At 40.5% G+C, this 288,358-nt stretch overlaps 2 protein-coding genes across 10 annotated transcripts; one reads left to right on the top strand and one right to left on the bottom strand.

Moving 5' to 3' along the window:
- The first annotated feature begins 125,149 nt into the window (after positions 1–125,149).
- Positions 125,150–141,556, top strand: SERBP1 (SERPINE1 mRNA binding protein 1). Of its 4 annotated transcripts, none has more exons than XM_023549484.2 (8): positions 125,150–125,571; positions 129,558–129,708; positions 130,485–130,625; positions 130,756–130,827; positions 131,631–131,750; positions 135,048–135,225; positions 139,561–139,734; positions 141,154–141,556. In XM_023549484.2, exons 1-8 carry the CDS (start codon positions 125,259–125,261, stop codon positions 141,208–141,210), a joined length of 1,206 nt encoding a protein of 401 aa, XP_023405252.1. In that variant the 5' UTR covers positions 125,150–125,258; the 3' UTR covers positions 141,211–141,556. The 4 variants fall into 4 exon arrangements, with proteins under 4 accessions (XP_023405252.1, XP_023405251.1, XP_003411291.1 ...); XM_023549483.2 differs by having other exon boundaries at positions 130,738–130,827; XM_003411243.4 differs by having other exon boundaries at positions 125,152–125,571; positions 131,676–131,750.
- A 990-nt stretch (positions 141,557–142,546) lies between these two features.
- On the bottom strand, positions 142,547–249,891 carry IL12RB2 (interleukin 12 receptor subunit beta 2). 6 transcript variants are annotated; one of them, XM_064282112.1, is made up of 16 exons: positions 249,781–249,891; positions 233,928–234,035; positions 231,573–231,860; positions 224,509–224,623; positions 223,396–223,580; positions 222,026–222,168; positions 220,578–220,728; positions 207,470–207,549; positions 194,043–194,262; positions 186,200–186,391; positions 180,962–181,060; positions 180,713–180,871; positions 174,877–175,017; positions 172,531–172,621; positions 163,346–163,445; positions 142,547–157,484 (listed from the first exon to the last, which is right to left on the bottom strand). In XM_064282112.1, exons 2-16 carry the CDS (start codon positions 234,001–234,003, stop codon positions 156,963–156,965), a joined length of 2,562 nt encoding a protein of 853 aa, XP_064138182.1. In that variant the 5' UTR covers positions 234,004–234,035; positions 249,781–249,891; the 3' UTR covers positions 142,547–156,962. The 6 variants fall into 6 exon arrangements, with proteins under 6 accessions (XP_064138182.1, XP_064138181.1, XP_003411294.2 ...); XM_064282111.1 differs by having other exon boundaries at positions 233,928–234,039; positions 249,781–249,871; XM_003411246.4 differs by lacking the exon at positions 249,781–249,891 and adding an exon at positions 237,174–249,736 and having other exon boundaries at positions 233,928–234,039.
- Positions 249,892–288,358: the final 38,467 nt, after the last annotated feature.

The raw sequence follows: 288,358 nt of genomic DNA, 5'->3' as shown, positions 1-288,358 counted from the left end.
CATACCTATATATAGATGGGGAAGACACAGATGGGAAAAGTGAGACCCAGAGAGGTTAAGTAACTTGTCAAGGTCACACAGCTAATAAGTGGTAGATCTAGGATTATGATCGAAACACTCAGGCCTTAGAGTCCATGTTCTTCACTGCTCTAGTGGGAATGATGCCTCTCTAGGGACAGGGTCTTTATCTTATTTGTCCCTACATCCCAGCTCCTAGCACTGTCCCTAGCAGAACCCAAAACCCAAACCCATTGCTGTTGAGTCGATTCCAACTCATAGCGACCCTATAGGTCAGAGTAGAACTGCCCCATAAGCTTTCCAAGGAGCGGCTGGTAGATTCGAACTGCTGACTCCCCGGCTAGCAGTGAAGCTCTTAACCACTGCACCACCAGGGTTCCGTATCTGGGAGAAGTAGATGCTAAATACATGTTTGAGGGAGAAAAGAAGAATAGGATGAGAAAAAGGGAGGAGGAAACCAGCTTCTGGGGCATACCTACACAGTGTTCTAGGGGCCCATTTAGTAACTGACTGCATTTTTCCAAGAGAAAAAAAGGATCTCACAGATGGATCTATGGGGGTTGCTTTTTTGAGCTGTTAGACTTTCTGCTGTGATCTCACAAAGGGAGAACCCTCCCCAATTACAACTTCGCCATTTGTTCAAATCAGAGCCTTTCAGGATCTCTCCATGATGCCAGCAGCAGGACCCAATGGCCCTGCACTGCCTGAAGTGCCATCTGGGGGGCACAGGAGCACATCTAGATAACTAGGTGGGAAACTATCACTCCACTGGCCCCATTCAACAGTTGTGCAGTATTTTCTAATATGTTAAAGGAAGTATTTAGACCTGAAGGCTGTGAAGACTATAACGATGCAGTATAAAAGCCAGATTGTGAGAAGTATAGAGAAGGTGAAGAAAACTACCCCTTCTTCCTCAGAGCTCCAGAATATCGACATACCTGAGTACTATAGGTATCGCCAGGAGACCTGGTGGCACAACAGTTAAGCAATGGGCTGCTTACTGAAAGGTGGTTTGGACCCACCCAGCAGTTCTGCTCCTATAAAGATTATAGCCTAGAAAACCCTATGTGTGACGTAGTTCTACTATGTCACATAATTCACTATGAGTCAAAAATTGACTTCACAGCACCCCAGAACAACATCATTTGCCATAAGATCCCTGGGTGTCAAAAATGGTTTGCACTTTGCTCAGTTCTAGTCTGTAAAGCATGGGGTTGTCATGAGTCAACCTGATGACAATGGGTTCGGTATTTTGGGTTGTTGTTGTTCCTACCTATCTCTCCTACTAGCCAACATGTTCCTGAGGGCCAGGGACTGTGTCACTCACCCCTAGTGTGGTGTAAGTTGTTGAACATGAGACCTGATGGATCAAATTACCTGAGATAGCACTTACTGTGTGACATTTGGCAAGTTACTTAATCTCTCTGAGCCTCTGTTTTCTTTTTAAATAGGCAGTAATAATGTTTTAAGGAGCCCTGGTGATGCAACAGTTAAATGCTTGGCTGCTAACCGAAAGGTCAGCGGCGGCTCCAAGGGAGAAAGATCTGTTCCCGTAAAGATTACATCCTAGAAAACCCTTTGGGTAGTTCTACTCTGTCGCATGGGGTCTCTATGAATCGGAATCGACTTAATGACACCTAACAACAACAACCACGTTTGCCATAGAGAACAATGATGACTAAGGGGGACATTTATATAAATTGTTTAGCCTGGTATCTGGTTCATAGTGTAAATGACAAAGACTGCTATGTTTCCTATTAGCTATTTTCCCCCTCCTTTCTTTAGTAAGGAAACCCTGGTAGCATAGCGGTTAAGTGCTATGGCTGCTAACCAAAAGGTCAACAGTTCGAATCCACCAGCTGCTCCTTGGAAACTCTGTGGGGCAGCTCTACTCTGTCCTATAGGGTTGCTATGAGTCGGCATCAACTCGATGGCAATGGGTTTGGTTTTTGGGGTTCTTTAGTAATAATGTTCCCAAAGTTGTAGCTGGGTGTGTGGCTGCCTAGTGAAAGACAACATGATCTGACTTAAGCTTTAGAAAGTTTGCTCTGGAGGACTGTAGAGAAACGGTGGGGTCAATGTAGCTGGAGTCGTGTTCACTTAGGGGGCCGTTGCCAAGGCCAAGGTGAGAGGAATGCTGAACATGCCTCTGGTGGTGGTGGACTGGTGAGCTCCAGGTGTTTCCTTGTCAACTAGACTTTATGAATGATTTGGGGAAAGGGTGGCAGACAGGGAGAGAGGAGGCTACAGGACACCAGGTTTTTGGCTTGGTGACTTAAGTCATGGTGACATAATTCACTGAACTAGAGAATGGAGGAAGAGGAACAGGTTTGGGAGGGAGGTGCTGAGTGTAATTAAGGGCACGTTGGGTGGGGTGGCCTGGGGGACATTCCATCCAGATGTCCTGCCAAGTGTCTTTGTTCACAGCCTCTGTGGAGTAGCATTTCATCATCAATACGAGTCCTAAAAAAAGGCTTTTGCAAAGTGCACCCACATGTTCTGTGCCTGGAAGATCAAAACAATCTGCAGAGGCAGCAGCTTTCAGACACGCACAGCCCACAGGACAGCCCGGGGGTTGCCTTTCCACGCCTGCAGCTCTGGCCTCGCCCCAAACCAGGCTCCCTGGGCAGGAGACCAAAAGTGTATACCCCCAGCACTGAATGATAATATCTGCCCAGTCAGCAACGGTCTATAAGATGTTTGGTCACGGTGTGCAAGATATTTTTTTTTTCACTGAAGAGTCATTTCAGCGAAAATAGTGAATGTGACTGTGCTGAACACATAGCAAAAGATGGAGTCATTTCTAGATTGTAATTCTACTCCCTGCACACATTTCCCTGTAATTCTGTTTTTCACCAACTCCGTGTGGGTTTTTCCAAGTCTTGTGAAGTTACACAGAGTCTGAAGCAAGTCCCACTGAATCCCCTGACCTCCAATAAGGGGACATCAAATTGCAAAAACCAATGGGTTGCTTTTTTAGGTAGGAGTTCTAAGAGGTTGAGCCCTTAATCTTGGAGGCCCAGGCTGGCATTTAATCAGTGCTTATTAGTGCCCATCACTGCACTAAATCCTCTGCATGCATCATCTCATTTAATCCTTAGGACGAATCAAGGCAGAGAAGTTGAGGATCAGAGAGGGCAAGAAGCCTACCTAACACCACACAGCTAATAAGTGATGGCAATGGGATTCTAATCCAGCCTGTCTCACTCCAGTTCCTGAAGCTTAATCACTAGGCAGAACTGCCATTCCACCAGTCCAGAATTTCATGCTATGACCACACTTTTTATTGCTGGAATTTAGTTGCAGGCCCTCTAGCTCATTTTGCCCTATTTTACACTTACTGTGCTTCACATGTGGGTTCTCTGTTTTATTAAAAGGGATGCGTGTGATTTCCTATAATTCACCCAGTGTTAGAAAAGCAAAAGCGTTGGCCATGAAGAACTCAGTAGAGGGGTCTCTGGATCTACTTGCTCTACTAGAACGATGGGTGGTGACTGGTGTCACTCTGGCTCTGAAAAAATGGCCGCGAGTGGAGCTGTTCACGCAGCTAACTGGCACGCCAACCAGCTAGCGCCTTTCTAAACCCAGTGAATCCAGCGCCCTCGAGTCGATTCCGACTCACAGCAGCCCTATAGGACGGAGTAGAACTGCCCCATAGAGTTTCCAAGGAGCGCCTGGCGGATTCGAACTGCCGACCCTTTGGTTAGCAGCTGTAGCACTTAACCATTACGCTACCAGTGCTTCGCTAGTTAGGGGCAAAACGGCCTTAAACATGGAAAAGCTATCTATTTAGTTCCACAGGAGTGTAATTTTTTTTTAATGTAGACGTTATATTGAATAGTAATAATATGTTTTTTAATAGACTTTATGTTTTAGAACAGTTTCAGTTTGACAGAAAAATTATACAGAAAGTACAAAGGAGCTCCCATAGGCCCCCTCTCCCCACCACGTCCCCCACACGGTTTCTCCTATTATTCGCATCTTGCAGTAGTGTGGTGCCTTTGTTAGAATAATGAACCAATACTGATACCTTATTTTAGGGGAAGTTAGTAGTTTACGCTGGGGTTTCCTCTTTGTGCTGCACAGTTCTACCGGATTTGACAAGTGCATGTCGCGCATCCAGCATTATGGTGTCACGAAGAATACTCTGGCCGCCCTTCAAATGTCTCGTGTGTCACCTAGTCATCCCTCCTCCCTTCCTCTTGGGACCCTGTCAACCATTGGTCTTTTCAGTGTCTCTATAGTTTTGCCTTTTCCAGAGTGACATATAGTTGGAATCATACAGTATGTAACATTTTCAATGTGGCTTCTTTCACCTAGTAATATGCATTTAAGCTTTCTCTATATCATGGCTTGATAGCTCGTTTCTTATTATTGTTAAGTAATACTCCATTATACAGATATACCACAGTTTGTTTAGCCATTTACTGTTTGAAGAATATCTTGATGGTTCCCAATTTTTTACAATTATGCATAAAACTGCTATAAACATTTGTATGCAGGTTTTTGCGTGGACATATGTTTTCAACTCATTTGGGTAAATACCTAGGAGTGCAATTGCTAGGTTGTATGGTAAGTCTGTGTTTAGTTTTGTAAGAAGTTACTCAACTATCTTCCAAAGTGGCTGTGCCATTTTGCATTCCCACCAGCAATGAATAAGAGTTCCTGTTCCTCCACGTCCTTGTTAGCATTTGGTTTTGTCAGTGTCTTGGATTTTAGTCATTCTAAAAGGCATATTGTAGAATTTCATTGTTGTTTTAATTTGCAATTCCCTAATGACAGAAGATGTTGACCATCTTTTCGTATGCTTATTTGCCATCTGTATATCTTCTTTGGTGAGGTGTCTATTCATATCTTTTATTCATTTTTTATTTGGGTTGTTTGTTTTCTTATTGCTGAGTTTTAAAAAAGTTCTTTTGTATTCTAAGGAGCCCTGGTAGCACAGTGGTTAGGCATTCAGCAGCTAACCAAATGGTTGGCCTTTCAAACACACCAGCTACTCCATGGGAGAAAGATGTGGCAATCTGCTTCTGTAAAGATTATAACCTTGGACACCCTATGGGGCAGTTCTACTCTGTCCTGTAGGATCACTATGAGTCAGAATCAACTCAATGGCAAAGGGTTTGCATATTTTGGACACTTATCCTTTATCAGAAATGTGTTTTGCAAATACTTCTCCCAGTCTGTGCCTTGTCTTTTTGTTCTTTTTTCATTGTTTTCTGCAAAACAGAAGTTTTTGATTTTAACAAAGTCCCACTCTTCAATTTTCTTTCATGGATTGCTCTTTTGTTGTTGTATCTAAAAAGTCACAGCAAACCTAAGGTCACCTAGATTTTATCCTGTTATCTTCTAGAAGGTGTATAGTTTTGCATTTTACATTTAAGTCTATAATCCACTTTGAGCTAATGTAATGTCTGTGGCTAGATTTTTTTTTTTTTTTGCGTGTTGATGCCCAGTTGTTCCAGCACCATTTGTTGAAAAGACTGTTCTTTCTCCATTGAATTTCCTTTGCTCCTTTGTCAAAGATCAGTTAACTATATTTGTGTGGGTCTATTTCTGGACTGTCTATTCTGTTCTGTTGATCTCTTTATCTATTCTTTTTCCAATACCACACTGTCTGGATCACTGTAGCTTTATAATAAGTGTTGAAGTCAAGTAGTGTCTGTCCTCTGACTTTGTTATTCTTCAGCATTGTGTTGGATACTCTGGGCCTTTTGTATTTGCATCTAAACTTTAGAATGAGTTTGTCAATACCACAAGGTAACTTGCTAGAATTTTGATTGGGATTGCATTGAAATCTACAGATCAAGTTGAGAAAAACTGATGTCTTAATAATGTTGAATCTTCCTATCCATAACTGTTCTTTTTTATAAAGAAAATCTGGGATATGAGTATTCAGAGTTGTAAGATGGAACAAATGGGAAAGGGTAGCAATGATTAGAAAAGATTTTCCTCATGTTTTAAAAAGAATGCATAGTAACAGCCTTTTAAATAACTACTTGTCCTAGAGCATCTATGCTATGAACTATTTACACAAAAACAAGAACTCTTTCAGCATTCTACATAGTTAGTCCTCAATTTCTTACAAAACAGCAGAAATATGCTTAATTTGGGGGAAATCTGTCCTATGTTTAGCTCTAGCATTGGAAAGTAACCAATGATACATAATAAGTTTGCTGAAGATGTGCAAAGATGGTAAAGACTCAGTAATTGTGGAGTTAAAGGAAGCAATTAGACATACCCTTCAAAAGAATAAAAAGAGTAGAGAAGAAAAACAAACATTAAAAATGACACATATCTGTAGGTTACTTTCACATATAATGTCTCGTTTGATCTTACCGTAACTTCAAAAGGGGGGAGTGGGCACAATTGGTATTATTATTATCTTCGCATTACTGCAGGAAACTGGCAGTCAGAGAGGTTGAATTACTTGGTTGCTCCAAGTCCCTCAGGTAGTGCTAGCACCGGGACTCTAACACCAGACTCTGACTCCACAGCCAGTGCTCTTTCTACGCACCCTGGACAGCCTTTTCGTCACCATTCCTCACTTCTGCCTAAACTACTATGGACTCCTGTTCCAGTTAGTGTTCTTAGTTGCCAATAACAAAATAATTCTGTTTAATTTTTAGGCAAAAAAAGAATTAGTTAGGAGAATATAAGGTAGCAGAAATTGTAAAGAGGTAGGCTCAGAAAAAAAGCAGGCAAAAGCCTCAACAAAGTCATAGAGAGTCCAGTGAGGCACCACTGGACATAGGACATTGGCTGTAGACATCACTGCTGCTGTCTAAATGAATCCTTCGCCATCCTTCCTCTTTTGTATCATTTGCTTCAAATTCAAAGTCCCAGTGGTTGTATCCAGTTGGCTGAGCCTAGGACACAACATATATAGTGGGGATGGCTTCTGCCCTCCAGCAAAACTCACACAATGGGAATATCCCAAATACAGAAAGAAAGTTAGATGCTGGGCAGCCAAACCACTGACAAATACTCACTACACGTCCCTCAGGTTTGCTTTCTTGATACCTACTTCCATCTTTTTCTCCTTTCTCTTGTCTGTCCTAGGTCAGATCCCCTGGAAATAGATTCTGAAATGGAGGTTTGTATGCCGGGAGTTTATTAGAAAGAGTTCTCAGGAACAATACCTGTAAAGGAGTGAAGGAAGCAGGATTGGGTGGAGGGAGAAGTTGAAAGGTACAGTCACTTCAAAGGCAGCAGGTGATCTCATAGGGAGCACTGAAGCTGGAGTGGCCCTGCAGAGTTGTCTGAATCAAGGCGAGGGGATTGAGTCTTTGTACTCCTGCATCAACCTGTCCTTGGATGAGGGCTGCTGTTGGGCAACGTTATTATTGGCAGTTTTCCAGTGAAGGACTCACTGTGAGCTGTCGGAAGCTAACTCTCCTGGCAACTAGGAAAATGAGTGCTTCGGTACAGAATGAGGATCTGGCTAGCACACCACAGCATCCACTACAGTATCTTAGGGGAAAATATTCTGCATTTTTCCCAAGCTAACCTCTCCCATTGTAACCTTGACCCCATCGCCTCCCAACTATTTTGGCCCCTGACTTTATCAAAAATTGCCTTTCTCTTGCATTTTCAACCTCTTGCTCAAAACTTGCTTTTTAATCTCAGCCCACCACACATGCTCAGATTTTTTTATCAGAGGGAAAACTAATAATTGTCTTATTTTTAATTTTCTGTGTATGTGATCCTATCACAGAGACTTTCTTTTGATGTCTGCTTATCCTTAGTTGTTGACTTATAATTAGGGGCAAGGAGAATTCTGGGAAGATGTCAGTGGGGACGATGCATTTTTTTCTTTAACTTTATTGAAGTATAATTTGCATACTATAAAATGTACCCATTTTAAATGCACAATGTAACGACTTTCATAAATTTACCAAGTTTTCCAACCAGGAGTTGGTAAAGTTTTTTAAATTTTCTTGAACACCCCATTAAAGCAATCACCACTAGGCTGGCAAAACCAAAAGCCCGTGGTCAACACCTACAACAAAACCTGGCAACAAGCATCTCCTTGAACTCCAAAACTTGAGTGAGTGGGGATAAACCACTAATAATTGCATGACCTGCGTGATATTAGCAAGTGTGCAGAATGAAGAGGAGGAAACGCGATACCCCTGAAAACTGGATGGCCCCCAGATCACCAAAGAAGCTCATGGGAAAGTTCAGTGGGCCATTTGGAGAGAACAACAGCAAAGCTGGGCTTAGGGAAGGAACTTTAATGTTTCTAATTCATGGGTGAGTGCAAGGAGACCGTGGAAAAGTGGCCCAAGAGCCTGGACCCTATGAACCCCCAAGAATAACAAAAGCATTGTTCCAAGACAAAGCCCCACTCTGAGATAAAAAATGATGGGAATAGAATCCAAACTGAGCAGGATGGGAACAAGGGCAAGGAAATAAAATGTCAAAATAAAAGGTGAAGAGGGGAGCAAAGAAAAAGAAATTTTGAAAGCATGAGGTCATATTTTTTAAATTACTTCATGAAAGCAACCGAAGAGAATGCTCTAGACCTGTGAAAATAGAAAATCTATTTTAGGCCATCCTTTCCTTCTGAAAAAGAGGGAAACTCTTTTCACTAAAAAACAAGCAACAGAAAAGGATTGTGGCCAAACTTGATACAAAGTTATTATAAGAAAAAGAGAATCAGGAGCATGATAATAATATCCGTACAAACAATGAAAGAATACCAAGAGGGCATGACACAAAAGAGGTGAAAGCTGTAACTTAATATTTCAAAATAAACTGAAAGAAATTAACAGAATAATAGAAATCATGAATGAGAAAAATGAATCAGAATAAGAAAAACTAAAAAATAGGGTGAGTCAAGAAAAGGAAGATTTGAAGAGAAGTGAAAGAATTCAGAAAATAATTGGTAATAAAAGAAAAATCATTTCAGAAATAAAGGCCAAACTAGAAGGAACACAAGAATGAATAAACCACATGGAAAATGCCTTAAGAGAAATAGAAGATAGGAAGCAGTAAAAACTGTAGAAACCAAAAAGAAAAAGAAGAAAGAGATGAAAAGAATTTGATGGAAAGGGATAAATACAGAAAATAGGCAAAGAATATCCAATAGAAAGAAAAAAAAGAGGCCCAAAGAAGAAATCCAAAGCAATGAAACAAAACAAAAAACAAACAGAAAATTACTAAAAGTTTAAATTCAAGAGAACTTTCTTGAAAAAAAAAATCCTACATATTGAACAGACACTGCATATATTGGAAAAATCAGTCCACAACAGTCCCACTCTGAAACTATTGGGTTTTGGATAAAAAGAAAAAAAAATCCGTGTGCAACTAGGCAAAAAGAACAAGTATTTTATAAGGGAAAGACAGTCATCCACAAGAAAGCTACTGAAACTAATGGAAGGATTCAGCAAAGCAGCAGGATATAAAGATCAACATACAAAAATCAGTTGTATTCCTACACAACAACAAAGAGAACTTCAAAAAGGAAATCAGGAAAACAATACCATTTACGATAGTCCCTTCATAAGATAAAATGCTTAGGAATAAATCTAACCAAGGAAAGACCTACACAAAGAAAATTACGAAACACTACTGCAAGAAACCAAAAGAGGGGAGACATCCTACCACTAAGAATGAAGAACCAGGAGGGGAGAGCATTCTTTGGACCTGGGGTCCTTGCACTGAGAAGCTCCTAGACCAGGGGCAGATTGATGACAAGGACCCTCCCCCTGAGCTGACAGAGAGAGAAAGCTTTGCCTTGGAGCTGGCACCCTGAATTTGGACTTCCAGACTACTAGACTGTGAGAGAATAAACTTCTGTTTGTTAAAGCCATCCACTTGTGGTATTTCTGTTACAGCAGCACTAGGTAACTAAGACAGAATTTGGTACTGAGAGAGTGGGTTGCTGATCTAACAAATACTTAAATGTGGAAGTGCTTTGAAACAGTGAATGGGTAGAAGCTGGAAGAGTTTTAAAATGCCTGATAATAAAAGCCTAGATTGTCTTGAAGAGACTGTTGATAGACTTATGGACATCAAAGACAATTCTGAAGGGGCTCAGAAGGAAGTGAGGAGAGCTGTTACACTGGAGAAGCAGCAGCAGAGAAACGGCAGCAGCAGAACCAGGAGACCAGCGTGAGACAGCACTGGAGCTGACCCATGGAGCAAGAGAGCTGAGTGCCTTTGCAAAGAAGGCTTCCTGGTGAAGTGGGGTGCCTCTGGGCACTTATCAGTGGAGCTAAAGAGCTTTGGAACACTTCCCCAAGCAGGGCAGATACCAGGCTGGCCCAAGGCCTGAGGGGCCAAGAGGGCAAGGAACCAGAAAGCAGAAGCTAAAGAGATGAGAAACACAGGAAACAGAGCTGCTTCAGTCTCAAAGTGTAGGGCCACGACATCTGGAGTCTCAAAGGGTAGAGCCATGGCCCCTAGGGTTTCAAAGGATGGGACCACAGCCTTCTAGGTTTCAGAGTCAGATGTTCACCAGCCTGGTTCTGGAATATGGAGCTATTTAGGAGTGCCAGCAGGATAGGGTCAGATCCGCTGCCCAAAGCTATGGGGGCAGGGCTGCCATTCTGAAGGGTCAGAAGAACCGGGCCTGTCAGAGCTGAGGGGGTAGAGAGTTGCCACTAGGATGGACTAGGAGAATGGAGCCACTCAAATTCAAGAGAGCAAGAGCTGCTATTCCAGTGAACCTGGAAGAGGGAGCTGAAGCCCAGGGCCAAGAGGCCTCCACCCGGAATCCAGAGAGTGTGACCAACATTCAGAGTCTAGAGGGCAGGGCTATTGCCTAAATGGCCACAGAAAAGAGAGGATTATTTTCAATCCTTGAGAGCTAATGTAATCTGTTCTGCTGACTTGCTTGGTGCCTATTATCCCTTCTTTTCCTCCAATTTCTCCCATTTGTAATAGAAATATCTAGTTTGTACCTGTTCCACCATTGTACTTTGGAAGCAGATAACTTGTATTCTAGATTTCACAGATGAAGAGGAATTTTTGGATTTTGGACTTGAAGTTGTTTTAAGACTTTTGCTACGACATGATGGGGTGAGTGTGTTTTACATGTGACAAAGACATGAATTTTGGGAGGCCAAAGGGTGGAATGTTATGGATTGAATTGTGTCCTCCAAAACTATATATCAACTTGGCTAGGCCATGATACCCAATACTGTGTGATTAGCCATCATTTTGTCATCTGATGTGATTTTCCTGCGTGTTGTAAATCCTACCTCTGTGATGCTAATGAGGCAGAATTAGAGGCAGTTATGTTAATGAAGCAGGACTCAATCTAAAGATTAGTTTGTATCTTGAGTCCTTCTCTTTTGCGATATGAAACAGAGGAGTGAGCAGAGAGACAAAGGGACTTCCTACCACCAAGAATGAAGAGCCAGAAGGAGAACTTGTCCTTTGGACCCAGGGTCCCTGCACTGAGAAGCTCCTAAACGAGGGGAAGCCTGATGACAAGGACCTTCCCCCAGAGCCAACAGAGACAGAATGCCTTCCCCTGGAGCTGACACCCTGAATTCGGACTTCCAGCCTATTGGACTGTGAGAGAATAAATATCTGTTTGTTAAAGCCACCCCCCCACAAAAAAAGAAAGGAAGAAACCAAAAGAGACGTACATAAATAGAAAAACATACCATGCTTATGGATAGGAAACCTCAACATTGTGAAAATGTCAATACAACCCAAAGTGATCTACAGATACAATGCAATCCCAATCCAAATTCCAGCAACATTCTTTACAGAGATGGAAAAACTAATCACCAACTTTATTGAAAAGGAAAGAGGCTCCGGATAAGTAAATCAATATTGAAGACGAAGAACAAAGTAGGAGGCTTCACATTACCTGATCTCAGCACATACTATACAGCCTTGGTAATCAAAAGAGGCTGGTACTGGTACAACAGATATATAGACTAATGGAACAAAATTGAGAACCTAGACATAAATCTATGGTCAACTGATCTTCAAAAAAGGACCAAAGACCATTAAATAGGGAAAAGACAGTCTCTTCAATAAATGGTGCTGGCAAAACTGGGTGTCCATCTGTAAAAAAAAGTGAAACAGGACTCATACCTCATACCGTGTACAAAAACTAACTCAAATTGGATCAAAGACCTAAATATAAAACCTAAAACTACAAAGATCATGGAGGGAAATATAGGGACAACACTAGGGGCCCTAATATATGGCATAGAGTACCAAATGTAACTAAAAATGCAAACACAGCACAAGATGAACTAGATAAATGAGGCCTCCTAAAAAATTAAACACACTCAACAAAAGTCCTCTCCAAAAGAGTCAAAAGACAGGCTACAGACTGGAAAAAAAAAAAAAAAAAATTGGCTATGACATATCCAAAAGGGACAAATCTCTAAGACTTATAGAAAATTTCAAGATCTCAACAATAAAAGACAAACAACTCAATTTAAAAAAATGTGCAAAGACATGAACGGATACTTCACTAAAGAAGACATTCAGGCAGCTAAGAGACATGAAGAAATTAGCTATTAGAGAGATGCAAATCAAAACCGCAATGAGATCCCATCTCACCTTGACATTACTGGCACTAATCAAAGAAACAAAATAATGAATGTTGGCGAGGTTGTGGGGAGATTGGAACTCTTATACACTGTTGATGAGAATGTAAAATGGTATAACCACTTTCGAAATGGTAATGAACTTCCTCAAAAATCTAGAAATAGAAATATCATATGATTCAGCAAATGCCACCCCTAGGTATATACCCTAAAGAAATAAGAACCATAACATGAATAGACATATGCACACCCATGGTCACTGCAGCATTATTCACAATAGCAAAAACATAGAAACAAGTGCTCATCAACAGATAAATGGATTAACAAACCGTCTATATACACACAATGGAATTCTATGCAACAATAAAGAATAATGACAAATTAATGAAACATCTCATAACATGAATGAATTTGGAGTACATTACGCTGAATGAAATAAGTCAATCTCAAAAAGACAAATATTGTGAGAAACCACTGCTATAAAGTAACAACAAAAGGTTTACACACAGGAAAAAAAGAAAAAACATTCTTTGATGGTTACCAGGGACGAGAGGAGGAGGAAGGAAAATCACCATTTAGATAGAAGACAAGAGTTAATATTGGTGAAAGGAACCAAAAACCAAAACCAAACCCATTGCCACTGAGTCGATCCCTACTCATAGTGACCCCATAGGACAGAGTAGAACTGGCCCTTAGGGTTTCCAAGGAGTGGCTGGTAGATTTCAACTGTGGACCTTTTGGTTAGCAGCTGAGCTCTTAACCACTATGCCACCAGGGATCCAGTGAAGGGAAAGGCAATACATAATATGGGAGAAGTCGGTACAACATGACCAAGGCAAGAGAGAACACTGGGAGGAACACAAAAATAAAGGGCAACTACGGTAACTAGGTTAGACAATCCTACAGCGATAGTAGTAACAAATAGTAATTTATGAATGGACAAATAGGTAGATAAATGTGCCAAGAGGTATGGGAGGATATAAAGGAGCACACCCACTAGCAATATAAGTTTGGTGGTGGGTATTTCTACACACATGACTGTAGGCACAGCTCATATAGAGCACACAAAGGGTATAGTCAGGGAAGCCTCTTAGGCATAACCAAACACCTTGCAAGATGAAGTTCCTAAGCTAGAAGACAAAGGACCACATCAACATCAATTAGCACAACTTAGTACATAAAGACAATGTTCTGCCTCTTACTTTGGTGAGTCTGGAGTCTTAAAAGCTTTCGAGCAGCCATCTAATATACAAAGACTGGTCTCATACTGTCCAGAGCAAGGGAGAGTGAAAGACTCAAGAGAATAATTAGTTCAAAGGACTAATGGACCATATGAACCACAGCCAACACCACCCCAAGACCAGAAGAACTAGATGGTGCCCAACTATCACTACCAACTGCCCTGACTGGGATCACAACAGTGTCCTGGACAGAATGGAAGAAAATTGTAAAACAAAAAATCAAATTCACAGAAGACCAAGCTTGCTGGTCTGACAGAGGCTGGGGGAACCCCCTAGACTATGACCCTATGACACCTTTCTAACTTGGAAAGGAAGCCATTCCTGGAGACCACCTCCCAGCCACACAATAGACAAGCACATAAGAAAAACAATAACACCCGAAAGGAATGTACTCTTTAGAACAATCAATTATAGGAAATCGAAAGTGCATTATCTGCCCAAAAGCAAAGATGAGAAGGCAGGAAGGGGTAGAAAATCAGGAAGAAAGAAAATGGGGAAACCAGGGCAGAAATGGGGAGAGTGCTGACACATTGTGGGGAATGAAAGGAAGGTCGTGAAACACTTCATGTACAAACTATCGAATGGGAAACTAATTTGCTTTGTAAACTTTCACCTAGAGCACAATTTAAAGAAAAAAGAAAAGAAAATCAGATTGTCATTAGACTTTCAACATCAATGTTTCATTCCGGAAATCAATGGAGTAAACTTACTGAAGATACATAAATGCGAGCCGGAATTTTAAATCCAGTTAAATTGATCTTCAAATATAAAGGCAAAAAAACACACAGTTAGGAACATGTAAGAACTTAGGAAACAGTATTTCCAAGAGTCCTTTCTGAGGGATCTCTCTGAGAAAAAGCTTTAGGCACCTAGAAAATCTGAAGAGACAGCAACATAAGGACTGTTTAAGTATTCGGCTAATAATAGAAGATAAATGACAGAATGTCATCATTTTGCAACCCCAAACGATTAACAGGGCCTGTCAGTGGCCATCAGTAGCTACTAACATCTCAAAAAGAGAAATTACATGCCCTCTGGTGGAAGTACACAATACAATTTACAAAGTAGCTGTGTAAAGAAAAAGAAGAAAGAGGGAAGGAAGGAAAGAAGAAACTAATCAAGCCTCTGGAGCTACCCACCGTTTAACAGGGAAATTTGTTAAAATTACACCACAAGGATGCAATCAGCAAAATTCAAACTGAAGGAAACTCTACAGGGCAAAAACGCCATTTCTTTAATAATTTTTTTCAGTTAAAAAAATAAATGGCAGAATTTAGAGATTAAAAAAATTATTGAGAGGCATATGGATCAAGTTGCAAACCTTGTTTTGATCCCAATCCAGGCTAACAAAATAGGGAAAAAATTATAGAAAAATCAAGGAAAAATGAACATTGGATATTTGATGTTGTTAAGGAATTTTTTTTTAAGGTTGATAATATTATTGTACTTATATTTTAAGAGTAGTCTTAGTCTTTTAGAGAGTCATAGTGAAATATTTACAGATGAAATGATATGAGGTGAAGGGTGTGGCTCAAAGTAACCTGGGGTGAGAGTTGGAGAGGAGATAAGAGTATGGAGGAAACAAGTGTGGCCAAGAGTTGGTCATTGTTGAAGTTGCGCAAACATGAGCTTCATTATACTAGTCTCTCTACTTCAGTTTATTTCTGAAATATTCTATAATAAAGCATTTTTAAAGAGAGAGAGCACACACGTGACATAGAGAGCAAGAAGAGGGTGAAAGAGAGAGCGATTGAGGGAATAAAAAATGAATTGGATGGCTTGTTGACTTTGGGTTTCACTATAAAGTGATCTGCCTTGGCCATTTGTTGGGAAACTTCTGGTGTCAGTGACTTTAGGTTTTTTAACTTGAGCTGGTCTGATTAACCAGTACAGATTCTTCCCATTTCCAGACACAGATGGCAGAGTCCTGGCGGCCACCTTTCTGGGAGCTGGGTGAGGAAAGCAGGATGAGGCCTGTCTTAGTTATCTAGAACCGCTATAACAGAAATACCACAAGAGAATGGCATTAAGAAAGAGAAATCTATTTTCTCACAGTCTAGTAGGTTACAAGTACAAGTTTAAGGCACCAGCTCCAGGGGAAGTCTTAGTCTGTCGGCTCTGGGGGGAGGTCCTTGTCATCAGTCTTCACTTGGTCTAGGAGCTTCTCCACTTGGGAACCTCGGGTCCAAAGGACACGCTCTGCCCCTGGTGCTGCTTTCTTGGTGGTATGAGGTCCCCCTACTCGCTTTCCTTTCCTTGTATCTCTTGTAAGATAAAAGATGGTGCAGGCCACACCCCAGGGAAACTGCCTTTACATTGTATCAGGAATGTGACCTGAGCAAGGGTGTTATATCCCACCCTAAACCTCTTTAATGTAATCTAATTTTGCCCCATTAACCACTGGCAGAGATTAGGGTTTACAGTACATAGGGAAATTATATCAGTCACAAAGTGGAGGACAACCACACAGTACTGAGAATCATGGCCTAACCAAGTTGAGGTGTATTTTCAGGGGACACATTTCAACCCATGACAAGGCCTCAGCATTTCATCTGAGTAATCCTCCTGTGCCCATTATGGCATCCACACCCTCAGCTATGCCTGGTGTTCTCCGTTCAGAGACCCCGTGTTTTCCCCTCTCCAGAAAATAAACCTCCAACATTCTGCTTGAGGAAGAAAGGAGCAGTCATCAGTACAGGGCGAGGGAGGGGACCCAGAGGTCTAACTACTTCTTATGCAGTTATCGACAAATTCTCCTTATTTTGACTATTTAGCACTATTCCCAGAGATTACAGGTACCACAAATTCCTAGGCCTTTTGATGATTCTGTGGTGAAAATCAAGTTTGTTCTCTGCTTTTCCTATTGCCAGTTTAGGATTCAGCTTCACGGAGTCTGTTGAGCCAGTCACCATCCCTCCATCTGTTCTGTCCTTTCTTGCTTTCCTTGATCTTGTGAGTTTATAGAAAACACACACACGCACGCACACGTGTGACATTTTAACTGACTTTTGGGAGAGAGCAAAATAAAATATGCGTGCTCAACACATCTTTACTCAGAAGTCCCCGCTTCACCCTTTACCCCCCTACTATTCTTTAATTTTAAAATATGACATAAAAGTAGAAAAGTACATAAAATATATATACATATAATTTAATGAATAATTATAAAACAAAGATTCGTGTGACCACTACCCAGATCATAAAACAGGACATTGCCAGCACACAAGGAGCCTCAGTCTGCCCAACTCAGAGCCCAGCCCCATCTCCAGCAGAGGTAGCCACCATTCTGGCTTTTCTAAAAATCTTTCACCTGTTTTTCATTTACTTTTCAGTTTTCTTTACAGTAGTCATCTCTGTACCATATAGAACTTTATTTGATGGGAATCATACTTTACATGTTCTTCTGTGTCTAGCCTCTTTCCTTGAACATCATGTTTGTGAGATGTGTCCATGTTAAGCATAGCTGTGATTTGTTCAGTTTTTTTGCTGTGTCGTATTCCATTAGGAATGCACTGGAGTTTGTCTATCTACGTTATTTTTTTGTGAACATTTGGGTTGTTGACAGTTTGGGGCTATTTTGACTAATAGCACTATGCACCTTCTTGGCCTTGTAACCTGGTGCCCAAATGCACGCATTTCTCTAGCTATATACCCAACAGTGAAATCACTGTGTCGTAAAATATGTGAATCTTAACTAAAAAATCCCAAACTGCTTTCCAGAGTAGACCACCTCTTCGCATAACTGGCTAGAGAGAAGGAGCATGACCCTTATTGTGTTATATGCCTATGGCACTTTCTCTAAGGTGAAGTGACAACATTTTAGCTCCATCAATGGAGTTCCAAAAATTTATTCTCCCACTAGCAGTTTTGGAGAGTGAGTCCTATTGTTCCATATTTTTGCCAACTCTTGGAACTTGCGAGCTCTCAATTGTTTGAATCTGGTGAGTATGTAATTGTATTTCACTGTGGTTTTAAATTGCATTTCAACGATTAGAAATAAGGTTGAGCTCATTTTCGTATGTTTATTAGCCTTTTGGATTCCCATTCCCTGTTTAAAAAAAAAAAAAATTATTTAGAGTATATTATTTGTTCCTGTAATAAAAACTATGTAAGACCTTACATATTTCACACAGTGTGTTACCCGTATTAAAAATCGAAAAAATAAATTTACTCTTTCTAACCCAGTTACCAGTGCCATCAATACAAACTGTTGCCGTTGAGTCAATTCCGACTCATAGTCACCCTATAGGATGCAGCAGAACTGACCCATAGGGTTTCCAAGGAGCAGCTGGTGGATTTGAACTGCCAACCCTTTGGTTAGCAGCCGAGCTCTTAACCACTGTAGTTTGTCCTATAGGGTCGCTATGAGTTGGAATCGAATTGATGTCAGTGGGTTTGGTTTTTGGTTTTAGGCTAATATACGTTAAATTTTGAATAATGTCAATCAACACAGTATCCATGATTCTTTTTCCAAAGTTGGCAGCACATCTATGTTTATCTGTAAAAATATAACCAACTCCATTCTTTAACCCATAGAAACCTGATTTTCTTGCCATCTTGCTCCTCAAAGTGCTTTTTGAGAAGTCTTCAGAAACTTCCTGTAATCATATGGTCTCCGGCCCTTCATCCTTCTTCACTCCTCTGTAATATTTGACCCTTTATGCCTCCCTCTTTCTTTAAATGAACTCTCTTCTCCCTTAGCGTCCATGATTTCTCTCTCAGTTTTCCTCGTAATTGTCTGGAGAGTGTTTCTCCAACTCCTTCTCCAGCTCCTCTCTCTAAAAGCCGATAAATAATGGTGTGTTTCAGTGCTTGGTCCTTAGACCCTGTGGTAGATATTGTTTGGGGCATTTTCCCAGCCCACAAGCCAACTCTAGTCCCTCTTCTTAGGAACATCCCCTTCCCACATCCACAGGGACGGGCCTTTAACAGTCTCATCGTACTGCTTGAGCCTGCCTTCCTGGCCTCAGTTGATTGACTCAGGGGTAGACAGCTGACCCAAGTTGGCCCAATCAGATTCTTGGTCCCAAGAATTAGGAATTGAGAGCAGACTCTTGTTGAACTCATCTTCGGCTGAAAATGTGACAAGAGGACTTGAGAGTCAGAGGCAGCCTCATTCTAGTAAGTAGACTAAGAAGTAGAGAAAGGTCATTGGTCAGGAGAAAGCAGAATGGTGCACACAAGCACGGAGAAAGCAGAATGGTGCACACAAGCATAGATAACCAAAGTCAAGAGATGGAGAAATCTTGAGATGATGTTCTAGTTCCCAGGTTCCAGACCCTTGTGGAGGCCCATGACATTTCTACCCTGAGGTTCCATGACACAGTCTCAGCTCCATCCTCATTACACGTTTCCCTGTTGAGTTTAGGTTCACTCAAGGTGGTCTCTGAGGATTGTTAATCCAAGTCCCAACCAACCTTTTCTCCTCTCCCTGTTTACACTGTCCCTGGTTGATTTCATTTACACTGGAGATTATCCCAGGACCCTATCCCCCCCATTGCTTTGTATTTCTTGAGGAGAGAACTCAGTAGCTCAGGAGAAATCCTAGCTAGTATACCTGGTTGGCCCTCACCCTATCCCATCCCAAGGCTTTGAGGATTTTCTGACCAAGAAAGCATCTGCTCCTTGTCTTCCCCCTAGGAACTTTTACTCTTCCCCAGCTTAGCAAGCTTGCTTTAATCCCCAGGCTGATGTCTCTTATCCAGAATTCCCTTTGCTCTAAGCCTGGCCAGTTTAACTTTGAACCTGCCTTCTCTACCCGTGAACAGCCATGTTCTCAGTCATGGCCCTCGCTGACCTGTGTATTCATATTGGTGCCTGCCAGCACTGGCTCTCTAGACCCAGTTCTTTAACTCCTAAGGACAGAGCCTACTCCAGAGACAGCATATATATGGCATGCACTGTCATTTCTCTCTCCTATTCCCATGACAGAAATATTTTCATTAATTATATCACTCCCGATGCTGGACGCCATCTTAAAATCCTTAGCACGGTTCTCTATCTTTGATAAATCATTAATCAAAGTTGGCACCAAAGATGATATCTAATAGCTGTCCTAGCTCTAGTTTGTGTTTGGGTGCTGGTGGTGTGCAAGAATGATGATAACATCGGCAAGGAAGAGTTGTTTAGAGAAAGACTTGGGGAAATGTGTTGAATTCTACTTTTAACACTTGACCCAGTGCCTTGTACATACTTCAGTCAATGCTAGCTTACTATGATTTGTTCAATAAATGAATGAATTGTAGAGAGGTTTTTCAAAACTGAGCTTGCTAAAGGACAGAATCAGTGGGCTCTTTAATTGCCTTGGTGGCACAGTGTTTAAGAGCTTGGCTGCTAACCAAATGGTCGGCAGTTTGACTCCACCAGCCATTCTTTGTAAACCCTACAGGGCAGTTCTACTCTGTCCTATAGGGTCATTATAAGTCTGAATTGACTTATGGCAATGGATTTGGTTTTTGATTTGTCCTGAAGTTAGATTCAGGTTGAGCCAAACCCGTGAGTGCAAGGAGAACCCTAAAAGATGGCATCCCAGAGGACCAAGCCCGCTCTCTGACATCTTCTCTCACTGATGAATGTTGTGGGGACACTTATCACCTAGAATCAAAGGCTGCTAGAGCTGGAAGGATCTTTGTGGCTGAATCATCTAGGCTGGTTCCTCCTGAGTAGTTGAAACCCAGAGAGGTCAAGTGGCCACCCTACCCCACCAGTTGTGGGCTAAGCCTGAACCAAGATTCAGTGGTTTCGCTACTGCAACATCCTGCTTCTCAACTCCTCAGTCTCCTCATATGAAAATTGAGCTTCTACTTGCTGCCCATTGCCTGCTTCAAGGCATCAGGTGGCTGTGAACTTCAACTCCTTTCTGCTAAAAGTTAGGAGCAGGATAAAGCAAGAATAGTGTAGCACCTATTATCAGCCTGTAGAGGGAGCCCTGAGCACAGGCTGGGAAGCGCCAGCCTGGTGACTACTAGGGCTCCTTTCAGCAATTCAACCCTTCCTTGGACACATGGGGCAATGGGAAAAGCCCAAGATCTGGGACCAAACACAAGGCTTTCAGCCCTTACTCCACTCTTACAAGCTGTGTGCTTGTGCACATCCCTTAACCCCCCTGAGCTTCATCTGTCAATTGGGAAGAATCACATTTGCTTTGCCTGTATCAGAATTAAAAAGTTTGACCCTTGACGAAAGTCTAAGAGTTTATCCCAAGTAAATAAAGACAGATATGTGCAAAATTTCTCTGACTTTTTTGTTTAGGACCCCTTTTCATAATATTAAAAAATAATGAGGGCCCCCAAAAGAGCTTTTGTTTATATGAGTAATACCTCCCAATACTTAACATATTAGAAATTAATATTGACACATACTTCAAATATTTACTCATTTCAAAATAACAATAATAAATCATTATATATTAGCACAAATAGCATTTTTTATGAAAAATAATATTTAAAGAAAACAAAATACACTTTTTCAGATCTCTTTAATGTCTGGTTTAATAGAAGAGAACTGAATTCTCCTTCTGCGTTGAATCCGCAGTGATTTCACATATCATGTATCTTCTGAAAAACTCCACTGTCCACTCAGAGAGAATGAGAGATAAAAATCGTTTTAACCTTGTGGAACCCACCCCCCCACCACCCCCACCAAGGGTCTCAAGAAACTCCCCAAAGGCCCCTGGGCCACCTTTTGAGAATTACTGGTGTACAAGAATGTTTAGGCTGGTGTTGTTTATCGCAAGGAGACTTCCCTTCTCTCCCTTCTCACCACCACCAGCCCAGTTCAGACTTGCATTACATCGGGCAGGCTACAGCAAAAACCTCAAAGCTGGTTTCCTTGCCTCTATGCTCCCACCATTCCCAGCCATAGAGAGAATTCTTCATAAAACACTGCCTGATTATGTCACTCCCTCCTCAAACCCTTCTGTCGATCTTCACTGCGTACTTATTGAGATAAGTCTAGCCGTCAGCCTCTGTGATCTGACTCCCCCAAAAACTCCCAATCCTACTTCACACTCTGCCCCGCTGATGTGCCTGATGGTTTTAGATTTAGCTGTCCCCATTCACGCCCTATATGTCCTGCCCCTGTGATTTTGTTTCTGTTGGTTCCTTCACTTAAATACCTTCTCACCCATTTCCTACCATCCTCCTTTTGCTTTCAGACTGGTTCCCTGACTGGAGATCTATTCGTTGTCATTAGCTGCTGTCAAGTCAGCCCCCAACTCAGCAATACTATGCACAATGAGATCAGACCATCGCGATTCACAGGGTTTCACTGGCTGATTTTTTGGAACTACAATGTCAAGCCTTTCTTCCTAGCCTTTCTGGAAACTCCACTGAAAACTGTTCAGCATCATAGCAACACTAAAGCTTCCACTGACAGATGAGTGGTGGCTATACTTGTGGAGCATGGGTCAGGGGCTGAGCCCTGATCTCCCATATGGAAGGTGAGACTTCTACCACTGAATCAAAGAGCTATACACTTCTAAAATATTTGGTTTGCCCTCAATTTATGCAAAGCAGAATGTTCTGCTGTGGGCTTTTTGATCCACTGTGTGGGATAGCTACCCAAAAAAGTAGCTGTATTAGTTTCTGATGGCCACTGTAACAAACTGCCACAATCTGAGTGGCTTAAAACAACACAAATTCATTACCTTACAGTTCTGGAGGTCAGAAGTCCAAAATGAGCTTTACTGGCTAAAATCATGGTGTCCCAGAGCTGTGTTCCCTTCTGCGAGCTCTAGGGGAGAAGCTGTTCCCTTGCCTTTTCCAGCTTCCTCGCTCCCGGCTCCCGGCTCCTTCCTCCGTCTTCAGAGCACACCGCTGCAACCTCTGCTTTCCCTGTCAGCTCTCCTCTCTCTCTCCGACTCTCCTGCCTCCCTCTTTTAAGGGCCCTTGTAATTCTACTGGGTCCACACAGATAATCCAGAATAATCTCTCCACCTCAAGGTCTTTAATCATATCTGCAAAGTCCCTTTTGCCTTGTAAAGTAACGTGTTCACAGGGTCCAGGGGTTAGGACGTGGACATCTTCATGGAGGGTCATTATTCTGCCGACTACAGAATAACGCTCATATCAGAAGATGAAAATGAAGATGCCCCTTTACAACCTCCATGAGGGGCACAGGTTTTGGAGTCAGACATATGTTTCCACATGGAGATAGTGTTCATGTGATGGTTTGGAAGACTGAATAAATCAAAAGAAGCACAGTAGAAGCCGTGCAGTGAACACTCACCAGTGAACACTCACGGCAACCCTATAGAACAGAGTAGAACTGCCCCACAGGGTTTCCAAGGAACAGCTGGTAGATTCAAACTGCTGACCTTTTGGTTAGCAGACAAGCTCTTAACCACTGAGCCACCAGGGCTCCAGATGACTGTTTAGTGTGTGATTATTTTAAATTGAATTTTAATTACATAAATATTACCCAAATACATTCTCCTTGTACAAATTAGTTTCTCTCTCTCGTATTAGATCATGAACTCCACATGGACAAAAAACACGTTTTACACACCATCTAATTCCCAGAATCCAGCCAAGTGATGAACAAATAAACAAAAAACCAAACTCGTTGCCGTCAAGTTGATTCTGACTCATAGTGACCCTACTGGACAGAGCAGAACTGCCTCATAGAGTTTCCAAAGAGCACCTGGTGAATTCGAACTGCCGACCTTTTGGTTAGCAGCCATAGCTCTTAACCACTTTGCCACCAGGGTTTCTAATGAATAAATAAATAGCACTCAATAAATATTTGTAGAAATAATGAATTAAATCTAATTTTCCATATACCTCTCTGGTTTCCCATTGCCTTCAGAATAAAGTTCAGGTTCTTAGCCTGACAAACAAGTTTTAGCAAGATCTAGTCCCAACTTGCTTCGAATTTCACTCCCTACCACTCCCTCCCTGCCCTGTACCTACCCTCCGGCAATATTGAACTTGCCCTGTTCTCTCAAGCCTCCAGGCCCTGTCTCTTACCAGTAAATTTTCCTCGCTTGGAATGGCCTCTCCCCACCCCCAGTGGTAGAAACACACACATCAACCCCTCCTTGGTGATAATTCCTGCTCACTCCTTCTTCACCCAATACCTCACCCTGGACACCCACTTTCAGCCCCAATTCTAGATAAGGGGGCTTCCCAGGTCTTCCATGGCACCTTGAAGCACACTGTATTGTAACCGCCTGTCCATCTCACAGTCTCCTTCCTGCCTCCCTGCACTCACCAGCCTATAAGATCTGTAAGGGCAGGGACCACGTCTTGCTCACTACCACAGCCCCAGGTACTAGTAGGTACATGAACGTAGTACCAGCTGTTGCCAAGTTGATTCCAACTCATGGTGACCACATGTGTGTCAAAGTAGAACTGTGCTCCAGAGGGCTTTCAATGGCTGGTTTTTCTGAAAGTAGATCACCAGGCCTTTCTTCTGAGGTGCCTCTGGTGGACTCAAACCTCCAATTTTTTGATTAGCCGCCAAATATGTTAACCATTTGCACCACCAGGGAGCCCAGGAGCATAGCAGGTACTCCATTAGTGATAGGCAAATGCCTATGTCTGCCTTTCTCTCTGGAATGTAAGCTCCTTGGGTGGGTGGGATGACTGTTGTATCTTCATATCCTCAGACTTCAGCAGGATGCCTGGCAGGAACATAGCGGGACACAGTAAATATTTGCTGAATGGTCAATTCTCTCCACAAAATGCCCTGCCTACATTAACAATCAGCTATGGGTTGTGTGCCCATCACTGTGAGTCACTCACCACTGCTGGGCTCTGGGAGGGATAAAAAACAAAACAAATAAACGACCACTGCCCTTCCCCTCCTGATGTGTACAGTACTCACCATAAATGCTTACTGAATGGATTCTACAAACGCTTTTCAATAGATTCCACTGGTTATGTTTCTTGTCAAGAAGTATATCTCACAACAAAAAGGACTAAAGAATAATCTAGAATAGCCACTATTGCCCCTATTCTATCAGCTCTTCTCTAGCTCCAACTCTTCTTCTTGCACTGACTCTGTACCTGACTATCCCTTCCAGAGATAATGCCAGGCTCCTACAAGTCTTTCAACAAACTACCAGACCTACTCTGTGCCCAGCACCCTCCTTTCCTCCTTCCTCTTCCACCTATTGACACTTTCCCAAGGATCGCAGAGGGTGTCTCCTGCCCCAATCCACTGCTATCTCACTTGGCAGTCCCCAGAAGCCCAGGGTGACGGTCCTATCTTCTGAAGCAGAGCCAAGCAAGGGCTCTGGTAGCAGGAGACAGTACGGTTGGTGGTAGGAAAGAGGTGGGAACAGAACAGTCTCCAGAGAACCCAGACACACCCACTGAAACGACAGATACAGCTTTATTTCCTGTATTATGGAAGGAAAAAAAAAGCCAGTCTCCTATTAGGGAGCAAGCACTCAGTTGCATAATTCTATCCTGCATAACTAGTCAAATAATTAGTTTCTTTCCGAGTGTTCTCACCAACAACAAGCATACTGAACACCTACCATGAGGTCAGGGTAGGGGCAGTGGTAAAATTCTCACTTGCCACGCAGGAGACCAGATTCGACTCCTGGCCAACGTACCTCAAGCACAGAGAACACCCATCTGTCAGTGGAGGCTTGCATGTTGCTATTATGCTGAAAAGGTTTCAGCAGAGCTTCCAGCCTAAGACGGCCTGGGAAGAAAGGCCTAGTAATCCATTTCTGAATATCAGCCAATGAAAACCCTATAGGTCACAATGGTCTGATCTGCAACCGTTCATGCGGATGGTGCAGGAGCGGGCAGCATTTCCTTCCATTGTTCATGGGTTTGCCATGAGTAGAGGGGCTGACTCCACAACAGCTAACAACAGTAACAACCACAACTATGAATTAGACGGGATAGGAGATAAAGAAGGGATTAACGTTTGAGAAGAGCCTACTATGCGCCTGGCAAACACTACACCGTTGTTGTTCGTTAGGTGCTGTCGAGTCGGTTCTCACAGCAACAGAATGAAATACTGCTCGGTCCTGAGCCATCCTTACAATCATTGCTATGTTTGAGCCCATTGTTGCAGCCACTGTGTCAATCCACCTTACTGAGGGTCTTTCTCTGTTTTGCTGATCCTATACTTTACAAAGCATGATGTCTTTCTCCAGGGACTGGTCCCTCCTGATAACATGTCCAAAGTACATGAGACAAAGTCTTGCCATCCTCACTTCCAAGGAGTACACTGGCTGTATTTCTTCCAAGGCAGACTTGTTCATCCTTCTGGCAGCCCATGGTATATTCAATATTCTTACGAATTCATTGTCCAGCTTTTGCGTGCATATGTGGTGATTGAAAACACCATGGCTTGGGTCAGGTGCACCTTAGTCCTCAAAGTGACATTTTTGCTTTTAAACACTTTAAAGAGGTCTTTTGCAGTAAATTTGCCCAATGCAACGTGTCATTTGATTTCCTAACTGCTGCTTCCATGGGCATTGAACACTATGCTAGGCGTCTTTGGGAGATAAAGAAGGGATTGACATTTAAGAAGAGCCTACTATGCTAGGCATCTTTATATATGATAGCTCATTTAATACTCATTAATACCAGAACAAACACACAAACAAAAAGACCATATGATACTAGATATTTTATCACCTGCATCTTGTTGGTCCTCAGAAAGTTTTCAGTGGTCACACACCCGGTAAGCAGCATTGTCACAGTGAGCCCAATCTGTCTACAAAATCCATGCTTTTGTAGAACACAAAGTTTTCTGTTATTGAGCAGCTACTGTGTAACAGGTACTTTGCAAATGATATTTCATAGAATCATCCCCACTACACCATGGGAAGTGGTTTCATACAATGCATTTTGTAGGTGAGGAAGCCTATTCAGAAAAGTTAAGTACCTTGCCCAAGTCTATTTACAAATCAAGAGATTTCACATTGAAATCTGTATTTCTAGCTCCTCTTGGGAAAAAAAAAAAAAGAGAGAGAGAGAGAGAGAGAAACTGTAGCTATGTTAAGCAGAAAAGGACTTAATACAGAAAATCAGGTGCTTACAAAATTGATGGAACAGCTGGAGGAGCAGTTTCTAGGTGGGCCTCCAGAAATGGTACCCAGAACAACACTCAGACTAGCTGGCCAAGCTGGTATCACAACTGCTAACTCCAGTCTCCTACTGCCTTAGCCACAATCCAGAATCAGGGAGCCATCATCATCTGTGTTGCTTCTGAATCTGCTGGACTTACACCAGCAAGTGGGAACCTAACCAACTGCACCTTCATCCCCACTTAGTTCAACTTGGTTCTGATTTTGAGCTCTGTAAGAACATCTGACTGGCAGGCTCTCTGACTGGCAGGCTCTAGTCATATCCAGGAAGTTCCTGGGTGGTGTGAACGGTTAACACAGTTGCTGCCAATCAAAAGATTGGAGTTTCAACTCTACTCGGGCAGAGGACTAGAGGGGCAGCAAGGGTGAAGTTTCTATTGGCCATCACAATTTCCAGCAACAGCTGTGAGAGATCATTCAACAATTTAACACTAATTGCCCTAGGCGCTTTTTTCCATAGTTAGGCCCCTGCACCCAGACCTGAACCTTATAAGATGCAGACGCTGGTGAGTATAGATTCTAGTGCAGTTGCAAGGAATATGGACAAATTGGACTCTGAAGGTCAAAAGGATATTTTGTAATATGCCAGGAAATGCCATTCCATATTTTGTAATATGCCAGGAAGAACAAAACCAGGGCTGCTTCCTACATGGTGGCAGAGGGAGGGCAGTGCCCTCCACAGTGCTGAGGCAGGCCTCCCATTCTGCTCAAAAATGATTTCCTAAAGGGTTTCTTCACAAATTAATTAGCCACCTTTGTTGTTGTTCTTCACCAAGTCAATTCCGACTCGTTGCTGTTGAGTCAATTCCAACTCAGAGCGACCCTGACAGGGTAGAACTAACCCATAGGGTTTCCAAGGCTATAATCTTTATGGAAGCAGACTGTCACATCTTTCTCCTGGGTGGCTGGTGTCTTCTATGTAGGAGATGTGAATTTAATTCCCAGCCAAAGCACCTCAAGCACAACCACCACCCATCTGTCAGTGAAGGCTTGCATGTTGCCGGGATGCTGAATAAGTTTCAGTGGAGATTCCAGACTAAGATGGAATTAGAAGATACGACGGTCTGCTTCCAAAAATCAACCAGTGATAACCCTGTGGATCCCAATGGATTAGAGGGATGGTGTAGGACCGAGCAGCATTTTGTCCCGTTGCACGTGGGGTTACCATGAGTCAAGGGTTGACCCCATACCAGCTAACAACAACCATGTGGAAGAGTCAACTGACTCCTCTTTAAGTGATAGTTTACAAATCAAGTCAGTCTTTCATACAAAAATTTATATACACCTTGCTATATACTCCTAACTGCTCTCCCCCTAATGAGACAGCACACTCCTTCCCTCCACTCTCTTTTCGTGTCCATTCCGCCAGCTTCTGACCCCCTTTGCCCTCTCATCTCCCCTCCAGATAGGAGATGCCAACATAGTCACAAGTGTCTACTTGATCCAAGAAGCTCATTCTTCACCAGCGTCTTTTTCTATCCCATTGTCCAGTCCCATCCCTGTCTGAAGAGTTGGCTTTGGGAATGGTCCCTGTCCTGGGCTAACAGAAAGTCTGGGGGCCATGACCACCAGGGTCCTTCTAGTCTCAGTCAGATCATTAAGTCTGGTCTTTTTACGAGAATTTGGGGTCTACATCCCACTGCTCTCCTGCACCCTCAGGGGTTCTCTGTTGTGTTGCCTGTCAGGGCAGACATCTGTTACAGCCGGGCACCATCTAGTTCTTCTGGTCTCAGGCTGATGTTTATGTGGCCCTTTCTGTCTCTTGGCCTTATAATTACCTTGTGTCCTTGAAGTTCTTCATTTTCTTTTGCTCCAGGTGGGTTGAGGCCAATCGATGCATCTTAGATGGCTGCTTCCTAGTGTTTAAGACCCCAGACACTGCTCTCCAAAGTGGGGTGAAGAATGTTTTCTTAATAGATTTTATTATGCCAATGGACTTAGGCGTACCCTGAAACCGTGTAACTGACCCCTCTTGAGCTTTTGCTGCTTGCCGGTAAGCACTTCCACCAACAGCATTAACTTTAATCCAGTTTAACCACCCTGTGGGTGGGTACTGTTGCTATTCACATTTTCAAATGAGGCAACTGAGGCTTGAAGAGCCCAAGAAACTTGCCCAAGACCTCTCGCCTGAGTGGTCGAGGAACAGGATTTGAACCTAGGGCCATTTGACTGCTGGGCAACATCCTAGTCATGGTGAGAGCTGGCATGTTGTTCTTGTCCTTTTATATCACCTTTCACATTATAATTCATCAGTTGTGTCATTCTTAGTTTATTGTCTGCCACCCTGGGCAGACCATACCTCCAGGAGGATAAGAACCCTGCCTGCCTGGTTCACTGCTGTGTCCCACACACCAGCTGATAATAGGCCTACCATGTAACGGAAACCCACTTGAGTTCATTGAAGGAATCATTAAATGAACAAATGGGAGTCACAAGCAAAGATGATCTAGCTCTCCAGCATGTGGTGACAGTTAAGTGCTCAATTCTTGGTGGCTCTCACCTGGACCATTACAGTAAGCTCCTTAATGCCTCTCTGTTGCTACCCATTGCTCCATTCCTCCATACAGGGATCAGTTTGATCTTTCTTAAAAAGCACACCCGAGCTCAAAGTCTGAAAGTCTTCACCAGCGCTCCTTTCCCTGCAGGATGGAGTCTGAGCTCCTCAGAATGGTCTACTAGGTCATTATGCTGCCCCATCTGCCTCCGGAGCCTTGGTTTGCTGCTCCACAATCTAGACCCTGTTACCATAGACCCCAAACCAAAAAAAAAGTACCCGTTGCCGTTGGGTCAATTCTGAACCATAGAGACCCTGTAGGACACAGTAGAACTGCCCCATAGGGTTTCCAAGGAGTGGCTGGTGGATTCTAACTGCTGACCTTTTGGTTAGCAGATGAGCTGTTAACCACTGGGCCACCAGAGACCCCAAGAACCCTATAATGACAGCCATTCTGAACTAGCTTACTGTTTTCCAAACTTGCTTTCTTTACCTGAAATGCCCTCGCCACCTCTGATCAAACCCCTGCCCTGTCCCCTGCTTTGTGTGCCTGATAAACACCAACTCATCTTTTTTTTTTTTCTTTTCTCAACTGAGGTAAAATTTACATGGCATAAAAACCACCATTTTATCCATTTTAAAGTGGACTCCAGTATATTCATAATGGTGTGCAACCATCACCACTATCTAATTCCAGAACATTTTTTCACCCTAAAAAGAAACCCTGTGCCCACTAAGCAGTCACTTCCCCATTCCTCCTCTTCTCTACTCACTCCCACTCCTGGCAAAAGACTAATTTTCTCACTGTCTCTATGGATTTATCTATTCTGGATATTCATATAAATGTGAGCATATAATCCGTGGCTTTTTGTATAGCTCATCTTTAAAGACAATTCAAAACTCCCTTCCTCTGCAATCTTTCCTGCCTTTTTCAGATGGCTGTGACCTCCTTTTTTTTGTGGGTGACCTCCTTTGTGCACCATTTCCAAATTCTCCTCCTACTTCTATCATGACACCTGTAATACTTATTCCTCTTATTTCTATCCTGTCAGTTTCCTTTCATTAGCTTGTGAGTTCCTCGAGGGCTGAGAGCTTGCTGTCATTCATCTTCACATTTACAGCAGCTCCTGCAGTGCCTGGCACACAGCAGCTCCTTACAAATGTGTGCCGAAAACATATACAAAGTAGTGGCTGTGCACACAGGCTCCGGAGCCTGATTGTCTGCATTCCAGCCTGCCTCTACTGCTTCCCAGCTGTGTGAACCTGGGCAAATTATTCAAGCTTTCCGTGCCTCCGACTCCTCAGTGGTCCACTGGTGATGATGATAGAATCTACATCCAAAGGCTGTTGGGAAACCTCATTAGTGGTTTCTGGGGGTGGAAGGAAGGGAAACGGGGAGTTACTGCTCAGGAGACACTGAGCAGTTAATGGTGGTGGAATAATATGGAAAAGGATAATGATAATGGTTGCACAACATGACAAATGTACAGTGTCACTGAATTATACATGGAGAAATTGTTGCACTGGCAAATTTTTTTTTTCTGTATATTTTAGACACAAAAATAAAAAGGGGAGCTGTTGTGAGCACAAAACACTCAGAACTGTGCCCAGCACATGTACAGTGTTATTGTTGCCATTAGGTCGGCTCCAACTCATGGTGACCCCATGTACAACAGAAAAAATGTTGCCCAGCCCTGTGCCATCTTCACAATCGCTGGTGCGCCCCAGTCCACTGTTGCAACCACCTGGTATTTTGAGTGCCTTCCAGACTAAGAGACTCATCTTCCAGCACCATAGAGGACAATATTATATTGCTTATTATGTAGGTTTTTTTTTTTTTAATGTGCTTTAGGTAAAAGTTTACAGCTTAAGTTAATTCTCATTCGAAAATTTAAACACGTATTGTTTTGTGACATTGGTTGCACGCCCCTCCTTTCCATCCTAGGTTCCCTGTGTCCATTCATCCAGTTCCTGCCCTTCCTGCCTTCTCATCTTGCTTTTGGGCTGTAGCTGCACATTCAGTCTCGTATATTTGGTTGAACTGAGAAGCAGTTTCCTCACGTTTCTTGTTTTTTTTATAGGCCTGTTTAATCTTTGCCTGAAAAGTGGGCTTTGGGAGTGATTTCGGTTCTGAGTAAGCACAGTGTCCAGGGGCCATAGTCTTGGGGGGTTCCTCCAGTCTCTGTCAGACCATAAGTCTGGTCTTCTTTTGTGAATTTGAATTCTGTTCTACATTTTTCTCCCCTTCTGTCTGGGACTCTGTGTTGTCATCCCTGTCAGAGTGGTCTGCAGCGGTAGCTGGGTACCCTCTAGTTCTTCTGGGCTCAGTCTGGTGGAGGCTGTAGTTCACTTGGGCCTTTAGTCTTTTGGGCTAGTGTTTTCCTTGCGTTTTTGGCTTTCTTTGTTCTCCTTTGCTCTGGACAGGATTCTCATAGGGTTTTCATTGGTTAATTTTTAGAAATAGATCACCAGGCTGTTTTCCTACTCAGTCTTAGTTTGGAAGCTCCCCTGAAACTTGTCCACCATGGATGACCCTGCTGATATTTGAAATACTGATGGCATAGCTTCCAATATTACAGCAACATGCAAGCCACCAGAGTAAGATAAACTGACAGAAGGATGGTGGTCATTGTATAATGTTGTTGTTGCTGCTAGGCGTCATTGAGTCAGCTCAAACTCATAGCAACCCTATATACAACAGAATGAAACACTGCCGGGTTCTGCACAATCCTCACAATTGTTGTTATGCTTGAGCCCATTGTTGCAGCCACTGTGTCAATCCATCTCATCGAGGGTCTTCCTCTTTTTCAATGACTCTCTACTTTACCAAGCATGATGTCCTTCTAGAAAGACTGGTCCCTCCTGCTAACATGTCAGAAGTGTGTGAAATGAAGTCTCGCCATCCTTGCTTTTAAGGAGCATTCTGGTTGTACTTCTTCCAAGAGAGAGTTGTTTGGTCTTTTGGCAGTCCATGGTATATCCAATATTCTTCACCAACACCATAATTCAAAGGCGTCATTTCTTCTTTGGCTTTCCTTATTCATTTTCCAGCTTTCGTATGCATACAAAGTCATTGAAAACGCCATGGCTTAGGTCAGGTGTACCTTAGTCTTCAAGCTGACATCTTTACTTTTCAACACTTTAAAGAGGTCTTTTGCAGCAGATTTGCCCAACGCAATGTGTCTTTTGATCTCTTGACTCCTGCTTCCAACGGTGTTGATTGTGGGTCCAGGTAAAATGAAATCCTTGACAACTTCAATTTTTTTCTCCGTTTATCACGGTGTTGCTTATTGGTCCAGGCGTGAGGATTTTTGTTTTCTTTATGTTGAGGTGTAATCCATACTGAAGCCTGTAGTCTTTAATCTTCATCAGTAAGTGCTTCAAGTCCTTTACTTCCAGCAAACAAGGTTGTGTCATTTGCGTAACACAAGTTGCTAATGAGTCTTCCTCCAATCCTGATGCCCCATTCTTCTTCATATAATCCAGCTTCTTGGATTATTTGCTCAGCATACAGATTGAATAGGTATGGTGAAAGGATACAACACTGGTGCACACCTTTCCTGACTTTAAACCACGCAGTATCCCCTTGTTCTTTTGGAACGACTTCGTCTTGATCTATGTACAGGTTCCCCATGAGCATGGTTGAGTGTTCCAGATTTCCCATCCTTCGAAATGTTATCCATAATTTGTTAAGATCCACACAGTCGAATGCCTTTGCATAGTCAATGAAACACAGGTAAACATCTTTCTGGTATTCTCTGCTTTCAGCCAGGATCCATCTGACATCAGCAGTGATAACCCTGGCTCCACGTTCTCTTCCAAATCAGGCTTGAATTATTGGAAGGTCCCTGTTGATGTACTGCTGCAACCGCTTTTGAATGATCTTCAGCAAAATTTTGCTTGCAAGTAATATTAATGATACTGTTCGATAATTTCCACATTCAGTTGGATCACCTTATTTGGAATACACATAGATATGGATCTCTTCAGGTTGACTGGCCAGGTAGTTGTTTTCCAAATTTCTTGGCATAGATGAGTAAGCACTTCCAATGCTGCATCTTTTGTTGAAACATCTCAATTGGTATTCCGTCAATTCATGAAGCCATGTTTTTTGCTAATACCTTCAGTGCAGCTTGGATCTCTTCCTTCATTGCCATGGGTTCCTGATCATACGTTACCTCCCGAAATGGCTGAATGTCGAACAATTTTTTTTTTGGTATAGTGACTGTGTACTTCTTCCATTTTCTTTTGATGCTTCCTGCGTCGTTTAATATTTTCTCTGTAGAATCCTTCAGCATTACAACTTGAGGCTCAAATTTTTTCTTCAGTTCTTTCAGCTTGAGAAATGCCGAGTCCGTTCTTCCCTTTTGGTTTTCTAACTCCAGGTTTTTGCACATGTCATTATAGTACTTTACTTTGCCTTCTCGTGCCACCCTTTGAAATCTTCAGTTCTTTTACTTCATCACTTCTTCTGTTTGCTTTAGCTATTGGACGTTGAAGAGCAAGTTTCAGAGTCTCTTCTGACACCTAATCTTTTTTTTTTTTTTTAATGTTTAGAAACACTTTATTCAGTCCATTATGATGGGAAAGTTCCCAGCTAAGTAAACATGTACAAGTGAGGTATTCTAGGTTAATGCAGAAGCCAGTGGGTTACATGGAATTGAGCATCAAGGCCACGGACAGAGCACCGTGGTTCAGAGTCAGACCTGGTCAGAGAACCTGTGCAGAGATCAGTTAATGTCCTGACACTGACAGCTGCACTGTGCTCTCAGCTGGGCACACTGTAAGGCAGGTCTTCAACATTACATCATTTTAGTGATGTTGGGGGAACAGGTATTAAGAAATGGAAGCTGTGTCCTGGTGCCCCTCAGCTGTTCTTGCTTTGTAAGTCACATAATAGCATGTGAACAAGAATTTTAGAACATTCTAGTAACGATGGGCCACAAAGTGGTGGAGCCTATGTGTGGCTCCCTCGTGCCCCCCTTGTCTGTTTCCCTCCATACCTCCACTCCCATCTTTAAGCCACATGCCCTGGGGTTGGAAGGCCCACAGTACACAACAAAGTCTCTCAGATAGCAGAATCTTGTGCAAACAGTTTATGACATCAGAGTCTCTGGTGAGCTATCCTCTGTGCAAAGTCATTCACCCCTGAACAATGCCTAATCGAAAGCATAATTTGGAAGACTGATTTGGGAAGTAGAATATGGAGTAAAAATAGGAAACAAACTCTGAAAAGCTATAGTCTAAGAGAATTAGGCCAGATAATGATCAAATGCATGGATAGTCTTAACTTGAAGCTACAGAATTGTTTCTCACATGGTTATTAGAAACATATTGGAGTCCACAGCTGATAATCTGCAGACTGCTGGGTAACACTCCGCATCTTTGAGATGAAGAATCTGGCACAAACCTCCTGTAGCCCCTGGGAAAACGCTGAAGTGGAAGGGGAGTCACATCGTCTACAGCATCTAGAAGGCAAGGATGGCCTGCCAACGTGTAGAGGGTTCAGCACAGTATTACAGTTTTAATTTTGAAGGGTATCTTGAGTTCCATTTGGCACTTTTCTTCGTTTATCTGTGAGGAACAGACTTATAGGACATTTACTGGGATTTAACTTTTTGGCAAAACAGAAACTTTGATCATAGGCATAGTACTATAAAAACAGTGCTTTTAAAGGGGTTATTATTTCTAATCAAAATTCTATTTTTTAGCAAGCGATACGTAATAATAATGTAAACATCTTCATATCTAACATAAGAGCAAAAATTCTTTACCAGCATCTTATTTTAAATGCAGTGAAAGCACCAGTAGTGCTTATCAACAGTAGTGGGTTCTTTTAGAGGCACTCAGAAAAATATCAGAATAAGGCACAACCTGTTACTGTCATAGGTTTAGGCTAAGTAGCAGTGTTGTTTCAGGAAGGCACAAGTTGGAAATCCAATTACTCAAAGGTTTAAAATGTGGCTCTGAAAACAGTTATCATATGAAGGGGACAGCTAACTGGGAACAAATTCCCTTAACCAGAATCAACAGCAGTTGATCAGTGACAACATTACTTCTGGATTATAACACTTTGCAACTTTAGAAGTCCCCTTCATCAGCCCGTATGTAAGTTTGTAAAGACACTATACAGAATGTGGACTGGGCTAACTACACTTCTAGTTTAGAGTGCATGTTAAAAACAGAGGCACACTTCACAGAAGTTAAACTTTACATTAACTAACCCAAAATAATTTTAGATATAACAGTAATTAACCACTACATCACCAGGGTTTCCGAGTCAAAAGTCCTGGAGAGGTTTCTTGAACAGGAGGCTTGAGTTTCACGGGATATTCACGGAGAAATACTCCACCCGGTGATGATGATGATGATGATGATGATAACCACAACACAAATCCCAGTTGCCCACATCTTGCAGTTCTTCCACCAGTATTGTCTCTTCAACTTGGCAGCACTTGTTTAAAACTGAGACGTTCCTGCCTGCAGTGCTTCTGCACAGTTGTCCAGCTCAGAGAGCTTCAGATCTTTTTTTAACACCTTGTCCACGTTGACAAGCATGATGTCACCACCTCATTCACTTGGTTTTGTGTCTGCTACAGTTTTCGATTACTGCCAGAGGCAGCGCTTGAACCTGCAGGCGTACTTGTAGACATTTTGGTGGTGGCGGAGCAGCGGGCAGGGGTCAGTGACAGCGCACAGTCGGGGACAGGGGCAGTGGTGGGTGGTGCGGAGGCAATGACGTCACCAGGCTAGGCCAGGAGGGACCCTGCCATCCATTTTGGTCTTTTCTTTCTTTCCTGTCTTTTTAATGACCTCTTCTTTTCTTTAAGTAGGATGTCCTTGATGTCACCCCATAACTTGTCTGGTCTTCAGTCATTAGTGCTCAATACGTCAAATCTGTTCTTGAGGCAGTCTCTAAATTCAGGTGGGATATTCTCAAGATTATACTTTGGGTCTCCTGGACTTGTCCTAATTTTCTTCAGCTTCAACTTGAACTTGCATATGAGCAATTGATGGTCTGTTCCACAGTCAGCTCCTGGCCTTATTCTGACTGACGGTACTGACCTTTTCCGACATCTCTTTCCACAGATGTAGTCGATTTGATTCCTGTGTTTTCCATCTGGCGAGGTCCATGTGTAGAGTTGCCATTCATATTGTTGAAAAAAGGTATTTGCAATGAAGAAGTCGTCGGTCTTGCAAAATTCTAATGTGTGATTTCTGGCATCGTTTCTATCACCAAGGCCATATTTTCCAGCTACTGATCCTTCTTCTTTGTTTGCAACTTTTGGATTCCAAGAACCACAATTATCAATGCACCCTGATTGAATGTTCGATCAATTTCAGACTGTAGAAGTTGACAAAAATCTTCAATTTCTTCATCTTTGGCCTTAGTGGTTGGTGTGTATATTTGAATAATAGTTGTATTAACCAGGCTTCCTTGTGGGCTTATGGATATTATCCTATCACTGACAGCACTGTCCTTCAGGATAGATCTCGAAATGTTCTTTGTGATGATGAATGCAACACCATTCCTCTTCAAGCTGTCATTCCTGGCATAACAGACCATATGATTGTCTGATTCGAAATGGCCAAGACTAGTCCACTTCAGCTCACTAATGCCTAGGATATCGATGTTTACATATTCCATTTCATTTTTGATGATTTCCAGTTTTTCTAGATGCATACTTTGTCTACTCCATGTTTTAATTATTAATGGATGTTTACAGCTGTTTCTTCTCATTTTGAGTCATGCCATATCAGCCAATGAAGATCCCAAGAGCTTTACTCCATCCACATCGTTAAGGTCGACTCTACTTTGAGGAGGCAGTTCTTCCCCAGTCATTTTTTAAGTGCCTTCCAACCTGAGGGGCTCATCTTCCCACATTATATCAATGTTCTGCTGCTATTCATAAGGTTTTCACTGGCTAATTCCTCTTAGAAGTAGATTGCCAGGTCTTTTTTCCTAGTCTGTCTTAGTCTAGAAGCTCCTCCAAAACCTGTCCACCACGGATTGTGACCCTGCTGGTATTTGAATACTGGTGGCATAGCTTCCAGCATCACACCAACATGCAAGCCCCATAGTATGACAAACTGACAGACGCGTTCCATAAATATTAACTATTCTTTGTTTAATTACTAATCTATTTATTTTGATAAAAACTATTTATTATGATGATAAATGTCATTCATAATAGATGCTCTAAAAATGTACTGGTGATGTACAGAGCAGAAACATATTAATTTTTATGGAGGGTATTTAACAAGTGTTCATGGTGAAGGTAGAAACTGGTCTTGTCATTAAAAAGTTGTACACCTGTAAAAAGTTGAATTGGCAAAAGTTGTATAATAAATATATTTACCACAAAGACAAAATAAAAAAAAACAGTAGCTGCTGAGGCTGCTTAAACCAAACCAAAAAAACCAAACCTGTTGCCATTGAGTCGATTCCGACTCATAGCGACCCTGTAGGACAGAGTGGAACTGCCCCATAGAGTTTCCAAGGAGCGCCTGGTGGATTCGAACTGCCAACCTTTTGGTTAGCAGCTGTAGCACTTAACCACTATGCAACCAGGGTTTCCGTTGAGGCTGTTTATGTACAAGCAAATACTTCATGGGATTTGGTTCCCTGGTTTGGAGGTTTAGGGTGGTGGTTTCGTGGGACGTCCCAGTTACTTGGCTTAATAATGTATTTAATGCTTCTATTCTACCCCTAGTTCATTGTGTAGTGCCTGGGGTCTTAAAAGTTTGCAAGCAGCCATCCAAAGCATAACAATTGGTCTGTATTCACCTGGAACAATAGAGGAAGAAGTAGAGTCAGGAGTAGGAGGAGGATATGGAATGTGTGGCTAATTGCCTCCATGAACAACTGCCTCCTTTGTCATGAAACCAGAAGAACTGCATGGTGCCTGGCTACCGTTAGTGAACATTTTGATCAAAGATTCTATAGAAGAATCCTAATCAAAAGGGGGAAAGTGCAGAACAGAATTTCAAATTATCATGGACTCTAGACTTTCTGGAGCCATGGAGGGTGAATGAGCCTCTGAATCTACTGCCATGAGATCATCTTGAACCTTAAACCAAAAATATCCCCTGAAGTCTTTTTAAAACTGAACAATAGTTTAGCTTCAATAGTAAAAAAAGATCTGCCTTGAGCATTATGCTCTTTTAAGAACTATCTACATGGGATCAAATTGACAACAGCAACTCGAAAGATTGGATGAGAATCTTAGGTGGCAGTGAATTTATGTTAATAAGGGAGGAACAGCTCAGAAAAGGAGGGTGAGAATGGTTGCACAACTCAAAGAATGTAATCATTGTCACTGAATTGTACATGTAGAAACTGTTGAATTGGTGCATGTTTTGCTGTGTATATTCTCAACAACAACAATAAAATAAATTTTAAAAAAAGAAGTATGTGGGACCTCTAAGAGTAGGTGTGAGGAGGTATAGAAGACCCAGAAAAGACATTACAGACTCAGAGCATAAGGCTTGAGCAAACACCTGTGGAAGAGGGAATGCTTGACATATTTCAAATAGGAGTGGTTACAGTAGAGGGTGTGGTGGTTTGTTCAGCAGGAGATAAGCCTGGAAAAGTAGGTCTGAGCCAAAATTGTAGTGTGTCTTTAAGCAATGAGGAACTGTTAACTTTTTTTTTTTTTAATATGAAAGTGGAATAATCAGATCACGACTTAGGAAGATTAACTCTAGTGACCATGGGAAATGCGGAGGGACTAGGTACTGGTCTAGCAAACTTAGATGCCTACAGGGGGCAGGCAAGGAACTTAAACGAGTGAGGAGATCTGGATGAAGGAAGCAAGAGGGACTGGGTTGACTGAAACACGGATGTCTTCTCATTGTGGGCAACTGCAGCCCAATTTCAACCACATTGCCATGTAAATTGTGGACTCAGTGTTGCCAGATTTTTCTTTTTTTCAAGGAAAGCCAGACAAAAAGGATTTTTTATGTAACTAAATATTTGGTAAAGTAAAGCCAAAACCAAATCCATTGCCATCGAGTTGATTCCGATCTCTTAACTATTGTGCCACCAGGGCTCCTGGTGAAGTTAGGGTCAGTGAAAACAAGGGAAACAGTCCATGACATGGACTGACATGGTAGCTGCAACAATGTGCTCAAACATACCAAAGCTTGTGAGGATGGCACAGGACTGGGCAATGTTCCATTGTTATACATAAGGTTGCCATGAGTTGGAGCTGACTCAATGGCAACTAACAGCAACAATAACCTTTTGAATATGACTTTTTAAGTTAAAATGGCCATCAGGCCACCAGTGTGTGGTTTCTGAGGTAAGAGTACGCTGTTTAATAGTCCAGGGAGAAATGATCAAGTTCTTACCCAGGACAGCGGCGATGGGAACAGATAGATCAGACATGGTGGAAGCAGGGTCAAGTGAATTTGATGATTAATGGGGTTTTGGAGACGAAAAAGAAGATGTTGGAAAAGACTCTGATGTTTCCAGCCTAAATGACTCAGACGAAGGTGATGCCATAGGCACTTTTGTAAAATAGAACAAGAATGACTCTTAGATCCTAGTTCAGACTTAGCTTTATTACTTACTAGCTGTGTAACTATGAATATGTCACTTAAACTCTCTGAGCTCAGCTTCTTCATCTGTTATATGTTGATAATAATAATACATGTCTCATGGGTTCCCCCCTCTTACGGTTATTTATAAAGATTAAATTAGATCAGGCATGTAGAGGACTGAGCACAGAGCCTAATACATAGTAAGAGCTCAAAAGTTTGTTGCTGATATTTGTTGGCAGCATCCCTTCCTTCTACGGTAGTTCCCCTTATTCATGGTTTCACTTTCCATGGTTTCAGTTACCTGAAGTCAACTACAGTTTGAAAATGTTAATGAAATGAGTAGTGTGATGAAATCTCATGCCATCCTGCTCCATCCACACTGGAGACTACATTCATATAACTTTTGTTATAGTATATTGTTATTATTGTATTTTATTATGACTTATTGTTGTTAATCTCTTACTATGCCTCATTTATAAATTAAACTTTATCGTAAGTACGTATGTATAGGACAAAACATACTACATATAGGGCTCGGTACATACTATCCACAGTTTCAGGCATCCATGGGGGTCTTGGAAGGTATCCCCCACAGACAAGGGGCACTACTGTATTTCAGTAACAGCCTCCACTTTTATCCTCCCCCAGACCCTCACGTAGGAGTATCAGGTGACCCAGGGCTGAGAACAATGCATTCCTCTGGTGATCATGACTGGCTCAGGGACCAACTCAGGCTATCTGAGGACAGGGCCAACACAGAGTAAACCAAGCTGAGAAATGAAAGAGAAACCAAGTCCTTCTGGAATATTTGACTTTCTGCATCATGCATATCTGAAGTCAACTCTACGCCTGGACTGACTTTCCAGTTAATTCTCCTTTAGGTTAAGTCATTTGGATTGGGGTTTCTGACATGCTTCACCAAAAGATTCCTAACTGGTACTGTTACCATGACCACCGGTATTATGACTTTTTTACTTAGATCCTAAATGATGGCATAACTTAGTGGAATTTAAAGTCAACAGCCCTTGGGAAGGCTGTCTCCAGCTAGTCCCCTGAAAATGAAGTCCTGTTATGGAGCTCCTCTTGTATGAGAGACTAAAAATGCCATGTGCTCTGTGAAGGCATCCCAAAATGGGAGCCTACCCTGTCACAACTTAGCAGCACCTGCAGAGCTTGAAGTTCAGAATCCCAGGCTGAGGGTGAAGCAGTAAGCAATGGGGTCACTGTCTTCTGCAACTTTTGTGGTTCTTTTCTGGTTACCAGAGAAGAGTCTAAGTTTGAGGAAGCAGAAGGCAGGAAAGATCTACAGGCTAGAGAGAACCTTGACTGTGTGGACAGAAGGCCTTCCACCTTGATCCACCAGGGATATGGTACGTAGGCCTTGGCCAGTTCTGCTGTCACATCCCATGGGGTCATCAGTAGGAATGTTAGACAGACAGGGCTGTGGCTGGCACTTGGAAGATATGGGTTTTAGCCTTATCTCCAAGACAAACAATGTGCGATCTGGGACACATTACTTCACCTCTGATCCTTATTTTTCTCATCTGTAAAGCAAAGATAGTAATGGGTTTGCTGGGAGAATTTAATAACATATAAAGCACTTAGCACAATGCTTAAAACATAGGATGCATGTTCTTAGCAAATACTTCTTTTTTCCTCTCTAGGTCTCAAGTGACTTGTCTGTAGAGTAAAAGAAATTGGACAAGAATGAAGTTACTGGATAATCCATGAAGTTCCTTCTAGCTTGAAAATATTCTAAAGCAGTCTACTTTGTTCTAGCTTATTTAAAGTTATAAAAGTCATACTAGAAGCTTATCATGATACTACAGAAACACAATCCAGCATCCAAAACTCTTGGTGCCAAATGAACTTCAGAATTTTTCAGGCTTTAGAAGGATACTAGTACTCCATATACATCACAGAGCACCTCCAGCACTTTTAAATATGTCCACAAGTTCCCTGATACTCCTGCCTTCAAGAGGTGGAGCCTAATTCCCCACTTCTTGAGGACAGGCTGAACTTGATGACTTGCTTCTAACAGATAGAATAAAGTAGACCATGTGAAATAAAGTAACCATGTGAAACTTCAGAGACTAGTCAAAAAAGGCATTGGGCTTCCTCCTGCCAACAGCCATGTGATCAAGCTGAGCTGTCTTAGAAGTGGATCCTTCAGCCCCAGTCAAGCCTTTAGATGGCTTCAGCCCCAGAAACATCTTTTTTTTTCTTTCAAGAGAAAAAAAATTTTTTTTAATTTCAATTTCATACATGTTTTTGTTACAGACACGTTGGGTGGTCAATAAAAGACTTTTTTTTTTGCCCCCTTGTGCTTTATGTTATACTTGAAAATATATGCAACACACATAAACATGTATATACATATGGAGTCCTGCTGGTGCAGCAGTTAAGAGCTCAGCTGCTAACCCAAAAGTCGGCAATTTGAATTCACCAGCTGCTCCTTGGAAATGCTATGGGTGAGTTCTACTCTAACCTATGGGATCGCTATGAGTCAGAGTTGACTCGACAGTACCAGGTCCTGATTCTTTATATCTGTGCAACTGAACATATATTTTTTGGTTGTTATTACCATTGTTGTACCATTGTATATCCCACAATGCCCAGAAACATCTTGACTGCAATCACATGAGAGTCCCTGAGTGAGAACCACTCAGTTAAGCCACTTCTGAATTCCTCACCCACAGAAACAGTGCAATAATAAATGTAGATTGTTTTAAGCTACTACAGTTGTTGTCCCCCTCGTGTCTGTCAGTTTGTCTTACTCTGGGGGCTTGCATGTTGCTGTGATGCTGGAAGCTATGCCACCGGTATTCAGATGCCAGCAGGGTCACCCATGGCAGACAGGTTTCAGGTGAGCTTCCAGACTAAGACAGACTAGGAAGAAGGACCTGGCAGTCTGCCTCCGAAAAGCATTAGCCAGTGAAAACCTTATGAACAGCAGTGGAACATTGTCTGATATAGTGCTGGAAGATGAGCCCCCCAGGTTGGAAAGCACTCAAAAGAAGCCTGGGGAAGAGTTGCCTCCTCAAAGTAGAGTCGACCTTAATGACATGGATGGAGTAAAGCTTTCGGGACCTTCATCTGCTGATGTGGCACGACTCAAAATGAGAAGAAACAGCTGCAAACATCCATTAATAATCAGAACCTGGAATGTACAAAGTATGAATCTAGGAAAATTGGAAATCGTCAAAAATGAAATGGAATGCATAAACATCGATATCCTAGGCATTAGTGAGCTGAAATGGACTAGTATTCACCATTTTGAATAGGACAATCATATTGTCTACTGCGCTGGGTACGACAACTTGAAAAGGAGTGGCGTTGCATTCATCATCACAAAGAACATTTCAAGATCTATTCTGAAGTACAACGCTGTCAATGATAGAATAATATCCATACACCTACAAGGAAGACCAGTTAATATGACTATTATTCAAATATACACACCAACCACTAAAGCCAAAGATGAAGAAATGGAAGAATTTTACCAGCTTCTGCAGTATGAAATTGATCGAACATAAAATCAGGATCCATTGATAATTACTGATGATTTGAATGTGAAAGTTGGAAACAAACAGGAAGGATCAGTAGTTGGAAAATATGGTCTTGGTAATAGAAATGATGCCGGAGATCACATGATAGAATTTTGCAAGACCAAAGACTTTGTCATTGCAAATACCTTTTTTCACCAACATAAACAGCAATGCTATACATGGACCAAGCCAGATGAAATACACAGGAATCAAATAGGCTACATCTGTGGAGAGAGATGATGGAAAAGCTCAATATCATCAGTCAGAACAAGGCCGGGGCCAACAGTGGAACAGACCATCAATTGCTCATATACAAGTTAAAGTGGAAACTGAAGAAAATTAGAACAAGTCCACGAGATCCTAAGTATGACCTTGAGTATACCGTACCTGAATTTAGAGATTATCTCAAGAATAGATTTGACATGTTGCACACTAATGACCGAAGACCAGATGAGTTGTGGAATGACATCAAGGACATCATACATGAAGAAAGCAAGAGGTCATTAAAAAGACAGGAAAGAAAGAAAAGACCAAAATGGATGTCAGAAGAGACTCTGGAACTTGCTCTTGAACGTCCAGCAGCCAAAGCAAAAGGGAGAAATGATGAAGTAAAAGAACTGAACAGAAGATTTCAAAGGGCAGCTCGAGAAGACACAGTAAAGTATTCTAATGACATGTGCAAAGAGCTGGAGATAGAAAACCAAAACGGAAGAGCATGCTTGGCTTTTCTCAAGCTGAAAGAACTGAAGAAAAAATTCAAGTCTAGACTTGCGGTAGTGAAGAATTCTATGGGGAAAAAATTAAACAATGCAGGAAGCATCAAAAGAATATGGAAGGAAAACATACAGTCACTGTACCAAAAAGAATTGGTTGATGTTCAGCCATTTCAGGAGGTAGCATAAGATCAGGAACCGATGGTACTGAAGGAAAAATTTCAAGCTGCACTGAAGGCATTGGTGAAAAACAAGGCTCCAGGAATTGACAGAATACCAGTTGAGATGTTTCAACAAACAGATGCAGCGCTGGAAGTGCTCACTCATCTATGCCAAGAAATTTGGAAGACAGCTACCTGGCCAACTAACTGGCAGAGATCCACATTTATGTCTATTCCCAATGTGGTAATTATCAAACGATATCATTAATATCACGCGCAAGTAAAATTTTGCCGAAGATCATTCAAAAGTGGCTTCAGTAATATATCAATGGGAACTGCCAGAATTTTAGGCCGGATTCAGAAGAGGACGTGGAACCAGGGATATCATTGCTGATGTCAGATGGATCCTGGCTGAAAGCAGGGAATTCCAGAAGTTTTGTTTACCTGTGTTTTATTGACTATGCAAAGGCATTCGACTGTGTGGATCATAATAAATTACGGATAACGTTGCAGAGAATCGGAATTCCAGAACACTTAATTGTGCTCATGAGGAATCTGTACATAGATCAAGAGGCAGTTATTCAAACAGAACAAGGGGATGCTGCATGGTTTAAAGTCAGGAAAGGTGTGTATCAGGGTTGTATCCTTTCACCCTACCTATTCAGTCTGTATACTGAGCATATAATCCAAGAAGCTGGACTACATGAAGAAGAATGGGGCATCAGAATTGGAGGAAGGCTCATTGATAAGCTGCGTTATGCAAATGCACAATCTTACTTGCTGAAAGTGAAGAGGACTTGAAGTACTTACTGATGAAAATCAAAGGCCACAGCCTTCAGTATAGGTACACCTCAACATAAAACAAAAATCCTCACAACTGGACCAATAAGCAATATCATGATAAATGGAGAAAAGATGGAAGTTGTCAAGGGTTTCATTTTTACCTGGATCCATAATCGACACCCATGGAAGCAGCAGTCAGGAAATCAAAAGACGCATTGCATTGGGCAAATCTGCTGCAAAGGACCTCTTTAAAGTGTTGAAAAGCAAAGATGTCACCTTGAAGACTAAGGTGCACCTGAACCAAGCCATGGCCTTTTCAATGACTTCAAATGCATGGGAAAGCTGGACAAGGAATAATGAAGACTGAAGAAGGATTGATGCCTTTGAATTGTGATGTTGCCAAAGAATATTGAATATACCATGGACTGCCAAAAGAACAAACAGCTCTCTCTTGGAAGAAGTACAACCAGAATACTCCTTAGAAATGAGGATAGCGAAACTGCATCTTACATGCTTTGGACATGTCAGGAGGAATCAGTCCCTAGAGAAAGACATCCTGCTTGGTTAAGTAGAGGTCAGCGAAAAAGAGGAAGATCCTCAACAAGATGGATTGACACAGCGGTTGCAACAGTGGGCTCAAGCTTAACAAGGATTGTGAGGATGGCGCAGGACCGGGCAGTGTTTCATTCTGTAGTACGTAGTGTTGCTATGAGTCAGAACCAACTTGACGGCACCTAACAAAAACAACACAACACAATTGTTGTTGTTAAATGCTGTTGAATTGATTTCAATTCATGGCAACCCCATGTGTTACAGAGGAGAACTGCCCCATAGGGTTTTCTTGGCTGAAATCTTAACAGAAGCAGATCGCCAGGCTTTTTCTTCCATGATACCACTGGGTAAGTTCAAACCACCCAGTTTTAGGTTAGGAGTCAAGAGCAAACCATGGATCACTAATAAAACAATAAAACCCCAAAATCAAGTATATTGATTTTTTTGCAGTGAAATGTATAGATGTTTACAAAAATTGGCTTAAATAACATCTGTAAATAACTTCACTTTAGTTCAGGTCAGGTTTGACTGCCAAATGAATTGCTCCAAACTTAAGAAAAGACTTTTGAGTCTCAGAGCATGTTTATTTTATTTAATTTTGGAACTGTAGATTAAAAAAAAAAAAAAATTTTATAATTTAAAACACCTGGGGAACATTTTCAGCCTCAGAGTGCTTGTTGGAGAATGTATCAAGAAACCAATGATGTGAACTGAGTTAATTCACTTTCCAAACAAAGTCGATAGGCGTAACAAAGTGTCTTCCTCACTATACTGTGCACTCCACAGGGATGGACTTTCTCATTTTCACAGGCTTTGGAGCCAAAGAAAGCCTTAAGGATCATATAGGCCGGAGTGTTCCAAAGGACAGTAAAGGAGCCACCCTCAGCAGAATTAGGAAGATGGGGGGAGGGGCATTTGTCGTAGTGTAGATTCCTGGGCCTTACCCCAGGCCTGCTGAATCAGAACCTCAGAGGTTGGCCTAGGAATCTTGTTAGTTTCATGATGTTGAGTCAGTCAGTTAACCTCTTTAAGCCTTGGCTTATGCATTCACAAAATGGGATTAATACTACAGACATGCCTCGTTTTATTGTGCTTTACTTTATTGTGCTTTGCAGATATTGCATTTTTTACAAACTGAAGGTTTGTGGCAACCTTGCATCAGAGCAAGTCTGTCAGCACCATTTTTCCAACAGCATGTGCTCGTTTCATGCCTCTGTGTCACATTTTGGTATTTCTCATGGTATTGCAAACTTTGTCATTATTTTTATATCTGTTATGGTGATCTGTGATCAGGGATCTTTAATGTTACCATTGTAATTGTTTTGGCGTACCATGACTGCTCCTATATAAGACGATGAACTTAATCAATAAATGTGTGTGTTCTGACTGCTCCCCCATGTTTTTCCCTCTCCTTGGGCCTCCTTATTCCCTGAGACACGACAATATTGAAATTAGGCCAACTAGCAATCCTACAATGGCCTCTAAGTATTTAAGAGAAAGGAAGAGTTGCACATCTCTCACTTCAAATCAAAAACTGGAAATGGTTTAAGCTTTTTTTTAATTATTGTACTTTAGATGCAGGTTTACAGAACAAACTAGTTTCTCATTAAACAGTACACATGTTGTTTTATGACATTGGTTAACAACCTCACGACATGTCAACACTCTCCCTTCTCAATCTTGGGTTCCCTATTACTAGCTTTCCTGTCCCCTCTTGCCTTCTAGTCCTTGTCCCTGGGCTGTTGTGCCCCTTTAGCCTCATTTTGTTTTATGGGCCTGTCTAATCTTTGGCTGAAAGGTGAACCACAGGAGTGACTTCATTACTGAGCTGAAAGGGTATCCGGGGGCCATACTCTCAGGGTTTCTCCAGACTCTGTCAGGCCAGCAAGTCTGGTCTTTCTTTTTGAGTTAGACTTTTCTTCTATATTTTTCTCCAGCTCTGTCTGGGATCCTCTACTGTGATTTCTTTCACAGCAGTCAGTGGTGTTAGCCAGGTACCACCTAGTTGTACTGGGCTCAGTCTGGTGGAGACCGTGGTAGATGTGGTCCATTAGTCCCTGGACTAAAGGAAATGATTAAGCTTTTTGAGGAAGGCTTGTAAAAAGCTGAGATACACCGAAAGCTAGGCCTGTTGCACCAAACAGTTAGCCAAGTTGTGAATGCAAAGGAAAAGTTCTTGAAGGAAATTAAAAGTGAACACGCAAATGATAAGAAAGAAAAACACCCTTACTGCTGATATGGAGAAAGTTTTAGCGGTCTGGATAGAAGATCAAAGCAGCCACAACATTCCCTGAAGCCAAAGCCCAATCTAGAGCAAGGCCGTAACTCTCTTCAGTTCTATGAAGGCTGAGACAGGTAAAGAAGCTACAGAAGAAAAGTTTGAAGTTAGTAGAGGTTAGTTCATGAGGTTTAAGGAAGAAGCCTTTTCCATAACATAAAAGTACAAGACAAAGCAGGAAGTGCTGATGTAGACGCTGCAGCAAGCTATCCAGAAGATCTAGCTGAGATAACTGATGAAGGCAGTTACACTAAACAACGGATTTTCAATGTAGATGAAACAGCCTTATATTGGAAGAAGATGCCATGTAAGACTTTCATAGCTGGAGAGGAGAAGTCAATGCCTGACTTCAATGGTTCAAGGGAAAGGCTGGCTCTCTTGTTAGGGGCTAATGCAACTGGTGACTTTAAGTTGAAAACAATGCTCATTTACCATTCCAAAAATCCTAGGGCCCTTATGAATTGTGCTAAAGCTACCCTGCCTGTACTCTATAAACGGAACAACAAAGCCTGGACGACAGCACATCTGTTTACAACATGGTTTACTGGTTATTTTAAGCCCACTGTTGAAACCTACTGCTCAAAAAAAAAGATTTGTTTCAAAATGTTACTGCTCATTGACAATGCACATGGTCATCCAAGAGCTCTGCTGGAGATGTATGAGGAGATTAATGTTGCTTTCAACACATCTGTTCTGCAGCCCATAGATCAAGGAATAATTTCAACTTTCAAGTCTTATTATTTAAGAAATACATTTCATAAGGCTATAGCTGCCATAGATAGTAATTCCCTGATGAATCTTGGCCAAAGTAAATTGAAAACCTTCTGGAAAGAATACACCATTCTAGATGCCATTAAGAACATTCATGATTCATGGGAGAAGGTCAAAATATCAACATAAACAGGGCTTTGGAAGAAGTTGATTCCAACCCTCATGGATGACTTTGAGGGGTTCAAGACTTCAGTGGAGGGGAGGAAGAAACTCAGATGTTGTGGAAATAGCAAGACAACTAGAACTAGAAGTGGAGCCTGAAGATGTGACTGAATTGCTGAAATCTCATTATAAAACTTTGATGAATGACTGGGGTCTTAAACACTAGCAAGCGGCCATCTAAGATGCATCAATTTGTCTCAACCCACATGGAGAAAGGATAATGAAGAACACCAAAGACACAAGGTAATTATGAGCCCAAGAGACAGAAAGGGCCACATAAACCAAAGACTACATCAGCCTGAGACCAGAAGAGCTAGATGGTGCTTGGCTACAACCTATGGCTTCCCTGACAGGGAACACAACAGAGAATCCCTGAGGGAGCAGGAGAGCAGGGGGATGCAGACCTCAAATTCTCATAAAAAGACCAGACTTGATGGTCTGACTGAGACTAGAAGGACCCTGATGGTCATGGCCCTCAGACCTTCTGTTAGCCCAAGACAGGAACCATTCCCAAAGTCAACTCTTCAGACAGGGATGGGACTGAACGATGGGATAGAAAATGATCCTGGTGAAGAACGAGCTTCTTGGATCGAGTAGACACAAGACTATGTTGGCATCTCCTATCTGGAGGGGAGATGAGAGGGCAGAGGGGGTTAGAAGCTGGCAGAATGGACATGAAAAGAGAGAGTGGAGGGAAGGAGGGTGCTGTCTCATTAGGGGGTGAGCAATTAGAAGTATATAAAAAAAAATTTTTTTAGCAAGGTATATACGAATTTTTGTATGAGAGACTGATTTGATATGTAAACTTTCACTTAAAGCACAATAAAAATTAAAAAAAAACTTTAATGAATGAGGAGTTGCTTCTTACGGATGAGCAAAGAAAGTGGTTTCTTGAGATGAAATCTATTCCTGGTGAAGATGCTGTGAACATTGTTGAAATGGCAAAAAAAGGGTTTAGAGTATTACATAAACTTAATTGATAAAGCAGTGGCAGAATTTGAGAGGACTGACTCCAAATTTGAAAGAAGTTCTACTGTGGGTAAAATGCTATTAAACATCGCATGCTACAGAGAAATCTTTCATGAAAGAAAGAGTCAGTTGATGTGACAAACTTCATCATTGTCATAGCCACCCCAAACTTCAGCAACCACCACCCTGATCAGTCAGCAGCCATCAGCATTGAGGCCAAGCCCCTCCCCCAGCAAAAAGATTATGACTCGTTGAAGGTTCAGATGATGGTGAGCATTTTTTAGTAATAAAGTATTTTTAAAATAAGTTATGCACTTTTTTTAGCCATAATGTTATTGCACACTGAATAGACTACAGTATAGTATAAACATAACTTTTATATGTACTAGAAAACCAAAAAACTCATGTGACTTGCTTTATTGCGAACCCGCAATGTCTCTGAAGCATGCCTATACTTGCTTCTTAGTGTAGTTGTGAGGATCAAAAGAAATGATGTATGCAAACTACCTAAGGAAGTGCCTGGTGTAAACACGATTTCTGAATTGAATTATATAATCAGGGCTATACCTTGACTCCAGTGAGAACACTGCCTGAGGAATGCCTAATTCCACTTCCACCACTGTCTAAGGTGTCAGTGGAGTACAACAGCTTAAGTATGACTTCTCCTTAGTAATAACAACAACAGCAATTGTTAAACGTTTATGTGCCATCTACTGCTCTAAGCACCTGACTATTATTAGCTCATTGAATTCTAACAATCTTGGGTACTTTTTTTTAAGCCCTATTTTACAGATGAGAAAACTGAGGCACAGAGTAATTAAGTAACTTGCCAAAAGCTATAGCTTGCAAATGGCAGAGCGAGGATTTGAACCCAAGCAGTTTGGCTCTGGAGAATCTATGTAATTTGTAACAACAGCAGGTTTTACCAAGGCTTGCTTATCCTAAAACAAGAGAAGAGGGACCCTTTCAAGTTCTAGAGTGTTCTCCCTTTTTGATGAGTGCTTGCTGTTCTACCTCAGAGCTTCAGCTGAGGCTAAGATTCCAGATGAATTATTTCTTGTTGTTGTTAGTTGTCATTGGTTTGGCTCCAACTCATGGCAAACTTATGTATAACAGAAAGAAACATTGCAGGGTCCTGCCCCATCTTCACTAGCACTGGTATGTTTGAGTCCATTGTTGCAGTTATTGTGTGGTGCCTTCCAAGCTGGGGGCTCAAGTTAGCCCTTGGATTGGTGTCCAAGCTGGTTCTCAAGCTCTCACAAGAAGCATGTTTGGATGACACAAAGGGAAGCATTGGAAGGCACTGGGCCTGGAGCAGGGAGGATACTTCTTGGGGCAAACAACCCAGACAGGGAGGCTGGAACCCCGTCCTCCCCTCCTCCCTCCCCAAGTGCAGTTTAGTTTATTTCAGTTTGCTTAGGCTGATCTCCAGGATCTAAAGGTTGATGGTCCAAACCTACCCAGTGGCACCATGGAAGGAAGGCCTGGTGATCTGCTTCCATAAAGTTTATAGCTAAGAAAATTCTATGGAGCTCAGTTATACTCTGTAGCACATGGGGTCACCATGAGTCAGAATCAACTCGAAGGCAAAGTTTTTGTTTTGATTTGGTTTGAGGCTGACCTCAGCTTTAGAGCCTTCCCACATGCCATTCCCCTGCCTGGAATTCTCCCTTGGCTTCTTTATCCTTCAAGTTCAATCCTTTTCCTGCCTCAGAGAGGCTTTCACTGATCATTCCATTCAAAATAAATGTCCTGTTCCATCCCCGCTCTCTATTAGCCCACTCTTTATTTCCCTTCAGCACTTACCATAATTTGTGATTATCTGCTGGTTATTTTCTGATCTTCCCAATGTTCTAGGAGGGCAGGAACCATGTCTGTCTTACTCACCACTGTAAATTCCAGGGCCTCTTTGTAAACAAGGCCTGGCGCATAATGTGGGTTCAGTCAGCACTTGCTAAATGCATGGGTGAATATGCTGAAAAACATGAATGAATATATTGGCTTTGCCCCCTCCCAGCCCTCGTTGGCCCCACTCCTCACCACTTCACCCTGTAGCCTTCTATTTGGAGGGAATTGCTGAACTCTTAAGCCAGAGATATGCCTGCTTTTAACACCCATCACTGTCCCCAGTAGGGAATTTCCCTTTGTCTGGTCTTCATCACAAAGCGACCGAATCTTTTGGGAAGAAGACTGAACAAAGCACAAACCAGTGATCTGAACAGAGTAGGTGAGTCGCTCAGATTACCCAGTTCTGTGTTTTGAAAGGAGCCTTGGTGGCAAAGTGGTTAAGAGCTTGGCTGCTAACCAAAAGGTGGAATCCACCAGCCACTCCTTGGAAACCCTGTGGGGCAGTTCTACTCTGTCCTATAGGGTTGCTGTGAGTTGGAATCGGCTCGATGGTAACAGGTTTTTATATGCATAGAGAATAACTGCTCAGAATAATGTTCAAATTTCGGTGAGTTTTGATCATTTCTTAACAGGTGAAAACTAACATCAATATAGTAAGAGTCTCCAAGCACACAAATGATTGCTCTCAAAGCTACAGGTAGCATCTATGCTGTTCTGACCTGAATCATCTTTTATTGTATAATTGACTGTATACATTACTGTATAAATTACTGTACACACTACTGTACACAAAATCTCTTTAAAATTGAGAAACTCCCGAGGCCAGAATGATTATCCCATAACTAAGTCATAGCTGGGGTTAAGTGATGGCAGAAAAAAGGCGCCAGGGCCCAGGCCCACCATCCCAGTTGTGGACAATCCATAGTCCTATTGACCTTGGCTAAGAAAAAAAAAAACATCAAAACACAATTGGGAGTAGGAAAGCAAATTTGTTGTTGAATGTGTTCTTCCACCTGCAGAGCCCTGGGAAAGTAGAACTGACAACTCAAGATGACTTCAAAGTGGCAAATAGTGCAGTTTAATGAGGAAATCAGGCTTACGTTCATTAAAACAGCAGAATCTCCCAGAAGGCGATTCCTCGAAATAAAACGCCAAGCATAGCACAAGTCATCAGAAAGCCTCTGGAGCAGGAATTTCCAGCTTGACAGAAACCATCCACTTAATGTTCAAAGAGAAAAGAAGAACATTATCTCAATTCCCTGAACTTATATTGTTTTTGAGATTTGGAATTAATTAGTCAACCAAATAGTTGCTCTGAAACTCACTTGACATGTATTAGCTCTGTGATCCCTCTCTGTGTCTCAATATTCTTCGGTAAAATGGAAATAATTGTAATACTTACCTCATTTTTGTTCGCTGTAGTCAAGTCAGCTCTGACTCATGGTGACCTTAAGTATGGTGATCTCAAAATGAAACATTGCCCAGTCCTGTGTCATCCTCACCATCTTTAGTATGTTTGAGTTCAATATTGATGCTATTTTGCCAATCCATCTCATTGAGGGTTTCCCACCTTTCCGCTGACATTTTCTAGTGACTCACCTCATAGAATTGTGTAACGATTAAGCAAATTTTAATATGCATACCATACTTTTATGCAAATAACTCATACCTTCTCCATTTGTTTGCCATCTGTGACCTCCTTCATGAGACATTTTCACAAGTTCTGCTATATCAGTTTTTTTTTTTAACGTATTTCTATAAAAAATTAGCATAGGATGCTTATGAAAATACCTTGCAGGGGGAGGGCATGGTTGGCAAACAAATGTAGAAGGTGAGCATTATTTGAGTAAGAATATGGTCAGTGATTAGTAGAGTGTCTGACAAGTAGTAAATGCTATGAAAGTGTTGAAAACTAATTTTTTGCACATGTTAAATAGTTATAGCAAATATGCTCACGATGCAACTTGTACACACTTCCATCACATTTTATCCTAATATCGGTTTCTTTTCCTGCTTCCATCCTGGAGTAACCAACCTGAGGGCGACCTTCTCTGTGTACCTCAGTGTCAGCAAAATATTTGGCAAGTAATAGGCATTCAATAAGCATTTGTAATGAATAAATAAAGACACTGTATATTGCCCTGAGGCTATAAAATGAATAACACACAGCTTTTGTCCTTGAAGAGCCCAGTTCAGTGGGAGGGAATGAGATAAAACAAAACCCCATCAAGTGTGATGAGAGTTATGAAAGAGGTATGAAAAAAATCACTGTTCGGAATGAGAGAAGGAGGTGATATATGAACCAGCCTTAAAAGAGGAGAGCGATTTTGCCAGGTGTAGAAGTTGTGACTGAAGGAGGTGACATCTGAACTGAGTTTTGTAAGGATGAGTAGGAGTTAGCCAGAGGGAAAAGATAGAGAGGTCTCTCCAGACAGATGAAATAGCAAGTGTGAGCTTCAGGCCGTTGTATGGGGAGGGTGTGCGTACCCCTATGTGTGTGAGAAAGGTATCTCCCCATTAGTCTATAAATTCCTATAGGATGGGGTCAGTAAGCTTTTTTTGTAAAGGTCTAACTAGTAAATATTTTTGGCTTTGTGAGTCATCCGGTCTCCGTCACAACTCCTCAACTCTGTTGTTCTAGCAGGAAAACAGCCATAGACAATATGTAAACAAATGGGCATGGGTAGATTTGGCCCACAAAGGGCCAGATTTAGCCTGTGGGCCATAGTTTGCCAGCTCCTGCTACAGGATAAGAAAACTTCTCAAGGATATGGTACATGAGGGTGTCTAATTCACAGAGCCCATTCTAGGGAGTCCCTCACATAATCAGACGTGTTCTTCGTATTAGTTATTGACTGCTGTGTTACAAATTATCTCAAATCTCAGTGGCTTAAACCAAAAATATCTGTGACAGCTTCCGTACGTAAAGAAGAGCTTGACTGTGCAGTTCTGGCTTAGGAGCTCTCATGAGGTTGCAGTCAAGTTGTCAACTTGGCTGCAGTCACCTGAGGCTCAACTGGGACTGATGAATCTACTTTTAAGGTGGCTCACATATTTGAATGACAAGTTGGTTCTGTCTGTTGGCAGGAGGCCTCAGTTTTCTTCCCACATGGGCCTCTCCACAGGGCTGGTTAAGTGTCCTTCACAACATGGTGGCTGGCTTCTTCTCAAGCAAGTGATTCTAGAAACCACAATGGAAGCTATGACAAGCCTAGGAAGTCACACACTGTCGCTTTTGCTATCTTATTGATCACACAGACAAACATGAATTCAGTGTAAGTGTAGACATGCCAGGAGAAAAGGATTGCTGGAAGCCATTTTGAGGTTGGCTACCACACCCTTTCTTCATAATCAGATTGTTTCAGACATGCCTGACTCTTGTCTTTCTCTCTCTCCCCTATTTCAGTCAAAAGTGATCAAACAACCTTGAAAGAATCTGAAAGCCTCAAACTCCCCTACATTAATCATAAAAGACAATAAGAAGGATACTGGTTAATTAGGAGACAGTAAAAATTTGCATCAATTCTTGCTTCCTTTGTTCTCCTAAAGAGCATGAGAGAGACTGGGGTACCAACACAGGAATCTCATCTCTGGAATTCTCCCTCAGAGAAATGGTTAATTGAATAGTGCCATTGACTGTTTCCCATCAATAAAACCACCTCAGCCTTCCGTCTCCCGGCCTCTTCAGCTTGCCTAAAGGTGAGTTGCACTACGCTGATAGTTGCTTCACACTTCACTTTCCATAAATGAAGTAAACTCCAGAAACTGCCATTTAAAACTTTACCCAAAAACCCAGCTTACTGTTCCGTAAGCAAATCTAATGGGGGCAATTTAAGCAAACAGATCCTGTCCCAACTCTACTCTATCAAACTGATTCTAACACTTTAAGATTGAAGTAATCTTACCATCCTTTCAGCCTCGAGCCTGATGCTTCTCCCCTTTCCTCAGCATCCCTGCCCAACCATCTCCTTGCTTCTGCTTACAAGTATCACTGGTCATTTTTGACTGCGGAGGGGCTGAGGCGAAGTTAGGTCATTTCTTCAGCATGCCTCTTTCCCTGGTGCATGGAGGCTCTGTTTCGCGGCTGAGGAAAAAGACGGGTTTTATGTTTTAGTTATTTTGGTTATCCAAGTGACAGGAGACAGTTGACAGAGAGTTCAAAGTGACAGAGTGGGATAGTTTGTCATATGAGCCAATTCCAACTGTTGGACTGTCTTTGAAACTCTATAACCAGGGAGATGAGGGCCAGTAGCTGGGCGAGACATCTTGTTGTGGACAGAGGTGGACTCCGGCCAAGAGTATTGTTTGTTGGGACTCAGCTGACAAACTGTGGCACAGAACTGGGACCATTGTCCACAGCACTGCTGAGAATTCAGCATCATATGGGCACCCTGAGGCCTAGGAACTATGATTACACTGGGAGGAAGCCCCTTTGACACAGACGTTGTTGTTCTCACAATTGGCATCATTGGTGGAGGCATCAACAAAGCTATGTGAGCAGTGTTGACAACAGGGACATCACTGAGGGGGAAGTCATGGTACATGACACAGGAATCTGTAGCCTACAGACAAGGTTATAAGCATAGGTAGGCATTCTTGGGGACTCCTGGAAATGACTGTGGTATCTGTGGGTGAGGATGATAAAGTCCTATAACTTAACATATAGGGTCCTGCAGTTACATCTTGGGGTATTAAGGTATGTGTGGCCTCAGTATAGTAAGTAGTTAAGAACACAGACTTTGGAGCCAGACTGCCTGTGACTGAATCACAGCGTGACCCTGGGCAAGTTACTAAGCCTGTCTGAGCCTCAGTTTCCTCATTTATAAATTGGAGATAATAATATACTTATTTTAGAAGGTAGTTGTGAATATTGAGGGAATCAATGTATGTAAAGTACTTAGAACAGTGCCTTACACATAGTAAGCATTATATAATTGTTGAAAAGAATTTTTTGCACTCTCAAGCTGATGATGCCTGAAATAAACTTATTACACAGACATTCTGAACCAGAGCTCACAACCTCAGCTATGGAGCCTGTTGTATGTTGGAAAATTCTAGTTCTTAAGATTTCTTTCCGATGTTAGTCAAATTGCCCCCTTGCAATTTCATCACATTGGTTCCAATTTTTCTCCCAGGCATTCCAAAATAAATCTTTTCCATGTTAATAGCTCTTTGAGATGGCTCTTGGGATCTCCCTGAGTGTCCTCTTCTGCAAGCTGAGAAGCACGAGGTCCTTCAACCATTCCCCAGAGAACTGATCCCCAGCCTGCCCTCCCCTGGGCACTGACCTCTGAAGGTACTTCAGATTCTCAGTCTTGGGGAGATACGTGGAATCCAATCAGGCAGCCTGGGGGCTTGTCTCCAGTAGATCCTCCCCCTTCCAAATGAACAAATGCTCCTCGGAAGAAAAATGTCAGATTAGCTCAACTGTTTTAAATTAATTTTGTTTGGGAGAGTAAGGGAAAGGGGATTTCCAAATAGGGCCAAGTACTTTGTCAAAGCTGGTCTTCCAAGATAGAGATGGACAACTAGCTGGCCTGGAGAGGGGCCAGCTGGGAAGTGTAACCCTGTCCAGGAACATGAGCTCAACACTGGCTCCTCTTCTCGGGGGGCAAGAAGGAAAAGCTCATTTTCTTTGCCCAGTAACTCATTTGCTAAGAAGTTGGCTCCAACTCATGGCAACTCCATGTATATCAGAGTAGAACTATGCTCCATAGCGTTTCCAGTAGCTGATTTTTCAGAAGTAGATGGCCAGGGCTTTCTTTTGAGGTACATTTGTGTGGACGCGAACCTCCAACCTTTCAGTTTGCAACTGAACATGTTAACTATTTGCATCACACAGGGACTCTGGTTTTCTTGGTAGAGGTAAGTATAAGGTGTGTGCTTAAGGCAAAAATAAAACCTCGCTTTATATATGGGGTAGGCTGGCTATAACTCACACTCCCGGCTGGGGACATATGCACTCCTCCACCCCCAGCCCCCGCCTGTTTTCTGTCAGGAGCCTCAGCTAGTAAGTCGGCTGCTTCTCACCTCCAGGGCATGAGGCTGCCAGATGTAAGCAGAGCATATTTCCGGTTTCACTTGCTCAGGACTTTCTTTTACAGGCCTGAGGGCTGGAGAAACAGGAGGTAGGAGGCAGTGTGGAAAACATCATTTTTGGTCTCAGTCAGACTTTGTTTTCTGAAAAGTGGCAGTTGAAATATTCATTTGCTTTCTGTTTGGCAGTATTTAATAAGGGTTATATTCAGGACTGTTTTGGAAATAAGGCCTCATCATTTCTTTCCCAAAAAAAATTTCTCCATTACAAAAGTAAAGCCTGCTCATCAAAGAGGAAAAGAAACCTAGCCATAGTCCACCATCCAAAAACAACCTTCATTAACATGTTAGTAGATTTCTTGGCAGAATTTATATCAGAGCTTTTTTTTCCCCTATACAATTGTACGGGCTCGACGGCACTGGGTTTTTATATTTATAATCAGAATTTATAATAAATAATTTCAAATTACTCACACATATTATAAACATTTCCTCCATTAGTCTATACTTTAAAAATGTATTTTTAAAGGTTTTATTGAGGTGTAATTCACATACAATTCACTCATTTAAAGCACACAACTCCGTGGTTTTTAGTATATTCATGGAATTGTGCAACCATCACCATGATCAATTTTAGAACATTTTCTTCACACCAGAAAGGACCCCATCCATATTAGCAGTCACACCCCATTCCCATCCCTACCCCACCCCCAGCCCTAGGCAACCACTAATCTACTTTCTTTCTCTTTAGATTTGCTTGTTCTGGACATTTTCTTATAAATGGAATTATATAATACATGGTCTTTTCTGACTGGCTTCTTTCATTTAGCATAATGTTTTCAAGGTTCAACCACGTTGTAGCATGTTGTCTTAGTTATCTAGTGCTGCTATAACAGAAATACTAGAAGTGGATGGCTTTAACAAAGGGAAATTTATTTTCTCACTGTCTAGTATATGTATATAAGTAGGCTAGAAGTCCAAATTCAGGGCATCAGCTCCAGAAGACTTCCCCGTTGGCTCTGGAGAAAGGTCCTTCTCATCAATCTTCCCCTGGACTAGGAGCTTCTCCTTGAAGCAATTCCAGGTCCAAAGGACACACTTTGCTCCCGGCACTGCTTTCTTGGTGGTATGAGGTCTCCCCGTCTCTCTGCACACTTCTCTATTTTATATCTCAGAAGAGATTGGCTCAAGACACAATCCAATCTTGTAAATTGAGTCCTCCCTCATTAACACAACTGCTGCCTATCCCACCTCATTAACATCATAGAGGTAGGATTTATAACATATGGGAAAATCATATCAGATGACAAAATGGTGGCCAGTCACACAATACTGGGAATCATGGCCTAGCCAAATTAATACACGTATTTTGGGGGAACACAATTCAATCCATGATATATGTATACCTTACATGGCCCACATCATTCCTTTTTATTGCTGTATAATATTCCATTTTATGGATATACCACATTTTCTTTATCTATTCATCAGTTGATGGACATTTGGCTTGTTTCTACTTTTTATCTATTATGAAGTATTCACGTACAAGTATGTATTTTCATTTCTCCTGGGTACATACCTAGGAGTAGAATTGATGGGTCATATTTTTTTTTTTATGGTAATAATGTCTAACATTTTGTGGAACTGCCAAACTATTTTCCAAAGTGGCAATACCATTAGAGTTCAGATTTCTCCACATCCTCTCCAACACTTGTTATTATCTGTCTTTTTTAGTATAGACATCCTAGTGGGTATAAAGTGGTACTTCATTGTGGTTTTGATTTGCATTTCTCTAATGGCTAATGATGTCGAGCATGTTTTCATGTGTTTATCGACCATTTTTTTATAAGCCTTGGTGAAATGTCTATTCAGAAACTTTGCTCGTTTTAATTAGATTATTTGTCTTTTTATTTTTGAGTTGTAAGAGTTTTTTTTTAAAATATATTCTGAATACAATTCCCTTATCAGATATATGAATTGCAAATATTTTCTCCCATTCTGTAGGTTACCTTTTCACTGTTTTAATGGTGCCCTTTAGAGCACAAAAGTTTTTAATGTTGATAAGGTCCAGTTAAGGAGCCCTGGTGGGGCAGTGGTTACGTGCCCAGCTGCTAACCAAAAGGTTGGTGGTTTGAACCCACCAGTTCCTCCACGGGAGAAAGATGTGGCAGTCTGCTTCCATAAGGATTTATAGCCCTGGAGACCCTATGGGGTAGTTCTACTCTGTCCTATAGGTTGCTATGAGTCGGAATTGGCTCAATGGCACACAACAACAAGGTCCCATTTGTCTGTTTTCTCTTTTGTTGCTTGTGCTTTTGGCGTCATATCCAGGAAGGCTTTGTCTAGCCCAAGGTCACAAAGACTTACTCTTGTATTTCCTTCTAAGAGGGTTATAGTTTTAACTCTTACATTTAGGTGTATGATACATTTTGAGTTAATTTTGTGTATGGTGAGAAGAAGGGGTTCAAGTTCATTCTTTTGCATGTGAATCTCATTTTTTTTTAATGGCTACAAAATATGCAATTAATTTAAAGATATTTTAGTCCTTCGAATTTGGGGTTGCTACAATAAATCCCATGAAGACTTTTTTCTACATGTAATTTTTTTTCAAATAAATCAATAAAACCTAGAAAAATTTGTAAATAAACCCAAAACCAAGCCCGTTACTATTGAGTCTATTCTGAATCACAGCGACCCTACAGGATAGAGTAAAACTCCCCCTTAGGATTCCGAGGCTGCACCATTATGGAAGCAGACTGCCATGTCTTTCTCTTCCTGAGCAGCTGGTGGGTTCAAACTGCCAACCTTTTACTTAGCAGCTGAGTGCTTAACCACTGTACCACCATGACTTCTTAAAATTTATGAATAGATATTTAAAAATCCAGAATTGGATTGGAATTACCAAGTCAAAGAGAATTAGTATTTGGAAATGCTTGATCTACATCACCGAATTGCTTTCTCAGATGGTTTTATTGGTTTACACTGTCTCCAATAGTGTATAAGTGAACCCGTTTTTGCCATATTTGCAAGGAAATTAATATTACTTTTATGTTTTTTTAATCCTTGCTAACTTGTTCGGCAAACATTTTCTCACTAGTTCGTTTTCAAGTTGTATTTCCCACTCTGAATTTACTGATCCTGACTTTCCCACATTTATCTATTTGTCTTGCGGCCAAGTATGAACTCCTCATATGGCCCATCTCACTGTGTGGCTCCATATTATCCATCGCCCTGCGGTATACTGATCAGCAGTTCTTGCTGAACCACTTGAATCTTCTGCCTTCACGTTGAAAACTTGAAAAAACTAAGTTTTTTTTTTAATGTTTCAGCATCTTTTTTACCAGGTGTCCCGACTCCTGAAAATGCTAATCCTGCAGTACTTCTCATGGCTGCACATAAATAGGCTCAGATCAAATAACAACTCTTTAGACCACCCAAACTAAAATAGAAGGGCTTCTTCCCTACATGCACTCTGACTACGTCACTCAGTTTCATGATCTTCTTGGTACTTACTCCTTGTTTCCTGATGAGAAAACTTGTTATTGTCTGTCTCTCCCCTTAGAATAGAAGCTTTATTAGGGGCAGGAACAAATTTGTCACGTTCAGTGCTATGTCCTAGTATCTGGCACATAGTAGATGCTCAATAAATATTATTTTTTGTTGAATAACTAAATGAGGAAATGACTAAATGACTGCAAGATAAATAAAGATTATTTACAGACATTTGCTCCTCATTTTATGTAATGTTTATGCTTTTAAAAGTTGACCTTAAAAGTGGAATTAAAAAATTAACTGTAAAAGATAAATTAAACTATATTCTTAATGTTCTAGGGCTATGCTGTCCAATATGGTAGCCACTAGCCATTTGTGGTTACTGAACATTTGAAATATGGCTAGTCCAAATTGCCACAATATTCTGCCGGTGTGAAATATACACTAGATTTTGAAGAAATGCAAAAAAGAATGTGAAATATCATCAATTATATTTAATATTTATTACATGTTAAAGTGATAATATTTGGATACCTGTTGCCATGGAGTCGATTCCCACTCATAGTGACCCTATAGGACAGAGTAGAACTGCCCCATAGAGCTTCCAAGGAACGCCTGGTGGATTTGAACTGCCAGCCCTTTGGTTAGCAACTGCAGTACTTAATCACTACACCACCAGGGTTTCCCAATATTTTGGGTATACTGGGTTAAATAAAATATATTATTAAAATTTATTTTGACTGTTTCATTTTACTTTATAAAACGTGGCCTGCTAGAAAATTTTTTAATTACATAGGTGGCTCACATTATGTGTCTGATGAATAGACCTGGGCTGTAAGGTAACTGGCCATTTAAAAGAAATTCTACTGTGACTCTTTTTGACAAGCAAACCTCTACCTATTTACCTTTCATGCAGAAGCAGAATGGGAGGCAGTAACTAACACTGGTTTGAAAAAAAGGCAGGCTGAATTTGGTCCCAGCCACACCACTGTCAGTGTAACTGTGAGCAAGCCACTTAACCTCTCTGGACAGGAAGTTCCTCATCTGTTCAATGACAGAGTTGAAGGTGCCCTCTAAAGGCCCTCGTAGCACCAATGAGTCCATTCTTAACCTCTGTTGCCACATTTCTTTGTCAGGTTGGTTTAAAGCAAGGTGCAACTACACGATGTATATGGAGACCGTCTTCTTTCAGAGAATCAAAGGCCTTGTACCATACCCAGGGGCCTAACTATGAAGACACTATTTTGACAGAAAGGGTCCCTGGCGAAACTGAGAAGCAGGCAGAACGTGTCTTTTTAATTCTTCCAACACCCTTTGTCTCTTTCTCTTTATCCAGATTCAAAGGAAGGCTTTTCCCTACTTTCTAAGTCTCTTAGTGGTTTTCCTTGGCACCTGCCTTTTTCTGTGACCAGTAAAATTTTTGGCCCTTTGCTTTCTCCTCAAATCATACCAGTCCTGTGTTCCACACTGTATCACTTTCCTATGGCTTCCGTAACAAAGTACCACAAAGTAAGTGGCGTATAAGAACAGAAATTTATTGTCTTACAGTTCTAGAAGCTAGGAATTAGAAATCAGGCCCTGTCAACAAGACCATGGTCTCTGCAAAGACTCTAGGGGAATACACTTTCTTCTCTCCCAGCTTCTGATAGCCCAGGCATTCCTTGGTTTGTAGCTGCAGCATAACTCCAATCTCTGCCTTTGTTTTCACGTGGCCATCTTCCTTCTGTGTGCATCTTTACTCCTCTTTTATAAGGATACCATTCATACTGCATTAGGGCTCACCCTACTCCAGTATGTCCTCAAGTTAACTGATAACAAAGATCCTATTTCCAAACAAGGTCATATTCATAGGTCCTGGGGATTAGGATGGACACCCTGATGGTGTAGTGGTTAAGAGTATGGCTGCTAACCAAAAGGTCAGCCATTCAAATCCACCAGGCACTCCTTGGAAGCCCTATGGGGCAGTTCTACTCTGTCTTATACGGTTGCTATGAGTAGGAATTGACTCAACAGTGATCGGTTTGGTTTGGGGGTTAGGACTTCAACATCTTTTTTGGTGGGACACAATTCAAGCCATAACACACCCCTTCAAAGCTCTTCTGATCGGCTCATTAATTAACTGTGCAAATAGTATACTTAAGCCAGATAAAGCATTTTACATGTGTTATCTCACTTGAGCACACAGAAACCCTCAAAGATGGTTATTACTATCATCTCTAAGGTACAGATAAAAAATCTGAGGCACCGAGAGGTTAAGTACCTTGCCTACAATCACACAGCTAGTAAGAAGTTGAGCTGGACTTTGACCCCAGGCCACAAGATTCCAGAGCCAATTGCGTGTCTGGTTGGTTAATCTGATCTGTGAAAGTACACCAAGGTGAAGGTGGCTGAACAGGACAAATATTACCATCCCAGGTTAATATCTCCACTTTTTTTTTTTTTAATAAAACAAAAACATTTGCCATTTCAACATTTTTCACATGTACAGTTCAGTGACATTAATTACATTTAGCGTGTTATACAACTATCAATGTTGTCTGTTAACAAATTTTTCCATTACTCTTAAAAGAAGCTCAATGCCCCTAAGCAATGAGTCCCTCCTTTTCCCTCCCCCACCCCATCCTTGGTAACCACTTATAAACTTACGTATCTCATATAAGTGGGATCATACAGTATTTGTCCTCTTGTGGCCTATTTCATGCAGCATGTTTTCAAGGTTCATCTGTGTTATTGTTTGTATCAAGACTTCATTTCTAGACTTTAATAGTGATCTCAGCCCAAAGTTGTGACTAGTTCTGGGCCCCAGGACAAGACTGGTAGAGGATAGAGAAGCTATTTTGGGACAGGAGCCATTTTTCTTGCTTTTCCTCAAAGAGCATTGCTTTGTCCTAGATCATATCTGAGCTAGCTATGTATCTTAGTTACCTAGTTATGCCATTAATAGAAATATCACACAGGGTGATGTAATAGTAACTCTGACTATAAGAATCAGCTCCAACTAGTCCCTGTGAGGTGGTCAAACACACCCCTGTTCTCCAACTTCTCCATCATTTCTGACACCACCTCTTCCTCCCCCCGCCGCCCCCCACACCCTCATGGTACTCTTTCTCTATTGGGTTTAATAATTCATTGGAATAATCACAGAGAACTCATGGAAACAACATAGCTGCAATAACAACTTTAATCACAGAGAAAGAGATAAACAAATGATATAAACAGAAATGAAAATATGCAAACGGCGAGGTACAGGAGGGGTCTCACCACAGTGACTCAGTGTCTAAAAAGAGACCCACTCATGGTGCCCGGCCACAACCAATGACTGCCCTGACAGGGAACACAACAGAGAACCCCTGAGGGAGCAGGAGAACAGTGGGATGCAGGCCCCAAATTCTCATAAAAAGACCAGACTTAATGGTCTGACTGAGACTAGAAGCACCCGAGTGGTCATGGCCCCCAGACCTTCTGTTGGCCCAGGACAGGAACCATTCCTGAAGCCAACTCATCAGACATGGATTGGACTGGACAATGGGTTGGAGAGGGATGCTGATGAGGATTGAGCTACTTGGATCAGGTGGACACTGGAGACTGTGTTGGCATCTCCTGCCTGGAGGGGAAATGGGAGGGTAAAGGGTGTTAGAAGCTGGCAGAATGGACAGGAAAAGAGAGAGTGGAAGAAGGGAGCAGGCTGTCTCACTGGGGGGACAGTAATAGGGAGTATGTAGTAAGGCGTATATAAGTTTTTATGTGAGAGACTGACTCGATTTGTAAACTTTCACTTAAAGCACAATAAAAATTATTAAAAAAAAAAGACCCATTCATGTCTCAAAGGGGACCCACTTACCCTTCCCAGAAACCAATGTTTATTCTTAGGAAACTTTCAAACAGGAAACTCAATGATATCCCTCGGCAGTCTTGGCTATTGGACTCTCCCCTCAGCTCTCAGCCGAGGTTTGGTCTTTACACTCTGTTGCCACCATCTGGGCCCGCTCGTTGTCTCTGCTTCTTCTGGTACCATCACAGCTGCTGCCTTTATAACTGCCATAGGTTTATTCAGTCTGGGAGGCTCACAGTGCAGGGCCCTGTGTCCAAAAGGACATGTGCCTCTCCTGGCTCCCATTGAACATAAAGCCCCAAAAAACCTCTGAGACTGGCCATTTATATAGGAACACTCCTTGTCAGTTTCAGGATGTGGCTTTCATGAACTGACCAATCCCTTAGGCAGATAGTAAACCAATCAACCCTATTGGGTGGATTTGCCAGCCTCTTCTGTGGATAGTAAACCAACCAATCACTTGCAAGATTGCGGTATGACCAATCATTTTGGAAGAATTACAAACCCAAGGCCAGAAAGGCCACATAAAGAAACCCATTGCACTGCAAGTGCCTTAAAGGAAAAAATGTTTTTTCTTCTCACAGTTCTAGGGGCTAGAAGTCCAAATTCAGGGCATGGCTGTAGGGGGAGGCCCTCTGTCTATTTTAGCATCTAATAGCTGCCGGCCATCCTTGGCATTCTTTGGTGTCTGTCTTTCCCCTTGTGTGTTTCTATGTCTATTCTGCTCTTTTTATAACTCAGAATGATTACGTTTAGGACCCATCCTACACTGGTGACCTCATTAACATAAGAAAAGAAACACCCTATTTCCAAACGGGGTCATACTTACAGGTTCAGGGTTTAGAATTTCAACACATATTTTAGGAAACACAATTCAATCCATAATACTACACATAGGCCTGGCACCAAGGAAGTGCTCAATAAATGTTTGTTTTCCCTCCCCATTTCCTCAGCCGCTGTCCAATAATCAGTCCAGAACCTTGGTGATGGCGTATCAGCTTCACTAGTAGAGTAATAATAAGAGCTACCCCTTGAGTGACATCTGCAGTCAGGCACTGGGCTAAGCACTGCAGTATGCTGCCTCACTAGCTCTGGCAAATCTTGATACACCTCTGAGATATCATCCTTAAACCCGTAGCCAAATTATATGTTAAACAATCCTGGTAAATAAATCTTTTTAACACGTACGTTAGATCATGTTACTACTCTTCCACTCAAAACCCTCTAGTGGCTTCCCAGCTCATTTAGGGTAAAATCTAAAGGCTTTACATGGGCTTAATGTCCCAGCCACCTTGACCTTCTTGCTCTTTCTCAAACACTTACTCAAAGCATACCTCTCAGCTTAGGGTCATTGCACCTGCTGTTCCCACTACCTAGAATCCTCTTCCCTATTCTTAGCTCATATCTCAACTCAAATGCCACCTCCTTAGAGGGGTCTTCCCTGACCACTCCTTCTAAACAGCCCACCTCCATTCCTCATATCCCTTACTTTGCTTTGTTCATTGCACTTGTCATGAATTGTCATGATATTCATACTTTCTTCTTTCTTTATTGTCTGTTTCCCCCAACTAGATTGTTAGGTCCATGAGAAAAGGAACTTTGTCTATTTTTGTTCATTGTTTTATTTATCCCCAGAGCCTTGAATGGCACATTGAGATACTCAGAAATTTTTCTGGAAGAAAGAAAGTGAAGAAGGAAGGGAAGGAGAAAAGGAAGGAAGGCAAGAAAAAAAGGAATTTTCGATATCCTCATTTCATAGATGAGGACTCAGAGAGATTAAGTAACTTGCTCAAGGTCACACAGCTAATTAAGTGGCAGAGCAGAGATCTTAGACTTCTGCTATTTACCACTACATGGTTCTATCCATAACTATTACCTCACACGTACTTGAGCATCAGAGAGTTCATTTGCAGTGTTAAAAAAAAAAAATTTTTTTTCTAGTGACTTTTAAATAAAAGAGGTCTAAGTAAATGCCATTTATAGATTACTTGCCTTAAAAAAAATAAAAAGCAAAGAAGAAAAAAATAAAAGAACCTAAAAAGAACACCAAAACCCAAAACCAAACCCTGTGCTGAGTTGATTCTGACTCATAGCGACCCTATAGGACAGAGTAGAACTGCCCCATAGAGTTTCCAAGGAGCACCTGGTGGATTCGAACTGCTGACCCTTTGGTTAGCAGCCATAGCACTTAACCACTACGCCACCAGGGTTCCCAAAAAGAACACAGACATCATAAATTAAAACACAAATTTAGACATGCTTGAATACCGTAGTTGGTTTTGGTTTAGTACCTCGTTTTCATTCCTTCTCATATTTACATTCTAAAAGCATGGAAAACCCCATTTGTCCATGACATGGGGCAGTCATAGCAAATACCTGGGCCCTCGGCTCATCTAGAAGGCCAGAATCCAGGCATCCTCTCAGAAAACTGACCTATCCTGTTTATTTAATCCAAGGTAACATAAGCCTTTTGACATCCAATTTGTAGGTCAGCTATAACATGGTTGGGAAATTGGAGGCTGGTCATTATCCTTTTTCCTCTCTTTTCCGTTTGTAGTAAACAAAAAGTTAAATAAAATGCCCAAAATACATAAACCAGGGAACACAAAAGCTAGAAAGACCCTTAGGGAGCACCTGGTCCTCCCCCACATTTTCCAGATGAGAAATCTAATTCCCTGGGAGGTGAATTTCTGCATACACAGTAAATACGCTTGACATTTGCTTTTAAATTTAGCATGGAGATATGCCAAAGAAACCAAAAAGCTGAGAATATATGGCCAAAAATTCCATATGTTTCCTGAGGAACTGTGTTGAATCAGGACACCAGTTTTCTTCTCAAGTTTCTAAAAATTGAGTTCCACTAAAAATGATTGCACGCCTAACGGGGAACACACTTGTGGGGCTGTTAACTTCACATTGTCCAAACTGGCCAAATATTGCCACACCTCATGTATGCTGGAACCACATTTCAACCCACCAATCTTTGTTGAGCTCCACCTCTGCTCAAGGGCATTGACCAGGAGCTGCAGATACAAAGACTCTGCCTTGAGCCAGGCAAGAACTTGAGCCTAAGGATAATGTATGAGACTTCAGGGAAATTCTCTGCACAGGGAACTCATTAGTTTGGACAGGGAGGCAAATCTAAACAATTTTCTTTTCTTTTCCTTTTTTTTTCTATTCCACCATCATTTTATTCCCTTCGCTTCCTCTTTTTTTTTTTTTTCCTTCCTTCTTGATGGTAAAATAAATACATGTTTGATGAAAAGACTCTGGAAGGAACAGCTGGGTATTGAGAACATTACAAAAAATCTGTAATTCCATTACCCAGTGGCAAATGTTAACACTTTCATGTGTGACACTGGAACGTCCATTCATTGAGAAAACAACGTTGTTTGGGAGATTCGACATCACCGATCAGAACCTCCTCCTCCACGTGTGCCTGAACAAAGACAGAATCTTAGTGTGGGTAGTCAGGCCCATGGTGGGGAATTTTATGGAACTGAGATCCTGAAAATAAACTGCATCAGAAGGTGACCTCATGATTGAATTCCTACTTGGGGAGAAATGAGGGTTAATGCCTCAGTAAGCACATCATGGTTAAGCCCCATGGGGCTTTGAAGCCTGACTACCTGGGTATGAATCCAGTCTCTATTACTTCAGGCAGGCAACTTACTTGACTCTGCTGAGCCTCAGTTTTCTCCTCTATAAACATGGAGATGACAATCTGGTCTGTCTGGGAATGTTGTGAGCATTTAGTGGGATATGCCTGTGAAGATCTTAGCAGGAAACAGGACACACAGCAAGTCCTTGCTTGGCATCAGTCACTCTTGCATGATGGCCTTCAAAGGAGTGTCATGGCAACCAGAACCGAAGCAAGAGCCAGAAAAGGCTGGCTCCCTGCTCTGAATCATCCACAGGTATTTATGGAACCCAAGTGGGGACCAGGCACAGCCTGCCTATTGCCCCCAGCCCAGGAAACTAGAGCAGCCACTGCCTAGGGTGCAAAAACACCTCTGAAGACTGCTTTGGCCTGGGTCATCCCTCCCTGACTCCAGCATGCTGTTTAGGTAAAGTCTGGTAAAAACGAAGAGTCTGGACCACCAAATGAGCAGGAGAAATGGAGGCCGCAGGGGGACAATCTGCAGCCTGGGGAAGGTGGTGTGCAGTCAAGGAAATGACACCCACCTCCATTGCTCTAGTGATGAGGGCAGAAAAGGAAAACAAAGGCAGCCAGCTGGTTCCTGTGGCAGGAAGGGACTCCCCAAGCCAGAGCCCTCAGAAATCAGTTTAGGAAATTAGGGCTGGCTTAATTTGTCAAACCATTGGAAGGATAAAGATGCTGGGAAAGGGGTTGCAGGTACCTGCAAGTGGGAGGTAGCACATCATCTGGAGAGAGAGGTTCAAATGAATACATTTCTTTTACTGTTATCAGTTTTTCAGTGGAAAGGAAAACACACACCCTCCCCTCTGTAATGAGGGGTATGGTCTGCGCCTGTCTTTGACTTCCTCACAAACAACCACAGGCAGCAGACTCCTCAGATTACCCTTGACCTTGGGAGATGACCTTTGGAAATACACTGGACTTCAAGATCTGAGAAAACAAAACAAAACCCAACAACCCCTTGTGAACGATGATTTATTCTGCTGGGGGCCCTGTTTCCCCTTTTTAATCCATTCCTTGTTGTTTTAAGTCACTCCATAGGTAAGATAACTGTTATACACACACACGCACACACCAGATCATCCCTCCTCCAATAAAACTCTTCATAGCATCCCATTGTCCTTAGGTTAAAATCCAAACATCTAGCTATGGACAATAAGGTCCCACATGATTCTGCCCTTGTCCACCTCTCAGACCTCAGTCTGCACCGCTCTCCAGCTTTTCATTATTTTTCAACTACCCAGGCCCTCTCGTTGTTCTTTTGTCAAGCTCGTTCCCACTTGGGGCCTTTGCTCCTGCTGTTCTGTCTGTTTGAAATTCTCTCCCTCCTGATTTTTGCAGGGGTCACTCCTTCTTGCATTTCACATCCCACTCAAATGTCACCTTTTTAAGAAGGTCTTTCCTGAATCACCCTGTCTGTCGCCTTCAGTACTTGGCACTTTCTAGCATTTTCTTTTTCTGTGTGTATTTGTTTATTGATTGTTGCTGGTTTGACAGGGACATAGGCACCATGATCACAGGATCTAATCTGTTCTGTTCATCACTGTATCCACTGAGCCTAGAGTATTGCCTGATCCATAGCAGAGCTGAATACATATTTGTAGGCTAGATGAATGAAGTTCTTACGTTCCTACTCCCCGCCCCCCCCCCACTGCCATCTTTGATGGTTTCATCATCCACTTTGATGACACCTGATTCCTTAGCCTTCATCTACCCTCCATACCACACAGGTACCCACACAGCATTCACCTGTCCTGCCTCATCACACTCTGAGGCTCCCATTCAAACATCACCAGCTTGGAACTACTCTGCTCTCTTCGAAACTTCCGTATCTTTCAGCCCTCCATTATCCCACTTTCAGTAAACTACACAACTATTCAATTTTTCAAATCCCCAAGCTTATTAGCTTTCTCTCAACTTCATTCCCTGCAGATGTCTGGTGTCATGGCTAAGAATGAGGGGTTGTAGTCAAGCCAGTGACCAGGGTTTGAGGTGTGCTATGAGGATTAAATGAACTCGGCACAATGCCTGGCACATTATAAGTGCTCAATACATGTTAGCCATTCTTATTACTATCATTAATTATTATAATTAAAGGTTCTTCTTTTCTTCTACCTCCTGTCCCTTCTTTTCCTTCCCTCCCCCTTTTTTTCCCATTTTACTCTCCTTGGTTCATTATATGAGGTTCAGTTGAGATCTCACCAGGTCTTCTTGGTGGTGGCACAGAGTTCTGACCAGGTAGAACCATCTCAGTGCAGGTTGGAGAAGTGTTGATAACTTTCTAGGTGTCCTGGGAACCTTGCTCCAGCTTATGGGTTGGGGCTTCAGCTATCCACAGTGGGCCTCTAAGACTGTCAGGGTAAAGAGAGGTCCCCTGAGTGGGGTAAGTTGAGTCATCACTCATTTTCCCTTACTGGATGCTCAATAAGCCAGTTTCTGCTTTTTTGGACCATTAACTAAGAGTTTACTAATCCCTTAGGTTTTTTGGCCTTTCTTGTTCAAGGTCTCAGGCGTCCGGAGAGGCAATCCTCAGAAATGAGAGTGAGTAATTCCTGGCCTAGTTCCCTGTAAGGAAGAGGGTAGGGCAAGCACAAACAGAGGAAGCTGCCCGGGCCTACAGACTATGGTGCTTCGACCCAGGCAAACTGAAATTGCAAAACCCTTTCCTTGCTTCTCCTCAGGTATGTCTCAGGTCCCAATGTGGGGAATTTTTCAAATAGGAAGTCTAAATTTATTTCAGGTAAACAATGTCTATCACATAATAGAGGGGGCAGTGGTTGTTCAGTGACAGAATTCTTGCCTTCCATGCAGGACACCTGGGTTCTATTCCTAGATAATGCACCTGAAGCACAGCTACCACCCAAATGTCAGTGGAAGGTTGCATGTTGCTGCGATGCTGAACAGGTTTCAGTGGAGTTCCCAGATAATGACGAGAAAGAAAGGCCAGGTGATTTACTTGAAAAAACCAGTCAACGAAAATCTTATGGATTATAACAGTACAGTCCTGTTGTGCATGGGGTTGCCATGAGTTGGGGACTGACTCAACAGCACCTAACAACAACAACAACACAATAGATTCTCAAATATTTGTTTATAGAATTTATGAATGAATGAATAAAGAAATTCAGAAATGGATATGGCTGTTGTTGTTAGGAGCCATCAAGTCGGTTCCAACTTATAGCAACCCTATGTGCCACAGAATGTAACACTGTCTGGTCCTGCTCCATGCTCACAATTATTGTTATCCTTGAGCCCATTGTTGCAGCCACTGTGTCAATCCATCTCATTGAGGATCTTCCTCTTTTCTGATGACCACGTACTTTACCAAGCACAATGTCGTTTTCCAGGGACTGATTCCTCCTGGTAACATGTCCAAAGTATGTAAGACAGGGTCTTGCCATCCTTGCTTCTAAGGAGCACTCTGGTTGTACTTCTTCCAAGAGAGAGTTTTTTGTTCTTTTGGCAGCCCTTGGTATATTCAATATTCTTTGCCAACACCACAATCAAAGGCATCAATTCTTCTTCAGTCTTTCTTATTCATTGTCCAGCTTTCACATGCATATGATGTGATTGAAAATACCAGGGCTTGGGTCAGGCGCACCTTGGTCTTCAAGGTGACAGCTTTGCTTTTCAACACTTTAAAGAGGTCCTTTGCAGCAGATTTGCCCAATGCAATGCATCTTTTGATTTCTTAACTGCTACTTCTACGGGTGTTGATTGTGGATCCAAGTAAAATGAAATCCTTGGCAACTTCAATTTTTCCTCCGTTTATCATGCTGCTTATTGGTCCAGTTGTGAGGATTTTTGTTTTCTTTATGTAGAGGTGTAATCCATGCTGAAGGCTGTGGTCTTTGATCTTCATCAGTAAGTGCTTCAAGACCTCTTCACTTTTAGCAAACAGGGTTGTGTCATCTGCATAACGCAGGCTGTTAATGAGTCTTCCTCCAATCCTGATGCCCTGTTCTTCTCCAAATAGTCTAGCTTCTCAGATTATTTGCTCAGTATACAGATTGAATAGGTATGGTGAGAGGATACAACCCTGACACACACCTTTCCTTACTTTAAATCATGCAATATCCCCTTGTTCTGTCCGAACAACTGCCTCCTGATCTATGTACAGGCTCCTCATGAGCACAATTAAGCATTCTGGAATTCCCATTCTTCACAATGTTATGCATAATTTGTTATGATTCACACAGTCAAATGCCTTTGCATAGTCAATAAAATATAGGTAAACACCCTTCTGGTACCCTCTGCTTTCAGCCAGGATCCATCTGACATCAGCAATGATATCCCTGGTTCCATGTCCTCTTCTGAAACTGGCCTGAATTTCTGGCAGTTCCCTGTTGATATATTGCTATAGCTGCTTTTGAATAATCTTCAGCAAAATTTTGCTTGCATATGGTATTTATGATATTGTTCGATAATTTCCGCATTTGGTTGGATCTCTTCCAGTCAGTTGGCCAGGTAGCTGTCTTCCAAATTTCTTGGCACACACGAGTGAGCACTTCCAGCACTGCATCCATTTGTTGAAACATCTCAGTTAATATTCCTTCTATTCCTGGAGCCTTGTTTTTCACCACTGCCTTCAGTGCAGCTTGAACTTCTTCCTTCGGTACCATTGGTTCCTCATCATATGCTACCTCCTGAAATGGCTGAACGTCGACCAATTCTTCTTGGTACAATGATTCGTGTACTCCTTCCATCTTCTTTTGATCCTTCCTGCATCATTTAATATTTTCCCCATAGAAAACTTTGCTATTGCAACTCCAGGCTTGAATCTTTTCTTCAGTTCTTTCAGCCTGAGAAATGCTGAGTGTGTTCTTCTCTTTTGGTTTTCTATTTCCAGCTCTGCACATGTCATTATAATAATTTACTTTATTTCTCGAGCCACCTTTTGAAATCTTCTGTTCGGTTCTTTTACTTCATCATTTCTCCCTTTTGCTTTGGCTGCTGGACGTTCAAGAGCAAGTTTCAGAGTCTCTTCTGACAACCATTTTGGTCTTTTCTTTCTTTCCTGTCTTTTTAATGACCTCTTGCTTTCTTCAGGTATGATGTTTTTTATGTCATTCTACAACTCGTCTTGCCTTCGGTTATTAGCGTTCAAAGCATCAAAGCTATTCTTGAGATGGTCTCTAAATTCAAGTGGGATATACTCAAGGTTGTACTGTGGTTCTTGTGGACTTGTTCTAATTTTCTTCAATTTCCACTTGAACTTGCATATGAGCAATTGATGGTCTGTTCTACAGTCAGCCCTGGCCTTGTTCTGACTGGTGGTATTGAGCTTTTCCATCATCTCTTTCTACAGATGTAGTCAGTTTGATTCCTGTGTATTTCATCTGTCCACGTTATAGTCACCATTTATGTTGGTGAAAAAAGGTATTTGCAATGAAGAAGTCTTTGGTCTTGAAAAATTCTATCATGCAATCTCTGGCATTGTTTCTATCACCAAGGCCATATCTTCCGGCTACCAAACCTTCTTTGTTTCCAACTTTCACATTCTAATCATGAGTAATTATCAATATATCCTGATTGTATGTTCAATCAATTTCAGACTACAGAAGCTGGTATAAATCTTCAATTTCTTCATCTTTGGACTTAGTGGTTGGTGTGTTAATTTAAAAAAAATAGTCATATTAACTGGCCTTCCTTGTAAGTGTATGGATATTATCCTATCACTGACAGTGTTGTACTTCAGCATAGATCTTGAAATGTTCTCTGTGACAATGAATGCAATGCCATTCCTCTTCAACTTCTCAATCCAGGCATAGCAGACCATATGACTGTCCAATTCAAAATGGCCAATACTAGTCCATTTCAGCTCACTAATGCCTAGGGTATCGATGTTTATGTATTTTATTTTATTTTTATGATTTCCAATTTTCCTGGATGCATATTTCATACATTCTAAGTTCCAATTACTAGTGGATGTTTGCAGCTGTTTCTTCTCATTTTAAGTCATGCCGCATCAGCAAATGAAAGTCCCCAAAGCTTGACTCCATCCACGTCACTGAGGTTGACTCTACTTTGAGGAGGCAGCTCTACCCCAGTTACCTTTTGAGTGCCTTCCAGCCTGGGGGAGCTTATCGTCTGGCACTATGTCAGATAATGTTCTGCTGCTTTTCATAAGGTTTTCACTGACTAATGCTTTTCAGAAGTAGACTGCCGGGTCTTTCTTCCTAGTCTGTCTTAGTCTGGAAGATCAGCTGAAACCTGTCCTCCGTGGATGCTCTGCTGGTATCTGAATACTGGTGGCATAGCTTCCAGCATCACAGCAACACGCAAATCCCCACAGTACAACAAACTGACAGATATATAGGAGTGGCTATGACTAGGGACCCTGTTACTACTAGTAACTGGCAAGTCTAGGGTAACCAGGGTGAATTTATAAAGTAAACTAATTATTTCCACAAATGCACTGATGTGCCAGACACTGTGCTAGATGCTGGGGATTCAGTGGTGAGCAAAGAGGCCCAGCCCCTGCCCTCATAGAGCTTAAAGTCTAGCCTGGTATACAGATAAGTACAATACAGGTGATAGGTTCTACACTGGGGAAAGGGAAAGTACAGGGTGACCTATCTGGGAGCACTTGGAGGAGGAAACTTCACCCAGATGTAGGGCCCAGGCTTGGCTAGGGCTTCTTGGAGGTCAACATGGTGCCCCAGTCGAAGCTTAAAGGATGAATGAGTTCACCAGGTGACAGGAGGAGAGGCAAGGTGAAAGGAAAGTGTTTCAGGCAGAGCCAAGAACATGTCCAGGGGTAAAAGATGAGAGAGGGCCTGCTGCTTTGCAGGAAGAGAGGAGCAGTCTGGTATGGCTCTACTGCCAGAGGTTCTGATTTAATTGGTCTGGGATGGAGCCCAGCCTTGGGTTTGTTTTAAAAGCTTCCCAGGTGACTTTAATGTGCGGCCAGGGTTGAGAGCCACTGGTCCAGAACATGGGATAAAAGTGAGGGAGTGGTGAGGCTGGTAAAGTAAGCTCAATCAGATCATGCAGGACCTGGAAGGCCAAGTGAAGGAGCTGGAATTTTCTTCTTTGGGCACGGGGAAGCTATTTAAACTTTTAAGCAAGAGAATGGATGGCATGATCAGACTTGCATTTGGTGTGGAATATGGATTAGAGGGGCAGGAGTAGAAGTAAGAAAACCAGGTGACAGGCTGTTGCAATGATTCAGGCAAAAGATAATCACTAGCCTGAAGTAGGCTGGTGGCAGTAGGGATGAAGAGATGGAGATGAATTCCAGAAATATTTAGGAATTAGAACTGATAAAACTTGATGAAAGACTGGCTGTGGGCGGGAGACATCAAGAGCCAGTTTTTGTTTAGACAGTTGGGTGGATAGAGTGTCATTTATTGAGATAGGGATCACCAGAAGGAGGAGAAGCCAGGTTGTGGGTGTCTAGATGAGGACATCAGCCTGGGACATGTTGAGTTTGAGGTACTGGTAGGACATTCAAGTGAGGCAAGCAGTAAGCAAATGGTAGTTTAGTCCTCAGATGAAACATCTGGGCTGAAGAATGAGATTTAGAAGTTATCAGAAAAGAGTGCTAATGATGAGATCATCCAGGGAAGAGTGTGAAGTGAGAACAAGACGATAAGTCTCTAGACCCTTGCAAGTTGTTCTCATCCTGCAGGTAGATATCCCTAAACCTATTAAGGGTGATTAGAGTAAGCGAGGAAGTGAATTGTCCTACCTAGTCTTTCTCCAGTGTGTAAGCTGGCTTATTTAGCCAATGTGAACCCCTGTTACTGGCCTATATTTGGTTGTAGTTGTCAGTGCAATTGGATCAAGCAGATTTGCCACGAGATGTGGCTGGCAGTTATGTCTTGCACCTATGAAGCTTGGCTGTGGGAAGTAGTTCTAAATCCCATGGCTCTGTTTAGAGTTTTCTAAATACAGTGGTAGTTATGTGTTAGACTTCTAAGGCATTTTAAAGAAAGTAAGCCTGAATCATTCAAGAATGGGAGCATTTGACAACCAACTCAACACAAAGGTCCTGGGAAGAATTTGCTGTGGAGAAGGGAAGGATGGGTAGGCAGCTAGTAATGCTTTTAATCTTGGTTCTGTGCAATCTTGAATCTATTTTTGGTTTTCAGTGTGCACGGATCCAAGTGTCCTGTTATGTCCTCAGATTCCAGAATCAACCTCTGTTGTATTGTAAATAACTACAAAGCACTTTTGCTCCTAACTACAATCCTATAAAATAAATAAGGCCAGTATTAGCCCCATTTTAAAGATGAGGAAACCGAGACTGAAGCTAATTAACTGGCCCAAAGTTGCAGAAAATGAAAACCGGGCCAAGGATCTAATCCAGTTAATCCACTGCAACCTCCCAACTCTGGTGCCCAGCTCTTAAAAAAGAGCCTTTTTAACTCACGCCAGAGAAGAGCTACAAAGGGGATGGGGAGGGGATTTGTAAAGAAGCTTAGCAGACACCTCCTGTGATTATCCTGTTTGTGTTTTTTTCCTTTGCACTTAATCTCATCTCAGCACAAAATGCACATGCTCAATGCCAAAAAGGTTGAAGAAAATTGTCTGGAGTAAGCAGAGTGGTCAAGGAACCTGATTCCAAATGAATTATAGACCCTCGGTACTAGAAGTGACCACATGGACCATCTATGTTAATCCTTAATTACAAGCAGGACAAAGCGAGGTCCAGGGAGCAATGTAACTTGCCCATGCTCACATAGCCAACTGTGGCAAAATGGAGAGCAGAACCCTAGCCTGCTAATTTATACCCATATTACAGCATGAAGATAACCTCAGACTCAGAGCATTAAAACAAACAAAACTGGGGAAACAGAGTTGACCTAAAAGAAACAGGACACATTCTGCTACCCTAGTCCTTTTTCTTTGGGATATGTTTTCCTAGGGCTCTGATGGAGAATGTTAATTAAAGAAAATTGTTATGGTACTCTCTTTCTTTTGTCTTTTATTAAAGTCATGAGAGGAGGTACACGGAAGTGCCTAGAAAGCAGGTGGAATTGGGAAATCGCGCTGTAAGATTTAGGTTGGTGACAATGGGGTTTTTCGTTCCACCAGTTTGTTATTCACTAATCACTAGAATTAACCGTAATAACAGCTTGCATTTGTATAGCATTTTCTAATTTACAAAGGGCTTTTATGACATTATCTCATTTGACCCCCCTGACAACCCCGTGAGGTAGACTAACTAAAAAAAAACCAGGCAGGTGTAATTACCCCACTTTATAAATGAGAAAGATGAGACTTCGAGAAGTTAAATGACTTGACCAAGAGCACTCAGTTATTAAACTAGAATCTGTACTAGAAGCAAAATATTCTTACTTAGAGAGGTTAAACTTTGCAAAGGTCATACGGCTAAGTAGGACTGGAATCCCAGTGAGGCTGCCTCCAGAGCCTGTGCTTTCATTCACTAGGCTCTACTATCACTCAACAAGGCATTTGTTCAGTATGTTTTGCTTTCTTAGCTCCTTGTCCATTGTAAATAAAACCCATGTGCTCTGGCTGGGGCATGTACTCATTAGTGGAGAAATGCTTGGTAAAGGGTTTCAGAGCCCTCTCCATACTTCAGCAAGCCATTTGACCAAAGATGAAAACACAAGCCTGTGGCCTAATCCCAGAGTCCCCACAAGCACTAATTGCAGGGAAGATGAGCCAAAAGGAGAGTGACTCACAGCCCAGAGAGAGCCATTTGAGTCCTCTCAGCCTTCAGATTAGAGCCTTGGGTTCGTGAGGATCTGGTGTGGTACATATACAGCCTGGGTCTAATTGGAAATGAGGAAACACAGTCTTTTTTTCCAGGCGTCTCCTCTGTTGCACTCTGCCTTGTCCAGTTAGCATTTCTCCTTAAAAACTGGTAGCAGCTGTTGGCCGGTTTTGTAAATCACCCTGCCCCATTAGAGCGAGTTGCAAAGTACACAAGGCCTCTTTGGGGCCAGAGCCTTAGGACTGGCAGCTCCATAAATAGCACCGGTGAGAGTGAAAAGGGAGGGGGTCAGCAATACATGCTGGTCTTTTTGGTGATTGTAAATCAGTGAGTCTAAATAGTGCATCTCTGGGAGAAAAGATAGTTCCTATTACATAGGTGTGAATGTTATACTACTCTGACAAACACTGAGGAGTCCCTTAAAACAATAATTTGTCCTTTAATAGGCGAGGGGATAAACAGTGATAAAAAAAAAAGAGCTATCAAGCTACAAAAAGACATGGAGGAAATTTAAATGCATATAGAGTGAAAGAGGCGAGTCTGAAAAAGCTACATAATGTATGATTTCAACTATATGACATTCTGGAAAAGGTGAAACTATAGGGATAGTAAGAAGATCAGTGGTTGCCAGGGGCTCAGGGGGAGGGGAAGGAGGGATGAATAGGTGAAGCACAGGACGTTTTAAGGGCGGTGAAACTATTCTGCATGAGACTGTAATGGTGGTACATGAAATTACACATTTGTCAAAACCCATAGAACTACACAACACACAGGGCGAATGCTAAGGAAACTACGATAGCTAACAACAGGGTATCTATCAATACTGGCTCATCTCTCATAACAAATGTACCACACTACTGCAAGATGTTAATAATAGAAGCAGTGTGTAGGAGGGAGAGGTGGAATGTGGGAACTCTCCAAAGTTTCTGCGCAAACTTTCTGTGAACCTAAAACTGTTCTAAAAAATAGTTATTAAAAAATATTTTTAAACACTATTTGTATTATGGGTTGTTTACGACTTTCTTCTTTTCTTTTATTCCTTCCCCTTACTTCTCTCAGTCTGTGACTAACGTGCCTTTCCATCTTGTCTGTCAGATGATATTGTATAAGAATCCGGACTGATTTTTTCTGACTCTATTTATAGAAGACAGCGGTGCTGCTCTAGCCACTACCGGAGCCAAAGTTTGGTTCCAGATCACATGAGTAAAATTCACAGAAAATGTATTTGTTCTCAAATGTCCCTTTCCCACCTACTTTCCATCACACCAAGAGACCTCTTTGAAAGACATATCCTTCCTCATGTCCTTCTTTTAATAAAAAATATTTTTCCTGATTACAAAAGCTGTAAATGCTAACTAAAAATTCCAAAGACTGTATACATACACAGCTAAAAATTGTGAAAGTGTCTCATAATTTCTCATCAGAGATAATAACTGTTAATGGTTTGATGTCTTGTTCAGTTTGGAGATTTTGTGATGACCCATGGGAAAAGTAAAGAGCACTGACAATAGGTATGGAAAGGAGTGGACGGATGCAAGAAATGTTTCAAAGTAACGTCAACGAGATGTGGGGGAAGAGGAAGGTGAAGAAAATTAGCCCCAGCCTTTCAGCCTGGTTGACTGGGCGGATGGTATCTCATGGAATGGCCCAGGGGACTCAAAAGGAAGAACAGAACTAGATGTTTAGTCTGTTAGGCCTAAGGTCATGCTGTGTCATTTATCATCATTATTCTAGAAGCTACAGTTACAAATGTCTTAAAAGCATACAGTTAGCCTCACAGACAACTGTGTAGTATTCCAAACTCAAATCACGTCAGCATCTCAACAGGGATTAGAAGCTGGGAGGGAGAAAATTCAAATGTAGAACAGACTGACCCAACTATTTGAGGAACCTAAAGTTTTCAATCATCACCTGCAAGCAGCTACTTGGAACACTTTAGCGCTAAAAAAAATTTTTTTTTAGGATTCAAATTTTCTATAAACTAGCCTATAACCTCCCCAGGGGTTAAACACTCTCTAATTAATGAAAACCCAGATTCAACAAAATAAAGAAAAGGTGAGACTGTAACTTAAGCCAAACATACATCTTAAGGCTAAGGTAAGATGTTCTTATTAGCTGCTGTTGCGTCTCCTCTGACTCATGGCAACCTTATGTACAACAGAAAGAAATGCTGCCTGGTCCTGCATCATCTTCACAATCACCAGCATGTTTGAGTTCATCCTTTTGGCCATTATGCCAAACCCTTTACCGAGAGGGCCTTAATTGGCCCTCTACTTCACCAAACATGATGCTCTCCTCCAGTGACTGATCCCTCTTGATAACGAATCCAAAGCAAGTGAATTGAACACTATTCTGTTGAGATTCATAGCTTTTCATTGGGTAATTTTCAGAAGTAGATCATCAGGTCTTCCTTCCTAGTTTGTATCAGTCTGGAACCTCTGCTAAAACCTGTCCACCATGAGTAACTCTGCTTGTATTTGAGATATTGGTGATATAGCTTCCAGCATCACAGCAACATGGAAGCCACCACAGTATGACAAACTGATAGACACGTGATGAAGATAAGATGCAGAATGTTTCTAAGTTAAAAATATGAATGCCAGCCTATTTGCAGGTACATCATCCAATAATTATAGCAGACCAAGAGTCAAGCTTTTGATCTCATCACTCGTGTCATTATTTAACGTTGTTGGTACTCATTGTTGTATGTATAACCAAGAAAAGTCTAGTTTCAGGATCTTGAAAAACAGGTCGCACTGGTCTTTCTCTTACTTCAGTATCCAGACAGCACACGCTGTAAAGTAAGCTGTAATCATGCCAGTTCTTACACACCTTGAACTAGGCTGGTGAGAAGCAACATCAACCACTGGCCCTGATGACTTCAGACTGGGAGAGTAATTGCTGCTGACTTGCAGCTCTAGCTCCCAAGATGCTCTTGCTTCTGGGATTGGCCCTCAGGTGAAGCTGTGGATGGGAGTGATAATTCCCGTATCTGTAATTTTCTTCTTTTTAATTATCACAAAAGAAAAATAAAAGTGCAGAGATAACATTATTATTGCTCCTACTTGGTTATTTTATTTCATTTCGTTTGCTTTTTTAGGCTTTTAATGTTGGTTTAAGTGAACCAAAGCTTAAATTTTCTCAGCATAACCCCAACATAGAACTAGGATCAATGAGAAGAAAAGAAAAAGGAGGTAAGTTACAGCTAAAAAAAAAAAAACTAGCGGCCACCAAATCAATTCCGACTCATGGTGACCCCATGTGTTGTCAGAGTAGAACTGTGCTCCATATGGTTTTCGATGACTACTTTTTTGAAAGTAGATAGCCGGGTCTTTCTTCTGAGGCGCCAATTCCATTTAAGTATACTAAGGATGATCAGATGCTGAGAGTCTAATTTACCAAACTCACAAGAAAGAAATGCATAAAAATTAGAAAGCCATTTATTCATCCCCATTCAGAAATCTATAACTACACAGTATATTGACTATGCCAGCCGGTCAGCTGAACTATCAGTTATGAAGGAAAAGAACAAAACTTAAACACATCTACAGAAGCCAGGAAATATGTTGTCAAGACTATATACAGTTGAGGATTCCATCATAACTGTAGTTCTCTAGGAGTAGAACCAGACTTGTAACAAGTAAGTCTATTGAGTGATTTTTGTACACTCACCTTTGGAATGTGTTTCCAGCTTTTGACTTAGGCTGTTTTCAAAAAGAGGTCTGGCTTTATGTGTTTAGTAGTTACACTGGTTAAGGAGGTTCACAGAGTCTCTCATTTCCTCAGTCACTGAACTTACACCTTACATTCCGATTGTTGCTAAAGGTGTTAGTAAGCTCACCCCTGTACTGACTATACTGACTATAGGGTATTCGTTTATTGAACAGGAAGCTGTATTAGATAACCTTTATGGTTCTTTTTAATTCAGAATTTTTGGTTCTAAGACTAGAGTAGCAGAGTGAGGAAGGGGTGGCAAAATTTGGAGAGTTGAGGCAGGGGAAAAAGGAGAGAGAGGGTCAGGTCTGTTAAATAAAGAAATTATTCATACTGAGGACATAGAGCTGGCATTACCTATGTTTAATTTTCTCTATTTTCATTGCTCATTGGTCAATGCCACTTTTGACAGCTATAAATCCAAGGAGGCTCTCCTGTGAGACAGACTAGGTAGCAGCTTAGAACTGTGCCTGCGCTTTGAAGTGGATCACAGTAAATAAACACTTTCTGACCCCATGCAAGAATTAGTTTGGTCTCAATTCCTCCAAGTAAGTAGCTTGCTCTGTCTAGTCACTCATTTGTTCAGACAACTTTTACTGCACTGAGTAGATGCTGGTATAGAAAAATAAGTAAGATATTACCCACTCAACGTGTAAGAAAGAAGGAAGATGTAGAAACAATGGTTTTAAAACACAAACTATGTGTTTTGCTCAAGAAACATGGAAAATGCTGAAGGATTCAGAAGACAGAAGGAGGAACTGCCTAAGCAAAGACTGGGAAGACTAAAGAAAAGGTGAATCTTGAAGGGACCCTGAATGTGTAAGTCAGGGTCCATGCAGGAGGCAGAAACCACATGGTAATTTTTTAATTAAACTGTGTTATTTTCAGATAATTGTAGATTCACAAGCAGTTCCAAGAAATAATACCCAAGAGATCAGCTAAATGCTTTACCCAGCTTCTCCCAATAGTTACATCTTGCAAAAAGATAGTACAACGTCACAGCCAGGATATTGACATTGGTACAGTCAAGAGACAAAACAGTTCCATCGCCACAAGGATCCCTCATATTTTTATAGCAATACCCACTTCCCTGCTATGCTTCTTTCCTCCACCACCACTTGAACCCCTCGCATTAACCCCTGGCATTCATTGATCTATTCCTCATTTCTATAATTTTGCCATTTCAAGAATGCTGTACCAGTGGATTCATACACTATATAACCATTTGGGATTGGCCTTCTTCACTCAGTGTAATTCTCTTTAAAATGCATCCAGGTTGTTATATGTATCAATAGTTTGTTCCTTTTTATTGCTGAGTAGTATGGACATACCACTATTTGTTTAATTATTTATCCATTGAAGAACATTGGTATTGTTCTCAGTTTGGGGCTATTAAGAATAAAGCTGCTATGAACACTTGTCTACGGGTTTTTGTGCAAGCATATGTTTTCATTTCCTTGGGATAAATGCCCAAGAATACAATTATTGGGGCACAAGTTAGTTGCATTTTAGCTATGTAAGAAACTGCCAAACTATTTTTTAGAGCGGCTGTACAATTTTACACTTCCACCACAGTACATGAGTGACCCAGTTTCTCTACATCTTTGCCAGGATTTGGTGTTTTCCTTTTTTTTTTAGCCATTTTTATGGGTGGGTAGTGGTATCTCCTTGTGGTTTTAGTTTGCATTTTCCTAATGGGTAATGATGTTGAACAACTTTTCATATGCTTGTTTGCTATTGGGATATCTTCTTTGGTGGAATGCCTCTTCCTGTGTTATGCCAATTTTCTTATTGAATTGTTTTTTTACTGTTGAGTTTTGAGAGTTCTTCATATATTCTAGATTCATATATTCTAGATACTGTGCATTGTACACGTGCTTTGCAAATATTTTCTCTAAGTCTGTAGCTTTTTTTTTCTTAAATACTTTTAACGAGGTCTTTCACAGAGCAAGTTCTTAATTTTGATGAAGTACCATTTATTAATTTTTCCTTTTATGGATCATGCTTTTGGTGTCAAGTCTAAGAACTCTTTACTTAGTCCCATATTCCCAAATTTTCTGTTATTTTTTCTAAAAGTTTTACAATTTTCTACTTAACATTTAAGTGCTTAATCCATTTTGAGTATAAGGTGTGAAATTAGGTCAAGGTTCCTTTATTTTATTTATTTGTTTATTTATTGCCTTTTTGTCTTCTTTTTGCCAATTTGCAAAAATTGGCAATTTTTTTCACCAATTCAGCCCCATTTGCTGAAAAGGCTGTCTTCACCCTCCGCCCTCCACCCCCATTGAATTGCTTTTGCACCTTTGTCAAAAAATCATTTGAACAGATTTGTGTAGGTCTATCTCTGGATTCTCTATTCTGTGTCATTGATCTATGTGTCTATCCTTCCACCTGTAACATGATTTTTGTATGTGGATCTTGCATCCAGTTACTTTGCTGAATCTTTCTATTAGTTCCAGTAGCTTTCTTGGGGAATCTTTGGGGTTTTCTATGTATAGGATCACATCATCTGCAAATAAGGATAGTTTTACTTCTTCCTTACCATTTCAAATGCCCTTTATTTCCTTTTCATGCCTTACTGCTGTAGCTAGGACTTCCAGTACAATGCTGAATAAGGGTGATGATACAGGGCCTCATTGTCTGGTTCCCATTCTCAAAGGAAATGCTTTTGGTCTTTCTCCATTAAGAATAATGCTGGCTGTTGGTTTTGTATAAATGCCCTTTATTATATTGAAGAATTTCCCTTCTATTTCTGTTTTGTTGTGTTTTTATCAGGAATGGATGTTGGACATTATCAAATGTGTTTTCAAGTCAATAGAGATGATTGTGTGATTCTTTTATTTATGTGGTAGACTATGTTGATTGATTTTCTAATGTTGAACCATCCTTGCATACCTGGTATGAATTCCACTTGGCTGTGGTATATTTTATATATATATATATTTGATATGCTGTTGAATTCTATTGGCTAGAATTTTGTTGAGAAGTTTTGTGTCTATATTCTTGAGGGATGTTGGTCTATAATTTTCTTTTCTTATGGTGTCTTTGCCTAGCTTTAGTATCAGGGTTATGCAGGCTTAATAGCATGAATTGGGGAGTATTCTTTCCTCTTCTATGCTCTGAAATAACTTGAGTAGTATTGGTGTGGGCTCTTTTCTGAATGTTTGGTAGAATTCTACAGTAAAGCCGTGTGGGCCAGGTCTTTTTCTGTTGTCGTTGGGTGTTATTTTTTTTTTTTAATCTCTTCAATTTCTTCTTTTGTTATGGGTCTGTTTAGTTTTCCTACCTCAGTTTGTGTTAGTTTAGGTAGGTGGTGTGTTTCCAGAAATTTGTTCATTTCCTCTAGGTTCTCAAATTTGTTGGAGTACAAATTTTTGTAGTATTCTCTTATGATCCTTTTTATTTCAGTTGGTCCTATTGTGATGTCACTCATCTCATTTCCTGTTCAGGTTATTTGCTTCATCTCTTGCTTTTCTTTTGTCAATTGGGCCAATGTTTTGTTGATGCTTTCAAATAACCACCTTCTGATCTTGCTGATTCTTTCTATTGTTTTTCTGTTCTCTCTTTCATTTACTTCTGGTCTAATCTTTATTATTTCCTTTCTTCTGATGACTGTGGGCTTCTTTTGCTGCTCTCTTTATTTGTTCAAGTTGTAATGTTAATGTTTTGATTTTGGCCCTTTCTTCCTTTTTGGTGTGTGCATTTATTGCTATAAATTGACCTCTAAGCACTGCTTTTGCTGTGTCTCAATGGTTTTGGTAAGATGTATTTTCATTCTCATTTGATTACGGGAATTGTTTTTATTCAATCTTTGATTTTTTTCTGTTACCCAGTGGTTTTTAAGCAAGGTGCTATTCAGTTTCCATGTATTTGGGTTTTTTTTCCTTGCTATTCCTGTTACTGATTTCTACTTTTACAGCATTGTAATCAGAGAAAATGCTTTGTAGTATTTTGAAGTCTTGGATTTTGTTAAGGCTTGTTTTGTGGCCTAAGAAGTGGTCTATTCTGGAGAATGTTCCATGTGCACTGGAGAAGAATAAATACTTTGCCGTTTTTGGGTTGAGTGTTCTGTATACATCTATGAGGTCAAGTTGGTTGATTGTGGCATTTAGGTATTCTGAATTTTTGTTGAGTTTCTTTCTACATGTTCTGTCTTTCATTGAAAGTGGTATGTGGAAGTTTCCTACCATTATTGCGGAACTGTCTGTTTTCCTTTTCAATGTTGTTAGAGTTTGTTTTGTGTATTCTGGAGTCCTGTCATTGGGTGCATATATATTTATTATGGTTATGTCCTCCTGGTGTATTGACCCTTTAATCATTATTTTATGTTCCTCCTTATCTTTTATGGCAGGTTTTGCTTTAAACTCTATTTTATCAGACAGTAATACTGCCACTCTTGCTCTTTTTTGGTTATTGTTTCCTTGATACCATTTTTTCTGTCCTTTGAGCTTTTGTTTGTTTATGTCTTTGTGTCAAAGGTGTACCTCTTGTACAGGGAATATAGAAGATTGTGTTTTTTAATCCATTCTGCCACTCTATGTCCCTTTACTGGTAAATTTAAGCCATATTCATTGAGTGTAATTATCACTAGGTATGAGTTTACTGCTGTCATTTCATTGTTGTGGTGGTGGTGGTGGTGTCAACAGTTCCTCTGTTCTGCTTAATTTTCTGTGTTGAGTTCTTTTTGTTTGTGGATTTTCTTCCCATTTCTTTCATTATTGTTGATTTTGTATTTACTGAATCTTTATGTTTTTCTTCTTTTCTATTTTAATGGGTAAGTTTGTTAACTTTCTTTGTGGTTACCTTAGCACTTACCTTTGTCTTCCTAAATTTAGCAGTCTTTTATTTCTTGGTATTGCCTTGACTTGGTCTTCATATGAAAGTTCCATAACTACACTATTTATTCCCTCTTTTTTGTTTCGATGTTGTCTGGTTGATGTCTCTGGTTCCCTGTTTTCAGTCTTTTAGTTTTGTATTATTTGCGAACAGTCTCTATCTGGGTTGGTATCTGGTTGATCTGTCCTGTGTCCTAAGTTCAGACTGTCATCCGATGTTCATTCTCTATCCAAAGGACTCCTTTCAATATTTCTTGTAAGTTTGGCCTGGTTTTTACAAATTCCCTTAATTTCTGTTTATCTGGAAATGTCCTAATTTCACCATCATATTTGAGAGGCAATTTTGGTGGATATATAATTCTTGACTAGCAATTTATTTCATTAAAGGTTTTATATATGTCATCCCATTGCCTTCTTGACTGCATGAGTTCTGCTGAGTAATCAGAGCTTAGTCTTATTGGTTCCCCTTTGTAGGTAACTTTTCATTTTTCCCAATTGCTCTCAGGTTTCTTTCTTTGTCTTTGGTTTTGGCAAGTTTAATTATGATATGTCTTGGAGACTTTCCCTTGGGGTCTATCCTGTGTGGGGTTCATTGAGTTTCTTGGAAGGACATTTTTCATCTTTCATGGTATTAGGGAAGTTTTCTGCCAACAAATCTTAGACAATTCTCTGTGTTTTCCATTGCCTTCGCCAACCCCACCCCCACCCCTTCCCCCCATTATGGAACTCCACTCACACACAGGTTTTTCCTCTTGATAGTGTCCCACATAATTCTTAGGCTTTTTTCATTTTTCTTCATCCTTTTTTATGATTTTTCCTCAAACACATTGGTGTCAAGGGGTTTGTCTTCAATTTCACTGATTCTGTCTTCCAGGGGGAATGTTTCCTGTCCATGGGTGGCCAGTTGGAGGGTGGCTCCTGTCCTTTAAAGCACATCATGGGGAAGGTTGTGCAGCTGGTCATCAGGCCCCTGGTGCAGGTGGCTATAGGGCATAGGCAGCACCACCAATCCTTGAGTCCCTGGAATGGGTGGCTAGAGGGTATAGGAGGCACCACTAGTGCTCAGGCCTCCAGCACAGGTAGCTGGAGGGAGTGGGGGGCACCACTGGCCCTCAAGCCCTCTGTTTGGGTGGCCAGAGGGGGTAGAAGGCACCTCCAGTCTTCAGACCCCCAGTACAGGTGGCTCAAGGGAGTAGAAAGTGCTGCAAGTCCATGTGTCCCTGGTGTGAATGACTGAACAAAAGGGAAGGTGTCTCCTGACCATTGCCTCCTGGCTTAGGGGGTAGGGTAGTGGTAAGTGATGCTGGCCTTTGATAATGAGTGGGGAGAGGGAATGGGCAAAGAGAATGGGAGTGCCCCACAGGCCCCTGGACCCCCAGCACAGGGGCTGGGGTGGGTATGGTAAGTGGGATGCATACATTTGATCTTTGCTGGGCTGGAAGCACTCCTGCCTGGCTCTGGTCATGAGTGCACCAGGTGATGGGCATTTTGGATGGGAACGCTGCTTGTTTTGTCTCAGTATGGCCACACTCTGCAGGCTTGGCTAGCAGGGCACCAGTGCAGGTAACTGGAGGGAGTAGAAGACACTGCAGGCTGGTGGGCCCCCAGCATAAGTGGCTGAGTGAAAGGGTGGGAGTCTCCAGATTGTGAGCTCCTGGCTTAGGGGGTGGGGCAGTGGTGATTGATTGCCACTGGCCTACAATCACAAGCAGGGAGGGGAGATGGGCAAAAAGGGTAGGAGTGCCCCATAGGCCCTCAGACCTCCAGCACAAGGGGCTGGGGTAAGTGTGGTGAGTGGGGTGCACGTACTGAACTTTTGCAGGGGGGAAGCACTCCTGCCTGGCTCTGGATGTACGAGCTGAGTCACTTCTACTTGGCTGTACCAGGTGATGGGGGTTTCAGCTGGGAACGCTGTTTGCTTTGTCTCAATAAGGCTGCATTGTGCAGGTTCAGTTAGCAGTGCACCAGCGATCCATAATTCTCTGTGTCCACTGTTTTTGTATCGTCTCTCCTTCCATTTGGCGCTCAGTCTGATTTTTCTGCCTTGTCTTTGATGCCTAGGAATCCTAAGTTGCCATCTATATCTGATTCACTTGTTTTTTCAGGTCTTTGTTGTAAGAGGATGTCATGAAGCGTTTGCCTATTCCATCATCTTGGACTACCTCCCAGGGCTGTAAATCTTTATGGAAGCAGACTGCTGCACCTTTCCCCCATAGAGCAGCTGGTGGTTTTGAACCGACGAACTTTTGGTTAGCAGCTGAGTGCTTTACCACTGTGTTACCAGGGTTCCAGGGCAATAGTAGCATCATGAAATGAATAAAGAAGTGTTCCCTCCTCTTCCATTTTCTGGAAAAGTTTGTATAGCATTGGTGTTGATTCTTCTTTAAACATTTGGTTGAGTTCTCCAGTGAAATCATCTGGGCTTAGAGTTTTCATTTTTATATTATGAATTCAAATTCCTTAATAGTTATGTTGTTGTCGTGTGCCGTGGAATGGATTCCGATTCATAACGACCCTATAGGACAGAGTAGAACTGCCCCATAGGGTTTCCTAGGCTGGCACAGTGGTTAAAGCATTCACCTGCCAACCTAAAGGCTGGTTTAAATTCACCAGCTGTTCTGTGGGAGAAAGATGTGGTAGTCTGCTTCTATAAAGATTTACAGTCTTGGAAACCCAGTGGGGCAGTTCTACTCTGTCCTATAGGGTCACATCTATGAGTCAGAATCAACCTGATAATGGCACACAACAGCAATGATATGGGTTGGGTTCCAAGCAATGACCTTTTGGCTCACAGTCAAGAGCTTAACCATTGTGTCACCAGGGCTCCTTTGAATAGAGGGCTACACAAATTATGTTTCATAATGGGTAAGTTGAAATACTTTGTGTTCTTTGAGAAATTGGTCCATTTCACCTAAATTGTCAAATTTATGAGTGTAGAGTTATTACTAAGATTCCTTTTTATCCTTTTAATATTTGATCACTGACTGCATGATAAGCAGGGGGCAGGCACTGGGACATCTGACATCATGGCTTCCTTCCAATGCACCCACCAGGCCTGAGATCCAGAGAGATAAAGAATCAGATGAAAAGGAAGCTGACCTGAAAATTAATTCTGGGATCCAGAACTGAGTTTCCAAGGTAATTGTTTGACTTTGAAGGAGTTACTTAGCTTCCTTACGCCTCAGTTTCCTCATATTTTCAATGAGACCCGACCTGTCTTTGGGGAAGTTGTGAGGGTGAATTAGGTCATGTCTATAAAACAGTTGAGGGCTTTGGAAGGAAAGCATTTATAAACCTATGAACAGGATAATTAATGACATCAGCATCATATTATTGTTGATGAAGGGGAATGGTTCAGTGTACATGTAAACTTAAGAGTTGACAATATTTGTCATAGAGAGTGTGAACCTGAAGACTTTAAATGGGACATCTCTCTTCCCACTCTCCTTTCTGTTGGCTTAAAACATCCCCTTCCCATAGAAGTACTTCTGCTCATAGAATTGGCTTTTTTTTCCCCAGCAATAAAATGTGTGATAAGAAGCCCCTTGAGCTTTCCACCCCTCTTTTTCACAATGGTTAAGGGTCCCTCAGGAGTGTCTCAGGTAGAACTAGAAAGGTTTTCATCTCTCTGTAGCCTTTTCTATATGACCCATTGTTGGTTCAGTGGTAGAATCCTTGCCTTCCATGCAGAAGACCTGGGTTCAATCCCATCCAATGTACCTCATGTGTATCCACCACTCATCTGTCAGAGGAGACTTGAGTGTTGTCACGATGCTGAACAGGTTTCAGTGGAGTTTCCAGACTAAAATGGAACAGGAAGAAAGGCCTGGTGATAGACTTCTAAAAATTGGCCAGTGAATACCCTGTGGTTCACAACCTCTGACCTGCAACCAGTGATGGCATGGTATAGGACTGGGCTGTTTCACTCTGTTGTGCATGAGGTAATCATGAGGGAAGGGCTGACTCGACAGTAGCTAATAACAGCCTTATCTGTAATGCAACACCTTCTTCAACATAAACAACTGACATTGACATGGCATCCAGTGTATTCCAGGTACTGTGTTAAGAGTTTACCTGCATTATCTCATTTAAATCTCACAACAGCCTGGAACACCCTTCATTCTCTCACTTTCTTCAGTTTCTACTCAAAGGTCACCTAATTACGGAAGCTTTTCAGATCACCCTATGTGAAGAGTAACTCGTTGCCCCACTCCTTTTACCTTTATTTATCCATAGTCCTTTTACCTTTATTTATTCATAGCATAAACCACCATCTGACACATTCCTATGTTTATTGGTATCTTTTTGTCTCTATCGGAAGAATGTACTGTCTACAAGGGCAGGAATTTTGTTTTGTTCACTGTCTATCCCCAGCATCTAGTACAATTCTTAGCACGTAATGAGTGCTCAAAAATATATTTGTGAGCAAATGAATGACCCTATGAGTTAGGTAGGATTCTATCACTTTGCTGATGATGAAACGGAAGCTCTGAGATTTGCCCAGGGTCACACAGTAAGTGGTAGAGCCAAGACTGGGAACTAGGTCTACTGGATTCTAGCCTGATCGCTAACCACTGACCTCATGCCTCACTGCTTTCAGGGGAAATCACAGAGATGATACACTACTGCTGTAGTATACTTCTGCCAGAGTCATGAAGGCAATAGAAATGAGATCAAGGCAAGAGATGTGTCTCAAATACCAGATTAACTGGTGGCAATAACTAGATTCTAGTAAATTGTCCTTTTTCCCCCCTCCAACAGCTTTCATATGTAAAAAATATATATATCTGCCAATTTTTTCTGCAGGTCTAGCTTTTCAGGGATCTCAGACCCCGGCCCCCCTTCCATTGTCTACTTTCATAATTTCTCCATCAGTTTGCTGGTGACACAGATTCCTAAAATAAGGAGAAAGGGGGGAAGTTAACACTTACTAATACCACCTGTCTGTCAGTTTTTCATACTGTGGTGGCTTGCATGTTACTATGATGCTGGAAGCTATGCCACCAGTATTTCAAATACTAGCAGGGTCACCCATGGGGTACAGGTTTCAGCAGAGCTTTCAGACTAAGATAGACTAGAAAGAAAGGCCCGGTGACCTACTTCTAAAAATTAGCCAATGAAAACCCTATAGATCACAATAGAATATTGTCTGATATAGTGCTGGAAAATGAGCCCTCTAGGTTGGAAGGCGCTCGACAATGGATGCCAACATTCAGATGATCATGAAGATGGCACAGGACCAAACAAAGGTTTATTCTGTTGTACTTGAGGTCACAATGAATTGGTACCAACTTGACGGCAACTAACAACAAGCCATGTTAAGGAGTCTTCAACTTCCACTCAGGGACAAAAGGGACCCACTAAAAGAAAAAGGATGTGATCCAATTTTTTTTTTTTATTTTGTTGTTGTTGCTTTTGAAAATATACACAGCAAAACATACCAATTCAACAGTTCCTACAGGTACAATTCAGTGACAGTGATTACATTCTTCAGGTTGTGCAACCATTCTCACCCTCCTTTTTTGAGTTGTTCCTCCTCCATTAACATAAACTCACTGCCCCTAAGGTTCCTATCTAATCTTTCGAGTTACTGTTGTCAATTTGATACCATACAGATAGTTCTTAAAAGAGTATAATGCTCAAGGCAGATAGATATTTTTTTACTACTTAAGCTAAACTATTGTTTGGTTTTAAGAAGACTGCAGGGAATATTTTTGGTTTAAGGTTTAAAGATTAACTCAGGGCAATATGTGATTCAATTTTAAATCAATAGCAGCAACAATGGACAATAGCACAGGACTGGGCAGCGGTTGGTTCTGTTGGGCCTGTGGTCACCGTGAGTCAGAGCTGACATTACTGCAACAACAACAGAACAGCATTTAGTGGGTACCTGATATGCTCCGCCACTGCATTAGGCACGCTATATTCTTCCTCTCTACTACTCAGAGATTCGCTAGCAGTAGGTATTTTAAACCCACATTTTATAGATGAGAAAACTAAGGCTCAAAGAAGCTAAATACCTACTCCAAGGTATCTCAGTCTGTTTTCAACGTTCATGCTCTTTATCTGTATAGATTAATGAAGACAGCCAAAGACACTGGGGATTTACCTATTGGGTAAACCCACTGGGGTTCTCCTACTAGGATTCTGTTTAGTCTAATAAGATATTGGTGATAATTGCCAGTTCTTAAGTGTGTTAAATAGTCAAGAGTGCGGGGATTGCAACACCAGAGTGAAATGACAAGATTTTTCTCTGTGCTTGGTTGAGATACATCATCCTTGTCTTCCACACTTTGTCCTCAGGTGCTCTTCTACATGGGAAAAGACCAAGTTCAGGACTAAGCATCATCTACCCTTGAGGCTTATACTCTCTCCAGGTAGGATGCCAATTCCTAGGGAAGAAGGTCTTGGTTAAAGAAGTTATCCTGGAATGTAGCAGAGTCAGCTTGTGAGAAAATGGATCTAACTCCAAGACAAAAGGGAAGGGGTGGGTGTTGAGAGACTGCGGCCCCCAGGAAAGAAAGATCGTTAGGTTCCATGAGAAGGACAGATAATTGGGCCTGATTTTTCCTCCCTATTTTCTACTTTCTTCCTAACTACCTCCTCCTCTAACCCACCCACCCCCCACACATTCCCTTTTTGTCCACCCTCCAATCCACTCCCTATCTCCATATTCTAAAAGGGCTCTCTCAGATAGAAACAGGTTTTGGGGGGAACACAAACACCTAATAAACTCAAGAAAAGCTGCCAACCTCTGTGGGAACCTGGGAAGTAGAAATTTAAAACAAAGCTAACAAATCTTGTGAGAGTCTTAAACAGGGGAAGATGTGTCAGACAGTTTTTAACCCTGCACCTTTGCTTGACTCAGTTTTAATGCAATGTATAATTCTTTGCGTATATCTTTAAAAAACAACAATTCTATTCAGGTTATAAACAAGTACATAGTAAGTGGCAGCTCAGGACTTGTTTTTGGGTATTTAAAATTAACATGCTATCGTTGTATATGCAAAACTAGTTTTGCAATTACCAGTAACCTTTCTTTTCCCATTATCTGAAGTTCTTTTACCTTTGGACTTTGTAAGAACAAAAAAACACAAAAATGATCAGTGTAGAAAAAGCAAAGGGCAAGGCACTTAACAAATTTATATCTGCATATATATAGATACATAATTGAATTCAATATGAAGACATACCTTCAGAGTGGTACTGGAGTTAAAACTTAGAAATCTTTCTAGAAGTTCTAAAAACTGAATTTTTCTTTTTTGTGTGTGCGACTTTTTCCCTGACAAGACCTAACCTGATCTGAATTCATTTAGCGGCAAAACCTGCACTGTGAGCTCACATGTCATGTGGCTATTTATAGTTTTTATTTCCCATTCAGATGACTATTCATACGTTTTGCCTCAGAAATACTGAGTTTGATTACAATTATGGGTCTGCTGTAGACCCCACTACAGTGTTACATAATGTAATTTATATGTACGGATTGTCTTTCTAAAATCTGAAAAATTCTGAATTCTAAAAAACCTCGGGCCCCAAAGGTTTTGGATAACAAATTAAGGACCATCTTTCTAGACTTAGGTATTAATAGCTGCATAAAAATGTTGAAGAATGAAAATTAAGTCCAACATTTTCCCGTTTTTAAAGGGTGTGTTGAAGAGGAAAATCAATAATGGACATCTTACTTTGATTTTAAAGTTTTTCTTATCCACAAAACCTAATATTAACCATGAAAAGCCTGCCAGAATCAAGCTCTACAGCAATGTAAATTTGTCTTATCCAGCTAGAAAACGGTAGTCAACAAACCATTACCTCCTAATTTAAATCTCACAAAGACCCTTGGCTGCCAAATTATTAGCAGCCAGACCAGAAGTGAACTGATACCAGCTGAGTTCAGTAGAGGGGAAGGCAGGGTTCACTCAATCAGATTAGCCAGTGGTTGATTGTCTATGTTTCTTCCTCCTCTTCTTTTTATAAACCCCATTGTACCCAGCTTCTTCAAGAGCCATTTGGTTTTTCTGGCATCAAAATGACCTCCCTATGCATATAGGCGCCCTGGTGGTGCAGTGGTTAAGCGTTTGGCTGTTAACCAAAAGGTTGGCAGCTTGAATCCACCAGCCGCTCCCTGGAAATGCTATAGTGCAATTCTACGGTGTTCTATAGAGTCGCCATGAGTCAAAATCGACTTGACAGCCATTGGGTTTGGTTTTATATGCATATAGAATAACTGCTCAGAATGATGATGAAATTTTGGTGGGTTTTGATTCTTTTTGAACAGGTGAAAACTAACATCTGTATAGTAAGAGTCTCCAAGCACACAAATGATTACTTACAAAGCTGGGGCCAGAACTTCTGATTCTGGATACATTTAGCTAGGGGTGGCATCCATGCTGTTCTGGCCTGAATTGTCTTCTTTTACTGTCATGGTTCTGAATCTGGCTTTCATTGACCTTCTCTCATAGGCTCCCAGAGTGTGCATATTTTTGAGGATCTTGATAAATACATATTTTTAAATGCTAAAATAGGGCCACAAACTTGGCGTAATGCTTACAATAAGTGGTTTTCAGTAACAGTTTTGTTAACATATAATAAAAGCAATGTACTTGGCTAGTCACCAAATAATTATAGTATTATTTAAATTACTAAAAAATTTTAATTGATAACACATTACAGGTGGTTTGGTCCAGTAATGACACAAGCTTAAAGCTGGATAGTGAACGTTATCTTCTTTCAATTCTGTAAGTATATCTCTAGGATGGACAAACATAACCTCATTTAGAGACAACGTCAAAAGTCTAAATTTGAGGGCTTTGAACCTAACACCCAGGTCACAGAGCTCGCCTGGCAACCCTGTGTCAGGCCTCCTGGGGGGTTGTCTTGGATTGTTTGCTTTTCTGTTTTAAGGCTGATCTGCCAAATGCTCAAACTCTCAGTCACTGGAGCTGCCAAGTTGAATCCTTCAAGGGTGGACTTTTCCTTGAATTATGTATTTCTGTTACTGAATTTATATTATTCTTATGTTTTGTTTCTGTACCTAATTGTTATGAAACAGACTCGCAGGAGCCATGACTCTCCCACCAGTCAAAATCCCTCCGAAGGCTCTAGAATGCCAGGAACTCTTCTCCACAGTGCGGTGGAAGGACAGGCTGTTAGGGACCTCTATGGCTTCGGTCTGTTGAAAAAGAGTGCTGACCGGAAGACCCTCTTCTTTTCCTCTTTGGTTGTTTCCTGCCTCCCACTGTAATTGTCTCCCTGGCAGAGAAAGCACCTGCCTGGCTCTCTGGGGACGGAATGCAGCTGATTGACCTGGGGTTTTCTGTTGAGCTAAGACTTCTTGTCTGTCCCATATGAGTTATTAGCTTCTATCTGCAGAGGAGGAGACTGAACTTGAGAAAAGTTATGTTACTTGTTCAAGGTCTTACAGTTAGTTGATAGTAAAGCAACAGTATCTAAATCCATGTTTTATTCCACCATGGTATATAGGCAAGATGGTCCGACTTTACAGTCAGTTACCAATCACCGAACTCTGTTCCGTGGCCCACATAACTCTCTCTTTTCCTCAAGAAATTCATGCAATGCTTTGCTAAATGCCTTGAATTTCTTATGAAATGTGCAGTAGTAACTCTGTCAAAATAGAAAAAAGAAATGAGATTAAATGATGAGGCAAGAATTCTTTAAGTACCTACTATGTGCCAACTCCTTGCGTCTAACATGATTCATTCCTCATGAATTAGCGTGGATCCTAGTGACCAATCCTGCCTCTTTCAGTAATTCATAAACTATTTCTTTAACACGCTGCTCCAGAATCTAGCCCAGGATACACACTGAAGTCACTAAGCTGTAGTTTGTAAAATCCACTTTTCTTGACTTTTTAGAAAATCAGACTATTTATGCATCTCCAGGAACCTTTCTCCATGATGCCTTAGAGTGATAACCAAAGTGGTTCAAACTTCCTCATTTTTAACTTTTTTCTGTGGCTGCAATAAATCTTATTGTAGAGTACAACTTCACGCACATTTTGTTTGACTTTTATTTTTTTATTTTATTTATTTATTTTTTTTTAGGGTATTGATAAGTGCTGTTTATGTAATTTTTTTGGACAGAAATTATTTTACATTCCTTGATACAAATTATATTTTAAATAACATGACTTTCTTTCAGTTACAAAAAATATATATGACCCATGAGCTAAAGTACACTAGTTAATAGGTTAATGGAAAACAGGAATAGTGGGCGAATTTTTAAAAGACGTTTAAAGTTATCACAAACATTGCTACGAAGATAAGATAGATTGCCATTTTTGCATATACTTGCTCAAAATCTTGCACTATTTACAATTACTGGTGCAGGTTGATTATACTTAGAAGATGTGCCGCCTGCTATATTCTAGAAACATATGCTCTGTCATTAGAATGTCAGTATCCTATGCTTTTTTTTTTTTTTTATAATAACTTTTATTAAGCTTCAAGTGAACGTTTACAAATCCAATCAGTCTGTCACATATAAGTTTACATACATATCACTCCCTACTCCCACTTACTCTCCCCGTCTTGAGTCAGCCCTTTCAGTCTCTCCTTTCTTGACAATTTTGCCGGCTTCCCTCTCTCTCTATCCTCCCATCCCCCCTCCAGACAAGAGTTGCCAACACAATCTCAAGTGTCCACCTGATATAATTAGCTCACTCTTCATCAGCATCTCTCTCCCACCCGCTGACCAGTCCCTTTCATTTCTGATGAGTTGTCTTCGGGGATGGTTCCTGTCCTGTGTCAACTGAAGGTCTGGGGACCATGGCCGCCGGGATTCCTCCAGTCTCAGTCAGACCATTAAGTTTGGTCTTCTTATGAGAATTTGGAGTCTGCATCCCACTGATCTCCTGCTCCCTCAGGGGTCCTCTGCTGTGCTCCCTGTCAGGGCAGTCATCGATTGTGGCCGGGCACCAACTAGTTCTTCTGGTCTCAGGATGATGTAGGTCTCTGGTTCATGTGGCCCTTTCTGTCTCTTGGGCTCTTAGTTGTCATGTGGGCTTGGTGTTCTTCATTTTCCTTTGCTCCAGGTGGGTTGAGACCAATTGATGCATCTTAGATGGCTGCTTGTTAGCATTTAAGACCCCAGACGCCACATTTCAAAGTGGGATGCAGAATGATTTCATAATAGAATTATTTTGCCAATTGACTTAGAAGTCCCCGCAAACCATGTTCCCCAGACCCCCGCGCTTGCTCCGCTGACCTTTGAAGCATTCATTTTATCCCGGAAACTTCTTTGCTTTTGGTCCAGTCCAATTGAGCTGACCTTCCATGTATTGAGTGTTGTCTTTCCCTTCACCTAAAGCAGTTCTTATCTACTGATTAATCAATAAAAAAAACCCTCTCCCACCCTCCCTCCCTCCCCCCCTCGTAACCACAAAAGTATGTGTTCTTCTCAGGTTTACTATTTCTCAAGATCTTATAATAGTGGTCTTATACAATATTTGTCCTTTTGCCTCTGACTCATTTCGCTCAGCATAATGCCTTCCAGGTTCCTCCATGTTATGAAATGTTTCAGAGATTCGTCACTGTTCTTTATCGATGCGTAGTATTCCATTGTGTGAATATACCACAATTTATTTACCCATTCATCCGTTGATGGACACCTTGGTTGCTTCCAACTTTTTGCTATTGTAAACAGAGCTGCAATAAACATGGGTGTGCATATATCTGTTTGTATGAAGGCTCTTGTATCTCTAGGATATATTCCTAGGAGTGGGATTTCTGGGTTGTATGGTAGTTCTATTTCTAACTGTTTAAGATAACGCCAGATAGATTTCCAAAGTGGTTGTACCATTTTACATTCCCACCAGCAGTGTATGAGAGTTCCAATCTCTCCGCAGCCTCTCCAACATTTATTATTTTGTGTTTTTTGGATTAATGCCAGCCTTGCTGGTGTGAGATGGAATCTCATCGTAGTTTTAATTTGCATTTCTCTAATGGCTAATGATCGAGAGCATTTTCTCATGTATCTGTTGGCTGCCTGAATATCTTCTTTAGAGAAATGTGTGTTCATATCCTTTGCCCACTTCTTGATTGGGTTGTTTGTCTTTTTGTGGTTGAGTTTGGACAGAATCATGTAGATTTTAGAGATCAGGCACTGGTCGGAGATGTCATAGCTGAAAATTCTTTCCCAATCTGTAGGTGGTCTTTTTACTCTTTTGGTGAAGTCTTTAGATGAGCATAGGTGTTTGATTTTTAGGAGCTCCCAGTTATCAGGTTTCTCTTCATCATTTTTGGTAATGTTTTGTATTCTGTTTATACCTTGTATTAGGGCTCCTAGGGTTGTCCCAATTTTTTCTTCCATGATCTTTATCGTTTTAGTCTTTATGTTTAGGTCTTTGATCCACTTGGAGTTAGTTTTTGTGCATGGTGTGAGGTATGGGTCCTGTTTCATTTTTTTGCAAATGGATATCCAGTTATGCCAGCACCATTTGTTAAAAAGGCTATCTTTTCCCCAGTTAATTGACACTGGTCCTTTGTCAAATATCAGCTGCTCATACATGGATGGATCTATGTCTGGGTTCTCAATTCTGTTCCATTGGTCTATGTGTCTGTTGTTGTACCAATACCAGGCTGTTTTGACTACTGTGGCTGTATAATAGGTTCTGAAGTCGGGTAAGGTGAGGCCTCCCACTTTCTTCTTGTTTTTCAGTAGTGCTTTGCTTATCCGGGGCTTCTTTCCGTTCCATATGAAATTGGTGATTTGTTTCTCTATCCCCTTAAAATATGACATTGGAATTTGGATCGGAAGTGCGTTAAATGTATAGATGGCTTTTGGTAGAATAGACATTTTTACTATGTTAAGTCTTCCTATCCATGAGCAAGGTATGTTTTTCCACTTAAGTACGTCCTTTTGAATTTCTTGTAGTAGAGCTTTGTAGTTTTCTTTGTATAGGTCTTTTACATCCTTGGTAAGATTTATTCCTAAGTATCTTATCTTCTTGGGGGCTACTGTGAATGGTATTGATTTGGTTATTTCCTCTTCGGTGTTCTTTTTGTTGATGTAGAGGAATCCAAGTGATTTTTGTATGTTTATTTTATAACCTGAGACTCTGCCAAACTCTTCTATTAGTTTCAGTAGTTTTCTGGAGGATTCCTTAGGGTTTTCTGTGTATATAATCATGTCATCTGCAAATAGTGATAACTTTACTTCTTCCTTGCCAATCCGGATACCTTTTATTTCTTTGTCTAGCCTGATTGCCCTGGCTAAGACTTCCAACACGATGTTGAATAAGAGCGGTGATAAAGGGCATCCTTGTCTGGTTCCTGTTCTCAAGGGAAATGCTTTCAGGTTCTCTCCATTTAGAGTGATATTGGCTGTTGGCTTTGCATAGATGCCCTTTATTATGTTGAGGAATTTTCCTTCAATTCCTATTTTGTTAAGAGTTTTTATCATGAATGGGTGTTGGACTTTGTCAAATGCCTTTTCTGCATCAATTGATAAGATCATGTGGTTTTTGTCTTTTGTTTTATTTATGTGATGGATTACATTAATGGTTTTTCTGATATTAAACCAGCCTTGCATACTTGGTATAAATCCCACTTGATCAGGGTGAATTATTTTTTTGATGTGTCGTTGGATTCTATTGGCTAGAATTTTGTTGAGGATTTTTGCATCAATGTTCATGAGGGATATAGGTCTATAATTTTCTTTTTTTGTAATGTCTTTACCTGGTTTTGGTATCAGGGAGATGGTGGCTTCATAGAATGAGTTGGGTAGTATTCCGTCATTTTCTATGCTTTGGAATACCTTTAGTAGTAGTGGTGTTAACTCTTCTCTGAAAATTTGGTAGAACTCTGCAGTGAAGCCGTCCGGGCCAGGACTTTTTTTTGTTGGGAGTTTTTTGATTACCGTTTCAATCTCTTTTTTTGTTATGGGTCTATTTAGTTGTTCTACTTCTGAATGTGTTAGTTTAGGTAGGTAGTGTTTTTCCAGGAATTCATCCATTTCTTCTAGGTTTTCAAATTTGTTAGAGTACAATTTTTCATAATAATCTGAAATGATTCTTTTAATTTCATTTGGTTCTGTTGTGATGTGGTCCTTCTCATTTCTTATTCGGGTTATTTGTTTCCTTTCCTGTATTTCTTTAGTCAGTCTAGCCAATGGTTTATCAATTTTGTTAATTTTTTCAAAGAACCAGCTTTTGGCTTTGTTAATTCTTTCGATTGTTTTTCTGTTCTCTAATTCATTTAGTTCAGCTCTAATTTTTATTATTTGTTTTCTTCTGGTGCCTGATGGATTCTTTTGTTGCTCACTTTCTATTTGTTCAAGTTGTAGGGACAGTTCTCTGATTTTGGCTCTTTCTTCTTTTTGTATGTGTGCATTTATTGATATAAATTGGCCTCTGAGCACTGCTTTTGCTGAGTCCCAGAGGTTTTGATAGGAAGTATTTTCATTCTCGTTGCTTTCTATGAATTTCCTTATTCCCTCCTTGATGTCTTCTATAACCCAGTCTTTTTTCAGGAGGGTATTGTTCATTTTCCAAGTATTTGATTTCTTTTCCCTCGTTTTTCTGTTATTGATCTCTAGTTTTATTGCCTTGTGGTCTGAGAAGATGCTTTGTAATATTTCGATGTTTTGGACTCTGCAAAGGTTTGTTTTATGACCTAATATGTGGTCTATTCTAGAGAATGTTCCATGTGCGCTAGAAAAAAAAGTATATTTTGCAGCAGTTGGGTGGAGAGTTCTGTATAAGTCAATGAGGTCAAGTTGGTTGATTGTTGTAATTAGATCTTCCGTGTCTCTGTTGAGCTTCTTACTGGATGTCCTGTCCTTCTCCGAAAGTGGTGTGTTGAAGTCTCCTACTATAATTGTGGAGGTATCTATCTCGCTTTTCAGTTCTGTTAAAATTTGATTTATGTATCTTGCAGCCCTGTCATTGGGTGCGTAAATATTTAATATGGTTATGTCTTCCTGATCAATTGTCCCTTTTATCATTATATAGTGTCCTTCTTTATCCTTTGTGGTGGATTTAAGTCTAAAGTCTATTTTGTCAGAAATTAATATTGCTACTCCTCTTCTTTTTTGCTTATTGTTTGCTTGATATACTTTTTTCCATCCTTTGAGTTTTAGTTTGTTTGTGTCTCTAAGTCTAAGGTGTGTCTCTTGTAGGCAGCATATAGATGGATCGTGTTTCTTTATCCAGTCTGTGACTCTCTGTCTCTTTATTGGTGCATTTAGGCCATTTACATTCAGGGTAATTATAGATAAATAAGTTTTTAGTGCTGTCATTTTGATGCCTTTTTATGTGTGTTGTTGACAATTTCATTTTTCCACATACTTTTTTGTGCTGAGGCGTTTTTCTTAGTAAATTGTGAGATCCTCATTTTCATAGTGTTTGACTTTATGTTAGTTGAGTCGTTATGTTTTTCTTGGTTTTTGTCTTGAGTTATAGAGTTGTTATACCTTTTTGTGGTTACCTCATTATATACCCCTATTTTTCTAAGTAAAAACCTAACTTGTATTGTTCTATATCGCCTTGTATCACTCTCCATATGGCAGTTCAATGCCTCCTGTATTTAGTCCCTCTTTTTGATTATTGTGATCTTTTACCTATTGTCTTCCATGATTCCCTGTTATGTGTATTTTTTTTTTAATTAATCTTAATTTGTTTGTTTTTGTGATTTCCCTATTTGAGTTGATATCAGGACGTTCTGTTTTGTGACCTTGTGTTGTGCTGATATCTGATATTATTGGTTCTCTGACCAAACAATATCCTTTAGTATTTCTTGTAGCTTTGGTTTGGTTTTTGCAAATTCTCTAAACTTGTGTTTGTCTGTAAATATCTTAATTTCGCCTTCATATTTCAGAGAGAGTTTTGCTGGATATATGATCCTTGGTTGGCAGTTTTTCTCCTTCAGTGTTCTGTATACGTCGTCCCATTCCCTTCTTGCCTGCATGGTTTCTGCTGAGTAGTCAGAACATATTCTTATTGATTCTCCCTTGAAGGAAACCTTTCTTTTCTCCCTGGCTGCTTTTAAAATTTTCTGTTTATCTTTGGTTTTGGTGAGTTTGATGATAATATGTCTAGGTGTTTTTCTTTTTGTATCAATCTTAAATGGGGTTCGATGAGCATCTTGGATAGATATCCTTTCGTCTTTCATGATGTCAGGGAAGTTTTCTGTCAGGAGTTCTTCAACTATTTTCTCTGTGTTTTCTGTCCCCCCTCCCTGTTCTGGGACTCCAATCACCCGCAGGTTATCCTTCTTGATAGAGTCCCACATAATTCTTAGGGTTTCTTCATTTTTTTTAATTCTTTTATCTGATTTTTTTTCAGCTATGTTGGTGTTGATTCCCTGGTCCTCCAGATGTCCCAGTCTGCATTCTAATTGCTCGAGTCTGCTCCTCTGACTTCCTAGTGTGTTGTCTAATTCTGTTATTTTATTGTTAATCTTTTGGATTTCTACATGTTGTCTCTCTATAGATTCTTGCAACTTATTAATTTTTCCAGTATGTTCTTGAATAATCTTTTTGAGTTCTTCAACAGTTTTATCAGTGTGTTCCTTGGCTTTTTCTGCAGATATCCTAATTTCATTTGTGATATCATTAAGCATTCTGTAAATTAGTTTTTTATATTCTGTATCTGATAATTCCAAAATTGTATCTTCATTTGGAAAAGATTTTGATTCTTTTGTTTGGGGGGTTGGAGAAGCTGTCACGGTCTGCTTCTTTAAGTGGTTTGATATGGATTGTTGTCTCCGAGCCATCACTGGGAAACTAGTTTTTCCAGAAAATCCGCTAAAAAAAAACTGCGATCAGATCCCTATCAGAGTTCTCCCTCTGGCTCAGGCTATTCAGATGTTAATGAAGCCGCCTGGGGAGGGTGGGGGAGGGAACAGAGAGATAGGAGAGTAGCACCTCAGAATATAGCCAGAGTTGCTTGTCTTGCTTGGAATGACTGTTATATCTGAGATTCCCGCGGGCGCGTCGCCTATGTGTGCTGACTGTGTGGAGATTGCCCCCAGGGGGTCTGGCCCGCTGGAGTCACGGTCAGATCCTCCGCTTCCAGCCCCACGCCCAGCGTCAAGGCTCCCCTACTGGGACGGTGCACTCTCAACTCCAAAATCAGTCGCTGCCTCCCGGGGACTTCTCTTCCCTCCAGCCGCGTGGCCGTGCCGCCCCCTTGAACCAGGTAGGCCCCCTCCCGGGGTTAGTTCAGATGGGTGGAGTAGCTCCCCGTGCTTGTGCTGCGACCGAGTGTCCCGGCTGGAACGCTGTTCTCCCCACTCCAATACCAGTCGCTGCCTCCCGGGGACTTCTCCTACCGGCTGCGTCCCACGCCGCCCGCGCGACCCGGCTGGTCCCCTTCCCGGGGTTAGTTCAGGGGGTGGAGCAACTCTCCGTGTTTATGGCGTACCTGCGTGCAGTCCAAATCCCTGCGAGACGGTTCCCCGGCTCGGATGCTGCTCTTTCTGCTCCAAGATCAGTCACTGCCTCCCGGGGACTTCTCCTACCGGCTGCGTCCCACGCCGCCCGTGGAACCGGCTGGTCCCCCTCCCGGGGTTAGTTCAGGGGGGTGGAGCAGATCTCTGTCCTTGTGCCGTACCTGACTGGTACGCTGGCTCCAGGCTCTGGAAACAATTGCTGCTTCCCCGTATTAGTTCGTTCTCCGTCTCTAAATCTGTGTTTGTTGTTCAGGGTTCGTAGATTGTTATGTATGTGATCGATTCACTTGTTTTTCCGTGTCTTTGTTGTAAGAGGGATCCGAGGTAACGTCTGCCTAGTCCGCCATCTTGGCTCCGCCCCCCTTGACTTTTATTTTTAACAATTGAATGCCTCTTCAACTGTTTCTGGGACAGGTATAATGCTTACCTACTCCCAGGGTCTGCCCAAATGAGAAAGCAAGCTCTCTGATCCCAAGGGAAGCTTTACTCTTGAATCTGGAGTTTATGTGTTTCATTGCACAAAACCAACCTCTTTGTGTGAATTTGAGCAGGGGGTCCTTTCATAGACTCCTTACTTTTAGCACCTTTCTAGTTACGACTCCCCGCAGCTATTTTGTGGGACTATTCTGGTTATCTATTTTTGCATAACAAAACTTAGTGACTTAATTTTTCATTGTGTCTCATGGTACAGTGGATTAACTGGAATCAGCTAGGATGGTCTTACCTGGAGTCTCTCAGCTAGTTGCAGCTGAAAGTCTGCTAGGGCCAGGGTTGACTTATGGCACGTGACTAATGCAGTTGCACAGGGCCCCGTGTTTACAAGGGTCTTATGCTCGGTTCAATCTCTGCTGTTGCTATCTTGAAACTCTCAATACTTTCTGAACAAGGGACTCTGAATCATCATTTTGCATTGGGTTCTGCAAATTATGTAGCTGATCTTGGCTCTGGCTACAGTCCTCTGAAGGCTTGAGTAGGCTGGACATCCAAGACAGCTGATTCACAAGGCTGACAAGTAATGCTGGCTGTTGGCTAGGAGCTCAGGTGGGGCTGTCACCTCGAGTAGACACATGTGACTTCTCTTCCCTCTTTTCTTTCTGCTTTTAAAAGCTTTGGCTTTTCTCAAGTATCTCACGAGCGAGAGGTTCAAAGAAACCCAAGCAGAAACTTTGAAATGATTCTTATGACCTCACCTCAGAAGACCCAGAATTTCACTTACAACATATTCCACTGGTTGAGCAAGTCATTAAGACTACCCCAAGTTAAAAGTAAGGGAATTAGACTCCACCTCCTGATGCAAGATCACATTGCAGAAGAGCATGTGGGATGAAAGGTACTTGTGTTCAATCTTGGAAAATATATTCTGCCACAGGGGTATTTGGGGTGCATCAGGGCTTTACTTCAGGGCTCTGCCTGTCTCAATCTTCCCTGCAAACTCCACCCTAATGGTAGGTGTTCATTACCAAGTGTGGCTAGACTAGACTGCTTTAGGATGTCAGCCTGTGTTTTGTTTTTTTTTTTTTTTCTAATACATGACTAAAATTAGCCTTGCTTAGAATCTCTTCAAACTAAGTGTGTGCCTATGAGTAACGTGCTTAAGGAGAATTCTGATCTTGAGGTCAGGTGGGAGGCTCCAGAAAGGAATTATTTTTTGAGCTCTTGCCACAAATTCATGTTCAGCAAAATATTGAACCGTTCCAGATACACTGTCAAATGGGAAGCTTTCAGCTCCAATACTTTATGTTGTTGTTGTGTGCCGTCATGTGCTGTTGAATCAATTCCAACTCAGAGAGATCCTATATGACACGGCAGAACTGTTCCATAGGGCTTCCTAGTCTGCAATCTTTACGGGAGCAAATCACCAAGTCTTTTCTCCTGTGGAGCCACTGGGTGGGTTCAAACCACTGGCCTTTTGGTTAGCAGCTGGGCACTTAACCATTGTGCCACCAGGGCTCCTTCCAACTCCTTATAATGGAGATGAAAGCAGAGAAAGTTTGGAGTTTGATAAACCTGAGAATAAATCCCAGTTCTACCACTTACTAGGTAGGTAAGCCTTTGAGAACCTCAGTTTCTTTATCTATAAATAAGGACTAATGACACTTATTCCCATGGGTGGCTGTGATGAATAAATTAACTAATGTATTCCAAACCAAAAAACCAAACACAGTGCCGTCGAGTTGATTCCGACTCATAGTGACCCTAAAGGACAGAGTAGAACCGCCCCATAGAGTTTCCAAGCGGCGCCTGGAGGATTCAAACTGCCAGCCCTTGGGTTACCAGCTGTAGCACTTAACCACTATGCCACTAGGGTTTCCAACTAGGTGCTCAAAATATATGGCTACTGTTATTAGTAACTGGAGCCCCTGGGTAGTGCAAATAGTTAACATGCTCGACTACTAACCAAAAGGTTGGTGGTTTGAGTCCACCTAGGGGTGCCTTGGAAGAAAGGCCTGGCAACCTACTTCCAAAACATCAATCATTGAAAACCCTATAGAACACAGTTCTACTCTAAGACACATGGGGTCACCATGAGTAGGAATCTACTCAACAGCAACTGGAAGAAGTTATTAATAAGTGTATCACATCCTTGATTCAAGTTACTTTTTTTTTTTTGACCTGGTGGGGTTATAATGAAAACAACCCAAGTGTGGCATGGTTCATAAACTTCTGTGCTAGAGCCTGTGATACGAGGTGTGGTTTCCACCTGTAAATATTGAGGTCTAGCAAAACTAGTAGTAGTGGTAACTAACATATACTAAGCAGGGTACTTCAATGTGTCATAATCCTCACCACAACCCTGTGAGGTAGTAACTTTAATTCCTAATTTTAGAGATGAAGAAATAGTAGTTTGGTGACAATAAGCAACTTGTGCCGTTAGAGTTTGTTTTATGTATTTATGTTTTATGTATAGTGCCCTTCTTTGTCTTTTATGGTAGATTTTGTTTTAAAGTCTATTTTATCTGAGATCAGTATTGGCACCCTTGCTCTTTTTGGGTAGTTATTTGCTTGATATATATTTTTTCCATCCTTTGATTTTTAATAAATTTACATCTTTGTTTCTAAGGTGTGTCTCTTGTAGAGAACGTGTTAATGAATCCTGTTTTTTTAATCTGTTCTGTTACTTTCTGTCTCTTTATGGATGCATTTAGGCCATTTACATTCAGTTGATAGGTGTGAGTTTATTGCTGTCATTTTGTAGTGCTTTTTTTTGTGGTGCTGACATTTTCTTTGTTCCTCGTACTCTCCCATGCTGAACTCCTTTCGTTTGTGGATTTTTTTTTCATTCCTTTTGTTTTTGTAGATTTTGTTTTTATTAAGACTTTATGTTTTTCTTTTTTATTCTGATGAGTAGGTTTGTTAACTTTCTCTGTGGTTACCTTGAAATTCACCCTTATCTTTCTAGATTTGAACCAGTCTATTATTACTTGGTATCGCCTTGCCTTCCTCTCCATTAGAAAGTTCTATACCTACACTGTTTATTCCCTCTTTTATTGTTCTGATGTTGTTGTCATTTACAGATTAACCTCTCTGGTTCCCTGTTGCAATTGTTTTAGTTTTGGATAGTCTTTCAGAGTTCATTTCCTAGGTTGGTATCAGGCTGGTACGATCTTACATCCTAGACTCAGGCTGCGGCCTGATGTTGTTTGTTCTCACACTGAAGAACTCCCTGTAATAATTCTTGTAAGTTTGGTTTAGTTTTTACATATTCCCTTAATTTCTGTTTATCTGGAAATGTCCTAATTTCACCATCATATTTGAACGAGAGTTTTGTAGGATATATTATTCTTGGTTGGCAATTTTTTTCTTTCAAGATTTTATATATGTCATCCCATTGCCTTCTTGCCTGCTGGTTTCTGCTGAGTAATCAGAGCTTATTGTTTTTCCTCTGTATGTAACTTTTTGTTTTTCTTGAGCTGCTCGCAGGACTTTTTCTTTGCCTTTGGTGTTGGCGAGTATGATTATGATATGCCTTGGTGATTTTCTTTTGGGGTCTATCCTATACTGGGTTCATTGAGCTTCTTGGATGCTCAGCTCTTCACCTTTCACGATATTAGGGAAGTTTTCTGTCAGCAATTCTTCAAAATCCTCTCTGTATTTTCCATTTTCTCCCCCTGTTCTAGACCTCTAATCACTCATAAATTTTGCTTTTGATCGTATCCCATGTAATTCTCAGGATTTCTTCATTTTTCTTCATCCTTTTTTCTGACTTTTCCTTAAACAGAGTTGTATCCAAGTGTTTGTCTTCAATTTCGCTGATCCTGTCTTCCATCATTTCAAACCTGCCCCTCAGCCCTTCTGTGACACTTCTCAGCTGGTTGAGCCACTGCTGCCTGCCAGGAAGTGTGGAGGTAGAGCATTGGGGAGAGGACGAGGGGTGAGAAAGTGTGTATCACTGGTCACCAGGTGCTCCGTCTCCTGCTGGGAGCTCCATGAAGCTGCTTTCCCCTGCTGTCGGCCAATCTCTGATAGGAGTCCAAGATGGTGAATCAGTGCTGTGTTAGCTGATAGGGGAACTCTGCATGTATTGCACTTCACTTTCTGTTCTCTGTCAGTTTCTTATTTCATTTGGTGCTTGGCTGAGTTCTTTATCTCTTTATTCGACACTTCGGGTTCTAGGACTGACTTTTGTCTCTGTTTTACTTAGTTTTTCGGGCCTTTGCTATGGAAGACGGTGTGGTGCTTCTGCCTATGGTGCCATGTTGGCTGAAAGCCTCGAGAATAAGCAATTTCCCCAGTCACCAAGGCATGAAGTATTGGGCCAGGATCCCAACTGAGGTCTCTGCCCCCAGTGCCTTTGCCAAACCATCATGATACATAGTCTCCTGGACAGATTAAAGCCTTCACATTTGTGAATCCTTTGCATGTGACCTCAGATCCCAGCCTTTTGTTTGGTGACTGGTTTGGGAGCTAAGGCCTTCATATTTTATCAAGTCAGTCTGTAGGACCTTGGTGGGTGTTATGGATGGAATTGTGTCCCCCTAAAATATTTATAAATCCTAACCCATATTTTTTTTTTTAACCCATATAGTGATGGTTGCTATGAGTGGAATGGACTTGAGGAGGCAACAGTTTGTTTTTTTAACCCCTACACCTGTGGCTGTAACCTAGCTGGGAACAGGGTTTTCTTTGTTATGTTAACAAGGACACATCAGTGCAGACTGTGTGTTAAGCCAATCACTTTTGAGATATAAAAGGAGCAGATTAGGCACAGAAGCAAGTAAGCACAAACAAAGGAGAAGGTATATGCCACATGATTGCTGAGGAACCCAGGAACAGAAGCTGAAAAGAGCCAAGGACCTTCCCCCAGAGCCCAGAGAGCAAAAGCCATTGCCTAGAGCCAGTAACCTGAATTCGGACTTCTAACCTCCTGAACTGTGAGAAAATAAACTTGGTTGTTAAAGCCATCCATTTATGGTATTTCTGTTACAGCAGCACTAAGAAACTAAGACATGGAGAAGTCTCTAAAACCTTCTGATGTTTAGGCTGTTGGTGTACATTTCCCCAGAGGGTTGTCTTGGAGTGGGTGGGCCTTGTGGTGGGCCAGTCCCTCAAGCATGTGGCGGGATAGCTTTCAGCAAGGCCTCTGACATTTGGCATTTTTCTTGGCAGGCAGCCAAAGGGACTGAGTATTTCTCTGTTTTCTTTTACTTTCATTCTTAACCTTTTCCTCTCAAAATAAACAAAAAGGAACTCAGAGATTTTACAAGCAGACATGCATTTTAAAAGCTGCTTGTAAGGGAAAGTTTGCAGCTGGAAGGGCAGAGGGTGGGGAAAGGCAATGGAAGGAAAGGAGAAAACAGGGCCCTTAAAAATATTAACAGAATTCAGAATCCCCTTGAGCTAGCAGGGCTCTAACTTTAAAAGCTGCCTAAATTCCTCGAGAGGTGCTCTCTAGGTATAAATACATGGTCAGGCACCTCTTAATGAGCTACGGAGAATCCCTGAAGTTAGTTATTATTTATTTTTGTTGCTGTCCCCATGCCCAACATTTCCTTTCAGTGAGTATTTACAATGGCCTTCTATTCCCTAACATTTAACTCCCATATCTGCTGAAAATAGCAGAACTTGTTTACATTTGGACCTTTCTCTTCCTTCTTCTACTGGTTTAGAAAAGGTGCTGGCAGCTATTCACAAACCACTCATCTGACTGCTCGGCTTTGGTCCTCCACCCCGAGGGAAAACACTTTTTTTTTTTCTTAATTTTCCTTTTTTTGAGCACTTCATGTCCTGCTTGGTCCTAAGTGTTTTACTCATTAAAACTCACTGAAAGTGTTTAATTCATTGAGTCCACATAACCCTAAGAGAACCCTAATAGTTGTATCTCCACTTAACAGATAAAGAAACTGAGGGTTAGAAAAGTTAAGAAATGTGCCCCAGGTTACATGGGGTATTGGTTTGGTGGGAAGGTCTTTATTCCATAGCAGCAAGGTATAGTCAAATTCACACAGCCCGGGATTAAGACCCAGTTCTCCCACCTTCCAGCATAAGCCTCAGCTAATTCACAATTGCTTACACAGCCTGTGATGTACCTGAAGTGCTCATGATATTGCAATCATTCCCAATGAAACCTATGACATTTTTCCTTTGAGAAATTTTTAAGGGCATTCCAGTTCCTAATGTATCTTCTATCCTCCCTCCTTAAAGTGGCTCGGGACTCCTAGGCTTCTACCCCTTGCAGAAGGTTCTACTTACTCATTTCCTCATTCGAATTACAGACAATATGGCACAGTACTAGGAGCGTAGGCTCTGCAACCAGGCTGCTTTGTTTGAATTGTAGCTCTGCCATTTACTTGCTCAGGTTACATAGCTTGTTATTTATCCTTTCTGTGCCTCAGGTCCCTTATGCAAAATGGGTCATGATAACACCGCCCTCGCAGAGCTATTATGAGTTTTAAATGAGTTAATTCATATTAAGGACTCCCTGGGTGGTGTAAACGGTTAAGCGTCAGACCTATTAGCTGAAAAGACTGGCAATTTGAACCCATCCAGAGTTGCCTTGGTAGACAGGCCTAGCGATCTGCTTTGGAGAGGTCACAGCCTTGACAACCCTATGGTGAAGTTCTACTCTGAATACACGACGCCGTGAGTTGGAATCGACTCATCGGCAATTACTAACAACAACAATCTATATTAAACACTTAGAACAGTGTCTGGCACATAGTAAATGCTCAATAAGCATTGGGTATTACTGAACAGATACTTGGGACATACAGGCATTTCTATTAAACAGAAGGAATAAAAGGTACTTGTAATCTAGTGGGAAATGCGTAAAAAAAAAATTTTTTTTTATTTTTAGGGGAAATGTAGTGCATAATTATTCCTTCAATAGACATTTTATATGCTAAACAGGGGCATAATAGTAAAATAAAACACACCAATCCCAAATATTTACAAACTATTGGAAGAGGTGAATAGACAAGGGCTTTGCTCTTAGATACTTTTGAAGTGCTCGTGAAAGTTATTAAACCTCTACCCCGAAAAAGTGGAAATACATATTAATTATGCACGCAATTTACAGGAAGTCTGAGACCTTGGATTAAAATTTATAAAGGAATACCTTTAATATACTAGAACCCAGTCTCTCCAAAGTTGGCACTAAAGGGAGACATTCCCAGCGCTGGTGGGGGAGAGGGACGCAGTAGGACCTTGTAGCCCTCACTCCTGCCATCTGCTTGACCTGAGATCCCTACACACGCACTTTGCTCCAAAACTTCTACAGATAATCTCAGATGTTCAAGCCAGCCATAAGGCTATAAAGTCTTTTTCCCTTCCCATTTGTTACCTCTGGAAGCCGCAGAAACTTGAGAGATTATAGCCAACAACGAAGAGCAAGTGTTTTATCTGAAGATTGGTCAAAGCTTTGAGATAATGGCTACCATTTATTATGTGCATACTATGGCTGAACATGTGAGATGGAATTGACTTGATGGCAATAGGTTTGATTTTAGTTTGGTTTTATGGCTGAGCATGGAGCTTACTATTAATTATATCTTTTAATTTTTCAGTTCTAGGGGCACCACCTGGACATTTGTACTCTCAGTTCTATGGTAAAAACAAAACCAGTTGCCTCCAGTAGATTCCAACTCGCAATGACCCCACGTGTGTCAGAGTAGAACGTATTCCAGAGGGTTTTCAATGGTTGAGTCTTTGAAAGTAGATTGCCAGGCCTTTCTTTCGAGTAGACACAAACCTCCAAACCATCAGTTAAGCAGCAAGCACCTTCACCATTTGCACCACCCACGGACTCTGAGCTCTATGGTAACAGCTGGTAATTAAAGTGGCATCAACCTGGAGAAGGCTTCTGCCAACAATCTTTGTTATTGTTGCCACTGATTCACTTCACAGAAGCCAACAACATCTGGAGTGTGAAGAGGAGACTCTTAAGTGGTAAAAAAAACAGTGATGTGTGATCAAGTGGGCATGTCTGCGTCCTCTCCACGGCTAAGGTATCAAGTTAGAACTTCAAGAATGTGTTGAGCTGTGAGTCCAGCACAACTAGATGGTGCCCGGCTATCACCACTGACTGCTCTGACAGGGATCACAATAGAGGGTCCTGGACAGAGCTAGAGAAAAATGTAGAACAAAATCCTAACTCACAAAAAACAGTTGAGACTTACGGGCCTGACAGACTGGAGAAACCCCGAGAGTATGGTCCCCAGACACCCTTTTAGCTCAGTAATGAGGTCACTCCTGAGGTTCACCCTTCATCCAAAGATTAGACAGGCTCATAATACAAAATGAGACTAAAGGGGCACACCAGCCCAGAGGCAAGACTAGAAGGCAAGAGGGGGCTGGAAAGCTAGTAATAGGGAAGCGAAGGTTGAGAAGGGAGAGTGTTGCAAGTCATGGGGTTGGTAACCAATGTCACAAAACAATATGTGTACTAATTGTTTAATGAGAAGCTAGTTTGTTCTGTAAACCTTCAGCTAAAGAATAAAAAAAATGTGTTCAGCTGGCCTCTTTTAGAACAAATTTTGACTACAAAATATTTTCCTGATTTAAATTTTAAAATTTGTTATCATGTTAGTTGAAGAATACTTCTTTTAAGGTGGAAACTGGAAGCAACTAGAAAGCACAAAGACTTAATCACCTATAAGGTGCTTCATCACAAGGTCTGTCTTCCAGCTAACCACTCCAACGACACATTAAAGGTTCAAGCCCACCAGCGGCTCTGCAGGGGAAAAGTCCTGGCAATCTGCTTTCATAAAGATTACAGGGTAGGAAACTCTATGGAACAGTTCTACTCTTATCATATACGGTCACTATAAGTTGGCTTCTCATCATTCAGGCTCCTGTCCTCTCCTCACATCATAGTATCTTCATTGTACATATTGCCCTCTGAAAATGCTCTTGGTGATACATTTACTTGTTTACTCTTCACTTCTCCCCACCAGCAGGTAAAAAAAGGTAGACTCCATCAAAACAGGGGCTTTGCCTATTTCATTCATCACAGAATCTCCAGGGCTTAGAACAGTGTTTGGGTGGTATTCAATAAATAGTTGTTGAATTAAATGTTTACCAGAATGAACAAATAGTCTTAATTGTGAAATATATTTTCATATCCAAAAGAGTTTATATAGATGCATTTGGAACTTCAAGGGATGTATTTAAACTTAAAAACTTACTCTTGTAAAGCCCCAAATAAAATGTTTTTAAAGAAAAATAAGATGAATAATAGCTATATTTTTTATTGTTGTTTGTGATCATTAAAGTTGTGTGTCAGCTTGGCTGGGCCATGATTCTCAGTGGTTTGGCAGTCGTTATGATTTTTTTTTTTTTTTTTTTTATGATGATGTGATCACTTCCATGATAAGATTTGATATAATGTGATCACCTCTATGTTGGGATCTGCTGTGAGAAGCCAATCAGTTGAAAAGGAGTTTCCTTGGGTGTGTGGCCTGTATCCAATATAAGTGGACACTCTGGCAAGGCTTATGGGCTTTTGCGTGCTCGGGATCCTGCAGCTGGCTCCTGTTTGTATGAACTCCAGTTCTTGGGACTTGAGCTGGCAGCTTACCTGCTGTCTTGCCTGCCAATCTTGGGATTCAATTGGTCTTCATAGCCTGTGAGCAAGAATCCTGTTGTCTGACTTGCTGATCTTGGGTTTGCCAGCCTGTGGCTAAATGAATCAGGAGAAACCTCCAGCCTGACCCACAGACTTAGGATATTCCAGCATCTACAACCGCGGGAGCCATTTCCTTGATATAAATCTCTCCATATAGGTATTTATACACTTTACTGGTCTTTGCTTCTCTAGAGAACTCAGTCTAAGACATTGTTCTTTTAAATCTTTCTTTTTGGTTTGACATGTTCAAAATTTATTTAAATTACAATGAAGAATACACCAGACACAAAAATTAACTTAAAATGTATCATAGACCTAAATGTAAGAGCTAAACTTACTTAAAAAAAAAAAAAAACTATAAAAATTTTAGAAGAAAACATACATACATGACCTTAGGTTAGGCAAATGCTTGTTTGAGACAACCCCAAAAGCACAAGTGACAAAAGAAAAAAATTAATCGAAATTTTAAATATTTTGTGCTGCAATGATCCTATCAAAAAAATGAAGAGCCAACCCACAGAATGGAAGAAAATATTTGCACATCATGTATCTAATAAGGGACTTGTTATCTAAAACATATAAAGAACGCTTAAAAACATATAAAGTATGCTTACAACTAATAGAAAGACAAAAAACCCAGTTAAAAACAGGCAAAGGATCTGAATAGACATTTTTTCAAAAAGACCTACAAATGGCCAACAAGCATGTGAAAAGATGCTCGACATCATTAGCCATCAGGGAAATGCAAATCAAAACCACAATGAGATATCACATCACACCCTCTACAACATCTAGAACCAAAAAGACAGGTAATAATAAGCATTGGTGAGAACGTGAAGAAACTGGAACCCTAGTAATTGTCATGGGAATGGAAAATGGTGCAGCCTCTTTAGAAAATAGTTTGGCAGTTCCTCAAAATGTTAAACATAAAATTAGCACAAGATCTGGCAATTCTACTCCTAGTTATATATCCAAGAGAACCGAAAACATGTCCACACAAGACCTTTACACAAATGCTCATGATTGCATCATTCGTAACAGCCAAAAATTAGAAATAATCAAAATGTCCATCAACCAATGAATGTATAAATAAAATTTGGTCTATCCATACAATGGAATATTATTCGACAATAAAAAAAAAGGAAGTACAGATAGCATGCTACATCATGGATCAACCTTGAAAACAGTATGCTAAGTGAAAGAAGCCAGTCACAAAAGACCGCATTTTGTATGATTCCATTTATATGAAATGTCTTGAATTGGCAAACCTATGGAGACTGAAAGCAGACCAGTTACCTGGGGCTGGGCAGCAGAGGGAATGGGGAGTGACTACTAATGGGTAAGGGTTTCTGTTTGCTGTAATTGAAATATTCTAAAATTAGACAGTAGTAATGATTGCACAACTCTGTGAATATACTAAGAACATTGAGTAAAAAGAACATTGAGTACTACACTTTAAATGGGTGACTTGTATGGCAGGTGAACTATATCTCAATAAAGCTTTTTTTTTTTAAAAAAAGAGTATAATGTAGGGGGAATAAAGGAGGGTTAAAATCAAGAGGATCGATCTCCAGAGTAAATTTGGGGTAGCAAAATACGGAGTACAATTATGCCTATTTTTAGCTTTGATATTCTAACTAAAGCAAGAGCCGAGCTTGCAATAGTATACTGAGCATTCCACCCTTGGACAGAGATGACTATTCTTTTTCTTCACAAGAGCCACCTTTATTGATTTTGCTGTAAAAATGCATCACATATTCAGAGTATACTACAAATTAGAAAGTCTGTTATTTACAATTGTGTGGTGCCTGTATCCAATGCCCCCAATGTGTTATAACAGAATAATACTTTTGTTTTGCTGTATGTGGTAGCAATGCATGGATGAAGGACTTTATTTCCTCTAACCATGTCTCTGGCAAGTACTGATAGGTGTGATCAGAGTGCTGGGGCTCTTGTAGGGTCTGTGAATTTGGGAGAGGCACTTAACCTCAGTTTCCCATCATTAAAAGGGTGGACACTAATATTACCTTATAACGTTATTCTGAAAACTAAAGGAAATAACCCACAGAAGCTACTCAGCAGTGTCCAGCACATAGTAAATGCTTAAATTGCACAGTTGTTCACCACCACCAGTTCTCATGAAGTGAATTCTGACTTATGCAACTCCACATGTGTCAGAGTAAAACTGCGTTCTATAGGGTTTTCAATGGCTGACTTTTCAGTAAATCTTGAGGTCTTCCTTTGGAGGCACCTTTGGGTAAATTCCAAACTCCAACTTTTTGGTTAGCAGGCAAGTATGTTAATCGTTTGCACCACCAAGGGCCTACATAATAGTTGTTAGTTATTATCATTTAGCAACAATTAATAAAAGAATATTGAGATTATTAATAAGAAATGTGTGAAAAGATTGTAATGTAGCGGAGGATTCAGCGTTAGAATCCTAAAAGTAGTTGAGGGCTGGAAGAGGGTAGAACTTCGTCTTTCTTCATTTCATTAACTTTTGGCAGCTATATTGGATATTCAGTCAAGGTATTTGGATAGTTTTCAGCACTTATTGGTGGAAAACTCTTTTGGGAGCTTGCTATATATAGATAAGATCCATCAAGTTGCAGGAGTATTTTTCAGAGAACAATATGTGATTCAAGTATTGCTACAGAGAGATGATATTTTAAGCCACAGTTCTATTTGGTGGTATCTTATAACAGACTTGTCACTTTATAACTCATGCCTTTAAATTGAAAAACAGAGTCTACCAGGAAGTCTCTTCTCCCTCCTCTCTTGTGGTTTATTTGGCCAATATTTTTCTATGGGGAGTAGCAGGAACTTTTTAATATTTTTAAAGACTCTCTTCACTTCCTAAAAGAAACATTAGTGAAAATACTGAGTTATAAAATAATAATTGACTATGGGATGTAAAAGACTTGCCATTTTGATCTTTCTTTGTATACTGTACTTTAAAAATGGGCTTTAAGACTTTTCTGGATTAACCAAAATTCCAGAAGAGAAAAGGGGAGAAGGAATTTGAAAGTTTTTACAAGATTCCCTCTCTTCCCCCAAATGATTGTTTGTATTTTTATGTTATCCTAATAGGTAAATTCTCTGAGGGGCATAAGTCAACCTCATAAATTCATGACCATTCAGTTCCCTTATGTATAGACTATCTTCAAATATTTTTACTGTAATAATGTTTGGTGGTCATGAAGATCTGTTGAGGACAACAGGGAGCTCTAAGGAGGAAAAAAAGGACTAAAGAGAGGCCTGCGCCTCTCCCCACATTGTGATAGGAGTGGGCAAGTTACACTACCTCTCTATGCTTCACTTTCCTCACCTTAAATCAAGCATAATAATACCTTCCTCACAGATTTAATGTGAGGATTAAATGAAATTATACACGTAAAGTGCATCAAGCAAGTAGTAAAATATCAGATTTTAGCTGTTAATACTGTTGTGGCACTGGCCAGAAAGAGGTAAGAAGAGGCGCTTTAGCAGATGTTCCAAGGATGCAGATTTTAACATTCCTGGGTGGCGTAAGTGGTTTACAACTGGCTGTTCACCTAAAGATTGGTGGTCTGAACTCACCCAGAGACACCACGAAAGAAAGGCCTGGCCATCTGCTTCTGTAAAGATTAAAAAAACAACAACAAAAAAACCACTGCCGTCAGGTTGATTCCGACTCATAGTGACCCTATAGGGCAGAGCATAACTGCCCCATAGGGTTTCTGAGGCTGTAAATCTTTAGGAAGCAGACTGCCACATCTTTCTCCCATAGAGTGGCTGGTGGGTTTGAACTGCCAACCTTTTGGTTATAACACGTGAGGTCGTCATGGGTCAGAATCCACTAGACAGCAATGGATTTGGGGGTTTTGTTTGTTTGTTTGGTTTTGGTGAAAAGAAAGGGTTTGCTAAAGTATGAAGATTTTCCAAATTTCTCTTGAGCTATTTTCAAAGGGGTGGGAAGACTATGGTCAAAAGCTGCTTGTCTGTTGTCTTGTTAGGAGTCACAAAAGCCAGAGCCTGTGGAAGAAGGGGTGAGATGGGGATGTGTACGGTAGGGACTGAGGCAACAGGGAAATAGGCTGGCTTTGGGGAGGATTTAGAAGCAAGTCTTGCTGCCGCACGCCTGTAATATGACTCTGTCTTCTATTTTCCCAGTTAAAAAATTGATAAAATTACATTCAAAACTCTCACCAGCTCTGACCAATGTGCAGGAATATCTACATCTTATTAAGTATTAGAAATTATTAATAATTGACTAACTTCTACCAGAAGGCAGAATCTACATTTAAGAGTTGATGTCTATAATGCAGTCCCGATCCAAATCCCAACAACATTCTTTAATGAAATGAAATAACTAACAACTTTATATGGAAAGGAAAGAGGTCCCAAATAGCCTATTGAAGAAGAAGAACAAAGTAGGAGGCCTCACACTTCCCAATCTCAAAAACTTACTATATACCCATGGTAGTCAAAAAAATCTGGTACTGGAGCAATGACACATAGACCAGTGGGGAACAGAATTCAGAGCCCCGAAGTAAATCCAGCTATAGGCAGATGATCTTTGACAAAGGATCAACGTCCATCCAACGGGGAAGAAATAGTCTCTTTAAAAAATGGTGCTGGTTCTATAGACACAGTGCAATTCCAAGGCAAATTCTAATGGTATTTGTTAATGAGATGGAGAAACAAATCACCAACTTCATATGGAAGGGAAAGAGGCCCTGGATAAGTAAAGCATTGTTGAAAAAGAAGAACAAAGTGGGAGGCCTCACTCTAGCTGATTTTAGAAGCTATTATACACCCACAGTAGTCAAAACAGCCTCGTACTGGTAAAGTAGGTACATAGACCAATGGAACAGAAGTGAGAATCCAGACATAAATCCATCCACATACGAGCGGCTGATATTTGACAAAGGCCCAAAGTCAGTTAATTGGGAAAAAGACAGTCTTTTTAACAAATGGTGCTGACATAACTGGATATCCATCTGCAAAAGAAATGAAACAAGACCCACACCTCACACCATGCATAAAAACTAACTTAAGATGGATCAAAGACCTAAACATAAAATATAAAATGATAAGGATCATGGAAGAAAAAACAGGGACAACGTTAGGCACCCCAATACATGGCATAAACAGTATACAAAACATTACAAAAAATGCAGAAGAGAAACTAGATAACTGGGAGCTCCTAAAAATCAAACACCTACGCTCATCCAAAGACTTCACCAAAAGAGTAAAAAGACTACCTACAGACTGGGAAAAAGTTTTTAGTTATGACATTTCTGATCAGCGCCTAATCTCTAAAATCTACATGATACTGCAAAAACTCAACAACAAAAAGGCAAATAACCCAAATAAAAAATAGGCAAAAGATATGAACAGGCACATCACTAAAGAAGACATTCAGGTAGCTAACAGATACATGAAGAAATGCTCACGATCATTAACCATTACAGAAACGCAAATCAAAACTACAATGAGATAGATACCATCTCACTCCAACAAGACTGGCATTAATCTAAAAAACACAAAATAATAAATGTTGGAGAGGTTGTGGGGAGACTGGAATACTTACACATGGTTCACGGGAATGTAAAATAGTACATCCACTTTGGAAATCGATTCTGTGCTTTGTTAAAAAACTAAAAATGGAACTAGCATACGATACAGCAATCCCACTCCTTGGAATGCATCTTAGAGAAATAAGACCCTTTACACGAACAGATATATGCACACCCATGTTCACTGCAGCACTGTTTACAATGGCAAAAAGATGGAACCAACCAAGGCACCCATCAACAGATGAATGGATAAATAAATTATGGTATATTCACACAATGGAATATTACACATGGATAAAGAACAATGATGAATCCATGAAACATTTCATAACATGGAGGAACCTGGAAGGCATTATGCTGAGTGAAATTAGTCAGCTGCAAAAGAACAAATATTGTATAAGACCACTATTATAAGAACTGGAGAAACAGTTTAAAGAGAGAAGAAAATATTCTTTGATGGTTATGAGACGGGGGAGGGAAGGAGTGAGGGAGAGGGGTTTTCACTAATCAGGTAGAAGGTAAGTTTTATTTTAGGTGACGGGAAAGACAACACACAATACAGAAGAGGTCAACACGACTGGACTAAACGAAAAGCAAAGAAGTTTCCTGACTACACCGAATGCTTCGAAGGTCAGCGTAGCAGGGGTAGGGGTTTGGGGACAATGGTTTCAGGGGACATCTAAGTCAACTGGCATAATAAAATCTATTAAGAAAACTTTCTGCATCCCACTTTGGAGAGTGGCATCTGGGGTCTTAAACCCTAGCGAGCAGCCACCTAAGATGCATCAATTGGTCTCAACCCACCTGGGGCAAGGAAAAATGAAAAATACCAAAGACACAAAGTAATCATGAGCCCAAGAGACAGAAAGGGCCACATTACCAGAGACTACATCAGCCTGAGACCAGAAGAACTAGACAGTGCTCGGCCACAACCTATGACTGCCCTGAGAGGAAACACAAGAGAGAACCCCTGAGGGAACAGGAGAGCAGTGGGATGCAGACCCCCTACTTCTTGTAAAAAGATCAGACTTAATGGTCAGACTGAGACTAGAAGGACCCCAGAGGTCATGATCCTGTCCCCAGACCTTCTGTTAGCCCAAGACAGGAACCATTCCCAAAGCCAACTCTTTCAGACAAGGATTGGACTGGACTATGGGATGGAAAATGATACTGGTGAAGAACGAGCTTCTTGGGTCAAGTAGACACATGAGACTATGTTGGCATCTCCTGTCTGGAGGGGAGATGAGGGCGGAGGGGGCCAGAAGCTGACTGAATGGACATGAGGAGAGAGTGGAGGAAGGGAGCGTGCTGTCTCACTGCGGGGAGAGCAATTAGGAGTGTAAAGCAGGGTGTATTTAAGTTTTTATATGAGAGACTGACTTGATTTGCAAACTTTGACTTAAGGCACAATAAAAATTAATTAAAAAAAATGGTGCTGGCAAAACTGGATATTGATTTGCAGAAAAATTAAACGGATCCATACCTCACACCTTACATAAAAATTAATTCAAAATGGACCAGACCTAAATGTCAAACCTAAAACTATAAAGATCCTGGAAGATAACACAGGGACAAAGCTAGGGGTCCTAATTTGTGGCATATATCAACTGTCAAACATAACTAAAAACGCACAAACAACAAAAGAGAAACTAGAAACTGGGACCTCCTAAAAATTAAATACTTGTGCTCATCAAAAGACTTCAGCAAAGAAGTAAAAGGAGAACCTACAGACCGAGAAAAAATTTTTGGCAACAACATATCTGAAAAGGGTCTAATCTCTAAAATATATAGAAAACTTAAACACCTACCTCAACAACAAAAAGACAAATGGTCCAATCAAAAAATAGGTAAAGAACATGAACAGACACTTCACCAAAGAAGATACTTGTGAAGAGATGCTCATGATCATTAGCCGTTAGGGAGATGCAAATCAAAACCACAATGAGATACCATTTCACGCCAACAAAAATGACACTGATCAAAGAAACAAAAAACAACAAATGTTGGTGAGGTTGTGGGTTGACTGGAACTCTTATGCACCCCTGGTAGGAATGTAAAACGGTACAACCATTATGGAAAACGATATGGTGTTTCCTCAAAAAGCTAGAAATAGAAATACCATATGATCCAGCAATCCCATTATTAGGCATTTATCCTAGAGAAATAAGAGCAGTGACACAAATAGACACATGCACATCCACGTTCACTGCAGCAATATTCACAATAGCAAAAGGATGGCAACAACCTAAGCGTCCATCAATGGATGAATGGATAAACAAAATGCGGTACGTACACACAATGGAATCCTGCTCAACAATAAAGACTAATGATGAGTCCACAAAACATCTTACAACATAGATGAATCTGGAGGACATAATGCTGAATGAAATAAGTCAATCACAAAAGTCAAATACCATATGATACCACTTTTATGATACGTTACGGAAAGGTTTACTCACAGAAAGCAACATTCTTTAATGGTTACCAGGTATGGGAAGGGAAGGGAGGAAGAACCACTTAATAGACAGCAGACACATGTTAATTCTGGTGAAGGAAAAGACAGCAAATAATACGGGGAAGTTAGCACAATGTGACCAAGGGAAATGAAGACACTGAGAGGTACACAAGAATAAAGGATGACTACAGTAACCATACCATATACAGTTGAGCAACAACAGTAATAACGACCCAAAAATCTGTGAGTGGTTACGTGGGTAGATACATATGCTATATAGAGGTGGGAGGGCGTATAGGAGTGTACGCACATGCCTGTATGGATATAGTTGTAATTGTATATACAAACTTAAATAAACTGCACATATATTCATATATATAAAAGAGCATATGGGAGCACAGTAATGGAAACCTCTTAGACATATGCAAACACCTCATGGGACTGAGTCACTGAGCTTGAAGGATAAGGAACATAAGTCTCAGGGGACATCTAGCTCAACTGGCACAGCATAATTCATAAACACAAGGTTCTACATCCGTTTGGTGAGTAGCACCTGGGGTCCTAAAGGCTTGCAAGCTATCTTCTAAGATACAACTACTGGCCTCTTCTTGTCTGGAGCAAAGGAGAGTGAAGGAAATTAAAGACTCAAGGAAGAAATTAGTCCAAAAGACTAATGGCCTATGGGAACCACAGCCTCCTGCAGCCTGAGACCAGATGAACTAGATGGTGCCCAGCTACCAATATCAACTGCTCTGACCAGGAACACAGAGAAGTTCTTGGGTAGAATGGGAGAAAAATGTAGAACGAAACTCAAATTCATAAAAAAAGACACACCTACTGGAATGATAGAGACTGCAAAAGCCCCCAAACTATCGCCCTAAGATATCTTTCCAACCTGGACTGATGCCACTTCCAGAGGTCACCCTTCACCCAAATAACAGACTGGCATATAAAAATGAACTGTAACACCCCCTGAGGAATGTGCCCCTTAGAACAATTAACTAAATGAGACCAAATGGGCAACATTTGCCCCAAAGCAAAGATGAGAAGGCAAAGAGGGGAAGGGAAACTGGAGGGATGGAAATGGAGAAGGTAGGGTGGAAATGGGGGAAGCGCTGACCCATTGCTGGTGGAGAAGGGGAAATAGCAACCAGTGTCAGGGAACAATTGGTATACGAATTGTTGAATGGGAAACAAATCTGTTGTATAAACTCTCACCTAAAGCCCAATCTTTAAAAAAAAAAAAAAGTTGATATCAACATTCTCACAGTGGAATTTAAAGACCGGGTTAACTCTTGGCATTGGCATTTACTAGAAGTGTGAACTTGGTAAATCATTCCACCTCTCTGAAATGGCTTCATCATCTGTGCAAAGGGGAAACGTTACAAGTTGTTGAGATTAAAGTTACTCACGGCACCTGGCACATAAGAGATTCATCTTTTATATTGTGTGGTAATGGCGTAAGATTTAAAAATTACACGCTGTATTTAAACATTTACAGTGTTAACAAATGTGTTTGAATATGCACTCACACTGAATTACCTTAAAAAACCGTAACAAACCTACTGCCTTCAACTCAATTCCGACTCATAGTGACCCTGTAAGAGCAGAGTAGAACTGCCCTGTAGTGTTTCCAAGGCTGTATATCCTTACCGAAGCAGAAGGTCACATCTTTCTCCATAAAGCGCCTGGTGGATTCCAACCTTCGACCTTCCGTTTATTAGCGGAGAGCTTTAACCACTGACCCACCGGGGCTCCTTTATAGACTTTAATATTTTCAAGTAATAGCAACGCTTTTAGTAATGTCAATTTGCTGCCATGTTTCCCTCCCCTCACTGCACCTCCAAACAAACTAAAATACTCTAAATCTAATATTTACTGAACACCACAGCCACCTACCCCTGCCTCCCAAACAATAATAGTAAAAAAAAAAAAAATAGACAATTAGATTAGCTCTATAAAGTGTTGTTACAAACGGTGCCTTTTCGAGACTTGCCCAGTGTCTAGTGCTGCACTGTAGGGACTTAACAGCTCTAAAGCACCCTTTGCAACGGGGCATTTCTTGCTTGGGAAAGGCGCGTAACCGTCCCATGTGATAGTTCAATTTGTCTTTTCGATTAATTTTGCTACCGGAGTTCAAGTCTCCGCGAGAGGAAGCGTACTCCGCCTCACATTAAACATTAAGAGCCTCAATTCATTACTAGGGGGATGAAGGAGGGCAACTCCAGCCACTGAGCGGCTAGGGACTAGAACATACAGGGTCCTGCTTACCGGAGGCCAGCCAGCACCTCCGTACTCCCCCTCCCCCGGAAGTTTGTGAGTCTCCAGTTGAAAGATCTGGGAGTCACCTTGACCCTCCCGAAGAGATGGAGAAAGTTAGCCTTGAGCCTGCGGCGAGGAGAGTAAAACCAAAAACAGCACTTTCGCAAGTAAAATACGCCGTCACGTTTTCCTGTTTTCAGGGTAGCTAGATATCTGGAGAGTTTAAGGGTGGCAAGAGCAGGTGGCAGGACTCCGCCCACCACCGCACTTCTCCTCCCTCAGCTCGCACGCTTCATTCCCTTCACGAGGTCCTGCCTCTCAGGCGCGCGCGAAGAGTTGTTCCGTGATGCATTCTGGGAATTGTAGTCGCAGTGCCGGGTGACTCCTCTGGAGAAACGACTCTGGCCTACATAGCCCATGGTGCCGTGCGGCGGTGGCCGCTCCCGGATATGTGCCTGGCGCCGGAAGAGAAGAAGGCCCCCCTCTCTCGGCCCGGCCATCTTGTGGGAAGAGCTGAAGCAGGCACTCTTGGCTCGGCGCGGCCCGCTGCAATCCGTGGAGGAACGCGCCGCCCAGCCACCATCATGCCTGGGCACTTACAGGAGGGCTTCGGCTGCGTGGTCACCAACCGATTCGATCAGTTATTTGACGACGAATCGGATCCCTTCGAGGTGTTGAAGGCGGCAGAGAACAAGAAAAAAGAAGCCGGCGGGGGCGGTGTTGGGGGCCCTGGGGCCAAGAGCGCAGCTCAGGCCGCAGCCCAGACCAACTCCAACGCGGCAGGGAAACAGCTGCGTAAAGAGTCCCAGAAAGACCGGAAGAACCCACTGCCTCCCAGTGCTGGCGTGGTTGACAAGAAAGAGGAGACGCAGCCACCCGTGGCGCTTAAGAAAGAAGGTAAAGCTTGGGTAGAAGGTGGGGAAGACCGGGGACGGAGGGCAGGAGCGAGGGGAGTTGCGGCTGCCACTTGCTTCTGGAGTTCCGAGGAGCCGCGACAGATTTTGCCGCCTGTTTCTTCATGATTCTCCCACGCGACAAAAGCCAGGTCCTGTAAAGTGCAGGGAGCGTGGTAGTCCCAAGTTCAAGCCACTGTCTGCAAGGATCCCCGGAGCCACCCCCTTCCCGCCTCGGGTTCTGAGCGGAGCAGAGGAGCGTGGTCCGGAGATAAGCTGCTCTTGATCGTGCTCGGCGTCCTGGGAGGCTGTTGCCTTCCCGCCGGATTCCTTGGCGGGCGAGCGCGTGGACAGAGGTGCGGGGAAGCAAGCCACTTACTGCAGCTTTAGTAGTTGAGGAGGAGCTTGGGGTCCACAGCTTCTTCCTGCGCAGTTCTTTTTCAGCGTGTTTTTTTGAGGTGGTGTCTGTTTTAGTCTTCTGTCCTGCCATCTTGTCCCACGATGGCGTGGAGTACTCCGGTGAAAAGCTGGGAGTCGGAGTTTAGACCTCAGTTGCTTCTGTATTTGAGATGATCAGATACTGTGGAGTAGGCTGCTGTTTGGTGTGCCACACGTGCTTCATCCCCCCCCCCCCCGCAAGTATTTTATAACTTGGAGTTAGTTAAGCTGTTAGGAGAGGGATTTGGCTACACTCTTTTAAGCAGAAGCGGGAATTCTGAAGACTATGTTTGTTGCAGAAAGTCTTGAGAATCGCTCTTCTGCTCTTCCAACTCCCCGCACGTAATGTTCCATGTGGTGTGGCGTTGTCTGGGCCTCGTGGTGTGAAGTGAGTGCAGAGGCTGTCACAACATTAGCCGCTGCTGGAGCTCTTTTGAGTCTGCAGCCTTTTCTCCACCTGTGGAAGCATGGTCAGGATTTTACTGGCCGGTGATAGTTGCTTTCAGGGCACTGTCAGTTTCGTAGAATTGTCTTGAGTTTGATTTTTGCGTTCTCATTACTGGTTTATCTGTTTTGGTGAATGGAAAAGAGCAAAATAATTGGGGGTGAAAGAAAAACGGTATAGGACCTGAGTTGCTTTTATATGTTGAACGTTGAGATTACCTTTTACTGCCACGTGCTCTTGGAAGGAGTTGTTTCTCGTTAGCCTTGATTGAATTCTGTAGTATTCAGTTAATGGAAAAAAGCAAACCAAAATTTCACTTGTGTTGAGAGTATTGGAATTCGGTTTAAGAAATTTTCATTTTTATGCTAAATATTTTTGAGCCTATGTGGAAAAGGAGCCCTGGTGCCAATGTGGTTAAGAGCTTAGTCTGCTAACCAAAAGGTCAGCAGTTCGAATCCACCAGCCACTCCTTGGAAGCCCTATGTGGCAGTTCTCTGTCCTTTAGGGTCGCTATGAGTCAGAATTAACTCGAGAGCACACAGCAAAATGTGGAAAAACCTAGGTGGTGAGTGAAAGAGTTGTATTAGAACTATAGGTTGGGGGAAAGCACAATTTGTAATCTTAGAAAACATGTGTATATCACTTAGATCAACTAAGCCTTATGGCCACCTGTAGCACAATTGAATAAAACATTTAATTCCTGTCTCAGGGAACACACATTTGAGTAAATATTAAAACTGCCCAGATTTGTTTCCTTGATTACACTCATCCAAAGAAAGCACGTGAAAGAACTGAGTATGAAACATCTAAGATGTTACCAGGTAGGTGTGTTCACACATTTTGAATTTTGAAAGCATACGAAGTGTGGTTTAATGCCTCAGTTGTTTTGATCATAAAAGCCCATCTTTGAAATAAAATAAGCTCTTACTGACAAACTAGTGTTTTACGTTATAAAGAGAATATTTTCATAAATTTATAACTGGGACAAAGTTCACCATTCTGGAGTCATTTTTTCCATGGGAAAATTATTCCATATTAACTCAGCATTTTCCTTAGATCAACATTGTAGAGCACCCTTGAACTTGAGTTGCATAAAGCGTAAGTTTATAGATAATAAAAAAAAAAAACTTGAATGAAAACCAAAATTTGTTTTGAGATTCTAGCACTTGTTCGGCAATGTTCTGAGCATTGGGGATAAACCTGTAAACAAAGTCCCTACCCTCTTGTAGTGGGATGAATAATAGGTCCAGGTACAGTGGTAGACATAACTCTGATAAGTATTTAGTGTTTGTATTATATGAATTAATTTTGTAGCTTGTCATTTGTCCATTTGAAGAACTTCAGAATTGACACAACAGAATGTTACTGAGGATGTAGACCAGTCAAGGTTTTATGGGAATAATAAAAGCCTGGAATCTGGTGAAAATCGGCCTAGAAGTACAGCAAGAGAAACCTGTGATTTTATGTCAATTATTTTTCATTGGGTGAATTTATTAAGTTTTTTAGTTTCTGTAATTAAGCCTAATATTGAATATTGGGTGGGGAAGCAAGCTATTGTTCATTTGGGTGTGTTTAGTTTGGATGTCATTATAAGGACTGGTTCCATAGCCCCGCCCCACTATATTGTACCTCTGAAGAAACTTACTTAAATGCCTTGGTGTAAGGTCTAACACTTGTGCCCTGTTCTGAGAGTTTACGTGGAATGAACTTTAAATTTTTATTAAAGAGCTTGATATTTACTGCTCTGACTTTGGTTAAAATGAATTGAAGAACTGGGTGTGTCCTGATGGTGTTCCACTTTCTTAGAACCGAAATGAATCAACTTAAGATCTTGTTACAAAACCAATCCCTCAGCTGCTTTTTGGCTTTGTCAGAAATTGTGGCTTGAGGATAATAGCATATCTAAAATCTTACAGGTGAATTTATGAATTTAACCCGTTAATCTGTTTATCCTTTAGGACATCAGTGAAGCACACTGGTTGCCTTTGGTGGGCCTCAGACACTAATAGGGAAAAAAATAATGAGGGAAATCAGTAAATGCTTCAGCTGTCACTTAGTGCCAAAAATTACTATTTCTTAAATATTGCTTAAAGAGGAAATTTTTTTTTTTTTTTTAGTGTGGTTTTAAAAGGTTTTTCGAGAAGATATTTCTAAGGGCAAACTAAAAAAAGTCCTCTCCATCCATAATAAAAAATAACTGAACAGTTTCCTAGTGGTTACATAACAATATTAAAAAAGTTTGGTGGTATGTGTATACATGTACCACAGCCAACCAAACCTACTGCCGTTGGGGTGATTTTGACTCATAGCGACCCTATAGAATTGTTCCATAGGGTTTCCAAAGCTGTAAATCTTTACGGGAACGGGAGTCCACTGCCATATCTTTCTTCTGAGGAGTGGCTGGTGGGTTTGAACTATGGACCTTTTGTTTTGCAGCTGAGCACTTTAAACCACTGTGCCACCAGGACTCCTTGTGTGTACATATGGACATACATAATACATTTGTACATGTAAACTATGTAATAAAGGCCGATGGTACTATTTCTGATAAAAATAGCTATTTTAAGCTATGGGAGTGTACACCAGTAATAAGTACAATTTGCTTTCCTTTCAGACTTAGAGAATTTTGAGTATTATGTTTTTTATTCTTCCAGATAATGTAGAATAAAATAGTGTGCCCTTCCCTGGTTTTTGAGGGGCCATATCTGCTAAGTGTATTGATTTGATTATTATTTATGAATGGCTGCTAGTCTTAAACCTTCTTAGGTATTTTTAAAGCCAAAAATCTCATTTCCGTAAATTTTTTTTTTTAACTTAAATTTGTGAATTAAGAGATTGAAAAGAGGAATAATGGCTTCCCAAATGAGTTCCAAATCAGTTATAGAGAATACTCCAGAGGGAAAAAGTGACTTGGGCAACTAAATAGAAATTTGAAGCAAGTTTATGGTCTTTAAATTATGAATTTCCCTGAAGTGTTGTACTTCAGTGACATTCATTGTTGTGGTTTTTCCAACAGGAAGTGCTATTTAATGAACTGAAAGTAATGATTTAATAGTTTAGGCCTAAACTTTTTCTGTTACAAAAATAATTTGCTGTTATGATTTTAGGAATTAGACGTGTTGGAAGAAGACCTGATCAGCAACTTCAGGGTGAAGGGAAAATAATTGATAGAAGACCGGAAAGGCGACCACCTCGGGAAAGACGATTTGAAAAACCACTTGAAGAAAAGGGTGAAGGAGGAGAATTTTCAGTTGATAGGTAAGATTATTTTATTTAAATCTCTTCATGTTCTGTCAGTTTATAGTGTCACATCTTAATACAAAGCTGCAAGTTGGACATAATTGCCAGGGAGCAGTATGGTTACTTACTTCTATCAGTTTTTTGTGACACCGTACACATTTTAGTAACAATTTTTAGTGTTCAAACTTCGATTTCTTGTAATGAAGCACATCAATTGAATTGATAACTTGATACACTGGAAGCACAATGGTTAAATGATAGGCTGCTAATCGAAAGGCCTGCACTTTGAACCTATCAGTGGCTCTGAGAGAAGAGACCTGGAGATCTGCTCTGTAAAGATTCAGCCTAGGAAACACCATGGGGCAGATCTACTCTGTCCTGTAGGGTTGCTGTGAGTCGGAATTGACCCAGCAGCACAGGATACCACGACAATATCTTTTCCTTGCTGTCCCCATGTGTTGAGTTAAAAGTAAAATCCTTTTAAGTAATTGTTTATAGCAAAATCTTAAGGAGTTTAGATGCGTTTATTTTAAGTGTGTTGGTCAGAAGCAGTTCTGCCTAGATTGTAATGTGCCGTGATGAAAAAGGCTATGTGCGCTAGAAAATGCAAAATAATTTCCTTAATTGTTTTTTGGGGGCTACCTAATTGTTTTGATTTATGTGTTTTAAGAAGAAATGTTTTGAATTTCCTAAAACAGGTATTTAACTGTTGGATTATGTATTTTTGCACTCTTGAAAGGATTGCCTTAGTTCTCTTTCTAGAAGCCTTGGAAACATGTTTTTTTGTGTTGTAGACCAATCATTGACCGGCCTATTCGGGGCCGTGGTGGTCTTGGAAGAGGTCGAGGAGGCCGTGGACGTGGAATGGGCCGAGGAGATGGATTTGATTCTCGTGGCAAACGTGAATTTGATAGGCATAGTGGAAGTGATAGATCGTAAGTCTTATATTGGTTTTTGTTTTATTCTTAAGTTTTAAGCTATTTCTTTAACAAAATTAAATTTGAATTTCTGTTACTAAAGAGTATTATGTTAACTCAGTTTTTTTAGTTCTTTTTCACATTATAGTGGCCTGAAACACGAAGACAAACGTGGAGGTAGCGGATCTCACAACTGGGGGACTGTCAAAGATGAATTAACGTTGGTATTCTGATTTTTTAAATAAATAATATTAATAAAATTGATTCTGTACCTTACTTGAGGTCAACTAGAGGTTCACTCATACTTCTATTAAGTTTTACTTGGCCTGGGCAAGAGCAGGTGCTTGTATTGCAGAACTACTACTTATAAGATATTATTTTATTGGCTATGTTTGGGGTATAATTTATTAAATGACTTGTATTTCTCTCTGTGTTTGTGTGTGTGTGTGTGTGTATATGTGTATATGTATATATGCATACACCTACGTATGTTGGAAGTCCTGGTGGCATAGTGGTTAAGTGCTATGGCTGCTAACCAAGGGGTCGGCCGTTCGAATCCGCCAGGTGCTCCTTGGAAACTCTATGGAGCAGTTCTACTCTGTCTATAGGGTCGCTATGAGTCGGAATCGACTTGATGGCACTGGGGTTTTATGTATGTATTTTCATATGGATATATAGCTTTTCCTGAAATCATCTTACATTGGAGTTATTTGGGTCTTCTGATTATCTTTGTCTCTTTTATAATTCCTTCTTTTTAGCTATTCTATTGGTCATTAGAAAATTTTATAAGCCACTAAAACTTTGTTTTAGAACTAACCATCCTGTAACTTTTTGAATAAAATATTTGAACCAGCTTAACCAGTATACATTTTTAAACTGTTTTCTCTTAGCTATCTGCTGGACAGTAAATTTAATAGAAAAAGACTTGGGGGAACTTGAGAGATTTTAATATTTTTATATTAAAAAGCCCTTCAGCTACATGTAAATGGATCTAGATCCCTTTGTTTTTCTTTCTTTCCTTAGAGAGTGCCCCAAATACATTCAGAAACAAATGTCTTATAATTGCAGTGACTTGGATCAATCGAATGTGACTGAGGAAACACCTGAAGGTGAAGAACATCCAGTGGCAGACACTGAGAATAAGTAAGTGGTTTTATATGTAGTAATGCTTAATGTTCCAGCATTGGAACCGGTTTAAATTTTTACTAATGAGATAATAACATAATCCATGGGTTTTAATGCTGTCACTTGAGTGTTTTTTCATAGGAGAGAACTTTGTGCTGTTATACATATCCCATCCCTCAAATGTCTATTTTAAATGAGTGTTTTGCACGTGTATGTATGTGTGTGTATGTATATATGTATTTATTCATTTGAAAAATGGAAGGTTTTTAATGTGGTTGATTTCACTTTGATTAGTCATTCTTCCATTGTAACACATGCTTAAAAGGTTATAGAGTGTACTTTTTAAAAAAATTTTATTGTTAAAAAGAGTAAGCGTAGTTTAGTGTAAAGCCTGTTACCCCTAAGCACGATTACCTACCTACCGTAATCTGAGAATGGAGAACAGGAATAAGATGCTATGTGTTAGACCTAACTATCTTACTTGGTGGAGAAATGGTAATGGGTAACGCTGGTGATGGATGTTCTGGGACATTGAATAGGTGGGAACTGGAAGCTGGAGTCAGGCATTTCTAAAAATTAGTCTAAATGTTTGAAATAAAAGAACTTGTGGTATTTAGAATTCATGGCTGAATGTACTTTTGACTCTTTATAAGTGTACCTATTTTATTCTGAGACAGAAAGTAGAAAACATGACTATTTTAAAATTATTTCCTCCATCTCTCAAGTTTTAACATCAACGTAGAATTTGGGATACAGTGTTACTGGCATGTTTAAAATGTGTGATAAAAGCAAAGACCAGAATATATTAGATCACTACCATTCTTAGTCATTTTCTGAGTTTAGATAGAAAACTCAGTTTTTAAGCTTTCTTTTTTTTCAGGGGTGAGAGAGTTGTTTTAAAGATTCAGATTATGGTGGTAGAAATAATTTAACACCTCCCTCTAGTTTCCATCAATCCAGGTAGAAGTTATACACCAGCCATTAATTACGGTATTGTGGTTTAAAGTTTCGTGTTACAGATAATTTAGGATGGTGATTCGCAACCAGAGCATATATAAATCAATCACGGGGTGGGAGCTTTTTCTAAACATTCTATCTCTGGGGAGAATCGCTCTTACAGTGAACCACTATTAATAGTGGGAGTGTCGTATTCCATGAATTTGTCGGGATAAAGAAAAAAGGTTGATTTAATGTTGGTGGGAATACTTAAAAGTACATGTTATTAAGTAAGGTGTTGAACTTAAGATTGTGATATAAATTAAAACAAACTATGGAGTCATAATTCTGTGTTATTGAGAATGAAATTATAATGAGTGAGTTAAATGACCCTCAACATAAGTAATATTAAATATTCTACAATGTTCGACACAATTGTTGCTTTAATAAAGAAACTATATTTGAGTCGCCTTTAGGGTGATCCGCAAAGCTTGTACCTGTTTATTGGGAAGGAAATTCTTTGTTGATAGGGTATTGGAGAAAATCCCCAGCTAAGGACATAGGAGCAAAATTAGGAATACTTGGTCTGAAGAACATGATCACATTAGAGAATGAATAATATGTCTTTAGCTTGGAAAAGAAGCATTATTACCAGTTTTCTTTGTTTTCGTGTGTGTGTGTATGTTTAGCAATAAAGTTAGGCTACTTGTGCTTGAAATTTTGATCCCCAATAGCATTTGAAAAGAAAAATTTGGGGGTAAACCGTCTACTAGAATAGTTAGAGCCATGTATTTATCTAGCCAGAAACCCTGGTGGCGTAGTAGTTAAGTGCTGCAGCTGCTAACCAAAAGGTCAGAAGTTTGAATTCACCAGGCGCTCCTTGGAAACTCTATGGGGCAGTTCTACTCTGTCCTGTAGGGTCGCTATGAGTCAGAATCGACTCGACAGCAACGGGTTTGGTTTTTTAGTTTTTTATTTATCTAACCATCCTCTGCTGGTCTATCTTCCACTTAAGCAGTCACAGAAACAAGCTCTTTTAAATACATTTACTTACTTTTACCAACAACTTTATGAGATAGTTATCCTCATTTTACAGATAGGAGAAAGTTAACTTCTCAGATCTTACTCAAGATCACCCAACTGGTAAGTGGCTAAGCAGGGGATTCAGCCTCTGGTCTGTCTGGCTCCGGAGTAGGGGAGAATCTGAGCATAATGCTGTATCTTGGATACGGAAATACAGATTGAAAAAGCACAGCTTCTGGTAACTTTGATCTAGTTCCCTTATACGTGGTTTGCAGGGCTGCTTTTTGAGTCTAATTTGATTCTCCCAGCAACCCTTGAAGTAGGTGTCGTGGCTTCACGGTGTGATAAAAAGGTATGCTGAGTTCTATTCCTGGCTTTGTCAAAGTTTCTGAGTAACTAGGTGTATCTAACTCTTGTAAGTCCTTAGTTTTCTCATCTGTAATCTGACAGAATTGGACTTGGTAGCCAAGATCACATCAATTCAGTGTAAACTTGCTGTAGGGGCTTTAAGATACGATTTGTCAGATAGTAAAGGGCAGCATCACAGCAGGGAGATATTTGAGCTCTAAGGCTAACTGAATCACCTGCTATCTTTGGAAAGAATTGGTGCTCCCAGAATAGCAAACAACTTGGTTTCGTGACAATTGAAAATTGAGATTAGACTAAAATAATGGGTTTATAGGCCTGTGCGTTGTTTCTGTAAAAAAGAGAAAAGGATAATATAAAATAGTTGTAAGCTGAGAATTATATTTGGAAATAACTAGTATTGAGTATGGAAACCAGTGTGTTTTATGGAGAGCTTCATCACAAATTAGCTTGAAATTTGGAATATTTAGAGTTTATGGAAACTTGACGTGTGTTTGTTTTGTTCTGCCTTAACTGTTAGTTGCTGGAGTCAAGGGTAGAGGAAAGAGTTCTTTTATATCTTAGATGTGAAGCTTGATTGCCCACAGGCATCTTAGATGATTACTATCGCATGTGTTATCGTGACTTATGTATTGTAGGACATTAAAAGTGTCTTAGGAAAGGCCAAGGGTTTTAATAACAAGACAGTACAGCTTTAAAATAACTGGTTTTAAGAAATGTGTATTTTAGGTTTGTTTTTTTTTTCTTTTTGAGACTATATAAAATTGTATATTCTGAAATCATATTTTAATTCAACAAGCCTTAAACTCCTGATCTTTGACAAGTTGCATGTTAGCAGTTAGGTTATAAAGAAAGTTGTGATCCCTCCCACCTGTATGAACTTCTCTAGGACTCTTGTCAGCCAGCCAAGATTAACTTTCTTAATCATAAGTTTGAAATATTTTTTATATCAGCCCTCTATCAGGTGTAAAATTAAAAATCTTTTCACAGGGAGAACGAAGTTGAAGAGGTAAAGGAAGAGGGTCCAAAAGAGATGACATTGGATGAGTGGAAGGCTATTCAAAATAAGGACCGGGCAAAAGTAGAATTTAATATCCGAAAACCAAATGAAGGTGCTGATGGGCAGTGGAAGAAGGGATTTGTTCTTCACAAGTCAAAGAGTGAAGAGGTAAAATTAAGTTTTATGGTGATGGAAAATATTCAGATGTGGCTTAAATATTATTTGTAATTTTTATTTTAAATTTTCAAATGGATAATACAGTTTCTAAAAAAGAAACTTTACATAGGATCATTTAAGGGTAGATAACTTTTGATTAAAAAGGAACATAAACTGTATTACCATTACTCTAGTCTTTCAATCCTTTAGTATTTTTAATGTGTCTTGAAAAGCTGTTAGTGGTATAGCGTACAATTTATTAGTACTTCAGAAATATGGTAGTACTTCTCAAAGTTGTGGTTATATTTTTAAAAATTTCATGTAACTGGGAGTTATAAAGTACAGTAAAACCTGCAAAAGCTAGAACCTATGTAAGATGAAAACCTGTCAAAGAAGGAAAGTGTGAGTATTTTCCACTAAAATGAGCAGTAGGAAAATAGTAAGACTGCACCCTATCAAAGATGGAAGACTTGCTAGACCCTGAAAAACAAAGGCAGTTCTGTCCAGTTCCATCTCTCACAGGTTTCATTGTATCAGGTTGAAATGTTGGCCTTTTCATATGGTTTAACCAAAAGTATAAGTGGCTTTATTTAGATTAAACTTTTGAAACTTGATCTGTGCTACATATAATGATCAGAGTCATTCAGTGATAGTCCCCTTCTTTCTTGGTGAATGATGCCTTGTAAAGACCAGAGAATTAATTTATGGGTTTCCTTTACTTAGAAAGCATGGAAATTAATGAAAATACTTGAGAAAGTCACATTGGTGTCTTTTGATGGCTTCAAATTAAGCCTTGGGATATATTTTTAGAGGAATGTCCTAGTACTCCATTCTGTGTAAGAATGAGTTTTTAGTCATAATTTCATCATTGCCGTCAAGTCAATTCCAACTCATAGCAACCCTATAGGACAGAGTAGCACTGCCTCGTAGTTTTACGTAAAGAAGCAGTTCCATATGCAGTAAAACATCTTCAGCATACTACAGTAATAACGTTTCGATGCACCTTGCAAAGTAGTGCCTGTTTGTTATTATGGACCATTGTAATTCCAACTCATAGCAACCCTATAGGACAGAGTAGAACTGCCTCGTAGGGTTTCCAAGGCTGAAATCTTTATGGAAGCAGACTCTGTCATATCTTTCTCCCTCGGAGCAGCTGGTGGGTTCGAACTGCTGAACTTCTGGTTAGCAGCTAGGCACTTAACCATTGTACCACCAGTGCTTCCCATCATACTTTTAGCCAAATCTAAATTATTGCTCCTACTAAATTCTTTTTTCTTTAAACATTTGACATTTGCAATTTATTCATGTGCTTAAATCAGGCTGTGCCAGAAGTCCAGAGTGCAAATTCTGTCAATTCCTAAAATGAAGTCAGATTGTAATGTTATGAGGACAACTTACAAGATTCAGTACGTTCTTTTTTTGTTTTAATATTCTTAACAAAAAAATAGCTGTGAGGCAAGCATTTTAAAATAACATGGAGGTTGAAGAGACCTTTTTTTTTTTTTTTTTACGTTTAGAAAAGAAATATTTAACATTGGCTTCCATTTTTATGAATTATGCCTGTAGTTATTTTGAACATAAAACAGGATAAGCTGGTGCTATTGAATTAAGATGAGCCAGCAAGGAGATGAAACCTGAGTGCTCATATTATTAAAGCGTTCCTTGAGAGTTAGAAGCGAGAGTGGATAAAATATCTGACAGTTTACTCTCATCCTCATCTGTAAAATCTCTAGGAATCCGTTTGTTGTTCAGCAACTTCTTTAAGTATTTTAAAATTATTCAAATTACCTATTCTAGTGTGATGAGTCATAATTACAGGTTTACTACCTGGTTAAAAATCTCAATGTCACTATGCTCCATTGGCTTGGATCTATTTTTGTTTCAAATGTGTAGGTTTTCATCTAAAAGCATAAAGTAATAAATGAGATCATTGTCTTAAGGGTCAAGTCCTGTAGACTTGGAACGTTTATTTTTTTTTCTTATTTTCTTTGTGGTTCTTGCATATAAATTTGTTAATGTATCAGGGTAAAACAAATGAATTCCTCATTCAGGAACCATGAAACTTCATTTTGGGGGTGATTGATCAATTGACTAATATTCAATTGTTTAATATAAAAAAGATTTATGTACAACTTCTTTAAAACAGTTACTTGTAACTTGTCAACGAGGGTCCTAACTATGGACTCTTTTTTCCAAAGGAAGCTACATAACGTGCATACAACATTCTGGTTGTAATTTTTGGTGATTCATTAATACCCTGAAACCTCTTCGTGTATTTTATAGACATTGGTTCAGGTGTCCCAGTTTTAGGTATTTTAGACCCAGTTTTTCAGAAATAACTATTACACAAAGCAATGTCTGTGAGTATACATTTTGGAAAATTACAAGATGAGATAATGGTTATGAGTAACTTTGAATCAAGGATATTTGCACTGTTGAGCCACTTTTGCATCTGAACCTTCATAGTTTTTGTGCCTTTGTGATGTGGATACTTGTTTGGAGCTGTCCCTCTGTTGGCATACAGCCTTATCACTTGACCATTTCTTGAAGCGTGTTATACAGTCATGAGTTGCTTAATGTCCACGATACATTCTGTAAAATAGGACACTGTGTGATTTGGACATTGTATGCACACCATATTATATACAGGCAGCCCCCGGATTACATACTATTCTCTTCCTAACTGTGTCTTTAAGGTGAATTTGTATGTAAATTCGAACGATTAAGTATGGTTTGTATCTAATGTCAGTTAGTCAAATGTTGGTCCTTAGTATATACTACAGGGTGTGCCTTTTCTATGCCTAAAAAACGTAAGGAAGCACTTCCATATACAGTAAAACATCTTCAACATAATACAGTAATAATAACAACGTTTTGAAGCACCTTGCAAAGTAACGCCTATTTGTTATTATGGACCATTGTATGTACCTTGAATTTTTAATAGGCTTTATAGGAGTTGGTTCATAACTGCAGGTTGTGTGCAAGTCAGATGTTTGTAACCAAGGCACTGCCCGTACTTAGCAGAGCTATATGGGATAGTGTAGTGTATCTGTATTGACTAGATAGCCAAGATGCTGTACACATACACAGTACTGTATTTCGGCTAATGTGTTTGGCAAGATAATATATGGGTTACGTAGGTTAATGCTGTAATTCTGTTACAACCTTATGGGACCATGGATGTGTATGTGGTCAGACGTTGCCCAAATGTATGTTATGCGGGGCATGGCTGTATGTAGCACTTGAAGCACTCTTCCAGTGTTATGTATCTTCATCCTCATTTGTTGCCGTAGGGGGAAGAATAATTTGGGGGGGCTGTTTATCCTTGTAGTTACCTTACGGGTTAAGGATGTGCTCTGAAAACTCGCCAAAAAACCTCAAAAGCCTGTTGCTGTCAAGTCAATTCTGGCTCTCGGTGACCTCATGTATTACAGAGGAGAACTGCTCTGTACAGTTTTCTTGACTTTAATCTCTACAGAAGCAGATCACCAGGCCTTTTACTGGACTGCTGGGTGAGTTCTAACCGCCATCCTTTAGGTTAGTAGTGAAACGCAAACTCTGCCACCCAGGGACTTTTCATCCAAACTTCCTAATTGCAGTAAAACTTTCCTGGTATTTCTGTAGCATATCAGTTTGTCTTTTTGTGTCTGTGCTCTAGAAAGTTATAAATCCTAGTAAAAGAATTGATGGCGTTGATTTGAAATAGCAGACATTCTAAAATTAGGCAGTTAATGTATAGTTGAATGCAGTTTTGTGGATTTACATCTATGTATGTTTTTAAGCTCCTTTAAAATTAATGAGAAAAAAACCTTAATTCTGTTGCCTTTAAATTGTGTTGGCATGGCACAAAAGAATGGCATTTAATTTGGTTATAATGGCAACCCATGTGTGGAGTAGAGCTGCTCGATAGGGTTTTCAGGGCTGCGACTTCTCAGAAGCAGATCGCCAGGCCTGACTGCTAAGGCGCACCTCTGGGTGAGTTCAGACTGCCAACCTCTCAGCTAGTAGTAGCACTTAACCATTTTGCACCACCCAGGGACTCCTGTATTATCCTTACCTGTTGCTGTTGGGTTGATTCCAACTCATAGGGACCCTATAGGACAGAGTAGAACTGCCCTATAGAGTTTCCAAGGAGCCAATGGTGGATTAGAACTGCAGACCTTTTGGTTAACAGCTGAGCTGTTAACCACTGTGTCACCAAGACTCCTTAGAGCTATTGATATATTACTTGTTCTCATTAAGTACCAGTTGAATTTTTTAGTCTTTTTAAGGTGAATCTAATTATTTAGGAATTTTGCAATGTGCTTTTCTGTTAATTACCCAGTGGCATTCACTTAACATTTGTAGGCTCATGCTGAAGATTCGGTCATGGATCATCATTTCCGGAAGCCAGCAAATGATATAACGTCCCAGCTGGAGATCAACTTTGGAGACCTTGGCCGCCCAGGACGTGGTGGCAGGGGAGGAAGAGGTGGACGTGGGCGTGGTGGACGTCCCAATCGTGGCAGCAGGACTGACAAGGTAATTTTAGGACGCCTTTTCCCCCTTTTAAGTAATTGAGGTGCCTCTTGTGGTAAAGCAGTGGCTCTGTGCTTTTGGGGGGTGCAAAAAGAAGTAGAAGAAGAAAATGATAGCCTCCAAGAAGCTACATTTTAGATCATATTTTTGTTTAAAGCACTTAAATACAATCCAGTTTTTAATAATTTGCCAAGAGCTGTTGTTTTGAACTTGTTTTGCTTAGAGCTTTTCAGTGGAGTTAAGTTTCCACCCTTTATTGGGTGCTTATTAGGTACTGTGCTAGGCATTTATGTACATAGTATCACTAGTACGGTGACTTTTCCATTTTACAGAAGAGGAATCTCAGGCACAGGGAACCAAGTTAACCCTTGAGGTTTACCTGAAATATCAACCCGCTCCCTTTACTTCGATAATTTTGATAATTCCTCACTCCTTTTTACATCTCAGCCTAATGTAGTCTGTGTCCATCTTATAGTTCCTCTTGTGGCACTTACTAGATGGCTGTGATCATCTTTTTTGTTTTTGTTGGTTTTCATTTCTTACTAGACTGCCGTGTAAGGGCTAGCATTCACGACTGTCTTACAGAGTCTGCAGTCCCATGCCTAGTGTGGCAGAAAATAAGTTCTTAATGAAATACCTTTATAGAGACCCTTGTAGTTAATAGACTCGAACTCAGATCTGCCTGATGCCAATGTCCATGCTTTTAATGACTATATGCTATTAAACTACTTGGTTATTTCATCGTCTCTTAGGGTTTAGCTGGGGAACAACCATAATGCCCTCCTGAATTCTCTCCCTGATATGCAAATTTGGGAACATGACCCCTTGATTGAATCTGTCATGGTTTGATTTTTTAATGGTAACTCAGTATTATACATTTTATGGTTATCAATGGCAGGGTAGAGCTATTTTGTTTTGTTACTTCATCTGACAATTTTTAAAGGCCAGTGTTGTCCATATGGGCCTTTCAGTACCTTCTTCAAAAGTTTTGTTATTTGTACTTTGAGTTATACTTAGCCATTGGGCCGTTTCCTAGATTGATGAATATGCTACTTAAGTAATTGCTAATTGATTTCTTACCTGCTTTTTTTAGGAAATGGGCAAAGTATAATAATACTGAACCAAAAGTAAGAATTCACACTTATACTTACGTGAATCTACTGTGTTTTATTCAAAAACCGAAAATCTCATGGCAATTACTAGGGAATTTTCATAGATCTTGAAATTTAGTACAAAGCTCATTGCAAATATTTATATTCCTATTTTGATCCATAATTTTGCTTTTTAAGTAAACGCTTTGACACGTTTTACTTAGTGTTATAACGTCAAGATTTTTTAGAGTTCTGTGTTGGATTATAGACACTGGTAGTCCATTTTCAAGATTTGAGAATTGCGGTTAATTTTGATTTGTTTCTTTTTCAGTCAAGTGCTTCTGCCCCTGATGTAGATGACCCAGAGGCATTCCCAGCTCTGGCCTAACTGGATGCCATAAGACAACCCTGGTTCCTTTGTGGACCCTCCTCTCTGAGGCTTTGCATGCTTAAGGATCCCAAACAACTAAGAAATTTAAAAAAGAAAAAAAAGACTCATTCATACCATTCACACCTAAAGACTGAATTTTATCTGTTTTGAAAATGAACTTCTCTTGCTACACAGAAGTAACAAATATGGTAGTCAGTTTTGTATTTAGAAATGTATTGGTAGCAGGGATGTTTTCATAATTTTCAGAGATTATGCATTCTTCATGAATACTTTTGTATTGCTGCTTGCAAATATGCATTTCCAAACTTGAAATATAGGTGTGAACAGTGTGTACCAGTTTAAAGCTTTCACTTCATTTGTGTTTTTTAATTAAGGATTTAGATGTTCCCTCAATTACAAAGTGATTTTAAATATTGGACATAATATTGGTTTTAATACCTGCTTTGCGTTTTCACACACGGTCAGCTGAGACATGTAAACTTGATTTGTCAAATTTTATGCTGTGTGGAATACTAACTACTTTATGTATTTTAACTTAGTTTTAATATTTTCATTTTTTGGGAAAAATCTTTTTTCAATTCTCATGATAGCTGTTATATATGCTAAATCTTTATATACAAAAATATCAGTACTTGAACAAATTCAAAGCACATTGGTTTATTAACCCTTGCTCCTGCAGTGATGCATGGTTCATTAGATTCAAATTATACTTGATTCACGATTTTAACTATATGACTTTTCCATTTAAAAAAACAAATTAGATACATCATAGGTGAAAGTTGTTTAAGCTTATTGTTGATAGACAAATCTGTCGAGTAAAGTAGTTACATGGGTATGGATTTTTTCCCCCTCCAACAGAGTGGTGGAATAGTTTGATTTGGCTAATGCATAATATTTAAACTATGTAAAATAAGTGTCTGGCCCTTCAGTATGATTTGTATATTTGAAAGGTCCCAAAATCAAAATTGTGCTTCTTTAAACAGCTCTTTAACCCTTCCTTGTTCTGAAGAAACCAAAGGGCACTGGTTACTATGGTGAGAGGGGGAGTATTCTAATTTTTGGAATTTGGAAAGCAGGCAGCTTTACTTTATAAGGTTGGAACAGCAGCACTATCCATGAAATACAAACCAAAAATCTTACTGTTTCCGAATTTCCTACATTGCTATTAATATTGGTCTTCAGTTTTTAGATGAGTGGTTGCTCCACAGAAGGTGACAAGTATCTCTTTCCTCTTCCACGATTAGAAAATGAGGTTAATAATGATTCCTTGAATGGGAGCATCACCTCTTATTAAAACGTACCTGGAGAGACTGATCAATAAACAGGTTTTCTAGGAATTTTTTTTTTTTTGCCACCATTTGTTGATAAACAGGAAAGAAATGTTTTGTTTCAAAGGTCTTTGGTCACTGAATAATTTTTAGTAATTTTCTGCCTATATATACTAATGCCCCGTTTTAAAAATAGGGAAGATCAAAAATCTTAAAATGTCTAACTGATTGGTTCTCCTATATACTTCTCACAGAAATTGTACAGTATAAGAATTATTTATTTGGGTTAGATTTATTCACCTGATCACTAGTCTGACATCTTGGGGTAGGATAACTATTCTTTAATGGTGGATAACTTGTGCTGGTGTTTTGGATCTTATGATGCTGAGCATGTTCTGCACTGGTGCTAATGTCTAATACAATTTTATATTTACAAACAAACCTTGCTACCCAGAGGCAAGTATTATTTAGTCCACATGGACTACTGACCCCTCTTGAGACTGCAACATACATACTCCTAAATGAGTGTGTTGAGATTTCTGCATCTAACTCGTTTCTGAACATGTGACATTAGCGGTAAATCTCTTGGTTTCTAGCAGCATTACAGAAAACACCTGCTGTTAAGTAAAAACACTTTGGAAGTTCTGCTCACTGTCATCCATAGCTGGCAGTTTGTCACAAAGGAACACAGCAATATCTGATATGTTGCAAGCTTTCAAGATAGCCTAAACTTAAAAGTTGGTCCATTAGTTGTATCTGATGGATGTGAATTGCCTCCTAGTTCACTTTGTCAAGAGCTAAAACTGTGAACCTTACTTTCTCTTATTGGTGGGTAATAACTGAAAATAAAGATTTATTTTCATGCTCATTTTTTAAAAGTTATCAGAACAAATAGAAGCCCATTTATCGTCATGTGTTTCCTGGTTTCTGACCTGTGTGTGCACCCCCAAGATAACACTCATTTAATTTTCCCCTCTTACGGTTAGTTTTTTGTTTATGTGGGGTTTTTGTTAAACCAGGCTTGTTGAGTCACATTTGGGAAGGATATCTATCTTAATGAGTGTTAAAATTAGAAATACTAAATTTTAAACTTGTCACATAAATTTTAAGGGCTGACACATGACAATTGGTATGTCTCTAAGCAAACCACATTTTGAGCATGAAAGTTAATTGTACCGAATGCTACTTTTTATTGACAATAGGTATAAATACTCCTTAATGACAAAATCGCTTAATGAACACATCCTAAAATATAAATGGTGGCTCTGATGGAATGTTCTAGTGAACTTATTTCTTGACACTTTTAAAATAGAAATAATAACAGCTGAAATTGTAATTAAGGTATTTTCAGCTTGCAATGAAGTAATTGGGGATATGTTATAGGACCTCTGAAGGATTTAAAAACGTTATCAGGTACTATAAACGTGGTAGCTGTTTTATCAGTTTTATTTTGGAAATGGAAGGCCACACAATCTCGGGTTGTAAATATACTTGGGGCTTACTTTTGGTATGGGTTTGGAGGGAGGATTTAATATTCCGTTCTGATTGTTTTATTTTTCTAATTGCTAGAGATGGCTGCACTGAAGGAGTAATGTTCTTAATGCTTTTGGGAAGTTGCATACAAAGTCTAACTATGGTAGATTGGATTTTTAAAATACATCTTTAAGAATACACTAGCTTTATGTAAAAAGAACTAACATGTTAAAAGGTATAAAAGCAATTTAAGGAGAAATATGAAGTTGGTAGAACCCAGTTGGTAGTGGACTTTAAAGGTAAGAATATGCTAGATATATTGATGAGCTAACTGATAAATAGCAAATTCTAGGGGTCTCGGGTACATGCAGTTCTACTTTCGTTATGCTTAGAAAGTAGATTGTAACCCAAACTTTTATAGTTCTGAGATTAACATAAATGAGCGTTCAGTGAATCTGAACGCTTAAAAGCCAGATCTCCAAGTTAACTACAGAAAGCCCAGAAAATTTGATTATAAGTATGCTTTGCAGGGTGTATCTAGTAACAAGGCAATAAAATTTAATCGAAGCCTCCAGACACTAGTAATATGAAAAAATCAACATTGCAAAATGAAGCATCTAATTTTATCATTGGGATGAATTTAAGTGGCACTTCTCAGAAATTTGAGTGCAGTTATTTTTTGCTTAGCCTTGCCATGTTCTCTCAATTTAAGAATCTTCTGGGTGAGAGATTTGGAAGTTATCTGAGAAGCCTTTGAAATAAGTTGGTTTCAGGCCAAGAGGAATTCAAAAAAAGGAAAGAATATAGAGAAAGCAAGTTGTAACCTGAAGGATGAGAAGCTTAATAGTTTCAAAAAGTGATTGGGTTATAATGGAAATAGGTTAAAGTCATCAATATTTTGGCCACACATGAGAGTGCCAACGTTGGTAATGACTATCATTTCAATAAAGTGCTATATCTAAGTCAGCAAACTTCATTCTGTGGTCTGTTTTTGTAGTCTCTGAGCTAAATATTTTGAAATGGTTAAAAAAAAAAAAAATGCTACAGAGATGGTAGCCAGCAAAATGTAAAATGCGTATCTGGCCCTTTACAGAAAAAGCTTGCTGACCTGAACTAAGCTGTCACTTCCCGGCATCCAAGAGCTCTTTTAAAATAAAAATTTAGTTTTAGTTACACAGTAATAATTATGTCCTATGGAAAATTGTGAAATGAGTTGGAATAAGGGCAAGATAATCTGGTAGCCTCTTAGTAAAGATATATTGTTAATTTAAAAAATCATGCAGCTGGTGGCTTAAATATATTCTTCTGAAAGCTGTTAAGGAAAGTATAAATCTATAAAAATAAGCATAATTATAGTTTAATGCTAGACATTTAGTGGCATTTCTCAAAGTACTTCGTGTTAAGCTTGTGCTGTTATGCTAATTAATTTTCCCCAGCTTTCTGAACATTTTGTTACAGGTGAGAAAACGTGTTTCAATAAACTATAGTAAAGATTTCAGGCAAGAAGCCCTATGGAGCTGTTCGTTGTAGCACATGAGATCACCATGAGTCTGGTCAACTACAGGGCAGGTGACCAGGCTGAGTGGCCACAAGGATTAATGGCTTCTGGAGAATGCATTTCTCAGATTAGTCAGGAGAATACCCATTTGGGCTGAATTACAGCTTTTGTGACATTCTGTATTAAGTAGCTGGGAGTCAGTTATTCACTTCTAAATATGGAAGGAAAGGTGAGAAATGGCCCACACAAGTCAGAATATCCTTTATCAAATGATGTTTTTCTTTGAACTATTACATGTGGGTATTTAAGGTTTTAAGTCAATGATGTTTATCCCTTTTGTTGCCCATTTGGTAGGGTATGGCAACCCTAGTGGATTCATACTTGTAAGGGTACTCTCCTAAACCCTGTGCGTTGATAACTATCTGGCAACTGATTCGTTATGGTTGTTTTGAGTCAATTGCTATAAACTGATCTTGTGGCTTTACTCTTGAAATGGCTGCGTAAGGTGGTTAGGTACTGTCAAGTCAGTTCTGAATCAGCGACCGTTTATACAACAGAATGAAACCTGCCTGGTCCTGTGCCATCCTCACGATCATTGCTTTGTTTGAGCCCATTGTTATAGCCACTGTGTCAGTCCATCTCATTGAGGGTCTTCCTCTTAGTCCCTGACCCTCTACCAAGCATGATGTCCTCTAGGAACTTGGTCCCTTCCAGTAACATGTCTAAAGTACGTAAGACAAAGTCTTGCCATCCTTGTTTCAAAGGAGCATTGTGGCTCTACTTCTTCCAGGAGAGATTTGTTCTCTGGCAGTCCATGGTATATTCAAGTATTTTTCACCAGCAGCATAATGCAAAGGCATCAGTTCTTCTGTCTTACTCATTGCACAGCTTCTCTGTCCATATAAAGCTATTTAAAAAATCATGACTTGGGTCAGATGCCCCTTAGTCCTCAAAGTGACATCTTTGCTTTTCAACACTTTAAAGAGGTCTCTCACAGCAGATTTGCCCAATGCACAAAAAAGAAATCATTTGATTTCTTGACCCCTGGTTCTATGCGTGTCAATTGTGGTTCCAAGTAAAATGAAATCCTTCACAACTTTGATCTTTTTCCATTTTGTCACGATGTTGCTTATTGGCCCAATTATGAGGATTTTTGTTTTCCTTGTGTTGAGGTGTAATTCTTACTGAAGGCTATAGTCTGGATCTTCATCGGTAAGGGCTTCAAGTCCTCTCTGCTTTCAGCTAGCAAGTTTGTGTCATTTGCATATCGCAGGTTAATAAGTCTGCCTCCAATTGTGATTCTGGATTCTCTTCATATTGTCTGGCTTCTCGGATTATTTGCATAGCATACAGATTGAAGTATGGTGAAGGGATACAACCTTGATGCACACCTTTTCTGACTTTAAACCACATTCAAATGACTGTCTTGGTCCATATATAGATTCCACATGAGCATAATTAAGTCTTCTGGAATTCCCATTCTTTGCAATGTTATCCATAATTTATGATCCACTCAGTCAAATGCCTTTGTATAGTCAATAAAACATAGGTAAATACTTTTCAGTATTCTCTGCTTTTAGCCAAGGTCCATCCAACATCAGTAGTGATATCCCTCATTCCACGTCTTCTGAATCTGGCTGAAACTTCTGTCAGTTCCCTGCAACTGTATTTTAATTATCTTCAGGAGAACTTCACCTGTGTGATACTAATAATGATAGTGTTCAATAATTTCTGCACTCTGTTGGATCATTTTTCTTTGGAATGAGCACAAATATGGATCTCTTCCAGTTGGTTGGCCAGGTAGCTGTTTTCCAAATTTATTGCCTATAGGGTCGCTATGAGTCGAAATCTCGACGGCAGTAGGTTTTGGTGGCATAGATGATGGAGCACCTCCAGCGCCGCATCAGTTTGTAAAACATCTCAATTGGTATTCCAGCAATTTCTGGAGCCTTGCTTTCCACCCGTGCCTTCAGTGTAGTTTGGACTTCTTCCGTCAGTACCATTGGTTCTTGATCATATGCTACCTCATGAAATGGTTCAATGCCAAGCAGTTCTTACTGTTTGGTACGGTGACTGTATATTCCATCTTTTGATGCTTCCTGCGTCGTTCAATAGTTTGCCCATAGAATTCTTCAGTAGTGCAACTTGAGGCTTGAATTTTTTTCTTCAGTTCTTGCAGCTTGAGAAATGCCAAGCATGTTCTTTTGGTTTCCTCACTCGAAGTCTTTGCACATTTTATTTAAAAAGTTTGTTTTTTAGAGCTGTCCTTTTGAAATCTGTCCAGCTCTTACGTGATCATTTCTTCCATTCGCTTTAGCTACTGTACATTCAAGAGCAAGTTTCAGAGTCTCTCCTGACATCCATTTTGGTCTTTCTTTCCTGTCTTTTTAATGACCTTGATTTCTTCATGTCTGATGTCCTTGATGTCATCCCATAACTCGTGTTCAGTTGTTAGAGTTCAGAGCGTCAAATCTGTTCTTGACATGGTCTTTAAATTCCAGTGGGATATACTGAAGGTCGTACTTTGGCTCTCATGGACTTGTTCAAATTTTCTTCAGCTTCAACTTGAACTTGCATATGAGCAATTGGTGGTCTGTTCTGGCAGTCAGCCCCTGGCCTAGTTCTGATGATATTGAGCTTTTCCATCCGTTTTTTCCACAGAGTCGATTTGATTCCTGTGTATCCCATCCAGTGAGGTCCATGTGTATATTTAACATTTGTGTTGTTGAAAAAAGATATTTGCAATGAATTGGAAAGCTACAGACTAATCTCAGTTTTGATATTGTTTGGTGAATTGAGTAGGGAACATGGGAAGTTGCTTATCTTTGAACTGTTGTTCATTGTATCTCGGTTGCTGTGGTAGTTGATTCATGGGTCGGAATTGACTCCAAGGCACACAACAACAGGGTCTAAAAGATCTCTAATTTGAAGAAATGGCATTTTTTTTCATATTTCAAATTTGCCCAGAATTTTGTCAGATTTAAAATATAACTAAAATTTTCTGTTAGCTGATGACTATAATCTGAGAAATTTTGTTTTGGGAGCTTTGCATACTGAGTTCCTGGTCTCACACCTTGGGTGTAATAATCCACAGTGAAATGTTGCTTCATTTGGCACTCACTTTGACAATACTTAGACAAACATACGTTTAGACGTTTTGTTAAAGTGCTCAGACTGCTGGGATTGTTTTGGAAAGAAACTGATGACTAAAGGTGGGTGGTGGGTTTATTCCCCCCACCCCGCACGTTTCATGGCTGAACATGTTTAGGCAGAAATGATTAGTGAATTGAACTAAACACTGAGGTAACGTTTCTGTTCAGAGATACAGGATTGGTTTGTCCATTTTCCCTGAAGAATGTCAGGTTCTAGTGTAACTTCCGTATTTTTTTTAAGGTAACAGGAAAGAGCTTTTCCTTAAAATCTACAGGTAGTTTGCTGTCCACTTGATTCGTGTTCCACATTTTGTAATATACTCCTTATATGTTTGCCAAGGGTTCACTTAGGTGCTGAAGTCTAAATTAAGAGCTTCTGAAGAATGGGGAGATTGGATTGAATAAAACTTATTTTTAAGGTAGAGTTTGTCTTTGGAAAAAATGTATATTGCAGGTATTTTCTGAGTGCTTCAGAACACTATTTTGTTCCTAATGACAGAATCTCTTCAAGATTGCATGCTGCTTACTCATTCTGCATTAACAAAATCGGTAGGTTGACGTGTTTTTATTAACAGTTGGATGACCCCCTCCATCCTGAGCCAAATGCTGGAGCTGAAAGTCATTTTGACTGAAGAAGTAGAGAAGTGCTTTCTTTGGATGCTGTGCAATGCAAACCATCTGAGAAAGGAATTCTCTTCAGCAGAAAATGGGCAGTCTTAATAGAGAAAATTGCCAATAAACTTGCTTGAAGAACTTAAATAACCAGCACTTCAGCTACAGGAGAGCACCGATGTTCCCTTTTTTCCCAGGATCATCTATCTCTTGCTACTTAGGGTTATTAAAGATGACTGCAGGTTTTTAGAGGAAAAAAAAAAAAATAATCTGAAGATTGCATCTGTGGCTGGAGAAAGGACTTTTATTGACTTAATTACCCTTGCAAGTTATTTATAACTACTACCCTTTTTTAATCTATTGCAAGCAGGTCAAATGTGGGTGTTAAAAGCTGTTTCTGCATTTGCTTTGAAAGCTACCCTGCCATAGATCCGAGAGGGTCAACTAAAGGGTGAGAGTTTTTATAGGAATACAAAGCAGTCTAGTCAAATGGGATTTTAGTTCAAGCACCAGAGGTGGAGAAGAAAGAACCCTAGAAAAAAGTATTTCTTACAACGCTGTGAAAAGAAGACAAATGATCTTTTACTCTTTTGTGATGGGATAAAGTGTGATTTCTGTGTTTATATGAATCTTGGGACATCCTCTTTTCAGCTTGGGAGATATTTTTTTTCATAGGGTAGTATCTTGGCTTCTTGGTTTGGCCCACGCAAGAGAAGTACCCCCAGGTTACACAGACAATATTCTCCGCAAATTTGCAGGGATACCTAATTGCCATTTTAGCAAGTGTGTTGAGATTTTCTTTAATAAAGGATCAGGTGTTTTGTTACAAGTTACCCAATTTTGAAATAGTACAGTTTTCTTGAATTAGCGAAAATGCCCTAATCATGAGTTTATTTTTCCAGTGAAAATTTAGGTCCTTTAAGATTAGTTTATTCTCTGGAGAACCCAGTAATAGCTTTGTGTTTCTTTGGTTCCTGTTACCTACCTGTAGGTGGTAAAGTATGATAGTGAAAGGGGAAAGGGTTTTGAACCTCACCTGACATTGTTCAGGGTAAAAACAGGGTATCTGGAAGAATCCTTTAAATTGAGTTGTGGAAATTTTAGTGGCCTGAATTAACTTAAAGGGACCCCATGGTATTTACATAATATGTTTTTATGTTTCTTAGAGATGTGGTTGAAATCTCAGTGGAACCAGTTTTAGAATGGTTTTGTCCCTTGTAAATGAAAAAAGAAGTGACCACTTCACTTACCAAGTATGGAGCCAATTACCATAGGATGTAGGAAAGGCAGGTATATAGGTCGTAAGAATTCATACAAGCAAGACTGAGTCAAATGCGGCCCTAATACCTAAACAGTAGCTAAACTGCGTTTGAGTCAAAATAGAATTGACTCGGTGGCAATGAGTTTGATTATAGCCATTTTAATTCAAAGAGGGGAGCATATTGCTTTGATTGCTTTTCTATTTAAAAGGCCTAATGCTTTTATTTATAGCTTTACTCCATTTATCAATTTCCTTAAAAAAAACGTACTTTATTGGGAGCGGCATTTCCCTTCTGTGGCTTACCTGTGTCTTGTATTATAGGATTTAGTGTAGCTGGGGAGATAAACTAACAAATCCAGGAGTGCCAAATTTGTCCTGGTGGTGTTTGTTTTAAAATTACATGTTTTTTAGGTTGTTACTGCAAGAACTAAGTATGAACTAGAACTTCACAGGTATGGGGAAACCTAGTAAAAATAACTTCAAAGATTTTATAATTACAGTAGAACCCTGATATAAATGTATCTGGAAAGTTGTCCTTTTGCACAGAAAGGAATTATAAAGTAATGAGGTCTGAAACCAGACTACCTGGTATTAGGTACTAGTTGTGTGACTCCTGGCAAGTTACTTAACCTTCTGTCTCAGTTTCCTCGTAACACCTGCTTAACTGGTGGTTATGAGAACGGAGTTAAAACACTTGAGAACTGCCTGCACGTACTGAGTACTGTGTTGGATGCTATTATCAATCATTATTAACAATTCTTATTAGAAAAAGGGAATTGGGCAAAAATTGGCTTGTTACACAAACTCTGGATTTCAAAAATCCACTGACTCAGTATTACGTTAATACCTTATCACCAACCCCCAGCCTCACCTGTGTCATGTTTGGCTTTTTCTAGTGTCTTTGACAAAAGTACAAATATGGTCAGTGAAAGTGCTAAGCGCTGACACATGAAGTTGGAGGGTGATGGGCCACCAAGAAAAGTCTTCAAGGTAGTTAGCAGTGTCTGTCACTAGACCCACTGTTTCAGAGCTTTGAGAAGAAATTGGTATTGTTGACTTTCTGTTTAATTATAAGTGTAATGCGTATTTATGATGGGGGGAACAAAAACTATGGCCTAGAGATGATCACTGTTACATTCTGGTAGATATTCTTTTGGATTTTTTGGTGCCCTGAAAATTTATAAAAGTGGCGATGATCCCATTCAGCCTTTTGTAAACTGTTTTCCATGTCAAGTCCTGTTCTACATTTTTAAAAAAGACTGCACAGTATAGTATGCTTTTCATCACTTCTAAGATCCATCCTAATTTCAGACATGTTAAAATTTTGGGAAAAATTGCATCACATAATTGAAGGTAGATGGTATACTACACTTTAATTAGCATTTTTTCTACTCAACATAAAGTGGTGGAGTGTCTTAAAAGTACTGACTGGTTTAAAGTCAGGAAAGATGTGCGTCAGGGTTGTATTCTTTCACCATACCTATTTAATCTGTATGCTGAAAAATAATACGAGAAGCTGGACTATATGAAGAAGAACGGGGCATTAGGATTGGAGGAAGACTCATTAACAACCTGCGTTATGCAGATGACACAACCTTGCTTGCTGAAAGTGAAGACGACTTGAAGCACTTACTAATGAAGATCAAAGACCACAGCCTTCAGTATGGATTACACCTCAACATAAAACAAAAATCCTCACAACTGGACCAATGAGCAACATCATGATAAACGGATAAAAGATTGAAGTTATCAAAGATTTCATTTTTCTTGCATCCACAATCAACAGCCATGGAAGCAGCAGTCAAGAAATCAAAAGATGCATTGCTTTGGGCAAATCTGTTGTAAAGGACCTCTTCAAAGTGTTGAAGAGCAAAGATGTCACCCTGAAGACTAAGGTGCACCTGACCCAAGCCATGGTATTTTCAATCACATCATATGCATGTGAAAGCTGGACAATGAATAAGGAAGACTGAAGAAGAGTTGATGCCTTTGAATTGTGGTGTTGGCGAAGAATATTGAATATACCATGGACTGCCAAAAAAACGAACAAATCTGTCTTGGAAGAAGTGCAGCCAGAACGCTCCTTAGAGGCAAGGATGGCAAGACGGCATCTTACATACTTTGGACATGTTGTCAGGAGGGATCAGTCCCTGGAGAAGGACATCATGCTTGGCAGAGTACAGGGTCAGCAGAAAAGACGAAGACCCTCAACAAGGTGGATTGACACAGTGGCTGCAACAATGAGCTCAAGCATAACAACAATTTTAAGGATGGCGCAGGACCAGGCAGTGTTTTGTTCTGTTGTGCATAGTGTTGCTATGAGTCGGAACCCACTTGACAGCACCTAACAACAACAACAACAAGTCTTAGATTCTGTGAAATTCAGTATTTCATTGTACAGCTATCTTGATTTAAGCAAGTCTGTACTGAAGGCTATTTAGGCCTTTCCCGCTATTACAATCAATGCTGTGATGAATGCTGCATTCGACTTAGAATATACATACTGCTCCTTAGGTGCATTGCTAGAAGTAAGTTACTTAAAAAAAAAAAAGTTACTTACACCTTATTCAGTATTGCCCAACTGCCCTCCAGAAAGGGGCTGACTTACGCCCCTATTGTAGGCACCAGTTTCCCTTATTAATACTGGCTGATTTTTTAATCTTTGCTAATGATAAGTGAAAAATGCTATCTTATTTAAATTTTATTTCTTTAATATATAGGGTTTTTTTTTAATGCTTACTGGGCATTTATATGTATTTTGTGAGTTGCCCGTTCACAGTACATTTTTCTTTGAAGTGTTGGCTTTTTTCATATTGATCTGTAAGAGTTCCTCATTAAGGAAGCTATGTTTGGCATATGTTACAATCTTTTTATCGAAGTGTGTGTGTATGAGTATTGCAAGGTTTTCATTTTAGTCTATTGGAAATTTATTCTGGTCTACGTTGTGATGTAAGGATCTGACTTGTTTTTCTCCATTGGTCAGTTAGCCAATTGACTAAATTGCCTGTCTTTTTTTAGAGGTAAAGGGAGACCCTTCTGATCTTTTACTTGAAATGGTGCTTCACTCATAAGGGTTCACCTACCAGCCATTAATAAGGATGGATAATGTGAACTTCTGTGAGTCCTGCCGCCTAGAAAAGGAAAACAGGGCTCCTCTGGAGGGCCTGAGGATTGGTATTGGGACAGGTGACAGCTGCATCAGGTGAAAGAAAAAGAACCCAGTGGAGAAAATCCAAGATTCTAACACACAGAGTTGGCAAATAGAATGTGTTCAGCTTGGCATCTTTTTCCCTGGCCTCCAGAGTATTGGTGAGTTGCAGCTGTAGGCTATTAATGAAAGCTGAGATACTGGGACAGAGTGGAGGAAGGTATCAGTTTGACTTTTCCTAATGCCTATAAGGAGTCCCTGGGTGGTGCGAATAGTTAATGTGCAGAGGTGCCTTGGAAGAAAGGCCTGGCAATTTTACTTTGAAGAATCAGCTATTGAAAACTGCCTGGAGCAGAGTTCTTCTTTGACACATATGGGGTCACCATGAGTCGGAATTGACTGGTAATGTCAATAAGGAAGATGGGCCAAGGAAATAGTCTCTGGTTTCTAGGAAAGATGTCTTTTCAAGGAACAATTCATGGTAAGAATCTCTCCATAAGAAATGGTATGGGAAATTCCCATGAATTCATTAAAAATGAACTCAACAACAGTATTTATAGTTATTTAGGTCCCAGAGAATTAAGGAATATGTGAGTTTTAGTAGAGCAGAAATTTCTGGGCTGGCTTTGGGATGTGTATCAGGAGCGAGGATTTAATATCATTGCTCATTTTCCTGTGGAATGAAAGCTTGGGTGTACGAATGTTGGTGAGTTCCCTCCAGTCCTGGTAAAGCTGGCAACCTGATCTGGAGTATTGATTGGGAGAGAAGGAATTGTGAAAACTACTTGGCAAGGGCAAGGTAAGGTTACCCATCCTCCATCATTCACAGAAACAGGACATTTTATCTGGCTGAATGAGCAACCAAAGATATGTTCAAATATGTCTTTAAAATAAATTCCTCTACATGTATCACAGCAGTGCCTTCAATGAAAATGGGGTAGAGTGGGAACTGAGAATGAAGAACAAATGCAAGCTGTCAATTGTCCCAATAAACTAGGAGGCAGACACAGCTAGACTGACTTGAAACAGAAGGAACAAGATAAAAGAGATGGCAGGTGACATCTTTTACTTTTTATTGAGAGCCTTTTACAGACCAAAGGAGCCCTGGTGGCATAATGCTTAAGCGCTCAGCTGTTAACTGAAAGACTGACAATTCTCCAAGGGAGAAGAGACTTGGCAATCTGCTCCCATAAAGATCACAGCCTAGAAAACCCTATGGGGCAGTTCTACTCTGTCACATGCGGTTGCTACAAGTCAAAATCAGCTTGACGGCACCCAACAACTCTGCACAAAGCATGGTGCTGGGGAAACATGCCACAGTTCCTGCTTGCAAGTTGTTTACAGCCCGGTAGAAGAAGTATGTGTTGTGCAAGCATGGAGGATGGGAATCTGCTACAGCTTAAAGGAGTCAAGGAAGGCTTCTCAGAGGAGGTGATGTGCAACTTTTTAACTTTTCTTTTAGGGAGACAAATGACTGCAGCATCACCTGGGGCTTGAAGGGAAGGGAGAGGGAGTAGGGGTAAAAGGGAGACTGGGTGTTGGAGACAAGGGAGAATGGGAACAGCAACCAAAAAACTGATATCACGTAATCCAGAGGAAATCAAAGGAAGGGAAAACAGCTATTGCAAGAAAGTAAAATTAGCTCCCACTGCCAAGAGGTAATAGGTTGGCCTGCTTCTGAGGAGGAGACCTCTTGTTTCAAACAAGTTGATGGAGGGACACTATATCCTGGGTGCACACAAGCCACAGCTAATACTGAGAGGCAAGGAACCATGGTCTGAAGGGGCTGCACAACAGCTGATGGAAGGAAGGACCTTAAGCTTTTTTAAAAAAAACCTGCGAGGGCTAAATGTATGAGGTCTGGGATGTTGGGAAGCAAGGATGAATCGAGTTTCAACATGAATAAGCACAGCAAATGTTCATCACTTCATCCTGTAGAGCACAGGGAAGTCTGATAAACCAAAAGGCTGTGAATAGTTATTTATACAGAACTGGGCAGTGAACCAGTATGGACACATTCTAATTTGGTAGGTTAGGGAAGGAGTACACATCTGTAACCAAAAAAAAAAAAATTTTTTTCAATGAAAATCCAAACAAAGGAAAGTGGAGAAGCTGCCTCAGTTCCAGTGTTAGGGTGTAGGTGGGGGTAGGCCCCAGGTTTGGAGAGAGATTTAAGAAATAGATCCTTTTTGGACTTCTCAGCCTATATTCTTTTGGAAAGGGCATTAATATCTGAATGACACAGTAACTACTAGAAGTTCAGACTATTACTTCCCTACCAGCTCAGTGGAAGAAATGATGATAATGAAGCCATAGAGAGAGATGGGAGAGGAAAGGGTGACAAGCCAGAGGCCACAGCTTTAAAGGTGTAAATCATGGGTCATGTTCCAGTTCATGCCTTGGAAAGAGAATTATCTTCCAGGTTCATCTTGAGCTGCATGAGGATCAGCTTGAAGTCTTCATGAGGAAGGCATGCCCAAAGTCCTACAGTGCGTTTACAGGAGCACTCCAAACTGCTCTTGATTTATTGAAAGAGGGTGAAGGCATAATAAAACCATAGTACGCTAGCAAAACTAGGAAAAATTTAAAAAAAGATGTGTTCATAGGCTTCATCAAATAGCACAGTAATTGTCCTGGGGGCCCTTTTATACTGGTGTTCATGCAAGTCAAAATTTGTTTTGAAGGCTCCCTATAATTCTCAATAGTGTATTCACCATTTAGAGCTACACTGTCCAATGTGGTAGCCACTAACCACTATGAGTATTTTAATTATAATCAAAATTCAGTTCCTTGGTCATGCTAGACACATTTCAAGTGGTCAGTAATCACATGTTGCTAGTGTCTACAGTATTGGACAGATACAGAACATTTCTACCATCTCTGAAAGTTCTACTGAACAGTACTGATCTAGAGCATAAGGCCTGGTATGTAGTAGATGTTTTATAAATATTTGTTGCATGAATGGTCCTCTAGACTGTTGGCCACTGCTAGTAGGAGTTTTAGCTTCTCTTCCCCTTTTCCCTTTCTGGCCAGCATAGCCAAGAAAGTTGCCAGGAACCCAGGTTGAAGTCTGCAGGTCCACGTGGTGGAGGATGTAATGTTAAGGGTCTGGAGAAGGCAAGGTGAGGTATCTGGGTGAAGGCCAATGCTCAGTTCCCAAGACTCACCATGAGCTGGCTTGCCATCTGTCCAGCAGCACCCAGGCCTGATGGCAGCACCCAGAGGTGATGGCTACTAGAGTATGTAATTTTATCCCTTTTGGAGAGGTAGCTGAGTAGATGGGGTGTGCTGTGCTGGTTGGGGGCTCACTGACTTTCCAGGCTTCGAGCCTCATCTCTCAGAGCATAAGGGAGCCACACCCCATCTTTAACTGATCCAGAGTCAGTTTCTCACCACAGGAGAAGCTGAGCGGGTGAAGGGAACTTGAGGGGAAAACAGAAAAGGAAATGTGCTGAGGCTCCAGTTCTTCCAGAGGGTCAGGGACAGGAGCCTCATGTGAAGGGAGATAATCTATGTTGGAGGGTAAGTAGCCCTCATGGGTGGGAAGGAAGTCCACTGGGAGGACTGTCAAGGGGCTGCCTGGGTTTCCAGGCTTTGAGTCAGGGCCCCTGCCGCCCAGCACCTTGTACAGATCACCTAGTTGTCTTGCCTCAGCTGTGAGGGCTCTTGGAGGTGCTATGTCTTCCTCAGAGGTACAGTGACCTCGGACTCCTTGTCCTCTTTCTGGCCATTTGGGGCAATGGGGATGTCTGAAGGCTGGGGCCACCTGATGAATGACTTCATCGATCACCACTGTCTCAGGTTCTTCAGGAGTGTGCGCAGCTGTCAGGAACCTGTCCACAGGCAAATGCGTCTTCTCCTGAGAGAAGGGAGGTAGAAGAAGCTCTTAAAGCAGTGTGAGTAACCTTGACACCTGACTTCTCCACTCCTCCCAGATGCCTCACAGCCTGCACTGCCTACTCAGCTTGGGTGGGATACTGGGACCTCCGCTTTTGCTAGGTAAGAGAAGTAAACGTTGTCAGGGAGTCTCTACCCGCAGGCAGAGAGGCTGGAACAGGACTTTCTCCAACCTATACAACCCAGCTCAAATTTCAGCCAGACTGTCTATAATGTGAATCGAAGTGTACTATCTGCTTTTCTAGCAGAGAAGGCACAGTAGGTGCAAAGGAAAGGTTGGTCTTGCCTCTCTCTGGGGGAGGAGCCAGGAAAGGCTTTATGGTCACACCTCACAGGTGATGAGTTGACGCTGAGCTAAGCCCTGAAAGATGTATAGCATTTTCCAGGTGGGAAGGTGCGGCAGACAAGGAGGACTGGTGTATTCTGGAATCTGCTAGTTATTTCTTATGACGAGCAGGAGGGGCCTCACAACATGAAGGGCCTTTTAAGGGATGCTAAGGAGTTTGGCTTTGATAGAACTACTGAAATGTTTTAGGCAGGGTAATAACCTTGTCAGATCACCTTTTAAGAAAGACCTCTCCAGAATAACATTTTCTGGAAGAAATTTTCTTCCTTCCTTCTCTGTAGTTATTTTGCCTATTAATTGTCTCGCTTATTCTCTTTCCAGTTGGTTGCCAGCTCCTCAGTATCATATCTCTTTCCTTTCCAAACTTATTGCTCAGTTCAAGTCCTCACTGCCTTATTAACCTCTATTTGGTTATTGTTAGCTGCCATCAGGTCAGCCTCTGACTCACGGCGACCCCATGCACAACAAGACCAGATTGTTGTGATCCACAGGGTTTTCACTGTCTGGTTTTCGAAAGTAGATCACTAGATCTTTCTTCCTAGTTCGTCTTAGCCTGGAAGCTCCACTGAAACCTACTCAGCACCACAGCAGCACACAAGCCTCCACTGAAGAGACGGATGGCGGCTGGGCATGAGGTGTACTGGCTAAGAGTCAAATGCATGGAAGGTGAGAATTCTACCACTGAACCATCGCTGTCCCCAACATTTCTTTTAATAGATTTAATTGGTCCCTCTGCCTCAGCCTCTCCTTACATGCAAGAAACTACCTTATGCACCGACGCCCTGATCCTTCTTAGGCAGAGCTCCAGACTCGTTTATGACTGCCACTTTTAAGTAAAACTTCTCAAGCCCTCACCCAGGCAGTCGAGCTCCTGCACAACTGCCTTCCTCCATCTCCCCACGTTTCCCTTCAGAAATTGCTATTACTGCACACTGTCCTGGTCTTTACTGAAAATCCGTTTCCCCTCAGTCCTGCCACCACACTTGTGTCCACTGCCAGTCTCTCCTCTGCGTACGTGTGCTCCACCATCTCTTATGTGAAGCCTGCTTTTGTATAAGCCCCTAGTGACTGTTCTTCCACTTTATAACAATGAAGAAGCCACCCACGGGGTTCTTGACATGTGGATGCTTTGTACTGTCACTTATTTTACATGTCTGTAAGTCATCTGCATGCAGGGACCATGTCTCAAGGGAGGAGTAAACAAAAAACCAAACCCATTGCCGTCAAGTCGATTCTGACTCATGGCGCCCCCATATGTTACAGAGTAGAACTGTGCTCCATAGGGTTTCCTTGGCTGTAATCTTTACGGAAGCAGATTGCCAGGCTTTTCTTCCATGGTGCTAAGGGGTAGGTTCAAACCACCAACCTTTTGTTTGGTGGATCAGTGTAGACTGTGCCACCCAATAGAACCTTAAGGGAGAAGTAGGATGATAAAAAGTAGCCTTGGGACAGGGAAAACCTTGGGTACTAGTCCCAACTCTGAGCCTCTATGGCCCAGAAAAACTCAATTGACCTCTCTGGGCCTCAATTCCCTCATGTGTCAAATGACAAATTGTATAAGATGGTTTGGTCTGGATCGGCCTCTGATGCTCCCCAGCTCAACATGTCCTCCTTTGCCTTGAACTTGGCAGGTGTCCAGAAAGTGAAAGAAGCAGCTGTTTCAGGACAGATTGCCATGAAGGGCCCTGACCAGCGATGGTGTGTGTGCGTGTGCTTCTCTTTTAGGAGACTGCTTGTTTCTGATCACTACACAAATTGGCCCTGGCAAGTTGGCTGGGCTTGGAACGTGGCTGGCAGCTTTGAGAAACCGAGCTGCCAAAGTGCTGCTTCCACAGATGAGAGAGAGATTACACAGGGTGTGGGAATGGCTTGTTGTTTATGTGAGGTGGGGTGTTTGCTCCGCCTTCTTTAAAGCTTTGGCAATATTGATTGAGGCTGCTCCTTGGTACTTTTATAAAGCAGGATCTCTGGCTGACAAGCCCCAGGAGGAAGCCCTCTGAAACTACTCTTGGCTCAGGCACTTCACGGATACTATTTTAGGCATTTATGAGCTCAAAATGGATAACATCCCCGTAACCCCCTTTTCTCCAGAGCCCTAAGGCATGGTTTTTCAGCCACATCTCAGGAAGTGGTAGAGGCATGTAAGGCCTGACGGCTCCAAGCACATTTTGTTGGAGGTGAAGGAGGACAGACTGTTGTGTTTCTGTCTTCTGCCTCAGCCTGGCACCACGAGAGCAGTCTGGTTCTTTAAAAAATATATGCACATACCCATTGCCATTTTGTCGATTCTGACTCATAGCGACCCTACAGGACAGAGTAGAACTGCCTCATAGAGTTTCCAAGGAGCGCCTGGTAGATTAGAACTGCCAAACCTTTTGGTTAGGAGCTGTAGCTCTTAACCACTAGGCCCCCAGAGTTTCCATATGCACATAGTGTTTTGTTTATTTTTTTAAGTTCAAGGGGACTGTGTAATGGTAGCCTTCATCCCCTTCCCCAAAGGCAACCACCATTATCAGTTTCTATGTGTTACATGTATGCTTCCAGAAATATCCTGTGCACATGCTGGAGGTGTGTGTGTGTGTGTGTAAAATCTCCTTTTTTTTTGCAAAAGAGAACCCACTATACATAATTGTTATTAAGTATTAAAAAAAAAATTTTTTTTTTTATTATGTATAAAAAAAACTTGGCTTTTTTCACTTATATCTTGGAGATATTTGGGAACATATATATCTATCTCATTCTTTTAAACAGTTGTATAATGTCCTGTTGTGTGAATGTACCCAAATTGTATAACCTGCCCCTCTGGTGGACTTTTACATTATACTCAGTTTTTTAAAAATAATTATCTATAATGTTGTAATGCTATTATTTATAATGTTGTAATGAACATACGTATACTACACAATTTTGGGCACCTGTGTGGCAGTTTCTGGGTTACTGTCTACCTGTGTGACTTTTTCTAACCCTTTGTGTATCTTTCCCAGCACTCCTTCTAGGTTTTCTTACGGCCCTTCAGTGGCTCTCCATGCCTCTGTATTCCCTGATGACTTGGCAGAGGCTAACAGAGCTACCAGTTTTGGAGGCAGTTGTCTGTGATTGACCCAGAATTGCCTTCCACTGTGCTGTTTCAGGCTTTTGGGACACGGAAGTGTGGAATCTCAGTATTGGGAGCTATCTGAAAGCTCAGAAGGTTCAACTCCTGGTCCTTGAATCCCCTCTAACACTAGAATGGCAGCTTATAATGCTTCACAGCTTATAGAGTGCTTTTCCATAGGGCGACATGGTATTGCCCCCAGGAGAGGGCCTGGTGTGTGGATACCTCTCTAGTTAGTGTGCTCAGCTGAGAGGTGCTGACTGCTAGAAGCACTCTCTTCTTCCTGTGCTAAAAGATGTTCTAGAACGTTTAGTGCGGTGGTGGACAGCACATGGTCTGGAGCCAGCCTGCCTGGACGTGAATCTAGGATTCCCCATGTGTTAGCTGACTAACGTTGGACAAGTTACTTAGTCCTCGGTGCCTCTGTTTCCTCATCTGAAAAATGAGGATACTAACAGCACAATCTCATAAAGCTATTCTATGGGTTAAACGTTAACGTATAGAAAATGTTTAAGACTGCGCCTGACACATAGAAAGTTACAGATATCTTAATCGCTGTTGTTATTACTCTTCTTGCTGTTGTATCTTAACAGGGACAAAACCCCTCAATACAGAAGGGACTTAAAGTATGAGATTTCCTGGGAAGAAACTGGATGATTTTTGCCTTTTATGATCCACTGAAGAATAATTAATGCCTTTGAATTATGGCATTGGGAAAGCATATTGAATATACCATGGACTGCCAGAAGAATGAACGAATCTGTCTTAGAAGAAGTACAGCCAGAATGCTCCTTAGAAGCAAGGATGGTGAGACTTCTCATGTACTTTGGACATGTTATCAGGAGGGACCATTCCCTGGAGAAGGACATCATGCTTGGTAAAGTAGAGGGTCAGTGAAGGACAGGAAGACCCTCAGCAAGATGGAATGACACAGTCATTACAACAATGGGCTCAAGCATAAGAATAATTGTGAGGATGACACAGGACCAGGCAGTGTTTCATTCTTTTGTACATGGGGTAACTATGAGTCAGAAGTGACTTGACAGCACCTAACAACAAAAACATGAACCACATGCTTTACGTGGCATCTTATCTAAACCTCACAACAGTATACAAGGTTGGTATTGTCAATTTGTGCTTTATAGAGGATGAAACTCAGGCAAGTTGCCCAAGGGTCATACATGTAGTAAGTGGCAGAGGCAGGGTTTAGATCCAAGCCTGATTCCAAAGGCATGAAACTTCAGTGACTTAAATTCCTACTGAGGCAGACACGACTGGGACTGCTGGCTTTTGGACTGGAGATGACAGAATGTACTGGGTAACTGAAGAGAAGAATCTTGGAGGAGAAAGGGAGTCTGGGGCTGCCAAGGCCCCAGGCAATGGGAAGAGGATTGGTGTACAGCTTCCTTCCCCAGTTGCTCCCCTTAAATGCATCCATTCTTGCCCCATCTTCAGATGCCTTCAACTTGCAGCCTCTTCCACCAGAGATGGAGTCCCATGCCTACTCGTGAGCATGTTTTCACCTTCTCAGACTGCACTGCAGCGGCCCCCTTCTCTTTTTCTACCCTCAGCACTCTCCTCTGCCTCCTGAGTGACCTCACCTTCTTTAAAACCCTTTCCTTGCAGAGCAGAATGGCTTCCTGCCAAAACCAAAATAGTCTGTGCTCTGTTTATCTGTTCTATGCTCAGACAAGACTGGAAACATCACAGTAAAGCTTCAGTTCTCCTGATTTTGATGAATCAGTGCTCAGGCTACCCAAACCCCCATTGCCATTTAGTGCTCGGCAAATGGCAAAAATACTTGCTTACTGTTTATTCAAATAAGTTGGGATGAGGAGGGGAAGGTACAGGTTAAACAATTTGGGTACTTTCATACCACAGGATATTATACAACTTTTTAAAAGAATGAGATTGATCTATATGCATCTAAATATAATCAACCAACCCGTTGCCACTGAGTCAGTTCTGACTCATAGTGAGCCTGTAGGACAGAGTAGAACTACGGCGGCTAACCAAAAGGTTGGCAGTTCGAATCCACCAGGTGCTCCTTGGAAACTCTGTGGGGCAGTTCTACTCATGTGTCTGTTATCCTATGGGGTCGTTATGAGTCGGAATCCATCTGACAGCAACGGGTTTTGCGTCTAAATATAAAGGAGCACAAAGCTATGGGTCTTTTAGTCTTTGGGTCACAAGCTTCAGAAAATTCCTGTATATGTGCTGCTCTTAAATCCAGGAAGAAAACAGGGCGATGACTCAGATGGTAACTTAGTGCAAGTGACTTCAGCTCATCCACAGGGTCTAAGGACCCAGGTTTCCTTCTAAGGACAAACTTAGGGTAGCCACTAGTACTCCATCGGCTAGCCACTAAGACTTTATACGTTACCTCCATGATGGGATATTTTTTAGCCCAAGTGCTATTCGCTGGGTCTGGAATCTCTCTGCTGTACCACTGAGGTCTGAGGGCCGAAAGGAGAACAGGTACTCTATAGAGAAAAACCAAACAGTGACTTCTGATTAAATGTGCACACGCTCACTTGGAAGCATAGGTTCTTAGTGCCATGACTTCAGTGTAGGGCTTGCTTTTGTAACCAAATTAAGTAAAATATAAACACAAAAGGAGAAATATAATGCATTATCCAAGGCTGGAGTAGTTTTCTGTGAAGTTTCACTTGATAGAATTGTGGTTCAGCCACTTGGGATTTGCTATTAAACTATGGAACTTACACTCTGCAACGTTTAGCTGTCAACCACTCATTAATTCAGCAAACACTGATAGAACCCTAATATATGCCCAGCACAGTGCCACATGCTATGGGGAGAACAGCAAAGAAGACATGATCCCTACCCTTGGGAAGCTTACTATTTAGCTAATTTGGGAAATTTTTATGCTAAAAGCAAAAAACAAAAAACCAGGGTACAAAATGGTATAAATAGCTTGAACATAACTATGTTAAAAAAAAAAAAATCACAGGGAAATAAATCTGAGCTGTTAACAGTGATTGTATTTGGTGATGGGGGGAAAAATGGGTCTTTTTTTTTTTTTTCCTTTCTTTCTACATCTCTGAGTTTTTGAAAATATTTTTAAATGAGTATATATTACTTTTATAATGTGGAAGGAAAAAATCCAAAAAATGTTTCTTATAAATCCTTTTGACTTAAATATTTTGAATATCTTTTAAAAACTCAAGACCAATATGAAAATTTTTTAAAGACAGTAAGTAGCCTTGGCTTTAATAAGCTTTGATGTTCAATAAGAATGATAAACTTTTGGAATGCATTTAAGATTTTGTTTTTTTAACATTTTTTTAAAGGAAGCTAGGATTTTATTTTAATTATTAACCATTATTAATGATGCCATTTTATCTTATAATGCCATTTCAGGTTGCTATTTTTAAAAAATTTTATTGTGTTTAAGTAAAAGTTTATAGCACAAATTAGCTTTTCATTCAAAATTTATACACATTTGTCATGGATTGAATTATGTCCCCCCCAAAATGTGTGTATCAATTTGGCTGGATCATGATTCCCAGTATTGCGTGGTTACCCGCCATTTTGTGATTGTAATTTTATGTTAAAGAGGATTAGGGTGAGATTGTAACACCCTTACTAAGGTCACATCCCTGATCCAATGTAAAGGGAGCTTTCCTGGGGTGTGGCCTGCACCACCTTTTATCTCACAGGTAAAAGGAAAGGGAAGCAAGCAGAGAGTTGGGGACCTCAAATCACCGAGAAAGCAGTGCCAGGAGCAGAGCATGTCTTTGGACCCGGGGTCCCTGCGTGGAGAAGCTCCTAATCCAGGGGAAGATTGATGAGAAGGCTGACAGAGAGAGAAAGCCTTCCCCTGGAGCTGACACCCTGAATTTGAACTTTTAGCCCACTTTACGGTGAAGAAATAAATTTCTCTTTGTTAAAGCCACCCACTTGTCCACTTGTGGTATTTCTGTTATAGCAGCCCAAGATGACTAAGCCAACATGGTTTTGTGACGCTGGTTGCAATCCCTGCAATGTGTCAGCACTCTCCCCCTTTCCCTTTCCACCCGTGTCCATTCCTACAGTTTTCCTGTCCCTTCCTGCCGTCTCGTCTTTTTTGGGGGGCTGGTGTGGCCCTTTTGGTCTCATATTCTTGGTTGAACGAAGAAGCACGTTCCTCATGTGTATTATTGTTTGTTTATAGGCCTGTCTAATCACTGAATGAAAGATGGCCTTTACAAGTGGCTTCAGTTCTGAGTTAGTAGGGTGTCTGGGGACCATAGTCTCAGTGGTTCCTCCAGTCTCTGTCAGACCAGTAAGTCTGGTCTTGTTTTTTTGAATTTGAATTTCTTCTACATTTTTCTCCTGCTCTGTCCAGGATCCTCTATTGTGATCCCTGTCAGAGCACTTGTTGGTGGTTGCTGGGCACCATCTAGTTCTTCTGGGATCAAGCTGGTGGAGGTTGTGGTTCATGTGATCCATCAGTCCTTTGGACTAGTATTTTCCTTGTGTCTTTGGTTTTCTTCATTCTCCTTTGCTCTAAACATGCTGGGACCAACAGACGTATCTTAGATGGCTGCTCCAGCTTGTAGGATCCCAGGTGCTTCCCACCAAAGTAGGATGTAGAACATTTTCTTTATGAACTATGGTATGCCAATTGACTTAGATATCCACTGAGACCATGGTCCCCAGCCCTCAAGGTGCTTGATGTGTCAAGAAAGCTTCTATGACTTTGCCTTGTTCAAGTTGTGTTGACTGCCCCTATACGGTGTGTCATCTTTCCCTTCATCAAAGTTAACACTTGTCTATCTAATTAGTGATTTCTCCTCCCCACCCCTCCCCTCTCTTGTAACCATCAAAGGTTGCTTTTTTTCTGGGTATGAACCTTTTCTTGTTTTGTTTTCTTTAATAGTGGTCTCATACAATATTTGTCCTTTTGTGATTGACTTATTTCACTCAGCATAATGCCCCTCCAGATTCATCCATGTAGTAGGATGTTTCACAGATTCATCATTGTTCTTTATTGTTGCATAGTATTCCATTGTGTATATGTACCATAATTTGTTTATCCATTTATCTGTTTACGGGCACTTAGGTTGTTCCCATCTTTTTGCTATTGTGAATGATGCTGCAGTGAACATGGCTGTGTGTATGTCTATTCGTGTGAAGGCTCTTATTTCTCAGGACATATTCCTAGGAGTGGGATTGCTGGATCCTGTGGTATTTCTATTTCTAGCTTTTTAAGGATGCACCGTGTTGTTTTTCAGGGTAGTTGTACCATTTTACAATCCTGCCAGCAGTATATAAGAGTTCCAGTCTCCCTGGAACCTCTCCAACATTTGTTATTTTCTTTTTTTTGATTAGTGCCAGTAATGTTGGGGTGAGATGGTATCTCATTGTAGTTTTGATTTGCATTTCTCTAATGGTGTCTGTTAGCTGCCTGAATATCTTCTTTGGCGAAATGTCTGCTTCTATCCTTTGCCCATTTTTTTAACTGGATTATTTGTCTTTTTGTTATTTAGGTGTTGAAGTAGTCTGTAGATTTTAGAGATTAGACCCTTGTCGGATATGTCAGCCAATTTTTTATCCCAGTCTATAGGTTCTCTTTTTTTACTCTTTGGTGAAGAAGCCTTTCAATGAATGTAACTATTTAATTTTTAGGAGCTCCCAGTTATCTAGTTTATCTTCTGGTGTTTGTACATTGTTAGTTATGATTTGTATTGTATTTATGCCATGTATTCGGTCCCCTGAAGCCCCGGTGATGCAGTGATTAAGAACTTGGCTGCTAATCAAAAGGTCGGCAGTTTGAATCCACCAGCCGCTCCTTGGAACCTCTATTCTGTCCTATAGGGTTGCTATGAGTTGGAATTGACTCGACGGCAACGGGATTAGGGCCCTTAGTGTTGTCTCTATTTTTTGTTCTATAATCTTTATTGTTTTAGGTTTTATATTTAGGTCTTTGATTCATTCTGAGTTAGTTTTTGTGTATGATGTGAGGTATGAGTCCTGTCTCATTTTTTTACAGCTGGACATCCATCTGGATCATATTTCTATTTGTAGCTTTCTAAAGAAACACCATATTATTTTCCAAAATGGTTGTACCATTTAGCATTCCCACCAGCACTGCATAAGAGTTCCAATCTCCCTGCAACCTCTCCCACATTTCTTTTCTTTCTTTTTTTTTTTTTTTTGATTCGTTCCAGTAATGCTAGGGTGAGATGGTATCTCATTGCGGTTTTGATTTGCATTTTTCTAACGGCTGGTGATTGTGCGCATTTCCTCATGTGTCTGTTATCCACTTGAATGTCTTCTTTTTGTGAAGCGTCTTTTCATTTCCTTTGCCCATTTTATAATTGGATTATTTGTCTTTTTGTTGTACAGATGTTGGATTTTCCTAGAAATTTTAAAGATTAGATCTTTGTCAGGTTTGTCATAGCCAAAAATTTGTTCCCAGTCTATAGGTCCTCTTTTTACTCTTTTGGTGAAGTCTTTCGATAGCCTAGGTGTTTAATTCTTAGAAGATCCCAGTTATCTAGCTTATCTTCTGGAGTTTGTGTGTCGTTAGTTATGTTTTGTATCCTGTTAATACCATGTATTAGGGCCTCTAGTGTTGATCCTATTTTTTCTTCTATGATCTTTATAGTTTTTGGTTTTATATTTAGGTCTTTGATCCATTTTGAATTAATTTTTGTGTATGGTGTGAGATATGGGTCTTTTTTTTTTTTTTTTTTTGTGGATGGACATCCAGTTTTGCCAGCAACATTTGTTAAAAAAGACTGACTTTTCCCAATTTGATGGACTTTGGGCCCTTGTTGAAGATCAGGTGACTGCAGATGGATGAATTTGCATCTGGGTTCTCAATTCTGTTCCTTTAGTCAATGTATCTGTCGTCCAGCACCAGGCTGTTTTGACTACCGTAGCTGTACAGTAGGTTCTGAGGTCAAGTAGTGCAAGTCCTCCTACTTTTTTCTTCTTCTTCAATAGTGCTTTACTTACCCAGGGCCTCTTCCCTTTCCATATAAAGCTAATGATGAGTTTTTCCATCTCTTTAAAGAATGTTATTGGTATTTAGATAGGGATTGCATTGCATTTGTAGATTGCTTTGGGTAGAATTGTCATTTTCACACTGTTGAGCCTACCTATCCATGAGCAGCATGTGCTTTTCCATTTATGTAGATCTCTTTAGGTTTCTTGCAGTAGTGTCTTACAGTTTTCTTTGTATAGGTCTTTTGTATCCCTGGTTAGATTTATTCCTAAGTATTTCATTTTTTTAAGGGCTATTATAAATGGTAGTGTTTTCCTGATTTCCTTTTTGTCATTCTTTTTATTGGTGTATAGGAATCCAAATGATTTTTATGTGTTTATCTTATATACTCTGCTCAGTCTTTCTATTAGTTCCAGTAGTTTTCTGGTAGAATCTATTGGGTTTTCTATGTATAGTATCATATCATCCGCAAACAGGGACCATTTTACTTCTTCATTACCAATTTGGATGCCCTTTATTTCTTTTTCTTGCCTTTTTGATCTAGCTAGGACTTCCAGCAGAATGTTAAATAGGAGTGGTGATAAAGAATATCCTTGTCTTGTTCCTGTTCTCAAGGAGAATGTTTTCACCCTCTCTCCATTAAGAATGATGTTGGCTATTGGTTTTGTATAGATGTCCTTTATTATGTTGAGGAATTTCCCTTCTATACCCATCTTATTGAGAGTTTTTATCAGGAATGGTTGTTGGACTTTGTCGAATGCCTTTTCTGCACTGATTGAGATGATCATATGATTCTTTGATTTATGTGATGTATTACATTCATTGATTTTCTAATGTTGAACCATCCTTGCATATCTGCTGTGAATCCCACTTGGTCATGGTGTATTCTTTTGGCTAGAATTTTGTTGAGAATTTTTGCATCTATATTCATGAGAGATATTAGTCTGTAATTTCCTTTTTTTGTTGTTTTGCCTGGTTTTGATATCAAGGTTATGCTGACTTCGTAGAATGAAGTCAGGAGTATTCCTTCCTTTTCTGTGTTCTGAAATAGGTTGTGTAGTACTGGTGTGAGCTCTACTCTAAATGTTTGGTAGAATTCTCTAGTGAAGCCATTCAGGCCAGGGCTTTTTTGTTGTTGTTGTTTGGAGTTTTTTGTTGTTGTTGTTGTTGTTTTGTTTTTGCTTTGTATTACCTTCTCAAGCTCTTCTCTTATTATGGATCTGTTCAGATTTTCTATTTCAGCTTGTGTTAGTTTTGGTACGTGGTGTGTTTCTAGAAATTTGTCCATTTCCTCTAGGTTTTCAAATTTGTGGGAGAACAACTTTTCACAGAATTCTGTTATCATCTTTTTTATTTTAGTTGGGTTTGTTGTCATGTCCCCCATGTCATTTCTTATTTGGGTTATTTGCTTCCTCTCCTGTTTTTCTCTTGTCAATTTGGCCCATGATTTGTCGATTTTGTTGATCTTTTCAAAGAACCAACTTTTGGTCTTGTTGATTCTATTGTTTTTATGTTCTCTGTTTCATTTATTTCTGTTCTCGTCTTTACCATATCCTTTCTTCTGGTGGCTGTGGGCTTATTTTGTTGGTCTCTTTCTGTTTGTTCGAGTCTTAGGGCTAACGTTTTGATTTTGGCCCGTTCTCCTTTTTTGATGTGTGTATTTATTGCTGTAAATTGACCCCTGAGCACTGTCCTTGCTGTGTCCCAAAGGTTTTGATATGATGTGTTTTCATTTTCATTTGATTCTAGTAATTTTTTATTCCCTCTTTGATTTCTATTACCCAGTTGTTTTTAAGCAAATTATTATTCAATTTCCATGTATTTAATTTTTTTTTCTTATTCTTCCTGTTATCGATTTCTACTTTTATGGCATGATCAGGTAGAATGCTTTATATAATTCCAATGCTTTAGATTTTATTGAGGGTTGCTTTGTGATCTATTCTGGAGAACATTCCATGTGCATTGGAAAGAATGTATACTTTGCTGCTATTGGGTGGAGCGCTCTACATGTGTTTATGAGGTCAAGTTGGTTGATTTGGCCTCTAGATCTTCTGTATCTTTGTTGAGTGTCTTTCTAGATGTTCTGTCCTTTACCAAGAGTGGTCTCTTGAAGTCTTCTACTATTATTGTGGAACTGTCTATTTTTCTTTTCAGGGCTGTTAGACTTCGTTTTATGTATTTTGGAGCCCTGTCAATAGCTGTGTAGATATTTATTAAGGTTATGTCTTCTTGGTGTATTATCCCTTTAATCTTTATTTAATGTACTTTCTTGTCATTTATGGTTGATTTTACCTTAAAGTCTATTTTATCTGAGATTAGTATTGGCACCCCTGCCTTTTTTTTGGTTATTGTTTGCTTGATATATATTTTCCATCCTTTGATTTTTAATATATTTATGTCTTTGTGTCTAAGATGTGTCTCTTGCAGACAGCATATTGATGGTTGTGCTTTTTTAATCCATTCTGCCACTCTCTGTCTCTTTACAGGTGCATTTAAGCCATTACCTTCAGTGTAATTGTCGGTATAAGTTTATTGCTATCATACTGTTTTTTTGTTTTTTTTGTGGTGGCATTCAAAACTTTTGAAACCAGAAACATGGCCATGTGACTAATTTCTCTCCAAACAAATGTGAGCAGGGGTGCCTGTGACCTAGTATAGGCCATGCAGATGAGGACAATGCCACCTTATTGATGGGCTAAAAGACAAAAGAAAACTGTGTCCCTAAATGATTCTGGAGCAGAGCTGCCCACCAGCCTGGATGACTTACTTCAGGACTATTACATGAGAGAGAATTAAACTTCTATTGTATTTAAGCCACTGTTTTTTGGGTTCACTTTGTTACAGCAGTTTAGCCTTTAACCTGACTCATACTCACTCCTACCCAGAAGATGATACATGTGATCCTAGTTGACCGTTTTTGAGTTAAAGTTTTTCAAAATCTACCCAAAGAGCATTGTGTTTTGAAGCATCTATCACATGTTGTAAAGTAAAGTAGAGGGTCAGTGAAAAAATGGAAGACCCTCAACGAGATGGATCGACAAAGTGGCTGCAACAATGGGTTCAAGCATAGCAACAATTGCGAGGATGGCACAGGACTGGGCAGTGTTTCATTCTGTTGTGCATACGGTCACTATGAGTCAGAACTGACACAACAGCACCTAACAACAACGACAACATCACACATTGGATCTTCAATAAATGTAAAGCCTTTCAGACAAGTTTAATGACTAGGAGAATGACTTTCAGCTAGTTTAATTTGAGCTCTTCTGTTACTTTACACAGCATCTGAAAAATAACTCATTAAAAAAAGAAATTCTCTCTTTACAAAATAATACATGTTTACTAAATAAATTTTAGAAAATACAGTTAATTGGATCTAAAATCATCTATGCTCCTATCCTCTGATATAATCACATTAATATTTTGGTGTATACCCTTGGGGAAAAACAACCAACCAACCAACCAAACCCATTGCTGCTGAGTTGATTCCAACTCATGGCTACCCCATGTGTTGCAGAGTAGAACTGCTTCATAGGGTTTTCTTGCTGTAATCTTTATGGAAGCAGATCACCAAGCCTCCCTTCCATGGTGCCTCTGGGTGAGTCTCAATTGTCAACCTTTAAGTTAGTAAAGTACAAGCCATTTGCACCACCTAGGGACCCATCCTTGGGGCAGGGAGAGCTAAATGCCACCCAGTACCAATTTTCCCCTCTTCTTTAGGAAGAGAAGCCTGATTTTTGGGTGACAATTGGCCCGACTAAAAGAACACACTTTGGCCTTCCCTTGTCTCACTAAGTGCTGGCCAATGAGATGTAACCAGAAGTGTCATGAGTGACTTCTTAAAAGCTCCTCAAAAGGGAAGTGTGGGCACCTTCCTTCCTTCTTTTTGTAGTCACAGTTTCTGCAGCCATTGGACCATGAGGGATGTTTGAGGATGGAAGCCAACATTAGGATGGTGGACCAGAAGGATAGTTCAAGCCTAGGTCCCTGATGACTATGGAACTACCACACCAGCCCTTTAATAGAGTTTACTTCCTTTACCTGAGTGAGAAAATGTTAGGTAGTTTAAACCATATTATTTTGGCTTTTATGATACATACAACCAAATTGGTGCTAACTAACATATCGTGTATATGCACGTATGTATGTGTATACACACTATTTTTTTTAAAAAATGCAAGTACGTATTGTTTTGCAACCTGCTTTTCTTTTATATATATATATATAATATAGCAAATATCCTTCTATGCTATTTAATTTTCTTCTACATTATCTTCATTGGAGGCCTACTATTGCTATAGTATGGGATGTATTGTGATTTATTAAACCATTAGGTTTCGTTTTTTTTCCTTTTATGAGCAATATTTCAGTGAACATATTTGACATTAAATATCTGCATACATCTATGATATACTTAGAATAAACTTCTCCTAAGGAACTGTTAGGTCAGAAGGCATAATATTTTAAAAATCTTTTGTCACCCAGGGAGGCTGAATAAATTTAGTCTTCCATCAACAATACAGGAGCGTGTTCATTTCTCTGACAGTTAGCAGCAACAGTTATTACCGTTTAAAAGCAGACATTTACCAAATTGGCAGGTGTAACCAACTCACTTTTGCCGGTAGTAACACACTGAGAAAATGCCGACCGTGATGACAGCGATGCAAATACTTGGTGCCACAAATGCGCTCCAATTGGCTTTACCTAAAAAGTTAGCAAATCCTTCACTGAGTTCTTTTCAATGAACATTTCAAAATACTGACTGTTGTGTGAACCCTCTGGTCCCTACCCACAGCTCCTGGGTGGCTGGCCTCAGGAACAAGGCCAACTAGTTTATGTCCATTCAGCTGGCCCTAAGGGTGATGATACCATGGCTCTAAGGAAGAAGGGACAGACGAAAATGGGGTGTGGTATACTAGGCACTGGTTGTGAATTGAGAACCCTGAGTCCTGGTCTTTTTCTGCCACTAACAGACGCATAATACTGGGACCTCAGTTTCATGATCTATAAAATGTGAATGATGATGTCTACCTTGCAGGGTGTTGTGAGGATTAGAGATGGTGTAAAGTACATTGCAGAGTGTCTGGACATAGGAGGCCCTCAAGAAGCAGTAACTATTAATTTTACCAAACCATTGGATAGGCCCTCTATCTAACTAAGGTCTTAGAAGTTGTCCCTGTTCCTTCCTATGAAAAGAAATACAGCATTTCACCACTTGTTGAAATCATTCATTCATTCATCCAACATTTACTGAGTACTCACCCAGTTCTATCAGGGGCCGGGATACAAAGATGAATAGGACATGGGGTCTGCTGTCTTAAGAAGTCATAAAAATAGTATGGGAGACAGATGTGTAAATGTATAAACCATAAACCACAATGCCATGGGGCAGGTGAAAAAACAGGGGCATGGACACGGCACTGCAGCAGAGAACAGCATGGGAAACTCCTCATAAACAGCTCAGGAAGGTTCACAACAGACAATGTCAAAAGTTTAGAGTTGAAGGATGCATAGGAGTCGGGTAAGCGGACAAGTTCAGGAAGAGCAGACTAGACAAAGGAAAGTGTGCAAAGGCCTGGAAGGAGCACAGCAGGAAACTGCAAGGAGTCTGATCTTGCTTTAGCATACAGAATGATGGGGTATGTAGCAGGGGTAAAGCCAGATCATGCAGGGACTGGTAACTAAAGAGCTTGAATTCTAGCTTGAAGGCCCTGGGGAACCTCTGATGGATTACAGCAAGAGGTGGAATATCAGGATTAGATGTCTTACAAAAGGAGTCTTCTGGCTGGGGGGGGGGGGGTGAGGTGTGGGGACGGGCTTGAACCAGTTAGCCACTGTGAGAGGTGTGTTGACAGGGCCTGAACTGGGGAGTTAATGGAAGGTAGCCTTGTTACCAGCCCCACAGTTGGCACAATGTGACATTTCTTCAGCATCTGCCTTCCTTCCTGGGCAGATGGGACAAGTTTGGAGCACCACTTGTAGAAAGATGCTGAGGACTTAATCCACATTAACTGCTCACAAGTTAATCTTCACAAGAGTGCTGAGGAGATGAGAAATGGGCATGTCAATTTCCCCATTGGAGAGGTACCTGGCACAGAGCAAGGTCCTGAATGATGAATTAGATGCTCCACGTCGCAAAGCAAGAACACTTGTTTTATGCTTGGACCAGAGGCAAGCAAGCCTTACCAAAGAGAACTGTGCTAATTTAGCGGGAGGAGGGAAGTCCATGCTAGCTGGGCCACTTAGATACTCAAAGTTAAATTAATTTACATAACTCAAATCTGAGTTGGATTCATAATTCTGCCACTTACCACCTCTATGACCTTGGGTAACTATTCTGTACTTTGGTTCCCTCACTTGTAAAAAGGCATAGTTATCTGCCATTCCTTTATTCATTTCACACTGAGTGCCTGGTAGTATGGGCCAGGCACTTTACATGGTTGTTATAGGGATGAAAAGATCAAAGATGTGCATAGCACTTGACACAATGACTGGCACGTAATAGCCACCTGATACACAGTTGCTGTTTTTATTGTTGGTGTTATTCTCATTATTCATTGGACAGATACTTTGTGAGCATGTTATTCTAGGCCTTGGCGACAGAGATAAACAGTTATCAGTCCCTGCCCTAGTTACTGGATTCAGAGTGAGGAGTGGGGGTCAAGTGTGTAATAAGTGCCATTGTGGATTATGAAGGAAGTATGGAGGTACATTTGGGGAGGTGCATTTGGGAAGGCTTCCTGAGGAGGAAACATTTCTGCTGAGTTTTGAAAAATAAAGAGACACTGTCTCCAAGAAGACAATGAAGTGTTAGAGCACTCCTGGGAGAGAACATGTGCAGACATGTAGCAGCAAGAAATCAGTGAATTAAAAAAAGTCTGATAATCTCCATGCTGAATGTAGTGGGGGTGCACATTCAGAATTCAGGGTGCGCTTGCCATTTTAAAGTGGTCTCTTACCTTGCAGATAAAATTCCCTCTCATTTCCTCCGGGGCTCTCACCAGCAGCTGTCAGAGCTGTCATCCACAGGATGTATGTCACTCCGGGCTGCAGGCTGTTTATTAGGTGTGAATTTTGGGATACCCTTTTATAGGGAATTTCTGAAAGGAGGGTCATGATAAAAGAAGAAAGGCACATTTTAGAAGAAATGCTTAAATGTGGGTTTTACTCATTTTTATCTTTTAATGCTTCATATAATTTGAAAGGAAAACAAAAACAAAAACACATTGCTATTCTAAAATAGTTCTAATTCCTCAGTACTTAAAACTTTAATAGGCCCTAGATAGTCTTTCTTAAGGAGGCCCTACTCCACAGCACATCAGACAAACTAAATGTCATTTTTTTCTCCAGTAAAATCTTTTGAAAGATTTTTTAACATTTGGCTTTTGAAATTACTGAGCTGCAGTAAACTTTTATTTCCTATGACTAATTTTTCACACATTTATCAGGTATATTTGAAAATTCTTTTGGGGGGATGAAATGTACAAACTGTTTTCAAGGTAATGGAATTTTTAAGACAGCTAAGTTTAGCAAGTAATAAAAAAGACTTTTTTTCTTGCTTTTTTTTTTTTATTGTGCTTTAAGTGAAAGTTTATAGTTCGAGTAAGTTTCTCATACAAAAGTCTATACACACATTGTTATGTGAACCTAGTTGCTCTCCCTATAATGTGACAGCACACTCATCCTTTCCACCCCAGATTTCCTGTGTCCATTCAACCAGCCCCTGCCCGTTTTTGCCTTCTCATCTCGCCTCTGGACAGGAGCTGCCGATTTAGTCTCATGTATCTACCTTTTTTTCTACCTGAGTTGAAGCACTCTCTTCAAGAGTATCATTTTATGTTTTACAGTCCAGTTTAATCTTTCTGTGAAGAGTTGGCTTCAGGAATGGTTTCGGTTCTGGGCTAATAGAGAGTCTGCGGGCCATGTCTTCTGGGGTCCCTCCAGTCTCAGTCAGACCATTAAGTCTGGTCTTTTTGCTAGAATTTGAGTTCTGCACCCCACTTTTCTCCGGCTCTGTCAGGGACTGTCTGTTGTGTTGCCTGTCAGGGCAGTCATTGGTGGTAGCTGGGCACCACCTAGTTCTTCTGGTCTCAGGCTGATTGGGTCTCTGGTTTATGTGGCCCTTTATGTCTCTTGGGCTAATATTTTCATTGTGGCTTTGATGTTTTTCATTCTCCTTTAATCCAGGTAGGTTGGGACCAATAAAATAGGCATTTAAGTAACATTTATTAATTCTGATTTTGAGCTTTTCTTTTTTTGACTGATGGTTCTGAGCTTAGAGGACTTAATATGATGGATCTGCTTCAATTGACATAAAATTATTAAGAATTGGAGCAATGGTACTTAGATTTGATTCATTTTGTTAGGCTAAACCTAGTTCCTTATGCTCTCAACACCCTTGCAGGCTCTCCGTGGGGAAGACTGAGTTTTTTGAGCAATGTGCTGAGGCTCTTTTTCTCCTGGAAGAAACATGAGTGATGGGAGCCTTTAGTAAGTAAGCAATCTTCTCTTCCAGTGATCTGCCAGTCCTGGGTTTTGGAGTGACATCTCAAAAGCTGGGTAGGACGATAAAATCAAGGCCAGAACTTCAGCAGACCTGCTCTTGAGCTGGAGATGAAAGTGAAGATTAGAGCTCACCATTTTGTGCCTGAACATCATACACTGGCTCACAAACCCCAAGGAAGGTCAAACGATGAACCTGTTTGCTGGATTTATTTTGACGTTCACAAATATTTATTGAGCACTGTCTTAGTTATCTAGTGCTGCTGTAACAGAAATATCACAAGTGGGTGGCTTTAAGAAACAGAAATTTATTCTCTCACAGTCTAGGAGGCTAGAAGTCCGAATTCAGGGTGCCAGCTCCTGGGGAAGCCTTTCTCTCTGCATTGGCTCTGGGGGAAGGTCCTTGTCATTAATCTTCCCCTGATCTAGGAGCTTCTCATCACAGGGGCCCCAGGTCCAAAGGATGCACTCCACACCTGGTGCTTCTTTCTTGGTGACATGAGGTCCCCATCCCAAGTTTTAAGATCCCATTTCTTCCCAATCAATGCCTTCACTTTAACTTCAGACAACATTCGAGGTTGGGAATTAAGCTGGTCTTGTATTTCAGCCACTCTCACGATAAGACTCTGGGTTTGGTTTTTGGCAATATCAGCTCTGTTACTACAAGGAATAAAGCTTTCTTTCAAGGCACAAGTGGAAACTTTGGGTTCATTTATGTGGCACTTGAGCTTTGACTGTGAAGCCCTGCGCTCATCTCTTTCTTTTCACCACTTTGTCTAGCGAAAGTAGGAGCAACCAACCAGCTTCCTGATACATCTCATTATGACAGAATTATAGAAAGGTATCAAACATGCGATCACCCAAAGCCTTGCCTCTCACCAATACCTGGTCTATTTGTGGTGATATTTTGTGTATTTCTATGGCCACCTCATGCCATGGATTAGCAGTGCCCTCTATACTTTTTTTTTTTTTTTTTTTGCTGGGAGCAGACTCACCAACATCTTTAAGACTAACCAGACTTGAGAATCAATTTAGAAAATTCATAATTTTGTTTCTCTAGAACCACTCTTGGTACCAAATGTCTTAGGCTGGGTTCTCTAGAGAAGCAAAATCAGTGAAGTGTCTATATATATAGACTATACATAGTCTATATATAGATGATTTAACTGTATTTATTTACAGAGAGAGAGAGAGACTTATGTCAAGGAAACTGCTCACACAGTTGTAGGGGCTAGAAAGTCCCAAGTCTGTGGGTCAGGCTGAAGGCTCCTCCTGAGTCGTGTATCTGCAGGGGGTGGCGAACCCAAGATCAGCAGGTCAGTCAACAGGCCTCCGGCTCACAGGCTGTGGAGGCTAACAAATCCCAAGATTGGCAGGTCAGCTGCTAGCTCAAGTCCCATGAACAGGAGGTCAGATGAACAGGAGCCAGCTGCAAGATCCAGAGCAAGCAAAAGCCCAAGAACCTTGCCAGAAAGTCCACCTATACTGGATGCAGGCCACACTCCCAAGGAAACTCCCTTTCAACTGATTGGTCACTCACAGCAAATCCCATCATGGAGGTGATCACACTATACCGGATCTCATCATGGAAGTGATTACATCTTTATATGACTGCCAAACTACATCATAACTGCCAAACCACTGAGAATCACGGCCCCGCCAAGTTGACACACAACCTTAACGATCACAAGCACCCACTCTGGACGAGGCCCTAAATACACCAAAGCACAGAATCTGCCTCAAAGAGCTCACGATTAGAGGGTTTCTTACACTATCCTGTCTCAGCTTACTCTCTGGTAGCAACAAGATGGATCCCGTTAATATTAGCTCTACTCTATCCAAAGGGGCTGAGGCCGGAACAGATCATTTAACAGCTGTGTGCCTCAGAGCAATTTCTACATTTCACATCCTGTTGAGAGAAGTAGTACCTTGTGGAAAATTCCCAAGACTTCTCTAGCCTGATGAAATTGCTTGCACACATTTAAGCCAAATGATTAAGCTCAAAAACCCTTTACTTCCTAAGGCAGGAGATTAAATTATTAATTTCAGAGAGATCTTCTGCTCATCTTGCTGCAGCAAAGCATCAGTAGCATCAGGGAGTTAACTGTCCAGCTGCATAAAGACATCCTTAGCCATGGGGGTGAAACAGGACATTGGAACAGGAAAGGCATCTGGAAGATTTTGCTGGACTGAAAAAGTGTATATATATACACACACACATGGGTATATCTGAAGAACATGAATAGTAGCTCTATATGGGGAGCAGTGAGGAGGGTGACAGTGCCAGCTTAGGGTGAGCTGAATATTGAGAGAAAGAAGTCAGACAGGAAAAACCAGTCCTGCTGATTTCTGGGCTTTTATGTCTGGCAGAGATGAAGAGGGCCATCCAGTCCTTGGCAGTCTGAAACATTAGGCTAAGGGTGGTTAAATGACAAAGGCACCAGTTTAGGAAGATGTGATAGTTGCCAATCCTCAAAAAGGCTGCTGATAGGAAGGTCTAGTGGTATCAAGAAAAATAGCTGCACTGTTGCTGAAAATGAGTTTTTACGTAACAATCTCCACTTGTTTGACGAAGCGTGGGAGCAGTATTCAACACCAAGCCAAAACAAAAACTGGTCGCCATCAAGTAAATTCTGACTCATGGTGACCTCATGTGTGTCAGCGCAGAATTATGTTTTACAGGGTTTTCAACAGCTGATTTTTTTGGAAGTAGATTACCAGGCCTTTCTTCCAAGACATCCCTGGGTGGACTTGAACCTCGAACCTTTTCGTTGGCAGCCAAGTGGGTTAACCATTTGCACCACCCAGGTACTTCACAGAGTTCAACCATTTGTTATTCAACAAATTCAGTATTGATGAAGCACCTACTATGTGCCTGGCCCTATTATAGGTACAGGGGAGACAATAGTGAACAAAAATTGCCATGACTTCTGCCTTCATAATGCTTGGAGTCTGTTGGTGAAGACAATCAAGTTGTCATTGTTGTTGTTAGGCACCATCAAGTTGGTTCCGACTCACAGCAACCCTACGTACAACAGAACGGAAATGCTGCCCAGTCCTGTGCTATCCTTGAAACGGTTAATGCTTGAGCCCATTGTTGCAGCCACTGTGTCAATTCATCTCCTCGAGAGTAACCAAGCAGTAACAAAGTACAATGTGTATTCCAGTAAAGGGGGGCAGCTTGCCATTGATGCGTGTAACAGTATCAACAAACTTTCAGAGGAATGGCTATGCATCAGATTCACCTGTGGAACCTATAAAATGCAGGTGCCTAGTTGTTGCTGTTAGTTCCTGTTGAGTTGATTCCAACTCATGGAGACCCCATGGGTGCAGAGTAGAACTACACCAAAGAGTTTGCTCCTACCTAGGGGGTGGGGAAGGGAATAAAGCTCTGAATAAATCAAAGATGGAACATCAGATCTGGCAAGTGACTTGGAGCTATTACATATATGAGTGATCCATGAAATCATCCAGATAATGCTCCAGCCAGAATTTAATTGTTTTAGTCTTAAACACAGAGTAACTATGGGTCATAAAGAGTTGCTTTAATTATGTTGTAGTTTATCATTTTAGGGAGAAAATAATACGTTATGATGGGTATTTACAAATGTGGAGATTTAAAGGTTCTCCATATGCATTACTTGTGCACCTCCATGGCCTATGTAGTACTGAGGCGCCTTTGTTGCTTTCTGAAACACTGTCTCCCCATATAACTGAGCAACTTGAGAGTCTAGTCCACGCTTTTCACTTCTGTGTTCTTAGCAATTTGTTCAGCATGCAACTCACATTCAGTGACTATGTCTGTGTGCGCGTAAATTTGTTGTTGTTAGCTGCTGTTGAGTTGGTCTCTGACTGTGCCATCTCTGTCATCAGTTGTGTATTGGACTATTGTGATCCATGGGCTGGTTTTTCAGAAGTAGATTACCAGGCCTTTCTTCCTCATCCACCTTAGTCTGGAAGCTCTGCTGAAGCCTGTTCAACATCACAGCAACAAGCAAGCCTCCATGAAAGATCGGTGGTAGCTGCGTATGAGGTGCATTGACCGAGAATTGAACCCAGGCCTCAACTCTACCACTGAACCAACAATGTGTTTAGATGTCTTTTATTTTTTTCACTCAATTAATTTCACAAATATTCACTTAGTGAATCGACTTGACAGCACTGGGTACCTACTAAGTGCCAGGCGCAGTGCTAGCACTTGTGTGCATATGTGCCCATGCACATGCTCGTTCCAGTGTTTTCCCTACTTTTTTTAAGCAAGAAAGCCCCACTGCATTTGGTTCTCACACATACCACAGAGCCGAGGTTGGGAATCAGAGTCCCGTTCCTTCCAGTAGATCCTGTAATGCAGGATGCAGCCCATTTGCTCCTGGGCTGGAATTCTGTTCCATGAAATTAAAATGCCTCTCTTTTCCTCTGTGATGGCATTAATATGGGGGCCATTCAAGGGTGCTGAGAAGTAGAACACAGGAGGCTTTCATCACCCTCCAAATACAAATCATTAAACCAAAGCAAAATTTGGCAAAAGGTCCCAACACTCACCTTTGCACTTAGAGCTACCGCGAATGGAGCTGCATCCTGCCTGGTCCCCTGACAGTGCATACACGTGGATTTCATAACAAACGTGGGGTTTTATGTTCTCTGCAAGAAAAGAGACTTCTTATTGTAACAGATGTGGCATCACGAGTGAGTCACTAAAGGCACCCATTTTCAGATCTGATACAGGCTTCTTGATGGCGTTTCTTGCTTTTCCTTCATTTGCAGGTGGTTCAAGTCTAGACTGAAGGTGAGGGGATGACCTAAGTTACAAACTCTCAGCATATTTTTGCCATGTTGCTGGCTTCTGGAAGTCACTGCTCCCAACACCCAAGTATGAAGAAAAAAACCCAAAAAAACCAAAATAAACCTGAGTTTGTGATATAAACAAACCAGGTCATGGTAACAGAGAAGGAGATTAGAGGTTTACAAGTTCCAACAGGGGGTTCACTATAACCACACAGACATGTGAACACAGACTACTTTTGAAACAAAACTTGCCTTCAAGAAACAAAACAAAACAAAAACCTTTGACTTCTACAAGTAAATAATTTGCTGTTTAACAGATATGCGAGGCTGGTGTTTTGCAGGCGTAGAGCCTGGGCATCTCTTACAATTCCGCAGACGCTCACTGGGGTCTGACAGTGCAGAGCCAGATTATACTGTGGGCAAGCTCTCCTCCTTCCTTCCCTCACCACATTCCAGTTAGAGCTCAGAGGCTTCACAGCCTGGCAGTTCTGGAAGATTCCTGGGGAAGGAGTCAGAAGGGATGCAACACAGCATCTGGTATATTTTGGTTCTTCTCTTTTTGATGGACTGTTCTAGCTTTCTGAGAGCCGCACTGCAATTTTCTGTTGGTCCTAAAGCTTATTGGCAAGTCACTCTTCTTGCCTGACAAAGCTCCTTATTTCCATGAATCTCAGATTTCTACTTCCTGTGAAGAAAAAATCCCTTTCATTGATACTGCCCATGACATATCTTTAAACTCCAAACTAGAATTTTAAGGAAAAAGAGAAACAATACTTATTAGGTAACTATGGTATCATGTCGGCTACTCCCAATATTGTTTAATACCCTGTCAATAGGTAGGTCTGGTCCCCTATACTGACAACTGACGAGGGTTTAACATTTTCTGGGAAGAGGAATTTTATGTCAAAGAATAATTTACTAAATTGTGCGCAATTTCAATGAAAATCCACAGTTCCTTAAATATCCCAACAAGTAGATGGCACATAAAGCTCAGATGTGCAACCAGTACTGTCGGAAGAGACCGTAATAAGATCAGAACGCACGCCACGGGTGGGTGATGATTGTGCCAGATCCAATTTGAGTTCATGGACTGAGTTAGATGGAGCCAAGGGCACAGTCAGCTCAGTCCCGTAAACTAGAGATTCCTCGTGGGCGACATCTAGGCCCAGAAGCCCAAAGGACAGCACAGAATATGGAACATTTCACTTGGGATGGGCTGGTGAGTAGCCTTATGCTCCTAGTGCCTGCTCTTCTGCCCCTAGTCATGAAAGTGGCCAACCAGCCACTGTGCCATGTTGAGGCCTGGAAGTTTCAGACGAGCTCAGGAGGCAAATGGTTTAATTGCATTCTGCCAGGTATGAGATTCAAAGCAGAGGCCTTGGTAAGTGCTGCTTCAGGGGCTATAGGCTTCCCCTTATGAAGAGCCCACTCTTAGTGAAGGAGGTAGAACATCCTCGCGCCATCTAACTTAGCCAACGTTTTTCTTTCCATAAAGGTAGCAACCTCGCACCTTGGCAGGCTTGTTGCCTGGTTCTAACTTTGTTGTCATTAGTTGCTGTGGAGTCAGCCCCTGACTCATGGTGACCCTAGGCACAACGGAATGAAATGCTGCCTGGTTAAGCTCTCCGCTGCTAACCAAATGGTTGGCAGTTCGAACCCACCCAGCGGTCTGTGCAAGAAAGACCTGGCAATCTCCTTCCATAAGGACTACAGCCAAGGAAACCCTACGGAGAAATTCTACTCTGTCACACATGGGGTCACTGTGAGTTGAAACTGACTCGATGGTACCTAACGACAACAACAATCATATAGGAAGGAGAACAGGAGCTGGTACAAGAGGGGCCCAACTGGTCTAGGCATCAAGGAAGGTGTTCTAGATACCTTAATGTTTGCATATTCACAAGAGGAGTGGCTCTGTCTGGTCAGAACAGTTTTCACCTAGACAGGACAGAACTGCCTCTGGCACTGGTCCAAACAACTTATAATCCAGGAGTTGGACTGTATTCGGGCCCTGCTCCAAGACACCCACTTCTGCCCCAGATGCTGGGAGAAGGCTGGTGAAGTTCCAATGGCAATAAATCACCTTACTGACTGGAGAGGGCCATTTAAAATTCATGATACATGTGAATAACCTGATTTTTTTTTAAGTATTTATTTCCAGAATGTGACACAAATGCAAAATCCTAGCTAACCAAGTATTTTTAAGCACGGAAACAGCTTTAATTAATTATTTTACCCATTAGTATATTAATGTTATTCAATGAACATATCTAAAGTACTTAATAACATTTTATTTTCCTAAGTGTGTTGAACATTCTTTTGTCATCTATTTTATGATATTTGAGTAGAATTATAGAATTTCTAGAAGGAAGGAATTGTAGGTACTGTATAGTTCAAACTGCCCCACCAGGCTTAGTCCTAAAACAGCCTATAGTAAGTGTTTACAATTCTGTAGTGTTTTAGAGTTCAGCAAGGGCATTTTTGATACACTGTGTTTCTGATTTGAAGAGCAGAACAGGCCTTAAGGAAAACTGGTTTGACTGCAACAACTCAAGGGACAGAGAGCACAATAGTTTGAGAGGCAATTGATTGTTCTATTAGAGACTATCAACGCGAAGAAAGTTCTTTATCAAATTGAGCTGAGATCTGCCTTCTTATAATTTCCATGCAGGGGTCTTAGTTTTACCCTCTGGACCCGCAAAGGACTCATGCTCTCTCACGTGTACCAGTCAAAGCCACCAACAGCCATCAAGCCTCCCCACTCCAACCTCATCTAGAATTCTCTTCTACAGGCTAAATGGTCTCTAGATAAAAAGTTCCAGACCTTTCAATGACTTGTTCACCTTCCCTGGATGCATACTAGGTGATCTAAGGTAGCATTCTCTTTAAGTATAGTGACTAAAACAGAGCACAAGAACTCTCAGCCATTGCTGGTGGGAATGTGAAATGGTAGAGCCAACATGGAAAACAGCTTGGCAGTTCTCCAAAAAGTTGAACATAGAACTACCATATGATCCAGCAATCCCAATCCTTGTTATATACCCAGAAGGAGTGAAGGCAGGAACGCAAACAGAAACCTGTACATCAATGTTCATTGCAGCATTTTCACTATAGCCAAAAGGTGGAAATAACCGAAATGTCCACCAACAGCAGTATGGATAAACAAAATGTGGTATATACACACGATGGAATACTACTCAGGCATAAAGAGAAATGAAGTCCTGATGCATGCCACAACATGGATGAAACTTGATAGCAAGTCAGTCGCAAAAGGACACGTTTGTATGACCTCACTGACATGAAATAAGCAAATACATAGGAACCAAAGACTACTAGTAGGTACCAAGGGTAGGAGGGAGTCCTGAGGAGGCACAAATGGTTCAGCACTAGACTGCTGGTCAAAAGATTGGCAGTTTGAACCTACCAGAGGGGCCGTGGAATACAGGCCTGGTGATCTGTTTCTGAAAGTTCATAGCATTGAATACCCTAAGGAGCAGGTCTACTCTGCATACATGGGGTTGCCATGAGTTGGAATTGACTCAATGGCAACTAATAACAACAGGGTGGAAGGGAGGGGGAAAGGGAGAATTTTTGCTTAGGGAGCACTGAGTTTATGTTAATGGTGGTGGAACGGTTTGGAAGAGGATAGGGAGAATGACTGCACAACGTCACTGAATTCTACACACAGAAATTGTTGAAGTAAGGTATGTTTTGTTATGTATATTTTCACCACAATTAAAACAAAACAGAACAAAAAACACAACCTGCTAGAAGTCTGAGCAACCCAGGCTATAAAAGGATGGGCTTATGTATTATCAATACGTGTGCTCTGTTTATTTCATTCGTGCAAGTCTTGTCTTCTTAAACAGGTTTGTGTTTATCCTGCTGGACAGGCCTAATGATTGTCATGGTCTAATGAAAATATTATGGGACTTAAGCGTTTAAAAACCTACTCAATTCTTAGCTCTGTCACATATAATAGCAACAGATAAATTTATTGAGCACTTAAAACGTGTCAGGCACTGTTCAAAGCATTCTCAGTGTATTAATTCTTTGAGTCTTTACAATAACCCAATGAGGTACGTCATGCAATTATCCCCATTTTACAGATAAAGAAACTGAGGCACAGAGAAGTTATTTGCCCTAGATCACACAACTAGTAAGTGACAGAGTCTAGGCTCAAACCCAAGTAATCCTGCTCCAGAATCAAGACTTTTAACCACTATGCAGAACTGCCTCTTGCTTAAAAATGACATTAAGTTCTGTCCAACCGTTTTAATATATTTTCAACTACTCTCTCTCACTTGAGTCTAACTATAAACACATTAGGAAACTGAGGATCAGAGGCACTAATCATTACAAAGGTAATTCTGGATTTATTATCACACATGTAAGTGACAGAATTGGGAATGAAACTTAGATCTCCTGGTGTCCTCATCTGTAAAATGGATATAATAACTTTTTTTTTTTACTGCACACGGTTATTTTGAGAATGAAAAGAGCTTCCCAATGTCAAGGTGTCCATCACACTGACCAGTTTCCACTTAGTTCTCTATGCAATTATTCATTCATTTTATTGGACACTGTGCTGTAGTTGATGTTGGGTGTCACTGAGTCAATTCTGACTCATAAGGACCTCATGTGACAGTAGAACTGCCCCCACGGGGTGTTCTAGGCTGTAATCTTTATGGGAGATCTCCAGGTCTTTCTCCCACACAGCCGCTGGGATGGTTAGCAGCTGAGCCCTCAACCGTTGCACCACCAGGGCTCCACTATGCTAGGCATGTGAATTTCCCTTAAATAGTGAATTTGTCAGACACTCAGTTGGCCTTCTGTGGCTGCACTGGTGAATTTTGAGGTGCTGTCTTGATGGACTCTAGGTCATCCTACTCCCTCTTACCATGGAGCCTCTTGTCATTGAGGCAGAGTCCAGCAGTTTCCCCAAACAAATGTGAACTCAGTAACACTCCAGAGGGAAAATGAATAATTAGGTACCTGAAATCAAAGCAGACACACTGGAGGATGGACTCCGCAGCCAGTTTAGAGGGGGTTGCGTGCCGCCCTCTGGATGGAGCTCCTGCCATTCCACCACATACTCCTGGACAGCCCTCCCAGGAGGCTCCCAAGTCACCACTATGTTGTCCACGTCCTCTGAGTGCGCAGAGACCCGGCGAGGAGCCAGCAGTCCTTTGGAGGAGGGGAAAAGGGGACAAAATTGCAGTGGCTAAAGATCTACAGAAAACTCATCCCAGTAAAGCTTTAGGAAGAAATGATTTTTTTTTTTAAAGGAGTTCAGGTTCACACATTTAAATTCAACCTGTTTCTCAGTTCAGGGCAAACTAGCATCATCCACTTGTGTAAGAACTCCGTGTAGTGTTATTTTTAAAATGATTTTCCCCTTGATCTTCCGTTCCTCTTTGCAGTCCTGCGTTTCCATAAGCACCTGCTCTAGCGAATGTAACTTACGTCCTTCAAATCCATCTTCCGTTGTTTATTTAACCGGGGGAGGGAAGGGACAGTTGCAGTGGAGGTGATTCCAACCCTGCATATGTCAGGGTACAACCATGCTCCACTGGGTTTTCAACGGCTGATTTTTCCAAAGTAGATTGCCACGCCTTTCTTCCGAGGCATTTCTGGGTGGACTCAAACCTCAAACTTTTTGGTTAGCAGCCAGTCACATTAACTACTTGTACCACCAAGGGATTCCATTGTTTATTTAGACAATATATGTATTCTTGAAAGTGAGTATTGCTTTGTGCTTGTATTTTATTTTCATGGAACGTATCGTGAGATCAATCTAATGCTTTTTCTTTTTTTTTTTTTTTTACTCAACGTTATGCTTCTGGGATATAACCCATCCTACTGTTATATCCAGCTCATTTATTCAAACTGCTGCCTAAACCCGCTCCTTGGCCAGTCTCCAAGTTTCCCCCAACTCCCTGCTAATGCCTCTTGTGTGTAATGTGAGAGTGCCTCCGGGTACACTGGCACAGAATTGCTCACTTAGAGAGTAAATGCACATTATTATTTCACTAAATAATGCCAGATTGCTCTCGAAAATAGCCCATCAGTTGACCTCCAACAGGAAAAACAAGAGAGTTTCCATTTCCCCCTTGGTATTTTCTGACTTTCTAATTTTTGCCAATCTGATACTAGTAAAGCGGTATCTAATTGAGGTTTTAATTTCATCTTCCGATTTCTTATGAGGCTAAGCTTCTTTTCACATATTACTAGGCTTTTGGTTTCCCCTTCTGTGAACTGCCTAATCATTTACATGGCTCATTTCTTCTGTTGAGTTTCCTGTCTTCTCTCTGATTTGCAAAAATGCCTTTTGTGTTCTAGAAATTAATCACCTCTCAGTTTTCAACAGTCTGATGACTTTATGATGTGTGTTGCGCGTAGTTACTTTGATTTAGGTAAACGTTATCTATGGTTTGTGCATTTTGGGTCTCGTGTATGGAATCCTTTCCCCTCCTGGGCTCACAAAGCTACTCAGTCACATTTTCTCCTATTAGCAATTAGTTTTGCTTTTCACATTTAGGTTTTTGATCCACATGCATCCGAAGGTTTTGTTAAAAGCGGTATGAGGAAGAGGTTGAACTTGATTAATTTTTCACATAGTGAGCCAATCAATTTTCCCAAAACCATTTTTAAGTAATCCCTCCATTCCCTGTGGATTTGTGATACCATCCCTATTATATACCAAGTTTCCTATACTCATGGATCTGTTTCTGGGTCTGCCTCTTCATCAGAACATACTTGCCACTTTATCAGGCTTTGTAATATCTGACTATTTGGTTGGCAAAGTCTCTTCCTCTTTTTCCTTTTCTGTTTTTCAAAGTGGTATTATTCATGAGCCTTTTTTTTTTTTTTTTACTTTTCCACGTAACTTTTAGAATCAGTTTGTCAGAGTCCCCAAATATTCCAGCTGATATTTTTATTGAAATTAAATTTATAGTTTAATTGAGGGGAGAAATTCATATTGTCACAATGTTAAATTGCCCCATTAAAAATGCTGGGTTTTTGTTTGTTTCAATTATTCAAATCTCCTTTTATATCCCTTTATTGGAGTTTTTAAAACTTCCTCAAACTTTTTATGCACTCTTTGTTAGGTTAATTCCTTAATTCCTAGATACGTTATCCTTTTAGTTTGCTATCTAAGTGGCATCTTATTTTCTACTCCTTTCTTTCTTTTTTTTTTTTTACTATCTAAGTGGCATCTTATTTTCTACTCCTTTCTTTCTTTTTTTTTTTTTTTTACTGTATGTTGATCTTATTTCTGGTAAACATGCTAAAAAAAAAAAAAACCTGCTAGCTCTAATAATTTGTCTCTTAACTAGCCTTCTTGAATTTTCTATGAAACCAATCATATTAGCTGCAAATTTAACATATTTCCTTCTTCCAATGAACACCCTGGTGGCATAGTGGTCAAGAGCTATGGCTACTAACCAAAACGTCGGCAGTTCGAATCCACCAGGCGCTCCTTGGAAACTCTATGGGGCAGTTCTACTCTGTCCTATAGGGTTGCTATGAGTTGGAATTGACTCAACAGCAATGGGTTTGGTTTTCTTCCTCCAATCTTTTAATTAAACTTCTTCCTTTTCCGTTTTTATCTTATTTCTAATTTTAAAGGAAATGTGCCTATGTCTCTTTATTAATATGAGGTTTGTTGCATGTTTTTGATAGAAAGTCTTCAAAAAGTATTAAGCTCTCTTTTATTCCTAGTTTTCAAAGAGTTTTAGTTTTTATAAAATGGTGTTAAATTTTGCTAAATTCTCTTTCTGCATCTGTTAAGAAGGTAGCCTTTCTTTTTCTCTTTTAGTATTAATGCGATAAATTACACAGACACAAATAGGGATCAACCCTATTTGATCAGTCTGCACTAATTTTTTTTTAACATGTTAATATTTTTTATTTTGTTTCCATTTTTTTAAATTTAAATGAAGTAGAATATTACCAATAAAGTTAAAGTCCTTTTTCTTCCCATGGGTGATATTACTTATTTTCTGTGCCAATCTGGTATTTAGCTGAAAGGTGATCTCCGGGAGTAGTTGCAGTTCAAAGTTTAAGGGTTATTTCAGGGTGATAGTCTCAGGGGTTTCTCTAGTCTCAACCGGTCCAGTATGTCTGGACTTTTTAAGAATTTGAATTTTGTTTTACATTTTTTTCCTATTCTATCAGGGTCCATCTATTGTGTCCCCTGATCAGAATAGTGGTAGTGGTAGCTAAGCACCATCTAGGTCTTCTGGTCTCAGGGGAGATGAGGCTGTGATTCAAGGTATAGAGTGTTAGTCCTGAAGACTAGTTTCTTCTTTGAGTCTTTTATTTCCTTCTTTCTCTTTTGCTCCAGTTGAGTAGAGGCCAATAGTTGTATTCTGCATTAATTTTTAATATGTATATTGGATTCAAGTTGCTAATATTTTATTTAGGTTGTGTATCAATGTTCACAATGATAGTAACCCACAATTTTTCTGTACTGTCCTTATGTGTTTTTAATAACAAAGTTAAATTAGTCCCATAAAGTAGGTTGGGAAGCTTTCCTTATTTTCTATTTTCTGTGACAACTTGAATAGCAGAGATTATCTATACTTTTAGAGTTTAGTTGTAAAACAGTCTGGGCCTGGAGCTTTTTTAGTGAGGGCATGTTGCGTATGAAGAAGTTTTTGATTCTTATTTCAACTTCTTTAATGGTTATTCTTTTAATCAATTAAAAAATTAATCTTGTGCTAATTTTGACATTTTATATTTTTCCCAAATTTTATTCATCTAAGTTTTAAAGTTTATTGGGGAAAAATATTCTTTCCCCTGGTTTTTTTTTTTTGTTGTTCTGTTTATTTGCATCATCTCTCTCTTTTTTACCCCATTGGTCTTATCAGAAGTTTGTCTATCTTATCAGGCTTTTCAACAAAACAGTTTTAGATTTTACCAACCACCTCTCTTGGGTTTTAAAAATTTATTATTATTGTCCATTTTATTGATTTCTGTCCTTGCCTTTATTATTTCCTTACTTCTCACTTCTCTGAGTTCATTACCTTTATTTCCCTTATTTTTAAATGACAGTTTAGCTGGACAAAAAATTCCAGATTCAAAGTTCTTTACTGTCTTCAATTTGAAAATATTACTTTGCCATATTTTTATATGCTTTGCTATTGTTGAGATACCTCATGTCCTTTCGGTTCCTTTGTAGGTAATTTGTTTTTTCTCCATGAATGCTTTTAGAATTTTCCCCCTTGACTTTGAGGTCCTTATATTTCACTATAAAACGAGAAAAAAAAAATTCTTATGTCCAGTTTACTACTCTCTGAGGCCTCGCGATCTGAGGTGAATTCTGCAATGTTTCTGATCATTAGTCTTCAAATATTTCCTCACTCCCATTTATTTCTTTCTCTTACTGGAACTCCTTTGAGATGGTTATCATCACTTCTATTTCTGTTCTTTCAGTATTTTAATTTTTTTTTCATTTTTCAATTTCTTTCATCTTTTTTGATGCCTTCTGGAAGAGTGTGTCCACCAATCTTGCACTCACTAATTCAATCTTCAGATGAGTCTTTTCTGCTACTTAATCCATTGACTGAATTCTTTATTTCAATAATATACTTTTAGTACTGAATCTCTCTATCTGCGGCTTCCTCACCTCCATCTGTCTCTGATTTATGTTTCTAGTTTTTTTTTTTTAATCTTTATAAGGACATTTATTATGTTTATTCTAAACTCTTGTTTTTTCTGTTGCATTAGTTCTGTTTCCTATGGTACAGATTGTTCTGTTTGTTGCCTTTCTTTTTCAGTACTTGCGTTCCTCAGATTTCACCTAATTTTCTCCGTTGGGATCATGTTTTGTTTTTTTGGGTTGATCAGCAACCTTGGCCTTTATTTTTTTCATGGAGGGAGGAGTGAAGGCTTAGCTGTACTCAGGCTACTCTGGGTAAGCTTAAGGCAGGGAAGAAGAGCTTTTCAGAGAGGAGAGCTCCAGCACGTAGAGCCTCTCTCAGTCCCCAGGTTCCCTGTAGGCATACCTAGCACCCCTAGAACCTATCAGTGTTTCCACTGCACACACTATTCATGGGGGGAGAAGGCTGCTATTCTCTTTTGTAATTGCCAGGCTCATGGGGTGGGTGGCAAGAGGAAATGCCAGCCAGCTCACAGGCACTCTGTTCTCAGCTCCCCTCCCCAGTTGAATTCCAGGGCTTCCTTGAAGCTTCTCTGCTCTGCTGTGCTGCTTCCAGCTGCAGCAACTGCAGTCACTTCCCTGTCCCCGGGGGTAGAGGTGGCTGCGCAATGATCAGCCCAGGACAATGTGGGCAAGAAAAAAAAAAAAGAAGGAGTATAACTAGAAAGTGTTCCCACTGCTCTCCCTGTTTCATGACCTGTCCCTGTTCAATCCAGCTTCTGGCAGCTAACAACATTCCCCATTACACAGGAGTTTGGCCATCCACCTCCCTATCTCTCCTGCGGCATTTTCAGGGCTTTGGTGGTGAGAGCCTACAGCCGGTGTATTGGCCACCCCGTTAGGATCTGGAATTCCCTAGTGGTGGTTTTTTTTCCTTCATTCGCTTTGGTATTTGCTGTCCTGACTATGCCATGGGATTGTCTGGGGGAATCAAATTTATCCACTCAGCAAATATTTTTTGAGCACCTAAGATTTGGAAGACCCTATGCTAGGTGATGAGGAGCCCTGGTGGCATAGTGGTTAAGAGCTCAGCTGTTAACCACAAGGTCTGCAGTTGAAATTCACCAGCTGCTCCCTGGAAACCCTATGGTCCTATAGGGTCGCTATGAGTTGAAACCGACACCTAACAACAACAACATGCCAGGTGGTTGGCTAATATTGCCAAAGAGCTTGTCTAACCACTGCTTTTGCTTTCTCTGGAATTACCTAAGCAAATCCACTTTGCATTGTCCACAGCCTCAGCCTCTGAGTCACCATACTTGCTAGGAACAGCCTGAAATTTCCTCTCCCCAACGATGTTTGTCAGGGCATGTTTTTCTCCTTCGAAACTTTGCATACAAATCACGTTCTTCCTGTTGCCTTTCCAAATTACTCCTGTAGCCTTAATCATTCAACTTTCCATTTCTATTTTCACTGAGAGCTTCTGCATAGAGTTAAGCAGTTCACAGGACATTTGAAAAAGTGTCCACCTAAGCAACAGGTGGCCTGTTTTTCAGTCTGGCTCTGCCACTGACTGGATGTATGATCTTGGCTAAGTTGCTTCACCTCTTGGTGCCTCAGACTCTGACATCTGGTCGGGCCTCTGTCTATGATTGGGCTGGCTTCTGACTCTTCCCACGCTTCAAAAGTTCTTGAGCACAGGGACTGGGTCTTTGAAATATTAATATACAATGCCAGGGCAGCTGCCTTTTACAATAAACGTGTCCCTAGTTTCTCAAAATCAACATAATTCTGCCTGTGAGGGCATTATTTTTCCCTTCCTAGAAGGAAAATGTATATGTGACTAGTGTAAGCATATATTAAAAGAAAGGGAAACACAAAATCACGGGACTATTTTCCTACAAATATGCGAGGCAAGTGCCCTCAAGGACAGAGCCACAACTTGCCAATTTGTCCTCCAGATCACCCTGAGAAGCACATCTACTTGTATTGGATGGTTCAAATGTGGTCTTGTTGTTGTTGTTTGTTGTTAGGTGCCTGAAGAAAAAATTTTTTAAATATACAAAAAGCAAAAAGGAGGAAAAATCACCTATAATCCCATAATACACAGATAGCCTCTGTTAAGATTTCCATGTATATTCTAGTAGACATTTTTTTTAAGTATGCAAAAATATGTTCTCATGTAAATGTTGATGTCAGACTCATAGCGACCCTCTGTACAACAAAACGAAACTTTGGCCACCTCTGTGCTATTCTCACAATTGTTCCTATGCTTGGGCCCACTGTTGCAACTACTGTCTCAATCCATCTCGTGGAAGGTCTTTCTCTTTTTCGCTGACCTTCTACTCTACCAAGCATGATGTCCTTCTCCAAGGACTGGTCCCTCCTGATTACATGTCCAACGTTTGTGAACCGAAGTCTTGCCATGTAAATATATAATTTAAATGGCATCGTCCCATATATACTTTGGAAAGCCTACTTTTTTACTTAGGGTACTATATGCATCTTTCCATACCAGTAAAAACATAGCTGTAACTAACATCACTTTAATCTAAGTTATGGCATGGAATTAAGGCAGGTGAGGACCATGATGTATTTAACCAGACTCAGAAATTGGTGGCACCATATACTTCTGGGGAAACCCTCATGGCATTGTGGTTAAGAGCCACAGCTGCTAATCAAAAGATCAGCAGTTCAAATCCACCAGGTGCTCCTTGGAAACCCTATAAGGCAGTTCTGCTCTGTCCTATAGGGGTGCTAATAAGTCGGAATTGGCTTGACAGCAACGGGTTTGGTTTTGGGGTATTGGTTTTAAAATATTTTGACTATAAGTGTAAAATGCTTTTTTCTAGAACTTGATAACACATATTACTCTTGCTTATGTCAACATTAGTCAGATGCCAAAGGTCCAATTTAATATAACTACTATTTCCTTAACTGACATTTATTAAGCACCTGCTATGTACAAGTCTTTGTATTTAATCTCACAATGACCTGCAAGACAGGAAATGTAATTTCTATTTTAGATAGGAGAAAACTGAAGCCCAAGAGTGTGAATTCACTTGCCCAAGGCCACTCACAGACTGAGTGGAAAGACAGCCTTGAAAGCTGTTGACTCCAAAGCGTTACCTCCTATGCTACTCATGCCAGGACCTGGGCTGGGCCAGCTGGAGACAAGAGATGAATAAGACAGTTTCCCACGGGCAACATTAAAGAGAAGTTGCTGCTTACCTGCCCCGCACAAGTCCGTTATGTTAATACGAGTGGGCAGGGAACTGCCTTTTGAGTTGGCTGCGGACACAGTCACAGCCCAGCTCCCAGCTCTGGGAACGACCCATGTCCAGGAGGTGTGTTCCGTGATGTTCTGTAGTGTGGCCTTCCCTCCTGCCATCTCCTGCAAGGTCACCTGATAGTGGAGGATTTTTCCTCTTGCCTCTGATACACTCAGGTTCTGCAACAAAACACATTCACTTGTTATTTACTCTCAGACAAGACTGCCAGATACTCTGTGCCTAGAGCTCATGGCCCACTGCAGCAGAGGGCTACACCGAGTGACCTTTCTGTTTACATCTTTTCCTATCTTCCACCACACACTTTTATGCACCCCCTCATTTAGAAACAGAACCAGTTAACATTCTCTAAACATAATTCTTAAAAGCACATTGACTTCCCTCTCTTGGTTCAAAATGAAATTTACTAAAAGTAGCCAGTTTGATCATATCCGACGAACAAGCATGGAGTCTGAACTCAGAAGATCTGAGTCTGAGTTTCAGCTCCACCAATCACCAGCTGCTTGATCCAGGGAAAGGTGCTCAGCCTCTCTGAGTGTCTGTTTCTAAATTTGCGAAACACACATACACACAGTAGAGCTTTTTAAATACAGAAAGTGTAGTGCTGCTTAAGAAATCAAAAATAAGATTTTCAAGGGCTAAACTAGTAAAATCCACACATGGTGAACTGGATTACTAGCCATCTGTACTAGGAAACTCAGACACTGTTTAAAAATGAGTGACTAAAGAGTTTTAAAGCTACAAAAATTCCAACTGAGATTATTTGAGAGCAATCCCACCAAGTAGGCTAAAAATTAATTATTTGTATTGTAACCCAGTTTGGACAAGGACCATGGGAAAGAGAAGTATAGAAAATGGAGAATTTTGGGCACAGAAAATTGCTGAGACCAGCATTGGCAGTGCCCATTCATGCCTCGAGCAGGGAGAGGAAAGCCTGGCTAACCAGACTTCGATGTTACTGTTTTCTTGGCAAGCTTCTCTCTTCCATGAGAAGGGGGCCTTCAGCTGTCTTTGCTGAGAGACACAGCTTATGACCAGCAAATGGCCCTTGCTCTGCTTCCCTGCTTATCAAAGAGTCTTTTAATAATTTGGTTTCCTGTGTAGTTTATCTGTGAGAAGAGGCTGGCTAATATGAACATCTGGTCCATTTAAGGTTTGTATTTTTTACTTTAAGCGAGTAAATTGGCCATCTGATTATAATTTGGCTGCTGAAACAATCAGCATACTGGGAGGGACTGTTTCGATCTGCTGACTCAAGCTTTCTGGTTGGCCCAACAGCTGCATTGCTCATGTAAATTAATCCACGAGCATCCAGCTTTTTCTATTTCAGTCGCCGGGAGCTCAATTAAGGCGGGTCCTGTCCTGGATGCCCTTCTGGACCTACAAGGCCCAAGACTGGATCTTAAACCACCATCACCGCACGGAGGTGAGTGCCAAGTGTCCTCCCTAGGAGATACCCCTGTGCACTGGCAAAAGCCAACAGTATGAGTGTTTCAGATCTACTTCACAGCTGATCTCATACAGTGGTTGTGTGGATTAAAATATGCAAGCGCTTTTTAAACTGTAATGTTCTAAACTGTTACTAATAAACAACATGGAATAGATTAAATTAAAGCAAAAGCTGATTGGGGAAGGTCATTCCCTCAGCTATCTCTTACCCCATTCTCTGTAGCTCTATTCTGTAGGTTCAGGGGTAGGGCTGTTTGCTTCCCCCAGACCCGTGCATCCCAACCCTAAGATGGTCCTCGACAGTCAAGTGAGCTCTCACATGCCAGGGACCAACTGGGTTTCAGTCTTACCTGGACAATTAAGGAAAGAGAGCCTTGCAATTCATCCTTTATCATTTCCTTCTCACTGTTTTTCATAGACAACCAAGAAATCTCATTCAAACTGATGATAAACTGCTAAAAGAGGGAAAATGTCAAGTTGTCCTGGATGCCATGAATTTAAATAGTGACTGCTGTGGAAATGTGGCTGAGTCACACCCATGTAGTAACAGAGGTGTGCATCTGAAAGAGAAGTGAAGGTTCCCAGAGAGTAGTGAAGGCTCAGACCCACAGCGTTGTATTTTCACCTCCATATTCCATGTCTCGGGGTTGAAAATATCAATGAAAAGGTGGGGGGGAGGCGAGATGGATGTAGTTATGCAAATAAATAGCTTGTGTGATATGCTTGTGAAAGCACAAGTTTTGGGATAAAGGTTATTGTCTTTCAGGTAAATGCTCTCCTTAACCAAATTGGAAAACAAGCCTAACTTGTCCAACAGGGGCCATCAAATGAGAAACAGGTATTTAGTCAGCTGGGCAACAGTATAATTAGTTTGACCCTGATGGAATGGAATAGCATCAGAGAACCATAGACCAGGAAGGAATTCTAGAGATTAACAATTAATTCAACATTTCATTTTATAAATGGGAAAACAAAGGCCCAGGAAAGTGAAGTTACCTACTCAAGGTATAAATGGAGGACCAGGGAGTGGAATACAGGGCTCCTGACTTTTAGACTTCTGTTATGATCTTTGTTATTGTTAGCTGCTATCAAATTGGCCCCTGGCTCAAGAAGATCCCGTGCAAAATGGAACAGAACGCTACTCCATCCTGCACAATCCTCATTATCAGTTGCAGTTTGGAGCATTGTGTCCATTCGCTGTAGATTGCCAGGCCTTTCTTCCTAGTCTGTCTTAGTCTGGAAGCTCCACTGAAACCTGTTCAACATCGCAGTACTGCTCCTTACAATGGCAAGCCTGAGACAATGTACTGGTAAGTATGGGCTCCATGTTTCATAGTTGGAATCCCAATCACCCTTCTTGCAGAAAGTTGCAAAGCAGCTTCTCTAACTGTGACGTTGTGGTACATTCTAATGTGGAGTGTCAACACCTGACATGCGCTAAGCAATTTGGGGAGGATGGGGACACAGAATTCTTTTCTTCCAGAGCTGGTAGGCCCTGAGTCACAAGGAGATAACTCTGTAAATCCGGAAGAACTACAGACCTGAGGTGCTAGCTGACTCTTCCCAGATAAGCTTATTTTTCCTCTAGCGTTTATTTGTTATTTGGATGGGCGATAAGAGAGAAAGTAATATTTTTTGAGCACATACCAGGGGTCAGTTATCACATTTAGCCCTCATAACTACCCATTCTGAGGAGGGTACTGAAGCTTGGAGAAATTAAGGAACTGTCTCAAGTAGGCCCTTAAGAAAGTAATGTGAGGTTTTTCAGTGCGCCCCCTGGTGGATGTGAGGAGGAACGAGATACCCAGGATGTGCTGTCTGGCACCCCTGGGAGTGTCTCTAAAGACAGGGTACCTGTTATATTTCCCCAGGCGGTGCTCAAGAGGCTCTCAGGCCCACATTCCTGGCCTCCCATTGGTAAGAGTATGCTAAATGCTGTCCTTTCTCCTTCGGTTTTATTTCTGCTTTTCTCTGTGGAAAACAATCTCAACTTTAGTATAGGAAGCCTTTCTGACTTATATTTGTCCAAGAAGAAAAGAGCAAAGAGCAAACAGCTCCCTAAATAGGCCTATTATAAGAGTCCTGCTGCCTGAAAAGGCTTTCAGCATCCAAAATAACTTGGTGAATGTAATCCAGGAAAGGACGAAATCTGGCACCCACATTTCAGAATGCAGTACATTTTTTTAAATTAAAAATAACATGACGGAGGAGGAATGTTTCTATGAATTGATAAATCATTTCTTCTGAGGACTTACCAAAAAAAAAAAAAAAATTAAAAAACCGCTGTTATTTCTCAAAAAGTAATGTTTAACTTCTACACTTCCTCTGACGCAAATAAAAACAAACTGTTAGAGTTCAGCCTATATAACGAAGAGTATTCACAATCAAGTCCATTGAGAAAGCTGGGGGAATCCGAACATTTACTAGTCACAGCTTTGACTGTGAGGGCTTTTGTTGTTTGTTTTAGTTTTGGAAAGCCGTTGACTTGAGTTCTTATCAGGGCAAATCCTTTGCTTTCCTGCTCTACCACATAGCAGCTATGTGACCTTGGGCAAGTTATTTTATTTTCTGAGCCTCAATTGCCTTATCTGTAAAATAAGGATAATCTGTAAAACAAGAATTCCATGCACTGCATAGGTTCATTGGAGGATTCAACAAGCTAAGGGATGTAAACCGTCTCAAAGTGCTTGGCATGTAACAGATGTTAAGAGATCTGGTGAGTTCCCTTCTCTTAGTTACTCTGAGTAATATAGAAATTGTCATGATTGGTGTGCTTTTCTTATCATATCCATAGGACCTTTGTATCTATCTATGGAGAGCCATGCCATCTTGACCCTTGGCTTATACTACAGCTCTATATACAAGTTTCAGCAATGTCATACAATTGATTCTAAAATGCATATATAATTTGTGGGTTGAAGGCTGGGTACCTTGATTTTGAGGCATTGGTGGTTTAGTAAGGGACCCCAGTGATGCAGTGGTTAAGTTCTCAGCTGATAAGCTAGAGGTCTGCCGTTGGAACTCATCAGCTGCTCCATGGGAGAAAGATGTGGCAGTCTGCTTCCATAAAGATTACAGCCATGAAAACCCTACAGGGCAGTTTTACCCTGTCTGTAGTGTCGTTACGATTAGAATCTATTCAACAGCAACAGGTTTGGTGGTTCAGTGGTAGAACTTTTGCCTTCCATGCAGAAGACCAGGTTCTATTTCTGGCCAATGCACCTCACGTGAAGCCACCACCTTCATATCAGTGGAGGCTTGAGGGTTGCTATGATGTTAAACAGGTTTCAGCAGAGCTCCCAGACTAAGACAGACTAGGAAGAAAGGCCTGGCAATCTATTTCTGAAAACCTTATGATTCACAATGGTCCTATTTGTAACTGATCATGGGGACGCATAAGGACTGGGCAGCCATTTTGTTCAGTTGTGCATGGAACCACCATGAGTCAAGGGACAACTCGATGGCAGCTAATAACAACCACCACCATGATTTCAGAGCTTGTGACTACCTTTAGCAACCCCAGTCTAAAGTAAGGGGGTGACTCAAAGGACAGTTCTCACCTGGAAATTTTAAAAATCACTGTATTGAAATTTTCCGCTTATGAATCTATCTTTCTGCTGGCCCGTTGGTTCATCTTTGCATCTTCAGTGCCATGCACAATTATTTAACATACACTTTTCATGAATATCTCATTAATCTTCACAGCAATCTCATGCAGTATGTGTTATTATTATCTTCCCTTTACTTATGGGTAAGTAAGGCACAGAAAGGTCAAGTGCCTTACTCATGAACACACAGCCAGGAAATGGTAAATCTGGAATCTGAATCCAGGTAGCACAACTTTCTCTGGATGATGAACTTTTAACCTGTGTACCATACTGGCACTTCGTAGACACTCCCAGGTGTTTTGGTACACTCGACTAGTTTAGGAGCCCTGGTGGCACCTTAGTTAAGAGCTTGGTTGCTAACCAAAAGGTTGGCAGTTCAAATCCACCAGCTGCTCCTGGAAACCCCTGGGGCAGTTCTACTCTGTTTTACAGGGTCGCTATGAGTCAGAATCCACTTGGTGGCTACTGGTTTTGGACTGATTTAATTAATAGTCATGCCTCATGATATGTTACTCTGGCATAAAAATTTCTAACTTGTTTTGCAGCTAGAAAAAATAGCAAAATAATAAAAACTCATGAGAACAAAAATTTTACTCCTTTTCTGTTGCTGCTATTTATCTGTTAATTCTCTGCTACCTACACTCTTTGTCACTGGCCACGCTCTGGGTTAACCAGTTGAAAATCCCCTACATTTCAGCTGACATACATGTGTGACTAGCAAGCAAGGAAGGATGGTTCATTCTTTCTTAAAATATCTTCAGAAATTCTGTGCCAGCCAGTGATGGGGTAAGAGTTGGGAAAGAGCAGGAGATAGAGGTGAATATTGCAACAAAACAATAGAAACTTTCCCATCTATTGCTGTTGTATTAAAATACTGATTCTGAGGTGGTGGTGGTGTTGTTAGGTGCTGTCAAGTTGGTTCTGACTCACAGCGACCCTATGTACAACAGAATGAAACACTGTCCAGTCCTGCAGTATCCTCACAGCCGTTGCTATATTTGAGCCCATTTTTGCAGCCACTGTGTCAATCCATCTTGTTGAGGGTCCTCCTCTTTTTCACTGACCCTCAACTTTACCAAGCATGATGTCCTTCTTCATGGACTAGTCCCTCCTGATAACATGTCCTAGGTATATGATATGAAGCTGCCATCCTCACACCCAAGAAGCATTCTGGCTGTACTTCTTCCAAGACAGATTTGTTCGTTCTTTTGGCAGTCCACAGTATATTCAATATTCTTTGCTAACACCATAATTCAAAGGCATCAATTCTTCTTCAGACTTCCTTACTCCTTGTCCAGCTTTTGCATGCATATAAAGCAATTGAAAATACCAGGGCTTGAGTCCTCAAGGTGACATCTTTGCTTTTTAACACTTTAAAGAGGTCTTTTGCAGCAGATTTGCCCAGTGCAATGCGTCTTTTGATTTCTTGACTGCTGCTTCCATGGTCGTTGATTGTGGATCCAAGTAAAATTAAATCCTTGACAACTTCAGGATTGTCTCCAAATTGGATACCTCCTGTAATAATATAAGGGCCTCAGTTTCCTAGCAGCCAGTCTTCCCTGGGAATTTACTTTGTCCCACATCAATATAAAACAGGTTACGAAGAATCTAGTTTTACCGAACCTCTTTCATACGAGAAGGGCAAAGAATTTATCCCTTCAACAGCAACATGTGATATAGTTTGAAATATTCCCCGTATGAAAAAGAGAAACGCAGGGCAAAAAAGCGAGGGTGCTGAATGAGCTGCTCCCAATCGCACCAGCTCTCTGTGGCTGTGCTGGGTCTCCTCTGGGGGAAGCTTGGTGGAAGGGCTTGTTATTTTTTCTTTTTCCTTTTGTGGTTTGAGGGTAGCTATTTATCAAAGTGAGTTATCTCATTCAACAAATGAATAAATCAGTAAAACAGCTGCCATTGAGCCAATTTTGATTCGTGGTGACCCCAGATGTGTCGGCGTAGAACTGTGCTCCATGGGGTTTTCAGTGGCTGATTTTCCAGAAGTAGCTTTCCAGGCCTTTCTTTTGAGATGCCTCTGGGTGGATTTGAGCCACCAACCTTTCCGTTAGCAGCTGATCATCTTAATCGTTTGCACCACCCAGAGACTCCAATAAATTAATAAAAAGCACCACATCTTTTATTCCTTGTTTTGGAACCAAGAGTTTTCTTAATTTTCTTCTTTACTGCTTGTCTAGGCGCTCAAGCAGTGTGGTCCAAGTGGGAGCCACTTTCTGGAAGAGGCTACTGAGCCCTTAAAATGCAGCCAGCCCGAACTGAGGTGTGCTCTGAGTGTAAAACATGCTATGGTTTTTCTTAGTAGGAAAAAAAGAATGTGAAATATCTCACTAATAATTTTAAAATATTGATTACATACTGAAATGGTAATATTCCGGATATATTAGGTTCAATAAAATACATGATTAAAATTAATTCCACCTGTTTTTTTTACTTCTTTAAACGTGGCTACAAGAAAATTTCAGATTAGGCACGTGGTTCCCATTTGTGGCTTGCGTTATATTTCTGTGTGACAGCGAGGGCCTCTTGCTACACACTTTCCCCACCTCTGTCCTGGCTAACCCGTTCTTCTAAGGTCAGTCCAGTATCATCTACCCAGAGGTCCCTCTCAGACTCATCTCTCATGCCCCCTTCTGCTGGGCGATCCTGACCTTCATTCCCATGGAACTGTGAACTCATCCTCAGTGCCCTAAGCACTCTTACCATTCCGCTCCTCTTCCCGTCCTCCTGCTGGACTGTGAGCTCACCAATAAGAAGGTAGGATTTGTCTTGTTCACATCCATGTCCCTGGCATATAGCACAGTGTCCCACACTAACCAAACCCATTGCCATTGAGTCCCCTCTGACTCATAATGACCCTATTAGAACAGAGTAGAGCTGCCCCATGGGGTTTCCTAGAAGATTTGAACTGCTGACCTTTTGGTTAGCAGCCAAGTTTCCTGGCAGATTTGAACTGCTGACCTTTTGGTTAGCAGCCAAGTTCTTAATCACTGGGCCACCAGGGCGCCACCTAGCACTAAAAAAAAAAAAAAAAAAAAAATGCACTAAAGAGGTGCTTAAATGTATTTGCTTGAAGGAATGAATGAATAAATAAACAAATGAGTGAATTCCACTTGATCTGTACATACGTCATTTCTCCTCCAGACCCATGGCCTCCCCTACAATTTCAGGAAGTTTGTGATTTGCCATGATCAGACCAGCGAGAGGACTCTGAAGGAGCCAACAGAGGAAACTGGAAAGTTTAGTGGGAGGTTGACCAGTTGTCTTATCTTTTTCACACATTATCCATGTATTCGGGGTGATTTTCCTCATAAAAAGTACACACTGTATCAACTAGAAGAAAAGAATCCTGGATTGAATTGCTTAATCAAGGCAAGGGAAACAACATAGAGTTTGGCACTGAAAGAGATAACAGAGGGAATTTGGAGAAGAGGATTGTTAAAAGACCCCAACTGTGAAGGGTCTAACATAACAGGCTGTTTGTCATAAAGTAGCACGTTCTAGTTGGGGAAGAGTTGCTTTGTGTTATTATATTTACTGTTTTAACAGCACCTGGGTGTTTTCGTTTTGTTTCATAGATTAATTGTATGTTTTGGCTTCAACAAATAATTTTTTTTCTCTTAAAAATAGCTATGATAAAAAATAGTACAGGATATCTTTGAGGAAATAGATTTTAGAGGAGGAACCAAGGTATGGGAAAATGAGTAACTATACAGGAACCATGGCAACAAAGCTAAGGGCTCCTTCACTTTCAACACACACACGCTCACACATAAACATACATACACACACACCTTCCACAGACACCCACTTATACATTCACTCACACCCCTCAAGCTCGCTCACATACATACACACCTCTCAAGCACATATATGCATTGACTCATACACATACACACTCACACATACATATACTCGCACGCACACAATTCACACCCACACACATATTCACACATACACCTTACATACACACATACACACCTCTCAAGCACGTATACTCATTGACTCATACACATACACACTCACACTCACACATACATACATATACCCACATGCATACAATCCACACCCACATACATACTCACACATACACCTCACCCACACATACTCACATAATACACACCCCACATTCATATACACATACCTCTCACACACACATACATACATATGCACCCCACACTCACACACCCCTCACACTCTCACCCATACACAACTCTCACATGCATTATGCACATACATACACACCTACACACTCACACACATATACAACTCTCACACATATATACACACATACACAGCTCTCACACACACACTTATACATGCACACATACATACATGCACTTGCACCTACACAATTCACACCCATACTTGTACCCCTCACACTCGCTCACACACAGATACAACTCTCACATGGGCATCGCTCACAGACACACACACTCAGACCTATCACATCACATACACACCACACACACACAGAAGCCGTACCCACCCATTCATCACCAAGTTCTCCTCTATTGTAAACATCCTATAAAAGTGAAAGGACACCTCAGCTGCAAGAGAGGTGTGCTCTCACTTTGTTCTCACTAACCGGGCTGTACTCGGGGCTTCCTTTGGTACCAAGACCTGAAATTTCCCTCTCTGCAGTGACTGGGTGTCCCTCTCACCTGGTTTCCCCTTACTGCTCAAAAGAAAAAAAAAAAAATCAACGTAAAACCACCACACACACGTCTTTGCTTCCTTTCCCCAGCAAGATGTCATTTGGGCTCTACCGCAAGCACCTGATCTATTCATCTCGTCTGACATTTTGATGAGTTCCTTGTGCCACTGCACCATCCCCTCGAGTCCCCCAAAAAGGCTGGCGAGTGACATCAGGAATCTCCAATTTCAGGAGTGGGACAGGCAAGGTTCAAAACACAGACAGCAGCGATTTCAGCCCTGGAAAGGCCCCATGAGCTAACACCATGTTACCTGAAATTCCCTTATTGGAAACCACTTTACATCTCTAGACCTCGGTTTTCACGGCTGTAAAATGTGAGGTGGACCTGGATGCCAGTTAACAACCCTCTCAGTCTGGCCATCTGTGATTCTGTGACACAAAGCAGGACTGCTCATCTCGGTACTCTGGCCAGTGTTTTTATTCCTACCCCGCCCCCCTGCACCCCCCAGTGAGCAACCTGTTTGGGGCTACTGAAAACGCCCAGATTTGACAGAACAAGACTTAATCTTGTAATGGCCCTGCAAAGCGTGGGACCTGGCCTTTTCTTAAGAAGCCTGGTTGGCTGGAGAACCACTGAAGGTTTTGAAGTTGCCCTGTCATGACTACCATCTGGCATCAAGTTGTAGAAGCTTCTGGCATTTATGTTTTTGGTCTTATATGCACCAAATATATATATATATCTATATATGCATATATGGAAACCCTGGTGGCATAGTGTTTAAGTGCTACAGCTCCTAACCAAAAGATCAGCAGTTCGACTCTACCAGGCGCTCCTTGGGAACTATGGGGCAGTTCTACTCAGTCCAATAGGGTCATTATGAGTCGGAATCAACTCGATGGCAATGGGTTTGGTTTTTGGTTTAATATATATATGGACATGCATGTGTATATATATGTGTGTGTGTATATATACGTGTGTGTGTGTGTGTATAGCCCAAAACATCCCACAATTCTGGCTCCATAAAAGGAAAGATTTTCTAATGATAAAAGATGTCCAGCCACAGCACGGACAGTCTACAAAGTAGGATCGCCCTGTCTCAGAAAGTCCCATCAGAGACATCCGTCTGTCCTGGCTGGAGCGGGAGTGATGTCTCTAATGGGAGGAAGGGTGGGCTGTTGTTGTTAGAATTCTCATGGTGACCCAAGGCACAACTGAACAAAATGCTGCCCCGTTCGGTGCCATCCCCATGATCAGTTGCAAATTGGATCAAGGGCGGACTAGAGGAACATTAACCCAAACCAAAACAAAACCAGTTGGCCACTGAGTTGATTCCGACTCACGGTGGCCCCACGTGTTGCAGAGCAGAACTGTGTTATATAGTGTTTTCATGGCTGTGACCTTTTAGACGCATTTTGTAAAGCCTTTTACCCGAAGTACATCTGAGAGAGTTTGAACTGCCAGCCCTGCAGTTAGTAGTTGAGCGCTTCATCGATTGTGCCACCCAGGAACACCGGAAGAACATTCAAATCCTTTCTAAATCCGCAACCCCGTTTTAGAACGGGAGCATTGGAAGGATAAAAGCAAAATCAGAGTGAGCTGCGTATGCCTGTGTGCTAAGTATCACCTGTGGCTAACCAATGTTTATTTTGACTTCACTATCGTACCGGTTTCAGAGTGATCATGCCTTTTATAAACTCTGTTACAGTGAGAAGCACCATCAGCCATGAAACCGGGCTTTCATTATTAGAGTAAAAATTCATGATGTATTAGCCATTTAATTTTACCTTGGTGGCCCTACCTAGTAATTGTCTGTATTTGTGGCCTGTCATTTACTGAGCGCCACACGGTCTAGTCAGTTATGCAGATACTGGTCGCCTCACTCTCATTTGGCTGAGAGAAATCCTTGAGTAGAGAGAGCAAGTAAGACTAAAACAACTTATCTTTCAGATCACTGTTGGGGAAATTTTTGGGGGGGGGGCGGGTGGGGAGGAGTTTTTATGGGAGAGAAATTTTGGTTTTAACCAGTTGCTTACTTGAGAAAATGACAACCAAGAGCCAAGAAGTGAGCTGGTTCTTCTATAATATTCACAAATTATGGCTCTTCTAAATGTTTTGCTGTGAGAGCTGTCTTCCCGTTAAAAGTGGCGTTATTTTAAAATAAATCTTGAGCTGCAGTTTTAATTTCAAAATGAAGAGTTTGATTATGACTCACCAAGCTATTTATAGTAGGTCTCCTTCTATAGCAGACATTTTGTGTGTGTGTGTGTGTGAGAAAGAGAGAGAGAAAGGGAGCAAGAGCTCATTTCTTTAAACCAAAGGCAACTGCAATTACCAAAACCCATCACGCTAACCCCATCAGAGGACTTTATAGTCATAACTCTGACTCTTGTGATTTGATGCTCATCAGATTCATAATTCTAAAACTATTTATTTAACTTTAACTGGAAGAAATGAAATGAAAGAGATGTGGGGTTGGGGAAATAAAAAAGAGAACAGCTCACCTCAAAACTTCTTCTTATGAGCATGCCAATCAGTTGCTCCATTCCAACAGTTATTTTCTTTCATTAAAGATAAGTCATGATGTGGGTGAAAGAGTTCTGGGTGGGGTTTCAGTCCCAGCTCTGCCACTTAGTAGCTGGGTGACTTAGGGCAAGTATTCGCTCTGTCTAACCCCCAAGATTTTTTTATTATCTATGTGGAAATACTAGTACCTACCTTGCGGGGCTTTTGTGAGGATGAAATGACATAACAACACCAGCTTTCAGTACTTTGTGAAACTTTCACATTCTGTAATAATGTTAGACCTCACTGTTTTCTGGAAGATTGTTCAATTTTCTACTGTTTATTATGACTCCTGAGATAACATTGCTTTCTATACCTATTATTTTCTATTACTACTAGTATTCTGGAGTCTCTGTATGGTTCGAATGGTGAATGTGCTCAGCTGTGAACCAAAAGGCTGGTGGTTCAAATCCACGCAAAGGTGCCTCAAAAGAAAGGCCTCCCGACCTACTTCTGAAAAATCAGCCACTGAAAACCCTATGGAGCATAGTTCTATTCTGACATACATACATGCGGTCACCATAAGCCAAGATGACGTGACTACAACTGGTTTTTTTATTAGTATTTCAGAGTAAGACAGCTTCCTTTCCATCCTCTCCCTTTCAATGACTATGGAAAATATATTTCTAAGTATCCACATCCAGAGCTTCCCCATTGTTTATTTCCCGTGCAGTGAATAAGTAAGATGGCATGGTCACTGCTGGGTATATTGAATGTAGGAGAGATGGGAGTGAGCACAGAGTCAGAGCTGAGAAAACTTTGAAGAGAGGCTGTAGTTGGGGTCAGAGGGTAAGGATGCCTGGAGGATGGAAAGGGGCCTTGATTGACTGGGAATGGGATAAGGAAAGGATGTGATTGTGCAGAGGAGGGAACACGGTCAGAACTCTCACCTGCATCTGTCAAAGGCGAATGACATTGAACCATGTGTCATGGGGATATGCCTGAGGAGAAGAGCTCCAACCCAGTCACTGAAGTCTCATTTCAAAGCCACAGTGGAAATGGAACGTCTTTCCTGCTTTGAAACTCATCGTTTATTTGAATATACAATTCCTTTGAATTCTAAGTTGACACTGAAAACTTACCTTCCAAAAAAGTGAAATCTGTTGTCTATTGTAGTCAATGTGCTGTTTCATGTACCAGACATCTAACATTCCAGCAGGCTCTGTTTTGAAAGGGAAAAAACATCATTTTTATATGTATCTACACAAATAAAGCCTTTAAAATCAATTGATTCATCCAGTAAATGATGCTGGGAAAGTAGGGTTATAGGATAACTTTAGTTTTCAGTTTACTCCAGAATTTTCCTTTAAAAAAAAAAGGAAGGATAAAACAGAACGGACATGTAAATCTTTGGCCAGAAAAAAGAAGGTGACTTTAAAAACAAAATTTTGAAAACATACTGTTTTAATAAAATACCACAAAGAAAATATGTATGATTATTTCTATTTTATTGGGCTGGAGAAAGATTTCTCAACAGAAAAGTAAAGACATAAATCACAAAGAAAAATGTTTTTTGATCTTGAAAAAAAAAAAAAGACTTCTGTATGTTAAACAAAAACCCTCTTTAAAAAAGTAAAATACAAATGGCAAACCTATGTTCATCTCATTCCTAAACCTATCATGTTGTAGATAAGTATTTAGTTTTATGACTAGGCAATGAACTATCTGAAGGCAAGACCTATCCCATTTGTCTTAATATTCTGCACACTTATTAGCACAGCACTTGGAATGTATTAGGCTCTCAATAACTGTTTGTTAAATGATGAACAAACAAGTAAACAAATCAGGCGATATTATCTATTTGATGTGGAAACCCAGGCTGAACTGATAGAAGAAATGACCAATAAACTAAGACAACAGCCCAAAGTGACCTAACTTAAGAAAGTCAACCAAATATACTTGAAATGAGATTGACTAATCAACTGGTGGCACAGTAGTTAAGTGCTCCGCAGCTAACCAAAAGGTCAGCAGTTCAAACCCACCAGCTGCTCCTTGGAAACCCTGTGGGGCAGTGCTACTCAGTACTATAGGGTTGCTATGAGTCAGAATTGACTCAGTGGCTACAGGTTTCTGGTTTTGTGTGTGAGTGTGTTTTGTAAGAACATGACCGGGTGTGTGTGTGTGTGTGTATGTGTGCGTGCTTGTGAGTGTGTGAAGTAGTTTTCCTCTACTATCAGTTATTTAGGAATCTGGGTTGTATGAACAGTTAATGCCCTTGGCTACTACCAAAAGGTTGCTGGTTGGAGTCTACACAGAGGTGCCACAGAAGAAAGGTGTGAAGACCCACTTCAAAAGATCAGCCACTGAAAGCCTCAGAAAGCAAAATTCTACTGTTACACTCATGGGGTAGCCATGAGTCAGAATCCACTCGATGGCAACTTTTTTTTTTTTTTTTACATGCTAACATTTCACCTTTTATTGTATATTTTAAAATGCCATTTTTTAAAATTTAAAGTTCCCCAAAATATTTGAGAGAAGAGGGTGAGGCACAAGAATTTGGGCATGGTTGAAATGCTAACTTATCAAAATAATCAAGAAAAGTAAATCCAAACAAAAGCAAAAACAACAACAAGCAAGAAGCAAAAGTGTATGATGACACAGATTCAGAGCTAAGTTTACCTCACCCCACACTGTGCGGCCTTTATTTCTTAGTGTGGCATTTGGGATAATAAGCAGATTTGTCAGACCCATGTTCCTTTCTTCTTTCTCCCTCTTTTTTAAACAAAGCATATCAACTGGTTTTTTATAAATTACTTGTACTTGTTTTGATTCACAGCCAGGGAGAGAATCAATAGAAACAACCACAAAAAGAGACTTCAACGGCACCACTCTAACTTCTTAAACAGTGAAACTTAATGTGTATTTGAGGTGAGGCTGCATGGGGATTTCTTCTGGTGTAGCAAAAGTCCATTTCACCAGATGGAATTTTCCAGAAAAGTAAGTTCTCATTTGGGTAACAGAAGACAAGCAGTCAGGAAGAGGAGAAACGGAAAAGGGAAGGAGGACTGACCACGAGTCGTACGTGGGCCCATTCACCAGTGCTGTCTCATGGCCTCCTCACACCCTGGGACGTAGCCATAGTGCAGTGGTTAAAGGGTGAATTCCAAAGCCAGACCATCTATGGGCAATTGCCAAACTATGATCTTCAGCACACATTAGCCAGTTTCCTCAATGTCAAATGAGAATAATAATGCTATATATCACATGGAGGTGCTGTGAGAACTTAAATGAATAGACTGACACATAGCAAGCATCAATAAGTTTAACTGTTGTTATTTTCTTCATTTGACAAGTTCCCAGAACTAATAAGTGAAGAATCCAGGCTTTGGACACAGGTCTGTTTTAGTGCATAGCCCATGGTCTTTGCTCTGCACCAAGCAGTGGTTTGGCTCAGAGCAGGCTTATGTTTCTCTACAATGCTTCCACCCCCATCATGTGTGGCTCCTTCTTGTTCTATTCTCTTCCTTTGTCACTTCCTCTTCCTGCCTCTCTCACCTCCTTCACTTCTGTTTTTTCTAAACACTCACTTCTTTTCCTTTCTAAAGCGTTCTTTTATTTCCCCTGCCTTCCCACTAGTGGTTGTATTTACCCTTGCGTCAAGGATTTAGGGGTAAAGAAAGGTCTATATAAGACATTCTGAAAATGTTCGCAATCCTTCAGGAATCAAGCCAGGGACTTCTTTCTGCTGGTCTGGATGCAAAAATGAAAAACAAACAAAACCCCACAAGCAACAGAGGGAAAAAGGGATCTGTCATTTACCAACCACCTACTATGTCCCTGGGGGGTGCAAAAGGTTAATTGCTCCACGACTAGCCAAAAGGTTGGGAGCTCCAACCCACCCAGAGGCGCCTTGGAAGACAGGCATGGTGACCCGCTTCTGAGAGGTCACGGCCTTGAACACCCTATGGAACAGTTCTGCTCTGCACACCTGGGGTCACCATGAGCTGGAATCTGACTTGACAACAACTAACAACAAAAACAAATGTTCCAGTCAATGTTGGGCACTTTATATACATTATCTCATTTAATCCTCATACAACATGAGGGTGCAATTGATTACTCCTGTTTTAGAGCTGAGGGCAAGAAGACTGACAAAGGTTAAATGATTTAAGAAAGACTTAGAGCTGGTAAATGGCTAAGCTGAGAGCTGAGCCCATCTCGCTGCCTCTTAAGACTCTGCTCTTTCCATTACAGCCAAAACACTAACCCCACTGCCATTGAGTCGATTCCTACTCCTTGATACCCTATATGACAGAGTAGAACTGCCCCATATGGTTTCCAAAGCTGCGATCTTTACAAAAGCAGACTGCCACAGCTTTCTCCCGCAGAGTGGCTGGTAGGTTTGAACTGCTGACATTTAAGTTCGCAGCTGAGCACTTCACCACTGCACCACCAGGACTCCCTTTCTCTTCCCATTACAGTTCACTATATTGAGCAAAGGGCTGAACACTTCACAAACTACATAATCCAGACAATGACTATGTAATTAGGATTTGGAAGCTTGAGTGTGCTTACTCTCAAAGCCACGTAACTTGTTCCATAGCATTAAATACTTTCAGGTAATTACATTTTGGTAAGAAATTTAGAGTGAACACTTATTGTCTCACTAAAAACCCACAACCTAAAAGATTATTACAGAGCTAAAAATGGATTCTAGAAGCTTAATTTCTTCAAAGGATAAATTGCAAGTGAAACTTAAATTTTAATGGTGCCCACCTGCAGTGTAAGTTTATGTGGGAGAGAAATCATTAGTCGAATCTGTATGGGTTTCAAAGTGTAAGATTTCCTGACCAGAGGTGTCAAACCACTGCAGCTTAAAGCAACACTAGAGCTAAAACTGAAGAGAATCTTTGACATTCAACTGTCACAAAAGCCAGTTAAATTTCTAACCTCAGTGTTATTTACCAAAAGATAGCTAGCTATAACTATGATCTTACAGACAGGTGAGAAAGAGAAAGTCTAAGGCCAGTATGTTCAAAGCAGAAGGGCACAAATGTTTAAAAATACAAATATGAGAAATGAAAGTTAGGTCTCTTGAGACGAAACTACTATTTTTAAAGGCAAAATTGCAGTGTTGAGGAGGAGGAAACCATCAATATGAAAAAAAGTGCTTCTAATTTAAACACGGCCTAAATGACCCCGAGGGTTCTTTCAATTCTAAGACCCTGAGGTTCTAGGAGTCTATGAAACAGCATGTGTGCTAAACAAGTCAGAGTCAAGCCATGTGTTGCTTCTGAGATGAGCACTCAGTCTCTTCTCTGTTCTTATTTTATTGGACTTCTCAGCAGCATTCGATACAGTTGATTATTCCCTCCACCTTTTTTTGGGACCATAACCTTTTAACATCCAGATCACAAGTGAAAAGCTTGCCCTCTCTTAGAAGCAGAGGTGTTTCATCCATGCTAAAATCAATGGAAGCATTGCATTGGAGTGTGGATGGGAGAAAAGTGAGTTGCAGCAGATTACATGTGGTATGCGATTTTGACATAGCCCCAAAACAAGCAAGGCTAAACATTGTTTAGAGATACATAAATTTGTGAAAACTATGGAAAAAAAAATACAGGGATGATAAACACAAAATCTAGAACAGTGGTAACTTCTGAGAAGGCATGAGAGATGTAAGAATATATTGGTAATATAATAGTACTTAAGATGGGTGGTGTCATGGGTTGAATTACATCCCCCCCCAAAATGTGTGTATCAATTTGGCTGGGCCATGATTCCCGGTATTGTGTGATTTTCCTACATGTTGTAAATCCTGCCCCTGTGATGTTAATGTGGGAGGATGGGCACCAGTTGTGTTAGTGAGACAGGACTCAACCTACAAGACTGGATTGTGTCTTGAGGCAATCTCTTGAGATATAAAAGAGAGAAGCAAGCAGAGAGTGGGGGACCTCAAACCACCAAGAAAGCAGTGCCAGGAGCACAGTGTTCCTGCGGACCTGAGGACCTGAGGTTCCGGCGCTGAGATCACCCAGACCAAGGGAAGACTGATACATCACAAGGATCTTCCTCCAGAGCTGACAGAGAAAGTCTTCCCCTGGAGCAAGTGCCCTGAATTCAGACTTCTAGCCTACTAGCCAGTGAGAGAATAAATTTCTCTTTGTTAAAGCCATCCACTTGTGGTATTTCTGTTATAGCAGCACCAGATGACTAAGACAGGTGGTACATTAGCAAGTCTTCATTTTGTTGGGCATATTGTGTATAGGCGAGCATACTGAAGTCTCATTGCAAAGCCATTATGGAAATGGAAGATCTTTTTTTTTTTTTGCCTTGAAACTCATCATCTGAATGTGTAATTACCTTGGATTTTAAGTTGATACTGAAACTTACCTTCCAGAGAAGAGGAATCTGTAGTCTATTGTAGTCAGTGTGCTGTTTCATGTACCAAACATCTTTGTAATTACCAAGTAGCTTGAACTAGGATGGTCATAGTGGCAATGGAGATAAGTGAATAGATTTTGAATATATTTAAGAGAGAGTCAATTGCTCAGATAGAAGAATGAGGAATAAGCTGATTCCTAGATTTTTGACTTGAGTAACTAGGAAGACAGTAGTGTCATTTAATGAGATAGGAGAGACTAACGTGGAGCATTTTGGAAGCATTTTGCTTTGGAGGACAAGTAAAAATTTTTGTTTAGGTTATGCGAATTTTGGGATGGCTGTTGACATCTAAGTGAAAATATCAAATAGGCAGTTGGAATACAAATCTGAAGTTCTGGAGAGAGGCCAGGCTAATATAAAATATATATATATATATATGGAAACTCCGGTGGCTTAGTGGTTAAGTGCTACGGCTGCTAACCAAAACGTCGGCAGTTCGAATCCGCCGGGCACTCCTTGGAAACTCTATGGGGCAGTTCTACTCTGTCCTACAGGGTCGTTATGAGTCGGAATCGACTCGACGGCAGTGGTCTTTTTTTGTATTTCTTTTCAGAGCCATGGGCTGGATGCAGTCACCTGAGAAAAGAAGGAGGCCCAGTGTAGAATCGTTGGGCATCCAATCTCTAGAGACTGCAAAGGGCAAGATGACCAGCAAAAGAGATCAAGCAGAATTGCCCAATTCCCGTTGCCGTTGAGTCAATTCCAACTCATAGCGACCCTTTAGGTCAGAGTAGAACTGCCCTATAGGGTTTCCAAGGAGTGCCTGGTAGATTCCAATTGCCAACCTTTTGGTTAGCAGCCATAGCTCTTAACCACTATGCCACCAGGGTTTCCAAATTGGCCAAGAGTTCAAAACTAGGAATGTGAGATTTCACTGAAGTCAAGAAAATCAAGTCCTTCAAGGAGGGAATAGCTCCTGTCCCCTGCTGTAATGACTTTGGAGGCCATATGTTCCAGATGGAGGAAGGCTGCCATATTCCCTTTGGACTTTGCATTTTATCTTGATGTCTCCTCCTCCAGCAACCTTTCCCTGACCTTCCAAGATAAAATATAAGCCCTTGAATCTGAGGATCGGATTGGTTATCATTGCGTCCCAGCACCTGGCACAGTTCCTGATTCATATATTCCTTACACTCCATACAGAGAAGGCGTTTTTTAATTTTTGTTTTGTTTTTCTCAATAATTTCTGTTTGGAGGGATTCGTAGAAAGCATTTCTTCTTATTGAGGTGATTACTATTTTGTCAAATGACTGAGCTCAGGCATTTACTTCTTCCAGGGTAAGTGTAGGGCTTAGGCGAGACCAAAAGGAGAAAAGAGGGAAAGGACTATTATTGGATCTCAAACATAACATTTTCTCTCCAATGAAATTTTTGCACATGTGTCCCTTTAGAAGGGGAAAGAACCATACATTCTCATTTCTTTAAGCCGTAGGCAAAAAGACCTAAGTATAACACAAGTATGATGCTTTCAAGGAATCATAGTGGTACAACAATTAAGCACTCAGCTGCTAATCGTAAATTTGGTGGTTCAAACCCACCCAGAAGCTCTGCAGGAGAAAGACCTAGTGATCTACTCCTACAAAGATTGGAGCCTAAGGCGCCAGCTCTACTCTGTCATATGGGGCCACTGACGGAGAATCGACTCGATGCCACAGCAACAACACGATGCTGCCAAGTTTAGCTTGTTTAACGGTCAAGAACCTACGGCCTGCAGCCCAGACCTAGCTCACTGCTTGCTCTTGTTCTGCCCATGAACTAATAATGTTTTTTACATATTTAAATGGTTAAAAAAGAATTTTTCCTAACGTGAAAATTATATGAAATTAAAATTTCAGTACCCATTTGTTTATGCTCTGTCTATGGCTTTTTTCATGCTACAATGACACATTTTAGCAGTTGTGACAGAGACTGTATGGTCTGCAAAGCCTAAAATATTTACTCTTTGGCCGTTTACAGAAAACGTTTGCTGACTCCTGAACTAAACTGTTACGAAATGCTTGCTACCGCAAAGGGTAAAACCACCTCTAGTATTTAATTGTTCACACTTAACCTACCAAGGCAATATTGTTAAGTTACAAATGAATGAGTAAATGAAAGACTTAGCTTCTCAATGTAGGGGAGGGTGGCTGGAGCTGGTAATCTCTTGCCTGTCACCTGTGTCACCAGTATGATGGGAGAGGACTCCTTTTCAATGCTCTGGCCCAAGTATTCACATGCAATGCTTCTTTTATTATTTGTCCACAGTAAGGCTGAGCAAGATCAAAACTTTTAAGTAGGACTTTAAAAGATGGCGAATTAACAGAGAGAAACACTTAACTGATGAGCTAGCTCTAAGGAACAGTCCCTTTGTCTTTATTTTGGAGACTCCTCCTGGGTGTTCTAAGTGGCAAGGGATCAGCTTTCTCTGCCATCTGAGCATATTTTCAGACATGAAGCCCAAACTCAAGAATGTTTTCCCACTAGAAGCAAAATATGGTTGGTTGCTTCCCAGAATAAGGCCAACCTTAGATGGATGACTGATTGTGAGACTATCCTTCTAAACATGGGAAGGTGGTTTTTTAACACTTATCCCTTACTTAGTAGTCATTTAAAAGCATTTCTCATGGTGGACCATGACAGGAGTTAAATTTAACGACACAGGAAAGGGCCATATGGAGTAAATAATGCCTTTATACTCTGCTGAAGCGATATAAACAACTGAGCCCAAGCCATGAGAAGAGATTATGTTCCTCTCAGTTTTGAGTGGCAAAGGCTACAAGAAAGAGCTCTATCATAAAATCATTCACAGTTTTAGAGAGTAACTAGAAAAGCTTACTATTAATTTTTGTAAATGCCAAGTTACATATGAGTATACACTTAAAGGGTTAAAAGGAAGAAGTGTTAAAAAAAATTCACACCTTTTAGGTTTACATCAGTTGGTATTTCATAAAGAAACTGATGACAGAAACAGTGGTATGAGGTGAAAACCAGGCAGCTTAGAGTAAGAGAAAAGAGATCCTACAACAACCCACAGAAAGATCAAACACAAAAAAGGGAGATTCAGACGTTGAAAGGAAGCCCACAGAGCCTGGTAAATGTGGTGTATCTCAGAGTATGGGTTTTTCTCTTCACGAATGTCAGCAGTTACTCTGAATAAGCTACCTTCCTCAGTTCAGTTCAGAACCATCCACACACAGAGATGAGCTGCTGTACTCATTGTTATGATGGTGGTGTATTTTATGGGATTTGAGAAAGTAACTGTCCTATCTGGAAGAGTTTTATATTCAATAGATAGACACTTAAAAAACAAAAATAAACCAACAACAAGAAAAACCTTTCACACATCTGTACATAGGTCATTATCAAATATAACAGTGACAAGGATTCACAGTCCCAGAGTTTCCCTAGTTTATAGTTTAGACTAATATGATATAACTTAGATATTTCTCAGCCTATTTCCTACCTTGGACTTAGACATAAAATATGGCCCATTTTAAAGAATTTTATCTGTACTGTGTATAGACAAAATCTAAATCGTGAGTTTTTTTTTAATACAGTACTTTGTATAAAAAAATAAGGCTAATAGTTGTGAGCTGTTGCTTATAAAAATGACAAGTATTTAAACAGAGAGCAAGTGACTTAATAATTTAAGAGAGTTTATCATAAAATGAGAGGAAGCAAATTATAATTTGTTGGACTATTTCATTTTTAAACATTATTTTTTAAAAACAGAAAAATGTGATTAAGATAAGAAGAAAAGAATAGAAGCTATTCTACAATTTATGTACTAGGTGTTATATTCTGTTAATAGGCTCTTTTGGTCCTTACTTGTCATTGGAGTATCATTGATGAGTGTGATCAGTTACCACAAATCATTAGTGGCTCCTAGAAAATGAATGCAACTTAATCATGAGGCTCGTTTACATGCACACAAGTCTCATAAAAAAGCATTTAGATTTTCTCACATTAATACTAGAAAAGCTATGGGTAATAAAGCAATGGAAAATAAAGTCAATAATTTTTCCTCAGAGCCAAATTTATACAAATTGTGGAAAGTGCTATGCGATATCACTAATTGAGTGCTTTTGAATGTGAAGTCAGATGGCTATTCCTTGTGTCTCCAAAGACCTTTTAATATTGGCATAAAGTATATGCATGCATTTTTGTTTTAATAAAATATATGATTACACTTCAATAAAATTGCTTTCCCAAAAACTACCAAAAAGAAAAGTACATCAGACTGAAAAACAGATTTGATCTTCTCCATAGCTATTATAGACAGTCTAGGAAACCCTGTTAGCATAGTGGTTAAGAATGTGGCTGCTAACCAACAGGTTGGCAGTTCAAATCCACCAGATGATCCTTGCAAGCCCTACGCGGCAATTCTACTCTGTCCTACAGGGTCGCTATGAGTTGGAATTGGTGCTGCAGCAACAGTTTTGGGTTTTTTTTTTTTTTTTTTGATAGACAGCCTGGTGATGCTCATCTGAGCAATGGGTATCAAAAGCTTAAAGAATTATTTAAAAGTTAAACCGTTTGCCTTTTGAGTTGACTCTGACTCATGGCCCATGTGTGTCAGAGTAGAACTGTGCTCCACAGTGTTTTCAATGGCTGATTTTTTCTGAAGTAGGTCACCAGGATTTTCTTTTGAAGAGTCTCTGGGTGCACTCAAACCTCCACCCTTTTGGTTAGCAGCCATTTGCACCACCCAGGGACTCCCTGAAGAAGTACAGTGCTGTAATATTTGGAGGACAGAGGATTGCTGGGTGTTAAATTTTATTTTAAAATCTGGTCTCCAGAGTCTACTTTCTTTCAGGCTTTTAGTCTGACTTACAGAGCCATATTAATTTTCACAGAATTAAAAAGGTAAAATATATCAAGGTTTAACTATTAAGGAATAAGATTAATTACTCATTTATAGCTTTGCAGAACAGGGGAGTGCTGGTGAGATGTAAGAGTATTAGGGATAAGAATTAGAATTGAGGCATAAGGTTATAACCAACATGATTTGTAGCAAAGAGGAGTAGGACTTACCTAATGTTAAAAATTTGCTAGCAGTATAAACATATCTCCTTGGACAGTTTTAGTACTTAAGATAATGTAAAAATTAATTTGTTAATTAATATAATCATGTTTTTGATTTTCACCAGTAATTTAGAAATTCTATTCCAAGGAAATTATTACAGGTAAATGTAAAACCAAAACCTAGCTCTACAAAGATCCAAAATTAATAAATAAATATACACACAAATAATAAATATGAAAAGTAGTGAACTTAGTATAGTAATCTAATGGAATGTAAGATAGCCCTTAAAATATGTCTTCCTCATACCATCACTTCTCTTTACTCATTTAAATTCCATAGTCCATCCATAAAATCACTTATTGTTCACATTTTCTCTTTCTACCGTTCTCAACCTAGCCAAATTACAAACTTGCTTAAACTCAACTGTCAGCCTAATTCATGTCTGCATCAAAGAAGATACTGGAGAAAAAATACTAAATGATGCTAAATCCATGATCAAAAATCTTAAGTGGACACTCAATGCTGCCTATTTAGCCATAATTCTCTATTGTATTCAATAATCTATTCTTCCAGTAAAACCTTCTTTCTACTTTTCTCTTCATCATCCTATATCCCTGGTGCTTATGATTTTGCCTTGTATTTATGGAGAAAATCAGAAAGAAGTTCCCATATTATCCTAATCCCCAATAGACCAAGACACTGCATTTGTACCCAGGTTCTTTGCCTACCTTCCTGCCATTGCAGATGCCTTGTCCCTCCTCCTATCAAAGGCCAACCTCTTCACTCGTGCTCTAGTTCCATCTCCACTTGGCTCATCAAGTAACTTGCTTCTTTAATATGTTCATCTTAAACATACAAACTTGAGAATCTCAAAGTATTGAAAAAAAACCTTCCTTTGACCTTGTATCCTCTTCCCTCCTCCAGCTATCTCACCATTTCTCTGCTCTCCTTCAGAGCAAAAAACTTCAAAGCAAAAAACTCCTCCAGCTATCTCACCATTTCTCTACTCTCCTTCAAAGCAAAAAACTTCATTGCCTATAGATGTCTCCTCTTCCTCCCCTCACCTGTTTCTCAGCCCATTCCAAATGATCTTCTGTCTCATTTCTCCAGGGAGACCCTTCTGGTCATTGTCATTATGGCCTAGATGCTGGCAAACTTCAAGAATTCCCTGTCTATTACTTGACGCTCAGCAGCATCAAACACATTTGACCAGTACTGCTTGAACACTCCTCTCAGCTTCTGTGACACCACACTTTCCCAGTTTTCATTCCACCTCCCTAGTTGTTCCTTCACAGTTTCCTCTGTCAGCCCTCTCCTCTTCAGCCCAATCCCTAAAGGTAGTGGAGCCTTAGGAGTCCCTTGTACACACTCTTTCTAGGATGTCACGTTCAGTCCCATTACATTAAGCATACCATCTCTATGCTGATGACTCCCCAAGCTGTATTTCAAGTTCAAACCCTCCCTAGGACTCTCGACATGTATATCAAATTACATACTTGATAGTTGCATCAAGATGTCCAACAGGCATTTCAATAAGACCTAAGCAGAACCCTTATTTCTCTCTCCCTTCCCTTCTGCAAATCCACTTCAGAAAAAGTTATCGCTATATACCCAGTTGCTCAAGTCAAAGATCTAGGAGCTATCATTCATCTTCTCTTTCTCTAATCTGCCACATCGTATCCATTGGTAAGCTCTGTTAACTCTACCCCAAATACATTCCAAATCCATTAATTCTCTCCATCTCTACTACTATCATTTTAGCCCAACCCACCATTATCCCATTCCCTGAAAACTGCAGTGGCCTCTTAAATGGTCTTCCTGCTTTTACTCTTGCCCCCAACCTCCCACAATCTATTCTCCACCTCGCAGCTGGAGTAAACTGTTATAGAATATAGACAAATGAAAACTCATGAGTAACTCCCTATTGCACTTAGGAAAAAAATCCAACTCTTTCCTCTGGCTTTTAAACATTTTATGATCTGGCCCCTGCCTATTTTCACCTGTTATATCATCCTGCTCCTCTCAGGCCTTCATATCATTGGCATTTTCTCCATTCAAATTCAGCTTTAATGTTACCTCCTCAGAGAACACTTCATTGACTTCCTTGTAAAGGATAGCCATTCCATTGCTATAATATAATCTTATTTTACTTTTCTGAATAACACAGATATCTGCTATTTTACTTTTTTTGTTTGCTTAGTTTATCTTTCCCAACTGGAATGTAAGCACTATGAAATCAAAGATTTTGTCAATTTTTCTTATATCTCCAATACTTAATACCCTGGTTGGGGTATCCCACATGATTGTAATCAAATATTTACTGGAATGAATGAGATTATATACTTGTGGTCTATACTGATAAATTGAAGAGACTATGTGAAATAATGTAAAATAAAACAAAGAGCACAAAAATGAATCCTGATATCTATGTAAAAAATAATGTCTCATTAATGATAAGACTGGCAGTAACGGTATAATGGAGAGAGCTGGAGTTAGGTAAGTACTGGATTCACCACTTACTATCTGCTTTACCTCAGGCAAGTGTCTTAAGCTACTGAATTTCTTTACTTGGAAAATGCGAATAACTACCATTCTCACAAGGTAATCGCCGTGGTGACAAATTTTTGTTATTCCATAAAACCAATCATGATTTATGGCATACTTGATTATCTAAATAGCAAAAACCATTGAGCAAACTAATACGTTTAGTCATCCCTAATTTAAGATATTCTCCTTCCAAAACTTTTTTCCTTTCTCTCCCTTCCTCTTTTTCCATCTCCCTCTTTTTTTTGGACACATACCTTCTTCTGGTGTTTTTGTCCTCAATGTTTGACTCCAATCACTCCAACTTCCTTTATGAAGATGTAGCTTAGAGGCAATCTGAAATTCATATTCTGTATATGGTTTCAGATCAAGCAAATCATATCTTCCTTTGGCATTTGTAACATTAACCTTAAATCAAACAAGATTTTAAAAGGTGCATATTAATATTAAATTGATTTAAAGAATCTTAACATAAACAGAAGAAGCTAGACAAGATGACCCATTTTAGATATTTTTTTTCAACTCTATTATTCAGTGAGAAGAAATGTCAATAACTGGATTTCTAAATACACATGATGCTAATCTGAAATAATAACACCTCATTAAAAAAATAAATAAAAGAAAGACATAAAAAAACTCCTGGACTAAGAACTCAACTACGTGGATTCTAAGAGGCACCCTGAAACCAGCAGAATAGTGAATAAAGACTGAAAAACCATTGTTCTCAAAAACCTTGGAGAATCTACACTTGAGATTACATTTTATTAGGTGATAATTAGAATGTAATGTTTTAATGCAGACATAGAACTGGTCTCAAAAAGAAAATTTTAATTAGCTACATCTCTCTTGATTATCAGCTATATATGGAACTAATCTCTTATTATTATTGTAAGACATTGTATTTTACAAAAATACTAGAAAAATCATTATTCTATACTTTATATTATTAAAAAAAAATTAATGCCTAATAGTGTATCAAATTGTGGTGCTTTAGCTTTGCAATACACTCCTCACTTCTTGACATGGCTAGGTTTCAAAAACTAAGTTGTTATGCGGGATTGGTGTTATATTAAAATGGAGGATGACCACATCAGATCACAAAATGGAGGATGATTACATCATTACATAACTGCCAAACCACTGAGAATCATGGCCCAGCCAAGTTGACACATAACCTTGACCATCAAAGCTAGCATTATTCTTGCCTTGCACCTCAGACTTCGTTACTGCCAGATGTACGTTGTTAGTGAGCCAAATAGTTGGATAGTAGATTTTTCACTATCATCGTAAATGTGAAATGTCAGATAATGAGATAGTCAATAAGTGATGAGACAGTGTAGTCTATTCCATATAAGCCTCTATGGGTATTCTCTAATATTTCTGTTCCCAATATGTCAAAAAATTGCTAAAAAAGTAATAATGGAGGGATATAGTAACAGGGAGAAATGAATACTATACAACAAATAAATTATGGAAAATTAATGTTGGTTTACAGAAGTCTGTGGCTTAAAGATTTCAGAATTAATAATAAAAATTCAAGATATTTCTTAATAAATGGCAGTGTAGTTGACTTTCTGATATATCTCAAGTATGTATTTTTGGGCTAAATCTTCTTAAACTCCATATTTTGCTGGCAAGAAAAGACAGAGGTCTGTGTAGTAATATCAAGGAAGAATGCCTTCCTATTTACTCTTACGGCCATTACCATGTTCCAGGACCTGCCGTTATTGGCACGATATTTGAGTTGATTAAGTAGCACCATTCCCTCATCTCTCCAATAAAGGGTACATCTTCTCACGGAAGCATTTAGAAATTTGATTCTGATGTCCCACGGAGGAAGAGGCTTCACTAGCAAACAGGACAAAAAAGTGTAATTCAGGCTCCATGCTTGGAAATTGGCTGATGCGTTAACATGAGGTATAAAGAACTGAAAAATTTCATTTCTAAGGTGTACAACCGCCATATTTGGTAAAAATATATGAGAGAAATTCATGCCTTAAAAAAAAGAAAAAAATTTGATGCATTTCTAAATCATTGAAACAATTCCCCTTAATCCTCCCTAATTTTTACCAAATAAAATAATACCAACATTCCTGATAGTGTCAACTCCACTTAATCCAATGACTTAACAAAAACCAGAGTGCCAAACCCAGGAGATTCCAAGGGATAAGAAGGCAGAGTCTGCCGGTGATTGCTCCCAGGAGGAGAAGAAATACTGGTAGGAAAACTCATAGGAAAGGGACAGAGAAACAAAGAAGCAGAAGAAAAGAATAAGGAGGAAAGAAGATGGCTTAGAAATGGTCTATGCGAAGAGAGCGACAGCAGGGTGGGGACAAGTGTAGTAGGAAAGTGTATAAAAAATGCCTATTTTCAGACTCATATAATTAACATTATGTATGCAAAAAGTGCTATGAGAAGAAAGAAGATAGACACTTTGTGTGGGGCTGGAATTTCAGATATGCTAGAAGCTCAGTTCTACCTGGGATGGTGAGAACTCAGGGACGCCGGAGGTTGGCCTCTGATTTAACTGGGCCCATTGTATTTGCTCAGAAATGTGCCAGAGCTGGTTCACTCCAGCTCTCAAACTGATACGGATGGTGGAGGTAAATATTTCCAGAGAAAGTTGCATTTGTACCTTGATACATTTTACTTATAATTTGCTCCTGGCTGCTCTAGCCCAGCAGGCCAACATACAGCCATCTCAGAACAGTGGGAGTATCCATGGGGGTAAAAAGATACGTCCACCAAGAAGGGCCTGTTTTGAGCTTTTTGAATGACCTCACAGTCAGATAGCATCGTCAGCAGCTGATGCCCTCATGAAGTTGGCTGTACGAAATGGGATATTAAACATTATTCTCTCTCTTGTACAGCCATCTCTAAATAGATCTAGGTTAGTGTGCTCTTTTATTTGCATTGAAGTAACTTCTGCCCTTTGCCTATGCCCATCAGCCACTTTCATGAACCACTGTCTCCAGTAAAAGAAACAAGCACATACAGAAGATTTGACAATTTGAGAGAAAAAAAAAAATCCACGTGCCAATGAATGACACCTATCGAAAGTGAAATTAAATGTACCTATGTCCAAGAATGTGAATGTGGATGGCAATGAAGAAGAACTTCCAAGCCTATTGATGGCAGTAACCATGGCTGTGTAGCTGGATTCAGGTGATTCAGGGATTAGGTTTATTCCAAGGTCCAAATGATCACAAAAATGATACGTACATTGCTTCTGCCAAGTTAAATTTTTTGGTCCATTTAACCTTTAAATAAAAGATAATTATGTTAGGAAGATACTTTATGTGCTAGTTTCTCCTTTAAATATAAAAGAACCAAGTGTTCAAATACTTGAAATTCCAGACAGTTTGTTAAGGTCAGTGTTATTACCAGAGGGAAACACCATGAGAATATTTGTATTCTTATGACCATATCTCCCTTCTCTCTTTTTTTGGTAAAACTTAGTTTGTTTTTGTTTTTGATGTTCACATAGACGAATAACTTTCCTGAATATACTACCTGAATTCCCTGATGACCATCTCAGCCCCTGAAAGCAATTCCAATCATTAGGCAAAGGATCTCTGGCCACCTTGGCATCAAATGCACAAAAGAACCAGTTCCTAGCACAGCAGTGGCCAGGATGGAATTCCGGCCCCAGCTCCTTTGCTCCATCTCCTGCTCATTCAGGTGTGGTGCCACCTACTAGAAGCCAGCTGGTTCTCTGGATGGGACCATGGAGTCAACTCTTCAGATCTTCTCTTCTTGTGGACTCTCAGGTCAGGAAAAGGTGCTTTAAAAAGAAAGGCCTTCACGGCTAACAGAAAGCTACCACAAGAAGAATTTAATTACACAGCATGACCCCAAGAGTTTGTGACTACAAAAGAGGGAAGTTATATTATGCAGTTAGTTTAACCCTACTAGGCCAAGGAAGAACTTCCAAAACTTGGGCCTTGGATGCCTGAAAAGCACTGAGTTAGAACTGAGGCAGAAATTATTTTCCAAGACAGCAAGCCTCACGCTATAGGTGAATGAACCAGTTTTAACTGATGACCGCTGGATTTTTGTAAAGGATCTAATGGTCTAGAGGTGTCTGTTGCTTTTTTTCTTTAGTAAAAATAGAACTGTTGGATATTTTTGAAGGTCATCTAAGAGAAGTTCTAGGAAAGAGCTGCAGAAATACAGCTTCTCACTCACTGTAAAGTATAGGCAGTGTACAGGTGGGTGTCTCTTCCTCTGTCCCAAGTGCAGGCGACAGTTCCATGTTCTCCCTTCTGTGTGCAAGATACATTTTGAGGCTGTTCTGGAACAACTTTAAAAAGAAAGAGAGCAAAATCTCACATTTTAAATATCACATAAGTGATACTTAAGTCACTTTTTAGGTATTTGCCTAACAAGATGACAATACCTACCAACTCAACTCTTCCCCCACCCCCTCTCCCGCATATCCAGATGAGCTGGGAGGCATTATAGAGTCCATCGAGTTAAAATTGACCTTCAAGGCATGCATTCTTTCTAATAACAATAATAACAGTAGTGAATACAGATCAAACACTGAGTATATACCAAGGCCTATGCTAAGTGTTTTATGTGCTGTTTTTCTCAATTAAACATCATAGCAGCCTTATGAGGAGTGTGATGGTTAATGTTATGTGTCAGCTTGGCTAGGCCGTGATTCCCAGTGTTGTGTAATTGTCCTCCATTTTGTGATATTGTGTAATCATCCTCCATTTTATGTCTTGTAAATCCTAAACCTCTACATGCAAATGAGGCAGGATTAGTGTGCAGTGTATCTTGAGTCGCGGCCTTACTAAGGGCATGATTCAAGTCACCGCCTTACTCAAGTCACCACCTTACTCAAGTATCTGATGTAAGGGAGTTTCCTCAAGGGTGTAACCTACATCCAATATATATATATATAGATACTCTGGAAACACTTGCTCTCACTCTGAAACCTGGATCTGGTTCACCACCATCTGACTTCCAGTTCTTGGAACTTGAGCCAGCAGCCTGTCATCTGACCTGCCAGTTTGGGTTTGTCGGCCCCTGCCACTACTTAAGTCAGGAGAAGCCTCCAGCCTGATGCCTGACCCAAGGATTAAGGAATTGCCAGCTTCCAAAACAAGCCATTTCCTTGAGATACACACACACACTTCACTGGTTTTGCTTTTCTGGAGAACTCGGCCTAAATACTATTATTAGCCTCATTTTATCAACAAGGAAACTGAGACTTAGAGAAGTTAAGAAGCTTTCCAAAGGTCACAAAGTTATGCAGTAGAAGAATCAGATGAGGCTCACTTGAGCCCCAGCCTTTCTCCACTACATTCTTCTGTTCTCCCTGAGAGGTGAACATCCAGCTCCTGCTTAGTTACCTTGGGTGATGGGGAGTTAACTTTTTTAGAGTGAAGCCCATTCAAGTATCAAAACAAGTTGCCACCAAGTTGACTCAGTCTCATGGCAACCCCATGTGTGTAAGAGTAGAATTGTGCTCCATAGGGTTTTTGGTGGCTGATTTTTGGGAAGTTGATTACCACATATTTCTTCCAAGTCACTTCTGTATGGACTTGAACCTCCAACCTTTCAGTTAGCATCCAAGCGTGTTAACTGTTTGCACCAACCAGAGACTCCATTCAGATATTGTTGTTGTTGTTAAGTGCTATCAAGTCAATTTTGACTTATACCGATCCCATGTGACAGAGTAGAACTTCCATAGGGTTTTCTTGTCTGTAATCTTTACTGAAGCAGATTGCCAGGTCTTTCGAAGGGAATGCTCTGTTGATGTTGAGATTTCAGGCTACTCTTGAGAAGCCTGAAGCCATTTTGATTCTTCAACCATTATAAATGGTCTGTTTTTCTCTTTGAAAGAATGTAGAATCTTCTCTTTGTCCCCAGTATTCTCAATTTTCACAAAGATGTGCTAAATGAGGGTCTATTTCCATCCATTCTTATGAGTTCTCAGAGGGTTCACACATTCTGCAAACTCTTGGCCTTCAGTTTGAGAAAATTTTTCTTAAATTATTTCTCTGATGACTCCCTCCCTCCTATATTTCTTTCTAAAAATTTCTATTATTCATAAGTTGGACCTGCCTCTAATTTTATCTTTTATTGTCCATATTTTTAAACTCTTGGTCTTTTTGCTCTACTATCTGGGAAATCTCCTCACTTTCCATTTCTACCCTCCCATTGAGTTTTTAATTTCTGCTTATCATCTTTCTCATTTAGGGGCATGTGTTTTATTCCCTGAATGTTTCCTTTTTATAGCATCCTATTCTTGTTTGGAATCAACTCGATGGCAATGGGTTTGGTTTTTTGGTTTATTCTTGTTATGTATGTAATATTTTCTCTTAATTCTCTAAGGGTATTAAAGATAGTTTTTTTTCTTAACATTTTCTTCTCCATAAATACTTTCTATTTTCTCCACTTTGCTTGTTTGCTTTGTACCATGTGTTTTGTTTTTGTTTTTTTGGTTTACCTCTCTCTTGTTAGGCAGTTTCTTCAAAATCTTGTATTTTCACTCATCTAGAGGAGAGTCCCTGAGTGATGCAGTTAACACACTTGGCTGCTAACCTAAAGGTTGAAGGTTCAAGTCCACCAAAGGCATCTTGGAAGAAAGGCCTCGTGCTCTACCCTGAAAAATCAGCCAGTGAAAACCCTATGAAGCACAGTTCTACTTTGACACACATGGGGTCACCATGAATGGACTCGGAGGCAACTTGTGTGGGAATGGGGCACTAAATTACAGATTGGAAGCTCAGCCTGTGTGTTGGCTGGGTGGAGGGGGGAGGGCATTTGTTAACTCTGGATTTCATCCAATGGTGATCTGGCTAGGTATTTTGGGGAACCCCTATTGTCAATATTTTTAGATATTTCCTATTGGCCTCATCAGATTTCCTAGGAAAGAATTTTCTAATCTTCTACCTAGAGGGTACAGGCCTGGCTGCCAGCATTCTGGGAGCTGAATGGAGGAAGAGAACTCTATCTAAGTGTTCCCTTAACATTCCTGGTTTTCAGTACGCTATTGCCCACTAGGGGACCAAAAAACTTGAAAACCAAACCCACTGCCATCGAGTTGATTCTAACTCATAGTGACTCTGTAGGACAGAGTAAAACTGCCCCATTGAGTTTCCAAGGAGCAGCTGGTGGATTGAACTGCTGATCTCTTGGTTAGCAGCCAAACACTTAACTACTGCACCACCAGGGGTCACAACTAGGGGACTGTTGTTGTTGTTGTTAGGTGCCATTGAGTCAGTTCCAACTCATAGCGACTCTATAGGACAGAGTAGAACTGCTGACCAAGGAGTGGCTGGTAGACTTGAACTGCCCAACTTTTGGTTAGCAGCTGAGCTCTTAACCACTACACTACAGGGCTCTAGTGTTCCCTAATTCAGAGATTCTTTCTGTTACTTTTCCACATACCAAACCTCCAGTCTTACATTAGAGTAGGGGGCCAGCATTTGAGACTGTAGCTGCATTTTGAACAGATTTTCAATCAAACTTCTTGTTTTAGCCCCACTTTTGCCCTCACTTCCAAAAGTACATAAACAAACAAACAAACAAACAAACCATTGCCATTGAGTCAATTTTGACTCATACTGACTGTATAGGACAGAATATAGGACAGAGTAGAGCTGCCCCATTGGGTTTCCAAGGAGTACCTGGTGGATTCGAACTGCCAACCTTTTGGTTAGCAGCCAAAGCCTTAACCATGACACCACCAGGGTTTCCCCAGAAGTACATGTTGCCACCAATTTCTGAGTCTGAGGAGGAAGGCTTCTGCCTTAAATCAAATTTCTTCTTGACTTTTCTCACTGTCAGCTGTAGGCTAAGTCAGTTATCACTGGCCCACCTGCTTTCCAGCTTCCAAAAATTTGTTGATATGTCCTCCTCTCCCTATTCTTTTTGTCTTTGAGGGTTTACGCCACTCGAAATTTTTGTAATTTGACCTTATTCCAGGGGGAATGAAAGTAAATACATACATTCAACCCACCATTTTTACCCTAAAGCCTTCACTGGATCTTGACACGGACTTGGTTTTGGCAGAGTCTGTCTGCCCCAGGGGAAACCAGACATAATTCTCCTTAATGTAGTCAGTGCCAAGGAAAGAACAGCAATCAATGGCTTTGAAAAGTTAAAATAGCTTACAATATAATAAATTGTTAGAAGTATTATGGTTGTTATTGTTTTTAAAAGTCCTACTTATTAGCAGAAATAGAGGAAAAATAGTTTTCAGAAATAGTCACAGTCAAAGCATCTATTAAAAACCACCAAGCAAGAATTAATTTATTGCCTTGATTATCTAAATGGTTTGTGGATCAATTCTATGAGGCTAGGCAGCCTACCTATTTCCAGTTCTGAAAAACCAGCCAAATTTATTATAGACCCTCTCGGGACATGTGATAGCTCTCTGTACTACCACTTAGCACAGAAAAGAAAATGGGCTGTTTGCCTCCTCACTAGATAGGATTGAGTGTATTACACTGGGTGAAACCAAAATTCGTTGTGCCTTTTCTTGGAATGACTGGCTATACTCAGAAAAAGGTGTCACTTCCAGTCAGTCCTTCACCTCAAAAAGCAGTCATTTGATGGTGTGGTTACCACTTGTTCATGTTGCACAAGCCAACAGGGCTGCACCAGGACAGATAAGTGTCACCATCTCCCTAGACCTTCGGATCCCACAAATTGTTATAAATGTATCCACGTGCACTGGATGGAAAAGTAAAAACTGTAAAGAGGATGGCAGTATTCTAATGTAACTCAACATAGATATGAAACGGAATGAAATGGCTAAGTACCTCTGCAAGGGAGCTGATTGCCAAGGCTGTTGCTGGTGTACTAAAAAAGAAGAAAACAGCCGCACTGTGGACACCTGGAACTGATATCACAGAGCTGAGAATGTCTTATACAAATATGCAATATTGGTCTGGTGAGACAGTGAATTACCTGGTTGAAATATTCAAGTGTTTTGAGGGCACGGGAAGCAAGGACCAATGGTGTGTGTGTGTGTGTGTGTGTGTTTTATTTCATTTTATGGATAACCAATGCCTGTACTTTCTTTTAAGGAAACATGCACAGGTAGCCAGCAGACTGCACACATGAAAAAAAGAGTAAAATTGGACGAAATCACAATCCTAGCTCTCATTACCTAAGTGCCTCCTATGTGGCTGGCTGTAGATTAAGCTCTTTGCATATAATGTGTCATCAAATCGCTGTTGTTGTTGCTGGGTGCGGTGGCGTTGGTTCCCTCGTAGCAACCCTATGTACAACAGAACAAAATATTGTCCAGTCTTGCCATCCTCACAAACTTTGCTATGTTTGAGCCCATTGTTACAGCTGCTGTGTCAATCCATCTCTTTGAGGGTCTTCCACTTTTTTGCTGACCTCTACTTTACCAAGCATGACGTCCTTCTCCAGGGACTGGTCCTTCCTGATAACATGTCCAAAGTAAGTGAGACGCAGTCGCACCATCCGTGCTACTAAGGCGCATTCTGGTGGTACTTCTTCCAAGACAGATTTGTTCGTACTTTTGGCAGTCCATGATATATTCAATATTTGTCGCCAACACCATAAATTTGAATGTATCAATTCTTCTGTCTTCCTTATTCATTGTCCACCTAATCACTACAACCATCTTATGCAGCAGGTGTTCATATCTTTATAACACAAATGGAGACACTGAAGCTCAGACAATGTAAGTTGTCTAAGGGTACACTGCTAGTGGCAGAGTTGGGATTCAAGGCCAAGCTCCTTTTACTCATCACAGGCAGTCTAAGCTGATTGTGTATGATCTGTAAGTGCTATAAATGGGAGGCCTGAGCTGGGAAAAGGGTGCTGGATCTAGTTTATGCCACCTCTTACTCTTCTTATCCCCACTCATTTGCTTGGCCATGATTGTCTGCTCAATATTTCTGGTGGCCCTCTAGGAAAACTGCCTGACACCAACCATATCCTTATAGGTCACAGAGAAGAGGTTCACTTCTTTCCTGGAAAGAATCTCATTGAGCTCCATGTTGCTGCCTTCAGAGCAGAAACCCTGTACTTGCATGTTGGTTAGCCAGCCTGGTGCAGCAACTCCTCATGCCTCTCCCTCCACTCTGAAGCTTCCTGGAACCACTGAGGCACAGGGCACCATGGGATCACTAATGGCTATGGCTGCTCACTGGCTTGCCTGGCTGGGTCTACAAGGCTGGATGCTGTAGGCTGCTGGATGCTGTTGTTAGGTGCTGCAGGCACACGAGCTGCTGGCTCACGCCACAGATGCCAGTTCTGACGTCTTAGTTCTTACTTCTCAGCAGCTGGCTGGAGGGACCATCAGGGCATCACAGAAGTGCTGGGTTGCTGCCCCGGGGGTGAACTTTGATCAATGAGAGACAGATAAATTCTTCTCTCCTTCTCCTGTCATTTCATTTCCGTATGCTCTTTCTGGGCATGCCCCTAGTGACCAAGCAACCTCTGTGTTTTCTGTCAAGGTCGTGGCCAGTTAATAACTTAACCACTCTGGATTTGCTTTCCCTCCTCTCCTGGCTCACTTCCTCACTTTTGCCTCCCATGAATACACACCTCCCTCCCCGAAACAAAGTGTTAGCATGTCAGTTTTGTCTCCGGCAGTTTTCTAGAGAACCCTGAAAAAGATAGTAAGTGTGATGGTGTTGCTGCTGTTAGGTGCTGTCGAGTCGGTTTTGATAGTTCTCTTTTAACCTCTGCTAAGTATGATAGATAACCAGTGGTCAGGGGTGATTGTGGTCGGAAGGGAACGAAGAAGACTATGAGAACTAACTAAAAAAATATATTTTAAAACATGATTTGTATTTTTGATGTTGTCTATTTATTTACGAGAAGTGCAAACTGCTTTTTGCACATTAAGTTAGAGACAGGGAGAGGTGTTCAGCTTAGGTAGTTGGCCTGGGCTGTGCAAGTAGAAAGAGATATCTCCTTTTTTTGTTTTTTTCCTTTGGTGATTGTACCTTTGAACAAAATTTCAGGTCAAGAGGCGCAAAGACTGAGCTGCAGAAATTCCAATTTCCTGTCATTGCAGTCCAAGGAAAACAGGTAAATGGTCTTAATGGACAAAATAAAACAAATAAGCCCCGAATTCTACTGATTTCTGGACTTCTCACATAGAGGTTCTCCTGTGTTGCTATCAAGATAAAATATTCCATGTAATAGGGGAAGAAAGAACAGCGTTCTCCATTAGGATTTCTGTTTAACCCATCTCAAGTACCAAAAGTACAGCAATTTTTAGGAATTCAGAATGGAATGCTCACCTCCAACGGAGATCTCTGCGCCACATATTCGAATCTCATCACTGCTCCGACAGGCCAGTTTGCAGACAAACACGGTTGTGCCAAGGGGGAGGTCTGTGACTTGAGAGCTCAGGGTCAGGCCATGGTGAAAATGGATTTTTCTGTAGAACTTATAGAGGATTAACTTGTTAGAACTGGAATAGCTTGAGCAGCCTTGTTTGGGCTTCAAAGAGCACGAAATATTGACGGCTGATCCAAGAGAAATCACATGGGAAGGCTTCACGGTCACACCTCCTCTCTTGCACACGTCTGCAATAAGATACAAATGCAACACTCAGTCGGCACAGAGGAAATCTATTTCAGAATGGAGGGTCTGTGTAATTCCCAAAGGCAGGGTAACATGAATCCCATCACATCATGGACATATAGTGCATACCATTCTGGCTGTATTGGTGATACATAAGGAGAATAGAAGGCAATCATATTAAACTTTAACTGTATTTGAATTCAAATATGCATCCTTCTCAAAACGGTAGTATCGTAACTAGTGCTGTAATAAGGAAGTGGTGAGAAAACAGGGCTGGGAAAAACACACAGGAACACAGTTCCAGGAATAACCAGCCTCTATTGTATGCAAGTCATTCACCAGACTGCTAAAGAGGGCTTCTCAGAATAAATCATATTTGTTTTTATCACCATTTATATATAATTTATAATGGTAACTTTAATACTCATACCCCCCCCCCCAAAAAAAAAAAAACATTCTAAAAGGGTATTGGAAAATTTAGGGGCAGATTTAGGAATAATTCCTTCTCTTGCTATATGTTATGGATTGAATTGTATTCCCCCAAAATGTGTGTCAAATTGGCTAGACCATCATTTCCCAGCATTGTGTGACTGTCCACCATTGTGTCATCTGATGTAATTATCCTGTGTGTTGTAAACCTTGCCCCTATGGTGTTAATGAGGCAGGATTAGAGGCAGTTATATTAATGAGACAGGACTCAATCTACAAGATTACGTTGCGTCTTAAATCAATCTCTTTTGAGCTATAAAAGAGAGAAGTAAGCAGAGAGACTGGAGGACCTCATACCACCAAGAAACAAGAGCCAGGAGAGTAGTGTATTTTTTGGACCTGGGGTGCTGAGAAGCTCCTAGACCAGGGGAAGACTGATGACAAGGAGCTTCCCCCAGAGCTCACAAAAAGAGAAAGCCTTCCCCTGGAGCTGGCACCCTGAATTTGGACTTCTAGCCTCCTCGCCTGTGAGAGAGTAAATTTCCCTTTGTTAAAGCCATCCATTTGTGGTATTTTTGTTACAGCAGCACCAGACAACAGAGACACTGTGTTAGTAGTGTAAAGTATGTATAATCTGCAAGATTATATTATAAAAAAAAAAACAACAGAAAATATCCGGGGCCCTGGTGTGTTTGTAGTTGTCATCAAAGGTGGACATTAAGTCTTAATGTTGTATTCTGGTAAGGCCTTCAATAGGTAAGGCCCTGGGCTGGGTGAACCATTACCCTCTATAACTCCTATGAGATTACATAAATGTATTCCTCCTTTTAAAAAAGAAGCTCTCCATACTACTTCCCATACGCCAGGTACCACGTTAAATTACATTTAGAAGAGAGGTTGTCCTACTCCCCAGAAGCTTTCATATTAATAAATATGACAGCTACTAGGAAATTAACAGTTGCCTGTGGTATTCAGTAATTGTTGATGACAAGAACTTCAGAACTATAGATTCATCCGGCATTTTCAGATGTGATATAAAGTCTCCACTGAAAATCTTCTTTGGGTAATTGTAACGTTGCTTGGATTTTAAACTGCCATAAACAAGAATTGGTAAAAAGTTATTGAAATCAGGTAAAGGCAAGAATGAAAATCATTTTAAATAAAAAGTTCTCATTTTTATTTTCAGACTGAGTCTCCCGGTCTCTTATCTTATTTATATGTTTGTTTTCTGCTACTTTGATCTGTTTCCTCTTTAAGAAAGCCAAAAACAAGCTCCCAATAAAAAGCAAAGAAAATGCCAGCCATTATTTGTTTTTTTGAGCATAGCTGAATTCATCCATGAAAACCCCTTTGTTAAAATGCACACTAACGTAAAACATGCATATAGGAAGCCTAGCTGGGTTACCTAGCCACTTTCTTAAGAGAAAATGATATGATTGGGCTCTTACATTAATAATGAGTATAAATTTAAAAAATACATTTAGCTGTAGACCTGGGTACCTAACATAACCACGTAAGTGACAGAAGACTGACTACAAAAGACCACCTACCAGAACCTTTGCCAGAAACGCATCTTATATCTGTAACTGAGAATTTAAATCTCAAATCCTTTCACAGATTAGCTTACAGAACCATCTTACCTATTTTTGCTTTAACCAGCAGCCACGTGGTTATACAAATAAATGCCAGTGAGCAGCCTCTAACAGCACATGCCATGAACGGTCAACTTTGGAAGGAACTTCTGTCTTCTTCCTTGTAAAAGAGACAAATTCATTCATGTAAAATACATCTAGAAAATACTAAAACCAAGATTGTTCAGAAGAGTTAAAATGTCATTTCATTTTTCCACACTGCTAAGATTTTGTTATTGTAAAAAATAAAGTACACCTTTAAAAGTACTACATTGAAAATCTTGGCTACCCTCCCCCGCAAGTTATGAGTCTTGGGGTCACTACTGGATGAGAGGAGAGGTGATGGGCTCTGGAGTCCTTTAGACCCAGCTTTAAATATTTTGTGACCATGGGTAAGTTACTTAACCTTTCTGAGCTTCAGTCCCTTCATTGAGAAAATAGGAACTATGAAATTTATCTTTCAGAGTTTTAGATATAAAAAAGTCATATATATAAAAGCATAGTGCTTGATACTCGATAATATTAGTTCACAAACTACCCCCTTCTTCAGTGTTCAATGGCATTATGATCCAAATACAGACAAGTTCCTCTTGCATGTAAAACCAAAACCAAACCCTCTGTTATCAACTCATAGTGACCCTATAGGACAGAGTAGGACTGCCCCATAACGTTTCCAAATCCTTTTTTAGTTATGGAAGCAGACTGCCACATCTTTCTGCTGCGGAGTGGCTGGTGGGTTCGAACTGTCAACCTTCTGGTCACCAGCAGAGTGCTTTAACCACTGTGCCACCAGAGCTCCTCTTGCAGGTAAGGCCCTCTTTTGACATCTGTCATCTCCAAGTAACTGAAATGTCAATATGATTCTTTCTTTGATTCACTCATTCATTTATTCATCCAAAGACTTGTCATTTACCTACTTTATGCCAAACACTGTGCTGGCGGAAGGGAAACAAATATCAGTAACTATAATGCAATGTGGTATGTGATATTCCTGTAATAAAGGAACACAGCTATTAGAGGACCAAGGAGGGAGCAATTGATTCTTGGTGAGGTGAGGCAGTAAGGGGGTGGAAAGATAGTCACAGAGCACTTTATTTATTTATTTATTTTTGAAAACAGTTTCTTACTTGCAGCAAGTAAGGAGACAAGGAGATCCATCTCAAAGCACTGTCTCCCTGAACAAAAGGCTGGAGAAAGTTGTTTGTTTTTTTTTAAAATTGTACTTTAGATGAAGGTTTACAGAACTAACTAGTTTCTCATCAAACAGTACACACATTGTTGCATGACATTCGTTAACAACCCTGCGACATGTCAACACTCTCCCTTCTCAACCCTGGGTTCCCTATTACTAGCTGTCCTGTCCCCTCCTGCCTTCCAGTCCCTGCCCCAGGGCTGCTGCACCCCTTTAGTCTTGTTTTGTTCCATAGGTCTGCTCCATCTTTGGCTGAAGGGTGAACCTCAGAAGTGACCCCACTGCTGAGCTGAAAGGGTGTCTGGGGGCCATACTCTCAGGGTTTCTCCAGTCTCTGTCAGGCCAGCAAGACAAAACACTTTCAAGAAAAATAAATGACATTTAAATTTGGTTGGAAGGATGTCTAGTTAGAAAAATGGGAGAAGACTTTTAGAATGTACTGTCTACTAGACAGCCCTAACCAAATATTTCTGAATTTTGTTAACTAAGTTAACTATGAGAGTCATTAAAAATATTCTTGGGGTTCAAACACTCGGCTTTGATGTGTTAGACTAGAGAGAAATCCTCCCACTAGAGAACTCTGAAGCAAAAGTTAGTGATCCAGATGTTCTAGATAGTCTGGAGGTTTCTTCACACTTCTGCAAAAGATGTTAGCACAATTTCAATTGTTTCATCAAAGGGACCATAACATAAGCAACGGTTACAGTCTGTTCCCAAAGAAGTGTGTGCGATATTACACTGTGGTTACCAATTGTTCCAAGGCTGACGCAAAACTGTCAAAACAAGATGGATTTCATATTTAGTGTTAAAATAATAATTATGCCACACAAAACTTTTCTTCTAAAGAGGGCTGCATCATGACTGTGAAACAACAATGTTAAGGCCCAAAAGGACTACTAATTCTAATCTAGTCAGGTGCTTCTGGAAATAACGGTAGACAAAAACGACTCAACCTGCCTTCCCCCACCCCCTAGAACTAAGTAAAAAATCCATCTCTGGCAGTAAGAAAAGAATTCCAAGGGTTCCAAAAGAAATATTTGGGTTTTTCGTAAAGCCCCACTTTATTTGTGTATATTCTTATTTATTTTACTGAGTATTTTCATCTTGAGTAGTTCAGAAAATACAAGCTGCTGATTTCTGATCCATTCCAATTTAAACCTAAGGAATGGCTCTACTAGTTATTAGCAGATTCTCTAAGTTCTATTCAAAGTGGTTCTAAAATCCATAAATTAGGCTGGAAAGTTATATGATGTCAGACCACTGGGAATTAGCCAACACAAATGTTTACCTCTTAGCCCTATACCTAGAAATGTGCCAAAATGTATCAGAGATCTTCAGGAGAAATTTACTTACTCAGTATTGATGGCCACCTTTCATGTGCCAAGTACTACGTTAGGTGCTAGAGATACAGCAGATCTGTTCACTGGCGTTCTAGGAAGGTGTCCACTCGCTCCCTGGACTCGTCTACCTCTAGCCCGGTCATGACTCTTGGAAGCCCCAAATAATATCAGCATTTTCTCAATAGTCTTTCTTGCCTCTCCCACTTCCTGGCTTTTTAATTTTTAAAGGACATTGTTTTCTCTCCATTTCTACTCTCTCTCGGGGGTCTCACGTGGTTTCCTAGCTCTAGATATCATCCTTATGCTAAAGACTCTCCAATCCACATCTTCAACTCTGTTCTATCTCAGTGACTGACTCTCTTATCCCTTCAGTTGCTCAAAAACATAAAACTCATCGTTGATTCTATCCTCTTTCTTATCTCCCACAACCAAACCAGCACTAAGTCCTGTCAATTTTACCTCCTAAATATGTCACAGATCAATCGACTTCTATCCATTCTACTATCCTCAGCCTAGTCCAAACCATGGTCCTTTCTCCTCTAGGCCACTCTAATAGTCCCCTGCCATGTCTCTCCAATGCCACCTTGACTCTTTGTAAATCATTTTCACATAACCAACTAATCTCTGAAAAACATGAATTAGGTCATGTTACCCCCAACCGCCACCATTTAAAACCCTTCAACAGGTTCCCATGGCTGTTAGAATAAAATCGAAAGTCCTTACCGCACCCCGTCTCTCAGGCACTTCTCACTTCTCCCCATTTTGCCAACATCATCAGCTCTACTTGTTTTGCCCTTCTCCCAATGCTCCATTCACACTGGCCTTCAGGCTGTTCCTTAACAAGACAAGCCCTTAGCTGCCTGGGGTACTTGGCACTTTCCGTTTCCTCTGCTAGAACTCTCTTCCCCTGGTTTAGTGTGGCTGGCTTATTTATCCTCCAGATCTCAGGTCATATGCCACTTCCTTAGAGAGCCCCTCTCCGATCACCCATCAAAGTAGTTGTTCCCAGTTACTTTCTGCTCGTTATCTTATTTATTGCCTTCGTGGTACAATCTGTAACTACCTTGTTTACCCGATTACTTGTTTGTCATCTATCTTATATGCTAGAATATAAACCACAGTGAGAGCAGGAACGTTGACTCTCTTACTCACTGCTGTTTACCAGCACTTAGCACTGGGAAGAAGTAAGTACTCAATAAGCGTCTATTAAAACAAGAAGGAAAAGAATGGGAGGACTGTGAGCTACAGAAAACTCCCTATAAACATTCTTGTGACAGGCATAATAATGGTCCCCAAGGATGCTCAGGGCTTTAATTCCCAGAACCTGTGAAATGTTACCTTACATGGCAAAAAGGAACTTCTGCAGATGTGATTAAAATTAAGGATCTTGAGATGGGGATATTCTCCTGAATTTTCTGGGTAGGCCCAATCTAAGCATAAGAATCCTTAAAAATGGAAGAGGAAGGCAGAAGAGTGAGTCAGGGAGATGTCATGTAAGATGAACATGACCTCCCACTGCTGCCTTTCAAGATAGATGAAGGGGGCCTTTAGAAGCTGGGGGTGGTACTCAGCTTACAGATAATATAAAATGTGTTTCTTGTGGGTCATGGTTAAACTGTTTGAGAAGCTTTGATTTAAACCAAAATCTGATGGTTTCCCCTCCTTCTAAACTATAAAGTCCAAGGTCATGACATACAATGATCTTTGTGAGCTAATTTCTGTCTTTACCACCAGCCACATCCACCACTACTCTCTGCTGACAGTCTACTGTCTAGTCACACTGAGCTGCTTGTAGTTTCCCTGCACACTCTATGCCAATTTATGCTTCTGAGTCTTTGCTCATGCTAATCACTTTACCTCTGCACTTTTCTTAGACTGGCTAAATTTTACTGACAGTCTAAACTCAGCTCAGGCACCTTTCATTCAGTCATCCATTCAATAAATATGCACTAAGTACCTATTACGTGCCAGGGGCCACCACCCATAGCCAGTTTGCTGTACGGTGGTGGCTTGCGTGTTGCAGTTATGCTGGAAGCTATGTCACCAGTATTGCAAATACTAGCAGGGTCACCTATGGCAGACAGGTTTCAGAGGGGCTTCCAGACCAACACAGACTAGGAAGAAAGGCCTAGAAATCTACTTTCAAAAATTAGCCAATGAAAACCCTATGGATCACAACAGAATATTGTCTAATATAGTGCTGGAAGATGAGCCCCATGTTGGAAGGCACTCTAAATACACAGTGACCACAACAACGGACTTGAACATACCAACAATTGTGAAGATAATGCAGAACTAGACAACGTTTTATTCTGCTGACAAGGGGTTGTCGTGAGTTGGCACTAACTCATCAGCAGCTAACAATAATGACGTGTCAAGGACTCACATACAGGGGTGAACAAGACAGACAGGGTTTTTGCTGTCATGAAACAAACATTGTATAGTGAGGTGGCAGAAAACAAAGAAATAAATCACAAGGACACAAGTTCAGATTTAAAAAGAATACAAAAGAGAGTTAGAGGAGAGAGAGCCTGGGGAGGGGAGAAGATGGTCAATGAAAGCATTTCTAGCAGGTGATGCATGAGTTGAGATTCAAATGACCAGGAGCACCAGCCAAGTGAAGACTGGAGGAAGAGTAATCCAGACAGAAAAAAACGGTGAGTGCAAAGCCTGGGAGCAGAGGAAAGAGCTTGCCATGGGTAAGGTGCAGAGATAAGATCAGTGTGGCTGGAGAAAGTGAATGTGAGGAGAGTGGTATGAAATGAAATTAGAGAAGAAAGCAGGGGCCAGATTGACCATGTGCTTGTTTGCTGTGGAAGGGATCCTGGATTTTATCTTCAAATCTATGGAAAACTACTGAAAGGTTTTAATTAGGGGCACTCAAGATATTAATTACATTGGGAAAAACAAAACAAACAAATAACAACAACAAAAAACTATTCTGGACCCTGGGTGTGAGGGCCAGAGTGGAAGCAGGCAGACCAGCAATTGCAGAGGCAATTGCTGAGGCCCCGGGAAAAATGATGGAGATGTGGACCATGGTTGAAGAAGTGGGAATAGAAAGAAACAGATCTCAGCAAGTCTTACCAGTATACTCAGTATCCTAGCATATTCCTATCTTAACTGGTTATTATTGAGTCAGTTTGGACTCATGTCCAACCCCATGTGTGTCAGAGTAGACCTGTGCTCCACATGGTTGTCAATGGCTGAATTTTTGAAAATCACTGATTTTTTCCTTCCGAGGTGCTTTCCAAGGTAGACTTGAACCACCAATCCTTCAGTTAGTAGCTGAGAGCATTAACCGTTTGCACTACCCAGGGCTTCCACCCCTATCTTAAAAAAAAAAAAAAAATTTTTTTTTTTGTTTTTTCACCCCTATCTTAGCACCTACTGTATCAAATAGATCTAATCTATTTTGGTATTTGCCTTTCTCCTCCATTAGCCTGCAAGCTCCTCAGGAACAGGGCCTCAATATGTGGCACACAGTAAATACCCAGTACATGTGCTGGCCTGACAAAACTTAAATGAGTTTTCTCCACTGATCTATTGCATTTCCAGTTTAATTTAAAGTAAGTTCAGTTTAAAATAATCAGATCTTATTCTGCTGCCTTGAGGTCGACATCGCTAGTAAATTTTTGTTTATTGAAGCTACTTTAGTTGCTGCATTAAAATCCGGAATATTCTGATGGATTGAACTAGAAGATAATGGGATGAACAAACACATAGGAATTAAATAGGTCTCTGCTTCCTAACTGCAAAAGATGTCTACAGCACACCTTTACAGGGATTTTCAATGTGCTTGGCAATTTATGAAGCTATAACATTCCCCAAACAAATAAAACATTCAACTGGTCATCCTAAGGAGTTTTAAAATGAAGATTTGTATCAGAAGTAGATAAAATAGAAGATAAGTTGGAGTTTTATATAGTACATTGATCTAAAATATAAACTCGCTCATTTTCTCTGAATACTAGGTAAAAGCAGCTTCTCCATTTATGAGAAACTCAGAACCCCAAAGACCTTCAAGTAAATGAGGTATCTTCCAATAAAATGAAACCTCCTATCAATTGTAAACATCCTTCATACAGCCTCCTTGGAGGGTCAACATTAAAACTACAACCCTACCTTGAATCAGAAAATCAAAGAGCACGCTGACTCATCGCTCAAGTTGTGACAGTTTCCAGGCGGTGAAAACAATGTCTCAGATGAGGGGGAACCAGAGCCAGAAACAGTGACTGGCAGAGGGCAGAGGGGACAACTTCCTCTCAGACAGTCTCTTTTCCCACAGCTCCAGAGAGAAGCACAAAGTATGCATTTCCTTCAAAGTCGTTTTTTACCAGGCTAGGAAGAAACCCTTGTTTTCGTCTTCAGGTGATCATTCCACATAGGTAGGATGCTTTCCTACTTCTACTTTTTTTTTTTTCTTTCCTGAAGCCCCATATTAAGTGCAAGAAGCAGTATGATATTGTGGAAAAGGGCTACTGAATCTCAGTTGTACTGTATATAATTAACTGTGAGAGCTCTGTTTCCTCATCCATATAAAACGAGCCCTGGTGGTGCAACAACGGTTAAGCACTTGGCTGCTAACCAAAGAAAGGTTGGCAGTTTAACCTACCCAGCAGCTCCATGGGAGAAAGACCTGGCAGTCTGTTCCTGTAAAGATTACAACCTAGAAAACCCTACTGGGCAGTTCTACAATGTCACATGGGGTTGATATGAGTCGAGATCAACTTGACAACATACAAGAACAACAATGACGGGTATAGTAATATTTACCTAGACAAAATTATTGTGAAGAATAAGTGATAATGTCAAGGACCCATGAGAATACATAGCATTAAGTAGGCACCCCTTAGAGACTAGTTCCCATTTTCCCTTCATTTCTTTTTCATATCACTTGTGACTTTCAACATACTAGAATTGTATGTTTGTTAGGATACATGTTAGGCAATCTTTTATTTCTAATCCTGTCTATCAAAGAATCTTTAAAACTCAGGGGAGGAAGGAACCTTAAAGTTTATCTAGTAAGTACCTGCTGCCCCCTCCGCCCCCCAAAAAAAGCTGACATTTCAGTCTGGGCTGCCATAGAACAACCAAGTGATGATCCAGAATGTGCATCAATGCTTCTCTGAAGGAAAGGGTTTCTCAGCAGCTGCTCATCTTTTTTTTTTCCCCCCACAATGTGAATTACTTTTTGTTATGGATTGAACTGAGTCCCCAAAAAATATGTGCATCAATTTGGCTAAGCCATGATTCCCCGTATTGTGTGATTGTCCACCATTTTGTCATCTGACGTGATTTTCCTATGTGTTGTAAATCCTATCTCTAAGATGTTAATGAGATGGGATTAGTGGCAGTTATGTTAATGAGGCGGGACTCAATCTATAAGATTGGATTGTGTCTTGAGCCAATCTTTTTTGATATATAAAAGAGAGAATCAAGTAGAGAGACAGAGGGACTTCATGGCACCAAGAAACAAGAGCCAGGAGAATAGCGTGTCCTTTGGACCTGTGGTCCCTGTGCTGAGAAGCTCCTAGACCAGGGGAAGATTGATGACAAAGACCTTCCTCCAGAGCTGACAGGCAGAAAGCATTTCCCTGGAGCTGGCACCCTGAATTCGGACTTCTAGCCTCCTAGGCTGTGAGAGAATAAATTTCTCTTTGTTAAAGCCATCCACTTGTGTTATTTCTGTCATAGCAGCACTAGATAACCAAGTCACTCTTATTTTAAGGTTTTTACATTTAGTAAGTAATTTTTCAGCATTCAAAAAAAATTTGTAGTAATTTATTGATATTTTCAATCACATACACATTCAAGAACAAACAATTGCATTGTCCTGTCATATAATTATTTTAAATTGAAAGGAATTTTGAAAATACCATAGCAAAATGTGTAAAAATTTCAAAGTTTTCAATAAGTCCCTGGAGGTCATTTATTGCCTCCATAATGTATCAAACACTGAAAATAAAATGTTGAGAAGATATGGCATTAAGGGTGTGAAACAGTAAAAAACTGCCATGTTCAATATGTTTGTTGATGTAAAGTTGATTAAATACGAATATCTAATTTAAATTAGAACTTTATATTGATAAATAATATACTACATCTCAGTAGGGCAAGCCTTCTGATGTCTTATATTCTTTGCATAACAAATAATTGGTGAATTTACATTTGTAGAAGATGGAAACTGGAAAAAATTATAATAATCTTACTTTAAGTTTAATTTACTTTGAGTGTAAATGTTTCTTTTCCCATAGTAAATTATACTTTTGATTATAAATAGTGATTACAGATCACCAATATCAGTGATTTCTAAATATAATGAATCAGAGTTTAACTTTAAGGTTATCAATTGTACTGTTAAGTCTCAAAAAAATTATTAAAATAATGTTTCTATATTTCTTATATTTATTTCTCCTAAAAGAATCTATTTATCTCTAACATATTGCTGACATTCTCTGTGCCCCCAAAAATGTTTCAATTGATTAATTTTATTGTTTTGAAGTCAGGACCGGTAACTGTCCCCACCATTTAGAAGGCACACAATAACTACAGTTGACTAAAGGTAGAAACATAGGCCCTGATTATCTAGATGAGCTCTATGGAAATTTTGTAAAGCTTTCTTAGTGTGCTGCCCTATCACCATTATTATCAATTCATGATCTAATCGGTCATTCATCTTTATGTGGATTTGTTAGGCTGGCTGTCTGGTAAATGTATGTTAGTCACCCAGTGAGACAGGGATAAAATCTTACTGCTGGCAAAGCTACTTACAGACATGTCTTCCAGTAATATATTAGTAATGTAGCAGATGTATCTATTAAAGGCAATATTTTGGAGGTCATCTATTCCACCTTCCCCACTTTACAGATGGATAAACCAAGGTCTAGAAAAAAGAGGTTGACTTGACTAAGCCCACATTAATAGCAGAACCCAGATCAGAACTTTGGTCTCCTGCTTTCTAATCCAACATTCTTTCTAGCATGTGAGATTGCTTTTGATCAATAGCAAGAATGGCAGCATAATACTAACACCAGGCCTAATGCTAACACTAACACTAATACTACAGTTTGTTGATCACTTACCATGTGCCAGGCACATTGCATTTCATCACTATGATATCAATCTACTTATAACAAATGTCTCATGCTTTAATCTTCAGAAGCTCGAATCATTATTTCTGATACCCACCCCCCTCAAAAGAAGGTCAAACAATAACAACAAAACCCAGCACGTATGCAATATATCCTCCACTGGTTTGTCAGTTTGCTGTACTGTGGTGGCTTCCATGTTTCTGTGATGCTAGAAGCTATGTTACTGGTATTTCAAATGCCAGCAGGGTTACCCATGGTGGACAGGTTTCAGAGAAGCTTCCAGAAGGGCCTGGTAATTTACTTCTGAAAAATAGCCAATGAAAACCTTATGGATCACAACAGCACATTGTCCAATTTGCTTGCTTTGGACACAACATCAGTAGCAATCAATCGCTATAAGAGGACATCCTGTTTGGTGAAGAAGAGGGCCAGCAAGAGTGAATGAGACCTTCAATAAGATGGACTGGCACAGTAGTTGCAATCCACCAAGTTGCTAACTCTCAGCTTAGCCATTGGCGCTGACCTTCTCTTGTCTATGGCTTTTCAGGAGCTACATCATGAAAAAAAATTCTCCTGACTGAAGTCTTACTTGCTTCTTTCTTCTGAGTCTACCATTTGATGAAAAACCTAATAAGCCATGGCATGAACAAAAGATGGCCTGTTGGACTCCAGTCATCAAATCGGCCCCTTCATAATGGCATATTGGCTTGATGGAGAAGGAAAGTGATACCACAACAGCTCCCTTTATTTTTTTCTTCTTTCTACCCAATAGCCCAAACATGTTTTCCATGAGCTGATCCAGCACACACCTGTTTCTCTCTTGTACAGATGCTTAGGCTTCCCTGAATTTTCTCTCCTCTCACTGGTGTTTGTAGTTGTAGTTTTTTTAACCCTAGTTTTAACTAAGTATAGAAACTTTCTTCTCTTGCTTGAATTAGAGACTTCTGAACTTTTGTTCTTTTTTTTTTTTAATCCAGTCAGTGTGTTTTCTCCTTTCCCTCTTTAGGACCTCCTTATCATTTTTCTAAAAAAATTTTCCTTTATCTTTTCTCCCTTCTCTTCTGTTTTTTTTTTTTTTTCTTTTAATCCTGTTGTATTTATTTCCATTTCAGATATATCACACTTGACATAGCAGATGGGCTCCTAAAATGCATGAAGGAATCTTATCCCACCTCCTCCCTTCCACACCCCTGAATCATTTGTACTGTGAACTATTTCATATGTTGAATAAACATTCCCCCTACATACCAATGAAACAGAAAGAAAGAAAAAGATATGAATGGAGTCTTAAAGAAACAAGACACTTCCAAATCAACTGGATATTACTTGCTACATTTCCTCTTTTCTTTCCTTAATTAGTTCCCACAAGTCTACAATTTTCATGGTACTTGTACAATAACATCTTAAAAATCCAAACTTTTCTATTTTTACTCTCTGTGCCCTTCTAGAAGCATAGATGAAATAAGCTACCTTCTATTGGGAAGGCTGATGTACCAGAAAGGGTGTGTTTTCTGGAGCTAGGGGATTCGAATACCATCCCAGGTTCCTCCATTTCTACACCTGTCACCATCATATGTGACTCCATATTTCAAAGCCTCCATTTTCTCATTTCAAAAACGAGAATCTCCCCCCCTCCAAAATGATAAAATACCTAAGAATAAGCCTTACCAGGGATGTAAAAGTCTTGTACAATGAAAACTATAAAACACTAAATAAGAGACTGAAAGAGACCTACATAAATGGAAAGATAGTGCCCGCTCATAGATTGGAAGACTTAATATTGTGAAAATGTCAATACTACCCAAAGCAATCTATAGATATAATGCAATCCTGATCCAAATTCCAACAACATTCTTTACCGAAATGGAAAACTAATTACCCACTTTGTATGGGAAGGAAAGAGGCCCCCGGATAGCCAAAGCAATATTGAAAAGAGAAGAACAAAGTACAAGTCTCACACTTCTCAACCTCAGAACATACCATATAACTACAGTAACCAAAATGGCCTGGTACTAGTTCAACAATAGACACATAGACCAGTGGAATAGAACTCGGAACCCAGAAATAAATTCATCCAGCTATAGACACCTGATTTTGACAAAGAGTCAAAGACCATTCAATGGAGAAGGAGCAGTCTCTTCAACAAATGGTGCTAGCAAAACTGGATAGTCACATGCAGATAAATGAAACAAGACCAATACCTCATACACAAAAACTAACTCAAAATGGACCAAAGACCTCCATGTTAAAGCTAAAACCATAAAGTTCTTGGAAGAAAACATAGGGGCAAAACTATGGGACTGACTTTTTTTAAGGATAGACTATTAAACACAATTACAAATGCAAGGGCACCAAAAGACAAAATAGATAACTGGGATCTCATAAAAATCAAATACTGATGCTCATCAAAAGACTTCATCAAAAAAGTAAAAAGACAACCTACTGACTGGGAAAAAATCTTTGGGAACGATATATTTGATAAGGATTTAATCCCTAAAATATATAGAAAGCTTCAACAATTTAACAACAAAAAGACAATCCAATTTAAAAATGGACAAAAGACAAGAACAGACTGTTCACAAAGAGGACATTCAAGTAGCCAATAAATACATGAAGAGGTGTTCGCAATCAATAGCCATTCCCGAAACCAAACCAAACACATTGCTGTCAGGTTGATTCTGAATCACAGCAACCCTGTAGGACAGAGTAGAACTGCCCAATAGGGCTTCTAAGGCTGTAATCTTTACAGAAGCTGGCTGTCACATCTTCCTCCCGAGGAGTTGCTGCTGGGTTCCAACCACCAACCTTTTTGTTAGCACCCAGACGCTTAACCACTGCACCACCAGGGCTCCTTTAGAGAGATGAAAATCAAAAGTACAATGAGATATCATCTCACCCCAGCTAAAATGGTACTGATCAAAACAACAAGAGCAACAAAAAGAAAACAATAAATGCCAGCAAGGATGTAGGAAGATTGGAACTCTTATCCACTGCTGGTGAGACTGTAAAATTGTACAATCACTATGGAAAATGGTATGGCTCTTCCTCAAAAAACTAGAAATAGAACCATCTTATGATCCAGCAATCTCACTTCCAGGTATTTACCTTAAAAATGTAACATAAGTGACACAAACAGACGTATGCACACCTATGTTAATAGCAAAAATAAGGGAACAGCCTAAGTGCCCATAAACAGATGAGCGGATAAACAAAAAGCAGTATATATATAAATGGAATACTATGCAGCCATAAAGAATAATGATATATCCTCAAAACATAAATCTGGAGAACATTATGCTGAGTGAAATAAGCCATTCACAAAAGGACAAATATTGTATGACCTCACTTTTATAAAAAAGTGCTATGTAAAGTTACTAGTAGTATCTCTATTCTGCAGGTGAAGAAATCTGCAAATTGACCAAGATAATAAAGAAGAACCAGAAGTAAACCCAGATTAGATTAATTAAAACTACCTTGCACACTTCCCTTCTTACTTCATGATCACCAGAGAAAAATTCACTCCTGATGTTCTGCTGGTCTAACTAGAATTTTTTTTTTTTTTCCAGTTTATTGTTGTTGTTGTTCTTAGTGACCATCAAGTCAACTCCAACTCATGGCAACCTCACGTCTTGCAGAGTAGAACTGTTCCATAGGGTTTTCTCAACTGTAATCTTCATGCAAGCAGATCACCCAGTCTTTTCTTCTGTGGTACTGCTGGGTGGCTTCAAACTGCCAACCTTTAGGATAGCAGTCAAGTGCAAACCGTTTGTATCACCCAGGGATTACCCATTTAAATGGATAATTATCCATTGTAATAATGGATAATAATAATATAATTAATGATGATATTAAATGATCCAAATTATCCATTTAAATTCAGCTTACATCCCTCATTTATTCTCAGCAAGCCCCAGTGCTTCCCCATGTTGACTCCGGAAAGCAATCCACTCAAAGAGGAATGAACTATGTTTACCCTCACCACCTCAGTCTCATCTTCCAGAAGGGCTCCTGAATAACTGAGGTAGCTACAAAATGAGCAAAGAACTCAGGTCTCAACTCTACCACTTCTCACTTTGTGGCCTGCGACAAATCATTTTACTGCTCGGCCTGAGTTTTCTCACCTGTAAAATGGGAATAAAAACGGCACCAATCTCACAGGATTGTCCTGAGGATTAAATGAGAAACTCCTACCATAGTGCCTGGCATATAGTAAGACTTCAATAAATACTACCACCTGCTGTTATTATTTTTATATAAAAAAGGGTAATACTACTTACTTTTTCAAGGATGTTAGAATTAAGTAGGATAGCCTTGTCTTTGACCTCTTTCCTTGACCATCCATCTGGCTCACCACTGATAGATTTACTCTTTAAAACTCCGTCCCAGACCTCCTGACTTTATACCACTGCTCATTTATGACATACTAAGTGTCACTATGAGTCGGAATTGACTTGGCAACGGATTTGGGTTTTTTTAGTAAGTGTTCTTATAATTTTTGTCTCCCCAAACAGTTTCAACTTCGTGAGGATAGGAACTGGGTCTTAACATTTCTTTATAGGCACTACAGTGTGTGCCTAGCACAACAACTTGGACATGATAGATGTTCAGTACATATTTGTATTTGAAAAGCAGTATTGTTGCCAAACGCAAAGAGCACCACAAGATTCCAAGAGCAAAGGAAATTTGGATAAATCTTCTTTTGGGGTTTTGATTTCTTTTTGGGCTATTCTACATAAATGTATATATACAATACATATATATGTAAATGTATGTAAGTGGAGAGCAACCCTGTGAGAGTAATTACAGAAACAACAAATAATTTGCCAGAGACCAAAGTGGGTGCAGTATTACAAAAATAGATTCACAACTGAAAAACAGTGCACAACATTCACTGTACCTTGAGGATTCTTCTGCCAGAAAACTCATACATGTGCTTTAGATTTTTTTTTTTTTTTACACTAAAACTCATTCTAACACAGAGCTTGCCACAATTTGGAAATTTATCATCCAATATAACCATCATGACATTCAAGAAATGCATGACATATTATAAAGAGCACATTGCAAAATCTAGAAATTTCTGCTGTACCTAACAAAGAGATAGTAATGAACTGAGGATTTCGCCAAAAAAAGTAAAAAATTGGATGAAGGCAGTGCCAGCTCTTGGCCACTAAGATCCTTTCAGATACACTTTAGAGAAACGGTGCACTGTACCATCCTTTGTTAATGGAGAATGAGAATCTGTTGGTTTGCTCAGGTGGAGATGAATATATTGTTAAGAGCCAGAGGTGTCAATGGAAGGATCACAGAATTTGGACCCAAAAACCTCCAACTCACTATCTGTGTGAAAGTGGGCACTTTTCCATATCTATAAAATGGTATATTAATAACAGCTTCACTGGGGTTTTTAAAGACATGTAGGAAAACAATGTATACCTAAGGCCCAGGTACACAGCAGGTGCTCAGCAAAGATTTTCATTTACCCAGGACACACACACACACACACACAGAGAAGTAGATTATAAAATATTCAGAGTTCAAAAAATAAAAAAAGACCAATTTTGCCCTGTTCTTGGGACATGCCCGGAAAAAGTCTTCTCTTAAAGTTTTGGGTAACTCTTTATAAGGCTTGGATACAATCATACAAGTACATAATAGCTTGAATGCCTGTATTTAATGCCCCCCAACGAGGTGAGAAGGGGCTCCCTAAAGCTGACATTTCACAGCCTTGAAAGCTGAAGCTGGTCCAGTGCTTGCCACCTCCCTCCCCCCACCCCAGCATCCTGCTACTAACTGGCCAGGAGGAACTGCAGATCTGTCAAGAGAGGCCACAGGAAAGTGCTGCCTGCCTAGAGACCGGCAGGGTCACCCCCATCCAAAGTATGTTAAACCTCCCAATATCTTACCCACAGAAGGTCCGTTTTCAAGCCCGAACCACACTCTTGAGTCTGGACCACGGCTGGGCCCGGAAGGGCGCCCTTTGCCCTCTACTCTTCCAGACACCATCCCCTCCCTCCGCGCCCACCGCTTTACGCCCGCCTTGGCAGATCCGTCTGAGCGCCCCCTCCTCTCTACCGGTTCAAACGCCATCCCAGCACCCTCAAGGGAACGTTCGTGCCCAGAGCATGGAGGCAGCGTTCAACCGAGGCCTCCACCCGAGCCCCACGGGGAGAAGCGAGGCACGGAAGCCCTGCGGTCCCGGCGCTCCCGCCCCATCTGAGCCACTGGTTACTCACCAGGGGTCGCCAGCCCGGGGGCCGTGTCCAGGGTCGGTGCGGACCGGGTGGCCCCGTTGCTCCCGGGCGCACGTGTCGCGCTCGCCGAGGGCGCTCCGGCGTGCCGGGTCCCAGCGCCCGCCGCGCCAGCTGCGCGGACCCGGGGATGGGCCCCCAGGCGCAGAAGCGCGCGCGGACGCGGTGGCAGGTGGGGGCCGCGCCGTGGCCCAGGGCGGAGGGAACTAGGCTTTACCGTTCAGCTGCTTGGCGCTCAGCCAGGCTAGCGCCTGTGGTCTCAGCGCAGCGATTGGAGTGGGCCAGGATCGGGTTCTGTCGCTTGTGGGCTGTGCCCATGTCACCTTGAGCAAGGTAAGTTTTTCCCGCCTCAGTTTCCCCTGATATAAAACGAGGATAATAAAGCCTGTCTCATAAGACTGAGCAAGGATTGACTGAAAAAGTGTGGTGAAACCGTGTTCTCAGCTTTCACAGCCGCAAAGAAGTGGCACTTCTTTGACGCTCATCAGAGAACTTCCCTCAGAGATGTTCTTCCCCTGTGTTCTCTGGACCTCCCAGCTCTTAACCACACTTTAGCGTAATTGTCTGCGGTCTCCAAAGTGGGCTGTGTGCAACGTGATCCACTGGAGTGTGGGAAGAAAATATTAGAACTTTCATTTGCATTTGTTATTTAAAAAAGAAAAGCATTTAATAGATGGCATGACACTGGCCTTAAATGGTCACATGCTCTATAAGTGGGGTTCTGAGGAAAGAAGGAAAATTACACAATGCAGAGCAATGCCCCCCTTACTGAGGCAATATTTCATTGAATCTAGGAATGCATCAACCGTAAGAAATACCATTATTTTTGTACCAGTAAGAAATGAAAAAGATTGCCCCATACACTGCCACAATACTTTCTTATCACTTAGATTCTTTTAAATTAACTATTTATTGAAATATCTTCTTTAGATTTATTTAGACGTATTTATTATCTGTCAAGTTTGTGCACTCAAAAAAGGAAAGTATAAGCAAGACAAATTGGTTAAGATATTCTTTAGATGTCTCCACATGCAGAGTCCAACCCTTGTGATCTGTTTTGTTTTGTTTCATTCAATATCATCCTTGGGGCCGTAAGAGTGTTAATAAAACAGCATTTCTTAAAGGAGTGCTCCACTATGGTCTCTGGGATATTCTTCCCCTTACTAAACCCCAGTTTTCTCAAGCACTTACAGACAGTGACAACTACATCACCATCGCTGCCTGGGCAATAGCCTAAGACCTCCGGATTTCGGAGATAATAAATATGAAAAGTGTACCCCTTGGAATTAAGAATGTATGCTAGATTGCTTTTACGGGCTTGTGACACGCTTCAGCAATTTATCTATGCGAATATTTGATAAAAATAAGTCTTTGAAATTGTAGAAGCTTAGCATTATTGTCTAATGAGATAGTGAACGCTCGGGGAAATAATTTGTAGCAAAGTTAAAAGTGTTGTCATTTAAAGATGAGTTATTTTTATTTATTTTTTCACAAAAAGACAAATATTCTAAATTTGCTGATCTTTTCTATAATGACATACAGCTTTTGGAAACCCTGGTGGTATAAGGGTTAAGAGCTTGTCTGCTAACCAAAAGACCAGCAGTTTGAATCCACCAGGCGCTCCTTGGAAATCCTATGGGGCAGCTCTACTCTGTCCTATAGGCTAACTGAGTCAGAATTGACTTGACTGCAACAGGTTATATGGCTTTTAGTAGTTTACTACCTACTAAATTTTTCGGAAAAGAAAAAAATCACAGGCCTCTTTATTTCCTCAAGGTAAATCTAACCTCGTAAGACTGAGTGAGAAAGTGCTATGAAGAGAACAATTGTAAACAAGTATTTTCAAATGTTGCCATTGTCATGTGTTTTTGTTGCTGGAAATTATGTAAGTTTGTCACTTACAAAACAAATTTTCTTAAAACACTCGGAAACAATTTGTTATCCTGTTTCAATCTTCCAATTGAACATTTCAGTGGGTTTTGAACCCATTTGTGAAAATAGACAAAGATACACCAGCTTCTGATTAGTTTGACATGACAACTGATGGATGCCAAGGATAATTTAATGATGACAGATAAGTGTTAATAACAAGCTTGCATAGCTCATGGATTAGATTATTTTATAATAGTTTTTAGTGAGAAGAAATGTTTTGTTAATAAATAAAACAAATTATTCCAAAATACGTATTTTACTCTTTATCTCATATTAAAAGGAGCCCTGGTGGTGTAGTGGCTGAGTGCTGGGCTAACTAACCAAGAGGTCGGCAGTTCGAACCCACCAGCTGCTCGGCAGGACAAAGATGTAGAAGTCTGCTTCCATGGACCTTGGAAACCCTGCGGGGCAGATCTACTCTGTCCTACAGGGTTGCTATGGGTCGGAATCAGATCGAATCGACTTGATGGCAGTGGAATCTCATATTAAAATTTAATTTATGTTTTTGTATACATTTCAAAATGTATATGAAATTTGTTAAGTAAATAACAACAACAACTGAACATTTATTGAGAATGTGCTTTCAAAACCCCCTTTTTTTCCCTGAAGAAATGCACAATCTAAAATGTGTGAAGACCACTGGTCTGTTAACTTCAAATTACAATATCTTACAACATTGGTAAGTCAACACAAAATGGTGTTCCAACTACACCGGAGCCATTTTCTTTGGGGGACTAGAGGAGAGGTGGTGGTGACAGGACTTGAATCTGGTTGTTTAACAAGAACAAGGAATTACAAAAATACAACAAAATGCAGGAAATGATGATAGTCTTCTTTTTTTCTCTAAATAAGAAGATGCATTGTTAAATAAATATTCATTGAATAAGATGACCAATCTTACATAAATATTATCAGAGACATCATCATGCTATAAGTCCATCAGTATATCATTCCACTGAAGGTTAAATATCAAGAGAAGGCTTTGGCCAATAGTTACTGATAAAAACAGTTCTCTCATCTTGCATCCTCCCTAGACTGTGAGGTCTGTGAGCGCAAGGGCCACATCTTTCTTGTTTTTTCACTCCATATTTTCCAGCACCTGGCACAGTGAATGGTATAGGCCAGGTGCTTAATAAATATTATTGAGCTGAATTGACTTGTTCTGGAGGGATCTCCCTCTCTTTGGCCAACCAAAGTTACAGGTGTTGTTGGATCTTCAACACTTTCAACAGAGTCAAAAAGCAGTTGAAAAATTATATATCCTTTTTCTTAGCAAGTCGGTGATCCTTCCATATGAGTTTAACACTTCTAGATAAGTTTCTTTATTACTGTTATTTTTTTTCCATTTCTCTTCCTCCTCCTCCTTTGTCTTCTTTTATTATCTGGGGAGATTCCCTAGTAGATGTATAGCTGTTACCAGCAATTGCTTGTCTAATTAGGGAAAAATATTGCTTCTGTATTTTCAGAAGAGTAACCCCTCTACAGTGGCAAATGCCTGATGAAGCAAGAGCCTACCAAACAAACCAAAATGTCAAAATATGATTGCTAGGATAATTATTTTTAAGCCTACGGGTGTGACATAGCTTTCCGTGTAGTCGTAGCTAGATGAATACACTTACGAATCAAAAGCTTGTCTAAGAGAATAACCACACTGACAGTGACAAAGCCTTTTCTAGGAAATAGTTCAGTTTCCATTTCTGGTACATTTCCATTCCTTTAAATGTCTATTTTGGTTCATTGTTGATAGCAAAAGTCCTGAAAATACTTAATCACACAGTTTCTGAACAACTGAGCTCTGCTCTGCTATAAGTCACTTGTTAGAATAATTATCAAGAGATGGTTGCCAGGATAGTGATTTAGGGCATCAGACAAAGGCTTGCACCAGTTAAGTTTGATAAGAAGGTTTTGACATATACTTTTACATTTTACTTATAGTAAGGAGACTCAACATCAGAGATGGATTACTCACCCAACCTTTGCCAAAGCTTCATTTCTAATAGTTCTCACCTAACAGGTTTACACACTTGTCTGGAGTTTTATATTTTTAGGGTATTAGTATAACTCCAGATATACTTCCAGTGTCATATGCTGAACAGGCTTGTCTAAACAGTGCCATGCAAGATTCTTAGATTATGAGCAATCCCCAAAGATTATAAAAACGCCGAGTCAGAACTTTTCCAAGGCTGACATTGACCAAGCACAGATGTTGTTTATAGATTAATGAATCACATGGAAAATGTCATGGCTTGGATAGGAGCAATACATTTTGAAGAGGTTTTTTAGCTTCAAAGAGACCTTGAGTTTTATAACCACAGTTGTCTTAATACAGCAGGCAACTTGCTTTTTCTTGTTGTTGTTATTGGGATTAGAAGACTATTATAGAATACATTGTTTTTGTCATTATTGGAGGTAGGGGATAGGTTTGTTGTTGTTGTTAGGCACTGTCAAGCTGGTTCCTGTGTACAAAATAAAACACTGCCTGGTCCTGTGCCATCCTCACAGTCGTTGCTATGTTTGAGCCCATTGTTGCAGCCACTGTGTCAATCCATCTTGTCTAGGGTTTTCTCTTTTTCGCTGACCTTCCACTTTACCAAGCATTATGTCCTTCTCCAGTGACTGGTCCTACCTAATAACATGTCCAAAGTATGTGAGAAGAAGTCTCCCCATTCTCGCTTCCAGAAGTACGCCGGCTGTATTTTGTCCAATACAGATTTGTTCTTTCTTCTGGCAGTCCATAGTATATTCAGTATGCTTTGCCAACACCACAATTCAAAGGCATCAACTATTCTTTGGTCTTCCTTATTCATTGTCCAGCTTTCACATGCATATGAGGCCATTGAAAATATCATGACTTGGGTCAGGTGCACCTCAGTCCTCAAAGTGACATCTTTGCTTTTTAACACTTTAAAGAGGTCTTTTGCAGCAAATTTGCCCAACGTGATACGCCATTTGATTTCCTGACTGATGCTTCCATGAGTGTTGTTTGTGGATCCAAGTAAAATGAAATCCTTGATAGTATCAGTCTTTTCTTCCTTTATCATGACATTGCTTATTGGTCCAGTTATTGGTGCAGGGGGATAGGTTATTTTACAATAAACAGTTTCTAAGGAAGACTTTTCTTCCTTCTCTCTCCTTTGCCATTTACTTGACCTGATGCTGGTATCTTCTTCTAGAACAATGTCTTAAGTCTGCAGGGTGGATTCTCCTTAGCAAGAAGTGCATTTTCTATAGCTTTCAAGGTATTTACCACTTTCTACTTTATAGTCTGCCACCATCTGTCAGTTTATTATGGGGGCTTGCATGCTTCTATGATGCTGAAAGCTATGCCATTGGTATTTCAAATACCAACAGGGTCATCCATGATGGACAGATTTCAGCAGAGCAGCTAAACTAAGGCTAGGAAGAAAGGCCCGGTGAACTACTTCTAAAAATTGGCCAATGAAAGCCCTATGGATCACAACAGATTATTGTTGGATATAGTGCTGGACGATGAATCCCCAGGTTGGAAGGCACTTAAAATGCAGGGTGGACCCAAGTATACCAACAACCGTGAAGATGGCGCAGGACTGGGCAATGTTTTGTTCTGCTGTACATGGGGTCACCATGAGTCAGAGCCAACTTGACAGCAACTAACAATAACAGCAACAACAGAAACACTTCGCAGTGCAGTTATTTACATGCACATCCTATCTCTTCCAGTAGACAAGTGCTCACTCTGAGAGGCAGTACGCTTTGTAATTTTGGCCACAGGCTCTTGCCCCTGACTAGATTCTAGTTCTGATTCCGCTACCTACTAGGTGAGTAAATTACTCCATCTCTGTCCCTTAGTTTCCTCTTCTGTGAATTTAGCCTGATAATGGTGACTACCTCACAGGATTATGTTGAGGAGTGAGTTAATTCATGAAGAAGTACTCACCAGCTGTGCCTTTAAAAACTCCATGAATATTAGCCATTGTCATGATTGGATTAGCCAGGATTTTTTGGTCTCCAGCAGTAGAAACCCAACTTGAAATGTCTAGGCAAAATGGTGAATTTAGTAGAAAGATAATGGGTCATTCGTTTGTCAGGATAAGAGGAAAGATGCAGCCTGGCTTCTTTTCCTCAAACTCAGCTCCACTTCATGATAGGGAACAAAACAGTCTCAGTCCCCAGGATCTTACATTTTATACCTCACCTTCAGGGGTGGGAAATCTGTTCTCTTCAGCCTATGATTGAGTGAATGACCAGAAGCTCTCACTTAGATGGTGAGGACATAGAGAAACGCAAGAGGTTCTTTGTCTTTAAATACATTTTGCTCACCATTTTAAATAATGACTGAGGTTAAATGAGATAATGCATATGAAATCATGTCACTTGTACTGTAAGCTAGACTGAACCTATGGGGCCTGGTCCCCGTCTGCCTTGTTCACTGCTGTATCTCCAGCCTTAGTGCCGAGTCTGGCACATAGAGCTAGATAGGTAGATAGATAGATGAATGGATGGATGGATAGATAGATAGAGAGAGAGAGAGAGAGATAGCTGCTGTTGAGCCAATACTGTCTCATGGCGACATTACGTATAATAGAATGAAATGTTAACCTGTCCTGTGTCATCCTCACAATCGTCAGCATGTTCGAGATTCCATCATTGTGGCTACTGTGCCAATCCATCTCACCAAGTATCTTCCTTGCCTTTGCTGGCCCTCTGCTTGACCAAACATAATAGCCTCCTCTAGTGACTGATCCCTCCTGATGATATGTCCAGATCAAGTGAGTCAGATAATGTTCTGTTGTGATCCAAAAGGTTTTCATTGGCTAATTTTTGGAAGTAGATCACCAGGCCTTTCTTCCTCATCTGTCTTAGTCTGGGAGCTCCACTGAAACCTATCCACCCTGCTGGTATTTGAAATGCCAGTGGCATAGCTTCCAGTATCATAGCAACATGTAAGCCATCACAGTACAACAAACTTATAGACAGATGGTGGCTGGCACATAATGGTGCTAAATATCTGTTGAATTTAATGAACTGTATTAGTTAATCATCAATCAATAAATATTAATTTAATTGTAGTGAAGTCATAGAAAGCCAACCTGAGCAAGTGTGTGAAGGACACAAAAATTTGGTTCAACCAGTAAGTTGCCTACCATCCATTACTTTTTGTGCAGCTGTAGTTACAAACTTTCACTGCTGTCAAGTTCTCACTTCATTCCTCCTTCACTTCCTTATCTAATTGAGAAGATAAAGGTTATCTGCTATTAACAGCCTTAGGTTTCTTCCTTTCTGCCTCAAAATGTTTGTGCTTTATTCTTCATGCTTCTGGTGAAAAATCATTGCTCTTGGTCAAGGCCAAGGCTAAGAACATTGATGTTCTCAACTCCGGGTCTTGCTTTCTCCATCAATTATTATTATTCTATATTTTTACGCTCTTCTTCTTCACTGTCTCCTTCTACATGGCTTTCAGCAGGCTCATGTATACCAGTTCTAAAAAAGGAAAAATTAAATAACCTTCCCTTTGAGTCTTCTGGCCCTTCAAACTGTAGCCCATCACCCCCTTTACTGTCAAACTTCTGAAAAGAATAAAATACGCTTGATGTCTCATTCTTTTTTACCTGATTCTCACCCCCATATGTCTTCACATCAGAAGAATTCCACAACCTTTGTCCTGAAGCTCCTCTTTTAAAAGCTAACAGCGTCAACCAACCAGCAAATCTTGGGCTATTCTTAACCTTTTATTCCCCAGAACTGTTGACACTGTTGACCGGTTCATCTATGTTAAGTCTCTCAACTCGCCTGGTTTCTGTAACGTGACATTAAGTTCTCTCTTCTTGTCTCTTTGACCACTGTTTCCTTTTCTTTCTTTATCTTCTTGAACATTTTAAACATTCATTTAAACATTCAAATCTCTTCGCAGTGCTCATTTATTATAGTTGTTGGAGTGTGAATGCATCCCGTTGTTGCATTTGCTCTCGTGGTAGTTGGTAATTTTTTTTTTTTTTACTTTGGGTTCATGTCCAGTGGGAGCTGTTTCCTGTGGGAGTCCCATATGTTCTGAGTTATGGGAAGAACTTTACAGAATAGTTTTATTTTTGCTTGTACTGGGGCCCTACAAGCTTGACCACACTAAAAACCAGAAAAACTAGTTGCCATTGAGTTGACTCCAACTCATGGCAACCCTATGTGTGTCAGAGTAGAGCTGTGCTCCATAGGGCTTTCAGTGGCTGATTTTTTGGAAGTAGCTCACCAGGCCTTTCTTCCAAGACACTTCTGAGTGGGCTTGAACCTCCAACCTCTTGATTAGCAGCTGAGAGCTTAACCATTTGTTAAGCGAGGCACTCCTCACCATACTAGGCCAGCTTTTATGATAAATTTTTATATGCTCTGAGTTCCTACTTGGCAGGGGCAGTGTGAATTCGACCTTATCACTATCTGTAGTGTGGCCTTGGGGTTAAGATTTCTGCCATTACATCTTTCTCTACCCATGGCCTCAGGAGCCAGATTCCTTCCGGCTTCTACAGGCCAGTGGGTAGAGCTTTTTTCTTTTATTTAAATTTATTTATTTATATTTAACATCATTCCAAAAAGAGCTTTAGACAGCTTCTTCTAATACATATGACACCAGAATTTAAAATATAAATAGATTTTAAAAAGCAGTGTTAATGGTCTCAACCCACCTGGATCAAAGGAGAATGAAGAACACCAAGGCCACACGATAACTAAGAGCCCAAGAGACAGAGAGGGCCACATGAACCAGAGACCTACATCATCCTGAGACCAGAACTAGTTGGTGCCCGGCCACAACCGATGGCTGCCCTGACAGGGAGCACAACAGAGAACCCCTGAGGGAGCAGGAGATCAGTGGGATGCAGACCCCAAATTCTCACAAAAAGACCATACTTAATGGTCTGACTGAGACTAGAGGAATCCCGGCGGTCATGGTCCCCAAACCTTCTGTTGGCCCAGGACAGGAACCATTCCCGAAGACAACTCATCAGACATGAAAGGGACCGTACAGTGAGTAGGAGAGAGATGCTGAGGAAGAGTGAGCTATTTGTATCAGGTGGACACTTGAGACTGTGTTGGCATCTCCTGTCTGGAGGGGAAATGGGAGGGTAGAGAGAGTTGGAAGCTGGCAAAATTGTCACGAGAGACTGGAAGGGTTGACTCGTTAGGAGGAGAGCAAGTGGGAGTATGGAGTAAGGTGTATGTAAACTTATATGTGACAGTTTGACTTGATTTGTAAACGTTCACTTGAAGCTCAATAAAAGTTAATAAAAAAAAAGAAGCAGTGTTAAATGAAAATAAAGGTTAAAGAGCAAAATGAGATGTGTGGCAATTTTAAGATGTCGTTGGTTACGAGGTCCTACAAAGTATAAACTTCATTCACAATCTGGCTCTACTATTCTCAGCAGCTAAGTGTTAAAGACATATGAGTTACAGGATTCACAGATTCTGTAATATAATGGCTTGTTACCTGGTCATCAAAGATAGAAATTTGGTGCTCCAGGTAAGTTTTTTTGTGGGTTCTTAGAACAAGGAATCCCTGGGTGGTGAAACTTGTTAATGCACTTGGCTGAAAACTGGAAGGTTGGAGGTGAGTCCATCCAGGAGTGCCTCAGAAGAAAGCCTGGTGATCTACTTCTCCAAAATCAGCCACCAAAAGCCCTGTGGAGTACAATTCTACTCTGACACACACGATGTCTCCTTGAGTCAGAAATGAGAAGAAATGGCTGCAAACATCCATTAGTAATCGGAACTTGGAATACGCAAAGTATGAATTTAGGGAAATTGGAAGTGATAACAAATGAAATGTACTCCAAAAACATTGGTATTCTAGGCATTAGTGGACTGAATTTGACTAGCATTGGCCATTATGAATCAGACAATCGTATGGTCTACTATGCTAGGAATGACAACTTGAAGAGGAAGGGTGTTGCATTCATCATCAAAAAGAACATTTCAAGATCTATCCTGAAGTACAACGCTGTCAGTGATAGGATAATATCCATACGCCTATTAGGAAACACTGGTGGCATAGTGGTTAAGTGCTACGGCTGCTAACCAAAGCATCAGCAGTTCAAATCCACCAGGCGCTCCTTGGAAACTCTATGGGGCGGTTCTACTCTGTCCTATAGGGTTGCTATGAGTCGGAATCGACTCGATGGCACTGGGTTTTGGGTTTTATAAGGAAGACCAGTTAATATGACTATTATTCAAATTTACGCCCAACCCTAAGGAAAAAGATGAAGAAATCGAAGATTTTTACCAATTTCTGCAGTCTGAAATTGATCAAACATGCAATTAGGATGTATTGATAATTACTGGTGATTGGGATGTGAAAGCTGGGAACAAAATAAGGATCAGTAGTTGGAAAATATGGCCTTGGTGACAGAAACAATGCCGGAGATTGCATGGTAGGATTTTGCAAGGCCAATGACTTCTTCATTGCAAATACCTTTTTTCGCCAGCATAAATGGTGACCATACACATGGACTTTTCCAGGTGAATACACAGGAATCAAATGGACTACATCTATGGAAAGAGAAGATGGAAAAGTTCAATAACATCAGTCAGATCGAGGCCAAGGGCTGACTGTGGAACAGACCACCAATTGCTCACATGCAAATTCAAGTCGAAGCTGAAGAAAATTAGAACAAGTCCACGAAAGCCAAAGTATGACCTTAAATATATTCCACCTGAATTCCATCTCAAGAATAGATTTGGCTCACTAAACACTAATGACTGAAGACCAGAGGAATTTTGCAAGGACATCATACATGAAGAAAGCAAGAGGTCATTAAAAAGACAGGAAAGAAAGAAAAGGCCAAAATGGATGTCAGAAGAGACTCTGAAACTTACTCTTGAATGTTGAGTAGCTAAAGTGAAAGGAAGAAGTAATGAAGTAAAAGAGCTGAACAGAAGATTTCAAAGGGTGACTTGAGAAGAAAAAGTAAGGTACTAAAACGAAATGTGCAAAGACCTAGAGTTAGAAAACCAAAAGGGAAGAACACACTTGACATTTCTCAAGCTGAAAGAAATTAAGAGAAAATTCAAGCCTTGAGTTGCAATACTGAAGGATTCTACTGGGAAAATATTAAACAACACAGAAAGCACCAAAAAAAGATGGAAGGAATACACAGAGTCACTGTACCAAAAAGAATTATTTGACATTCAACCATTTCAGGAGGTAGCATATGATCAAGAACTAGTAGTATTAAAGGAAGAAGTCCAAGCTGCATGAAGGGAATGGTGAAAAACAAGGCTCCAGGAATTGAGCGAATACCAATTCAGATGTTTCAGCAAACAGATACAGCGTTGGAAGGTCTCACTGGTCTATGCCAAAAATTGGAAGACAGCTACCTGGCCAAATGACTGGAAGAGATCCATATTTGTGCCCATTTTAAAGAAAGATGATCCAACAGAATGGGGAAATTATCAAACAATATCATTAATATCACACACAAGTAAATTTTTGTTGAAGATCATTCAAAAGAGGTTGCAGCAGTACATCGACAAGGAACTGCCAGAAATTCAAGCCAGATTCAAAAGAAGACATGGGATGAGGGATATCATTACTGATGTCAGATGGACCTTGGCTGAAAGCAGAGAATACCAGAAAAAATGTTTACCTGTGTTTTATTGACTATGCAAAGGCATTGGACTGTGTGGATCATAATATATTATGGATAACATTGCAAAGAAATAGGAATTCCGTAACACTTAATTGTGCTCATGCAAAACCTGTATATAGACCATGAAGCAGTTGTTCAAACAGAACAAGGGGATACTCTGTAGTTTAAAATGAGGAAAGATGTGTGTCAGGGTTGTATCCTTTCACCATACTTATTCAATTTGTACGCTGAGCAAATAATCTGAGAAGCTGGACTATAATGATGAAGAATGGGGCATCAAGATTGGAGGAAGACTCATTAACAACCTGTGATATGCAGATGACATAACTTTGCTTGCTGAAAGTGAAGAGGACTTTAAGCACTTATTGGGGAAGATCAAACACCACAGTCTTCAGTATGGATTACCCCTCAATGTAAAGAAAACAAAAGGCCTCACAACTGAACCAAGATGCAACATGATGATAAAAGAGAAAAGGCTGAAGTTGTCAAGGATTTCATTCTACTTGAATCTACAACCAATGCCCATAGAAGCAGCAGTAATCAAACAACGCATTGCATTGGGCAAGTCTGTTGCAAAAGCAAAGATGTCTTTTTGAGGACTAAGGTGTGCCTGACTCAAGCCAGGGTGTTTTCAATTGCCTCATATACATGGGAATGCTGGAAAATGAATAAAGAAAATGGAAGAAGAATTGGCACCTTTGAATTATGGTGTTGGAGACACATACTGAATATATCGTGGACTGCCAGAAGAACAAACAAATCTATCTTGGAAGAAATACATCCAGAGTGCTCCTTGGAAGTGAGAATGGTGAGACTTCATCTCATGTACTTTGGACATGTTATCAGGACGGACCAGTCCCTTGAGAAGGACATCATGCTTGGTAAAGTGGAAGGTCATCAAAAAAGAGGAGGACCCTCAATAAGATGGATTGAAACAGTGGCGGCAACAATGGGCTCAAACATAGCAGTGATTGAGAGGATGGCACAGGACTAGGCGATGTTTTGTTCTGTTGTACATAGGGTCGCTATGAATTGGGACTAGAAGGCACCTAACAATAACAACATAGTCTTCTGGCTTGTGTTGTTTCTGATGGAAAAAAAAAAAAGTCAGCAGTTATTCTTATCTTTGTTCTCCGGAATGCAATGTCTTTCTTCTCTTGATGCTTTTAAGATTTTTTTTTTTTAAATCACTGTTTTCAGCAATCATATTTTGATATGCCTTGGTGTGGTTTCTTTGGCATTTATCCTACTTAGTGTTGGTTGAGCTTCTTGGATCTTTGGTTTTATAGTTTTTGCCAAATTTGGGAAATTTTTTCAGACATTATTGCTTTCAATGTTTGTTCTGCTCCCCTTTTCTAGATTCCAATTACAGTGTTAGAATACTTGATATTGTCCCAAAGGTTTCTGAGCTCTATTCATACTTTTTCAGCTTTTTTTTTCCCTTTTTGCTTCAGTTTGAGTAGTTTCTATTGTTATATCTTAAAGTTCGTTTCTCTTTCTCTTTCAGTGTCAAATATGTTAACTCCATTCGATGAAGTTTTCATATAAGTGAACAACCCCTAATCTCGTTCACATAAAATATATTAAAATATTTTTAGTTCTACAGGTTCCGTTTAGTTCTTTTTTATAGTTTCCATTTCTCCTTTTTTTTTTTTACCCTTAAATCCTTGAGCATATTTATATAGCTGTTATAAAATCCTTGTCTGCTATTTCCATCATCTCTGTCAATTATGGAACTGTTTCTATTTACTGATTTTTCTCCTACTTATTTTTTTTTTTTTTATGAGCCACGTTATTGTGCTTCTTTGCCTGTCTAGTAGTTTTTTCTCTTTTTAATTGAACACTAGAGACTGTAATGTTATGTTGTTGAATGTCCGGATTCTACTGTTTTCCTTTAAAAGTTATTGAATTTTTTGGCAGACAGTTAATTTACTTGCAAATCAGGTTTTTTTGAGTCTTGTTTTTAATTTTGCTAGGGCAAGTTTCAAGTACTCTTTTCTGGGGTCTCTACCGAATGCCCCGGGTGTTAAACAAAGTCCACTCTCAAAGGTTGGAACTTAAATATATTTAAAAAAAAAAAAATTATAGTCTTGTGTAAACTCTGAAAATTGTGCTTACAGCTCCCCAGTCATTTTTGTATGTCTGGATGTGTGGAATTTCACAGTACACACACCAACTCCCAACGGGTCCCTATGCAGATTTAAAGATAGCTATGTATCTGTCTTCCTCCTTTCTGGTATTCTGACTTACAAATTCTTGCTATCTCACCTCCTTTGTCTCTGATCTTTGTCTCCTTCACTCAGTGAGACCTCCATGCTTTGACTGAGTTTTTCCTTTTTGTGTTCCAGTTCAGAAAATTATTTCCAGAAGAAAACCAGGACAAGGGTAAGGTTCATCTCATCTATTTTTCTTCTTTCAGAGATCACAGTCCTGGGGCTACCTTTTGTCCAATGCCTGAAAATAGTTCTTTCATATATTTTGTCCAGTTTCTAGTTGCTTGTGGTGGGAGGACAAATCTAGTATTACTTACTTCATCAAGAATAGGAGCAGAAGCCTCTTTTCTTTTTTAATACCCTGCGGGCCAAATCCTATCTGTGGCCTGTTTTTATACGGCCCATGAGATAAAAACGGATTTTACATTTTTAAAGGGCTATTTAAAAAATGAGGAAAAATATGTGACAGACTGTATGTAACCTGCAAAGCCTATCTGCCCCTTTACAGAAAACCTTTTTGGGTCCCTGTCTTAAAAAAAAAACAGAATTGTGTTGAGTGTAATTGTCAATATGCGGAGTACATGGCACGCAATCATCTGTTATAGTCTATACCTTATTTTATTTTTTGTTTTATCTTCTTTTCTTTTCTCCCCATTTACTCTCCATTTCCAGTCCTGTTCTCCTTCCCATTGATACTCTCGTACGTATATATAATGTATTCCTTTCCAATCCACATTCCATGTGTTTGTTTATATATGTATATTTTAAAACTTTAAAGAAACAGTATTATATTATAAATTTAATACACTTTTATAACTTCTTTTTTCTCTCAAAGTCATGTTTTTGTAGTAGATCCATGTTGCTGCAAGTTTGGGTTAATTCCTTCAGCCTGCTGCATAGTAACCCATCATAAGCATAAACGACATTTACATATCCTTACTCATATTGATAGGCTTCTTGGTTTCCTCCAAATCCTTCCTACCACAAATAATACCTTGATAAATGACCATCTTTACACGTCTCCTGTGCATGTATGTGAGTATTTTTTGAGGTACCTACCTAGGAATGGAAATTCTGGGTCATAAGTGATGTACACATTTAATTGCTGTAAGAACTGCTGGACTGCTGTCCGAACATGGCTGCAGTAGTTGCCTGGCACTCATGCTAGCAGCCTATGAGGATTAAAAAAAAAAAAATCTGTTTCTTATTATTCTTTCCAGAATTTTGTATTATCCAATTGTATTCATTTCCTATGGCTCCTGTAAAAACAAATTACCACAGACTTAGTGTCTTAAAAACAACACAAACTTATTTTCCTAAAGTTCCAAAGGTCAGGAGTCCAAAATGAATTTTCAGGGCTAAAATCAATGTCTTGCCAGAGCTGGTTCCTTCTGGAAGATATAGGGGAGAATCTATTCTTTGCTTTTCTGAGATTACAGAGGATGTTTTCATTCCTTTGGTTCATGGACCTTCCATTTCAAGAAGGTTTCTGGGTGGTGCAAATGGTTTGTGCTCAACTACTAAAAAAAAAAAATTTTTTTTTTTAAAGGTTGGCAGTTCTAACCCATTCAGTGGTGCTGCAGAAGAAAGGCCTGGTGGTCTGTTTCTGTAAATATTACAGCAAAGAAAACCTTATGAATCTCAGTTCTATTCTGTAACACATGGGGTCACCATGAGTTAAAAATGACTAGATGGCAACAGGTTTGTTTTTTTGATTTTCCATCTTCATAGCTGGTACCATGTAGGGTTTTAATCTTTAAAATTAATAGATACTCAGGTTTGTCATGTATAAACTTATTTAGTTTATTGCAAAGTAGTCATGGCGAGACATGCAAGTAAGACCTCACAACATTCATTTAAAACTGGAGAATCAGAATTAACAATTACAATGTTAGTTCAATGTTTAGAGTCCAGATCTTTAGATTTTAGACTTTTACCTTTTATGAATGGTCTTGGGAGGAAGTCTTGACCATGGCTCAAACTTGGTGGAGGTCCCTCATAGCTAGGGTCTGGCATCAGTAGCAATGGACAGAATCTTAGTGCAGTGCCTATTTTTATAGAGAGTCAGATTCTAGAGGGAGGTTCCATCTCTGCCTTCTCTCAGTGAGTAAACAGAGATTTAGGGTTTATATGTGAACTTTTCACCTTGGCCTCACACAATAAAGGCCAATGTGACATCAAAGACAAGTATGCTATGTCTTCTCTCCAGGGTTAGAGGTCAGCCAAATGTCGAACCTTTTCTTCAAAGTTAGAGATTAGGGAGGTTGTTTGGATTTATGTCTCAAGGCTAGTTTACAAAGAATAACTATGTTATATTTTCTTCTATCACAGCATGTCAGGTCAAAGTCAAAGTCAAGTTTGTTGACATTCTTCACATACTCCACATGCTTCTATGTCTAAGTTTAGAAATGTTCTAAATAACTTTCTAATGGCTTATAAGTTTCTAATGACTTATAGTTAACATTAGAGAGTATTACAAAGGTAATATTTCTACTTTCAGATTATGAGTGCATGTGAGTATGTATTTTGAAGGTATAACAGTGACTTGTACCTTATGTGATTTGAAAGCATCACAGAAACAACACACAGAACAACTAGAATGGCTAGTCAAGTCTTTCTCACTTCAGATCACTCTGATACTCTGTCTTCTGCCTCTCTCTGCCACATTATAAGTTGATTCTGACCCCTAGTGACCCTATAGGACAGAGTTGAACTGCTCCATTGGGTTTCTAAGGGTGGCTGGTGGATTTGAACTGTGACCTTTTGATTAGCAGCTGAGCTCTTAACAATTTGGCCACCAGGGTCTCCTCCATTATCAAGACCCTTCTAATTACATTGGGCCCATGAGGATAAAATAGGATAATCTTCTCATCTCAAGGTCAGTTTATTAGCAACCTTAATTCCATCAGCAACCTTAATTCCCTTTGCCATGTAACCTAGCATATTCACACATTCCAAGGACCGGGATGCAGATAGGGTTGGGGGCCATTTTTCTGTCTAACATCAACTTTCTAATTTTTGCCAATCTGTAAAATAGCTCAATGTATCTAAAATGTACAAACAACTCCTGTAAACTGGTAAGAAAAATACAGAAAATAAATACTAAATAAGTAATGGATACAAATAGACAATTATCAAAAGAGGAAAACTGAAAGGGTAATATGTATATGGAGAGATGCTCAACCTCACTCTTAATAATAGCATTGCAAATTTAAACTGAGACTTTTTTTTTTGGTAACAACTTTATTCAGATATAATTCACATACCGTACAATTCATCCATTTACAGTGTACAATTCAGTGGCTTTTAGTATATTCACAGAGTTATGCAACCATCAACACAATTTTAGGATATTTTCATCACCCACAGAAGAAACCCCACACTTTTTACCTATCATCCCCCAAGTACCCTACTCCCTCCCCCCTGCCAGCCTCAGCCAAGGCAACCACTAATCTACTTTCTATCTATAGATTTGCTTGTTCTGGACATTTAATATAAATGGAATCATATATGGTCTTTTGTGACTGTTTTCTTTCACTTAGCGTAATGTTTTCAGGTTGCTGTAGCAGGTATCACTGCTTCATTCCTTTTTGTGGTATATCCATTGCATGCTGTACCACAGTTTGTTTATCCATTTGGATTCTGTTCACTTTTTGGCTATTAGGAATAACTATGCATATTTGTGTACAAGTTTTTATACAGACATATGTTTTCATTTCTCTTCCATATATACCTAGGAGTAGAATTGGTGAGTCAAATGGTAACTCTGTGTTAAAGTTTTTGAGAAACTGCCAGACTGTTTTCCTAAGTGGCTGCATCATTTTACATTCCCACCAGCAATGTATAAGGATTCAGATTCCTCTACATCCCAGACAAAACTTGTCATTATCTATCTTTTGATTATATCCATTCTAGTGGGAATGAGGAAACCCTGGTGGTGTAGAGGCTAAGTGCTACGGCTGCTAACCAAAGGGTCAGCAGTTCGAATCTGCCAGATGCTCCTTGGAAACTCTATGGGGCAGTTCTACTCTGACCTATAGGGTCGCTATGAATCAGAATTGACTCAACGGCAATGGGTTTGGTTTTTTTGGTAGTGGGAGTGAAGTGGTATCTCATATCTCATTGTAGTTTTGATTTGCATGACACCATTTTTTACCTTTCATGCTGGCAAAAACCAAAATATAAAACACTGTAATGGGGAGAGCATTGGGGTAAAACTGGCACTGATCTGACATTGCTGCTGAGAATGTAAATTGGTGCAGCATCTATGAAGGGCAGTTTGGCCTCTCCATCAAAATTTTAAAGGCACATACCCTTTGACTCACTAATTCTACCACTAGCAATTTGAGCTATTCTTAAACCAAAAGCAAACCTGTTGCCATTGAGTCGATTCTGACTCAGAGTGACCCTATAGGTCAGAGTAGAAATGCCCCATAGAGTTTCCAAGGAGCACCTGGTGGATTTGCACTGCTGACCTTTTGGTTAGCAACCATAGCACATAACCACTACTGCACCAGGGTTTCAGAACTATTCTTGCACATGTGGAAGTTGATACATGCACAAGAATTTTCACAATAGCATTATTTGTACCAGTGTTAATCTCCATTTATATCTGACTGCTTACGTGAATGGATACAATGCTACACTTAAAAAGACTGAGGCAACTCTCTGTGTACTGATATGAAATTATTCCCAAGATACATTGATAGATGAAAAAAAATGAGGTGTAGGGCAATGTTCTATTATACTGTCATTTTTGTTTAAAACAAAAGAGGAGGGAGGTAGGGCCAAGACAGCAGAGTAGTCAGATGCTTCTGGTGAACCCTCTTACAACAAAGACCCCCCAAAACAAGTGAAACAATCATATTTATGACAATTAGGAGCCCTGAACATCATAGACAAAGTTAGAAAACGGACTGAGTGGCAGGGGGAGGGAGAGACAGTTCAGAAGCAGAGAGGAGTTGCCGGACCTGAATTGCCGGGAACCCTCAGGCACCATTCACGGGAGTGACTGCAGCAGGCTGGTGGTAGCATTCTGCCACAGTTTCCTCAAGGAGACACACCCAGCTGCACAGCTACTCACACCTCTGGAACCAGACAAGAAGGGTGCTCTCGGCAAAAGCTAAGTACTTGCATATATTTTACCTCAAGCCAGCTTCAGTGGCTGTTGATTAACCTGGGACTGAGATAGGCTCTGCTGAGTGTCCTGAGCCATTCTCCTGGCCTTTGAGAAGGAATAAATTCACAACTGGGGGAAAAGATAGCCTGCCAGATCCACTAACCTGGGGAACTCAGGACAGAAGCAGCTCCTGTCCAGGCATAAATGGTCCATGGACTTTGAATACCTTTTCCCACTGCATGGACCTGTTTTGGACTATTCAGGAGACTAGGCTCTTGTTGGAAGACTGCAACTGTTTCAGCTGTGCAGTGGACAGGTGGGTGTTTGATGTTTGACACCACTTTGCCTATTAAACAGGGTCCTTACCTACCCACATCAGGGGCCGAAGAGCTGGTCGTTCCACTCAGGTCACCCAGCCACCTGCAACAGGATAACTGGTACCTCCCAGTCCTTACAATCAAAAGCATTGGGTGCCCATGGTCCATCTGCAGAACCCACCCACTTGTGCACTCTAGGGAACAGGGATGCCCTTTCCTCACAGACACTCGGGGGATGGTTGTCAGCCCCCTGCCTTGTTCAGAGCATGACCCCCTGCTGCAACCAGAAACCAGTACCTACACCAATCACCTCTGCCCCTCTAAAACTGTAGGAAAGAGCCTGTACCACACACTTGATAACCAACTACCTGACACCATATGAGAAACATGAATGGACTCCTAGGCTCATACATGTGATAACAGCTCTAGCCCTCTGGGAACAGGACGCCAGAGCTTCAAAGGTGAAATTAATCAAGCTAGCTCACTCAAGCAACCCATTTGGGCATATCAAAACAAAACAAAGCAAGAAGCTAGGATACAGTAAGCAAGCATAAAATAAACTAATACAATAACTTATAGATGGCTTGGAGACAACAGTCAATATCAAATCACATAAAAAAGCAGACCACGATCGCTTCTACAAGCTCTCGAAACAAAGAAACAAGGTATCTTCTGGATGAAGGTGCCTTCCTGGAATTACCAGATGCAGAATAGAAAAGATTAATACACAGAACTCTTCAAGACATCAGGAACGAGATCAGGTAGGAGATAAGGCAATACACAGAACAAGCCAAGGAACACGCAGATAAAGTAGATGAAGAAATTAAAAAGGTTATTTAAGAACATAATGAAAAATTTAATAAGCTGTAAGAATCCATAAAGAGACAGCAATCAGAAATTCAGAAGATTAACAACAAAATCACAAAATTAGACAACTCAATAGAAAGTCAGAGGAACAGAATTGTGGAAGCGGAAGCCAGAATTAGTGAGACTGAAGATAAAACACTTGGCAACAATATAAAAGAAAACAATATATTAGAAGAAAAATAGGAAAAGAATTTTAAAAAATGAAGAAACCATAAGAATCATGTGGGACTCTATCAAGAGAAATAACCTATGAGTGACTGGAGTACCAAAACAGGGAGAGATAAGAGAAAATACAGAGAGTTGTTGAAGATTTGTTGGCAGAAAACTTCCCTGATATTGTGAAAGATGAGAAGATATCTACCCAAGATGCTGGTCAAACTCCACGTAAGGTAGACTTTAAAAAGAAAGCACCAAGACATATTAAAATCAAATTTGCCAAAACCAAAGATAAAGAGAATTTTAAGAGCAGCTAAGGATAAATGAAAAACCACTTACAAAGGAGAGACAATAAGAATAAGCTTGGACTACTCGGCAGAAACCATGCAGGCAAGAAGGCAATGGGATGACTTATATAAAGCATTGAAGGAAAAAAATTGCCAGCCAAGAATCATATATCCAGCAAAACTGTCTCTCAAATATGAAGGTGAAATTACAACATTTCCAGATAAACAGAAGTTTAGGGAATTTGTAAAAACCAAACCAAAACTACAAGAAATACTAAAAGGATTTCTCTGATTAGAAAATCAATAATAACAGATATCAACCCAAGACTAGAACATAGGACAGAGCAACCCAGAGAGGTAAATCACAAAAATAAATCCAGATTAAGAAATACTCAAAACAGGGAAACAGCGATGTCATTATATAGAAGAAGACAACATTAAAACTATAAAGACTAAGAAATGTAGTCATAGATCTTTCATATGGAGAGGAAGACAAGGCAATATAAAGAAATAAAAGTTAGGTTTAAACTTAGAAAAATAGGGGTAAATATTAAGGTAACCACAAAGTAGACTAACAATCCTACTCATCAAAATAAAATACAAGAAAAAAAATAGAGACTCAGCAGAAACAAAATCAACAACAACTAATAAGAGGAAAAGACAATGTATAAAGATAAACTACTCAGCAGAAAAATTAAGTGGGAAAAAGAGACTGTCAATAACAACACACAAAAAAAGACATCAAAATGACAGCACTAAACTTTAAAAAAAAAAAAAAAAACTCATACCTGTCCATAATTATGCTGAATGTAAAAGGACTAAATGCCCCAATAAAGAGACAGAGTAGCAGAATGGATTAAAAAACATGATCTGTCTATATGCTGCCTAGAAGAGACGCACCTTAGACTTAGAGACACAAAAAACTAAAACTCAAAGGATAGAAAAAAATATATCAAGCAAACAACAATCCAGAAAGAGCAGGAGTGGCAATATTAATTTCTGACAAAATAGACTTTAAGGTTAAATCTATCAGAAAGGATAAGGAAGGGCACTATATAATGATAAAAGGGACAATACCCCAGGAGGTTATAACCATATTACATATTTATGCACCCAATGACAGGGCTGCAAGATACATAAAACAAACTCTAACAGCATTGAAAAGTGAGATAGACAGCTCCACAATTATAGTAGGAGATGTCAACACACCACTTCTGGTGAAGGACAGAGCACCCAGAAAGAAGCTCACTAAAGATATGGAAGATCTAAATGCCACAATCAACCAACTTGACCTCGTAGACATACACAGAACACTCCACCCAACAGCAGTCAAGTATACTTTCTTTTCTAGTGCACATGGAACATTCTCTAGAATAGACCACGTATTAGGTCATAAAGCAAGCCTTAGCAGAATCCAAAACATCAAAATATTGCAAAGCATCTTCTCTGACCATAAGGCCATAAAAGCAGAAATCAATAACAGAAAAACCAGGGAAAAGAAATCAAACACTTGGAAACTGAACAATATCCTGCTCAGAAAGGACTGGGTTATAGAAGACGTTAAGAATGGAATAAAGAAATTCACAGACTCCAATAAGAATGAAAACACTTTCTATCAGAACCTTTGGGACACAGCTAAAGCAGTGCTTGGAGGTCAATTTATATAAATAACTGCATACATACAAAAGGAAGAAAGGGCCAAAATCAAAGAATTATCCCTACAACTTGAACGAATAGAAAGAGAGCAATAAAAGAAACCCTCAGGCACCAGAAGAAAGCAAATTATGAAGATTAGAGCAGAATTAAATGAAATAGAAAACAGAAAAACAATTGAAAGAGTTAACAAGACCAAAAGGTGGTTCTCTGAAAAAATTCACAAAATTGATAAACCGTTAGCCAAACTGACAAAAGAAAAACGGGAGAGAAAGCAAATAACCTGAAAAAGAAATGAGATGGGCTATAACACCATAGACCCAACTGAAATTAAAAGAATTATATCAGATTACTATGAAAAATTGTACTCTGATAAATTTGAAAATCTAGAAGAAATGGGTGAATTTCCAGAAACACACTACCTACCTAGATTAACACAAACAAAGGTAAAATAACTAAATAGACCCATAACAAAAGAAGCGATTGAAAAGGTAATCAAAAACCTCCCAACAAAAAAAAGCTCTTGCTGGAGAGCTTCACTGCAGAGTCCTACCAAGTTTTCAGAGAAGAGTTTATGCCACTACCACTAAAGGTTATTTCAGAGCATAGAAAAGGATGGAATACTCCCAAACTCATTCTATGAAGCCAGCATACCCCTGATACCGAAACCAGGTAAAGACACCACAAAAAAAGAAAATTACAGAGCTATATCCCTCGTGAACTTAGATGCAAAAATCCCCAACAAAATTCTAGCCAATAGAATTCAACAACATCAAAAAATAAAATAATTCACCATGACCAAGTGGGATTCATACCAACTATGCAGGATGGTTCAACATTAGAAGAGCAATTAATGTAATGCATCATATAAATAAAACAAAAGACAAGAACCACATGATCTTATCAATTGATGCAGAAAAGGCATTGGACAAAGTTCAACACTCACTCATGATAAAAACTCTCAGCAAAATAGGAATAGAAGGAAAATTCCTCAACATAATAAAGGGCATTTATACACAGTCAACAGCCAACATCATTCTAAATGGAGAGAGCCTGAAAGCATTCCCCTTGAGAATGGGAACGAGACAAGGATGCCATTTATCGCCACTCTTATTCAACATTGTGCTGGAGGTCCTAGCCAGAGCAATTAGGTTAGATAAAGAAATAAAGGGCATCCAGATTAGTAAAGAAGAAGTAAAAGTATCTCTATTTGCAGATGACATGATTTTATACACAGAAAACCCTAAAGAATCCTCAAGAAAACCACTGAGACTAATAGAAGAGTTCAGCAGAGTATCAGGATACAAGATAAACACACAAAAATCAGTTGGGTTCCTCTACGCCAAGAAAAAGAACATCGAAGAGGAAGTCACCACCAAATCAATACCATTTACAGTAGCCCCCAAGAAGACAAAAATACTTAGGAATAAATCTTACCAGAGACGTAAAAGACTTATACAAAGAAAACTACAAACACTACTGCCAGAAACCAAAAGAGACCTACATAAGCGGAAAAACATACCTTGCTTATGGATAGGAAGACTTAACATTGCAAATATGTCTATTCTACCAAAAGTGATCTGTAGATACGATACAATTCCAATCCAAATTCCAACAACATTTTTTAATGAGATGGAGAAACAAATCATCAACTTCATATGGAAGGGAAAGAGGCCCCAGATGAGCAAAGCATTACTGAAAAAGAACAAAGTGGGAGGCCTCACTCTAGCTGATTTTAGAACCTATTATACTGCCACAGTAGTCAAAACAGCCTCGTACTGGTACAACAACAGATACATAGACTAATGGAACAGAATTGAGAATCCAGACATAAATGCATCCACATATGAGCAGCTGATATTTCACAAAGATCCAAAGTCAGTCAAATGGGGAAAAGACAGCCTGTTTAACAAATGATGCTGGCATAACCGGATATCCATTTGCAAAAAAATGAAACAAGACCCATATCTCACACCATGCACAAAAAGTAACTCAAAATGGATCAAAGACCTAAATATAAAATCTAAAACAATAAAGATCATGAAAGAAAAAATAGGATCAATGCTAGGAGCCCTAATACATGGCATAAACAGTATACAAACATTACTCCAATCCACAAACACCAGAAGAGAAACTAAATAACTGGGAGCTCCTAAAAATCAAACACCTTTGCTCATCCAAAGATTTCACCAAAAGATTACCTACAGACTGGGAAAAAGTTTTTAGCTATGACATTTCTGATCAGCATCTGATCTCTAAAATCTACGTGATACTGCAAAAACTCAACTACAAAAAGACAAATAACCTAATTAAAAATGGGCAAAGGATATGAACAGACAGTTCACTAAAGAAGACATTCAGGTAGCTAACAGATACATGAGGAATTGCTCACGATCATTACCCATTAGAGAAATGCAAATCAAAACTATAAAGAGATAATATTTCACTCCAACAAGGCTGGCACTAATCCAAAAAACACAAAACAATAAATATTGGAGAGGCCGTGGAGAGACTGAACACTTATACACTGCTGGTGGGAATGTAAAACGGTACAACCACTTTGGAAATCGATTAGGTGCTTCCTTATGAAACTAGAAATAGAACTATCATACAATCCAGCAATCACACTCCTTGGACTATATCCTAGAGAAATAAGAGCCTTTATATGAATAGATATATGCACACCCATGTTCATTGCAGCACTGTTTACAATGGCAAAAAGATGGAAGCAACCAAGGTGCCTATCAACAGATGAATGGATAAACAAATTACGGTATATTCCCACAATGGAATACCACGCATTGATAAAGAACAATGATGAATCCATGAAACAGTTTGTAATATGGAGGAATCTGGAAGGCATTATGCTGAGTGAAATTATTCAGTTGCAAAAGGACAAATTTGTATGAGACCACTATTATAAGAACTTGAATAATAGCTTAAACAGAGAAGAAAATATTCTTTGATGGTTATGAGAGTGGGGAGGGAGGGAGACGGGTTTTCACTAACTAGATAGTAGACAAGTACTATTTTAGGTGAAGGGAAGGACAACACACAATACAGGAGAGGTCAGCACAACTGGACTAAACCAAAAGTAAGAAAGTTTCCTGAATAAACTGAATGCTTCAAAGACCAGCGTAGCAGGGGTCGGAGTTTGGGGACCATAGTTTCAGGGGACATCCAAGTCAATTGGCATAATAAAATCTATTAAGAAAACATTCTGCATCTCATTTTGGAGAGTGGCGTCTGAGGTCTTAAATGCTTGCAAGCAGCCATCTAAGATGCATCAATTGGTCTCAACCCACCTGGAGCAAAGGAGAATGAAGAACATCTAAGACACAAGGTAATTATGAGCCCAAGAGACAGGAAGGGCTGTATAAACCAGAGACTACATCAGCCTGAGATGGGAAGAACTACATGGTGTCCAGCTACAACTGATGACTACCCTGACAGGGAACACAACAGAGAACCCGCGAGGGAGCAGAAGAGCAGTGGGATGCAGACTTCAAATTCTCGTAATAACACCACACTTAATGGTCTGGCCGAGACTAGAAGGACCCCGGAGAGCATGGTCCTTCTGTTAGTCCAAGACAGGAACCACTGCAAAGCCAACTCTTCAGAGAGGGATTGGATTGGACTATGGGATAGAAAATGATACTGGTAAGGAGTGAGCTTCTTCGATCAAGTAGACACATGAGACTATGTGGGCAATTCCTTTCTGGAGGGGAGTGAGAGGGCAGAGGGGATCTGAAGCTGGCTGAATGAACACAAAAATAGAGAGTGGAAAGGAGTGTGCTGTCTCATTTGGGGGAGAGCAACTAAAATAAATAGCAAGATGTATATATATTTTTGTATGAGAGACTGACTTGATTTGTAAACTTTCACTTAAAGCACAATAAAAAAAAATTTTTTTTTAATTGCCTAGGATATTTCTGAAAGAATGCATAAGAAACTAACAGTGATTGTACCCTGGAGAATGGAATTGCATAGCTATAGAAGGGTGGGGTGGAATATTTTAACAATATTTTTTACATTCTGTATTTTTAAATTTAGAACTATATACACGCATTAAAAAAAACTGAAAACCCGTTGCCATCGAGTCAATTCTGATTCATAGCCACCCTATAGGATAGAGTAGAACTGCCCCATAGAGTTTCCACGGAGTGGCTGGTGGATTTGAACTGTTGACCTTTTGGTTAGCAGTTGATCTGTTAACCACTGCACCACAAGGGCTCCATATACATAGGAGCCCTGGTGGCTCAGTGGTTAAGCACATGGCTGCTAACTGAAAGGTTGGCAATTTGAACCCCCCAGCTGATCTGTAGGAGATAGATGGGCAGTCTGCTACTGTAAAGATAACAGCCTTGGAAACCCTATGGGAGCAGTTCTACTCTGTGCTGTAGGGACGTTAAGAGCCAGAATTAACTTGTATATAAAGAATTTATGTTTATATTTTCTACAGAAAGGATTGATATTTTTATTATGTTAATTCTGGCTTACTTTATTGCTCTATTGCTTGTCACTATTATAAATGAAACCTTTTTATTAACTTTACTAATTGGTTATTCCACCATACCTGAAGAAAGGAAGAGGTCATTAAAAAGTCAAGAAAGAAAAGACCAAAATGGATGTCAGAAGAGACACTGAAACTTACTCTTGAATGTTGAGTAGCTAAAGCAAATGGAGGAAATGATGAAGTAAAAGAGCTGAACAGAAGATTTCAAAGGGTGGCTTGAGAAGACAAAGTAAAATATTATAATGACATGTGCAAAGACCTGGAGTTGGAAAACCACAATGGAAGAACACACTCAGCATTTCTCAGGCTGAAATAACTGAAGAAAAAAAAAATTCAAGCATCGAGTTGCAATATCAAAGCATTATATGGGCAAAATACTTAATGACAAAGAAAGTAACAAAAGAAGATGGAAGGAATACACAGAGTCATGGTACCAAAAAGAACTGGTTGATATTCAGTCATTACAGGAGGTAGCATATGATCAAGAACTTCTGGTACTGAAGGAAGAAGTCCAAGCTGCACTGAAGACATTGCAGAAAAACAAGGCTTCACGAATTGACAGCATACCAATTCAGATGTCTTAACAAACTGCAACGCTGGAAGTACTCACTGGTCTAAACCAAACCAAACCCACTGCCGTCGAGTCGAATCCGACTCATAGTGACCCTATAGGACAGAGTAGAACTACCCCATAGAGTTTCCAAGGAGCACCTGGCGGATTCGAACTGCTGACCTCTTGGTTAGCAGCCGTAGCACTTAATCACTACGCCACCAGGGTTTCCCTCACTGGTCTATGCCAGTCAACCAACTGGAAGAGATCCATACTTCTATTTCAAAGAAAGGTGATCCAACAGAATGTGGAAATTATTGAACAATATCATTAATATCATACATACCCAAGTGTAATTTCGCTGAAAATCTTTCAAAAGCAGCTGCAGCAGTGCATCAACAGGGAACTGCTAGAAACTCAAGCAGTATTCAGAAGAGGATGTGGAACCAGGGACACTATAGCTGATGTCAGATGGATCCTGGCTGAAAGCAGAGAATACCAGAAAGACGTTTACCTGTGTTTTATTGACTATGCAAGGACATTTGACTGTGTGGATCATAACAAATTATGGATAACATTGCAAGGAATGGGAATTCTGGAACACTTAATTGTGCTCATGAGGAACCTGTACATAGTTGTTTTTGAACAGAACAAGGGGATACTTTGTGGTTTAAATCAGGAAAGGTGTGTGTCAGGGTTGTATCCTTTCACCATACTTATTCAATCTGTATGCTGAGCAAATAATCCAAGAAGCTGGACTATATAAAGAAGAACGGGGCATCAGGATTGGAGGAAGACTCATTAACAACCTGTGATTAGTAGATGACATACCCTTGCTTGCTGAAAAGTGAAGAGGACTCGAAGCATTTACTGATGAAGATCAAAGACCACAGACTTCAGAATGGCTTACACCTCGACATAAATAAAACAAAAATCCTCACAACTGGACCAATAAGCAACATCATGATAAACAGAGAAAAAACTGAAGTTGTCAAGGATTTCATTTTACTTGGATCCACAATGAACACACATGGAAACAGCAGTCAAGAAACCAAAAGACGCATTGCATTTGGGCAAATCTGCTGCAAAAGATCTCTTCAAAGTGTTAAAAAGCAAAGATGTCACTTTGAGGACTAAGGTGTGCCTGACCCAAGCCATGGTGATTTCAATTGCCTCAGATTGATGTGAAAGCTGGTCAGTGAATATGGAAGACTGGAGAAGAACTGACACCTTTGAGTTGTGATGTTGGTAAAGAATATTGAATGTATCATGGGCTGCCAAAAGAACGAACAAATGTGTCTTGGAAGAAATACAGCCGGAATGCTCCTGAGAAGTGAGGATGACAAGATTTTGTCTCACATATTTTGGATGTGTTGTCAGGAGGGACCAGCCCCTGTAGAAGGACATCATGCTTGGTAGAGCAGAGGGTCAGCAAAAAAGAGGAAGACCTCCAATGAGATGGATTGACACAGTGGCTACAACAATGGGCTCAGGCATAACAACAATTGTAAGGATGGCGCAGGACTGTGCAGTGTTTCATTCTGTTGTATGTAGGGTTGCTATGAGCTGGAACTGACTCGACAGCACCTAACAACAACAAATGACAACAATGAGGATTAAAAAACAGGCTGCAAGGGATCAGATAGAGACCTCCAGATAATAATATGGCAGACTAGATGGATACAAGTAGTTCCCCTCTGTTATAGATTGAATTGTGTCCCCCATAAATACCCGTCAACTTGGCTAGTCCACGATTCCCAGTATTGTGTGATGGCCCACCATTTTGTCAACTGATGTGATTTTCCTATGTGTTATACATCCTACCACTATGATGTTAATGAGGTGGTATTAGTGGCAGTTATGTTAAAGAGACAGGACTCAATCTACAAGACTAGGTTGTGTCTTATATCAATTTCTTTTGAGATGTAAAAGAAAGAACCAAGCAGAGAGAAAAGCGGACCTCATACCACCAAGAAAGCAGTGCCAGGAGCAGAGCACATCCTTTGGACCCAGGGATTGTGCATCTAAGAAGCTCCTGGTCCAAGGGAAGATTGATGACAAGGACCTTCCTCCAGAGTTGACAGAGAAAGAAAGCCTTTCTCTGGAGCTGGTGCCCTGAATTTGGACTTCTAGCCTACTAGATTGTGAGAGAATAAACTTCTGTTTGCTGAAGCCATCCACTTGTGGTATTTCTGTTATAGCAGCACTAGATAACTAAGACACTGTCCAACTCCAAACACATAGAAGTCTAGAATATGAAAAAAAAATTTTTTTTTTAATATATGGTAAAGTCAAAAACAAGAAAAATAGCCCCATGTGTCAGAATGATAAGAGGCCCAAAGTCAGAGGATCTAGTGGGAAATAAAACAGAATAGCTCACTGGGGTAAAAAAAACAATTACAGGCTTTTGGAACTACGGGTTTAATACTTTCAAGGACAGTAAGAGATCAGCTGCAAACCCATCCTTGATGGAAAGCTTGAATAATCCTGTAAAATGGGACAAGGAAAACTCCAAATAACCAACGCAATCACAAAACCAAACCAAACCCATTGCCATCAAGTCAATTCCAACTCATGGTGACCCTATAGAACAGAGTAGAACTGCCTCATAGGATTTCCAAGGCTGTGATCTTCAAGGAAACAGACTGCCACATATTTCTCCCATGGAGGTGCTGGTGGGTTCAAACCACCAGCCTTTTGGTTAGAAGGCAAGTGCTTAACCACTGCACCTTCAGGGCTCCTTAACCAATACTATAAGACAATGAAAATTTGTTTTTTTTTTATTTTGAGGTATAAGCCATTCTGAAGGCTGTAGTCTTTAATCTTCATCAGTAAATGCTTCAAGTCCTCTTCACTTTCAGCAAGCAAGGGTGTGTCATCTACTAATCACAGGTTGTTAATGAGTCTTCCTCCAATCCTGATGCCCCGTTCTTCTTCATATAGTCCAGCTTCTTGGATTATTTGCTCAGCATCCAGATTTGCATAGTCAATAAAACACAGGTAAACATCTTTCTGGTATTCTCTGAATCCAGCTTGAATTGCTGGCAGTTCCCTGTCGATGCACTGCTGCAGCTGCTTTTGAATGATTTTCAGCAAAATTTCACTTGGGGTGATATTAATGATATTGTTCAATAATTTCCACATTCCATTGGATTACCTTTCTTTGAAATAGGAATAAGTATGGATCTCTTCCAGTCAGTTGGCCAGGTAGCTGTTTTCCTAATTTCTCAGCATAGATAAGTGAGCACTTCCAGTGTTGCATTCACTTGTTAAACCATCTTAATTGGCATTCCATCAATTCCTGGCGACTTGTTTTTCTCCAATGCCTTCAGTGCAGCTTGGACCTCTTCCTTCAGTAACATCAGTTGCTGATCATATGCTACCTCCTGAATTGGTTGAAGGTCAACCAGTTCTTTTTGATATAGTGACTCTGTGTATTCCTTCCATCATCTTTTGATTCTTCTGGCATTGTTTAATATTTTCCCTGTAGAATCCTTCAATATTGTAACTCGAGGCCTGATTTTTTTTTTTCCAGTTCTTTCAGCTTGAGAAATGCCAAGCGTGTTCTTCTCTTTTGGTTTTCTAACTCCAGGTCTTTGCACGTGTCATTAAAATACTTTACATTGTCTTCTCGAGTTGCCCTTTGAAATCTTCTGTTCAGCTCTTTGACTTCATCATTTCTTCCCTTCACTTTAGAGCAAATTTCAGAGTCTCTTCTGACATCTATTTTGGTATTTTCTTTGTTTCCTGTCTTTTTAATGACTTCTTGCCTTCTTCATGTACGATGTCCTTGATGTCATTCCAAAACTCCTCTAGTCTTCAGTCATTAGCATTCGATGAGTCAAATCTATTCTTGAGATGGTCTCTAAATTCAGGTGAGATATACTCAAGGTTGTACTTTGGCTCTCATGAACTTGTTTTAATTTTCTTCAGTTTCAACTTGAACTTACGTATGAGCAATTAATGGTTTGTTCTGCAGTCGGCCCCTCGCCTTGTTCTGTCTGATGATTTTGAGCTTTTCCATTGCGTCATTTCACAGATGTAGTCAATCTGATTCCTGTGTATTCCATCTTGTGAGGCCCTCGTGTATGTTCACTGTTTATGTTGTTGAAAAAGGTATTTGCAATGAAGAAGTTGTTGGTCTTACAAAATTCTATCATGGAATCTCTGGCATCGTTTCTATCACCAAGGCTATATTTTCCAGCTACCGATCCTTCTTCTTTGTTTCCTACTTTCACATTCCGATTACCAGTGATTATCAATGCATCCTGATTGCACTTTTGATCAATTTCAGGCTGCGGAAGTTGGTAAAAATCTTCAGTTTCTTCATCTTTAGCCTTAGGGTTGGGCGTAGATTTGAATAATAGTCACATTAACTGGTCTTCCTTGTAGGTGTATGGATATTATCCTATCACTGACAATGCTGTACTTCGGGGTAGATCTTGAAATGTTCTTTTTGACGATGAATGCAACACCATTCCTCTTCATGTTGTCATTCCCGGCATAGTGGATCATATGGTTGTCTGATTCATATGGCCAACACCAGTCCATTTCAGCTCACTAATGCCTAGGATATCGATGTTTATGTGTTCCATTTCATTTTTGACAATTCCCAGTTTTCTTAAATTCACATACTGTTCCAGGTCCCGATTATTAATGGATATTTGCAGCTGTTTCTTCTCATTTTGAGTTGTGCTACATCAGCAAATGAAGGTCACAGAATCTTGACTCCATCCACATCGTTCAGGTCGACTCTACTTTGAGGAGGCAGCTCTTCCCCAGTAGTATTTTGAGTGCCTTCCAACATGGGGTCTCATCATCTGGCACTATATCAGACAATGTTCCACTGATGTTCATCTGGCTTTCACTGGCTAATTTTTTTTCAGAAGTGGGCAGCCGGGTCCTTCTCCTAGTCTGTCTTAGTTTGGAATCTCAGCTGAGATGTGTCTGCCACGGGTGACCCTGCTGGTATTTGAATATCAGCGGCATAGCTTTCAGCATCACAGAAACATGCAAGTCCCCACAGTATGACAAACTGACAGACACCTCACTCATGGAGACACCATGCACAACAGAACAAAATGCTGCCTGGTCCTGTGACATCTTCATGATCGGTTGTGGATTGGACCATTTTGATCCATAAGATTTTCTTTGGCTTATTTTAGGAAGTAGATTTTCAGACCTTTCTTCTTACTTTGCCTTAGCCTGGAAGCTCTGCTGAAATCCATTCAGCACCTTGCAACATGCCCTGGTGGATGGGTGGTGGCTGTGCATGAGGTGCATTGGCCTGGAATCAAACCCAGGTCTTCTACATGAGAGGTGGGAATTCTACCACCGAACCACCAATGCTTCTAATCACCATTACTTTCCCTATTTCTTTTACCAGTCAATCAAATGTAGGTATATTTCTCACGATTTTTTTGACCCTCTTTGTTTCCTTCTACATTCTCTTTCCCTTAGTGATTAACATTCCATTGCTGCATAACAAATTACTATAAACATACCATTTTAAAACAACATATATTTATATTTCACAGTTTCCATGAGTCAGGAACCTGGGAATGGCTTAGCTGGCTCATCTACTCACGGTCTCACAAAGCTATAATCAAGATGTTGGCCTGGGTCAGTCTGAGGCTTAAGCTCCTCTTCCAAGCTCCCACGATTGTTGGCAGAATTCGTTTCTTTGTGGATTCATGCAGCTTGTTTCTTCAAGGCCAGAAGAAGAATCTAAACTCAAGAAGGGCCTTGATACCCCTTTTAAAGGTTTATCTCATTAGGTCAAAAACCCAAAACCAAACCCGTTGCCGTCAAGTGGATTCCACGTCATAGAGACCCTATAGGACAGAGTAGAACTGCCCTGTAGGGTTACCAAGGAGTGGCTGGTGGATTTTAACTGCCAACTTTAGGTCAGATTCGTCCATAATAGTCTCCCTTTTGATTAATTCAGAGTTAACTGGTTAACCCAATCCACTGCCATTGAGTCAATTCTGACTCATAGCGACACTGCAGGACAGGGCAGAATTGCCCCATAGGGTTTCCAAGACTGCAATCTTTTTGTTGTTGTTGTTGCACTGTTTATTATAACAAAAAGCTGGGAACGACCCAATATCCATCAATACTAGAATGGGCAAATCATTACAGTAAATTTATACAATGACACACCATACAGCTGTGAAAATGGATGAACTACAGCTACATGTATAAACTTTGTTGTTGTTGTTGTTAGGTGCTGACAAGTAGGTTCCAACTCACAGTGACCCTATGTATAACAGAGCAAAACACTGCCTGGTCCTGCGCCTTCCTCACAATCTTTGTTATGCCTGAGCCCATTGTTGCAGCCACTGTGTCAATCCATTTCCTTGAGGGTCTTTCTCTTTTTTGCTGACCCTCTACCAAGCATGATGTCTTTCTCCAGAGACTGATCTCTCCTGATAATATGTCCAAATTATGTGAGATGTAGTCTAGCCATCCTTGCTTCTAAGGTGCATTCTGGTTGTACTTCTTCCAAGACAGATTTGTTAGTTCTTTGAGTAGTCCGTGGTGTATTCAATATTCTTTGCCAAAACACCACAATTCAAAGGCGTCGATTCTTCTTCGGTCTTCCTTATTCATCTTGGATAAATCTTCAAAGCATAATATTAAGCAAAAACAAACACAGAACAATATACACAATGTGGTGCCATTTACATAAAAATTGAAAAAACAGGCTAAAAAAAAGAGTATCTTGTTTTTATCTTGTTTAGGCATATACAAATAGATGGTTAAACTCTAAGGAAAAGTCAGGGATGGTAAATAGAAAACGTGAGACTAGTTAGCTCTGAGCTGGAGAGGATACAGCTTGGGGGGTTAGAATACCCAAAGGGTTTCAAAAGTATTGGTAATGTTCTGTCTAACCTGGGATACCTTCATGGTTCTTTTTCTTTTTTTTTTTTAAATTGTGCTTTAAGTGAAAGTTTACAATTCAAGTCAGTTTCTCATACAAAATATTATACACACATTGTTATGTGACCCTAGTTGCTTTTCCTACAATGTGACAGCACACTCCTTCCCTCCACCCTGTATTTCCCATGTCCATTTAACCAGCTCCTATCTCCCTCTGCCTTCTCATCTTACCTCCAGACAGGAGCTGCCCACATAGTCTTATTTGTCTACTTGAGCTAAGAAGCTCATTCCTCACCATTATCATTTTATGTCTTATACCCATTACCTTTGAGTTGATTCCGACTCCTAACAACCCTATAGGACAAAGTGGAACTGCCCCATACAATTTCCAAGGAGCACCTGGTGAATTCGAACTGGCAAACTTTTGGTTAGCAGCCATAGCTCTTAACCACTATGCCATCAGGGTTTCATTATGTCTTATAGTCCAGTGTAATCTTTGTCTGAAGAGTTGGCTTCGGGAATGGTTTTAGTTCTGGGCTAACAGAGAGTCTGGAGGCCATGACCTCTGGGGTCCCTCCAGTCTCAGTCAGACCATTAAGTCTGGTCTTTTTACTAGAATTTGAGGTCTGCATCCCACTTTTCTCCTGCTCCATCAGGGATTCTCTGTTGTATGTCCTGTCAGGGTGGTCATTGGTGGTAGCCAGGCATCATCTAGTTCTTCCACTCTCAGGCTGATGGAGTCTCTGGTTTATGTGGCCCTTTCTGTCTCTTGGGCTTGTATTTTCCTTGTATCTTTGGTGTTCTTCATTCCCCTTTGCTCCAGGTGGGTTGAGACCAATTCATGCATCTTAGATCGCTGCTTGCTAGCTTTTAACGCCACTCACCAAAGTGGCATGCAGAACGTTTTCTTAATACACTTTACTATGCCAGTTGACCTAGATGTCCCCTGAAGCCATGGTCCCCAGGACCCGCCCCTACTACTCTGTCCCTCAAAGTGTTTAGTTGTATTCAGGAAACTTCTTAGCTTTTGGGTTAGTCCAGTTGTGCTGACTTCCTTTGTATTGTGTGTTGTTCTTCCCTTAACCTAGAATAATTCTTGTCTTCTAATTAGTGAATACTCCTCTCCCTCTTTCCCCACCCTCGTAACCACCAAAGAATGTATTCTTCTGTGTTTAAACCTTTTCTTCAGGTCTTATAATAGTGGTCTCACACAATATCTGCCCTTTTGTGACTGAGTAATTTCACTCAGCATAATGCCTTCCAGATTCCTCCATGTTATGTTTCACGGATTCATCATTGTTGTTTATTGTGTGAATATACCATAATTTGTTTATCCATTCATCCATTGATGGGCACCTTGGTTGTTTCCATCTTTTTGCTATTGTAAACAGTGCTGCAATGAACATGGGTATGAGTATGTCCATTTTGGGGAGGGCTCTTATTTCTCTAGGATATATTCCAAAGCATAGGACTGTTGGATCATATGGTAGTTTTATTTCTAACTTTTAAAGGAAGTGCCAAATTGATTTACAAAGTGGTTGTACCATTTTACATTCCCACCAGCAGTGTATAAGTGTTCCAGTCTCCACAACCTCTCCAACATTTATTATTTTGTGTTTTTTGGATTAATGCCAGCCTTGTGAGAAGATATCTCATTGTAGTTTTGATTTGCATTTCTCTAATGGCTAATGACCGTGAGCATTTCCTCAAGTATCTGTTAGCCACCTGAATGTCTTCTATGGTAAAGTGCCTGTTCATATGCTTTGCCCATTTTTTAGCTGGGTTATTTGTCTTTTTGTTGTTGAGGTTTTGCAATATCTTATAGATTTTAGAGATTAGATGCTGATTGGATTTGTTGTAGCCAAATTTTTTTTCCCAGTCTGTAGGTTGTCTTTTTACTCTTTTGGTGAAGTCTCTGGATGAGCATAAGTGTTTGATTTTTGGGAGCTCCCAGTTACCTAGTTTCTCTTCCCAAAGCTACAACCTTTACAGAAGCAGACTGTCACGTCTTTCTCCTTTGGAGCAGCTGGTGGGCTCAAACAGCTGGCCTTTCAGTTAGCAGCCAAGTGCTTAACCACTGAGCCACCAGGGCTCCTTATCATCTAGTAAGAGGAGTTTTTTAGAGGTGGGGGAAATGTCACTAGTAACAGGAATAATACGCACTCCTCATCCTTAGGTAGCAGTTAAGCATGCTCCTTGGGAGTGTCATCTGGCAAGTATTGTTGTAAATGCAGACTCTCCAGCCTTACTCCAAGATTCCCTGGGTGGTACAAATGGTTAAGCACTCTACTATAGTCAAAAGGTTCCTGATCATATGCCACCTCTTGAAATGGTTGAATATCAACTAATTCTTTTTGGTATAATGACTGTGTATTCCTTCCATCTTCTTTTGATGCTTCCTGTGTCATTTAATATGATCAGGAACCAATGGAACCGAAGGAAGAAGTCCAAGCTGCTCTGAAGGCACTGATGAAAAGCCGGGCTCCAGGAATTGATGGAATATCGACTGAGACGTTTCAACAAACAGATACAGCGCAGGAGGTGCTCACTCGTCTATGCCAAGAAATAGGGAAGACAGCTTCCTGGCCAACTGATTGGAAAAGATCCATATTTATGCCTATTCCCAAGACAGGTGATCCAACCAAATGTGGAAATTATAGAACAATATCATTAATATCACACGCAAGCAAAATTTTGCTGAAGATCATTCAAAAACAGCTGCAGCAGTATATTGACAGGGAACTCCCCAGATATTCAGGCTGGTTTCAGAAGAGGACATGGAACCAGGGATATCATTGCTGATGTCAGATGGATCCTGGCTGAAAGCAGAGAATACCAGAAGGATGTTTACCCGTATTGTATTGATTATGCAAAGGCATTCGACTGCGTCGATCATAACAAACTATGGATAACACTGCGAAGAATGGGAATTCTAGAACACTTAATTGTGTTTATGAGGAACCTTTACATAGATCAAGAGGCAGTTGTTCGGACAGATTGGTTTAAAGTCAGGAAAGGCGTGCGTCAGGGTTGTATTCTTTCACCATATCCATTTAATCTGTATGCTGAACAGATAATACGAGAAGCTGGACTATATGAAGAAGAACGGGACATCAGGATTGGAGGAAGACTCATTAATGACCTGCGTTATGCAGATGACACAACCTTGCCTGCTGAAAGTGAAGAGAACTTGAAGCACTTACTAAAGAAGATCAAAGACCACAGCCTTCAGTATGGATTACACCTCAACATAAAACAAAAATCCTCAGAACTGGACCAATGAGCAACATCATGATAAACGGAGAAAAGATTGAAGTTGTCAAAGATTTCATTTTACTTGGATCCACAATCAACAGCCATGGAAGCAGCAGTCAAGAAATCAAAAGACACATTGCATTGGGCAAATCTGCTTCAAAGGACCTCTTTAAAGTGTCGAAGAGCAAAGATGTCACCCTGAAGACTAAGGTGCGCCTGACCCAAGCCATGGTATTTTCAATCACATCATATGCATGTGAAAGCTGGACAATGAATAAGGAAGACCGAAGAAGAGTTGACGCCTTTGAATTGTGGTGTTGGCGAAGAATATTGAACATACCATGGACTGCCAAAAGAGAGAAGAGATCCGTCTTGGAAGAAGCATGGCCAGAATGCTCCTTAGAGGCAAGGATGGCGAGACTGCGTCTTACATACTTTGGACATGTTGTCAGGAGGGATCAGTCTCTGGAGAAGGACATCATGCTTGGCAGAGTACAGGGTCAGCGGAAAAAAGGAAGACCCTCAATGAGGTGGATTGACACAGTGGCTGCAACAATGAGCTCAAGCATAACAACGATTGTGAGGATGGTGCAGGACCGGGCAGTGTTTCGTTCTGTTGTGCATAGGGCTGCTATAAGTCGGAACTGACGCAACAGCACCTAACAATAACATAATAGTCAAAAGGAAACTCTGGTGGCGTAGTGGTTAAGTACTACAGCTGCTAACGAAGAGGTCGGCAGTTCGAATCTGCCAGGAGCTCCTTGGAAACTCTATGGGGCAGTTCTCTGTCCTATAGGGTCGCTATGAATCAGAATCGACTCGACAGTAGTGGGTTTACTAGTCAAAAGGCTGGTGATCTTACACCAAGAGGCACCTTGGAAGACAGGCCTGTCAATCTGCTTCCAAAAGGCCACAGCCCTGAAAACCAACCCTATGTGGCAATTCTACTCTGTACACATGGCATCTCTGTAACTTGGACTCTACTCAATGGTCAGCTAACAGTAACAACAACAACAAGCCCTACTCCAGACCTGCTGAATCAGAATCTGCATTTGAAAAAGCTCCCTGGGCAATTTGAATGCACATTAAAATTGGGGAAGCATTATTTGAGAATAGCTCATCTTCTACATGTGCTAAGAGTGAAGCTAACCCCACCCTTGACTCCTCTGGTGGGCATGTACTTGGCCTGGCCAGTGAGAACATTTCAC

Source organism: Loxodonta africana, chromosome 3 (assembly GCF_030014295.1).
Source record: "Loxodonta africana isolate mLoxAfr1 chromosome 3, mLoxAfr1.hap2, whole genome shotgun sequence".
Classification (NCBI taxonomy): Eukaryota; Metazoa; Chordata; class Mammalia; order Proboscidea; family Elephantidae; genus Loxodonta; species Loxodonta africana.
Note: the sequence above shows the minus strand (reverse complement) of the source record. Positions and strands in the feature narration are given on the sequence as shown.

What these genes read in the sequence shown, in the direction of transcription:
- SERBP1 (XM_023549483.2), top strand. Translation starts at nt 125,259, where the DNA reads ATGCCTGGGCACTTACAGGAGGGCTTCGGCTGCGTGGTCACCAACCGA. An exon ending in CGTGGCGCTTAAGAAAGAAG is followed by an intron (nt 125,572 to 129,557) that starts GTAAAGCTTGGG and finishes TTATGATTTTAG; the next exon opens with GAATTAGACGTGTTGGAAGA. An exon ending in GTGGCAGCAGGACTGACAAG is followed by an intron (nt 139,735 to 141,153) that starts GTAATTTTAGGA and finishes TTTCTTTTTCAG; the next exon opens with TCAAGTGCTTCTGCCCCTGA.
- IL12RB2 (XM_064282112.1), bottom strand. Translation starts at nt 234,003, where the DNA reads ATGGCATGTGCTGTTAGAGGCTGCTCACTGGCATTTATTTGTATAACC. An exon ending in TACACTGCCTATACTTTACA is followed by an intron (nt 223,581 to 224,508) that starts GTGAGTGAGAAG and finishes TTTTATTTAAAG; the next exon opens with GTTAAATGGACCAAAAAATT. An exon ending in AACGGACTTGTGCGGGGCAG is followed by an intron (nt 186,392 to 194,042) that starts GTAAGCAGCAAC and finishes CCTCCTCCAAAG; the next exon opens with GACTGCTGGCTCCTCGCCGG.